At 38.0% G+C, this 207,640-nt stretch overlaps 1 protein-coding gene and 1 long non-coding RNA gene across 4 annotated transcripts; one reads left to right on the top strand and one right to left on the bottom strand.

Moving 5' to 3' along the window:
* Positions 1-10,803: 10,803 nt before the first annotated feature.
* On the bottom strand, positions 10,804-31,446 carry LOC139827153 (uncharacterized). The gene is made up of 4 exons (XR_011737404.1): positions 31,316-31,446; positions 30,078-30,241; positions 24,012-24,117; positions 10,804-11,066 (listed from the first exon to the last, which is right to left on the bottom strand). It is a non-coding gene; the product is annotated as an uncharacterized lncRNA (long non-coding RNA).
* C2H8orf34 (chromosome 2 C8orf34 homolog) lies at positions 31,429-204,947 on the top strand. Of its 3 annotated transcripts, none has more exons than XM_065831244.2 (14): positions 31,429-31,552; positions 65,342-65,489; positions 66,487-66,618; positions 73,227-73,355; positions 86,784-86,812; positions 93,637-93,806; positions 98,352-98,518; positions 131,941-132,076; positions 152,512-152,597; positions 155,207-155,280; positions 165,412-165,532; positions 169,979-170,481; positions 175,311-175,404; positions 204,870-204,946. In XM_065831244.2, the coding sequence occupies exons 1-14, from the start codon at positions 31,484-31,486 to the stop codon at positions 204,917-204,919; spliced, it is 1,908 nt and encodes a 635-aa protein (XP_065687316.2). In that variant the 5' UTR covers positions 31,429-31,483; the 3' UTR covers positions 204,920-204,946. The 3 variants fall into 3 exon arrangements, with proteins under 3 accessions (XP_065687316.2, XP_065687317.1, XP_071660135.1); XM_065831245.2 differs by lacking the exon at positions 204,870-204,946 and adding an exon at positions 186,228-187,223; XM_071804034.1 differs by lacking the exon at positions 73,227-73,355 and having other exon boundaries at positions 204,870-204,947.
* Positions 204,948-207,640: the final 2,693 nt, after the last annotated feature.

Below are 207,640 nucleotides of genomic sequence, written 5' to 3'. Positions count from 1 at the left end.
TGAAGTGACCAGATGATTTCAAACACAGCCTGCTTTTCTACCATTGTAAGTGGTTTCTTTTTTTATTGCTCCTCATTTCTGTAGTCTTGACTTGCTGTCATGAATACATCAGAAATAAAGTCTGAAGAATTATTTTCTTGATCACTGTACACAATGGGAATATATAGTGCTTTGAAACAACTTGTGAGAAAGATATCAATGACCCCATGATGGGTGTCCAGTAACTTCTCATCTTCCATGAGAAAGTATTGCTGTCATTGTGATTTGAATGTCAAAATGTCTGCAAAGGGACTTGCTACATGTACATGTCAGAGGTCATATGAGACATAGTGTAAGTCCACAATTCAAAATTGATAATGTATCTTTGCCTCACATCGAAGTATGTGTCAGCCAATCTTTAAAAGTTAAGACACTTCCTTTACTCATAAGCTTACTTATACTATGTATAAGGAGGGTTGGACTTGATGATCTCTGAGGTCTTTTCCAACCTAGCCAATTCTGTGATTCTGTATTTGATTGCTCTTTTTTAAATACAGCTCATTATGTCATGCAGAAACAGGATAGATGATGCTCATGTTTTGCCTATACTAAAGAAGTGGAATTGCTAACAATTACTTCATTTGTGCTTGTAGAAATCTTAATTCTCTAAAACTGTTTTCCCAGGTTCCTTGATTCCTCTCCCCTGGACATTTCTGTTTACATTTTCCTCTGTGGAGTTGCCAGGGTCCTGAGGAGCTACCAACCAGCCTCACCCCTGCAGCCACTGGCCATGGATCTGGGGCAGCATTTTAGCTCAGGCCTGGGCAGATCCTGTCTCCAGCCTCATCTTCTGGGTGGACACTGAAATTTGTTTTCCGGGTAGCTTTGTCTCTAGTCCCATCTTCTGCTGCTTCTGACTGGATTTTCAGGATGGACCCTGCACCTGATTCAGTATCTGCCTTATCTGATCATTCCCAGCAGAGCCTGTGGTTGTCCTGGTCCTGCCAGGGGGAGGCCACTGTGGTCACCCACAGCTCCTGGCTTGTCTTCCTTCAGGGGTGTGGATCTGCTCTTGCTGCTCCTCAAGAGGAACACTCAGTGCTGGTACAGGTTCTGCCACGTCTAACATATTACTGGCTTGTGTTGCACTGAAGCAGATTAATGGATTAGACTGTGTCAAAAAAAGCCCATTTCCAGTCAGAAGATGGATGAGAGGCATCTTCCATTGATTTTTATCCTGGGACTAAGGGTATCATCCAAAAATGCTCTTTAGCCTAATTTGATGAAAAAGATTTCAAAATATATCTCCAGAACATGACAGGACAGGGGGAGAAAAAAGAATATTGGTTACTGAGAAAGGTGTGCAAGATAAGACAAGTGCTGAGCAGTGTCAACACAGCAATGAAATGTCCTGAAGATTTGACTTCAGTTTTTGCAAGTTTTTAGCACAGTTGATATGTTATTAAAAAACTGCATCCTTTATAGGAGACTCAGTGTAAATTCCTAGTATTTTTACTAATATCCAGAACTTTTTTTAGAGCTCTAGGTTTTAGCTAGTCATGTTTTGTTCTTGTTATTTACATTTCTTTATCAGAGCAGAAGGGATTTTAACATCTGGAACAAATAATTGTTGTCTTTCCTCGTGAAGCATAACAGCCTCTAAAAGTAGGAGGAAATGGTACTGGATATATTCTGGGAGCATAATCAAATAAAAGGAACACCAATAGGTTTTGAGTCTGCTTTCATTTAAATGAATAACCAAATTTTCATCGACTACAGAGAATGAATCCATAATACTAGGACTATTATGCCAGAACTGGACTAGCTTGAATGCTTGTCAACATGTTTAGTTCACCTAATTAATGAATCTATTCATGTCTCAAGACAGAAAGCTTGACTGGAAATGAGAAGCAGACCACATGTAATCAATGGGGTTTTGTCATCAACCAGCCATACAGTAGTTCTAATCAAACCAATACAAGGCATGATTGCAAGCAAATGAACATCCGTACTGCGTTAACTGAAGTCAGTGCATTATCACAAAACTTAATGACAAAGTATCAATCAGATTAAGACAGAAATAATGTCTGATCCTGATCAGTGCTCTTTGCTCATATTGTAATACATTTCAAAATATGTTGAGTGACACTTGAATTCAAATTCAAGACAAAGTAAAGCTTGACCAAATGTTTAGCAGTATCTTATATGCTGGTCCGAAATAGGAAAATACATAAAGCTTTTATATATTAAAAAGTTGGGTAGGTGTTAGGAAGTTTGACAGCACACCCTGGAAAACTGGTAGCTTGGGAAACATAGGGAAATAATTACAACCATACGCCAATTTTAAAGGACATTTGTGGGCCTGATACAGACAGAACAGACAGTAGGCTTTCATTTCTGGACTAGTTCCCATGACTAAGAGAAAGCATTAATACTTGAAACTGTAACGTGGGACTAAACTGTACTATTGGGATATTCATCAAAATACAGTCATGAAGAGAAAGAGAACTTAATCCTTGTCTTTAAAGAACCACACATTCCCTACCTATTCATAGCTCCGATTTTACTTAGTGTCTACAGTAACAAAACAATGTGTTAAAAGTGATTTTAAGATATTTTTTTCCTTTCCCGTTTCATTTAATAAAGTAATTTAATTTCATTTAATAAACTCATTTATCCGCCTGCTCTGGCAGAGGAGTTGGACTAGGTGATCTTTCGAGGTCCCTTCCAATCCCTTAACATTCTGTGATTCAGGGGAGATGCCTTTCAGAGGAACAGCAGAAGTTAAGACTCCAGCCACACTGATGTTATGGGCCTGTTGTACCTTCAGCATCTCTCTTGAAGGCCACAGTCTGTTTGGAGCTCCCTGCAGCAGCACTTGTGCCAGTGGTGAGCAGTCAGGCAAAGAGAGGACTCTGAAGATGGAGGAGTGACGGAAATGCTTTCTGCTGAGATTGTGGTAAAAATGCACCCTGTTTCCATTGCAGTTTAGCTATGATCTAAATGAGCTTATAACAAAATGCACACTAGAGTATAGTGAAAATAAAATATGAGCCTTACTGATGGTCTTTCATACGTCTGATTGCTAGAAAAATGGGAAACGGGTATTCCACACCAGTTAGAATAAAAGTGGGACAACTGCTTATATCATGTTTTGGAATGGTAATAAAGCTTGAATGAGAAGGGAAAAAAAAAAGAGTGGGAAAACCCTACTTTGTCCCTAGGTATCCTTAATATTTAAATTTCCTTTAGACCACAGCAGATGAAAAGAGTGAGGAAGTATCCCCCATTATAATCAGGATTTCAATAAAATTCAAAGCACTTCAAAATTTTCTCTGAAGAAATAGAAAGCTTGGTATAAACTGATGAAATCATTCTACTATTCTTCGACTCCCCAAGTCCTATTTCCCTGTTTTCAAACACTGATAATCCCTGTGAACCTTCCTTCAAGCAGACTCAGTGGGGAGGCCAAAGAACAAACCAGCATGGAAAATGGATTCAACTCATGTTGAAAGGAAAGAAAATCACAGACCATTTTCTGTCTCATTCAATACTGGTCTGATATCTGTCACTGGGCAGGGCTGTTAGGGCAGAGCGGAAGTACAAGCTCTGCCAGATTATGGGATAGGTGGAAGTAGGTCTGCTTTGAATAAGGTGGGGCAAAATGCAAAAAATCTGATTCCTCTTCTTGTGAAATTTGTCATTTGGATCACATACATATATGCTTCTGTGGGAATTAAGACTTTTTGTCAACCTGCACATTAACAGTCTGTCTACAGAAAAATAATACACTATCTGCATCCTGAGGTGAGAGCTGTGTAGTGTTTCAGCTACTGGATAGCAGCGTGAAGATGTGGGAGGACACGACAGTGATGATGTCAAGGTTCCCCTGGCTTGCACTCTCGTTAGTCCAGTGCTTCTTGTGTAGCTTCAGCAGGAGGGACAAATTGCTCCTCTTCTAGAGCACAGCCAGGCCACTGCTGTGCAGTCCTGGGATAAACATGGTGAACTGTTTTCAGGCAGAAGAGACTACAATGTTTAGTTTGGACTAAAAACTTTTGATTGCCAGGCCAAAAATTCTGAGAAGACTTTTATACCCTTTCAGCATGTGGCCCAGTCTCGTGTGTGTTAGATGTTATAAATGTATGTGCTTTGGATCAATCCTGCTTTTTTTCCCAATCCTAGAGGCAGTTAGATGAGAGATCGACTCCAGCCCATTTGCCTATCAACATACCCAGAGCAGAGCTACAGTCGCTCAAGGGATTCTTCAGCCAGAAGTGAGGTATCTGGAGAGTTTAGGCAGACTCACAGGCCATTTTGAGTAACATCTTTGGACTTAGTGACTGATATCCTGGTTATAGGTACTGAAGTTATAATTATCTAAAAGTAAAATGCGAAATCATGTCATATTTTTCAGAAGTGACTCAGGTCTGGGTTATCAGAATAAATATATGCTCATATATATGTATATATAATTATTTTTTTCAACTGGCATTGAGATATGCATCAAAGGAATTAATCCAGCTTTGGACTTGGATTCTGACGTGCAACCTGGCATCTATGCATTTAGTCACTGGTGTCAATAAATGCTAAGTGTCCAGGTTTATCAATCACTTCTGAGAACAGAACTAATGCTCCTGTTCCATTAGTCAGCTCTGATAAATTTAAAGCGAACACATAAATTCTTCTGACTTATGGCAAGAAAAGTCTTAAATTCCTTTTATGAGACATTTGTATTTGGATACCTAATTAGGAAGACAACGACTTGTTAAGATTTCTAAAGCCTAATCCAAATAATTTCCATGCTTTTGAAAATCCCACCAGGCTATCTGCACCATTTGTAAAGAGGTAGCTTTAAGAGTCTCATCTAGATGCGTGTAAAGTGTAAGATGAAGGAGGTAATACCTGTGGTGTCATGAAATTCCTTCAGAACAGAAGTGAGATACCAATTCTTATAAACAAATTTTATTTCTCATTTATGATTTTCCAGTCAGAAGAGCAGTGCACATTTTTTCATACACACATGAAGTTCAAGTATTTAATATTGTCAAAGCAACAGCCTTTCACTTGTAGTTCAATTCACTGCGTATTTGTCTAATTTGGCTGTAGAGACCTTGCCCTGTAACTGCCAATCCAAGCATATGGCAAGTTATATTTAAATTCTTACTGGCAAAATGATCAGTTATCCACAGATTCTGGCTTATATTCAGAGCTTCCTCTCCTCTAATCTCCCTTCCAAATGTCCTTGAATATATGTCTTGGCTAACCACCTAATGTCAGGCTGGCTGGCTAGCTCCTACCCACTGCAAACCTTACTACTCGTGTATTTATACCACCAGTTTCCCAGATACCTCAACTATTCAAAGATTTTTAAAATTTTTGCATAATCTGGAAGATCAGAATTTGAGTAAGTCAGTGTTTCTGTTGAAGCAGCAGGAATAGATCTAAGCCCTAACAAGTATTCCCTAAGGATAGTGAAAGGCACCATAATAATCTTAAAGGATTGTTGTACCATCATCATATTTGTGCTGTTGTTCAGTCCTCTAGATACCACGCCATTCTGAGATCCATGTGGAAATGTTATATATAGTCTCCCTGCCCTATTGCAGGATTGTAGCTAATTTAGAAAAAGAGGATAGTTCATGACCATGTCAAGGAATTAATAAGTCTCAGATCTGTTTCCAATCACTAACATGCACTTAACTATTTACTGTGAAATGTGAATAATGCTAAGGTCTTTCTCCATATAAAACCATGCAAATGTGGCTTATGAGCATCTCTATCCAAGTTTTTGATGTTCTTAATGCCAACCAACATTTAAAGTCATTATATTTGCACCAGTAAAATTCTCTAGTCAACTGCCTACTTTCCTGCCTGCTTTGGGGCATCCCCAAAACTCCACAAGTCTCTCTTGTTTTCTAGCAAATGATTTAACCTCATTGGAAACACCACATAGATATTCTTCGGCATATTTCACTAGCAGGAGTTTTCTTAGGGCACAAACGTCAGATCTGAGCTCACACGCAACCTTGAGAGTGAGGTGGTATAGCCAGGTCATCTTCCAGCAGATAGAGAGTCCAGCTTGCTTGTGTTTATCGATTTTACTAGCAGTAAAACACTATATACAGGTACATGAAACTGGGAGATGAAGATCCACATCCTCTGGTCTTTCTGGAGAACTGATTAACTTTTCAGAAGCAACAACTCAGAGGGGGTGCACTTGCTGAATCATTCTGTTCTGGCAGAGGCTTCCAGGAATAGCTGAACCCTAATTATTTCAGCACATAACTATAGATTATTCTTATAATAAGGGCTTACATAGGCCCGACATGCCAAATCACGCCCTTGTCGATACTCTTCAGGCTAACTACTGGGATGGTATTTATTCTGAAGCTATCAAAAGAGAATTTGCTGAGTCTATAATTCTGCTGGTGATAATTAGTTCTGCTTTGTCCTAAATGTTCTAACAAATGGGTCGTTCGCAACAAAATACGTTCAGCAATATTTCTGTATTCTGTCTACACAGTGAGCAAAGCAAGTCAGTTTTGCATCAGTGTAGTAATTATTTAGCATGTTCTCATCCTCTAAGCATACAGAATCATTTTTTTGCTTAGGTGCCTCCTAATTACCTAACTCCATGAGTAAGAAGAGAGAAGCTGAGGAGGGGGATGTAAGTAAACTGGTAAGATGAGTAAGCTCTTTAGATAGAAACCCCAGCAACATTAATGGCAAAACCTCTTTTGGCCTCAGGCAGCTTTGAAGGAGCCTTCATTTGAATTAGAGAAAGCTCTCTCCTTCCTACACATTAAACTAAAAGAATGATCAGAATGGCAGTATAAAACATTGCGAAGCTGAGTTCTCATATTATGTGGGGGTTGGAAGCTGGGCAAGGACACAGAGCATTGTATATTCAGGAAAAGTATAGACTCTATGATGTATATGTGTTACATGGAGGAAAGACAACTTTTGAAGAACTAGAGCAACAAATAAATCTTTCCTAGATCTGTAGATTTGAACAGGTATTGGATTAAATTCAGGGTGATTTTTTTTCATCATAAAGTTTGCTCAGATAATGACATAACTTTGTAGTCTTATTATGATCTGGGCTGAGTACATGGTATAAATCGTAATTCTGCAAAGAAGGATGTGGAGGCTTTAACCATTGACGTTGCTCAGAAGCAACATTAAGCATACATAGTTGATTGCCATAGTGGTGTTAATGCTGCAAGGGTTTCTGGGAGCAGGATCACACCTATGATCACAAGAGAAGAAAATGTGTTTCAGAATTTCTGCCATATTTTGTTGGTGGCAAGTATTTTGAAGAGTCCTCTGCTTAACATGCAGAAGTGTCTTCCAGGCTCAAGTGGCCAAGCTGACAGTGGTTTAAATTTAGATTTGACTGAGCCTTAAAGTGTGTGATTCCTTTAATTTGTTTGGAAAAAATGTCTCCAGATAGTGTACCTGGAACAAAACATTATTTTTACTTTCTAGGTATTTAGGGTTCTGTAGGTGTACAGACTGTGTGTGTGTATAAAAGTTATGAAACAGGGAAAAAAAGTTTCATATTGCATCCCAAAGAAAGATTATTCAGGATAGAAATTGGTAAAAGGACTGTATTGCCAATATGCATTTGCTTTTATGTTACTGCAGAATACTCACTGGGAAAGTACTGCATTAATAAATTAATTACCTATTAATTTGTAAAACAAATTTAAAGAGTATAGATACTATAAATGTGATGTTCTTAGGACTGTTTAACTTCATTCTTCCTGAAATTCCCTTGACACGGCTGTTTGGTATCCAAAGAAAGAAAAATTTGGCTTTTTTTTTTTTTTTCAACTGTTCTTCAGAATATTAAGATGAGGTTCTTAGGGAGATGGTGTAGTACTAGGGTTAGGTTATGGTTGGACTTCATGATCCTGAGGGTCTCTTCCAACCGAAATGATTCTATGATTCCATGATTCTATAATATACAATGAGAAAGGTGAGGTAGAAGGCCATGTGCCTGAGGAAACAATACATTTGTAAAACATAAAAACAACTGCAAGCCCTCTCCTGCAATACTTAGGTAGAAAATTCTATATAGTTGGATTATAGTAAGCAAAAGCAAATGAATCACCACAGAAATGTGAAGAATAGGGAGCTTCTGTGTACTAAATCACACTAATTCCAGGAAGGGTGGGGGGGGGGGAGGAGGTCTGCTTTGCTGATACATTTTCTTCCTCTTTTTTTTTCCACCACTGCAACTTATGCAACACCAAAGAGCTTTATCTGCTGTGGATTTTTTTTTCTCTGATAAATAAGTTATTAAGAATCTCCTTAGGAGAGAAGGACTATTGACAACTGAAAACTTGAATTACTAAGTACCTGAGACTGAAATCACTAGAATTGTATGTTGGACTGGTATTGATTATTTGGAGTGGATTCCTGTATTTTTAGTGAAGCATTTAAAATATCAGAGGTCCTAGGAAAAAAAAAAAAAAGATTTTTTTTGTTGTTTCAAAATTCTCAGACATGTCTGCTCCAACAAATTCTTCTCTCTGAAGGATGTTTCAGGGCTCAAACCTCAAGCTTAAATTTAAACAAACACAGGGATAAAAATCTACTTCTTACCATTTTTCATTTCAAGTTTGCCAAAGGAAGTCATTCCAATGGAAGCAGCTGAGCTGCCCTGTCTTCTATCCCCAGAGGAGTCTGGAGGGAAACATGTTCAAGCAAGTGGCACTAAAGTTTCTTGCAACCTATCTCAGAAACAACTCAGGGCTGGCACTTTATAAGCTGTGAAAAGGTTGAAAAAATCATTGTGACCTAGCAGTTGAGAAGACCTGCTAAGCAATTACATAAAGCTATAAGATAGGAACTGCAAGAATTGTTCCAGCTTTTCAGACTCCATTTGGGAGCGTCATCTAGAGCTGAACATCGGTTAATGAAAACTAGAGCTTTGTTCTTTGCAGTAGAGACAGCTGAGCAATCTGATTTAGACTGGTGTTATTGCCTTTAGAAAGGAAAAAGAAAAGAGTGCATTTGGAGCATCAGTAGACTAGAAATTTGCTGGTCCAGTGGTTCCAGAGGCATGAACACCATCTTTATATGTATCTGCCTCTTGTGCTGTTTCCAATATATGTGTTAGCAAAGATATTTCTACTTGGCTGTACTGAAACAGTGAGAAAAGGGGTGGTTAGTTTAAGACTAGGTGATTTTGGCTCTGGCTGACTCACTGAAGTCTCAAATAACTCCAATTTTATTCCACCTTTTAGAAATACTAGTGTGGTACTTATCCAGAATGTCAAGATATTCCTTTCAGATGGAAGTTACGATACAGAGCTGAATCTGGATTTCAGTATGGTCCGTGGCCTCTTACTGGACACAGAAGTACTACGTGTAGTTTTGCACATCTAAATCGATCACTGGATCAAAACCTATTTAAGCCTTGAGTGAAGAATAGGAAGTTGTAGGCTGTTAAATGCTTCCGTTATTTTTGAAAACATGGCATATCAGCTGCATTGGTAAATCTCTGCAGGGCTGTGTTTTAAGGAGTCCAAAGTATTTTACTATAAGCCTTCAAGTTTAAGGCTTGTAGCAAAAAAGCTTCTGAGGAAAGGCTTCATGTAGCATCATGGCTATGAATATAGAACCAAACTGCAACTATTTCTACAAGATTTTTCTGGTAAAGGGAGGCACTGTCAACATCCCATCTTGCATCTGTGTTCTGCTGTGTATCATGTAAAAACCACTTCAAATGCTCTCACTGTAAAGGCTTTTTTTTGCCAGAGGGGAGGTAGAATTTTCTTCGACAATCTAAAATTTTCTTAGATTTGTGACACCGAGAAGATAGGGAACATTTATATTTTCTGTTATACTTAAGCAAAACCTGCTGTAATTTGGAAGTTTCCTTTTCTGAAAAACATACATAGCAGTAGAAAAAAAGATATACTTATGTAGTTTTATTATGGTTGATACTCTTTCCTGGAGCAGCGCCATAGATTCCAGAGCTCTTACATGACAGCTGCACATGCTCATTACAATCAGATTTTCAGTAGTACCAAAAACCAGAATCTCCACTTATTTCACCAGGATCCCAGTGTGTTCACTGAAGCAGACAGTTCCATCTTGGTGAAACAATGAACATGAAAAAATAAGGCTTACTGGCTCATTGAGAGACTTTGAAATTCAATTGTTACAGGAAGAATTTTTTTTTAAGTAATTAAAACATTTAAAAAATAAAGAAGTGCAATAGAAGAATAAATCCAAATAATGAAGCCTGCTATCAAGCAATCATCTCCTGCAAAATAAGATTTTTCTGTTACAGAACAACCTTCAATAAGCTGTTATTACATTGATTTCTATAAAGGACAGCTCTATAGAGAACAATGTATTGTGTAAAGAATCAACTCTAACTGTTGTGTTGTGGTTTTGTTGTTTGTTGGTTTTTTTTTTTAATATATTGCCAAAATTAGTTCCAAGCTTTCCAAAAAACCTTTCATGAAGTAAACTGCTGCTTTATAAATTTGAGGACAACAATGGGACAGAATCAAACTAGCACGAAAGTTAGCTCTGTCAAACTTCAAACCAACAAAAGCACTTTTTGTAAAGTGTTTTGCTTTGGCTTGGAATTTTTTTTTTTTTTTAATACCTTGGCATTTTCGAACTTTGCCTGACTTCATATGACAGTTAAGTGATGGGAATCTTTGAAAACCTATACTTTAATTTCCATACTTAAAGCTTTGATGCAAGTCGTATCTTCTGAGGAATGAGTCCACCCCAGCCATGCTCACAATAGCTGCAAAACTAGAATACTGGATTCGTAATGAGCTGGTACATGCAGCAGTATAAAATACTGTGCACCCTCAGAAATAAGAAAGATTGTGCATTCTTTATATCTTTACTTTTCCGATAACAAGTAGAGGAAAGGAGAAGACTTCATCTCCACACACACCAATTGTCTGTCCTAGGACTGTGAAATTCAGGTTGTCCAAGCAGTGGGCACTGAAGACCATCCTGGAGCAAATCCACTGTCAGAATCACTGAAGGTATGGGCCTGATGTAGCATAGTGATGGCCATGAAGGCAGTGACTACCAGAGGAGCTCTGTAAGGAACACAAGGGGAAGAGGTGAAGGACATTTGAACAAGTCTAACAATGCTTCTGGGAGCTTAAGTTTCCTCTCATACATGACCATCTGCTCATAAATGGCAGATCAAATAAACAATCCCGCCTACTTGGCACTCAGGAGACCACAGCTGGAATACCCTGTCCAATTTCAAAACCTCCCGCCACCCTAGTACAAGAGACATCTACAAACTGCAGAGAGTGCAGCAGAAAGAAGACAGGGCAGGAGCACACAGCACACAAGGTGAGGGTGAAGAATCTGAGCTTGCTCAGGATAGGAGAGAAGGGCGTTGTAGAAACACAACCAGATTCTTCTGAGAAATACAGAACTGAAGCACAAGATGTGATGGTCACAAGATATAACATGGGAAATGCAGCATGACCAGTGTTAAGGGAAAGAACATTCATCACCTTAAGCACTGGTACAGTTTGCTCCAGACAGGCTGTGAAATCCATCCTCATCCTTGGGGATTTTCAACACTCAGCTGGAAAATGCCTTAAGCAATCTGATCTAACTTTGAAGTTAGCAAGGCTTTCATGTCCCCTCTGACCTAAATTACTCTGGTTGCTGAATCAATTACCACTAGATGAAGGCCTCAGCAACCAGCATGTTCCTTCCACACATGGTGACCCCAAACTGGTTGCCGGCTGATCAGTACAAGCTAAGGCCTGTAGGTTCCACAGGCTTCCTGAAAGTGCTAGATGTGGTGAGCCACATTCTCATATATGGCTGTCTGCCTCAGAAAATTCTGAACAGGCTTCCTGGTCACATCTGGAGTGTTGAACCATTTGTCTTCAACAAATGACATTGATCTTCCGGACTCAAACTTCCCCTTTGTGATGGGAAGCCTGGCTAGAATGGTGTCAAATGATCCAGTGGTCAGAGACCTGAGCTGCTGATGGAAGTGTCTCCTCTATGCACTGCCAGTTTTTGAACACCAGTTCTTGCAGATAGTTGACTATCTACGTAGCAATGGCTCATCTTACACAATGCTGGAGGCTAGGGGGAGCCAGATGCACTTAACATGGCACCGAATCTTGAGGAGGAGGAGCAAGAAGGGCAACAGCAGGCAGCAGTTACTTATGAACTGAAGTTGGTAGCTGTGGATACTTCTGGCTGTGTCTACTGCTTGGTGTTTTACCAGATGTGACACCAGAGGCCTATATGCAGGTGTGGAGAGATGCAGGGTAAGTGGTATGCCAAGCTGTGCTGCAGCCACTCAGCAATGCGGATGGAGTCAGTGTGCTCAAGAAAGTGCGAGTCTTGAATCTGACCCTACCATAAGTGGTTGGCCTCTTCAGCCTTCTATAGGTCTCAGAGATAATGGAGACTCGTATTTATGGTTCTTTGCATGCCAAGAACATTGTTACATACCACTTACCTAATTATTACTATTGACTACAAAAGTGTGGTGGATGTGTCAACAAATTAATTAGACTGTCAAAGGAAAGGCAAAGAAAGATTGAATGCTTCATCACTTCGTAAATACCATTTTGAAATAAAAAAAAAATATTCTCAGTTCTTCTCAAATAGCCCTGGACACCTGCATGGGAGTTAAGAGATTTAATTTTCTGTAGTAAAGGGACTTAGAAAAAGCATAACAAAGCACAAAAGTGAGAGAAACAGGAAGTCCCAGACTACAAACTATGGTCAAGTGCCATCAAATAGTTGCCTACTGAAGTTACCTGAACCACAAATATAACATGACTTTCTGATTAAGAAGTCAGAACTTCTTCGCTATAATAAAAAGTTTCAATCCAAGAATATATCAAGAAAAAGGTTGTAACTCATCTTCAAAGTTTTAGGGCCTGGATGTGAGAAGGATAAGAGAATCTTAAAAAGCAGCTTTAAAAGCTCCTATAAAAAGGAGAAATATTTGAATACTTAGTTTTCTTTGCTGCCAATGAAAAATAGTGAATGGTATTTCTCAGGGGAACACAGAGATGGAAATCTGGCTAGACTAGAGCCTTCCCATGAGGACTGGAAGACTCTGCTTCCTCCCTTTTTGGAATGGTCTTGGTTACCTATTGAAAAATTGATAACAATACAGACATTGTGGTGATAAAGAATACATGCTTTCATCCCTACAGTGTAGCAATCAATCACAGCACAATGATTCAATGAGATTTAGAGAGCCAAGAATCATTAGAGAGAGAAATAGCAAAGAATAAACATGCTTTCTTAGAATGAAACAGCATTGTTTTCTTAGCTGTCCAAATAGACTATAAAATGCTGTTAGTTCACTCTAAATACACATTTTCTGTGAAACATTTTTTATTGACCAGAAAACAGGTGAGGTTTTTCTGTTTTGTTTGTTTGGTTTTCAATAGAACTGAGTTTCACATATGTTGAATGTTGCTGCAAAGGGGATAGGGATCTTTTTTTTCCCTCGTGCAAGGGATGTTAAATAGCAGAGGAAAAACAAGTGAAAATCAGGATATGCTTTCTTTCATAATGTGAGGAGGTGGGATAGGAAAGGTGTGCAGCCTCTCATGCTGCAGGTATTAAGGAGTATATTTGACAAACATACATCACAATTGATACGGATGTCGCTAATTTTGCCTGTGGACCAAAGAACGGAATAAGGGAATTCTCAAAAACCTTTTTAGCCTTAATTTTCAGTGTTTGTATACATTCTAGCATGGACCTGAACTTGCCCAGACCCACAGGCTGATAATGAAACGCTGTTAATGTTCATTTTGTATCATTTGTGGTTTTGCACATCTGCTGGCATCAACAGAAAAAAGGTCTTTCTTTACTTTGAATGTTCAAAGTCACATGTTGGACCTGATAATCTCTGGTCATTTAGAACAAGCATAAAGCTACTTCAAAAGCAACCATTACCATAAAATTTCTATTTTAGACTTGAGTGAGGTTATGTTGTTTTGCATTAATGTAAAATAATGCAAAATAGAATTGAGCATGAAGATACCCACTTGCAGCTGCTATAAATAAGAATGGCATTATTGAAATTAATTAAATCATGTCTGCCTGCTCCAGAAAGTTATCTGATCATAAGTATTTTGCTACACAACTGTGTGCATTATGGAAGTAAAAATTATTGTCTGCCACTGCTTTTGGGAAGATTCTTGCTATCTTACTTACATGGATTTTGAATAAATTTGGTAGTATGTAAGAACTAAATCCAGCAAAATGTAGATTAGAAGAAAAGTAGCGGTGGGGGGGGTGGGTAGGGTCTACCTGTGCAAAAACTGAAACTGGCACCAGAAGGAACTGGAGAGAGTATTCTGCACTCTGTAGCAAACATTAGTAATTGTTGGCCCAGCCTGTGGAATCTGGAGACTTTTCAAATCAACTGTGCTTTAGTGTTATTTTTTCAAGGCTCTTAGAACCAGATGTGTAGTCTTGTACTTATTTCTTCTTCATTCATGCAATACATATGCATGCATATGTACATATAAACACACATACATATGTCAATGTATATATATGTGTGTGTGTATGTAGGTATGTCTATATTTAAATATGTTCTATTCTTTTGCCAACACCCTGTTTGTCTGTTGTTTTTATTTTATTTTATTTTATTTTATTTTATTTTATTTTATTTTATTTTATTTTATTTTATTTTATTTTATTTTATTTTATTTTATTTTATTTTATTTTATTTTATTTTATTTTCCCATTTGTCCTGTCTCCCTCTCTGCACTGGTCTCATGTTTCCCAAGACACAGACCACTCAGCTCCTGTTGACTCTGTGCTCATGAAGCTACTCTGTTTCCCCCAAAATAAGAGAGGGTCTTACTTAATTTTAGCTCCAAAAGATGCTTCGTTTTTTACATGTATAGTTGCCTGGACACTATTTAAATTGACTTTTTTCATGAACTGTAGCTAGAGCTTATTTTTGGAGTAAGGCTTATATTTTGAGCATCCTCAAAAATCCTGAAAAATCATGCTAGGGCTTATTTTTGGGGTAGATCTTAGTTTTGGAAAACAGGGTATTAACATCTGTAAAGTTTAGCATATGTACACTTTCAGGAATAAGGTCTGAGATGTCTCTAGATGCCTACATTTAAACATCTGGATACCACTTCTATTTGATCTTACATTTTCTATGGCTTTCTTTACAAGGCTAACCTAATTGCCTATGAGCTCCTGCTGGCCCTGGCTCCCTGGTTAGATATTGTGAATACTTACACAGTACATTTTCCAGACTGTGGATTTTCACTGAATTGTGGTAAGCAATTTCTATCTGTGTGCTTTACTGGTTTGACTTGCCCATCTTTGTCTAGGACCTTCTAGCCATGCTGAATTGTGCAGTGAATCTTTTTCTAAGAAAATTTGTTCCATTAGTCATCACAAGACCGCATCTGGAATATTGTGTCCAGTTCTGGGCCCCTCAGTTCAAGAACAGGGAACTGCTGGAGAGAGTCCAGCGCAGAGCCACAAAGATGATTAAGGGAGTGGAGCATCTCCCGTATGAGGAAAGGCTGAGGGAGCTGGGTCTCTTTAGTTTGGAGGAGACTGAGGGGTGACCTCATTAATGTTTATAAATATGTAAAGGGTGAGTGTCACGAGGATGGAGCCAGGCTCTTCTCGGTGACAATCGATAGGACAAGGGGCAATGGGTACAAACTGGAACACAGGAGGTTCCACTTAAATATGAGAACAAACTTCTTCACAGTGAGAGTGCAAGAACACTGGAACAGGCTGCCCAGGAGGGTTATGGAGTCTCCTTCTCTGGAGACATTCAAAACCCACCTGAACGCCTTCCTGTGTAACCTCATCTAGGTGTTCCTGCTCCAGCATGGAGATTGGACTAGATGATCTTTCAAGGTCCCTTCCAATCCCTAACATTCTGTGATTCCATTATCTAATTACTGAGTTTTCCTTCTCATTTGTATATATGTTTTGGATTTTACTATGTTCTATGATGTGTTTTTTTTTTTTTTTCTCAGTATTACTTGCTCTCCAGATGCAGCATTTGTTTGGCTTTGCTATGCAACAAACTCACCAACCCCAAAATCTGATTGCCACTAAAGGCATTAGTTTTGTTGAAATATGTCACATATGTACTTTTATATTTCTTTTAATAATATGATGTTTTCCTTGCATAGAGAGATCTTACCTCAAAAGATTTGAAAGGTTTTTAAATTAACCTATATACACATTAAAAGACATGCATGATTTCCCAACAAAGTTAAAGAATAAAAGTAGTTTTGATATTGGTCCATATTACCTGTTGAAAACATTTCACAAATGAGACACTGAAACTACGTAGTAGATGTTGTGCTGGGAGTTTTGATCCCATATGATTGAAAAATCCTTTTATTTGTCTTATGATTCACCCTCCCAGTTCTGATAATTTATGAATAATCTCCCACCAAATTTCATATGCTAGTCCTTGTTTTGCTGATAAGTTTATACTGTATTCTCTCCCATACTCCTTAAATTCCTGCCATAACAGCAATCACATTTTTTAACCATTTCTCAACAATATTTGACCAATCTGTAGAGCTGCATGTCTTATAAATGGACTGCAATTCCATTATAGATGTACTGGTTCCTTGTTATGTTATGTTCATTCGAATATATCAATTACAATTTTGCAGTAACTCCTGAAGTTAGGTAGCAGATTTTACATTTGTGAACCCGCTGCCTAAGAAAATGACAATAATTTCTTTGGAAAACAAACAAAACCCCAACTCTTGCAACAAAAAACTCCTTCTTTTTAAGACCAGTTTTGAACACGTAGTAAAAATTTGCCAGGTGACACACAGGCAGAAAAACAGCAAGTGTAAAAGGTCCAGAGATTAATTTAGAAAACCTTCTGAAGTGAACTGGGGAATTTGGGTCATTATAGGAATAGACAAGGGAACTGAGGATTTGGGGAAAAGGTAGGCCTCCTACTTCTTCCTCCTCCCTTGGTTTTTAATTTCTGATTTTGACACGCAGAGAGCAAACATGAGGGCTTCTTGTTCAGTACTTTGAGTCTGCTATAGAGGGTAAGTTAAAGCCCTTTGGAAAGTTCTGTGTAACCAATAGCCACTATTCATTTACATCATTAGAAGGGGGATCCCAGTAAATCTTTGCAACAAATTCTTCTGCCCTTATTCATCTCAGATAGCATCTGACAGCATCCACAAGTATTTTTGATATATGTGTAAATGGAAATTTTTATTATATATGTTAATGGTAATGATATTGGATAAAACCCTTCTGAAGGAAGCCAAATTTGGTCAGGAGCTAGAATCCACTCTTTACCTTGCAAATAATTTCTGTAGCAATCCAGTGTCTCCTAGCTCCCTTGGCATTAAATTACACTAGATTGTCAAGTTGAAAATCACTAATTCAACCCCTTTATGTATTTTGGAAGAGCACCCAAACCTGGTGCAGCCTGACCTATATTAGTTTGTGTGAGCTGATGAGATCACAGAACAATGAGAACTACTGTTCATTCCTGCCACCACTTAAAAAAAAGAGTGAATACAACTACCATATTATACAAAGGAGAACCATAAGGACCTGCTAATTACATAAAATAATTCAGTATTAACATATGCACAATAGCATCTAAATAATTAAAAGCTGCAAAATCAAGTACTTATTTGGAGTAGAAAACGATGACAAATTGTTGGTATAGATGTTTACTGTGAGATGAAAGTTCATGCTGAGTGCCAGCTGGAGGAGAGAGAAGATGGAGATGTAGGGCAGAGGGTATTTTTTATCCAGTGATAATTACACCTGTGAAAGCCAAATACTTTCCTGCCTACTGACTAGTTTCTGCTGCTCTCTGTGCAGTGACCATATAAATGTCCTCACGCACAGACAAAGAGTTAGCATTAGAGGTACTGCCTGCAAACTTGGGTTCTTAGGCTATAATTGAAACACTAAGAAGTGTTGTTGTTTTGTTTGTTTGTTTGTTTGTTTGTTTTGTTTTGTTTTGTTTTGTTTTTTGTTGTTTTGTATTTCTACTGCAAGCAATAATGTATGTCTCCATTGCAGAACTGGGTAAGACAAGGCTAATCCAACTGAACATCTCTATCTTTGCCAAGCCTACACAGTTGTATCCACATTCATTCTATATTAGCTTATAAGAAGAGCTAAAACTTTGGGGTGTGTGTAAGGATCACAAACCTCTCTGTAATGTATTAAGCTTTACCATTCTAAATTTTTTGCTTAAGGAGCAACGTGTATAGCAGAGATTTTGACTACCCTCTCCCTTCCGTAGTACATTATAGCTTTTTTGAAGATTTCTAGTAAGTTCACTTGGTAGAAATTCTGAACTGGAAAAGGGAATGCCTTTTTCAGCTGCTGGTGGAAAGTACCACATTCATGTGGAAAAGGTCTTTTGACGACTTGATGCCTGGTAGTCTTGTGGCCTGGGTACAGAACAGGAAAATTGTTCTTTCTAGAATCTTGACCTAAGAAATTTTAAATTTCTTACAGCTAAATTGCTTCTCTACATTATCCAGGAGTAGAATAAAGTTCAAGTAAACATAAGAAAAGTACTGATAGAAAATACAGTGCCAGAGAAATGTCTTTGTAAAAAATAACAATTGCTTTTTTTCACCTGGACTGCACTTTTGAAAGGCTTTGCAAATGTTTTAAATGTGATTCTGCTGTGGCTGTCACCTTGCCAAAGTGTTGGGTAGCATTTTAAGAATCTTTTGGGTGGCATATTAATATCAGACTGCAAATTATAATCACAGTCCAGCTGCTTTAGGAAAACTTAATTGAACAGAATGTATATGAAAACTATTTGATTCCTAGTGTGCTAATACAGTATTTTGTATCCATATGGCCCAATTTCTCATTCTTATTTTATCCAAAGTGACATTACTTTTGTCATCAGGATAGATCAACCACTGCAATTTATATCTTCCCAAACACCAGTTCCAGTTCACTTGTTAAAAGCACACTACCTCTTCTTGCATCATGCATTTTGCACACATCTGATATCTGATTTTATTGTAATAACTCATTTTCTAATGTTTCTTTTCTAATGTATCTTTTTTTGCTCTGCTTGGCATGCTCCTTAGACTATATGCAAAATGGTCTCTGATCTTATTGTTCAGTAGGCCATATGAGAAAACACATCTGACCTTATCACACAGCTCATCACCACCATTGTATTCCACATAAATTTTGTTAGTCATGCTAGAATTTTTATTTCACTTACTCTACAAATCGAATGGAAATTCTGTAGGAGTTATGAACTATTCCTTTTGCAGGTCACTTTAATGTCCAAGCAAATCAACAAGCATCACTTTTCTGCTCTCAGGATCAGTGTTAGTTCCCTGTTAATACATGGTGGCACATCTTACTCTGGTTGAGCACTAACAGCCTTACTTTTGCATCTCCAAGCTCCAAATCAGTTGGGAGATCATCTGTTGCCCACTGGTAACTTTACCCTCTGGTCCAGGCTGGACACTGCAGGCTATGTGTGTCCTCATACTCTTTACTTGCATTCCATGTGGGCGTAGGGGTGGGCTGGTCTGAAGCCCTTAAAAAGAAAGGGTCTGTTTTGGAGCCCCTGTGGTTCCTTTCTCCCATGTTCTTCTGTCACTTCATTTTGAAATGGTGCTCTGATTCCTTCCCTGCACCCTATCGGAACTTTTCTGGCAGTGTGGTTTGCTCTAGTGCTCTGTGGGGCTTTTAACTTCACTCACCCATTCTCTGCCACTTTATTCTTTGCCTCAGAGCCTGAGGGCAGAATTTCATGTAAAGAACATAATGTCTTAACTCAGTAATTTTGATGTATATAAGCTTCTCCTTCAACAGCCTTCTAATTACATTATATTCTTATAAAATAAGCTACGATTACAGTCAACTTCCTGATTTAGATACTACCCAGACCAATTGCATTATATTTATCTTTAAACATATTGTATACATTTGCATTTCTGATATGTTGTTTTTCAAGCTTCTTGAACGTGAACTGAAACTGAATTACACTCTGTTCTGTACTTGTAAGGAAGATGTCTCCTTGTACTCTTTCCATTTCCTTCCTTTGTCCATGTAATGCTTTCTGTGAACATTTAAAAGTACTTTAAAAACACTTTAAGACACACTTGCAATGTTTCAGAATTAATTCTTAGGTAGCGTTTTCTCTCCTGCTCTCCTTAGATAATATCCTCATGGGAGGCACAAGTAATTTCAACATCTTTCAGAAACCAGAATCAGATAATTTTGTAATATTATGTATTTTCTTTAATTTATTGAATCAAAATTTGAAGAAGAGGCCCATGTCCAAAACAGCTTTTGACTGGAATGTACTGTTTTAAGGTGCTGGTTTTAGTGGAATGGGAATTCATATTTGAAACATCAGTTTATTCAGATTATGAGAAACATTAACAAACTAAAAGGTTAATATTTCTTATCGTTAACCTACTTTTAAAGTAAGAACAAAATTTTGTTTCTGTCAGAGTTAATTCTGTCACGAAAAGACTTATTAACTGGTACCAGTATATATCCTACTTGAATTTCTGTTAAAATGCAGTTCAGTAGAAGACAGCTCATCAATCTGGACCAGTCAGTCATAACTCTGTCAAGGAAATATATTTGTACATAGCTTCATTGCTGTCATGCATAATGACTCAAATTGATATGCATTTTTAAACTAAAAAGAAGTAAAAATTTTGCTGTGATGCTAGCAAATAAATTATTTGGGGAAATATTCCAAAAATTAATATTCAAATAAATGACACAGTATATAAAGTTTTCGCTATTGCAGACTATGGATCAGGTAAGAGAAGGCACCAACAGGCATAAGGGCAGTGACTGAGATTGCAAAATTACTGTGAAGAATGGTGGGGGGAAGGGAGATTGACAATTTTGAAAATCAGTGCAACTTCAGTCTCAGTGCAGAGGTGAATGCAACTTGATAATGGAGGAGAACATCTGCAGTGAAATAATTCTTTCTACAGAGCTGGTGTTAGATTACTATAATAATTTTTCTGTCATAAGAAGCTTGAGTAGAAGACTAAAATGGTGATTTATTGGAGCAAGACTTTACCATTGGTGGAGACAGAAGGCTAAATCCTGAGGTACGATTTCTTAATATCATTGAAACAAAGTTGTACTGAAGGTGTTTACCTTCTTTGTAATTGAACTGAAACATCAGATTTGCAACCTTAAACAGACATGACTACAAATGTTTCAGCATAGGCAGATGAGAAGGGCAAAAAAGTGAAAAAAAAAGTGAGATTCTCATATTTGGAACCCATGTTAACATTTGAGAGTAGCCAGGGTAGATTCTGGGATGAGGAATTTTTTAAGTGGCAGGAATACTTTATCTATGCTAAAGAAAGGGGTAGGAAGGAAAGTGAGGTGTGTAAGAGGCCTTCACAGACTAGACAGAGAAAACTCAGTGCAAAGTAGGAAAAGACAGATGCTGATGTTATGGTAGGAAAATACATTGTCAGTGAACATCTGTATTGTTTTGTGTGATGTGCTTAGGTACCAGGGACCAAACCACAGTCATCTTTGTTTTTTCCCCATGCTAACAGTCAATGTACAGAGCAACCTTACTATTAAACAATATAGAAGATAATCTGCTTATGGGCTTTGATAGATAATGTACTCTACTATTTTGAATACCTCTTCATAGCAATCGTAAATGATAAATAGGAAGTGAATAGGAGAAAAAGAAATGGGAAAAACATCTGAGTAATAGGGATACGATATTCCTGAATGGGTTTGTGGATTAACTGTTGAGGACAATATTCACTCCCAACTTAATCTCCAATAACTATATAAACTGATTGTCCAAATTGATTCTTCAAACCTTTCAAAATGTTCCAATTACTACTGTACTTAAAGATCATTAATAGCAACCTGTGTACATGCTCACAATCTGTTGGCGATACTGACAATGCTGTTATCTTTCTTACATTTTCTGTTTTGAACAGACTGTTCATTCATGTGGTTTTTTTCTCAAGTGCAGAATGTTGCGACTTCAGAAAAAGGCTGCACCAACAAATCTGGAATATCATCTGACTTTTCAAAATTCCTTTCAAAGCTTCAGGCTTTCTGTTCTTTTTATCTTGTATCCTTACTGTGGACCTGATACTGATCCCACTAAATGTACAGGCATAGGCTCAATCTTGCAGGTGATTCCAAACCTCTTGGAATTTTTTCCTCTCACGTACAAGTAGACAAATACCTCATTTACTTTGTCATTGGGACAAAACTGGCAGCATAGCATAGTATAGTGAGTGTGATAAATACCATTTTCTAATGAACCATCATACCTGGTCTATGATCCTTTTCAAATTCTCTGGAGAATTAATGTTGTAGACTTCATGATTCTAGTACTTTGCTCACTCCCACTATTTATGTTAGTTATGTGGATACTTGCAGTTTCCTCCCTTAATTGTTTTTCCAGCCACTGAGCCCTTGTGCTTCTCTCCATGCTTTTTCAACTTCCATGCCATTGTTCAGACATCATCAAAAAAGTCCTTATGTACCCCCTTTTCTTTTTAAAAACCTGCCCCCTACAGGATTTGCCAAAAAGCTTTAAAAGCCAGACAAATGTAAAAAATTTCTTCTACTTATCTTTGATAATATATTGATGTGCCTAAATTACAGTATTTTACGTAATGTATTAATGCTTTCCTAACAATTAGAAAATAGTTCTTGTTGTAAAGAAAACCACTATACTGAATTTCTATTGTGCATTATTAAAAATACAGTATAATTCTACATGGGTCAGTTGGCATGAATATTTCCCACAGAACAAAACATTCAAGACTGGAATAGAACAACTGTGGTCTAATTAATGTAAACCTACTAGTAAGAAGATTTAAAGCAGGTCAGGCAATGATTACTAAAACATTAAAATCTTGACTCCTACAACACCTAAAAATACAGTTAATAGTTGTGGCCTATATTTTGAGGCTTTGTTCTTTTGAGGGGAAGTCTGTAACAACTCACATATTTTCTTTATGTGCACAGTTCGGAATTTAAATTTCCTGATACAAACAAGACTGAACCTAAAACGTTTCTCTAAAATAGACAATACGTTCCTCTATTTGCATGAAAAAAGTTTCCAGCAAAATAACCATCTATATCTTTTCACAAAAACACTCAGGCACATAACTAAGCCAGCCTCCAAATGAGCCTTTCAATTTTGCTACAGAAGATAATCCTTTATTTCAAAATTGTTTAGGACAATGAAGCTTACGAAATGTAAATTGCTTTATCAAGTGCTCAAAAATTAATCCCACATTAAAAATACATTTAAATGTGTTATTAGGGATGTCATGTTACTAATAACAAACCAAGTTTTTCCCTCTACTCTGGGACAGGAGACAAATTCAATTACCTTTTTGCTAATTGTTTGGTGTACGTCCTTATTGTAATGCATACTCTTTTAAATGCTCCAAGTTCGTAATTGTTTCTGGGAGACAGCTGTATGGCTAAGATTTGGTGTATCAGGTGGAAAATGCAACTCATTATCAAGGCAGCAGCCTATGAAGACCTGCGCACACACTGATTTAAGAAAATCAGTTGAAACTTTATGAAAGCAGATAGATGCAGAAAGGTTAAACTCCAGCTACTTTCATGGCAGAAATATCAATCCCCCATTCCATTTAAGCAAATCAGCCATGATGAAGTAACCTTGTGTCCAGCATTTTCCATGAGAAACAAACCCAAGGGGATGGATCCCAAGCCAAGCATTTTTCCCCTTTAGAAAGAATCAGATGTGTGTGTGGTGGCTGCAACGCTGCCAAGGGCAAACGTTCAATGGCACATTCAGTCCAAGTCCCTTGTCCTCCTCTTCAAGGACGATAATGGGCATTGGCATTAATATTTCAAGGACTTCCTCTAATTTCACATCCCTGAGTATAAGCAGTAAACACCTAAGGAGATATTATTACTGAAGAGCTGTTAAGCTTCCTACTACAGGAAATTAAATGGGATCATTGCTAGCCTCCCTCTCACTAAAAAGCAACACATACCTCTTTGCCTGGATTTTTTGTGAAGATAGCAATCTTTAGGTCAGTAAATTTTCAATTTTTAAGCTCTTGTCCCCAGGTATATTCTTCAAATCTGGCTCCATGAAGCCTGGAAAAGAAGATACAGCAGCATTGCCAGCTCATATATTTTTTACCATTACTCCTTTTATGCTTAGTGGTTTGTTTTTTTTTTTTTTCCTACTTCTAGTTTCTACAGTAAAATGGCTACAACAGAATCTTTGCTTTCACTATTAAAAAAGTTACTACAGATCACAGCTTTGTGTCAGGGAAGGGGGCAGGGGAGGCGAGGGGCCCAGAGGCCTTGAAACTGTGAAATGTAAAGGTTTAACATCTATTTCAAGATCTCTCTTGATGGTTTTGGCTTAGAACCTTTTTTTTTTTTTCTTCCCATTTTTAAATGTTGGAAGTTGGCATTACTGGTATGCTCATGGAGCATAATACTGTTCATTCTTAGGTGTGTTCTGGTATTAAAAAGAAACCTGGAAAACAGTCTCCTGTGCATCTTGGGGATTCCAGATGAGTAAGGAGAATCCTTGACTAGTGTTAACATCTGTTGTTAAGAGAAGAGGAGCCCAAGTTGTATACACAAAAGCTAACCTGAGTGTCTGAAAACCAGGCGTCCTAAATTTCCGCTGCCTCAACTGGCTTCTGCACTGGTTTGCTCTTGAGCAGCTTTAGTAATGTTACCTGGTTTCAGTAGCCTCCTGGAGGAGTGTCTTACAGGCAGCCAAGGCTTAAGAGCACTCCTAGGCTAGAGTTAGCTGGGACTGATCTCTGCTCTCCCCACCCCCTTGAAAATCAGAGAACAGTTCGGGTTGGAAAGGACCTTCAAAGGTCATCTAGTCCAACCTCCCTGCAGTGAGCAGGGACATCTTCAACTAGATCAGGTTGCTCAGAGCCCTGTCCAGCCTGGCCTTGAAAGTTTCCAGAGACAGGGCATCTCCCACCTCTCTTGGAGACCTGTTTTACCACCTTCATTATAAAAAAGGTCATCATAATTGTAAAAAAGGTCATCATCTAGCAATGCACTATAAATCTATTTACCTTCAGCATCTGACAGCCTAAATAACAACTACGTTTTTAGCTAATGAATATGCTGAAATGCTTGGTGGTTCAGAGCCTGCATGACATCATCACTGCAAGTAATTAGGATGCAGTTAGCAGTACAAACATTTAGAATAATTATGCAGCGAGTATACGAATTTAGTCCAGGCTTATAGACCCTGAAGTAAACCTTACTGTCTGAATGCAATATACATGAACAAACGTATTTGCCCAGAACATGCGCCAGGGCTGCCAGCTGAGTTAGATACAGCACTTCGCTATCTCTGAGATCTTCCTGCAAAACTGTGTACAAAGCAGTAATCCAGATTAGTAGCGTGTGACTCTTTATTCCCCTCTAGTGGCTAGTCTGCATAATATTAGAGTTACTAGTCATGGGCTAGAAGAGCTAGACCAGACTCTGGGGACAGCAGGACATGTCTCAGTCCCCGCTGCCATCCATGCTACCAGGATGCACAGACAAATGCTCTGTGGTCTGGCAGTGCTATGGAAGGAGGGGAAAGGACCAGTTTCTGAGGGCTTGTATATTTATGCTCTTCGCCACTACCAAATAATTAATATTTGTATCTCTCAGAAAGGAAGAAGAATTGTAACTGTCAGTTGGTGTGGTAAGTCTTTTATTTAATTATTTGAGTCTTTGGGTGTTAGTGTAGCTGAATATGAACCTGACCTCTCCATCTTCAAGAGGGTACTGGGAGTTCTGCTTAGCAAAGCTTCATTGTAGTCATAGTTGGCTTCCTAATAATGCCTGTCTCTAGTCTTCTGTACTGCACTTAAACTGTGACATGTCAGAGCAGATTTGTCCTTGAAACATATTTAATCTACACAGTCAGGTCCTGTTCTATTATCAGTGCGCTCTTAAGTATTTGTACTTTTCCTTTTACTACCGTATTATGTTTTTGTGTAGCCAAACAGAAAGAAAACAACTCTAAGTGCTAAAAATCGATATAAGCAGCAATAAAGTCTTGAAAGAGTAGTGATTTCTATTAATGGTTGGATTGGTAATATGACATTATTTAAATTTTTCAGGTTGAAATGGATTTTTCTTTGAATAGCATGAGAGAAGAGCATTCCTGAACAGACTATTGGAAACAGGAAAGTGAACATGATGAATGAAAGCAAATTACACAATACATCTGAGAATAAGAAGAGTAGAAGAGGTAGTCACTCATCCTCCTTAAGCACATTGTGGTTTATGCATCTTGGATTTTCTAGCGGTTTGTTCTTGTCCTTATTGAAAGCCTGAGCATAATGCAAGCTTTTAAGTTCCCAAGGGCTCCTGCCCTGCAGGGATTGAGAAATGTTTTACCACAAAGGTTGAGTGTTTGTGGCCAAGATCACAACATATAAAGCACAAAATATCCAAAACTTAGGCTGAATTCTCTAGAAGAATGAGGATGCAGAGGAATTCTTGCTCTTTACAACAAATCTGAGTCTAGCCCTCGGTGCAAATAGAAAACCATAGAAAGGATAATCAAGGTTGTCTGAACTCAAGCTGATGCTTGTGGGAATATTATCCTTCACTGAGCAGGTTAAAAAATGAACCAAACAAACCAAACACCAAACAAAATTGAATATACCAAATCATTGGCATGAGCCCTCCAGTCATGTTAATCCCCATTCTGTCTTGCTAACTGGATAGGGGACAAGAGGTAAATTGGGTATTTCAGTACAAAGAACTAAGATGCTGCAATTTCTTTTGACAACATGCTATCTGAGCAGATTCATTTTTAGGGAAATACTAAATAAAAAGCTAGATGGCAGCTTTCTAGGTCAGGAACTGTTAGACCTCCATTATTTTAAACAGCTTGAAGCACTGCAATATTCAGCCAGTGTATATGTGTGTGTGTGTGAGTGTGCTGTTCTAGAAAATTTTACAACAGGGGTTTGTAAAGTTCCAAGGCTATGCTTTTGCAATAAAAAATAATGCCTCATGTATAAAGTGCAGGAACTCAGGGGTTTTATTTTCCTGAAGGTAACTCCATTTGCATTTTCTTTAAAGTACAAGCATACTGTAAGAACTACATTTAGTCAGCTGTTGACAAATGTCTCTCTTAGCTCTTCATGAAGTAGATAATGACTTCGCATAGAATCTCAGACTCAATAAAAACAGACCACAGTAATGGAAGAACAATTCTTTGTTATAGAGTTATTACATTAAAGGAAACATTCACAAAATTGAAAGCTTTATAAAGAAAATATCACCATGTTTTGATGAATACTACCTCTTTAAATGTGCCTGCTAGATGAACTTTTTTTTTCCCCTAATTGTTTTTTAAAAGGTTCATTAAAGAATTTCTGATGCTTTTTGACAGCTGAAACATAAAACACTCAATAGGAGCTACAAAGCCATGTGAAGGCCTGTAATAAATTCATATATTGCCACTATAGATTTCTCTCAGATCTTCACGTTTCTTTTGCACTCCAGATGCCATCTCAAAAAATAAACTTCCTACAGAGCATATGGATCAAATTTTAGCCAGCAGGGAGGAAACTGTTGACTTGGCTTCAGGCATTTGTGACCCACAGAGTACCTTTACAGACAGCCAAGTCATCAGTTTCCTTTTCTGTTTGGCAGTGGCAGCTCTGACTCCTGAAGAGCACCTTCTTTGCATGTAAAGCCTGGGTGTCTTAACTGCAGCAATGACAAAGGTGTAGTGCAAGTGCCCACACCTTTGAATATTTGGTGCTCAGCGCTGGAACTGCAGCAATCTTATTCCTGAAAAATGAGTGACAGGACTGAAATTATGTAGAGTACTATGGAATTACTTAATGGGCCTCTACTCCAGTGAAGTCCTTGAACTGAAAAGTTAAACCAGAAACAACCTACCAAAACATGCACGCTCCTTTTGTTAGAAGGGTGAAAGACAACAAAACCATGAACAGACAATGGTAGTAAGCATGGAGCTCAGATATCATGGGTGCGGGCACAGGATAAGAACTGAATAGCATGTGCTCATAAGCATCTTAAAATGATTTCTGTTCTTTTGTCCCTCTCCCTGTTTTTTTCTTGGAATCTTCTTGTTTTAACTTTGGTGCATATAATTTGAAATTGGGACACCTTTTATTTTTTTATGCTTGTGTGCAAATTTTCGCAGTCATTTCTCTTCTTGCAGGTCAGTCCTGAGTGTTACATAGAGTGCATGCTGCATGCTATTCTTTAAAGAAAATATCTACAAAATGAAACAGGAATGATAGCACAGCAAAATACAGGGACTATATTTTATTACTTGGGTTGTAAAATAATTTAGTGTTCAGTTGTTCATGTGAAAAAAATGCTGAGAGTAATATAAATTTATGCATGTGCCAATCAGTAATTTTAATCCAAGAGTTGTTTTATTTTTAAATCTGGGATGCTTCAGTATTGCAATGAAAGTTCACTTTGAAAGACCTGTATTGATACCAATTTTTAAAACTAATTTAAAGTATCTCAATTATTAAATTTAAAAAAATGTTTTTCCCCTGAGAGAACAGAATGTAAATACCCAGACCTCTGTGCTTATTTGCAAATGACAAGTATTTATTGATCGCTCTCTTAGTGTGCTTGTGTTAAATCTAGCAACATTTTTTGTGCTTTCCTTGGAAAAAGAGGAAAAAATGCTAGCTGGGCAGTTCCTTTACCTACTCTATCATGTCACTGAGCCTATGCTCTCTGCAGGAGACACCTGCACTCCCATACTTTAGCACTCAGAGCATTCTGTCAGGGAGCTCCTTGAGACCTTCCACTAGGAAACAGTAACATGAAGCTCTTGGTAAGGAACTGTGCTCATGTCTCTCTGAAGTACCTAATCCACATCAAAGGATAACCTGTCAGTTAAGTGTTATGGGAGCTGTGGGATTATGAGGTGAGTCTGTTTAGAAAGTGAATTCTGCATATGGTCTTGGAAGCTTTCCCAGCCACAGAAGGATTGTTAGTTTGTCTTCCAAGCCAACTGGAAAGCCTATATTATATGTCTGGGTGAGAATTAAGAGGGGGGAAAATAAGGCCTAGGGAAATAGGAATCAAAAATGACAACAGATACCAGAAAGATCAAGAACTGTTGGAGATATTCAAAAGCCATCTAGAAACAGCATTTTGTGATTCAAAGAAAAAACAACAAAACCAAACAAAAATCAAAACTAAAACCCCAAACTCGAAGTTTTAACAGTGAGATTTTAGGATCCAGCTGATGGCACAATATGCAACCAGAGACATTTATGCTATCTTTAAAATCTTCTTTAACAAGTTATCTTTTTTATTTGTATTGCTGATAGTCTTGTTCCTTTTTTTCAGTCTTCTTATTGGTGCTACACAGAGCAGTGATAGTTTGCAGGTCCCCGCGTGGTCAGGTTCCAGCAGGTCTAGAGGCACTGCTGCTTTCAAAAGTCAGGCTGTCTAGGGCTATAGAAACATATGTTGTCATTTTTAGATCATAGGAGGGAAGCATCATTTTGCAAAGTGGAAGTCTTTTTATCTATTGGAGCAGTCTGGGTTCTGATGAGATTTGTGAAATTTTACGAACATCCTCATCTGATGAGAATGATTAGAGCCACTATAGAGAACCTGCATCACTGGCAATTACGTCTATGATTGTATGATCCTCATTAGGCTGATTAAACTAGCTTAGCATCATATTATTTAAGTGGCACAAGGCAAAGCAGCTGTACTTTGCTCAAGATGATATGCTAAAACTCTGAGCTGATACGAATTTTAGAAGAATACCATCACACTACAAACCCAGATATTAAAAGGCCATTTTTTAGGGGCTACTATAGAAAATAAACACTCTGCCTCACTGAGACTACGATGAACAGTGTAACCGAGCATGTTCCAGCAAAAGCATTACAGAATTCTGCAAGCTATTGTTTATGTTACAGGGTGCACTGCAAACTCTCTTTAAAACACAGTTACACCTGACCTCCTTCCAGATAGAGGCATGAGTTTTAGGTCAGCAAGGAGGACTTCGAAGTCAAACAACAGTCAATGGCTGTGGAAGCAGAACTCACCATCTTTTGACTCCCAAGAAAATTCATCCTTTAACTGCTTTAACTGTTTCCGGATCAGGCTTGTACTCTTTCATTTGTAGAACTTGCTTGATTGGGAGTAGGCTGCTTGATTCAACAGATGTACTGAATGTTCCCAATTCTTCAAAGTTTTTTTTTTTTGATAACTTAGGGAAAAAAAAACACTTTTTTTTTTTTTTTAAAACAGGTGAATACTGGTACAGCAGAACCAGTTATTGCAGAAGAACAGAAGTGTCAAATCAGGAGAATGTTTTTGTTCTTCTCTAAATTAAGAGAGAAAAAACAGATGTTTATGACCGTGCTTCCAGAAAAGGTGGGGAACTAATTACTTGAAGTGGAGCAAGAATAAATACTGCTGCTTTGATATAGCCACTAACTCGCTGCTCCCCGAAACCAGCTCGAAATTCATCATTTTTTCCACCGGGTTTTGGGCAAGAGCCCTTGGCTGCTTGAGGGAACTCAACGCAACCAGCGACCAGGGTGCACCTACGTAACCACTCCAATTATTGTATTAAGATGCTTGGTGTCGCTAATTGGGAACTTCACCAGTATAATGAAAAAGCTAACATCTTAAAACACAATTTAAAGAAAAATTAAGGAAAACCGCTGGCTGTAGCACAGCACCCTCATTCCCCGCTCGCTGAGCGACTCGTTTCGCTGTCCCGCGACCCTGCGCCAAGTGAAGTTTGCGAGAGTCGGTCAGGCCCCTCACGCCGGGGAACTCCCAGCTGAGGCAGCGCAGCCGGTGGGGGCCCTGGAAAAACGCCAGAAAGCAGGAACTCGACTCCACCGCCGTGTAAGCCCGTTCCCGGGTGGGCATGCAAGCGGCGAGGGGGCAGGAAGTAGAGCAGCCCCCGCCTCCCACCGGCTCTCCTCCCCCTCCCCTCGCTCCCGCCTTTTGTGCGCCGGAGCCCGGGCGTTAACGGGCGCCAACGGCGGCGGCGCTGACAGGAGCCCCCGGCCATTGGCTTCGGGAGCCGCGCTGTGGCGAGGGCGGCAGCTCCAGCCGTGGCTGTTCCCGTAACCAAGGCGCTGCCAGGCACACGGGTGCTCACACACACACACACGCACACACAGCCGCCTTTGCAGCCCTTCTCCTCCCTGCACCATGCTCCGCTCCAGGCAGAGCCCGCCCGCTGCTCCCTGAGGGAACACAGCCCGCCGCCGCCCCGCGCCGAGGTGAGCGGGCGACCGGCACCCACCCAGCTGCCCCCGCTTACCTGAGTTAGCTCCGTCCCGGGGACTTCGGGCTGCCGCCCCTTCGCAACACCTCCCCCCGCTCCCGCTGTGGCAGCCCTTGGGCGGCGGGGGAGTGAGCCGCGAACAGCCGAGGGACTGCAGCCGCCGCCGGGGGAGACGAGCTCCAGCCCCCGCCTCCGGAGCTCTTCATGGCGTCTCACCAGCAGACCAGGATCCAAGCCTACCTGGAGAAGAACAAGATCGGTCCCCTCTTCGAGGTAAGGTGCGCTCTTGCCGGCCGGCTCCTTGCGGTGGGGGCGGGGGTGCTCCCACGGCGGCTGCGGCTCCCCGCGCAGCGCAGGTGAGCGCAGGGGCGAGGGCGAGTTTGCGGTGCCGCTTGGGTGTCTGCCCGGCCGGGGAGGGCAGGGCAGCGCCGGCACCCCCAGCCCTGCGCTCCGCTCCACGCGTGTGTCCTCGCGTCCCTCCGAGTGTCGGAGCTCCGCGCAGCCCTTCCCGGCCACGCCGTGGATGCGCCCCGCTTCCTCGCGCCGCCCTCCGCTTCACATGCAGTGGCCGTGAAACAGGTGCCCCTTCGCCCTCCCACCCGCGGCCCCGGTCCCTGGAGGCGGCCCCGCGGTGAGCTGCCCGCCTCGCCTCGGCGGCCGCGGAACCCGCGGTGGCGGGACGGCCGCCCGGCCCCTGCCGTGGGGATCCGCGTACCGGATCCTTTGCCGTGCGCTGTGCGGGGAGGTGGCGCTCCCAAGCCCCCCGGTGTCCAGGGCGGTAGCGCTGAGCAGCGAACCGCGGGGGGTGGGCGCCCGCACGGCCCGTGGGCGAGACCCGAGGCGCCGTCCCTTGGTGACCGGCTGGGAGAGGTAGATGCCCCCTCACCGGGACGCCTGCCCGCTGGACCGGGCACTTGGGATGAAATCTGTCCTGTGAAAAGTCCATGTCGATGGGGTTTTCTGAAATTTGGATTTGCAGTCCTACACTTGGAAAACGTATTTTTGCGATATATTTACCTTGGTGCTGCAAAGATGCACTTGCTTGGGTTTGTAGATGCATGGTGTGCATATTTTACTATTTCTGTGCATAAGCTATAAATGCTTAGAATTTAAAAGTGTACTAGAGCAATTGTGATTATAATTTAATAATTCTGTTTCTTATACAGTTTTTACATCTAAATGCACATATATTATACTTTGTCAGTATTATCCCAAGATGCAAGTCTCCCCTTTTCAGTATTTCACTTGTTCTCAATCAATACTATGTATGAAATCTCTTTTATTCTGGTGGAGTGTATGGGTAGCATTTGCCGACCATCATAAGAAAGGTTCAAATTTAGTTAGAAAACTGTCCGTTAAGGGTCAGTTTTCAGATTTTGTATAGGCTGTGGCTGTTGTGACAGATTATGTTGTCTCAGTGTCAGAGGTGCTATGTTCGTGCAGTAAATAAACCCCCTTTTGATGGGACTGTAACTAGGTACTAGGGAACAGCAGGTAATTTTTTTCTAGTTCTAGAATTCATAGAAACAGAAACATTTGTGTAGTTCAGTTTCTCAATAAAAGACTGTTCAATCAACACAGTTGCTAGGGCTATGTATGTAACTGACACCTGTATATTTCAGTAGGAACTAAGGGTTTTTGAGGAGTTAGGCCTTTGACAACTGTAATTTTCTTGTAAATTTTCTTAACTCATTGTTTCACGCATTAAAATTCAAACAAACTGCTTGACATCACTATTCTGAGTCACTGTGTTTTAACCTAGTTTCTCAGTGTAAGATGCTCATCTCTATTTAAATAGGAGGATGCTTTAGTTATCAATAGTGGAGGAAAGAAATGAAGTTGTATTTCTTACAACATTTCATATATTACTAAATATTTCACTAATCACTATAATGTAGGAATTTCGTCGTGGAAAGCTCTTCACTGTCTTCAAGTTATTAGTGCACTCCTGGGTACCAGCAAGAGATTTTTGTGTGATATCCACATAGACCTGAATAGTGGGGAGTGGATTTAAGATATAGGGCTGTAGCATTCATATAGCTGTTGGAAGTTTTTTGAATCTATAACACTGGGAGGAAGAGGATCATAATTCTTTTCTCCTCCACTTCCTGATTAGCCATTTACAATCTGCTTATGTATTTCATTTTGGTGATGTATTTGTTGTTGTTGTTCTCAACAGTGTTTAGAAGATCTACAACCTATGTTTGATCTTGTAGCCTTTAGTAAGGGCAAGGTTATGTATTTGAGGTTGACGGGAAGTGATCAAGGACTATGCATAGGGTGAAGCTCATGCTCTTTACTATTATATATGCATTGTGGTGTATCAGGAGTACCATGTACTCACAGTCAGGTGTATTCACTAACACATCAGTTTTTCACGTCTGAAAAAGTTCTGACACATTGAGAAGAGAGATCTGTGCTTCGTCTTTCATTCAGAAATAGCTAGCATTTTCTTATACCACTTCTGGTTTTGATGCTAATTAATCACCACTTGTCATGGATGAGAGTCATCTTTTTGTTTTTCAGTGAGTATTAATTTTCTAATACAAAGTCAGAAAGTAGTAGACTTGGATTCAATTTTCTGCAGTGTTATTTGCTGAACAGGTTGCGACTGTAATTGCTCAATCTATGCTTCAAGCCAACATTTTAGGGAGTACATAAAATAATATTGGGTGATTGAGGGCAGTCACAGGAAAGACGGAAGTGGAGAGAGGATGTGCAGGCTTTTTGAGATGAAGACGGGGAAGGTGATGCACAGATTTTATTGTATATTTGCGTAATGAATTATCAGTGATCGGGAAGACTTTACAACATAGATCTTAGACGATTATGTAGGCACAGTTAGCTGATAGCTGGAACACTTGATGTTTTCCTGATGATGAAGTGCAATTGAATTACAGTCAAGAGCAGTAGGTGCTGTTTGTCCCTAGTTGGTCATTCCGTGACAATTGTTTGCAGTTATCCTGGTAGTGTCTCATTCTGTCCTGTACTTGTGGCCTTCTGTTACTGTGGTGAGGGCTTTTTGTACTTCATTAACCAGCCAGTATATGCTTAAGAACATCTGCTCTTTTGGACTTCATTTTTTTTTCTTGCCTTGAGCACATGCTGCATATGCTGATGAATTCAGTTTTATTTCTTTACTGGAGTTTTGTGTCGTGTGACACTTGAGTTATCTTTCTAATTCGTGTAAAAGAGGAATCTTCAAGAGAAGTGCTGATTTATGAGATGCAGGAAGACTGTAGGCCCTCCCTTGGTTAAAAAGTTGCTTCCATCTCTATAAAGATAGGAGTAACCTTCTGAAGAAAGAATTGATGCGGTTAGACTAACTCAGCAGGCATCAGTCTTCTATTGACTACCAGTATCTGTTAACAGGTAGCCGAAAGTCCTATCCACTCAGCTATGAATGGTAAGACAAAGCTTCACTTGATTCCAAGCATTTTTACTAGTTAAATTCTTATTTGTGGCTTAGAGTGGGAAGGGAGGTGAGTGTGAATTCATGTGTGCATCTGAGACTGTGTCAATTTAGAGATTTAAGACAGACTGCCAAACAACTTCAATACTTTGGCATCATTTCCCCCCTGTTGCATGTAGGCCCTCAAATAATGTTTTTTTCAAAACCGTTGCGTTGCTGCCAGTTCATCTTACATGTGCCTAAGTTTTTTGCAGGTAAAATTCCTGTGAACCTATAGGTCAGCTTCTAAATGCCCCAGGCCATGCATGTGTTGTTAGTGCTGACAGTAAGGTCTTTAGTTAACCCCTTAAATTCTGTCAGGTTTTATGAGCTGCCTTATGCTGTTCTGTGTTCCTTTTTTTTTTTTTTTTTTCCCCTTTTTCTTTCACTGTTAAAAGCTTAGTAAGCCTAGGCATCATCCTGTAAGGGATTTTTGGCATCCAAGAATACTGTGGTTGAATACCTAGTTTAGATTTGAGGAATGCCTTTAGATATACCTCTCTTTTGGTATTTTTGTGGTAACATGTAGTATAGCACTGCATGATTTTTTTAGCCTTTTTTTTTTTTTTTTTTACATTTAACTTGGAATGTAACAAGGGTTCTAAATATGAATTGTTTTTGTGATGAAGCTTCACTGTTGTTTTTTTCCATCTTTCTGAAATGTGAACAGGAGGTGTGTGCCTAAAATTGGCTGGGACAGAGTATTCAGAATCAGCACCCACTCGTTTCTGTCTGAGTGAAGTATTGACCCACTTTGCATTTCAAGCATCCAATCCAACAAATTCTTTTTCTGTGCTAATAATCTCAATGAATAATCCTGATGTCTGTGAGTATCCATACATCTAGACTTCTGTATGACTGCATCTCTTCAGCATCCAGTTGTGTTCTCATTTGGGCAACCTGACAGTTTCTGTGAATTTAAAAGCTGGATCAGCATTCTTAAGAGCAGACTGCAATAAATCTTCAAGAGCTCTGAGATAAATTTAGTGTTTTGAAATTTTCTTATTTATAGAACTGCAGGTAAAAAGCTTCCGCAAGTACATTGTTGTTATGCAAACCAGAAGTCTGTAATTCTTTGAGTTATAAAATGCCAAAATAACTCTTCTCAAAATAAATGTCTCAAAACCCTGGTTACCTAAGAATGTTTCTTGAACTAATGTGGGTTTACGACTGTAATTTTTATTTTGAACAACATAAAAGCTCTATTCCTATTACTACACTTACCTTGTTTTCTTTTAGCAGACAAAATTTCTGAAGCAAATATAATAGGATTTTTTTTTTTTTTTAATTTATTGTGTGTTTTGTTTTTTTTTCTACATGAGGTGGCATTGTTAGTGTATATTATGTACTGGCTTCCATTATTTAATTTAAAATCACTGTGCTTCTAACTTAGGCCTTAACACATCCTAATACACCTGTTTGGTGACTAATATTATTTATAATCCACCTTGTGACTGAGTTAATCAAAGTTTGGGGGTAAGTTTTGGAGTTTGCACCGTCTTCTGAAGCAACGTTTGCCCTCAGTTCTTAAATACACAAATGTAGACACAGTCAACCAGAGTGTCTCATTTACCAGTTTAAGATTCTTCATAGCATCAAATTAAGCTGCAATATCTGCCAAGTGAATAAGAGGGATGCTCTCAAAGAATTCTTTTGAGCTTGCTCAAATCCTCTTTTATGTTATTTTGCTATGATGCTTAATTAGTTAGATTCTATTGCTAGCATGAAAGAGTCTGTATTCTGGATGATGTGAACTTATATAGAGAAGCATTAGATTTCAGGCAGCTAGATGGAGCCTTTGGAAGACCAAGTTTTCCAGTACTTAGACATCATGAATATAATTTTACAATACTGATTAGCCAGTGACATTGTTGAAACCTGTCAGTCCCTCTTTCAGAGGAGCCAATACCAGCTGTTTTTCAAAGGATATATGGAAACCAGCAGTGATCTGGAAATGCCACAGTGTTACACACTGGTAGTGGGGGAAACGTATAATAAGTTCTAATTTTTTTTTGCTGCCTCCTACAGTAGGACTTTGTGGTGGCCTTGATGTGCACTGAAGTAAAAGACCTACTTAAGGGGAATGAGAGTCAAATGGCAAAAATGGTGCAGAGATGTCTTGTTCAGAGAATTCACTGTGCATTTTGATAGTTGCCTTGGTATAGTTGTCTTTAAGGGAAAACAAGTGGAAAATCCTAAGTGGAACTATAGACAGACCCTCTTTCCATTAATAAATAGTTCCATGAGCAATGGCTTAATGCTTTTTTGCCTGGGTTTTTTGGTGACCAACAGGATACAAAAGTTGTCAGAAATTTCCCTGTGGATGAGGCATTCATAGTTCTCTCCTGTGGAATCTGGGCTCAAGAGAAGAGGTTGTTCCTGAACAAGGAAAATCACATCTTTGGGTCTTGCTACCTGACTAGTTAATCTCTCAGCATTTGAAAGAACTGGCGTTTTTGTGGTGTCTGCTCCTCTGGGAGTTTGTCTGAAATTACTCAAAGGCTTAAAAAATATTGGAAGGAGACAGTGAGAGAGATCACAGATACAGTTATGTATTTGTGTGATCACAAACATAAACCATAATCACATAAACCTTGTTTCCACAACAGCAAAAACATTACTTTCCTGAGAGGGAAATATGGGGTTTCTTAATTGCTTTTTAAAAAAAATCATTTCTGGGCACAAGATGCACAAATAAGTAAAAATCAAAGTTATATTCTTTGTGTAATAGTAATTAAATTTGAAGAATTTTATCTAAAATATGGAAGGATGAAATGAAGGAATCATAATGACTTGCTTTTGTTACATTAACTTTTAATGTTTTTAAACTCTCAAAATGACAATTACTTTGCTTCTTGAGAGGGGGGAGCAGAAGGCATAACTAGCTTGCCATACGAAATAGCTGGGAAAATGAGGTAGCTCTCAATTGAGTTGCTCTCACCATCATGTACCAACAGAACCTGGCTGCTCCATGCTGAGGTCGAGAGCTAGCAGATGTTCCTGTTTAAAATAAAATAAAATGCCAGGAGTTTCGTGTCTTTGCTCCAGGACATGCATTGGGACAATGATGATTTTGAATTTTTGTCTGGCAACCCCTGTAGTAATGAATCGGTTTGAATCAAAACAAGACCATTACTACTGCTTTTTTTTTCTTTGGGTTTTATCACATTATGAAGTCTCTTCCAAGTTTTGGATTATATTTAATGCATGCTGTTAATTAAACCTGAAGAAAGCTCTTCAGCTGTTTTATTTCTTTTGATTAATCCAATCTTTTGGTACAAAGGACAAATGTAAATGTCAAATAAAAATTTGTAATGGTTTTAACTCAGTCTTTAATTTTTTTTTTTAATGTGTTTGCTGTTACTGATTTATGCTTTCCCAAGTGAGCTGAATGCCATCCGTACACCAGAGTCAGCATCGTTTCAGCCTTCTGGTGGTTGTGGAGCTTCTGAGAGGGAAGGGGGCAGCTGATACCTTAACCAGCATTTCTGCCATGTGTGATGCACTGCTATACTCTTCTGGAGTAAGCAGTTTTTTTAGTTAGCTTCTCTATCTTGGCATTGGCTAAAAAAACACCTGTTATTAGCGTTTACTTCTTTCAAAGTGTTACTTTGTAAACAGAAGCATTAAAATTGAGTTAGAAACATAATATTTGAGAGCATTTAAACATGTTCTTTTCAGTTTTCCTCAGTTTTGAAGGTCTAAGCAATACTCTTTCCCTTTTTTTCGATGTATTTTCTTACTGCTTGGTCCTTTCCATTTTCTGTCTTGTTTATGTAGAGGTGGGGACTGATAATTTCTCATTCTCATTTGTCTAGTGATTGTTGGTTGTTTTTGTATAGTGATTTTTTTGTTTGTTTTTGTCTTTTTTTTGGAGGGGGGGGAAGCATATGTGCTTTTATATGAGTGAAGGGTAATGGAGCCACTGTCTCTGCACTTGAGAGGTGGCTTCAGGCACTTTTATATTCCCCAACTTTTGGAACAAAGACTACCTAAACCCCATAATGGCTGTAATATCCAGATAAAAATGAGCTGTTATTGCCTGTACTCTTTATAATCCCCCTTGCACAGATACATACTTTCCTATTCTCTTAGCTGTGAAGTATTAGAGTGATACCTTCTGTGTTAAGATGCTTCCCTACCTGAAACCATGAAAACCAGTTAAAACTCAGCTGAAAGCAAAATAATTTTCAAGTAGAATTGTTCAGAAACTGTTCACCTCCCGACTAACACAGTGTGCAGTTTCAGACGTTCCCGAAGACGATGAAAAGCAGCACTCATTTGGAGGAAGAAGAGGAACAAGGATTCATGAGATTAATTCTAGGACACTGGAAAAGAGCGTGATCACTTGAAACGCGTACCTATGTCAAGACAACCCAACATCCATATCTGCTCTCAGTATGGAGAGTAATATACCTTTAGAAAGCTTACAACAGACTCATTTTTGATGGCCTTAACTTTTATGTCAGGTACCTTATGCCTTTCTGGGTTAATTTCTTCTTTGGCTACTCACATTCTCTGAATACCTATTCCATTTGAAAGTGTTCAGGCAGAGTGTTAGGCTGAAGGTATGATGCCCCTCTGGTTTTGGTCTTCTGTCGTTTTGAGCAGTTTTCTTTCCCTAGTCACATAAAATTCAAGTATCATCTTTGCATTAAACATAGTTTCCAGTGAAACATAGCTTTGAATAGCACCATGAGGAAGTGTGTTACAATTATGGGAAATGCCCACACAAATGAAATATGCAGGTGAACTCCCTTACCCGTGCATGGTAAGTGGAAAGCAATTTTTCATTAGCCACCTCTTATAAAAATTCTGTCCATATGGAGAGTGGAAATTGTTCCCTTCATGTCGATTTACTTGAAGTATTATTTCTCCTCGTTTTGCAGCTCCCTGCAATATTAAAAGAGTAGAATCACTCTATTCATGCATCAGATTTCTCTATAGTAGCTGGAACAATATGCTTATCAAGCTCTTTTGTTGGCTTTCTGGAGAAGCTGTTTTCTGGGGCAGGAATCATGAGGGTTTGGGTCTTTCAGCTGTGTTGGAGCCTTTTGAACTGAATCATTTGGTGTTTTACTCCAGACACTCTGACGGTTTAGTACTCAGCAATGCAGCTTGTGAGGCTGATCTAATAATCAGTTGCTTTCGGTCCCGTTCATCTTCCTTGCTGGCTGCCCATTCCTGCTGTTCTTGTTCCAGAACTGGCAGTTGTCTCATGCTACAGTCACCCAGTTTGGCAAGATGAAACAGAAGTCTGCAAAAGAGTGAAGATTCTTGGTTTAGCTTGATGGGTCACCACATGGTCTGATGAGAAGCATGACATTGACTCAGGAGAGAAAATGTAGGTGGCCAAAGGGTGAAAGGAGGGAGAGGACCACAGCCACCTCTTTCTCCAGTAGCAAGCTTCTAGATGGGCATAAGTGGTCTCCAAATCACTCCATGGGTTTTAACTAACTGCTCAGCCCTGTATACCAGGAGCTTGTGGGCTTAAGTTAGCTTCATATGGATCTTGCCTTCTAAAGGGGCAGTTCCTCATGGATCAGGAGAATGTCATGGAGCTCAGGCCAGTCCCTTCTGTGAAGGAGCTGAAGAAGGAATTGAATAATTAGGGAACATGGCCTAATGAATTAGGAGGAAATGGACCATATGAATACACTGAGCGTGAAAGTGAGAATGGATAGGAAGTGGAAGGGGATGGGATGACAAAGATTAATGCTACATTGCTAATGCCTGGTTTTTCTTTCTTTTCTTTTTTCTTGTAATCTGAGTCCCTATGGTGAAATGGTTACCTGGGATCTATACTTTCTTTTATTAAATAAAGGTTCCAGTGCTTGTGGTTTGTGAGAGTATGACTGAAGGGTGAGAGACACAGGGCAAATACACATTTCTTTAAATGCTAAGAAGTTATATTTTCTCATATGTTTTGCAGTGTCTGACTCATACTTTTAGTACTTGATCTTGGCAGCACTGCTTGGGTATAGATTTGCCAGGGAGTTAAATGCATCCTTAGCACTACTATTAACGCTGAGTACTGTGCCACAAACTCCTTCACCAAGATTGCATTACACTCTGATAGGCATTGCGTCTCTGCTGACGTTTGTATAAGTGGAGAGGTAAACTGATGACTGTGAAGGATTCCTCTGATCAGGTATCTATCTCAAATAGAAGAATTCTGAATGATAAGTTCCATGTTTCTTTTAGTGCACTAATGCAGGAAAGCTGCTCTGTATTGTTGAGAGCAGAATTTGTCCTAGAAGCCTGAGTAAGTGGAAGGTGTCTCTTCTCTAGATTTGGGAGATTGTTCGTGTAATAGAACTGAAAAGGAAGGGTAGTTTCATCTGTTGATGACCTTAGGAGACACCCCATGGAAACAATTAGGGCAGTTAGGAAGAAAAAAAGAGTTAATGAGGTAAATTCTGTAATAGTTCTGTAGAGGCAGATATGGAGGGCACGGGTGTAAGTAAGGCAACAGCTTCATTTGAGGGAGAACAGAAGAGAGAGACAGGATAACTGGGTTTACTGGCATGTGCGCATGCTATGCAATGCATATAAATGCTCCGAAGCATTTGGGACACGCCTGAGAATTCCATGTGTGCTGGACAAAGATGCTGTATAACTGCAGTAGGTGCTGTATGTTCCTGTTCAGACGAATCGTATCAACTATACATGTCCAGGTCAGTTGGGTGTGACACACTCGATACACTGAATGTGACCTGGGTATTCATTTTCCTAAATATTCTGAATAATCTTGTCCTTCCTACCTAATCAAGACAAAGCAGAGATGTCCAGGGAAGCAAAAGCTGAGGGCAAAACCAAGGTTTGCAGATGCAAAAATTCCTCTGGGTGTACCATCATGGAACACTACCCATAATTGTGCTGAGGATGAATTCTGCACAGAAGTAACCTTGGAGAGGTGGCAGGCTGCAACTCACTGTCTTTTTAAGACACATCCTTTTGCACAATGTAGACTCCCAGAAAAAATAAACCAACCAACCAACCACAGGTGTTTCAGAGCTCTTCCTAAGTGTGCCCTGGTTCAGAATAATGCCAGTAGTCTACTGCAAAGTTTACAATAGTGGAGCTATTTGGAGGCAAAGGCTGAATGGAGACTTAGCAATATGGAGCAAAGAAAGGATACACAAAGAGAAGACTAAATTGCTAGTGTAACAGATTTAATCTTGGTTTATCCTGTGAAGGAGGAATACCTGAAAAAAATAGGTAGCAGGGGAGAAAAAGGAACAGAGGTAAATAAGAAACTCAAAAGAATTTATTTTATTCAGTGTTTTCCTATGATAATAGAAAAAAGATTAGAAGAACGAAGTTAGCCAAAATGAAGATTCACTTAACATTTACTTAAAGACTGAAGAAAAAGTTAAGAAGTCAGGAGAGCAAATAAAATATACAGTAGTTAGGGTATGGAAATGGTAGGCAGTTATCTGGCTCCTGTTCCCACTTCTGCTACTGGTGTCCCGCTGCATTATCACATATTATTCTGTGTTTGTGTTTCTCCTGCCTTTGTGGTGTTCATCTGCACAGAGACTGCAAACCCCTCTGGCTCTTACAGTCTTCACATGGTTTAGAAGTTTTCACAGCAAGGCCCTGAGCTCATTATGGCCCTTCTACTTCCTCTTTTTCCTTTGTGCTGCCTCAGTGCCGGATGGTGCTATTAATCCCATTAATTTGTCTCTCATGTTAAAAAAAATAAAATTGATTTCTCCTCCCTTCTCCCCTGCTTAGTGTGGTGGTTCAGAGCACTGACAGGTCTCCAAGCTGCAGCACGTTGTGTCCCCACAGGGAGCCCCGCTGCTGGTGGTGAGGCCTTTACTCCTCACCAGGCAGATCAAGCCTAGCAATCAAATCATCAGGAATTGTCAGGGTTGGGAAGTTACTTCACTGTGTCAGAAACAAACAAAACCATACACGAGTTATTTGCAGGCATTGTTTTGTAAATAAAAAGCATTAGAAAATAAGATTAATAATGCTTTGGCTGTTATTAAAAATAGCTCTAAAACCCCAAAACCTATCACATCTTCTAAAATTATCTAGATCTCATCTTCTAGAAATTAAGTGATTCTCGGTTGCCTAAGCCGTTGCAGTCTTGATGGTAGAAGTGTCTAATGAGAAATGATGGATCTAACTACAGTTCTAGATTCAATTCAATGATCTGTCCTTAAAAATTCCCATTGCTACCCATTTAAAGTTTTCAATTGCTAGTACAGTAGTACTTACTTAAATATCCACTTCAGCTTCTAGCTTGCTTGTAAAATATGCTTCTTTAGTCCTTTCTTTGAAAACCTAAGCCAGAGGACAGCTTGTGGATGTTGCAGGTCATGTCCTGGGTAGGTTTGCCAGGACATGCTTGTTAGATCCGCAGTAACAGTTTACATGGAAGAGACAGTCAAAGTGCAAATGAGAGTTTTTAGAAATATATCAGTTTTGTGTATGTGTTGAAGTTACCTTGTTTGGGCTAGAAAGTGATTTCAATGAATTGATCCATATGATATAATTATTTGAATTTGTGTTTTTTGATGGCTACTTCTAAAGCCATTTTTCCTGCTATTTTTTCCTCTCGGAAAAATAGTAATTCACTAGCCTATATTTTTGTTACACAGAGACCAAGATTTTTTTTTTTCATTTCATATTTATGCTTTACATTATGTGAAAATGGCTTTCATATTGCAATCATATATGTAACTTAGTTAATCTGTAAGTTATAGAGTGGAAACTGTATCCTGCTTATGTAAGCTGATATTTATTTAGCTGTGGCCATTATCTCAGACCTAATTTATTTGTGGGTACGAGATGATAAGTGTCAGCCTTCAGCCTGTGCAACCAATGCATTTGTCCTTCCAGAGGCCAAACAGAAGTGTCCAATATACTCTCATTTCAGAGGCTTTTTTTTTTTTCAGTTTGTTATTGACATAGTTCTAAGTTTTCAGTTTCTCTTTAAAGTGAGGATGAGGGAGGTTTTTCACATTACTTACTTGTGTATAGGTATAAGGACTTGGGCATGCAAGTAACTATTTAATGGAACAAAGAATGAGTAATCCGTGCCACAAATCATGAAAGTGAACTGTACACATACTTCACCTTCTTTTCTGGTAGCATTGCATATGAATCTGCATTTGAATGAATCTTGTTTTCAGCTGTAAGTGCTGTTATTATGCTGAGAGGTACAAAAGAAAGAGATAAAAAAATAACAATTAGCAGTAGTTGACTCACTTATACTTTAGCTTAAGTATTCATGTATTGTATTTTGTGTTTGTCCTCAGGATACAAGATTTGTTACCTTAGATTCCCTTATAATGACTCATTGATGAGCAGTTGTGAGTAGGTCTGAGAATGTAAAATTTATAGCCGCCGTTTTTGGAAGGCAGGGATTGACAGCAATGTACAACTTAGGGCTGGGCAGAAATATTTAATTCTTTTTTTTTTTTTTTTTTTAATTATTTTTGTTGAAAACCACAGCTCCTTTAACCTTTAAGTTTGATAAATTGAAGTGTTTTGTTAAAGCAACCTGTAGTATTTTTGTGATGAGTTGACTTTCAGCTGAACTTCCTCGTTTGTTTGAATTGCTTGATGGAAATTATAGTTTGGATGGCTCAAGCGCCTACAAGCTCTTTCTGCGGCTTAACTATGCTTAGAACAAACTGATAAATCCTGTGTGGAAAACAGAGGCCTTAAATATCAATTACATTGATTCTGTCCTCCATCTTCCTGGTTCCCTTTCATATTGACCATCTACATAAAATTAAATCGCTACACAAGATTGCAAAAGTAGGATATTTAGGTTTTGTTTTCCGGAAGTAATGTCAAAAAAGTCCGTTGCTGATGGATAAAAAAGTGAGCAGTAGTATTTGGTAAAGCTAGATTATTGCTTTAGGTTTGAAAAAGAAGCCCATGAGAATAGGCTGTTACGCCTGTGATGGTATTTCTTTCTGAAGATGGACTATTAAGTCAATTGGCTATTCTCAGAATCTTCAGAAGAGTGTTTGGCCAAATTTTTGGTTTGGGAATAGGTGAACATTTATACACTGGAAAAAATACTTCTGTATCTTATTTATGTCACAATACCATTTGTGTTCAGCTGTAATTAAACCCTAGATATCTTGAGGCTTTTTCCAATTTAAAAATATTTGGAAGCATTTGAGTTGAAGGTGTTGCAAATAGTAGCTGTTATACTGCAAAAGTGCTTGTTTTTTTTTTTTTTTTAATGACTACTTATAAAGTGTTTTTGTCTAATATTTGAGCATATGAAAAATTACTATAGTATTACATAAAATGGGATCTTGCCATTTTCTTAAATCCTTATAAAACCAGGTAGCATTACAATAATCAAGAAGTCTTTCTCATAGCATCTTTTTGCCCTCCATTCAATGGAACATTGAATTTATTTATTCTAGTTTCCTATGATATCAAAAGATTTTGCTGGCCTTGTGTAGAAATGAAATATAATATAATATAATATAATATAATATAATATAATATAATATAATATAATATAATATAATATAATATAATATAATATAATATAATATAATATAATATAATATAATATATCGTATATTATCAATTTGTGGGAAAAGGGAGTGCTTTCTATGCTTCCCACCAGCTGGATGATTTTTGCATTTGATCCAATACTTGAGCATTATTTTTATATTTTATACAAAGCCTGTTCAAATAATGACATTCAAGCTGAGTGAGTGTTACAGAATGTGTTTCTAAAGGTCCGTGTGAGTGGTTACTGTGATATGTATAAAAGTAAACCACAGCAAGTTTGAGCAATTATAAACCTAAGTTTCAAGTGTGTTTTTTTTTTTTTCTTAAACTTTGAAGCATACTTTTGTCATTACATAGGAATTGAGGTTTGATAAACAAACATGAAATTTATACAAATCAAAAATGAAGATAACAAAACCCAGTTATGTGCTGTTACAGTCTAGGGAAAGCTAACAGCACTGGCCGCAAGTAGACCCTGCAGTGTTGGTGCAGCTGAGTGTTTAGAAATAACACATTTGGCATTGGACCATCTCTTCTGCTAAACACTTGCCTGGCTGTAATCCATTGTATCTCATATTTGCTGTATATTGATTGCAAAGTTTGATATTTTCCTTTATAGAGTACAACAGATGCACTGTTCTTTCCCTTCTGCTAATCAGTTGTCTTTTGCTGAAGAGTCATTTTCTGGGATGTCCTTTTCTGGGCACAGTTGTAGGACATCCAGCCTCTGAGGAGAAAGTGTCTTCTCTGAAGCAAGTCTTCCAGTGACTCCTTCTGTACAGAAGTTGAATGGGGTTCTGTTCTTCCTCATGGTGCTTTGGAGGAGGGGACACGCTTTGCAATATACCAGCTCTGGAAAGCATGGGAGTAGGGTGCGAGGCTTCTGTCTCTTCTGATGGTGATCTGGTCTCACTCTGTAACATCACCTATGTAAATGCAGTTGTGCACTGGTTGAAGGAGTGTGTTTGGCTCTGTGATTCCAGTAGCCAAACCTGGGTAACAAAAATAATCTGAGTTACAGTTCCACACAAGACATTGTAGTAATGTTCTGGCATAGGTAATTGTGATTTGAATGTGAAAATAACTTGATTAATGCAGGAGTGTCCTGATACAAGTGTTTAGATTGAGTCTCTGACATTACATCCTCCAGGATTAAAATAAATTATTTTTTAAATGAACAAAGCTGAATGTTACTTGGATATCAGTGCTGTTCTTAATATGACTACCAAGTAATGCCTGCCGTTTCCTGTCTTTTTGTGCCTTTTAGGGAATATGGTGGTGTCTTTTTTCTGGGTGTATTTCAAGATGTGCAAAAGGAATGCAGTAGGCTATCCTTCCTATATGTAGTTAAGTCAATTATCTGCTGAAAAACTCCACTATCTTAACAATGTATTTTCACCTGCTGATACAACAAAGAAAAGGTACCCTATTGTGATGGAAATGGTCCAGACATCTTGCAAATGAGAACTTCTGCCCACTGAGTTCTGAGTCTTATTTCAAGGCAGCACAAAGCCAGCAGATGAGGTAAGGAAGTGAATGTGTGGAGGGGGATACTGGAGGAGCAGTAGTACGAGTGTGCATTTTGGGAAGCTGAGCTTGGTGCCTGCTTTGCAAGCAGAGGTTTTCCTTTGTAGGAGCAGTCAGTTCAACAGCTTGATGTTCATCCTCAGTAGGCTCTGTATTCCTCTGGGTTCAGACCTCCACCTTCCCAAGTCTGTGTGTGTTTGAGCCTTGAAACTGAAGGGCCCTGTTTTTTTGGAGCATCTTTGATGTCAGCCTGGGGGTTGTTCCACAAGTCTGAGCTGTTTTTGGGTGGAGACAGAGGCAGTCACTGTGCCTTCTTGGGGCTCAGTGAGAGCCATGAACCTGGCAGTGCCAGTGGGAAGCAGTTTGGGAACCCCAGAAAGTGACTGGAGATGTGTAGACCCAGGATAGCTCTGCGCTCAGTGTTAACATTTCCTTCCCCTGGCAATTCTCCTACCATGTCTCTCATACCTGATTCTTCGTGGTTCATGTTGCCCTCCAAGCTGCAATACTTCAAGCCTGCACTCTTCAGGTCAAAATGGACACCTGCATGTCTATGTGTGCCTAATTTTTCTTGTTTTTTTTTTTTTCAGTTTGGCTATGGTAGAGGATAGTCATTCTCAGAAGTTTCGCTACTTTGAGCAACAGAAGTATCTATTTTAATTTGACTTGAAATAAAGACATTATGCATGAAGGTAGAGCATGTTAGAAATCTGTCAGAACTTTGAAAACAATATTAAGAAAAAAAAGATATCATTAAAGCAGTTTCTCTGTCATCTTGCTTGCTGATGGGGAGAATCATACAAGTAATTTTGGCTTAACTGATGGATAATAAAAATGCATACGAAAGCAATCATAGGTGGATTTTACTTCTTACTGAACTGGAGTTCTTAATGTGTTTTCCCAGCTAGGGCTGAAGATAAATTCAGGTACACTGATATCCAACCAAAATAACATAATGGTCATCATAATGTGGTAGCATGTAATACCTGATAGTACACAAAATGCTAGAAGATCCCCTAGAGCATAGAAAAGAAATATCAGTATTGCATTTTTATTACTTAATGTAGTTATTTAGCTACCTATTATAATACTATAAATTCATGCATTTTTAATCAAATTTTATTGTTACATCTATGGGCTGATGGCTTCTGCATGGCAAAGATTCCCCTATTCTTGCATTTAAAGAGACCAAGTCTTTTCATTCTCATTTCAGTGTGGGTTTTGCATTTTTTTGTTAATGGCAAAGTTCAAGTGTATAATTAAGTAAAAACGTTGTCTAGTTCTAGATGAACACAGGTTAAAATAACCACTAATATAAAAGTGTTACTTGTGATAATAAAAGAGATGATTTTTATAATGTCCACTTGCAGTTAGAAAAGCACTGAACATGAGCTATGAAAGTGACTGTGTATTCTCAAAGGTGTTGAGAGCTCTCAGGTATCTGCTTGCAGATAGTCTGCAGTGGCTTTGGTGGTTATTCTGACAAGATACTGTGCATCCTATGTTACCTGTGAAAGGCAAATCAGAGTGACCTTTCCTGTGGGGGTGCAGTACCTTTAAGTCAATCAAGCAACTACTTACATAAGAAATAACCTCGTCTTCCTAAAATGCTATGTAAAAAATACTCGTTATTCTTACTTAAGGAGTTGCAACCACATCTGCAATATATAAATTCTGCAGATATAAAAGAACCCTTTGTATTTTGCTGTGGTAAACATGAATTTCCAGATTTTTCTATGGCAGCAAATTCTGACATTTCCAGTTCAGAAATCTCTGTTGTATTGGTGCATATTAAACATTTAGTTCTATTTAAAAAGCTGGTTACAACATTGGTGTGAAGTCTTCTGAGACCAAGTCAATCTCTCACAGGTAAATAAAAGGAAATTAAGATGCATATCTGAATAGATATTCATCTGTTCCAACTGTGAGAATAAAACTTGTAATTAGACTGAGTATTACTAACAATTGTTTAGCTGCTGAACTAAAGGAACATCTCCAAATGGCATGATTTAAGTAAATTCTAACAATCAGGGAGCATCTGTTAACTTCATTGGAATTTGTTTAGTGATTAGTACTTGAGCAAATTCAAGGTTAATTTATGTAGACAGCTGAAGTCAGGGTAATTAAATCTGTGTTAGAACTTCCCTAACCTGAACTCTGGTAACTTACATTCTCCATTTCATGTCGCTGTAGTTGCTGGTTATTATTTAAACTTCCATGTGAATAGTTTAAAAATTCTTGGTCAAAATATAAAAAATACAAAAGCAATTTTAATAAATATTTTAATGCGTAGAACTTGTATAGAATATTTAATAACTTTGGCTCAACACACTGGAGAGCAGAACTTTTTAAAACATCATCTCATATTTATCTTTCTTTATAACTTGAGTGAATTTAATGTTGTGGCAATGCAACGTTAGTGGTATCCTTTTTCCACAGGAGAAGTAATATTGATTTGCCTTTTTCAGATAATTCAAGAGTTACAGTGCCTTGTTCCAAAAGCTGTCAGAGCAGAGTGCCTGCTAATGGACACCTGAGAGCTGGGAGTTTTTCTGCTAACATGGACTTGACTGTCTGCAGCTTCCTGGTGTCTGTTGTTCTGGGGCTTGTATGTTACACATTAGTTGCCTGCACTGATGAAACCCGTGAAAGACCATCTCAGTGGTGGTTTCCAGGGGCAAACTTCACATTAGGGAACGAGCGCAAGGCCAAGACTCTGCTGAAAGTAAAGCTTTGATGTCCAAATGGGATTTTGTTATGTAAAGTGAGGCTAAGATAAAGAGGTTCTTTAACATTCGTACTTCTGTGATTGCAATTATAGGATTTCTCAAGACCTCCTTTTTGAAATAAGGCCAATAAAGCAAAAATCATTGAGAGTGTGATTGAAGAAATGACATATGTTTAGTTACAGGGCAAATTGCTGAAATTTCATTGGAGTCTGGGATTTGTTAGTCACATTGTTAGGTCCGAACACCACATGGACAGTAGTATGTGTCTCAAAACTGTGATCCAGAAACCCCACATACTAAGCAAGAACTCACCCATAGTACTAAATGCCAAAGCACAAAACAGTGTCTGAAATATTAGCCAGGTCTACAGTGTCAAGCTGGAGTTGAAAGCAGGTGTTACTGTGTAGTGTTTGAGAGAGAACAGTTTCCTGTTTTCTCTTCAGCCATGGTTAAAAGTGAAGTAGCTCTCCACAGTGTCAAAGGTCTGTGTCTGTATTTTATCTAAATGCTGTTTAATGCTAGCCACTGGGTTGTGAAATCAGGCTCCCTCTTATGTCACTGCCTGAATTATCTGTCTGCCTGTCTGTATATATCTTGCTGTGCAGTAGCATAGATTTAGCAGGCAGCTTAGAAAGTTTCCTCTGATACAGCAAAGCCTTAAGTTTAAGACAGTATCCTTTGTGGTGAGAGATGTGGGTTTAATTGCGTTAGGCTGATGGTAGCTTTATACTGTGTCTAGGTTGCAGTATGCTGAGTGAGCACTATGGCTAATATGCAGCCGACAGGCATTGACTGTACTATATTTGTGAGGGGTCTAATATTGGTCACTTGTTCGGCATGGTCAGAGAACAGCAACTCAGTCAGACCTCTCAGGAATCTTAGGTGTTGGTTTGTCTAGTCTTCATCAGGTCTTGCAGGATCTGAAAGACTTGTTGTTGGGAAGGTTCTGCGACTTTCTTAGGAATCTCTTGTAGATCCTTTTATGTTCTCTAGCACCTGAGTTGCCAATCTCTACAACTGTTTACATCCAAAGACTCTATTATATGGACAGATGATCCCATAGTGACCTTGTAAACCAATATTCCAAATTATTTTTTGTGTCATTATATCTTTAGCTTTAAATGTGAAAATTAAATATCGTAAATGTGTTTTGTAAGTCTTTAAAAATTATAATCTTTTATGCTGAACAGATCTCTAATCTACATGAATCTAATCCTTTTCAGAAACCTGAAATCCAGTGTCATCTTTACTTCTCTCTTCCTATTGATACTGAAATGTCAGCAAAATGACTCCTAAACAGCATTTTGGAAGTGTTAAAAAGCAGGCACTTCTATTACAACGCGCCAGACACTCGAAGGATCACTCCTCTAATTGAGTGTGTGCATGATTCACACTTCTTGGTATTTATTACGTATATCTATTGCATATTCATTTGTTTCTACTGCTTAGTTAATACATTAGACATAAATTATTTACATAACCCTGCCCTTTGCCGGCAGTCCATGTTCGGTATTTGAGAGTCTTCATCGAGGATCTCTAGTGGTTCCTGGTGGTCTTCGCAGCCTGGTGCCCGCCCCAGTGTTGGCTTCTTGACCTAATTTCTTGAGGATGCATATTGTCATTTTTGGCTTCTACTCAGCAAAAGTCATGTAGCTCTTTCTTCACTTAGTGGAACATTCTGCTTTCCCAGCTTGCAAGCCAAGGACATCCCACCTTGCTTCATGTCCAGTCTCTATAGAGCTATTTTTTCTCTATTAGATTCTGTTACATTATGCCTGGCCTTGCTACATTAGGCCTAGTCTTGCTGCATTATGCCTAGGGGTTTCTAAAAGATTTTTGTTCCTCTTATCTCTATAACCGAGACTGCTTGCCACAACTTTATATGCAACCAAAGTATGGACTTTGTTCATGTTAACCTAATGCTCAGAGGTGCTTCCCAGCTGCAGCCTCATGCAGTCCAACATTGCCTATTCACAGTTGTTATTTTCATTCTACTTCATAGCATTTTGCTCCAGGTACCACATTATATTTGTATGTGAAAGCACTAGCCAACGCTTTAATTAAGAAGGCAAAACCCTATTTACTTAGATCGTTTGCTGTTGGTTTGGGTTTTTTTGGTGTTTGGGTTCTGTATGGGGTGTTTGTTTGTTTGTTTGTTTGTTTCTGTGAGCACTTAATCCACTCTACAAGATTGGGATCTGCTGTCTTTCTAAAATGCACTGATCAAGGCTTTCATCTTAAATTTAAAATCTGGTCAGAAGAGATGGCCACAGAATCCCTGTTTATTCACTTGCTCAGGGACTGTGAGACTCTGTTTTCAGTAAACTGTTCAGCTGCAGGGATTAGACTCACAGTTCCCACCTCCTTGCAGGTGAGTGTCAGCAGACTGTAACATAGCTCTTGGAAAAGTAATCTTGCATTGTGGTCACTTCCCGTGGCTGGCTTTGTTTGATCCTGAAGTTTTTGGATAAAATAGGCTTGTTCCTTAGGTACCTCAGATCACAAAGGTTTACTTACCATTTATATACCTGGAGTATTTTCCAATCAAACTGATTATATCAATACTACAGAGATTGTAAAGATGCAGTTTTAGCTTGTGGTAACTTCTGTACCTCTCAGTTCAGGTGCTGAAATCTTTTACTGGCCCGTAGTGTTGCTAGTAAAATAACGCAACCCGCACAACCCTTGAAATTATTATTTGAACTCTGGTAATAAAATATTTGAATTTAATTTTATATGATTGAACTGAAAATTAAACATTCATTCAGTCTGTTTTGTGATAAGCCATACTTCAAAAAAAGAATCCATTAGATTAAAACCATCCATTAGATTGTGTTCATACTTTGGAAGTAAATTTATTTAAGGGACCTCATTAAAGAAAGTGGATATTTAAGTGAACAGAAACATTATTTCTAATTCTAAATTTATGGCCAGTGTATGATTCTAGTATCTTTGTTCAATGGGTAATTTCAAAACTGTCTGTATAGTAAAGCTACCACCTAAGTAGCACTATGCAAGTGATAGGATTTGAACTTCAGTCCAAGACCTGAACTGGGTGACAGCCTCAAAGTGGCTCAGAAGGTCTGATGTGGTATGCTGAAATCTGTACTGTGGACATTCCAATAAAATTAATATTTCTAGAACTGCAAATCACTTAAATACTGGAAATCTCTGCATCTATATACATACATACACCCATAGGAAGTTACTGGCCAGATTCGATGTTTTAAAGCCTTAGGTTTGTGACCTTGGAGTTTATTTTTCTTTACTTAGACTTCCAAATATTTGTATTTATGTTAATTATGTTTATGCTAGATATATTAATGCTGGTTTGGTTTTCTGTTGTTTTGTTGTCTCCTTCGTTTATGTGTGAGATAAGCCTCAGAAGTGCCCTCATGCCTGCTGATGGATAAACATTTGGTGGCTGATTGTGTACCTGCTATGCTGAAACCAGTGAGTAGGCAAAGTTGCATGACCAACTTGAGTGAAGGATCTAGGATTTGGAAATGTGTGTCCACAGCTCAACCAGGAGTCCTCAGTGTGTAAATAGAATCATAGAATGTCCTGAGTTGGAAGGGACCCACAAGGATCATTGAGTCCAACTCCTGTCTCTGCACAGGACAACCCCACAGTTCACACCATGTGTCTGAGGATGTTTTCCAGTCTCTTCTTGAACACTGTCAGGCTTGGGGCCGTGACACCTCCCTGGGGAGCCTGTTCCAGTGCTCCACCACCCTCTGGGGGAAGAACCTTTTCCTAATGTCCGACCTAAACCTCCCCTGGCACATCTTCCTGCTGTTCCCTCGAGTTCTGTTGTTGGGCATTAAAGAGAAGAGTTTGGCACCCGCCCCTCATCTTCCCCTTGTGAGGAAGCTGTAGACTGTGATGAGGTCTCCTCTCAGTCTCCTCCAGGTTGAACAGACCAAGTGACTTTAGCGGCTCCTCATTCGGCTTCCCCTCCAAACCCTTCACCAAACTTTGTAGCCCTTTGCTAGACTCTCTCTGGTAACTTAATATCTTTTTTTATCCTGCGGCTCCCAGGACTGCACTCAGTGCTCCAGGTGAGGCCACACCAGTGCAGAGCAAAGCGGGAAAATCACCTCCCTCGCTCGGCTGGCAATGCTGTGCTGGATGCACCTCAGGACACGGTTGGCCTGCTTTTTTTTTTCTTCTCCCCTGCTGCATGTGTGACTGCTAACCGGTTCCAGTGGGGAGATTCCTCTGATGGTACATGCTGTTACATGACTCACAGTGGCTTCTGGAAGATGCTCTTTGGAAGAGCTCTGGTTCTTCCTGGTGTTCTGCCTTGGGTACCATGGTTTTGTATGCAGTTAGTAGCTTTTATACTAGAAGTGGGGAAAAAAAAAAAAGTTGTAGAAAAAATGATTTTTAAAAAATTTAACATTAACTGTGGCTGTGTAAGTGTCATATTGTAGGGTTTTTTTTACTGCAGTACTACTCTCAAAAGGGGAACTTGCCTGAGTAAAACATCCGACCTTCTAATGTGACTACAGTTATTGTTATACAGGTAGCAAAATTTTGACAGACTTTTTGAAAGGATGAAAAATGAAGAGGAGAAAATTCACATTTTTCATTTTGCATGTCAGTATTTCATGTATGTGGATAACCATTTTGTTACATATAAGCAATATAAATTTGACTGGCCTAAATGGGCAATTCATGGACTATGTGCATTTCTGACTACTAAGATACACCACAGCTTGTAACATCAGATTTATGTTAGTGTAATTTTACAGTAAATAAATGTCTTTTACAAGCAGAAGGGATTAATGCTTTTGTGTTTTAGGGAGAGATTGCATTGCATATTATGTGTACATTAATGAATATATGAACTACCATTCACCTCAGTTGTCCAGTCATTACAGTGATAATGAATGTATTCTCCTGAATATATGCGTAACACTGGAAAATCTTTTCACTCTTTTTTTTGCATATGCACCCATAATAATAAAAGAAACTATTGAATATATTCAGTATTTCCAGCTATGCATGTTTTGTCCCCATATGTATGTATCTTTTTACATGAGACCAGAACTCGTATTCCTACAAGGAATTTTAGTTTTTGTATTTAAGCCCTGTTTTTGTTCAGATTGCTTTAAAATGTTTCACTGGCCATTTGCTCAGTTAACCTGATACTTGCAGTATTAGTAAATTTCCATAATGTGAAATTCAGTAGTGCTGAAACTCTTGGTGTTAGAAAACAGTTTTTATGTATCCTATGAATGTGTGGCTGAGCCCTAAGCTTTTTTGAAGTTTAGTTTCTTCCAGTTGTTTGTGCTCTTAGCAGTGTTTTGGCAGCTGACCTAGATGAGAAGTTCATGGGAGCAATCAGAGGCAGTGACTCTCTAGCACAACTGTATTAATTTCATGCTGCCACTAGGTACTTCATGGTTATCTACAAAAATGTAGTCTTATTGTTCACTTGTATATGCTTTATGTGTACAATAGGCCAAAGAGTAGTAGTGAGCCATGTGAAATGGAGGAGAGAAGAGCACAGCACCGGGCTATCAAACTTTTGGCTCTGAAGATCTACTGCAAAAGCTGTTTTGACAGTGCTGGTTTTGAGGCCATACTGCTGCTGGTGGAACAAACCCCAGTGCACATCTTTTAGCAAGCAGGGTGTCACGGAGGCACCCCGAGGTTAGTTTAAGGGACAATAGGGTCCAAAACAACTTCTATTAAACCGGTGAGAAACAGGGTTTTAGCACTCCAAAAGTGACTTGAATACAGGTTCGTATATCAGTTGAGGAAAATTATTAAGGGGCAGCAACTAATACAACAGGCAGTCCACAGAGCGCATGGACGTGGCTTCACCCAAAACAATGCCGGAGCCGTCCCTGAGTCCGGGAGGAGTACACGCTTGCTTGAACACGTTGTGGGATTATTTTAAAGGGATACACATATTGAGTACAGAAAGTGTACACTCGCAATCCTGCGAGGGTACATTTATAATACACTCGTAATCCTGCGAGGAGAAATACACGTGCAAAGGTGCACGGAATATTACACATGCTTATGTGGAAGCACCGTAGGAAAATACACCTGCGATTATGCGAGGATTATTTTTACATGTGCTCATATTGAGCACAGAAAGTAGGCGTGCATATCTGCATGGAAAGTAAATACACTCGCAATCCTGCGAGCAGAAATTTTACTCACACACGTGGCGGCAAGGCAAGCGGAGTCTCCATCCCGGGGGGGCTCTCGACGGAGGCATCTGGCACGTGCTCCAAGAGATCCGCGACAAGGGGTAGAGTCTCGACGAGAGTCCCGTTTTTTTATAGGCTGATCAGATCTGATTGTGGGTATTCCAGAAGCTTCTCTGCACCCTCACACTGGCTGTGGGGTGCCCCTAAAGCTTCCAAACATCCCCCACACTGGCCATGGGCACCCAGCGGCTCCCTGGTGCCTTGGCACTCCCTTCTCCTTTCACTTAATGGCACTGGCTAGGGATCTTCTGAGGCCAAACAAAAGAAGCTGTTAGCTTCAAGCAGCAGAGAGAGAGGGAGATGTGTCTACTCCTTCCATGATGAAGGAGGGAGGAGAAGAGAGGGAGGTTTGCATCGGGGCACACAGGGGGATAAGGGGATGGTGCTTCTGCACTACAGCCAGGACTGTTCTCTTGCTGGTTTTGATGTGATTTCAGGCAGTGGGTGGAACAGGTGTGCATCTTGCTCGTGAGTTTAGGTAGGACTAGGACTTTCACCAACTTTAGGCTAAATCGTTACTTGTTGCTTGACCCCAGGTTTAGGTCCTTCTGTCTTCTGCTGGAAAAAATAAGAGTGACCGTGTTGAAATCTGGGATTTTAAGTAATAAGAAATTGGAACTAATTTCCTAGACCAGATTTATCAATTTCATACTTCTGGCGTTGTACTTTTAGATATTATGACTGTAATTGTGAAAGAAAAAAGTATTAAATAATGTATTGTGTAGTAATTTTCTTTGAGCACTGACAAATAAATCAATTTAATTCCGCTAAAGTATGAGAACAGGAACTAGAAAAAAACATGAGAAGTGCTAAATGTGCAACATGTGTTTCTGATAACTTTTTCTTCTGGTGATAATTTAACTTTACTGGGATAAGTGATCTGGAGTGAGGGGGAGAAAAGCACCTGACAGGTGTGGTTGGTTGCTGCACACATTTTGAAAATATATCTTGTCCAAGTTTTCCATGGGATGCAATTGAAAGGATTTCCATCAATCTTCAAAACATTTGTGTAGTTAGATTCTAAAAAAGAGCTATTTTGGGGGGGTAAGCTCCTGAAGGAAAGGAAATGCTAGCATTTCTACAGTCACAGAGCAGTAATCTAATTCATCAAGACATTTTAAGCATGCACCTGGATTTACAATTATTTAATTCTCATGCACAAAAAATACCTAAACTTAAATTCTTTGTTGAGTCAATCCCTGAATCAGGGCCTTCTCTGCTCCTCACACTGCCCACCAGCGAGCAGACTGGGGTGGGCAAGAGGCTGGGAGGATACACAGCTGACCCAACCTGAGCAAAGAGACGTTCCATACCGGATAATGTCATCCTTGGTAATAAAAGCTGGGGGGTAAAGTTTCTGGAGTACCTATTGCTTGGGGGCTGGCTGGGCAGTGTGAGGTGGTGAGTGATTGCCTTGACATCACTTGTTCACTTGCTTGTGTGGTATGGTGGTGTGTTGTTTTCCCTTTTTTTGTCATTATATTTTTTTAATTTTTTCCCCTCACCGCTCTTCCCTTTGGTTACTAAACTGTCTTTATCTTGACCCATGAGTTGCTCTTGTTTTTGCTCTTCCCATTCTTTCCACCATACTGCTGGGGGTGGGAGTGAGTGAGCTGTCAGTGAAGTTTAAACTGGAAATATGATGCAATTTTTTTAACAGTTGCAGTAATGAATCATTGAACACAGAGGAACAAGTGGCTTCGCCATAGACCTTGAAATTGGAATACGATTACTTCAGCTGATCAAGAAAGATCAGCTCTACCCTGTTGAGTTAGCTTTTAGGAAAGGCAGTGATGTGCAGTCAGTGGTGTTTTATGGCTGTAATTTAAGGAAATCAGTCCAGGCTGTAATAGTTTTTCCAAGCCTTTATCTATGGCTATTCCTTTAGATGTAAATCCTACAGACCTTTCAGAAAACCAGTCGTTTTCATTTTCTCTTGGTTGAACTGTGAAGTGTCTCGCCTTCAGGGTGTGATTTCCAGTGGTTGACAGAGTGGGTGGAAACCGAGCAAGATTTCTGCAATACAGTTAGGGAAACCTTGCAGTGTTTCGGCCATAACACCAAGTACCTTTGTTTGATAAACCCTTGCTGAGTTCAGATAGTGATATGGCAGACATAATTCCACAAGTGTGAGATCATTATGCAGAGGTACAGGACAGCTGAAAGAAGCGTAACCTATTGTAGAAAATATCTGTGATTTGAAAAAAACATGGGAGAAAATGTGATAACTCTTGACATGCTTGGTATATCTGAGAGCATGTCTTTAACCTTTCGTTCCTGTATTGAGAAGTAGTTAATATTTTAGAGTAATCTAGTGCCAGTGACCTCTCTTTTGACAGCATTCTTGTCTGAAATGATTGAATGGGAGGAATCTTTCAATAATAAGCCAAAGAGCAAAGGTATTTGAAACTATTTTGTGAACTCAGAAGTGGTATAATGCATTTGAGACAAAGATATTTGAAATAACAAGAATAAGATAAGAGGAAGAAACCCTTAAGGGATACATAAGTGAAAAAACAGGGCAAGAGGTTTGGGTAGATACTGCATGTTAGATGTGCATGGTGGAGTTTGATAAACTGTCACAAGCTCGTTCAATGAAACTTCAGAATTGTCCACCAGACATCAACTATACAAAAGGTTTTTGTTTCTGAATCGCTAACTAAGATCGATGATGCATATTTTATCAACTCTTACAGACCTGATGGAATTTAACAAGGGAAAGTGTAGAGTCCTGCATCTGGGCAGGAACAATCCCAAGTTCCAGTATAGGTTGGGGCATGACCTATTAGAGAGCAGTGTAGGGGAAAGGGACCTGGGGGTCCTGGTGGACAACAGGATGACCATGAGCCAGCACTGTGCCCTTGTGGCCAGGAAGGCTAATGGCATCCTTGGGTGTATTACAAGGGGGGTGGTCAGTAGATTGAGAGAGGTCCTCCTTCCCCTCTACTCCGGCCTGGTGAGACCCCATCTGGAATATTGTATCCAGTTCTGGGCCCCTCAGTTCAAGAAGGACAGGGAACTGCTGGAGAGAGTCCAGCGTAGGGCAACAAAGATGATTAAGGGAGTGGAGCATCTCCCTTATGAAGAAAGGCTGAGGGAGCTGGGGCTCTTTAGTTTGGAGAAGAGGAGACTGAGGGGTGACCTTATTAATGTTTATAAATATATAAAGGGTGAGTGCCACGAGGATGGAGTCAGGCTCTTCTCAGTGGCAAACAATGATAGGACAAGGGGCAATGGGATCAAGCTGGAACACAAGAGGTTCCACCTAAATTTGAGAAAGAACTTCTTCTCAGTGAGGGTAACAGAGCACTGGAACAGGCTACCCAGGGAGGTTGTGGAGTCTCCTTCCCTGGAGACATTCAAAGCCCGCCTGGACACATTCCTGTGCGACCTCACCTAGGTGTTCCTGCTCCAGCAGGGGGATTGGACTAGATGATCTTTTGAGGTCCCTTCCAATCCCAAACATACTGTGATACTGTGATACATGAGTTGGATTTATATTGGATAGGGGTATTTCATCCAACTCAGGGAACTGATTATATGATTTGCAAAAGTATTGTAGTGGAAAGAATAGGTTGTTTCTATTCTACTCTCCGGAGTCTTCCTAAACATATAGTTAATAGCATAGCCCCCCAAATTAATATTCTGTTATTGAATTGGTACAGATATTTAATAGATAAATGTTTAAGGAGAATTCTTAGCTACTCAGTGATGTTTGTTTTCAGACTCTCTCTTATTATTCTCATTGTATGAACCAAAAGTTTACCACTGTATATCAGAGATATCATACTGGTTTGAGATGTGAAAAAAAAAAAAAGTTTGGGATTTTGAATGGTGCTAGTCCAAGTCTGAAATTGTTACCTGTGTCACCAGTCCCATATTGCAGCTTTCCCTACCAGTGCCACCTTTTAGTGAAATTTTGTTTGCATCATAATAGCAGGGCCACTGTATCAGCTTAGTACTTTCTCTTTAGTTGTGTGCCCAAAGTAATTTCTTTCTGGGATGTGTTCCATGCTGTGTAATGCAGTTTTGTGATATTATATTAAGAGTAGCTGCACAGCTAGCTGAAACGGTGGCAATAAATAGTGTTGAGGCTTTGAACAAAGAAAGAGTTGGTTGAAAATTTTTTAGTCAGTTCCAGGTAAAAGTCTGAATATTTTCACAAATGGACAACTAACCCTATAGAGGTTTGCTCTCAGCTGTTCTTCTACCTTGGTTACTTTGAAACAGCTAGTATGGTGCAGACGTGAATTGTGTTTATGTGGAGGTTTGCTTCGGGTTGAGTGTTTTATTTCATAGGGAGATGTGATAATTTCATGAACAGTTAAAATATGCTGAAGTCCATTTTGATTATAGTCTATAATGTGGTTTTCTTATTTTAATTCCGAACTGCTCAAAAAGGCTTAAATCCTAGCTATTTTCCAAAAGAGGGACGCTGGTATTTTTCCTTCATTTCTACAGAAAATAATCTTTTGTGGTAGAAGCAGTGATGTTCACCCTTCTGCTCTCATTTAAGAATTGCAGACTTTTATTTTAGCCAGTAAGCATAATGTTAAAATATGCTTTTAAACAAACATCCTTGCTTTATTACTGCAGAAATCAGAAAGGAATTCTAAATAAATAAAAATCTGTCAGTCACTAAAATGTTTATTAAACTTACTTTAATTCCACAGGTTTTTACTCAATTTTGTATTGTGTTTGTTCACTTTCAGCCTGTATGAATTCATTAGAAAACCTAAATTTAGTTATCTCCCTGTCTTCTAAGTGTCTAAGCTTCATTGTAATCAACAGATATAGAGCCAATACAGTCAGTGAAGCCTGGAAAGCAATTTTTCTTATCCTAAATGGACCATATGCTGGCTGGTCAGCTGGGACCTCTGTAGGATCCCTTGACTTCTTCATTGACAGGATCACCATTGACATTGGTGTGAAGACTGCTGCATTTAATTGTCTTAATATGGAACTACATCCCATCAAAACCTTGTAGTTTAAGCTAAACCACTTAATCTCTTTGTTTGGTCTGAAGAAAGAGAGACAACTTCTTCTGAGGGCAATTCACTGTACCTTTTTAAACATCTAATTTAAACCATGAAATGAGAGCATAATACAGCCAAGATCTGTGCACAGTCTGCCATAGTCTGTAGAAGTCTACATAGTTAAAAACAAAACCTGTGATTGTTTTGCGGTTACTGTTATCAATTACAGGGCAAGATAGAATGTCTCTTAATTAACTTAATAACCCGATAGGTACGTTTAGACATAGCTAATTAGAGCTTGCTTGTAATTTGGCCTGTGATTAATAGACTGTGAAGACTGTTTCATTTGTATTAAATGCATGGACAGCCACAAGGAAATTAAAATCTGGACCTGCAGTGAATAACTAATAGCGGACCTCAGGACAGCACAATAGTGAAAGATTATTCTCTTTATAAAGAATTAATATATTAAGTTGCTACTTTATTTATTTATTTATTTTCAAGATCTTTAACAGCCTTATCAATATGCACATGAATTTCTCTCTTGGAAACATCCACAGATTGACTTCTGCAAGTTTCTTCTGAAACAGTCTATCTTACAAAGTATAATAAAGCTAGTGAACATAAAAGCCTATGAAGATACCATTACAGAAAAAAAGTGGAAATAATGTGTTTCATTTCTGGTTTGCATGGTGCAAGGTAAAATCCTCAGAGGAGTTAATTGCCAGGTTGTTGGTGTGTTGTTTTTTTTTTTTTCTGTAATCACCTTTCTGCCTGTTCCTTCCCATTTTAGTCAGGGCAGAACCTAATTTGGGGCAATGCAATTGGGAAAGCAGCAGAAATAAATGTATTCACCCTAGTGCTCTAGTGTGTAGTAATGATGGAAGTTCCCTTTCACCCCTTTTCTGTCCCTTTTCTGTGCTGCAGTGTCACTCGTGGGTGCACTGCAAATTAATAGCTGCTGACATCTGAACAGGCTTGTTTGCTTGATACGCTGCTGTAAGGGAGAGACTGAGGGGAGCCCTGCTGATAGAAAAAAGGACAGAGAGTGAGAGGAAGACATAGCAGTGGTGAGAAGATAGGAGAGAGATTGTGGGTAGTGAACATTCCATCTGGCAGCATGGAGACCCAATCTGCCACGGCTTTTTATTTGGTGTTATAGAGCACACTGTGCACAGAAGAACATGTTATAAAAGTAGACAAAGCCTTTATTTTTCTTATATGGGTTAGGTGAAACTGAGAACAGGTAGAAAACTTTGGAATTTGAGCTAAAAAGTACAGCTAATATTTTTAAGAGACATTTAAGTGTCTGCATTTCATGTTTTCATGCGGTTGAAACTTATCTGTTGAATTTTTCATCAAGAAACGAATCTCAGTTTCAGTGATCTAGTGCCGTTTTTATTCTGCTGTTAATGCAGAGGCGGCTTCATTGAGACTAGATGGTCTTTTTTCCTTTGTTTTTCTTGTGAAACCCTGCCTACTTAGCACATAGTGAGTCAGATCAGACTGCTGCTAACCAAAAAAGAATTTTATTTTTGTAACTTGTTGTACACTTTCAATTTTCTTATTTAATACCTTCAATTTTGTGATCTTTTTTTTTTAAAACATCTCAGACTTGTAAGAGCATATTTAGAGTACCAAGTAGTATGTTATTCCTTCTGTCTATTAAGATGTCATCCGAGCAACAGATTAGAACATCAAATAAAATCTGGTAACTTTATTGGAAGTTTAAGATAGTTTTACTGGGGGATGGTGCTAAGATGAGAATACCCCAACAGGCATTCCTAATTTGTAATGTCTTTTCATTTTCAGTGAAGTGAACTTTTTTACCCTTTTTTTTTTGTTTAGTTTGTTTGTTTTTCTTGCCGCTACCACCCCATGACATAACCAAGCAACAGAACACAGGCAGGTAATGCATTTCCTTGTAATTGCCAATTTGCACGGGATGACATGAGTCCCAAAGGAAGCATGAGCTAGAAGAGCATGGCCAGGAGGCTGAACAAATGGACTTGGGTCCCTTGGTGGATTGGGTGACAGAATTTGGTAGAAGGGCAAAGGCAGTGGGTTGTGATCCTACTTCTGGGATCTCTTGAGTGTGTGTATGGGGAGGAAATGGAAGGAGATGCCACCTCCTGCAAGTGAATGTGGTTTTACACAGAGCGTATATCTGAAGCTGTTACCGCTGCTGTTGTTATCACTGATTGGTGTGGAAGTTCTCTTTGGAAATTCTGCAGAGTTCAGGAACCCAGCTGTGCTAAGTTGGAGCCCACTTTCACACCTTGCTTGGAGCAGTTTGAGAAGCAAATCCCTAAGAGCTTCTTCACTTCCCTTTTGCAATGAAATGCTCATAGTAAAGAGCTATGTCTTCCTTAAATGGTAGACTTCATAATCTGAATCACATTTGTGTTCACTTGAAGTTGTATTTACTTTTAATGACATCTCTGAAAGTGCTTGAGGCAGATCAGTTTGAGGTTTATTACACAAGTAGTATTTATTTGAACTGCATACTATTTTCAGTTTATGAGGATTCCAGCAGTGTTAGTTCTTTTTTGCTTTAGATGTACAGGACTGATACAACTCATTTGTTACTCCAGATAAATAAAGGTACCATATACCTATAATTCTTTTAAGTTTTCTAATTACTATCACTTAATAGAAGTGATTGTGTGCTGGGACAGCACAGAACTTTATATCACTCAGGCCCTATTATCAATGTGTTAACAGCAGATAAAAAAAGCGGTCCTTTTGAATAGAAGCTAATTTCACACCACCTCAGAACAGCACCTTTTTGTTTATTTTTTTCTGTTAATTAAAGACCATTTTGCCTTGTGACAGGCAAGTCAGTGATGGCAACAATCAAGTAGTATTTGTCTTACATTGACACATAGGCATTCTAAAATTTTTCATCTCCACATTATCTTTTTAAATGCTAGATTGATTTTGTAATGTAGTATTAGTAGCTTGTCACCCATGCATGTCTTCCAAAAAATTAACAGTATCAATGCATGTATCATCTTATTTTATTAATCAAGACAGAAAAATCATTTTCAAATCATGATTCAGAGAAAATATTTAAATTAAGACTGTTATTACAGATAGGCACTTTTCCTTTGGTAACAGAGTCATCTGCAGTGGAATTCCTACAGCTATTGTGGTCTGTTACAAGCACAAGATTACATCTTTCCACTTGTCACTAATTCTGCATTTTGGCAGGGAAAAAAAAAGGAAAGGTTTGCTGTTAGACTGTTGCCAAGCAACCAAAATATGAATGTACTCTAATTTCTGGATTTTTCTTTTGTAATATATATCAGAGGGTTTCTCCCACCTTGGTGAGACACAGTCTAGATGAAGTTGCACTTCATAGCTTTACCATTTCTAAGATTAGTAAGTAGCTTAATTTCTCCCTGTGGAGTTTCATTTCAAAACCAAAGACCTTTTTTTTTTTTGGTTCCCTGTAGATGGTTACCAAATATCATGTCACAGGTGATCATGTCTTCACAAGACATGAAATTGAGCATGTTTTCTCCTTTTTGTTTTCTGAAGTTAAATTACTCTTTCTGAAATGGAAAACTTGTTTTTGTCTCATTTTCACTTTTACCTAATGGTTTATACCAACTAGTTGAATAAAAAGAATGGAGAATCTTGGGGTGGACAGAGATAACTTGTTGTGTCCTAATAATCCTGCATGCTCTGACTTGCGTTTACTGTTATTTGCTATACTCCCTCTTAAGTATGGTTTTCCAATGCAGTTAACTGATGGTAATGCCAAGTAACTACCAGTATTTGAAAAATAATTTGTTAAATGAAGGGGTGTAGTAGCCACAGATTTCCTCTGGAACTATGTGTATCTCAGGGTCACCTCTCACATTAGTCATTGATTTCCTCTCAGGGCACGTGCCCATCACAGAGCCACAGCTTCCTTCTGGATTCCTATCCTATGCTTTATGTGTAAGGAGCCAGGAAGAACCTCAGCAGCGGTATGGAGAGGGCTTCTCTTTCTGCAGCCGTGCAAGGCCAGGATATATGACAGCAATAATAGTATCAATGCACGGCATAGGAGATAGTTTCCTGTTAGCATTGGGTTTGTATCCGTGCCTGCAGCAGTGTGGTAAAATATTTACTCATGTCTATACAATAATATTTTGGAGGGCTTGCTTTTAAAAACCTACCTGTGTGATCAGACCTTGGAGTTCCCAGATATTAATGCATATTCTAACCAAATTGCTGTTCCACGTGTGGGTGAGATAAAGAATGCACCAACCTTCCTGATAAACCAGTTTGCGATGAGAAGAAACTTGGATGTATGGGTCAGAGAAGAGCTACTTGCTGCTCTGAAAAGGGGCTTGTTGTGATTGGTTAAATGAACAGAATTCAGAATGGCTTAGGTAAATTTGAGCAGGTATCGGGGCTTGGGTTGTTTGATATAAATTTCAGTGGATAAGTGACTGTATAAGCCAAGAGGACTTCAGATATGAGCACTTCATAGGACAAAGCTAACAGTAGTTTGAGGAGATGCGTGTTGCCACCTCTTTTCTACAATGTTGAAAACAGACTTTTCCTTTATAAATGCTTCTTTTTTGGTAAACGCAAGATGAGTTTAGGTGCAATATCCCACTAATTTTTTGTTTTGTTTTAATTTTCTGAAGGAGTTGATGACCAAGCTGATAACAGAGACACCTGACCAGCCAATCCCATTTCTAATTGATCACCTTCAGTCCAAACAGGGGAACCGTGGTCAGCTTCAGAGAACGTTGTCTGGCTCTGCTGCCCTTTGGGCAGAGAGTGAAACATCAGGTATGTTCTGTATTGTGGAAAAGGCTAGTCTCTGGTGTAAGCTTCCCACACTTTTGTCCCTGATTTCCTGGATGCACATGTGCCTACTGCAGAGCTACTACTCTGTGATTTTGAGCATGCACAATAAATCCTGTTTGTCCAATAGGTACTGAATTTAATATATATTATTGGCTATCAGCTCAGCCTATGTACATGCCATGTGAGTATGGGTCAGAGTTAGAGTGGAAACAATCACAGTCTCAGTGAGAAAGAAGGTGCATATAAAGGTCTCTTGATTCCCCTGCTGTCTTCCTTGCTTTCCATTTCGCTTTGCTTTGTTTTTCTTTTCCCTCCCATGGTGTATTTGTTCCTGAGATTAGCCTCCATTGAGGTATTTTCTTTAATAATACACTTATTTAACAACACGTCATTCCAGCACTTAATGAGAAGATGCTATTACTACTTTATGAACTCCAGTGTGAATAATTTATGATTGTAGATCTTCAGAAGCATAAAAAAATACTGAAATAATATCTGCTCTGATTCTAAAGTAGAAATTTTAGCTTTGATATTCTGGTACAAGCTATTATTAGAATGTTGGTTTTGTTTGTAAGAACTGATTAGTGATCTGTTTCAGATTATAATAGGTCTGGAACAGCTGCTGATAGTCAAAATGTTAGTTGCTTAACAAACACCTTTTTTTTAATATAAAATGTAAAGTTTTAAGCATAGGCACTCAAACATGTAAGTGAATAAATGGAGGTTAAGGATGTTTTGGTAACAAAAAAAACCAGATGTCATGTTTTTAATGAAAAACGTATAAATGAATTTCTAAATGTTGATGTTTAGGACATGGAAGAAATATATGTCATTTAACATAAATCAGGAATAGGAGAACAAAAAGAACTGACTTCGGTTTAGACTGGAAGGTCTTGTTTTTTCTGGATTAATTGTTTATTAAGTCTTTGAAAAATGTCTCTACAAATGTTTTAATTGCCTGATTCGATTCTTTTAACAGAAAATAAAGGAACAAGGAGAGATTTTAGAAGTTATGATAAACCTTGGCAGGTAAATGCAAAAAAACCTAAAAAGTCAAAGAGCGACCTTGCTGTGTCCAACATTTCTCCACCGTCACCGGAGTCCAAGTCATGTAAGAAAGCTTCACTACATTATTATTCATACATAATTCCAAGCCCACAGTATGCTTGTTTATTGAATTAAGATTGAAACGGAAAGCAAACTATGAGCAGTTGAAATGTCTAGATATATATGTTAGAAGAGTTTGATTCTTGCTTTACTTTCACTTGAATTATAAATACTTAATAATACTCTATGTTGTCATCTGTAGATAGGATGGAATAGAATGCTAGATAGATTAAAAAAAATCCCCAAAATAATATCTAGGTATCATCCACAATTTTATGTTTGGATACCAATTATGATTTGATGTTTTAATTTGCATTGCCATTTTGCATTTTCTCAGTCTCCCATAGTGTCCTTCTAACTCAGTTGGTGAGATATGGACTGGGCAGGTAGACAACAAGTTGTGTAGAAAGTTGGTTCAAGGGGTTGTGACTGATAATGCGAAGTCCACTTGGAAAGCCAATCACTAGCTGCATGCTTCAGGGACTGGTACTGAGACCAATACCATTTAAAAGTCTTTCTCAATGTCCTGCATGATGGAGTAGAATGTTCTCTTAGCAGGTTTGCGGGTGAGACCAAATTGTGGGAAGTGGTTGGTATTTGGGGTAGCAAGGTTGCTTTTCAAAGGGAGCTCAACAGAATCGAGGAATGAGCTGAGAGGAACCTCATGAAGTTCAATACAAGCAAGTGTAAAATCCCGCATCTTGGATGGAATAGCTGTGCGCAACAGTATAGTGGGGGTCTGAATGGCTAGAAAGTAGCTTTGCAGAAAAAGGCCTGGGGTGCTGATAGACAAGAATTCGAATATGAACCAACTGTGCTTCTGCAGTGCTGAAGGGTGAGATGCATACGAGGCTGCATTAACATCAGTGTAGCCAGCAGTGCTTATTTTGCACTATTGAGATGGCATCTGGAATACGTCATGATAGATGATGTTGTAGTGGAGCAAGTTTAGTGGAGGTCCACCAAGATGATGAGAGGGCTAGAACATGTGGTGGACAAGGAAAAAGCTGAAGGAAATCAGTTTGTTAATCCTGAAGAAATGAAGTTTAAAGGGAGATTTCATTGTCACCACAAACTATGACACTGGAGGGTGGTAGAGAAAGCATAGCCACATTCTTCTTGAAGGTGTGTAGTGAAAGAACAAGAAGCAACAACAATTATACTGAGAGGGTAGTCAAACACTGGAACAGGTTGTCAAGAGAGACTGTGGAATCTTCATCCTGGAGGATACTCAAAACTCAACTGGATAGTCTGAACAGCCTGCCGTCAGTGGGCCAGTTTTGAGCAGCAGGTTGGACTAGAAGACTTTCAGAGGTCCTTTCCAGCCTAATTATCCTGTTTACATACTTTTCTGTTTATGCCCTTTCCTATTTTTTTTGTCCATGCCAGTGTTTTAAACCTTGATTACTCTTGTTATTTTCATGACTTACCCTTGCAAATATTTGTCTCTGCAACTTTTTGAAAATACCTTTTGTATTTGAACTACGTTTTTTAAATTGCTATTACAGTGGCTGGTTTCAGCCATATGCCTTTTTGCCATATCTTGCTTCTCTTATTTTCTGCCAACAACAAAATTAATACTGACATTTTTGAGCTTTTTTTTTTTTTGCTGGGTTTATGCCAAAATCAACCACTCAGAGGAACAGAAAGCAAGCATGTTCAGAAGGCATTTATTATTCTGTCCAGATCTGCACAGCATATTCCATTTGTTTTGTGCTTTCAGCTTGTCCCTCAAAACATTTTTGGGTACCACTCTATGTTTTTTTCCAAAGCTTCTCCAAAGAGGTAGTAAGGACTCATCTGAGAAACAGATTGCTTTGGGCCCACTGACATCTAGAGATTTGCTCTCAGATTTGTCTTCAAAACAAACAAACAAACCCTCACACCCGACAATCTAAAAAAGCCCCCCAAATCTGCCAAAACAAACTCAAAATTTAATGGAGTCCATCAGCTGCAATATGTTCTGTTGTAGGGCTTTTGTCTTGTGACTATCTTGTTCAAATGATCCTGAACTTGTAAGTTTGTTCAGAACTGAGAATGGTCATTTAATAGGAATCTTTGGAAACACTAGGAGAATTTATTTATTTAATTAGGAATTATTTTTCTTTACTTCAGTAGAGCTGATGTTGACTGCAGTGTGCATGTTATTCCTGCACAAATCTCTCTTTTTTATGCATTCAACTTTTTTACTGGAAAGATTCCTCCTATCCCTCTTCCTGTCCATTATGATCTCAGTTGCACCTGAAAGAAACCCACAGAAATAAGAAACCCTGGTGCTTAAGGGATCTGACCACTTGTTAGGGGTGTGCAAGAGCAGAATTAAGCAGAAGCTGCTGTTGTTGTCTGGCAAGGAAGAGGCTTGAAGATACGGCTTCTAGTGTGTATGTATTTGTATATATATGATTATGTTTAATGAAATGCTTAGATGACCACATTCTGTATTTGAAGAAGAACAAATCTGGAAATTTCTAAATAGTTTGTGAAAGACTTCTTGCTTCCCAGCTAGCTGCTTTTAGGCTAAGTAGGTCAATCTCTTCACCACTGATTACCGTTTCACTCTGCTTCTGTTCACCGTTCTCACCATATCCCATTTACCGTTGCAGTGCTGTGTACTTGTAATTGCCCTTGGCCAGTTTGGGACTGTAGGCCATCATTCTCTTAACCTTTTAATGTGTAAGCACTGTGTAAACCCATTTGGCTGTATTATCAAAGAGCTCTAATCTGAATGGTATTGTGAGATTTAAATACATGAGTAATTTTATACTCAATAGTAACACATATTTTTGGTTTTGAGAGGTAATATGGTCATAGAATGTATTATTGAAATGTAGGATTTAATGAGCAACTGGTCTGATTCTGTCTGGAAATCACGTCTTGAAAAGACACATATGTAGACAAAAACAGTACTGATCCTGTACCATAATCCAGTAGAAAATAAAGGTCTGCTCATTTGTGGCAGGATTCGTAACTTATATGTGAATGAATCTGATGTACATTTGCTGGGGGAGGAGGGGCGCCACCAGAAAAATCAGAAATGCTGGAAAGCATGTTTTTGCAGTCTTCTAAGATGACATGGGGAAATCTCAGCTTCATAAAGGAAAAAACTAAATATTTCTATACAAATGCTGTGATATAGATTTAATAAATCTTCTGAATTGTAGGCAAACAATTTCAAGAGAAAGTATTATATAAATCTCTCAAATAAGAGAGATGTGATTGAGGCAGATAACGTGATGAGGGATTTAAATTACTGATATGATGATTTTGAGGAATGAGTATAATAAAGAGGAAGGTCAGAATGTTGTGAAAAGATTTTACTAAGTGTGCAGTGACATATGCATGGACTTCATACATACAGAAGAAGATTGTGTATTTCAAAAGGGTCATATGGTCTTTATGTGGTTCTGCATGCTTTACACAAAACCATCCATTCGAAAATGGCTGGTGCTTGTTGATCCTGTAGTTGGGAAGATACAAGTTTATATTTTAAAAACATTTGTAAGCAAGCAGAAAATGAACCTTAAAATGTGAGACACATGCCACATGATTTAATGAAGTAAATTTTAGTTTTGGTATCTATTCATTAGTTGGAAGAGTAGGTAAGAAGAACTGAAGAACTATGTCTTCCCTAGATGTAATAAAAATTTCAATCAGTTCTAATTCTGCTTAACTTCCACTTCACTTTTAGTTCGATAGAATGGGCCAAACTCAATGAAACAAATGCTGTTGAAACTGAGAAATGTTCCATGACAGCATATCTGTTTTGATACGTTTTCACTGCGGTATGAAATGGTTCACTGAAACACAGACTGTAGTACACCAGCATACAGAGCAGTTTTCCACCCTGTTTTGGACTGGTTTCCCACCATCCATCTAGTGAGATGCCATCCAAGCTTCCTGTGTTTGTGGGACACTTCTCTGAAACCAGGGACCAGACCATTGTCTCTTAAGCAGGTTGCCCTACTTTCTGAGGATAGAGTCTTGTTACTCTCATTTTTCCTGATGCAGGTTGATCCGTATACTCGACAGTTGCTGATCCTGGAAGCTCCACAGCTGTTGAGTAGAACCTATGTTTGTTTCATTTGGCTGCTGTCCCATGACAAATTTTATTTCAAAATTGTATGGATTCTCAAATGTTCTGTCCTTTGGTTCTTTGAAAATGATATCAAATTCCAGCTTGTTGAAATTTTTTTGGAACCTGGAGGCTCTAAGGTTTACTCATCTTTGTACATGGTTTAACTATCTTAAATTATCGCCTGTTTGTATTTTAGTGGTACTATGAGATTTCTGTGGTGTGATGAGTTCAGTATAAACATGGAAAGGAAAGTCTGTCAAACTGCTAGCAGACTACAGTGAGTGATGCTGTAGAATATAATGTTGATGCACTGAAGGGAGAAAATGAAATGGCTGAAAAAGTAGGCAGTAAAGGAGCATGTGATCTCAATATAAAACAAAGTTTGACAAAAATAGAGTCCTCATAAAACTTCTTTTATAGTTTACTATATGTTTACAGTTAGTAAAAGTTTAGAAAAAATACTAGATGGAACGTTTTGTTTTCTGTAAATAAGAAAGGATGAGGATTACTGAAACAGTGCTACTTAAGTTAATTGTTCTAGGGTCTATGAATGGAGGCAATTCTTGGTCACACAAAAATTTAGATAATTTTTACAGTACTTAGTGGTTCTAAACACAGGGAATTATAAATTAAATGATTGGCATTCAAAAGTATCAACAAAAGTTACAAGCTGTCCATCTGAGTAGAGGCCAGTGATATCTGAGTAGAGGCCAGTGATATCTTACTGGCCTGTATCTATTCACTAGGAACCACCATAGCTTGTTATTTCCATTGTCCTCAGGAGGAAACATGACTTGTCTCTTTCGAACACAAAGTAGAACCAGACTCTGACACTCCAAGTTGCCCCTCTCTTCCCTTGTCCTTATGAGGCTTCCTGTGTCTCTTTCCTCCTACTCTTATCTCTGTAGGTCCTTTTCAATCTCTCCTTTGTCTTCAGTCTTTGAAAATTACAGTCAAATGCTTATCCAGGTTTCTGAGTGGGTGTTACAGATCGGAATATACTCTGGGTTGTGAGACTCTGCATAGATGTCCAGTTTGAAGGTGGCTTGGTTTATGTCTACAGGAGATGGAGTTGTGTTCTTTGTGATAGAAAGACTTAAATTTTTCATTGTCCCATTTCTTTACCTGGGATGGATGGCTATTGACCTGACTTCAGCTTTCCCTTGTGGACTTGATCCAAAGTGGAACAGATTCTATGTTCACACAGAGGGCAGTCAGCAATAAGGCAAATTTCAATAGCAACAGTTATTTAACACATTTTGTATTAGCTACCAGAACTTGAAGTCTGAGTATAATTTCCCCATACCATCATAAAAGCACTCTGAAATTTCAAATTATTATAAGATATCACATTTTTGTATTAGGAGTCTGCAGGTTTCCTTCTTAGCATGTAGTGAAAATGAAGTTTATAAGCATAAATTAGTTGACAGCTGTCAAAATAGTAAATAAAAATTTAAAAGCTGGCCAGGATTTGGTGGACATTATAGGCTTTGTTTCTGAAGTTATTTTTAAGTGAGAGGTTAGCAACCACTGATAAATTCAACTGTTCCTTTCTGTTGGGAATGTGGATTAGGCATTATCATCTTCACACCAGCGTGTGCACTTCTCAGTATGGTAATGCTGTGTTTGGAGACAACCCAACAATTCCATTTGTAGGTGAAGGCAGCAGACCACTTTGTTCAGAACACTGCCAAAAGGAACATGTTAAACTGTAATTCCAGAGACAGCATTTTTGTTTTTCATTTCTACAAATGCTCAAAATGTTCACATTGGTCAATGCTGCTCTGTTCATTGTGGGTCCAGCATATCTCGAAAACCTCTCTTCTTCCCTAGGTAAAGTTAGCTCAGCAGCTGAGAAACTGATATTTGAAAGTTAAATCAAAGGTTTTTCGTAATAGATAATGAGTAGGACACAGTAAGTTCAGGATTGCTTCCCAAAGATTGAGTTTGTTTAAATATCTGAATAAAGATTCTATGCTGTACAGCATGAACAATAGGGACATATTTTATTTCACTGTTTTTATGAACTGTTATCTACTCTTTGTGGTTTTTTTTAAAGAATTGTATGTACATGTTGTTTTAAAAGTTTTATCTAAAATATTTATTTTTTCTTTTTTGATAAAATGACTAGCAAAGCTGAAAGTACCAGTTACCCATTTTCATTTTGACATTTTTCCTTCTTGGCCTCTGGGACACACAATTCTATTTTGATGTAAATGAAGTACTTCATATGCAATATTTTATTACATTTTTATGTTATTGCATTATTTTCATTATTTTTAACTGTTAATTTTAATTATTGCTGTTTCCCAATGAATTCAGTCACAAGAATCATCCCAAGTATGCATGTGTTCATAGATGTTTTCATTTTTACTTCTTATGGACCAAAGAAAACATTTCCAGCTGTTAAAACAGGATAGTTAAGTAATTTCCACTCAAGGTACTTGAGCTTGTAAACTCATTGTACAGCTTTTTTCCTACTGTAGGAGTCTGAACTACCAAATCTAAACTTCATCTATATATCTGTGTATATTTAGTGCCAAGGTCAATAGAACATCCTAAATGGGATTGGAGGACAAAACCGGAGAACCATGATTTTGATGAACTAAATCATATTCTTCAAGAGAGCAAAAAACTTGGAAAAGCCCTTGAGAATCTGTCTCGCAGTAAGTTGATTGATTTTAGTTTTTTAATGTAGGCATGCAGCCTGAATTGTAATTTGGAAGTATATATCGAGAAGGTGGACTAACAATTATCAAAGTATGAAACATACTGTTTGCCATGGTACATGAAGATGTCTGGGAGACATTTGAATGAGAAGTATTTTCTTTCGTCTCTCATTAAATTTTACCTGTGACATTTCTTGATTCATGGGAGGAATTGGAGACGATGAGGTCTGAAACAGCAGAATGAAGAATGGAAGATCAGTTTTGGGGGGAATTTTGAGATGCATCATTTTTCTGAATTGTGTCAAATATCCAAAACTAGTTTGTCCAAATTCCCTCTCTCCCAAATATTTTAGGTTGATCACAGCAATTATATTCTGAGCAATTTTCATATTTATAGTAATTATGGTAGTATAGTTACAGGGCTGTTTTCAAATCCACTTCTAGTAAATCGGTCTGTCTGCCTCTAAGGACCTAAACCAGCTCCAATCAGGGTCCAATCAGCCCCACCATTGCCTGACCATGTTACTGTAATGGATGTGTGTGTCGTTTTCAAGCTTTTCTCCTTTAGAGATTTGTAACCAAGCTTAACACATATCCAGAAACAACTTTTTTTCCTCAGAAAGGGTGATTTAATCTCTGTCCGGAGATACAAACCAAACAGATGTGAGAGTTCAATAATAAAAGACTAAATCCACTCTTCAGTCTTAGGTCTTTGTCTTTTCTTGTTAATATTGTGGAGGTTCCACTGAGCTCTGGCTTCCTTATACCTTAGATACAGTTTGCAGCTTTCTGTACCTCTTTTTGTCATGGAGTTTTCTAACTGGAGTGCAAAACACTGCAGCTCTTCTGGGTCCTACACTTGGACTGGAGGTAAATGACCCGGTCAGTGTTGTTGGAGTCAGGTTTTCATAGAGATACTTCACAAATGATACATTCTTCACTATTTCTTTCTAGTACTTGATGTTTTCTGATAATTTAGCAAGATAATAAGGAATTTTAGTCCTGTGTCCCAGAGTACTTTAACTCACTTGCAGCCTGATACTAAGTTCACTTTCATGAATGTGCTCTCTATTTCCTCATCCAGATCATTAATGGAAATATTGTCAGACCTCTTCATGATTCCATTTCAGATCTGATAACTAGCCCTTGAAAACTACTCAGTAAGTGTGCTTTTTCCCACCAGATACTTATCTACCTGGCAGTGATTACACCTAGAATGTAATTTGTTTACCATAGTACCATATAGGACAGTGAATGAAGTCTTAGAGCCGAAGAATTTTACATCTACTTCCTCCTCTCATCCACTAGGCAAGTTTCCCAGTTGAGAAAGCAATTAGACTGATTTGATGCAATTCATTCTTGATAAATTCCGATCAGCTGGTTCTTATCACCTTTCCTATCCATTAGATGTTGATAAATTGATTATTCAACAATTTTGTCAAATATTCTTGCTGCTGTCAGACTTAGGCTTACTGGTTAGTAGTTCCCCATGTCTTCCCTTTTTCTTTTCCAAAGAAAGGTACAGTGTTTGCCCTTTTTTGTCCTCTACATTCCTGAAATACAGCTGCTAGTGTATTAGAGGTTTCTTCAGCTAGTTAGTTAAGTGCTCTAGAGTGAATTTCACAAGATTTTATCAACTTGAATATATTTAGGTCATCAGAATATCTTTCAGCTGTCCATCATCTGGCTTGCAGTTTTTCATCTTAAAATCATTAGTGTTAAGCATCTGACCACAGTTAATTTTTTTTTTTTTTTTTTTTTTTTGTAAAGACTGAAGCAGTAGAAGTATTGAATACTGGGATTTCTTTGTATCACCAGTTATTTGCTTTCCTTCTCTTCAACATAATAGTTCTGTATTTTACTTTGTCCTCCTTTCCTGGTGTATTTGTAGTATCTTGTGGCTTTTTTTGTTCTTTGATAGTTGTTACTCATTTTGCTTGTTAGCCTTACCATTTAAACACTTGCATCAGATTAATCCTAAGCTGTATGTCCTTGCTTCCAGTTTTTGTACTCCTAATTTTCAGATAATTGCAGGAAATAAATGTGTTCTGTGCTGTGATTTCTTAAGTGTTAGGATGATAGAAAAATCCAAAATGAAAAATGTGAAAGGTTTGGAAAAAACAGGTGTAATTTTGAAAAGAAATATGGTTTTATTATTCTCCCAAATGTAGAATATGGATTGTTCATATAAAATATCTTAGAGGGTTTCAGTGGATAGACATGTCTAGAACTTTAAAAGTATAAGACACATGAAACTCATTCTGTGCTGTACCCAAACAAGCATCCCACATGGTGAATTTTACAAAAAAACATGACAAGGTCCTGTAGCTACCTTGTCCAGTGTTAATACTTGCTTTGGGCAGCGTAATCAGTGTTTTGGTTTTGTAAAGGCTATGAGTCTAGTACTACATTTGATAGTACTCTTTTTTTCAAAGCAGTATGGGACAGGCACCAGGCTCAACAAATAGTTGAGTATGTTAATGATCATAATGTACTATCAATGGCTTTTTACAGCACTCTGTTGTTAAAGTACTGAAGAATGAAACAGGGAAGAATGCCATGTAAAACAGATGTTTGAAATTAAATGAATTTTCCATCAAGTCCTGGAATTCATTTCCATTTTTAAAGATAAGCTTCAGATCTTGGAGTGAGTTTCCAGAACTTCATTGCCTGCTATGCTGTGAATTAAAATCTAGTTTCTATTGCTTCATTCACTATGCAGTCTAGGTATCTGCTTTGAGACAAACCTGTGCCATTCACATAAAATTTGAACTGCCTGGAATCTTTGGAAGTGAGGCTCAGGCACCTCCTACTAATTATAACTGAACTTAATTATATTTGGGCCCCTCCTCCAAAAGCCCAGCAAGACAATATGTTAGTAATTCTGTGCTGCAGTAAATCTGAGAAGACAAAAGTGACTTCACAGTCAATGTTAAAAGTGTTTTATGAATTTTGAGAGACTGGAGAAGATTATTCCCGTTATCGTGGTCTAAGTGTGTTGGAGCTTGGTGATTTAAGTATGTGGTTTTCCAGGGGCCTACCCATGTGGAAAACCTGGATTTTGTTTGTTTCTCCTATCAGCTGTGTGTCATTGAAGAGGATTTTGAACTATCAAGTCAATTATTTAGGGGATATGTTGGATTACAAAGCAACATACAGAAATATGCTGCATTTCCCTTGACCATGTTGTGTTTTCTTCGATTGTAAGGTCTCTCATCTTTATTGGTGTCATCCTTCTTCCTCAGTGGATCATAAGTAAGAAAAGTTCCATGCTGTTTGAAACGAGTGCTCTTTCTGGCCTGTTTGTCTTGCAAAGAAAGTTAAAATCTCCTGTATAGCTAAGGATGTTGCTCATGAGTATACCTGTCTTCACCCCCCTCATCTCTGAGGATGGAAAAATAGATAACAACAGATGGAAAACAGTGAATTATGAGTGTTTTGAGTGGAAAATATGAGGACTAAATCAGCAAGAGCTTGCTGTAAAGTAGGTGTGAAGTCTGCCTGTTTTGTGAATGACTTTACATCTTTTATACGAAAAGTTAAGGTTTAGAGTACATATTGAAAATGTGTGCATATTGGATATTTCAGCTGACATGCAGTAACAGCATTTGATGACAATGTGTTCTACTGTGAGACTGATACTTTTTCATAATTTCACATAGTCTTTCAAAAGACAGAACCAGCATTTTGTTAGTAATGTTTGAATCCTTGTTATGGCCAGGTGTATACCACAGACTGAGGCAAAGAAACAAATTTATCATTGTTTGAATTCAGTGGACATTCTAAAGCCAGAAAATGGTAGTAAATTAACATTAGTTATTTGCTAACCAATCCAAGGCAGTTAGTTGAAGGGAATCCCAGAAATAATGATATCTAGCTATAACCAATAGGAAAAAAGTACTCTTGTTTCTTAATTTGAAAGGGGAGTAATCAATAAATAATCAGTAAATAAGAAAGCCATCTGCAATCTAGTAGGAAATATTGCTGGACACCATAGAGAACTGTGGAATCAGGGAATGACTGGGTTGGAAGCGATCTCTAGAGGTCATCTGGTCTAACCCTTCTGCTCAAGCAAGGCCACCTAGAGCCAGTTGTCCAGGACAGTGCCCATGGCTCTTGAATATCTCCAAGAATGAAAGATCTGTGAGTTCCTTAGGAGTATCTCAAACAGTTATTTCTCATAATGTTAGAATCTGGTTTTGTTTATGCATAGCTTAGGAAAGACAAGCATGATTTTAAGAAAAAGCCAAAATACTGAAACATAAAAGATGGGGAAAGAGACAAGCAACATGAGTAGAATTCTTGTAACAATAAGGGTAAAACTAGTTGAAAAGAAGGCAGAATATGTGAACAAACCACTAAAATCATGTAGTCTGTTCTGTGGATGAACCTGTGAGTATGTGGGATGTGAGAATTTTAATATATACATCATGAACTACTTCAATGTGTTCAGCATTCTCTGAAACACATTCGAACAGGGTTTCATTTAGAAGCTTCTACACTATAGGAAACTATTAATGATTTACACTGTAGTTATTGAAGATGTACTTGAATGGAATGCCACTAATATTTATCAGAGGCCTCTGAATTTTACTGTTGAAACCAGGCATTTCTGATGATGATTCTATAACTGTTAATGCACACCTGCATGGCATGTTACTAGACTTTTATCAATCACCTAATGAGGGGCATTGTTTTAAGACGTAATACTTTAGATTTTTTTTCAGTCACACACAGTTGTTGATCTGAAATGGACTTTAGTCTGTAAAAATGACTTATCCATGGTCAGCTGAGCATCTAGTCCTAAATGTGTTACACTAATTGAACCACAAAACCAGTCATCAGTATGCTGTAGAGGATTTTTCCTTTCTTCTGTTCAGGCTGAACTTTAAATTTGTGTTATTCTAGTGTGAGATCAATGTTTGTGATTTATTTTGAGATCGACATTTTTAGATAAGCTCAATCAAACCTTTAAGGAAGATAATTTTATCTCAGTACTGCAGCTGTTATCTGATACTGCCTTTGCTCATAAAATCCATTTGCTTTTAGTGTGATGTGTGAGTAATAATAGAAAATAATGGTATTTTCTGTGATTGAAACAGGAAGAATGTGAACATAATTATTGCTGTTCAATTATAAAGTGGGGCTTATATGACCAGGAGATCACTGCCACTTCACTTATAAGTATCGTTTTCCTACAGATGTTAGATTTTTAGTTACCGTTGAGAAGGTATTTGCCATTCTGATCTAGCCTACTCTAAGTTTCAGGAGTAGATTCTCTTTTTCAGTTGCGGTGTTCTTTTCTGGGAAGTATTTGGCTAGCTAAAAGTTTCCCTGACACTATTGCAGAACTGTGTTTGTGTCACTGTCATCTTGGATATGGTACTTTCTAATTCTTAGAAGAAAGAGAATGGCATTCAGGCGATAGTAGAAGGGTGAACTATGACTCTGTCCTTGACTACTGGCTAATTGTAGGCTACCCACCTTAACAAACTTACTGCAGTCTTCACCTTTCCCTAAAATCAAGAGTTCTGAAAGATTCTCCAATGGTAATTATTTTCTTCTGAGATGATCTTGGCCCAGGAGAGTTTCTGGGACATAATGGGTTTGTGAAAGACAGGTCGTTCATGACTAACCTGATCTCCTTCTGTGACGAGGCTAACTGATTAGTGGATGAGAGAAAGGCTGTGGATGGTGGATGTTGTCTACCTAGACTTTAGTAAAGCCTTTGACACTGTTTTCCACAGTATTTTCCTGGAGAAACTGGCAGCCTATGGCCTGGATGGGTGTACTCCGTGCTGGGTAAAGAACTGTCTGGATGACCAGGCCCAAGTACTTGTGGTGAGCAGAGTCAAATCCAATTGGCAACCGGTCATGAGTGGTGTTCCCCAGGGCTCAGTATTGGGGCCAGTTCTGTATAATCTCTTTATCAATGATCCGGATGAAGGTATTGAGTGCACCCTCATTAAGTTTGCAGATGACACCAAGTTGGGTGGGAGTGTTGATCTGCTTGTGGTTAGGAAGGCCATTCAGAGGGATCTGGACTGGCTGGATTGCTGGGCTGAGACCAGTTGTATGTAGTTAAACAAGACAAATGCTGAGTCCTGCACTTGGGTCACAACAATGCCAGGCAACACTACAGGCTCAGGGAAGAGTAGCTGGAAAGCAGCCTAGAGGAAGAGGATCTAGGGGTGTGTGCTGGTTTGACTGAAAGTGAGTTAATTTTCTTCACACAGTTAGTTATAAATCTTTCTTTTTCATAGCTAGCGTAGTCATTATTTGGAGTTAGTCTGAGAACAAGTGAGAACACCCCAGCACAGAGTTAATGTTTTTAATTGCTCAGGTCTGAGAGCCAAGGATGTTCTGAGCACTCTGCCCGCAGGTGTGAGGCATCGAGGAAGCGGGGCATGGATGGGGCAGAGCTTGACTGACATTCAGACTGATCAATAAGAGTATTCCATCCCATTAGCTTCATGCTTCATATTTAAGGAGAGTTGGGATCTTCTGGTTTCTCTGTCTCACTTCTTGGCCTTCCTCACTCTCTTTATCAGAGCCAGGGGAGTTCTATTTGGGACTTTCTTTAGTTCGGCCTTTTGCCATCCTGCCGTTTTGCAGAGGCCTCTGGGCCTTTCTGCCATTTTCCTTTTTTCTCCCTTCGGGATTGGCTGTTGGAACCAGGTGCTGCTTCCTGGGACTGGCTGCTCAGTGTGGACGGAGTTCGTGAAGAATTGCACTGAGTATCTTTTATATTCTATTATTTTTATATATATATATATATATATATATGTATATATGAGTAGGGTATTAATATTTTGTTATTTTATTAAACTGTGTTTGTCTCAACCCAAGTTACTCCCTTCCCTTTTGATTCACTCCTCTGTTTGGGGGGTAGAGAGGAGTGTGAGTGACTGGCTGTCGTGGTTGCATTGGTAGCTTGGGCTGAACATGAGCCAGCAATGTGCACAGGTGGCCAAAAAGGCCAACAGCATCCTGGCCTGTATCAACACCACTATGACCAGCAGGACTAGGGAAGTGATTGTCCTGCTGTACTCAGCACTGGTGAGTCCCCACCTCGAATCCTGTGTTCAGTGTTGGGCCCCTCACTACAGGAAAGACATTGAGGTGCTGGAGAGAGTTCAGAGAAGGGCAACGAAGCTGGTGAGGGGTCTGGAGCACAAGTCTGATGAGGAGCGGCTGAGGGAACTGGGGCTGTTTAGTCTGGAGAAAAGGAGGCTGAGGGGAGACCTTATCGCTGGAGGGGGTTGGTCTCTTCTCCCAGGTAGCAAGTGATAGGAGGAGAGGAAATGATCTCAAATTGTGGCAGGGGAGGTTTAAATTGGGTATTAGGAAAAAATTATTCATGGAAAGGGTTGTCAAGATTAGAACATGCTGCCCAGGGAAGTAGCTGAGTTACCATCTCTAATGGCATTTAAAAGAAATGTAGATGTGGCGCTTAAGGGACATGGATAAGCACTGGACTTGGTGGTGTTAGCTTGATGGTTGGAGTCCATGATCTCAAAGGTCTTTCCCATCTTAATGATTCTATGAATCTATTATTCTATGATAATATTTACTGAGTACTTTGCATTTTGTTTCTTTCCGTTTACCTGATTCATTACTTGCCATACCTGATCTGATACCTGTATTCTCTGCTGGATCTGCTCAGAAATTTGGATATAGAAATGCAGCAAGTCTAAAGCACAGATACTTTTGCTAGGGATTAAATGTTTTTAGCTTTTTGAAGACACCAAATGGAGGAGAGATTAAATCTCTGTTTCCTAGATAGCAGCTGTACTGATGTATAGTGTTATCGTGTGGTGCCTTGAAGATGACACTGTTTCCTTTGTTCTTACATGGCTGAACGTTGGGACGAATATTATCCTAATTCAAGATAGATGCCACTACAGAAACTTGGTACATAGTTGTTCAATAATGTAAGGACATATGCCCCTCATTGGCAGGGTGTGAATTCAATATGCCTTCACAGAAAATTTGAGTTACTACTAGAGCAAATATGTCTAATTTTGAAAGCTGTAAAATGACTCAATATAAGTAAAGGAAATAATAAGAATATCTACTATGACAGTAAATAACAAATCTATTAGAAGTTCCTATACAGAAATGACTGAGCTGGTTTTGTTCATGTGTATGTATTTTCTGTTGGAAATGCTTTGTTTGGTGCAACCAGAGCAACCATGTTTTGTCCTTTATAATCCAAGGATGATGTGAAATAAATAATTTCAATTTACTTTGTGTTTAGTACATGGTGTAAATAGGCATGGGGGCTAGAAATTACTGTGCTGTCAGCTGCAGTATGGCCTGAGGTTTTGCCGTAGGAAATGCGAGTACATCTGAGTTGACCTGACCCACCAGTGAGGGAACATATGCTTCACCTGATTTGCGGTGGGTAGGGGAATGTATTGGGACAGTTAACTGCTGACCAGTTGATATATGATACGGTATTCCTGTGTTCATGCTCAGAGCTGCAGTATTAACAACGATATGATGATGATGATGATAATAATAATAATAATAATAATAATAATAATAATAATAATAATAATGCTGTTTCTGTCCCAAAGTTTGTTACAGAACCTGTGATGCACTGTGAGGTTGACAGTCCAGCCATCCACAAGTTCCCTGGCCTAGACCAATCCTGGGAATTAATTTTGTCAAGTTAGTCACAGTTGTGTTGGGGTTGTCTTAACGTGACTGAACGCTCTATGTTAAAACCTGTATGTCAAATCCAGCAGGCTTTGTTTGGCAAGTAGGAAAACTGGCTGTTGGGAGCTCTGTGGCCATCTTCTGGATGTTTAGGAAAGTGCATAAGCTGTTTGATCCCATTGAACTGAATAATGGTAGTCTGGCATACATTGAAGTAGGAACATTTTATTTTCTTATGACTGGGTGCATATTAGACTTGTCAGATATACGTTGTGCATTTGCAAAAAAGCAAGTCTTTAAAAAATCGCAACGAATTTTTATTTTCTGTTATCTCTTCCTATAATTATTTAAGGACCATAAAAATCAAAACTGAATAGATGTCTCTGAAGTTTCAGAATTTGCATTCTTATCAGAACACCTGTTCTGTGGTTTCAGGTGTGTATAGCATATGAAGATCTTTCAAGTTTTTAAGCTACTGTAAAGCTGATCAGGAATCTTGCAGCAGACAGGGATTTTGTGACTTGGTATTTCAAAAGCACCTGAACTAGTATGATGCCTACTGTTTTGAAAATTAATTTTATGCTGTTGAATTGAGAGCATCAAAGTATAAAAATCACTCTTCAAATGTATCACTGAGTGGAGAGATATTAGGTACTGGATTTATTGTACTTGTTGCAGGAGAGCAGCAACAAATAAAACTCTTCTGCTAAGAACTACTTATAAAAGAGCTAGACATTTTTAAGACTCATGGAATTATTATTGACAGTGTTAATTTTTCTTTTAGAAGAATTCATTTACTGGTAAATTACAAATTAAGCAGAAAGTCTTTTTTTTTTTTTTTTTTTTTTTTTTTAGTGTGTAATATACTCATTTTAGACTCAAGTGGATTTTATTTCATTGAAACATGGTGCAGATACATTTTGGGAGGTGGCATTTTCATCAAAGAAGATGTCCTAATGCTGTAGTGATAATAATCTTTATTTCTCCATTCTTACCATTGTGCAGCTGCAGATTGCCATAGGAATAGAAGGTTTGGAACAGAAATCTGAGATACCTGTATAAAGAATGGTTCTAATAATCCATGCCAATTAAAAAAAAGAGGCCTGACAAACAACTGGTTTAATATTTGAGGTGTAAAAAAGCCACAAGGTGCACGGTTAATACAGTGAGATATGCTTTTGGGCAATCTGCTTAATGATAATAGTGATTGTTATCACATTGTCTGGTAGTCATGTTTCATTTAATACTAGTGTACCAGACCTTTCTTGCAATCAGAGAGTACCTTGTTCTTTCAGTTCTCTTCAAAAACCCAGCTATTGACAGGATGGAAGTGTTCCAGTTGAGAGAGGCTGTGCTGGCATGAACAGCCCCTCTTCAGGTTGGTTGCTGATCAGAGATGGCAGTAGTTGTGGCTGTGGAGCGTTTCTGAAGGACCGTGAAAGCGTATTCAGACCAATTACTTTATTGTTCCAGCCTCCTTACAGCACAGAGAGTGATTACGCTCAAAAGTAGAAATGAGTGCCCTGAATCTGTCTGTGCAATTCACCAGCCAGCTGAGTGTGCTGGGTACTTGTGATGCCTGATCAAAATTCACCACCCTTAATTACTTATAAAAGGGAGGATTTTTAAAGACATAAAATTGGCAGTTAGGTAGATACCTAACTAATTCCCGGTATAGACCTTAGCTAATGGTGGCAAGCAAACCTCTCACCCCATTAGTTGGAACACTGCACTTTCTCAGTGCAAAAAGTCAGAATGGTAGGACTTTTGTATAGTTGTCAGTCATAGTCTGATATAAAACTATAGCAAATGTTGTCTGTGAGAAACAGCTGCTATGAGAGAAAGGGTAAAGCATACTCCTTTATTTCTGAAGGATTTGCCTCTGACATCAGAAGACTTGCCCCAACAAAGGCAGGAGAACTTTTTCAACAGTCCTCTTTTTATTTGCTGCTCAGTGACTTGAGGCAGAGCAATGATGAAGCAGCTCTGATACTTCCATTCTCTGTGTTCACCATCATGCATTCAGGCTTTAAATGCTTTAAACTCGGGGAATTCAGAAACAGTCATTCCTAATAACTTAAATTCTAACAAAGCCATTGGATTCAAGCTTGAACAAATAGTGTTGATTTTTCTGGTATTAGAGCTTTCTGGTGATTTGGATTAAGCTGTGATGAAAAAAGGCTACAGTTTGAGGAAGTGACTGATTTGTTAGGTAGGAAGTGTTTAGTGCATGGACATTTTGGCTATGTTTTGCCTAAACCTGAAACATAGCTATTTCCATTTAGAGTAGTTTCATTATTTGTTGTCAAATATACAAAATAAGTGGAAAGGGGGTTTTCTTTCTGAAAAACACCAATCTCTGGATATTAGCAATTACATGAAGCAGAGGTAGCAACCATTGTTACTATTACTTTGTAGAATCCAATTATTTGAAATTGTCAATGTATTACCTGAAAATAAACTAAATTACAATAACCTATTTGGCTGCTGAAAAGTCATGAGTGTGCTAAGGTTTAAGAGAATGACAGCATTCTGAATACTCCTGGGTGAGAATTATGGCTATCAGGATTCTGGATTAAGTTTTGGGTGTGTTTTGTCTTTTTTTTTGTTCTTTGTTTTGTTTTGTTTTATTTGTTTTGTTGTTGTTGTTAAGGTAAGTATGCAGTGGGTTTAATTTTTTGAGGAACTGGAGTCCGTATTATTCCATCTGAGAACTGCACCCAAAAAATGACCTCACTTGTAATTTTCTGTCCACTGCACACAGGTGGTTTGCAAATTCCCCCTTCTCTCAACTTTAGCCGCCATATTTTGTCAGTTTGGCAACTGCAAAAGAAAATTAGTAAGAGTGGGCACACACCAAGTGTGTGATGCATTAGTATCTTGGAGGAAAATGAGGAGCTTTTTCGCACCCACCTTTTTACGGGTGAATTTATCCCAGTCTTTGCTATTTAAGTTGTATTATCACTTATTAATGGAGCTTTGTTAATGTTAATGGGGTTCAAGCCATAAGATAAAGATCAGTATGACTGACAGTGTGGCAAACCCCGCCTCCAGAAGAATCACCATACCAAGATTACTGGAACAATCTCCTTAAGAAATTTTTTTCCCAAGAATAATCCTTTTTCTTTTCTCTTAATACCATACCAGAGAGAGATGAAATGGGTTGGTGGGTTTCATTCTGTGATTGCACAGGTAGAAGTTTTCTAAACGTCTAGAATTTTATTTTGGCTGCTGTCACTCTGTGTGCTTACCTAAGAAATACAGTTTGGGGCTTGAAGGAATTAACACATTAAAGTCCTGTTGAATAATTCAGGTTGATGCAACCTGCTGATTATACTGTATGGATATCCCTGTAGTGTCTGAGCTAAATGAAAGTCTGAAGTTACTTAAACATGTTATTTGCTGTGATGGATAGAGGGTTAGGCAAAATGGTTCTTTTTCAAAATAATTTGCTTTAGAACTATTGAATGACTGAAAATATTCTGTTAACTCCTGGCATATTTCTTATGTGTTGATGAGGTCGCAAAAATTCAATTGTGCTTCTCCTAGCACTTGACTGTTTTTTAAAACAAAGATCAATTTAAGGAAATCATCCAAACTGAAAATTAGCAATATAGAGTTAATGATTAAAAATACAGTAAAAAAACCAACAAATTCATGTAGTTATGGTATACCAAACAGTAGGAAATAAAAATGCCATGAAAATAAGCTTATACTGCTGCAGTCTTTAGTGTGATTTTAGAAAGAATAACTTTGCATGCAGCTGATGCTACTTATTTTGCAGTACCATCTCTAACATTCCTTGGAAGAGGTTGTCTTGATAGCATGATATGAATTAGAAAACAGCTTTCAAGTGTGTTTTTCCTATGCGTGTTCTTCTCCACTTAATTTTCACCACCAAGAAATGCTTGTAATTGGTTTTTGAATTGAAATTCTAACCTGGATGTGTCTCTTATCAAACCTCATAGGAACCTGGGAACTGCTTTGCTTTCGAGATATTAGAATTTTTAACATGATAGCATTAAATGTATGATTACTTGATCTCTCAATGTGATATGACTGAGGCATGTAGCATGTAGCTCTTTTAAAAGTTCTGAGGCCAGCTCTACGTATTTAATGTGCTATGGGATAGTCGTAGTTGAAAGAAGGAGTTAGATGACATGATGGAAACAAGCATAGGAAAGCCTCAGGCAGGCATCAGCAGAAAGGACAAGAACAAATAAATTCTTTTTTAGAGGATTCAGAAAACCCGTTTGCATTCTATTGTGAAATTTTACTTTGAGATTTTCCTCTCTAACTTCTGTCTGTTTCATAGAATTGTTTATACATTGAACCATGAAGAGAGGAGAGTCATGTCCATGTTGCCCTGTAGTTGCAACATGATGTTATGTATGCTGATCAGGGTGAGATTTGCATAATAATGTGTCCAAATGTAAATATTATGTTGCTAGTTTAATTTTACAAAGTAGGTAGACGTGTACTTAAGCTTGTTGTCACTCTACTGGCACATCTTCTGTTTTCATTTGCATAGTTTTTTGAAAACTCATTTTGATAATATTGGAGCTGATGAAAGTTAAGAGTATATTGTTTTCAGGCAATTTCACTAATGGACCAAAGTGTGATGCATTGTATGGCACAGCAGCGTGCAGAGAACAAAATGTAAACTTTTCGGAGTAAACTCTATTTTTACTTACTGTAGTAAAATACGTGTGTAGAAAGAATTTTTCCAATTATTAATTTTTTAATCTGTTTTGTTTTCAGGCATTGCTATTTCTGATGAACTTGATAAGGTAAGATTTACTATATGCCTGATGAACAGTACAAAAAGACAGATTACTGTCATAATTTAGATGATGAGAGTTGCATCTCCCTGTCCTGGCATCATCACTTCAGTTCTGTTGGGTTCAGAGGAAGTTTGGGTATGGAAGGGTATATAGGTAAGTACTGTATATGTTGATACATTAAGAGCTTGATCCAGAATGGACTTTCAAATATGGAAAAAAAAAAATCTCACTGAGTTTAAGAGCCTCTCAGTGGGGCCATATAAATGCTGTTGATCTTGATACCATCTTTGCTTATTATAGCCTGTTGGGTTACTTTGTGTACTTTTGGAGTTATGTAGCTTTACATACCTTTTATTCATGAAGTCATGAATTCTGTATTCTCAGGTATGAATTCTGAGAATATTTAGGAATAATTTTTGTTCCTCAGATCTGATCAGGAACGTACAGGGCATAAAGATCGATCTTTACTTCCCTTCTGAATGCAACAAACAATTATCTCTTCTGGTTTGGTCCTTTTGATATGTTACATAGTTAACATGAATTTTAGTTTTACCTGTAATGAATTCTATGCTGAAAGAGTAATCAAACTCATTTTTCAACGTTCTAAAGGAAACAGAACACCTTTATTTCCCCTGTTCTCACCAGTAAGCAGCAGTACACTTGTAGTGCCAAGAATTTTTTGTTGTGTTCTTGGTGTCAGAAACCATTGCTCAGGGAAATAAGACAAAAGGTGTGTAAGACACAGGAATAATGCCTAATAGAGGAGACAATTTTAAAAATATCTTTGCTTTCTCCTGGTAAAATGAGGGCATGGACCTTTCTGACACAAGTGCATATAAAATAGCTCCACCTGGGTTCTCTGGGAAAGGCCAGTTAGACAAGATTGATCACTGTTACCATGTGGCCATTTGCATATGGGGCTGCTGATTCAAAACCATGGTCTTTACTTACCATTTTTCCGTTGATCTTTTGCTCATTATAAGAGTATAACAGTATCTAAGTCTTCCTACTATTTCCTTAACCGTGCTCAGAAGTGATGAGGAATGCAATTAGAAAGTCCTTCCATTAGAACCCTTAGCTTTGAGAATACTTATGAAGAACTCTCCTTCATTTGGTTTTGTTTGTTGAAATAAACCTGTGTAATACTGTTTGTGGGAGGAAAAAGACGTTTTGGGCTAGAGCTTGTTATAACATACTTTTAACATATTTCTTAGGACATATTTCTGTGTTAATCTTTTTAAATGATATATTATTGTTAAAAAACATTCATGTTTTTAAAATATAATTAATCAGTGTGAAAATTGAGATGGAGAACATAATTGTTGAATTTACTCAGGATCCAGTCTGAGCAAAGAGTTAATTTTATTCTTGTTAACGTATACTTTATTGTTTATGATTTAAAATTGGAAGGTGGTAGGTTTTTCTTAATAAAACTTGATATCATGTTATATACATTCAATAGCATACATTACCTTTACAATACTGTGTCTGCTTTAACATCTGTTTCTGATGTTCTTGAAATCAAAAGTTACTTGTAAAATAAAAAAATCAAAGGATAAAGCTCTTACCACGCTTCATTTGTGCTATATTGCTCAGTAGGCTTCCAGGATAGTTAGTGAACTTAATTTCTATTTCTTATTTTGCCCCTTAAGGATTCTTAGTGGACATAAAAGCTAGTTCTGTGTTAAGAAATTGAGTATAGCCAGGACTGTCCTGTGAAATCCTGCCTTCTAGGAATGGTCCCTTGCATGAGCTAATTCCTGTTCCTGTGACTTGTTTCGAAGTGTATTATTTGGCTTGGGCCAAAAGCAGCCAAAGACTGTCTGATAATGGTAGAATTTGGTTCCCTTTCACCTGCACATGTTCCCAGGCAATGTTTATTTTTCAGGTATAAATGTGGTCAAGTTAATTGTAATTCCTTTCCCAGAAACACATACTGATACTACAGATTCCTTATCTAGGCTGTGGCAGCACTGAATCATTTTTCAAACCAAATTCATCTGTGGTTTGGATTAACCATCCAACCCTTCAGGTACATGTCATGGGTCTAGAACAGCATGCCCAAACTTGGCATTGGATTCTGTTAGAACTTTGGCATTACATAGGTGTCATGAGAGACGTAAAACTAAATAATAATTTCATCTATGTGGTCTTCCTTGCTGTATTTTCCTGACGATCAGGAACATTTTAGGAGATAAGGACAGAGCCCATGATCGTGCTGGTTTTTCTGTGGTTTAGATTATGAACTTGGAGAAAACAGAGAATGCCTGTGTATGTTTATTTTGTTTCCCATTATGTAAGTATTTTGTTTTTTTTTTTTAAATCTTTCTTTCTTGCTCCAGTAACATGTAGATGCCTTTGTCAGGAGAGTAATTGGGCAGTATTGTTGGTTTATGTAACTCCTCCTCCAAGTAATCCAGTTAATTATTTAGTTGCTTAGTTACTCCAGCGTTTGGATTTGGAAAACCAGTTTGCTCTGAATCACAATCGCTTTTGTGGAAGGGTGTTTCATTTAAGCGGATTCTTGTCAAATATCAGCTATTATTAGCTTTGTGCCAGTAATTAGGGCTTCAGTCCAAGACAGAGGTAGAGAAAATACAGGCAGAGAAGGTCAGTCTTTCAGTCACAATGGAAGCTTTCAGTTTGATGTAGTATAATAGAATTTCTGAGTTCAATGGTGTCATTGCAAAGAAAAAAAAAAGAAGAAAAAACCCTAAGATTACTGCAATTAAAACAGATTTGTTGTGTAGATTCACTCCTTTTTCATCTCATTTAATTCAGACTTGCAGAGTTTGATGTTCTGTCTCTCTTGATGAATCGGCCCACCTCTCTAGGCCATGGAGGCTACGTAAAATCAGCAACTGACACTGCAAGTACAGTGTGTAAAGAAAGAAAATGAGAAGGGATGCCTTGTGGCTCACAGATTTTAAGGCTGAAGTGCAGAGTTAATATAATACAAATTTCTGAATCAGCTCATCCTCCTTACCATGGAACAGAAACTACGCATGGAAGTGTGTGGAGAATTTAATGTAAACCAAGAAAAAGAGCTAGGATGTTACCCTTTCTGCAAAATTCACGGAATTCTAGGCTGACTAAAACATTCTAGAGAAAAAAAAAAACCTGAGTTAGTTGTGAATTTCAGGGTTTTTTTTCCTGAGTGTTTTTGGACACTTCCATGAGAGGTCAAAGCTCAAATACAAACTGAAGTATAGAACAGCCATACTATTGAAACTCCGGTGTCCTAGGTGAGTGCTCTGGCGGTGGGGCTACTGATGATGCGCTTCCTCTAGAATTTGCTGCTCCTGGAATACGCTACTTCTCTATATGTCACAAAATAAACTGTAACGTATGTTGCACTGTAGAATGTCTGTATTGTAAGACACGTTGAGACAAAATGTAGCCAGGATGCTACAGTGCGAAAATATGTTTAAAATGAGCTTGTATGTTTGTACCAATTTTAAAGGACATAGGGAAAAGTTTATTTATCTTTTGGCTTGTGATTTTCTGAAGAGTACTTAGTGAATATTTTTCAAGCTTTTTTTTTAAACTACAGAGACTAGAAATATTTTCTTTTTAAACAGATGAGATTTTAATGTAATCCAAATATTCGATCGATTGGTGCTTTACTTTAGACTCATGCAGTGGAGCTCTCACAGATAATGTGAGACCTGTCATAACATTGTGAGATTTGACTGGAATTCCCAACAATGTCTCTCAGTCACTTTAAACATTAATAATGGGAGACATCTAAGTGTCAGGGATCCAGAATCAGGCTCAACTGAATAGGGTCTAATAATTCCTAACAGACTTTTGACCCTCAATGTTAATATTTAAACATTTTTTCTGTGCTGTGTATAGGGTATAGCTTCTTATAGGTAGTATTACTACAACGAACACAGGTTATAATTGATAAAATAGAGGAAACAACTACTCCTAAGATAATAAACAAATTTCTGCTGACCCCAAAATATTTCTCACTGTGGAGGTACCCTCAAAATCTATATCAGAAATGAGGAAAGCCTTTTAAAACTATGCTTAAATAACCATGCATTAATGTTGTGCTCCCTGGTAGGGGTTCCATACTACACCCACATCTTAACCCAACTTGAAGATGAGATTCAGCTGTCCTCCAGGCTTTTCCTTCTTCTCCTGGTCTCCACATACAGGAAGCTTGAGTGTGTCAAGTTGGTAGCCACTGACATGGATGATAAGTGGATGACACCTGGACTGCACCATAAAATAATCTTCTAGGTTCATTTAGTGCAGGTTTAAGTTCCTAGCTGTCCTGAAAATATTTTCTATACACTAATGTCACTGTCAATGTCTTCTCTTATTTATAGGGAAATACGAATTGGAAATTAGTTAAGATGCTAAGCTTTATATATCAAAAAAGCCCAAACCAAAACTATGAAAACGTGTTTGAGAACAAAATACTTCACTGGAATTTAGTGAAGCTTTTGAAATGAGGTGCCAAATAAATGTCCTGGTGTTCTGAATAAAGCTGTCTCTGATTCTCCATTTTACTGTTTTCACTGTGGCTGCTTATAAAGTTGAAAGGAGGAAAATGAATTAGGTCACTGAAACTGTGTTGTACTAATCTAACAAGATTCAAAAAGGAAAGCAAGGTGATAAAGTCAGGCAAAGCGTGACTATATAATGTGAATTACATTTCTATTAAGTACTGTATGAAAGCGCTACTGCAATCCCTAAAATGTCTAGAAAAGAAATCAGCATAACAAGGATGGACACAACATTCGTGGTTTACTTATTCATATGCCGATGGTGCCGTGCACAGTGTCAGGAAAAGCATAGGATACTGAAAAAGGGCAAATTTTCAGGTGCTTTTCATTTTCACTTCAAGGACTGAAAGCTTCTAGCAATCTTCACACTGCAAGTTGTTGCAAGTTTAACTAGCTTCAGGAACCATTTTTATTAATTATTAGAAATTATCCTAGGGAGAAAGGGAAGGGAGAAAGTGGCTAGAATAGCAGGAATAAACCTCAGAAGAGGCTAAATGGTTCTTACTTAAGCTGATGTGAGCACCTTGTGTAATGAAGGCATTGCGGGCAGTGGAATCATCTTTTCTCCTAGCTCATAGGCATATGATGGTAGTCACAGCTGTGACAGGTTATACCTGTCAAGTGATGAGAAGACACTGTCATCTAGTCTACATTACCTATGACATAGCACCAGACAGATGTACACAATGTGTATTTGTAAGTACCTAAAAGAAAGGCACCAGTGGTTAAGTATTCTAAAACCTCTGAAGCTGTAGTGTTTTCCTCAGATTTCTCTCTTCTGTACTGGCTGCATTCCATTTTCAGTGGTCCTCGGTTTCATGTCAGCCCTACAGAAAACAGACGTTGTGTAAAAAGTGAATTATTCAAGTGATGGAGAGTTCTGGCGAGACGCACGGAGTGCAGTGATGCACTCGTGCACGCTGCACACAGCAGAACAAGGGTGAATGTGTCTAAGCCAAGGCCGGGGTCACATTTAACTCTATCAAAATGGACTCTTGGAGTTCTGCTGAGCAAAATTGCAGTATCTAGCCAAAGTGGGGTAAATATATTAATATGAAAAATTTACAGGCCTGTTTTGCTTTGCTTCATCTCAGGAGAGGCCTCTACTTCAAACCGTGCTTTTACCATGTCTGTGTCAATTAGGAAGAGAATTTAAAAATGGTTTGTTTTTAGGAAAATGAGAAAATATGGTTGCTAGGCTAAGTAATCACTGTGCTATACTTTTTCCAGATGCTCTTTGTTTGGAAAGCATTGATTTATGGCAGGAATATTTATTGAGACATTGAGTTAGGTAACAGCCAAGGATTTGTTTTCCTAAAATTTTCTCTTATTAGAGGATAGGAGTAGAATGTATCTCTCCTAATTAGAACACTACGTTTGAACCATCTTTGCTAGCCTAGAAAAGAGTGTAATTAAAGCAAAATAAATATTCCTATCCCATAGTTTCGTATCTAATTTTTTGCATACATACGTGGCTTTTAGATTGGCTACACTGTTGTACGTGATCCTTTGTCTACAACTGTTCTAGTAACATTGAGAACAGAGGTACTCACCACTTCAAAACAGCTTTTTCGTACAGTTTTTAAGGACAATTTGTTTTCTCAGTCTAAATTCCTAATAAAACGATGCGAATAATTGCTATAGTTCTAAACATTCCAGTTGCATTTTGCTTCCTTTTTGTAATCCTCTCCACCTTTTTTCCAGCAAGTGGTTAAAAAGATGAGTACTAGTTTCAGAAATGCATTTTATTAAAATGTTAATATCATTGTCAGAATTGAAAGATATATTAAGTAAATCCCAGCAGAGTTATTTTTAAAATGCCCAATGCAGATGTTTTTATTAGTTTTACATTAATTCATAATGCAAATAAGAGTGATGCTGTTAATCTACAACAGTCTCTTGGTTGGAATGTTCATTATACAAGTGACCTCATCAGTTGCTTAACAGAACTGACATAGTGCCAGTTGTAACAGTTGTGCATTTATAAACAAAAAGTATAATTTTTCAATACAATACCCCAGGTTTCTAATGTTGCTATTGAAAAGTTAGAAATAGGAGAGATTTGAGGCATTGGGGTGGGCAAATCTGTCTTGGAATTTTGTTAATGGGGATCTTTTCATTAACCCATGATTTCTGGGTATTTTGTAGCCCTCTGAAATGGTAATGTACTGAACTGGTTTTGTACTTTTTAAATGAATAGTTTTGTTTTCTATTTCTTATTTTCTTTCCTTATTTATATGTGTGGTTCTGAACAAGCAATGCAGTGTTTCTACTTTTTTCTTTTTTTTTTTTTTGGTTATTTCTCTTCAGGAGTCAACAGGCTTTAACACCCCCCTTCTCAGACCTCGTGTAATTGGAGAGTGGATTGGCCGTGAAGAGAATGATGCAGACCCGCTGGCTGCTGAGATGCTGCAGCCACCAATACCAAGAAATAAAAATGAGCAGTGGGACAGTGAGGATAGCAGCAGTCCTGGAGGAAGGTGGGACTTTGGTTTGGCCTAGAAATTTTGTACTTTGTGAAGCAGAACTCTCTTTATAACACCCCATTTACGAGAACAGAGTGCAGGGCTTTAAAATTCTTATGCCATAGTGTGGCAGCATGCAGAATAAATGGGAGACATTGATACTTGACTTTTTTTTCCTTGTGCTTTTACATATAATTATACGCATTTACAATCCCAAGGTTTAATTCCCATGTGTAAAGCTAAGTTTATGTTGGCATGATTGGGATACATGGTGTGATAATCTTGTGATACATGACTTCTTTCAGATACTTCAAACCCTTCTGTCTTTCAGCAGTTGGTAGTAGCTCTGTTAATCTTCTTGGCACTTCAGTGATAAATCTGATTTTTCTCATTTGGAAAGATAGACAAGGGAAACAGTATCTATGTTAATTTAAACTGGACTTCCTAAATTAATCTTCGGTTCTTATACTTATCATCTTGGTGTTAATAACAATTCTTTCTCAAAGGGAAAATAGTATTCTCTGCAGGAAATAACTTTGGACTATTTATTCTGCTTGAGTGAGGACGAAGGAGTATGTTTGTTGATGTGCTTCAGCTACATGGAAGATATTATCATTTTTACAGGGAGTCCATTTTCCATGATTTGAAGATACCTGTTTATCACAGAAAGTGAAGTATTCATAGCCTTACTTTAAAAGGAATTTGTGCTTGTGCACTGGCTTAAACACCTACAATTCTTAGTCCTGTAGGTTTTCTCTTTGGTTATAACTGGTATTCTGACTGCAGCAGACACCTTTTTCCTTTTTTTTTTTTTTTTTTTTAAGAAGGCAGAAGCCCTCGACTTTCCCTTTGGAAAGGTCTAAGGTATTTCTTCACAATGTCCTTCACCTACCTTCTGCACTGGAATTCACTTGCCTATCACAAGGACACTCGTCTGTCCCTTGCTGTACTCTCGCAGGCTGCATTCATTAAATTTCCTCACATGTCGGGAATGTTTGTTATCCATGAGTACTTCTTTCTTCTTTTAATTAGATTATTGTGGGGGAAGCTTCAAGTACTACTATTTCAAAGAGGCAGCAGCATGTAGCAATGATCCCTCAGCCAGATGATGGACTGGAACCAACAGAGCTCGGACACTGGGTCTCTCCAGTGCCATTCCTGGGAAACTGACGGAGTCAGCAACTGACACTGCAGTGTTATTGGAAGGCCCTGGGTTTCTTTTTCCGATTCAGCAGTCCAATAAAGACACTGAGTAAAGATCTGTTCCACATTGCAGATCAAACTGAGGATATTATATCCCTTTTCTCAATAGGAATGAGCAGAAATAAGCATCTCTGTCTAATCTCGAGAAGGGAGCAAAGAGGTGTAGTTCTGAGTAACAAAGATGATTCAAAGCAGCATATTTTTCACTTTGTAGAGGATGGTACAAGATGTGAGAAACCTCACAGCTAATGCTATAATTAAAAATGTGATTAATGGCTTTCATAATAGTATTTGAGAAGTCTTCATGGGTATCATGACAGAGTCATGTTGCTTGGCATATGAAATAAGGAGAATATGGGGTACTCAATACCAGGAAAGAGTCATGGCACACTGATATCTCTAGTTTTTAGGTGCAGTACATGCTGAAAACATGTTGAAAAATATGTATCATTAAGTGGGAATACTGATTTTCAGTGGAAATGGGTAACTACTAAATTACATACAGCATATGGATTTACATTTGGATAACTGACTTTGTCTGAGATAATTCTTTGCTTCATTAGCATTTCTTTGGCTTTTGTAATGCATTTATAAAAAGCATGTTTGCAGTCTTGCAAAATAATAAAATTGCAGAACTTCAAGATAACGGTGATACTAAAATTGATGCTACATATATATACGCAAGTTTAAAAGGCCTGTATTGATCAAATTTAGTCTGAATGTTTAATAATAGTTCATTAATAACAATTTCTTCAAGGTCTGATTCAGTGTTATTGGGAATTAAAGTACTTTTAGCAGAATTTGGAATTAACTGTACACCAAATGCAAGAGACAAGTAATAGATAATAATAATGTAGTTTTAATGCAGCATATACCTAGTACATACAAAAATAGTGAGAGTAGTATGGGTTCTATGGAGTTAAATTAAACTCGCAAGAGGGTGAAGTTGTTATCAGTGGTAAAGGATTTTGGGCTACCTCATCTGTCTTTCGTTCGTCTGCTTCATAGTTAATGTAGCCTAAAATAATTCAGTTACATTTTTACCTGGCAACTGTAAGAGTGAGCAATTTGAAATTCACATTAAATATTTCCAATTATATCTTGTTAAATTGGATTTAGCAACACTTTTATTAAAAAGTGATAGTTTATTGATCACTAATTATCAAGATTTATGTGATAAGCCAGTAAACCCTCACAACTAATGCTAATCTTCAGTTACAGCATAAGAACATGGAAGTGAAAACTTTAATCTTCCCATTATTTCCAGGTAAAATATTTTCTTTTACCTGTCAATAAAGGTAAGGAAATGCTATATAAATTAAATACTATATAAATATCCAGAGGAGTAGGCATTGATCACTGGTAGACTAATTACTGTCAGTGTCATGCGACTTCCTCTCTCTCTCTCTGCGTTGTTCTTACAAACCACAGCGTACAAGTTATTTTGTGTTAGTTGGAAGGGGAAGCCCTGGATCCTTATGCATTCATAGCATTCTGTAGGGGACTGAGTAGGCTGCAGAGAACGGCATATTTCCATGGACCACTGGTCTGTTTGTAACATGCCCATTTTCAATATTGGTCTTTTCAGCATAAAGCAGATCATAGTGAGTATTATGTAGTACATGATATTTTGGAATCTCTGAGTTGTCTGCTTTTTCTGTCTTTGCAACCATGAACCTTGCTTTTTGCTCCATTTAGTAGTGGACAGGAAGAAAAACCTGCTATTTCCTGTTGTGATGATGAGCAATGGAAGCACACATGTTGTATATCTGAAAGGCAAGCCCAGTTGCTTAAAGAAGGGAGAAGTAATTTCGAGCAACTGAAAGGAGAGGTTTCACTACTACTTTGACCGGGAAAGATTGTGTGTGAGGCAGCTGTATGAATGGTGTCTTGTCAAACTGATGAAAGGCCACCTTTCTGCCCTTAATTTTCTGGATTACTACAGAGGAAAGAGTGCATTTGTCACTGGTTCTGCACTGCTCTCTGTTGCTGCTGTAAGGGAGGAAGGCAAGATATTAATATCTGATAACAGACTGTATAAAAGTGTTGATGGCAGTCCTGCTGGTACTGAGCTCATCTTTCAGAATTTTGAACACCGCAAATATAGGATTAAACTCATTTCCAAGTCATTGTTAGTAGTTTTTTACATGAAAAATCTCCTGAAGAAATTCTGAGAAGAAGCAAGGCTCTTGGGAAACTTCCTCAAGGGATAATTTATGTACACAGTGGAGAATTTGAGTGATTTTTAATATGATGCTCTTATTTCCTAGAGCCTGAAACAAACTAGAGCTTGTAGAGGCCCCATGCATAACCTGATGTCTTAAACTCCAAACCCATTCTTCATCATCAGGGTCTACTTTGTCTTACTAGTGTTTATCTTTGTAGTGGGAAATGAACTATCATTGATTATACTAAATTTCATAAATTTGCAACAGATCTGCCTTCCTGCAACAGAGTATAAGACGTTCCAAGGTGTTGCTGATACTCTTATGTTGGGAACCAAAGTTCTGTCCTGTTGTCTTTATTGTATAGTAAGAAATCTTTATTCACATTGTAAGGAATCAGAAATTGCTAACTGAAGCAAGTCCTGCCTTAGACCCTTCTGGTGACTTCTGTGCAGTTCCAGTTATCTGTTAGTTAGGTCAGGGACACAAGTCAACAAACAATGAGAATTGCTGTATCTATATAGTCCCTAATCCCAATCCTTAATCCTAATCTTCTTCCAGGTAGCAAATGACAGCAAGTGATAAGACAAGAGAAAACAGCCTCAAGTTGTGCCAGGGAAGGTTCTGATTGGATATTAGGAAAAAATTATTCACAGGAAGGGCTGTCAGGCATTGGAACAGGCTGCCCAGGGAAGTGATGGATTCACCATCCCTGAAGGTGTTTAAAAGATGTGTAGATGAGATTATGGTTGGACTCGATGATCCTGAGGGTCTCTTCCAGCCAGAGTGATTCTATGATCCTGTGGGGTTGTGATAACATAACCACTCAACGGAGCAGTTCTTTGTTGTCAGCTTTGTTGCTGTGTGATCAATGCCCTAGCAAAACTGATTAGTAATTGACATTCTGTTTTTCTGTATATGTAGCTTATTTAGACTTGATTAATGCCCATAAAGTCAAAGGGAGATTTCTCATCCTCATTCAAGCAAAACTTTAGATAGGAACTGAAAACACAAACTACCTTAAAACATCCAATGATCAGGGAATGAGTGATAACCAGCTGTTTTTTGTGTGATCTGATGGTGTTAGCGTTCAGATCTAGAGGACATCATAGGCTAGAGTAATGTGACAAATGTGTGACATATTTCATAGAGAGTATCAGTAAGAGAAAGTTGTGCTTTCCCCCCCTCACAGCTTAAAAATGGAGCCGAAGACCAAAGGCCTAAAACAACAACAGCAGCAACATAAGAAACTGCTGGCTGCCATGCTTTCTCAGGACTCCTTTGATTCTGCTCAAAGCACAGCTCCCTCTGTAACCGAAGAAGATATTGACAATGAAGATGATGCAATGGAACTGCTGGGTAACTGCAAAAAATTATGTGTATTTTCTTATACTTTTTAAATTGTAGATTAATCTGAAAAATGTAGTATCTGATTAAACACAGGTTAGTTTGAAACTGCTCCCTATGTTTGAAGCTAAAGTATCCAGCAGCTGTGTGGAGGTTCATAGAATTTTTAGCTTGCAACTTTCAGGAGTGAATGTAATAAAGACTATATATGTGTATGAATAAGCTGCCAGCTGCATCAAAATCTCATGAAATATCAAATGCTTCAGGTGTTTAAAGTAGTTAATTTGATTTCCTACATGAATCACCTGCAGGTTCTACTTGGAGAATGTATTTATGTACAAGGAGTAAGAATTGGCTACACTGACTTTCATCTGGTTCTTCTTTTTCTTAGCTGTATCACACTTCTTACTTCAGTGGGTTTTATTTGAGGCATCGTAGCTACAAATAGCTTATGCAGTGTGAATTTGTAACCTCTCCAGAGGATTTGTCGTTTTCCTGTGGACTTTATTGTATGTTAAATTTCATTCCAGAAGGCTCTGTGCTCACTCCTTCCTCCCTTTCCTACAATTACTAGTTGTGAAAGGAGGGAAATGATTGAAGAAAGGTAATGAACAGGCTCTTTTTTGCCATTTTAAAAATCTTCAGTTTAAAATGCTTAAAATGTAGTAATGGATTTAATTTTTTTCCCCTAGTTTTTGCTATATAGAGCTTTATGCGGGATCAAAGCATGGGAAATATGGAATCTCAGGATTGCCCAGCATTCTTACATTTATGAATTCTGTCACAAGCAATTTGTTTCAGATTGGACCTTAGTCTAAAAATCAGAAAAACGTGGTGCTCTACTCTGTTATATTTCTGTTGCTTCCTTACTACAGTCTCCATAGAATAGTTGAGGTTGTAGGGGACAACTGGAGGTGTCTAGCCCAGCCCCTTGCTCAAAACAACCAGCTAGAGCAGGTTGCTCCGAACATTTTTCAGTTGCGTTGTGACTGTCTCCAAAGATGGAAACTCTGCAACATCTCTGGGCAACATGTTCCAGTGCTTGGACATGCTCATGGTAAAAAAGGTTTTTCGTTCTGCTTAAGTAATGGTGAATTAATACACAATTTATTTTTAAGCTTGATGCATACATGTGTGTTTACAAGAAAGAAGAGATAATGTGCTGGGTCACTCGGGTGTCACAGTATGTCAATTAGTTCTTTGTGTTTGAAGGAAGTCACGGTGTTTGTGACTGCGGGCTTGCAGTCTTCATGGAATCAGGTGGCATTTCCAGAATGAATCCGTGGATTCCAGTGGAGGGCATAGTCTGTAGCTGAGTTACCTCCTCATTTCCTCCTGCAATTTACAGATCTTTACAACTTGATCAATGTGACATAAAAAGAAAGTTGAAAGAGTGTCTTGTGCTGGCATAAACCACAGGACTCCTCTGGGATTCTGTGGCATCTGGAAGGTGCAATAGGTAAGTGAGAGGGAGTGTGTGTGTGTGTGTGTGTGTGTGATGTTATTGGCCTCATTATGTATCACATACAGAATAGAATCTTTTGTTAACTTCCTTGGAGATAGTGAGGAAGAGATATCCAGCAGATGTGTAGGTCTTTCCTTCCAGACACTTGAATCCCCAAAAGTATCTGGAACCAGAATGGCAGTTTTATGGCAGTTTTATTTTCTAGTGTCTTGACCTTCAGGCAGAACTGTACACAGTTCAGTGTACACACAAGTGTTTTGTTTGTTTGCTTGGTTGTTTGTTTTTTTTTTTTTTTTTTTTAAATAAGGACTTGATTGTAAGAATCCGTTCTGGTTTCTGTTGTGCATTTCGTTGAAACTGGCAAAGTTTATTCAAAATCAACTTAAAACTTGGAAAGTTTACAAACAGGATGTCTGGTTCGGGTAGATGATATATAGTTTTTTTCCAAGGTTCTGAAGCATAATCACGGCATATTTGATGGGTGTCCATGGTTATAGTGATTATAATATAGCCATGTTATAATAAGTACCACTGATAGAAAGTTCAATATGCACATCTTGGTATTGAAATTGCTGTTCTTCTAAAAGGCTGGTTTTTATTTTAATACTCATTTTGCAATTTGCTGACAGTATGTGTTTTATATTTCATGTAATGGTTAAATTACATCCTGCAGAACAGTTCAGAATTTGAGAATATGATAAAGTGTTACACAGGAAGGATGTTTTATTTTCTTTTGAAGGTAACAGAAATAACTTTGCTTTCTGTCAGCAAACATAGCTATGTTTCATTGCTGTATTTTCCAGATCAGTAATTGTATGATACTGGGATTGAATTTTTTTACTACGTACTGCATTAATCCATTAACTGCTTTGATGCTTTTTACACTGCTTATGTGCAGTACAACTAATTTCAAATCATGGCTTTCTGCCATCACTGAATTGTAGGGCACTGTTGCATATAGCTACTTGACTTGTTCCCTTTAGAGTTCAGTAGTGGTTGCTTATTCAGCCCTTTCTTAAAAAAAATTGCAAAACCTCACTCTCTTAAGTCTGAATTCTGGGAAAATTAATTTTGCTAGTTATAGCAGATGATTTTAATATGTACCCTACTTATAAAGCAGGTTTTTGCAGAACACAAATTTCTATCTTAGTGTGTGTTCAAGAGAATCTTTTTCAGAATTTGGTTGATTTATCTAGGTATTAAAAGCATGAAACTGACTATTGGTATATTTTCTTAAAAAAACAAAAACAAAAACAAAACCAAACCCTCCTAGTACTCACATCAGAATTGTTTAGTTAGAATGAAACATTCCAAATAGAACAAACAATTAAGCTGTTATACTTCTGAAGAATACATTTCAAAAGAAATAAATGTGCAAAGATGAAAAAATAGTATTATGGTGCTACATTCTGATTTCAGTTATCACTCTTTATTTATGGCATAGATGCATAGGGATGTGAACATGCTGGTAACTCTCTAAATGTGTTTAGACATGCAGGTGGCTGAAATACATTGCTGGCAGAATAGTTCAGCTGAAAGGGACCTGCAATGATCGTCTAGTCCAACTGCCTGACCACTTCAGTGCTGACCAAAAGTTTAAACATAGTATTAAGGGCATTGTCCAAAAGCCTCTTAAACACTGGCAGGCTGGAGGTATCGACCATCACTCCAGGAAAGCTGTGCCGGGGTTTGACCACCCTCTCAGTAAAGAAATCTTTCTTCCTGTCAAGTCCAAAGCTCCCCTGAGGGATTCAGCTTTTCACCGTTCCCTGCTGGGTACCAGGGAGAAGAGCACAGCACCTCCCAAAGCTGCAGAGAGCAATGAAGTCACCCCTCAGCCTCCATCTCTCCAAACGTGACAGAACTTGCATCCTCAGCCACTCCCCAGACGACATGCCTTACAGCTCTTCACCAGCTTTGGTGTTCTCCTTAGGACGTGTTCAAGTACCTTCCCATCCTTTTTAAATTGTGGGGCCCCGTTTATGGGATTGAGTTCTGGCAGGAAGACCAGAGACAGAACAGGCTTCTTGCAAGGGAGTGACATTTTCCTTGGTGATAAGAGAAGAAACAGCCTCAGCTTTTTGTTGTAGCCAGTGGGAAAAGGGAACAAGACGGTGATAGCAGCAGTGGGCTACTTTTGCTGTTTGGAACTTGCCACTGAATACCTGTGTAAAAGTTTAACACGTAACATATTCAGTATTTTTTCTATTTCTGCTAATATATTAAGTCAGTGAAGCAAGAGAGACACACAGGTCTGTTTAATATCATTTGTGGAATTCATTGGTTTTAGATCATCTTGTGGTCCTGTGCTAAAAGACATCAGTGAGAATCTTTTAATTTATCTGGATTTAAGCAAAGCTCAAAGTGGGTATTCAGGAACAGGGATTTGGTGTTTAAAGTCTTAAAATAATGAAATCCTGCTCTTGAATTTACTGCCAGCAATGCTACAAGTCGTTGATGTTTACATAAAATTTTTCAGCTGACAATAACTTCTAGTAAGCTTAGTAAGTTCTATAGTTTGTTTAAGAGGATGTTTTTGAGGTTAGAATAAATTATGAGTGGAATTAGTCACTTAATGCAACACTTATGTAGTTATTTCTGGTTTGATAAGCATAAAATGGGTTGAAACTGACGTTGATTGTGCTTCATATTGCTGAAGGGAAAATGGAGAGAGAAAATCAATTATAGTTAGACATACTAGATTCTTAAGTTGAAATGAGTTAATGAGCTAATAAAAAGCTTCAAAATAATGATTCATTTTCAAGAAGTACTGAATATTATGATGTACATGAGCCTAAAATGTCATTTGTTTACAGTTTACACAAGGAAACAGTGTATTTTAAGCTTATACCTGAAGAACAGAGCAGGAACACCCAGTAATCCCAGTGATTGTGCAGGTCAGATACCCAAATGTCCATACTACCGCAGCCTTTTGATGACCTGATTGTCACAGAGGGACCCCCAAGTCAGTTTTAGGCGACAAAGCAAGTTCCAAACCAGACTTTATTCCAGCCGGAAAGTACAGCCAATGAACTGACCAAAACAGGGTTTATACAATTAGTTAGCACTCTGATAACATAAGATAAAGGTTAGGATATCAGTTGAGGAGATTATTGGGGTGCAACAAATGAGAATAATGAGGATCCACAGCATGCATGCACACACTCACAAGAAACAGGATACTACACTTGCCTGGCTAGGCAAGGACTACACTTGCCTGGTTCAACAAGGACTTAAAGTATCACTCACCCAAACGAGGAGGTGAGGCTCTTCCACACCCGGGAAGTTTCCTTAGATGGCGTCCTAGTCTAAGGAGAGGACAGACCCGCAGCTCCAAGATCACACACAGGGAATCTTTGTCGGGAACCCCGTATAAATAGTCTGATCAGATCTGGCTATGGACATTCCAGAAGCTTCTTGGCTTCTCTACACCCCGCCTCTTCTCCTAACAACCCTGGCCAACCAACTGGGGAGTCTCACAAAAGAGCCATTAACTGCCCCATTGAAGGAGAGGGTGATGTGCAACTGTCACACCAGATCTCAGCCTGGGGGAGCAGGGAGTGCAACTGCCACACTGATGTATTCTCAATCTGTATAGTTGAGGATTGCATGTTGTATAATTTTGATCCTTTCTTGAAATTTTAGTGGCTGAAAATGGCCAAGGATTTTAAATAAATAATCATTATTTTTGCAGCATAGAAGAACTGGGATAGGAAAAATGATAGGTATACTAGGCCTTTATTTGCATCTGTGATAGCGTCAGAATAAGGACTTCAACTTCACTTGCGTTCTGCATTCATAGTGATTGTCTTTAGCATCACATATCCTGCTTTGCTATTTGCTTTGAGGCTCTTTGAATAAGGCTAAACATTCCCTAGTTTATTATGTGGTGTTTTTTTTTTTTCCAAATAAAAGCATATTTCATTGGGAAAATATCAGATGAGCTGTACTAGTGAACTGTCTCAGACAGACAAGAAGTTTGGTAGAAAGATAGAAAGCTCATGTTACATGTAGAAGGTAAACATTTGTTTTACTGTGTTGAATCAGGGCATAAATGAACAATCATTGCTGTGGTGGGTTACTGGAGTTAGAACAATCGGTTGCTAGAGCTACGGTGAACAAGGTACAACTGATTACTGATTCTTCCTATATAGGAATCATGGCCCTTCAGTTGAAACTGTTTGTAGACAAGTTCAAAACAAATAAAAGCGCATATATTTTAATGTACTGCACATGGACCTTTTTGCTAATGATGTTGTGGATACCAAAAATTTACATATGCTGAAAAGGAGTGGAAATAAAATACACCAAGGACTGCGAGATATAGATACTACCTCTGCTTCAGACAGTTCCTGGCCATGAATCATCTCAGGATTATGCTGGTAAATTATCGTTATGTACTTGCCCTGTTCTTGTACTTGCCTCTAGGAATGGGATATTCCTAGGATGCTGGATAAATGGGTGCCCAAACTACTTTTACATCTTCAGGATGTCTTAAGATTAGTTTAGACATACTGCTGGGAAATCCTTTAGTGGCAATATGTAAGGAAATCCAACGATGGATATAATTTATTTTGTGCCTGTGTGTTAGCGAGGCTGCTGACTCTCCAGTATTAGTAATAATGCAGTAACCTCTGCATATGCATATTCTTTAGTTTTATACTGCAGCTCAAAATATGAATGTTAGCCTTCATAAGCTGGTCTGTGTGCTAAGATGCTGCCAAGTTCGGAGGAATCTCATTCTCTTTTGGAGCATGCAGGGAAATGAAGCACTGAAGAAAGAGTCAGTTACAACTGTCAAGCTTGTACTTTGGTAAGAAATAACAGGATTTCTTCTCTTGGAGATTCAGAAGGCAGCAATGGAACTGCGTGAGCTCTGGTGAGGCTTCCTTACTACTCAGTTGTACACTTCTGAAATCACTTTGCTTGTGATGGGAGAACCACTGATGCAGAGCTATCACTTAAGTTACCACATATGAACTGATTCTGGAAGGTAGCAAATGATATTTTGATAAATCATATCCTCAAGTTGTCACAGAACTTGGGAATCACAGAACTGTGTCCTAATCTCAAAGACAGAATCAGCTTTTAGGCAATAAGCCATGAAAAGGCACAGTCTGCGTGAATCTCTTTTTTAAAATCCTTGTGAAAGCTAAATATGTGTGGTTGAAATATATAGCTGTGCTCAAAATAGTGTGAGGCCCAAGCAGATCAGAAGACTCAGTGGCACGAGAAAGAGTCCCTTTTTCATACTTTGCTTTAATTGTTTCCTGCACCTTTCTCTCTCTGCGTCTCAGTAGATCAGTCACATTTGTTTCTCTACCAGGTGAAGTATTTAATGGAGTTGATCTCCAGTCTGATGGTGCTAGAATGGGGCCATGGGCTAGGATTTTATGCATGCCATCACAGTCATGAGAAAGTAGGTATCTGATACATCACTGTCTTCTCACTCCTTCACACAATCAACTGTCTTTTGATGTGGACTGTAAGGTTTGATCACTAAGTACTAGATAAAATTTGGGGACTTCATATGGAGTAATAACACATGGTTTGCCTTGAGATGGTAGTTATTTCTTATATCGTCTGAAGTCAAGTAATGCCTTTTCTGTATTTACTGTTTAGGTGATACTCGTAAGATATCCGTTTGCCCCTAAATCACATGAGTTCATTCTTGAATTAATTATTCCTGCTCTGCCAATTGTATGGGAAAATGACGCAGAATAAAATTAAAATGTATTCCCTGAGGGCTGGTTCCCTGTCTCTCTTCATTAAGAAAATGGACTGAATATTTTTGACTTTTCTCTGGGCAGGAAAGAGGTTGCTTCTTGCTCATTCCAGCAGTCTGTATATTGTGATTCCAAGATTTCCCACCTCATCTACCCCACCTGCTTTTAGTTAATGGTAAGGTGATGTAAAATTTGTGTGGATACTACTCTGTTACTACTCCATTATCCTCTTGGTGAGTTTTTCCATTGTTACAAGGCAATACTTTTTATCATTCAGATTCACTTGACCTCTGTTTGCAGGGTACTTCTTTGTCATGTGACGTGATAACACAGCACCTGATGTTTCATCTTCCAAGATTTATAGGCAGCAAATCATATGACTTTGTAATATAATTACCATCAAAACCAGTACTGAGAGCAGCATCCCAGTGCCTAAGTGGAGGCTCCTGAGAAGGAGGAGCCACACTCTTTACTGTGGTGCACGGCAGGAGGATGAGTGATACTGGGTATAAATTGAAACAGGCAGGGTTCTGATTAGATATGAAATTTAAAAAAATATCAGTATGTGGATATTTAACTGCTGGAACAGGTTTTCTGGGGAGGTTGTGAAGTCATTGGCCTTGGATGTTTTCAAGACTCAGTTGGATAAAACCTTGAGCAACTTGGGTGACCCTACTTTAGGCAGGAAAGTGAGCCAGAGACCTCCTGAATGATTCTATGAATTGCTAGCACAGGGAGGGCCATAGGCCTCTGAAATGTAATTTTCTTGTACTCTACTTTTAAAATACTGAAAATGAAACCATTAGAAGCTTAATGTTGGTCTATACCTGAGTAAACTACTATGCAAATAAATGTTTTACCAGTGTTAAATCTAGGCTTCAGAAGGAAAGTGAAATAGGTTAAGAGATAGAATGCTTTCTGTGTGATTAGAAGACACGCAGAAAAGTTTAAAATATTAGATGGTTTGGATAACCTGTATAAGGAGTATATCTGTCGTGCAAACATGCATGAATGATTTCTGTACTCCCTTATTCCTCTCATGATATATCTATATCACTTAACATAAAAAGCCAGTTTCAGATCTGGTAACAAGTGTTACAGGGGCAAGCTGAGCTTTTAACTAACCAGTAGCTGATTACAAGTTCTGTCATCCAGAAGTGAGATTCATTTCCTGACGGGTGTTGTATTAGCTCCTTATGTCCTGCCAAAATTCTGTCAAACCTCATGGTTATATCCAGAAGCGGCAGGGGGTGGAGAAAAAAAACTGCAAGCTTATTCAAAATCAAAATGTTTATTTGTGCTTAGAAAGAAAAACAGATTAAAGAAGGAGAGGAGAAAAAAGTTGAAGAGTCCCGTCCAAATAAACATTCAGCAGAAAACATTTTTATGGCATGTTTTAAAAGTTGATATGGCCAAGTGATTAATATTAAAATTACACACGTGGGAAGTTAATATAGAAAAATCTAGAAAAGTAATTATAGCTCACTACATTTGCTTTCTTCTTCTGAGCCCTTAATGTGGACTGAAATGTCTGAAATTATCTAATTAAGTGTTAGGGAATGGCTTATAATTTTTTCTTTCTCTTCAGAGCAAGTAGCTTTAAAAAAATGTTAGCAGGTTTTAAAGGTTAATAAGTATCTTAGTATCTGTGAGGACAATAACAGGGAGTTAAAACGAGGAGGTGAAGTACAGTGAGTAAGTGTTAGTAGAACTAATACATTTGACCCATTGAGCTCTGAAAACACACTGAACTGACAGATTTTTGGGGGAATAGGAGAATGACAAGATAGATGGAAAGGTCAATACTGTGAGCACAAAGTTGAAGGCATCCCAGACTGTGTGATAGAAATGCAGGTTTCGCTAGAAGAAACAAAGACTTGTTACAGGTTAGGTGAAAGTGGAGTATCAACACCTGTGCTCCAGTTAGAACAATAGTAATGGTGAATTAAAAAAAAAAAAAAATCAGTGAATAGCTGGTAGAGAGCATATGGATTTATTTTGGGCACAACTGGGAAGTTTGGTAGAATACGAGGTGAATTCCCCACCTGTGACAATGTGGAAGAGTTTATTTCCAGTTCCATAATGGAGTTTCCTGTGGTACACTGGAAATAATAGGCAGAATGACTTGTCTGATGCACCACTGAGAGCCCTGGGGTGTGACCTCAGTTTCTGCACACAGAGATGAACGTAGCTCCAGAGTGGACCAAGTGGTTCTTGAGTCAGGGGTAACAGCTTTTGGCATCCTGCTTCCAGGTGCTGCTCTATGTTTGCAACTCGCTCTATGTTTCATTAGTGATGCAACGATACCTTTGTCCTGCACCAAACATTTTATACTCTGAAGACATCCTAAGTGGGATACCGTGATTGCAGTTTACTCTGAAATTCCAATGATATCAGTAGGAATTACATTCAGGTGAGAGTCCTGTCTGATAACCTTACATTCTACATGAATCTTCAATGTTAAAAGCCATGCAAAACTATTTACTGTGAATAACGCTGTGAACAAACTCAGGCTTTGACCCTGCAAACAGCCTTACTAAAAGAGACTGTTTTGGTGCATTGATGCTCCTGTACATTGAATGGACTATTATGTCCATTTGCAATAGGATTGGCCCCAACAGATTCAACCTGTCATTCTTGTGTTCACTGTTTCATTTGGAGTTTGCAACAGTTTTCAGCTTATTTTAGAATAACCAACCAACATAATAGATGTTATTTACTAGTTCTAATTAGTTTACAAAGAGATTGTCTTTTAAACACGCAGCTAAAATAGAGCTAACTTAGTTACAGATTATTCCCCATAAACCTGTCTCATGCATTTTATGGTAAAAATAGATACAAACGTGAATATTTGGGGTAAACAAGACAATACTTCTCCACTTTACAGATCTAGTTCCACAGTCTATTGGATAATTACAAAATACGAATGGGGAGCAAGGGAGTTAAATATGATTATTGATGAACTATTTTTTTTATGGCTGGATGAACGAACTCCTGGCTAGCGAGGCCTACACTAGCAGAAGGAAACTTTGCCCACCAGGGGGCACTAGCGTTTTTCTGTGTGGGTTGATTAACCTAAATGTAGACTTAGATTAAATCTATTTAAAATGCGAACAAAACGCTTAACATTGGAGGAGAAAAATACCATACATACAAGAAAATGGGAAAAATCGTTCTACTGTAAACCAGTGGTATTTTTCTTTTCAAAGGTTATAGAAATAAAATAGGTGCTTTATTCTAGTAAGAGATGTATGCAAATTCACACTGCAAACTGCCTGTGTCTGCAAGAACTGCTAAGCAATTTTTAGCTAATGTTCTGTAGCTCACTGTTGTAAGCTCTGACAAAATCTTTCACTATTTTTTGTAATGAACATGAATTTCAAACCTGTGATTGTAAATATGTGTACATCATGTAAAAGAAACATGCAGAAGAAATGAGAAAGAGATTTATTTTTTTTTTTCCTCCTTGAAATTACAACGTAACATTTTCATATGAGGGAAAAACATCTTATTCTTCTGTATAATCAAGAAATGATATAATGTGCAGCAAAAAGTTAGGCTTTACAAACATCCATAATAGTCTGTGTTACAGCAGCTGTCTTTGAAACTAACCAGGTTTGTTCATTTTAACAAAATGTATTTCTTTTTGCCAAATTTTCCAAGTCTGGGTTGGTGATCCTGTAAGCCTGTTGCATGACTCATCTAATTGTACAAATGATGAATATCTGGATTATGTCATCTTGATTAATGTCGAAGCAAATGAACTCAGAGAGAAACACTTGTCAAAATGTGGCAGAATCATATCAACCATTGTTGCTCATAAAGACTGCTGCTGTCCACTTATATTTGTAAAGTATCCCAAATTTTGTAAACCTGCTGGCAAAGCAGTTATTTAAGTATTAGGGGAGGGAATAAATACGTAGAGGAGTAGTGCTGATATTCAGCTAAGAATGATGAGTTCAAATTTTTGCAAGATGAACTTTGTTGTGATGTATTTGAATTTAATTTTCTAGCATCTGTAATTAACTTAGCATCTAGTTAAAGCTAGACTTGCCAATTGTGATATTTAGATAGTACTGGAAAATGATTTACAGACCAAAATGCTGACATTGTATATGATGTAACGTGTGCTTAATCAAGCATATGTTAGTATGTAGTACAAAAGTACAGTTAATTGTATCAGAATAAATGAAATAATTTGTGGGACAAAGGAGATGTGAAGCACGAAATGATCATTAAAATGGTCATCTTTGATTCATCTTTCTACTGCAAAATTTATTTAATTCATCCCTGTTTATCTACAGTGACTATTTCCTGGGTATGAAATTGATATTATTGCTATAAAATGCTTATCACAGAATAAGGTTTAAAACTAGTTTCTATGTAGAGGCCAGAAAAATAAACTCTTTGAAAGAATGTATAGAAGTGCATAGAAATTTAAAAGTTGGTTCAGTGTCTTTAATTTCAGCTTTTTAGAATTTTAACCAATTTTATATTTTCTCATAAAAATAAAATGGGTTTTGTTGTTAACAGAATTTGTGCTCAGTCAATGTGTTCAAAAGACAGACTGTGTTGGGGTAATGGGGCAGGTAGATTTTTTTGTAATTTTGATTAAAAGTAGTGATATATGTGCAACTTTTGCAATTAGCTTATGAATTATATGTTGATCTCTAAAATCAAAGAAGTTAGTGATAGAACTGCTGTCAAACCTCTCCTAGAGAACTCATTATCTAACTTGTTTTTTTCTAAGATGTTGTAAGTCCAATGAGTTTAAAGGGCTTCCATCTCTTTGTCAAAGCACATTTTTCTTTGTATAGGTATTGCTTTGTCTTTTCAGACTTTACTTCACACTTCTGGTTTGTAGCTCACCTGGTCCTTTGTTAGAATCGTGCAAAAAATTGTATTTTAAATAGTTCTAATCCTGCCACTATTTTTCTGGTGAGTTAAGGTGTGACTATTTTAGCTTCTGGATTTTTTTGTTGTTTGATTTGCTCATACAAAAGCCTATATTAAACAATTGGCTGAGTTAGTCAAGTCTGTTGAAAAAAGGTGGTGTTCAGAGAACTAGTGGTTTAAATGAAAAAAAAAAATTAATGCTTCCCTTTATCTTGTAAGGTAAAAGATTGTTTCTCAAATTATTTTGTTCAAAAGAAATGTAGCATTGAGATATAATCACCTATTTTTCAAGGGGATCTTTCTACAAAATCTTAATAAAAGCTTTTGACCTATGAATGTGAAAGGCTCAACAGTCTAAAATGTAAAAGCCAGTGCTGATAGACATTTTTTTTGTGTGAGTGATCACATCCTCATGGAAGATTAGGTGAAAGAACAAGCTAATACTATTAAAAATATGCTTTTAAATAGTAGCAATTTCTACAGCACAAGCATTGCCTGTCTTACCTTCAATGAGATTATATATAATAAGCTAAGGTGTTCATTCTAAACAGGTGCAAGCTTGTGTAGAAAACACTGTCAAAGCCCGTCAGTAGCTTGACTTAAACTTTACTGTGGAGAATAAAGTATTTACCTGAATCTTTTGCTGCAATTCAACCGTAATTCCTTGGAGAGAAGGGTGCAGAATGGAGAACAGTGTGAATTAGTTTGTCGGGACACACCATATATTAACTGAAGTGAGTTAGAATGTGCAAGAAAAGAATGCAAGAGAAAAGAAAGACATAATTATAACTTCACAGGCAAAAAGTAAAGTGCATTTGTAGGGAATTTAATTCGTGGTGAAACTACACCTGCAGAGCTATCTCAAGGAGCAATAACTATGTGAGCTCTACCATTAGTAAGTGGGTTATCAAACATGTAACTGAAAATATGTATATAAGTAAAATGGCGGGACATTTAATCAGAAATTCAGAAATACTAGGCTTAGGATTCTGCTGCCTATGTCATTTGAACTTCTTGTACATAAGTGTCACAAGATAATTTTTAGATACGTTATTACATTTTTTTCTTGTTCTTGATGTGTGTTTCCAGCTAAGCTCATCCTTCAATTTCTCGCCATTTTAGCTGCATTTTCTCTTTTCTGTGCTGACTGCCAGGCATGGTCTCAGTTCTGGTGCCTGGTAGAACAATGCTGACAAGCACCCAGCAGAAAAATTAGTTTATTGTCCAATGCTGGATCCTTTGGGAACAATGTATTATGTGGAGATGGAATATTCACCAGATAGGACACACCTGTCCATGTCCCCATGTTGTAGACGGAATAAGATGTTAACCTTAAGAGCTTTTACTAACTCTGCATAGCTTGGACTTTTGAGACAATTAGAAGGAGGCCACATTGGCTGGGTTTTCCGTGGAAGTGTCGATAAGATGCCTGATAACAAGGAAGTTCTCATGACTTGCCACAAAATTTTGGATTCCTGCTTCAGTGTCTGAAGTCTCAGAACTCTGTTGTGAAATAGATGTTTAATTCCCTCAACATGAGCAAACGAACTTTTCTGTGTTCCTAACTCTTAGAAATGGATCAAATGAGCTAAAATTGCAATTTTTTATTAATATCATAAGAAACTGAAAAATAATTGTACACTGGAATTTGTTCAACATTTAAAGCTGTCTTTGTCACAAATATCTGTATATTAAATAACTTTTTAAAGGAGATGGCTGGAGCGGTAATCTGGAGATCATTCATTTTTCTGAAGTAATTTGCAGAATCAGTCTCTGTTGAGAAAATACACATTACTTTTTCCACCTGAAGTTCAGTATATTTAGATGAATGACCTCGAGTTATCTCCATCAGAATAGTCTGTAATGCACATATATACATGTATGTATATGCTTGTATATATATATATATATACACATATATTATCTTTTCTGTGGCTACAAGATGTTGGTGTTCTCTATTACTCACAAGAGGGTATTATGTATAGAGATGTTGCCTTGGAGGGGAGGATTGCTCTAAGGTTTTGAATTTGAAGTCAGGAATTACAATTTAAGAATGAATGTTGTGGCTTTGTCCTTGCTAATTAAAGGATGGGGCAGTCCCTGAGACAAGTAGTTACATCTTTCTTCTGTGTTTCCCTGTACCCTGGGGATCACTGAAAGTGGCAGATTATTTTTTCAATGCACTTTAGTTCTGAAATTGCAGCATTTGTAATTTAAATGGCTGTTTAGACGTGTCTTAAAGAAAAAGTGTGAGTATTAGATTGGACTGGATAGCAGATATTTTAATTATTTTTGGATTGTTTTTTTCTGCATAGGATTGAAACAGGAATTTTAATTTTTTCTCTTTGTCTGAGAATGCCCAGTTCCTCTGCTGCAGGCCGGTGCAATTGACATTCTTGTCAGTTTCCCTGCTAATAGGGGCTGTGAAATCGACAAGAATGTGGATTTCACGGAGGAGGAGCCAGGTTGGACTGGCTAGATCTGGGGCTCAGCAGCAGCCCCGATGTGTGTTGAGCAATTGCAGACCTGGGCCACCCATGTCAGGATTGATGATTGAGGGATGCCCAGGCTCTGCAGTTAGGAGAGGGTTAGGATGGTGCTTTGACTTTGTGTAGCATTTAAACCTGATCTTTGGTTAGAGCTGGAGCTTCATTAAACTGCAGGCTTCCAGCTACTTGGGAGCTCCAAGGCCCTGTGCTCGGAGAGGCAGATGCTGACTGGTGCCAGCAACAAGCAGGTTCCAACATCACTGTCTCTTAGACTGACCTACCAAAGTGATCACCGCTGCATAAAAAAAGCTGGAGTAAATTTCTTCTGGATTGGGTAGAAGTATAGGAAGCCTGTTATTTTTTGAATTAAATATGTTTAAGCTTAATTACACAATACTCTTGAATATAGCTGAAAGGACATCTGAACATCAGGCATCCACTGTTAATGTTTATCACTGAAATACTTTTGGTGATGTTGGTCCAATCAGGCTGCATCAAAGCGGAAGCTTCCAGGATTTACAAAACCATTTAATACAGGGAAAGGTTTTGCTGATGGAATGGTGAATGCAGGGCGAAACCACATGTCTTTACTTGTATCTTTGCCACAGAATGAAATTTCAGAAAGTGTAACTGTAAGTTAGACTTGGACTTTTAGTAGTGTAGCATTACATTTATGCAGTATTGCAGGTCACCTCTATGTGAAGATTAGTGAATATTATTCAGGAGCTTATAAACATGTTCAGTGTCTCATTAGGAATAAATAGGTAAGTTCTGCTTGTTAACCTCCCGTGACCCACACATTTTATCAGCCTACATCAGAACACTTCTATTCCACTCTGGCATTCTGAGAATTGTCAACAATTATAAGTATGTAAGTGCTTTCTTTATGTTACTAGCATCAGTTTTGTGACATGGAAAATTACAGGTTCATTTGTCACCTGGTATGTAATATCCTGGTCTCATTAACTGCCACTGAATATCTTTCTACAAATATTCTACAAATGAAACATTACAGAGTCCAGTGCTTATTTATTAACCAACATCTTGTGTAATAAAAACAGAAAATACCTTTAAAAAAAAAAAAAAGGTAAATGCTTATTTTAAATTAAAACAATAAAAATTGAATTTATTAGAAAATTTGTTTCAAGTGGTATGACTCACTTTAAAAATTGGTATTTAATTTTTTCTGTGAGTTCACCTATGTAGTTTAGTTAGCTAGTTTCTAGATCCAGTTTTGAGAAAGAAGGCATCAGAGAAGTATCTGTATAAATATTTCGCAGCTTCAGATGGAAATGGGTCATTTGGATATGAGCTGTAACATTACTTCTGAGGTTAATACTGGGCTCAAACACTAAATACTTAATCATTGCCTTCTCTTTTCTCTCAATATTTAGAAAACCAACCATTTTAGCAGGGAGGAATTTTACTCCCTTTTTTTAAAGGTGAACGTGCATAGTGATGTCAGGTTTATTTTTCTTTCTACAAAGCTATAAAAAGGGCTTGTTCTAGTGACTAGGCTTGAGTGCAGCTGTCTCTCCCATTTTTGTGTATGCAATTGTAATTCTATGAAGGTGTCGGCAAAATATGGGCTAAGGAGCGCCAGTAGGTATGACTTACTTGGACTTTCATAAAAAAGCCTTTGTCAAAGCCTCTCACAAATGGATACTAAGGAAATCAAATATTAACAAAGTGAGAAATAAAATGCTGTCATGGATTAGAAGCTGCTCATGTGGCAAGCTAATAGTAATGAATAAATACATGATACTTTTCTAGATTTATTATTTTAGCAATCCAGTAGCAGTGGAATAACTCTTAGAGAATGTTATAGTTTTAATATATTTTTATTCTCTGCTGGGGGGGTAGTTAATAAATAAGCTGATATTTACAACATTACACAAAAATATCCAAGTTGGTCAAGACCAGAAACAAGTGTAAGAATTTTCTAAAAATTAACAACATGACAGTAGGTGAATTTTGTGTTTGAGAAATGTCGGGGGACATGTAAGAAAGAACCATTTGAACTACAGCTACAATTTTCAAACTACTAAATTAACATGAATGGTTGTGATGGGCCAGGTACGTTTGGCCCATGCTATTAAGTAAAAATGTAGCATTGTCTGCACTGCAAAACCTGCTTAACTTATTTCAAGGTTCTTTCGGTTGTCCCGGGGTGCAGCCAGTGAGCTGTCTCTGATACAAAGACTGTTGGTTCTGGTCACCCTGATCTCAATCGATACAGCAGAAGGGAAGGAGACTGGAAAATGTGAGAGGGAAATTACTGGAGACAGACCAAAGGTGAAGAGTTTTCTGTATTCCAGTTTAGAGAAGGAATGCAAAAGCGCATGCAAAACCATTAAGGAGTATAAACTGGTTTGTGTCTGGCATCTGACAGACTTGCAGTGGGAGATTTTTGGCTGGAGTTATTGCCACCCTCAGCCATCTGCCTTGCCCTGCACCTTTAATAGATATGGGAGTCCTCAGGGCAGAGACATCTGATCTGCTTGTGGATAGTCAGCTTGTGGATCACCATTGTGTTCAGCAGGGTGCATTTGGGAAGCCTGTTTCTGCCTAGGAGATGGTTTGTCAGAGGAGAGGAAGATGGTTTTGGTTGGTAGAAACATCAAGTGGGGTGAGTCTGTCAGAGACCTTATACATTCGATATTTCAAGGACAAAAGGTTATAGAACTGCAACTACTGAAATCTGATATAAGGGGAAACACTTGTTTTATCCAGTGTGTATTTAACTGGTGGAAATGTTCACGATAACGTAGTTGCAAAGCCATGAGCTTAGTGTGTTGTAAAGCAGTACTGATATGCCTTGTATACCATTTTTCCACCTCCAGGTTTTCAGCCCCTGGATTCCTGTGGGGCTGGTTTTCCATGCACCTACATGATTATGTACGGTGTGTCCATCTGTCTCTAAGTTTTAGTCCTAGTCACTTTTAAATCTACTGACAAATTTCAGTAGAATTTTTCAGGTCTCTAATACGTGAAATTCCTTCAAATGTCCCCCAAATTAGTATCTGGATAGAAAACAATCTCATTAGTACCATCCCTTAAGCTGCAGTATGAAGTAAAGAGGTACTATGGCAGATTGATCAGTCTTATAGGTCTGAATCAAATAAAGCATCTGCTGACTTGTTCAAGCAATTTGGACAAGCTGTTTGAGTTAAGGAAGGAGAGGAAAAGAAGTGATACTGTAAGAAATATGGAAGTAAACAACTGACATCCGTGTGAAGGGATTTTTGGGATGTAACGCAAATCCATAAGAATTCAAGAGTCGTTAGGTTTGCTGCTTACAAAATAACTACCCTTACTTTTGTTTGTTTGTGTGTGTGTTTCTTTCCCTGATCAGGCAGGATTTTAATTTTATTGTTTGTTGCAAGGTGTGTGCTCCTACTGTTGAACATGTTATCCAGTACAACATTGAATTTAAAATTCATTAATGTAATTTTAAATGCTGCAAACAGTAAATAACATGACAAAATCCAAACTCTGTTACCTGTTCTTACTTGAAAAATGTTGGTTCAACATATATTAAAAGGCTGTTGCTTGACCAGCCATTCTTTCTAATCGTGTTTTGCCAGTGAAAAGATTCTGAGAGTGTTCTGGAAAGCCTTGATAAAATGAAGATACTGAAAACAAAAAAATAAATAAAAGGGCCTCAAAACAGCTCTTCAGCCCACCTATCATTTCTAGTATTGCATTTGTCTACTTTGATTGCTGTCTAAACAAATGACATGAACTTTCATCAGGTAAAATTTATGAATACTGCAGTAAATGCTGTGACTACCATGCAAGCAAAGGACAGCTTCAAGCAGTCCAAATCAGGTACCTCCAGCAGTGCCAGCTTCTGTGATGTGTATGTAGCAATTTTGAGCGGACCGAGCACCTCATTAGGCATTGCTGTGATTCACAGGGTCACTGTGGCTCATGGTACCTTGAGTTTGCATGTTCAGTGCTGGCTTAGACAGCTCTCTGAAGTAACTGCAGTGCACCTGCTGGCATCAGATGTAGCGCTGCCAGCTTCTCTCCCTTCCGTTAATGACCCAGCACTCAGGAAGGCATAGTTCTTTGTATGAGAATGCACTGGCAGTAAGCGTTATTGGATGTAGGACATTCTGACTGCAAGAGAAGTGGTGGAGTGGGAGTCTACAGAGACTGAAAAGAATTCAAGATATGAGAAATTCAAAACCAGGAGAATTAATAAGAGAAATCAGGGAATCGGGGATAATCATCAGTTTATACCATCACACAGTAAGAGTTCTGGAAAATGAATAAAAGCAGCTACAGTACGAATATGTCCAAATATCAAATCTGGAAAAAAAAAAAAAATTAGTGTGCCTCTGGGCAAAGATGAGACAACAAAGATGGGACAATGAAGAGGAAAGATGCTAGATTTAAATATAAGGATCTGAATTATCTTTGATATTAAATAATTTGAAGTCTATGGAGTTGGAAGCTGCTGTATGTAATTCTGTATTCTGAGTCCTTTCCTTATGACAATTATCATTGTAGTGTTTGGTGGTTTGTTTTGTTTTGTTTTGTTTTTTTTTTGTTTTGTTTTGTTTTTTGTTTGTTTGGTTTGGTTTTTTTGGTTTTTCTTCCCCACCCTCCCCCCACAGAAGAAAGAAGTATAAAGGATTATTGGTTTAAGCTTGATATCTATTTTTAGCAAATTTATTTTCTAACAGTTTGTTTTGGAGCTGTGAAAGTTTTTGCAATTTCTGTGTGTTGTCTCCGTACTACTGCAATGAGCTCAAGATAGGACATAAAATATTGTTGGCATAAACTAAATCCAAAACAAGAGGTGTTAAAATAAGTCCTAAAAACTAATTTCTAATATCTACTGAATATTTGCTCAAATTGTAACCTACAGGGTTTCAGGTCCACATTCCAAGCAAAATAAAAATCATATTTCAAGGTGACACAGGGTCATTATTTTCTGTGAAGGTCCTTCCTGGTGGCATCTTCTATTTTAACTTCAATAATCATCCATGACCCTGTTTTAACCAGTTTTATATCCCCAGACACCAAAGTGGGAGAAATTTAAAAAGCTGTCTTTTGAAATCAGCCCTTCTGATCGCCTGTTTAAAAAAGTCCATGTCTAAGCCAGAAGTCTCAAAGAAAATATCAAACAGTGAGTCTGAGCTGGGCAAAATAAATCAACCCAGCAAGAAAGAGCAAAGCTCCCTGGCCCAGCTCCCTGTGGCCACACAAGCAGAGCTGCAGGTGTAAGGATGGGAAGTGTCAGTCAGCTGAAGTGGCAGACGGGCAGGTTGACTCTTTCAGTAGCAGCGCAGACTTTGTTCAGCCTAAACTGATTGTGAAACTGCACCTTAAATCATCACTGTCTTGGAAGAATGAGCTGCACGGGAAACACACTTATAAGAGTTAAATCCGGGCTTCACTGTGGTGAAATATGAGTTTGGCCGCTGATGTGTTTAAAGCCAAGGTTTTGCTGTGGGGAGGGAAGTATGATCATAGGAAGAGAGGTGGTGAGTCACCTTTAGAAGAACATAGAAAAGTGGTTGGTAAAATATTGAGATATTGAACAGCTGAAAAAGAAATGAAAATTTAATAGGATATGTATGTATGCATGTGATGTTAAATGCATGAAGTTTATACATTCCTGCACTGAACAGTTGAGGTTACGATGTGCCTTGTTGACAGAAGGAGGAGTTTTGAATACAAAAAGATTACATCTATTGGCTTACTGGTTTTTGGGTAGCAAGTTTCTTCTCTGTAAAGAAATGGTGTTTCTTTGAAGTATCCGATAATGAAGGAGTAAAATAGGAAAAAAAAGACTTACACTCCTTCCGTTGTTTTTAATTTTCTTCAGAGAAAGTTTACAGTCCTGGTAATAATTAAATATAAATAAATATGCAAATAATAGGATTTTTCGGTTTTGATTTTTAACCAGATGCAAAGAGAGACAAATCCAATTGTGGCTTCAAAAAGGTTTCTCCCCTTACTTTATCAAAACCAGAAGTTATAAAGAGATTGTTTTCTTTTCAATATGATGAAAATAAAAACTTGAAAAGATGTTGTAAATGAAACAAGAATACAAAATTGTTCTTAAAGGCAAAGTTCATAATAAAAAAGTGATAGTAGTGTATTTATCCTTTCCAACTAAAGAACATGCTCCAAAACATTCCTACGTTATTGCAGAACTTTTATATGATATTGACTTCTAAGTTTTCCTATTTTTTGAAATTATGTGCTGTCCCGTAGACTGGAAAAAGCAACATTTGTATTATATAAAATTTTCCTTTATTTTTATTGTTTATAAATTATTATTTATAGTTTATTTGAAATGCAAATGAAGGATAATTGATTTTCTTCTCACACATAATCTTTTGCCTAGCTAAACTCAACTGAAAATATAAATCTTGGAGATGGAGAAAGTAAGCCATACTTGCCATGTGCAGGTTTTACAGTTTTTTATATAGAAGCATTCCTCTCATTGCTTATTGGTTTCTGAGCACTTGAAGGCAAATCAGCTGGTTTCATCCACAAAACACTATAGAGCTGGGGGCATCTCCTGCATGTGCCTTGCGGAGAGGATACTGTTCACTGTGGTAGTTCCTTCTTACAGTAAAAAAAGTAACTGCAACTGAACATACATTTGCTTCTTCAAACATTGAACCTGCAGGGCAGAGTCCTCATTTCTCTCCTACACGTAGAGAAGACCTAATTAGGTCATTCCTAATTAATGCTTATTTGTGGAATTGTTTCCTCTTGCTCACCAGCCACATCTTTAAAAATTACTCTGGTTCATCAAAGTCAAACGCTTTCTCTTGATGTATGGATTACTCTGTGTTTTAGTTAGGATACTCAGAAGCTGATTGAATGATTGTAATTTTTATATATACAAAGGAACTTTATGTATCATTTCATTTGTATTTCTGACTGTCAGTTATTAATAGTTTGTTAGTGTTTATATGACCACAGGCAAATGTGAATTAATGACTGTGAGGAGACAATTCCTTAGGATGTCACATTTAGTTATTCAATCCCAATCGCCTAAATGCAGAAGTACTCCAACTAATGTTTAGGATAGAGGAGACTTGGCAAGGTGTCTGACAATAGTTTGCAGACCTATTTCTCCATTTGGCTCTATGGGGAAATGTGTCTTTGCAGGGGATTTTATCAAATATTTTTCATGCTTACTTGGAAGCCCTTAGAGGGAGAGAAAAATGTTTTGACATGTTGGAGTATTTCTGAGAGGAAGTCATTTTCCTGGCATTTTTCAGGAAACTGATAGCAACTGGGTTATGTCAGTCACAAATAATTAGACTGAATTTATCGTTTTGATTTTTTTATGGATACTCACATCATGATCTGATAAAAATAATACTCGTTTTGTGATCTTTGCTCTAAATATTTGTCTAGTTTCCAGAGAGAAAATATTGTCAAGATCTGGCTGCTGACCAGTTGTTATTTTTTCATCTTTGAATATTCATTGGCCAGTGATGTATTCAAAAGCATTGGTGAAAAAGCTTGAATAATGTATTTGCTTAAGGAATCAGAACTCTTCTGTTAAAACTTCCAGATCCTATGAACATCACAATTATACCACCAGTTCCTTGGGTATTCAGTTTCTGATAACCCGTTCTTCAGAATTGAATTATTATATATTGGTCTGGTTTGTTTATATTGACAATAATTTGGCAATATTTCACATCATATTGACTCTTCATATAGATAAATGTTTCAGAAGTAGATAATACATGAAAAAAATGTTAAACAGATGGGAGACTTTCACTGGTGTGATGGCAAGTTATGTTAACTGCTATGGGTATTTACTCAGGGTGCTTATTGAAAGGGTTATGAGAACTACAAACTAAGCTGCTCAGGTGACAGGAAACAAGAGTTTTTGACAGCTGGGAGAGCTGCTTGCTCAGAACCGTTTTGGGGTGCTCATCTGAAAGTGAACTCTGAGTGTACATAGATAATTGAAGATGTCATTTGGGAGCTGCAAAAAATATTTCTGTGGATCTGCTGAAGCGTTATCAGCTGTTACAAACTGGTTTTTGTACTTTGAGAAACAAGGGCTGTTGTGTTTGGAGGAATACAGTAGACTTGATGTTGTTTTGTGGCTAAGCAAATGTTTCTGTACGTTAGTTTCAGAATAATATTTGTATCCATGATGATGAAACTGATAAATTACTAAGATTTGAAAATTTCTTTGAGCACATCGATGACCTCTCTCATTTATGATAACTGTCAAAGTAGCTGCAACTTGAGTTTTTCTTTCAGCTGTTGGTAGAGCAAGACTCATCCATTAAATCTGCATTCACTTAAAAAAGATCTTCAGAGTCATATAATAATGTCAGAATTCATTTAATTCATGTCCATTACTATATTTCAAGAATTCTAAAACAAATGAAGATGAGAAGGTAAGACATTGTGTTGATTGAAAAAAATATTAACCTGCTTCTCATGCTCAAACTTATTTACAAGTTCAGTCATATTAGTTTAGTTCAGCTTGGCATTAGTCAGTTAAATAAGAAAAAAACAGAAAGGCAATGTTTATTTGGCAAATGTAATATTTAAAAAAAAAATCCAAAATCATGTGCTAACACATACTATTAAGAATAATATTTTGATAATACATTAGGAACGCTTTCCTGAATACGTACTTGAATATTCTGCTATAATTCTACTTTTGAAAAACTTTGATTCTCATGTCTTGAGAGAAGCAAAATTACACTAAGTTTTAAGGTCCTTAAAAGCAACAGTGGTGAGTTGCAGATGGGGTGTCCTTCTGTCAGTGTAACAGTGATGTCTTGCTTACTTTGATTTCTGATTCTTTGATAAACATTTATTTTTTTTTTCTCTTCTGATGCTCTAGTCCTGTAGAAATGTGTTCATATTCTGAATTGTTAGTATTTCTTAAATACCTAATGCTTTTACCCTCTAGGGTATGGCTCTGGGAGATGAACTGAACCTAACTGAATATGATTGATTTCTTTCATTAAAGATGATGATCCTACTTCCTACTCTGTCCCTTCATGCAAGACTGTATCCTCCTCTTTTTGCTTTAAACTGATTTTACTGCTTGTATCACCCCCGAAAGGAGGTTGTAGCATGGAGGGTGTTGGTCTCTTCTCCCAAGCAGCAAGTGATAGGACAAGAGGAAATGGCCTCAAGTTGTTCCAGGGGATGTTCAGATTGGATAGTAGGAAAAAATTCTTCATGGAAAGGGTTGTCAGGCAATGGAACAGGCTGCCCAGGGAAGTGGTTGAGTCACCATCCCTGGAGGTGTTTAAGAGACCTGTAGATGAGGTTCTCAAGGACATGGTTTAGTGCTAGAGTTAGGTTAGGTTATGGTTGAACTCAATGATCCTGAGCATCTCTTCCAACTGAAATGATTTATGACTCTGTGATTCTCAGTGTGCTAATGTGGCTCACTAAGCCACGTGCAGAAGATTCCAGCAATAGCATAATATTTTTGCCCTGAATGAGCTCACACCAAGGTCAGATCAGAGTCAAGCACCAAAATGACTGGGAACAGTGGAAAGGGCCGAGAGCACAGAAATAAGAGAAACTTTCTCTATCACTGGGAACAAGCTGCTGGATTACACAACTGCACCCTTGGTGACTGCTGCTCAGCACCTTGGAGTCTGACCTCATTCATCTGCCACCTGAGCTCATGGTATTTCAGGGCCAGTGAGCTGTGCTAGTGCCCCTGAAGACTGAAAACCATGAATCACTTGACCTTTTTGTGTTGACCTAACTTTCCTTCCACTCCAATGCTACCTGTTTTCTTTTTGCTTGAAATGTATCTCCTCTGCTGTTTATTGTGGAAGGTGCTTTCAGTTTAGACTTTTTTTTTTTTCCCTCTGTTCCTCCTGTTGATATGGTTTGTACTGCAAGTTTGACCTCATTTCATTTTTAGGTTATCAGTCACACTACCTGCATTCTAGGAATTTAGTACAGGTGGTTCTTTTTGAGAAGGAAAATATACTGAATTAGTAATTTATCTTCTGTGACATGATGTACTCTTTTCTGCTGCCTTCTTCCAGCATATGAAGTTTGTGCTTCCTAAGCTTTTGTGTTTCTTTCATCCTCTTTTTTTACGATTCTTTGAGGAACATTTGCTATCTGATGTTGAATTTGCTTTCCATTTTAGCACCTCTGCCTCATTCTCAATTGATAGAATTGCTTTGAACGGTTAGCTTACCATTTTGGTATTCTGTAGAGGATGACATACAGGGGACACCAGGGGCTATGGTTCACATTCTGTTTCACTGCTGTGGACTCCACATTTAACCAGCTCTACAGGAGTTTCACAGCTCTCATATTAAGGAGATGAATCCCAAAAGAGAGGAACTTGCAATATTTTAGATAAATTTTCAGTCTGTGGAGTCATGACAAATTCCACTTAAGTTCAGTGAAGTCATGATTAACATTATTATGTCTTGAAATGTGGAATTATCAGGTAACATTCTCTGATTTGTTTACAGTATGGTTTTGTAGTGTTGAAAGGAGATCTTCTGGAGGAGTGTGTGGTTCTAATTCATATCCAGAAGGTGAAGTGGTGCTGAGTAAAGAAAAATGCATCTCTGTGATGTATGAGATAGTAGGCATGAGCTAATGTTACATAAACCAGCATTCTGCAATGCCTGATTTAGTATTTAGGCAATAATCTTGTCCTGCAACATTCAGTGAAAGTGTAGCAACCACATGTATTAGATGTACCACTAGATTATTTTCCATTTCAACCATCTCTCTCTTTTATTGCACGGTGCTTGTGCAAACATCGTGGCAAAACCTAGTAACTTCTAATTTTCTCTTATCCAAACCAAGAGCATGAGCAGACATAAACCAATAGTGCACTGAACTGGTAGGTTACATGAAACAATCTAATAAAATTAGATAGCAGTACCTATACAACACCCCCAACTACACAGGTTTCTCAGTAACCATAGGTTTCTTTAGAAAGCATTTACTTCTCTTCAGTAAAAAAAAAAATTGGAAAACTGTATTGTTTATTTGAAACTTTATTACCTAGCTAATCTATTGGATATGTGGGACAGTTTTGACATACCTGCTAGTTTATCTGCTAGACCCAGCTGGAGAGATAAAATTAAATTTAGGAATTTTGTCTCAAAAGACGTCAGGGGTATGAATTTAATGAATGAGTGAAGAAGAGCATGTCCTGTCAGCTGTGATGCCATTGGTATGCTGATGGTATCCAGCTCAGTGTCTGCTTCTCTAAGTGTAGACAGTGCAGTCTTCCAGATGTCCCAGTGTCTGGCCAAAACAGGAATAGTGATACAAAACAGATGGTCTTGTCTCAGGACAAAGCAGAGTTGATGCAAACCGACAGAAGGATGGAACTGGAAGAAATGACGTAACTTCAGTTGTTGGATGCCATCTTATTTTTGATTCACAGTTAGCAGAGATAGCAAGGAGGCCAGTTGCCCCTTTGCAGCTGGGCGGAAGTTTGAGGAGCAATAACAAAGGTCCTCACTTTGTTCCTTCTAGCTTATTATCTAAGAGCTTTGGAGTTTATGATAGAATTACTGACATGTTACTGTCTCAGTCAGGACTTCAGTGCACCTAGAGCTTACTATGAACTTTTGCATAAAACCCACTATCCTTTACTAACTGTACTTGTGCACACAGAGAGTTTAAAGATTGTTTTGCTTTCTTTCTGCCTGCCCAAACTGTCCAGTCTGAGATTGCTCAAACATGAGTCCCTAAGTCATCTGCAGCTTTGCTATCACAACAGCTTGGTCTGCAGCCGGGTGCGTTTGGGTATAGTGTGTGACTGAAAAGCGTGGTTTTAAAAATGAGAGTTGCACTAGTTTCTCAGTAGAAAATTTAATCTGTAGAAGCATCTCGCTTCTTTCTTAGTGCATTCTTCTCTTCATGAAGAAGGTTCTCTGAAGGACAAGTAAGGTGGTTGACTATGTTTGGAATTTGATAGTTTTAATTAAAAAAAAAAAAAGAGAAGTTAAGGAAAGAGAGATATTTCCACTGGATGAATCCTTGATCTAGATAGGTTTGTGAAAGAAAGCATACAGATGCTCTGCTAACTTGGCACTCCAAAAATGCTTATAGGAAGGTTCAGTGTTACCAGAAATATTTGCCATAAGATTATTTGTAATTTTTATGCTTTGCCTCAACTTTCATTTCAGTAAAGGGTGTATGAATTGCCACTGGCCTCTTGACAAGCCAGCTGAGCTTGATCCTCCCAAGAGGCTGCTCGAGTAAATTAGGTGGATGCGAAGAAATACGAATGTGGCCCTCAGTGCAAAAATGGAATCGTAGAAAGCTGAACCGTTTAATATCTTCTCTGACTTTGTAAAAATTCACTGTAGTTGGTTTAAGTTTAGTGAGGTATACTACTGAATTAATGAATTATTATTCATCTTAGCTTGTTTTTGTAAAACTTCATGTAAACAGCATGCAAATTTATCAGTTTAATTCAAAATAGATTTCATAAAAATGTAACCGACAATATAATGTGAAATTCAGTATTTTGGATATATACTGTAAGGAACATCTGTACTATGTTAACCAAATACACTTGAAAATATTATGGCTGACTCCTCTTTGTTAGAAAATATAAAAACAACTGAAATAAAAAACAAAATGAAGCCTTTAATATATACATTGCTTTGTAATGCTTTGATTTTTTTGAAAAAAGTTACTGATTTGAACATGGCTTATTATATTATTATGACAGAGCTTTTTTGGGTGGTTTTCTTTAATAATGCAGAGTTGGACTGAGGTCTGAATTGCATATTCAAATAAATATAGTGGTTGCATAAATAAATGACATCAGAATTGGAGCTGATTAAGAAATAATGATAAAAATTTGCTTTTAATTTTAAAAGTTGTTTTACTTAAGGCTAAAGTGCAAAAAAGAAAAAGTTTGCCAAGGAAAAACATTAAAATACATTGCTTTATGTGTCTTCTGAAGTCCAGAACTTTTGGTTGTTTTGTGGATTTTCTTATTACGACTCTTTTGTGGTTCTATACTGTTATTAATGTGCAAGTACTTTTGTACAAATATGGCAGTTGCAGTAATACATTATAGAATGTGATGTAACAAGTGAAATATTCTAAATGTTATTTTATTGGAAATGTAGAAGTAATTACTGTTCTGCAATCAACAGTAGATTCCTGTTATTGTAAAAATAAAGCGTTTGAAATAATTCTTTAGCACTGAATGAAACTACCTAGTTGATAGTGTTGATCAATGAATTAAAAATCAGTATTGGTGTGCAGTAACAGTGGTTATGTAGTCAGTTATTGTTGATGAACTAGTGGGTCAGCGGTGATTATTTGGTGGTGTTAGATCATTTGTCCTAGGATTACCAGTAGGGAATGGGAAGAGGCCATGATGCCAGTTCTTTTCAACAGTGGATGCGGAGTTTCCCATTTAAATAAAATGAGTCTATAATGTTGCATTCAGTCAGTGGTTTGGGCAGTTGGGTTATCCAAGACTTGTTTTATAAATGTCATCTGCCTGTTTTGGAGCAAGGGTCTGAAGCCCAAACATTGCGTCTTGGAGATACTCTCATCCCCTGAGTCAGTGCAGTCTTTCCTGCAAGTATTTTATTTTCTGTAGTAAACAAAGTTCCCACCTGGTGGGAAAAGGGAGAATAAGCAGGAGCCCTGTGGGCCAGTGGTTGTCTAAGATAGTGAAGTGGGTTCTAAGGAAAGTAGAGCATCTTTGTCAGAAAAGGCTTCCTATGTGTAGGAAGGTGGAGGAACTGAAGACACATTCCTCTCATTCTTGCTGGTTAAAAATAAGAACAGTGACTCATTGGCTGTTTCTGTACCTGCAAGCAATGCTGCTTTCTCTAGTCCCACATTGGTTTTGTGGTTTTGACTGTGAGATGGGATTCGTGCTGGATTGGCTCTGACATGATACAAGTAGAGGTGGACATGCAAACTCAAGGATTTAGCAGCATCAGGCTCCAGCTGGTTTTGTATGCCTCCATCAGTGGAAGCACAAACATTTAGGGAATTTATTGTCAGTTTGAGATACTTATAAAGTAAGACATCTTCAGAATGTTGGGTTCAGGAATCTCAAATGACTCTAAGGAGTGAAAGTCTCTTGATGGATTTACTTAGGATTATATTTGCATCACAGTTTATGGCATGGGTCTGAACTGGGCCAAATTCCGATATTTGAAGATGTTAATAGGAAGACATATTAGAATGTATGTAGCAGACTAATAGCATTGTCGTCTTCATGACACTGAAGTCAAAGACGAATAAGAAGAAACAAAGTGACACGTCCTGCAGCAGAAGATAACTCCAGTTTTGCTTCTGCTGAAGTAAATGATTAAACATCATTTTTAGGAGTAGAATATCAGTTGAACTAGATTAATGGTTCTTCTTTGGAAGCTTAATTCCTGTTTGTTGTAACTTTTTTTTTTTTTTTAATTAAGTTGGGATTTCTATTGGGCTCTCTTGATATTGGTAAGAAAATGTATCTGGAACAGAGAAGCTTGGTTAACATAGTAAGTTAACAAGTATGACATATGAAGCAGCATAAATTCCTGTAACGCAAGCAGAACTGCTGTCGGCAGTGGGTTTTTTTTGTCTGGCTTTTTTTGGGTTGACTGTGGGGGAAAGGTGTGTGTGTGGGGGGAGTGTTTGTTTTAATGAGAGTAGTAGTGCGTATTTAGACTTGTGCTTCAGTCAACAATCTTTGACAAATCAATGCTGTGTACACGGAATACATCAGTGTCTATCATGATTAAGAACGCTGCCCTGAGAAATTAATTGCTTTAAAGAAAGAAGCCTTATTCTATGATGCATCAAAATTGACTGGTGGCCTGCAAGAACATAAATCAGAATTCATTATCTGAATTTGTTACTCTCACATGAAAACATTTAGTGCTTTTCTTAGTGTTAGACTGAACAGGCAAACTCTGAGCTGTCATAACCTCTCAAAAGATGAACCAAGAATTCTTCTTGCTTTGCATCTTATACTTCTTGAATTACTCCTGGGAAATTGCTACATGTTTTATAGTGGAGGAAGGAGACAAAAGTGACTGGATCATATCAAACAACATAGCACATAGCCTGATTACGTGAGCTTTCTGTGCAACTGAACTTTCACTGCATTTAATAGGAGTTTTGCATAAGAGGAGGTCTGCCATTAAACTGAAGGATGTGCGAGTTGTGTAGCAGAGTTTGTAAGGTGATTCCGCACTCTCTTATTGCAAGACGTGAATCAGTCTTGCACAGTGTCTAGAATACTTGGCATTTGTGCCCCTTTCCCTCTCCCCAGCCCGTCCTCCCCAAAAAAGAAAGGAAGTCAATTATTACAAACAACATTTTAAAACATTACCTGGTTACATGGCTATGTTCTTGTTTATCTGAAACAGATACCCATTTTCGCCTTCCACTTTTGATGAAATTTGTCTGTAAAAAAAAAAACAAAAAACCAAAAGCCAAAAAACAACAACAACAAAAAACCACCAGAAACCACACAAAAATCAGCTTAGTGCAGCATTATTATTAACACAGAAAACATCTGGTGCTGTGCTGTGCTATATTACACTTGTGATCTTTATCTCACTTTTAAGTATTTTCATGTACTGTTGTTATGGCAATGCATGAAGATTGCAGCCATATGAATTTATTTTGATGAATTGCTGATTTGAGAAAAATGTAAAGTGTTTTTGTTTGTTTTATAAGTAGGTTTTTTTACTACACAGGACTTACTTAATGGAAATTGCTGTAGGGCCAAGATGGGGTCTTCCCATACTCTATTCATATAGAGAATAGCAGAGAAGTAACCGTAAATCAAAGAAACACAGTGCACAGTCATGCATTAAAATAACAAACTTTTGTTAGTGTGAGATTGTTTAGTTTATGTGAACTTCCAGCCTATCACTGTACAAAGATAGGTAACCATTTTCTAAGGATTTGAGAAGTTTCACAGTATTCTTGTCTTCCATCACATAAGCAGTCATCAACTTGGCTTTTCCTTCTCTCTTTTCTCAGTGAATTACCTCATTGCTGCTCAATAAAATCACTGAACTGCTCAGCTGTATCATCCCTAGTTGGTCTAGCAAAGGAAGATTCAGTGTTCCAGACCCTGTAACTGAATTGACTTCTCAATGAAATCCGTTTTTGCTAAGACTGATTCTTTTGGATGTTACATAGAAATGTCTGAACCTTCATAAACCTTTTTTTTTACTCTTAAAATGCATAATTGCACTAGCTGTTTGTATTTATTTTAATAACATACTGATTTATGAATGAGTATCCTTCTGCAAAACATGCATCAATTGTTGAACAATACATTCACACACGGAGCTTAATATTAAAATTACTGTATGATTTAAAAAAAAAAAATTGAAGACCTTTGAAAATGAATGTGGTCAATCATTCTCATCCAAAGTTATGGGTATTGGGAACCAACCAGCTTCTCAAAGCCCAGTTGCTTTAGTGAGAAAAGGTGCAGTATCTGCACTGTAAATTTGAGGCATCCAGAAGAAACTGAAATAATCCAATTCTAAGGCAGAAGTGCAGTAATCAAAGAGAAATCAAATGCTGTAATCATTCTTTGGATTTGGTAGGTGGGGTCATACTTCTCTGTCTAGTTGGAATATTAGCAACTCTTCATAGTTTGCCATGGAAAAATTCTATCCAATGATGAATTAGATCAATGAAAATTCCTTGAGAAAAATTAACAATTGTATGTGATGTAGGGTTTTATTTGTTTTTTTTAATCTGCATTTTAGCGTGCACACTACTGCTGTTTGTCTAACTGAATGTGACAATAGATCAATACTGCAAAATATTGCACCTGCTTCTTTGTTAGCTACCATTATAGCCACCCCTGAAATCCATGTTTCTTGCACAAATTTTCACTTAATTTTATTTTCAGAGAAAAATGTTGGTAGTTGACTAAAAATAGAAAGAAGGCATGTTTTTGCTATACAGATTCAAATGTAGAAGGTCTGATACAGGGCCGCCTGTGTCGTTGTTCTATTGAAACAGTCTTAGTCATCAAAGAGCCAGAAGTTAATTAAGCAGAAAACAGCTGAAAGCATCATTTAAAGAAATCACATCTGTTAGGGAAAAAAAAAAAACAAAACAAACAAAAAAAAACCCAACAAAACAACCTGAGGCATATGCTTAAATTTCATTTAAACTGTAATCCATCCAGTGGTTTACATCTGCTAGAAAATATGGAACTTTTCACACCTCTTTAAAGCACAATTACACTGTATTTATTTTAATACATAATGTGTTCCAAATATGTAATACCTTTTTCTGAAATGACTCATGGATGATTGATTTCATAATTCTTTATCATATAGCCTTCCAAGTCCTTTGAATTAGTTTGTATATTAGATGAAATTTAAAGAAGAAGGTGTGGAAGTGTTATAAATCGGTGCCAGAAACTTCAGTGTAGCTGTCAATTTATACTGCTAAGCCAACAAATTTTGGGAGGGAGGAGAGTTTTCTGAAGCGGTAAAATGAAACATTGCACATAAGAAAATCTATTTCAAGGACTTCAGTAACAAGAGTTTCATTTATGTTTAGCCTTGTTGTTCTTGGATGTTGCTTATTAAAATGATTGTCTCCCAAAAAGAGCATTGTTAACATGGCATAATCCCAACAATCTGACCTTACTGCCCAGAGTTTGAAGCACAGCGGTAAGAGCAGTGTCTATGAACTGTAGAGGACAACCGGGAACAGTTCAGGTAATGATTCGGGGAAGTGTATCTTCCCTTTTTTGTGTATGAAGAGGAGCCTGGTGCTCCATTGTGTATCTATGATGACTACTTGTGTATTTTAAGTTCTAACTAAACATTGACTTTTCTGATTTTAAAGTTCTCTTGTGACTTTTGCCCATCTGATGTTGGGATTTCAACCTTTACATGCTTTCTGTTTAACTTTGATCCTTTAACATCAGCTTTCTTTTGTAAATAGAAATATGTGAAAATATATGTGTATACATTATCTGAAAGGTATCTTACTTAGATTGTCACATACCATATGCCATAAGCCACATGCATCAGTCAGTACATGGAATGGTTGGTGGCAGATAGTGTTTTCCTTGTTAGAACCTAACCAGATTATAAACAACTAAAAATTTGGCTTTATGGATACACTGTGAATACAGAACTTGTCTATTATATGGTAGCAAAAATTACACAGATTAACCCTAAATAATGTCCTGACTCTAAACCAAGAGAATTCATTTACTGTATAACTGAGCTATGCTCTTCCAGTGTGATCTTGGGCAAAAAAATCCTCTGAGAACCTCAGCTGTCTTCCTGCAAAATGGGAATGATTTTACAGTAGTAGAAAATGTAGTTATTGTTTTGAGTTGCCTAAATGCTACAACAATATGGTGGGTATAAGTATGCAGGTTATGGTCTCTTTCAATGCGATATATGTATCCATTTCACATTTTCTGGGTTTAGCAGAACACTTTTATCTTAGCAATATTTTTTCATCGCTAAGTGAATAGGCAATGAAAAAAATCAGAGGAGGCGCATACAGTCAAAAAAATTAATTTTCTCTTTGATATCCCCTATGTCAAATGAAGCTATTGGACAACAGCATCTCTTGATGACAAGTTTTTTTATAAATTAATCAGAGAAATAAAGATTGAAAAACATGCAGCACTGTTTGAAGTGGAAATGATTCTGAATATTTTTCAAAGAACCTCTGACAACAGGGTGCTAATATATATATAAATCCTCTCAAATGTCTTTTCCTATTCTTATACAAGTAACTGTGTGTTGTCTTCCTGATTTTTGCGTTGTTCCATTCTTCAGTGATTCTACAAATGAAGCACCTTTATTGCTACAGAATTTAATAGTGTGTTCATCCAGTCATTCTGTCTTGTTGCAGAGGATCTTGATGATCTAAGAATGGAAGGAGTAACAAGTGTGATGTCTTCTGGGAGCAAATTCAATCAAACTCGAAGTGCTCATATGGCTGAACCTCAAGCAAAGGTCACATTGAATATCTGTGCAAGATGTGCCAGGTAAAAACGAAAACAAAACCAGTTCATGCTAACCAATACATTCTGTTCCACAGGTTTTCAGCTATGTGTTGTGCTTATGGGCCAGGTGATGACCTCTCTGGTGCTAAAGAAAAAAAAATTATTTAGCTACTGGCTACCCTATGACCTCTGACATTTGGGTTGTGCAACTGGTGTTTGTGCTTGATATGTCGCATCAACAATGAATCAAAGAACATAGTTAGTCTTAGGCCTTTACTTCACAGCTTGAAACTATTTTAAGCCTTTCTGTCCCTGAATTTCATTAGTTATTTGAGCTTCTGTGGTTTTGGGGGGGGATGAATCATGGAATTTAAATGTTCAAATCCAATTTGAAAAGCACCTGTATAAATGGAGATCTAGTTGCACAGGTGCAGTTCAGGATTTCAAATAGTTGCCTCTTAGCACTTTATAATCTCATCCTGCTTCACCTCTGTGAAATAATTTAATCGGCTTGAACCCCTTTTGGTTTTGACAGCTGGAAATAATTCTTGCATTTACAGTATGAGAGCCAAATAAACAGGTTGGTGTTCCTGTAGCCAAATCAACTTGAGAACGCAACACTAACAGAAACCCCTTAAATTTCCTAGATGCATTCTTCTATGTAGACAAAAGCTCATTTGGAGAAGGGATTTAAGCCCGTTTAAATGACAAAACTAGCCTTCTCACCCTTCTGTTAATGGTTCAGATTAGCAAGAACAATACAGAGGCATGCCAATTTTATCTGCCTGCCTTTGCCGGTGGCTGCTCTATTGTGTAGATTGAGAGGGGATTAGCCGCTTGTAAATAAAAAGCAACCTGTGGTGAAATTAAGTCAAAAGTTTGGCCATATGCCACCCTACGTTTCTACTTTTTCCCATTTTCCTTGTAAATTACTGCTTTAAAAAGCCACTTACGGAGGAAGAGGGGCTTCAAAACATTTTCTGCTGCTCTAGGAGCAAAGCTACAGGCATAGTGAATCACCCATGCAATAGCATCTCTTGAGTGGGCTTGTGGAACCTGGGGGAACTTCAGCTCACGGTACTGCCAGAGCAGTAATTCTAGGGAGTTTTGCTGTCAGCAGCATGGCCTTATGGTTTAAGAAAGGAGCAAACGTGCTAGTCACGAAATTCTTCCCAATTCACTAAAAACAAGTTGCTTATGTTGTAAAATGTCTCCGAACAACTAACTACATTAAAGTGTGGCACCTTTTTTCAACTGGGTTTTGTTGTCCATGGATTAACAAGTAGAAAAGTAAGAAAAATATTAAGATATCTACATGGTCTTTTTGAATTTACATAAAATCTTTTACGGATTACCTTGAAGGTTAATTAAATTTTAAATTCTCTAAAGTAGCTGCTAACAGCAGGTGCCAAGATGCTATATATTCTCTCAGTCTTGCACACCAGGGAACAAACGGCTCAGATCTTGAGCCAAACCTAGCAACCTTGGCTGTTGTTATTGTCCTTTAACTGGCTGTGCTGTATGATTCTGCAGTCTAAAATATGAGTTGTGAGAGAAAGATCTCATAAAATCCCCTTTTGTCACTTCACTTACAGAGAATGCAAAGCAGTGCTTTATTTAGCCTATACACCTTCATTTCATTCCCTACCCTGTTTAACGAAGTTGGTGAGGAACTGGATCATACCAGCTTGACTGGTTCTTTTCACTTCTGTTGCACTTCAGCAATTTCTTTAAACTTTGAAGGAATTAAAAAAATATACCGTCTCATCAGTAGCAAGGGAAGTCAAAAGAGAGAAATGGTTATTGCTTTTGTATTCAGTAGTGAGGAAACTAGAATTTATTCTTGAGGATTATGAAGTCTGTCTGTTCTTTTGGAACATTTCTTCCTAACTGAGTCTGAAGACACCTTGCCTCTCTTACTTCAAGACAGTTATTAGTGCAGTTGGCTCTCTCTTTCAGTACTTCCACAGCAGTTTTGTCTGGGGCGTTCTTGCAACAGCTGAACTAGTGGGTATGGAGAGTTGTGTGAAGCAAAGTGGTTGGAAGGACACAAAGACACAAATACAAGGTTTTTTTACTGTTTGGTTCCAGGAGCAACTCAGTTTTGTGTTATGCAGTTATACAGGCATTGAAAAAGCTGTACTGTAAAATCACAGCCTGAGTATTTGGGTCGTCTCATTGAAAGTTTCTCAGTGTTGGCATTTCTCTCCATTGTTATGACACAGCCTGGTATTTATTGTAATATCATAATACATAACTTATTAGTCTATTCATTTGTTTTAGAAATGTTATTTTTATTTTTCTGTATTCTCTTCTCTAAGTGGTCTTGCATACTCCACAGTTATATGTATATATATATATAAAAATATATTTATAAATACTATGGGATTTTATTGTAAGCACACTTGAATACAGTTGAAAATGAAGTTAGTGGAAGTTGTTGTTTTGCATACTTACAATTAAGCAGGTGTCTTTCCTCCTCGTTTTATCAATTTTTTGGTTGTGTAAAATGATTTGAAATGAATGCACCTCTTAATGGCAGCAGGCATTCTGTAGATGATAAAGCTTGTCAAATCAGATTACCAAATCAGGTTTGCTGAAGGTATTTTGACTGTCTGTAGGAAGAATACAACTTTTTACTTGCAATTTGATTGGCGGAGTTCCAAATGTTAGGAAATGTACTTCTTGGCTCAGACAAAACGTTTCTTTTTACTCTTGCATTTTCATAATTGAGTTCTTTCACTTTGCTGTATTTTTTTTTAAAAATGCTCTGCTCTCATTAACCTTCAGTCAGTTTACCTTCTATGATACCTCCTCCAGAAGCTTCCTCACTTCCTTGGGCATATTGGGGCTCTTCTGAGAGGGATTTATTTAAACATTGAAGGAGTTCCTTGCTACCAGCTTTAACATTATTTGGGTCTCACTTGGGAAGGACAAAGTCTTATCAAAGTTCCACCCTACTTCTTAATTAAAATACTGTGTATTTTCAGACCCTCCTGCTACTGGGATTGCCTTTTTTGCCCTAGAATATTACTGCTCTCTCATTGTTTGAGAATTAGAGAGAACAGGTCAATGGCCATGTGTAAGTTACCTTTGCCTGAGTGGTGTGCTGACTGAATTCTGTGTGCCCGCTCAGAGCACCTGCAGAAGGGTACAGTGCAACAAGGTGTCTTATATCTTCTATGACTTCTATAGCTTCCTACAAATGGGCCCAACATGAGAGCACGGTGACTTGTGAGAAGAATGGACTGAACCACCTGTTTCTCACATGCTGAGATATCAGTGTTTGTCATCAGACTTCATTAACCTCCCATTTCACTCCTTCCCTTTGTACTACTCAAATAGATGAGAAAATCAGGACCCAAAATCTGGACTGTAGTGGTAAAAGGGCAACACTATCAGCTTCTGGTTCCCTTTATCTCTGTCAGTACAGACTTATCCTGTTGCTAGTACCTGGCATTTAGTTCAAGCTGGTACTAAATGTCCTGTGTTGCTGGTTTTCTCTGACTGCCACTAGGCTGTTACTCTGCACAGTAATAGTTCTTCCCTTTGAACTCCCATATTCTATTTCTGATGCAGTGTCTAACACAGTGTCAGAAATCTTAAAAAAGAATGCCAAATAGGGGTGACTGTAGTTAGAGATAAAAATCTACTTGGTTACAACGCAAATTAAATCCAGTTTGTATCGTGTGGGAAACCTGCAATGCTCTTGAGGTGCTGCATTTGGCAAAGCATTCTCCCTTGCCTGAAGTCTTCTTAGACAAAAGAGCTTTTTCATGAATCGTAAGAAATGAGACTGACAATGGACATAATTTGAACTGGAGTAAAACCCCCAAACTTTTAAGTTTTTGGTTGTGTTTTTTTTTTTTTTTTTAGAAACTGGTACCCAAGCTTCAGTGCTGATAATTTCACCAATCATCTTCAAATAATAGCTAGATAGAGTTATCACAGCCCAGGAGCAATTTTAACAAAAGGTAAAGTTCTCTACCCAGACATCTAGGAGGTGAAAAGGGGGGATTCTTTCAAGCTATCAAACTAAGTTCACTTCTACAGCATATGATTTAAAAAAAAAATCCCCCCAGAACCAACCAAACAAAAAACACACCCTCCAAAAAAAAAAAAAAAAAACAGAAAGAGAAAGAGAAATAAAAGGAGGGGTTAATTCTCCTGGAGAATAAATTGTTTTGTAGACTGGAATATAGCTGTAAGAAACAGAGAGCTTACTGTTTTCTGTGTAGATGTTTCACACATGATGAGCGAAATGCAGATGGATAACAGCTTTAAGAGGTTTTTCAAATGGGAAAGTAGCTGCAGAACAATGTTATTTCCAAAGCTGCTCTTGGAATACAGTGCAAGTTAAGCAGCATATTAAGTCATCTAAATAAAGGGGTGACATCATTCACAAGGTGGAACAAAACAGGGTTTATAGATACAGAAAAAAAGCTACCAAAAACCTGTATTTGGAAGGTTTGCTTTTTGCTATGTAGTCCAGAAAATTAACAAAGACACTTTTAGTACAGCTGATCTGGATTTAGATCATTTGACAAAAATTATTATAATAAGAATTCCTTCTTCATCTAAGGGCACAATTAGTCTGACTTAGAGAATAAAGTGATTCATTCTATAACATGATTTTATGAATTCTTTCTCACATACAGGCAAAACAAATTAATTGCAGGTTTCACTGATGAATCACAAGACACCCTCAGACATAAGAAAACTTATGTGGGTTCAATAAAGATCTAAATGACAATTTGTAAAAGCCAAACAACACTTCCATATTTTCTCATGTACTGTGACTTGCACTTTGAGCTTTTTGCAAGATTTTGATCAGGCATAAGGTATAAGATAATATTAATGTACTGTTGAATTAATTTCAGCAGTTTTTATTTTTTCTTTTTTTTGGTTTTTTTTTTTTTTTTTTGGTAAGGACCACACATTAGCCTTGTATGCCCACTGCCATGCTCAAAAGTTAAATCTTGTTCTTGTGGAGTCTTGCCAATGCATTCCTGGAAGTAAGAAGCTTTTTGTTTTTAATAGCGCAAGGGCTGCATTCATTCTTCTTAACATCAATAGAATACAAAAAAGGGGTTGCATGTGATTAAAAAAGAAATGGGATTATAGAAAACATACTGTGCCACAAGCTTGAAGGCTTCTGAACAAGAATGTTGGGAGGGAGCAGTAGTCGCATACAAATGTAGGCTTGAGATGCCGTATTTTACTTAATATTTTAAGATTAGCTAGAGCAAAAGCATAATGTCCTAAGGCCTTTTAGCATTAGATGAAGCAAATATATAGGTGTAAACAAACCAAGTTTGTACGTTAAAAATATTTGTACATTAAGAAAGTAATTGTGGCCTTTCTAACTGTCACCATCGGGATGTAGAGTACAGTTCAAGTGCAGTAACTTGTGTGCTTGAGCTGCTAATGTAGAATAAGTGGGATGCTCTGTGCACGCAACCAGTCACAGATGCTCTCTGAAAACTTATTTTGGAAAAAAAAAACCTCAATAATTCTCTTGTCAGTTTGCCTTGCCTGTGAAATCTTTGTTGTTACCCTGCTCATCATCTGTATCTCTGACTCCTTTAAGATGTCTTGTCTTCTAAACAATCTTCAAGTTAGCTTGTTTATTTACCAAGGCGAGTTAACTTTTGTTTAACCATCTTGATTTTTGCAATATTTGGTTTTCTACGGTGTGGTTTCCAGCACTTTCATACATACTTGGGACACAGTCATATAAACTACGTGGTACTGTGTGAAATTTAGGAGTCACATGTAGGTTGTCTTAAACACACCACTGACTTTCAAGCCTGGCTAGCATGAGTTTATGAAAGGCAGGTCATGCTTGACCAACCCAACCTTTTTCTATGACAAGGTGACCCACTTCGTGGGTGAGGGAAAGGCTGTGGGTGTTGTATATGTAGACTTCAGTAAAGTGTTTGACACTGTATCCCACAGCATTCTCCTGGAGAAGCTGGCAGCTCATGGCCTGGATGGGTGTACTCTTTGCTGGGTAAAGAACTGTCTGGATGGCTGGGCCCAAGGAGTTGTGATGAATGGAGTTAAATCCAGTTAGCAGCCAGTCACGGTCATGAGTGGTGTTCCCCAGGATTCAGTACTGGGGCCAGTTCTGTTTAATCTCTTTATTAATGATCCGGATGAAGGGATTGAGTGCACCCTCTTAAAGTTTGCAGATGACATCAAGTGGGGTGAGAGTGTTGATCTGCTTGAGGGTAGGAAGGCTCTTCAGGGGGATCTGGACTGGCCGGATCATTGGGCTGAGACCAGTTGTATGCAGTTGAACAAGACAAATGCCAGATCCTGCACTTGGGTCACAACAACCCCAGGCAGTGCTACAGGCTCGGGGAAGAGTGTCTGGAAAGCTGCCTGGCAGAGAGGGATCTGGGGATGTTGATGGACAGCAGCTGAACATGAGCCAGCAGTGTGCCCAGGTAGCCAAAAAGGCCAACAGCATCGTGGCTTGTATCAGGACTAGTGTGGCCAGCAGGACTAGGCAAGTGATTGTACCACTGTACCCAGCACTGGTGAGGCCCCGCTTGAATCCTGTGTTCAGTTTTGGGCCCCTCACTACAGGAGAGACATTGAGGTGCTGGAGAGAGTTCAGAGAAGGGCAACGAAGCTGGTGAGGGGTCTGGAGCACAAGTTTAATGAGGAGCAACTGAGGGAACTGGGGCTGTTTAGTCTGGAGAAAAGGAGGCTGAGGGGAGACCAGCCTGAAAGAAGTTGTAGCATGGAGGGTGTTGGTCTCTTCTCCCAAGTAGCAAGTGATAAGAGGAGAGGAAATTACCTCAAATTGTGGCAGGGGAGGTTTAGATTGGATATTAGAAAAAAATTCTTCATGGAAAGGGTTTTCAGGCATTGCAACAGGCTGCCCAGGGAAGTGGTTGATTAACCTTCCCTGGAGATGTTTAAAGGATGTACAGATGAGGTTCTTAGGGACATGGTTTAGTGCCAGTCTTAGGTTATGGTTGGACTCAATGATCTTGAGGGCCTCTTCCAACCAAAATAATTCTGTGACTTAAGTCAGATCTTCATAACATAGAATCATGAGAACCATGAACATGTCAGAAGGGGAGACAAGAGAATTGAAGGAACCAGCTATAATTTGTCAAAAAGTGCAGAATAATCGTGGAAAGAATAGAACTATTGTCTTAATAGGCCATGACACATCTCTCTAGAAAAGAACAAGAATTAATTGTTTGGTGAGGGAATTCTCTGGTGTTCATCTAGCTTTGACCATTTTAGTTTCTTACAGAGCAACAGTTTGTATGCCAATGCTTTATCTGAGTATCACAAAGCTATAACAATACTAATGAGACTTGAGGTAATTAAGAAGCATTTATTGGAAAATTTAATAATGGCCTCTTCAGAAAACAGTGTCTTAAGCTTGACTAGTGGATCTCACTTAACTATCAGAAGCAGAAAACCTGATGACTGTAAACAGAGAAAAAACTACTGTTAAACAAGCTATGCTACTCTATGTCCTCTCCACAGACAACACTACTGAAACATCAGACAGCAAAAGAGTAAAATTAATGAATTTAATTACTCCTGTGAGGAGGGTGATAAATACTCATGAAAAACTACATTTAAACAGCAGTTAAAGATGATGGGCTCCTGGAAGATATCCTCAAGTGAAGGAAGGAAGCCTAGGGACCTTCCTCAGCTTCAGATGTGCCCTAGATCCCTTCCTTATTGTTTAAGGCGAGTCTGTTCTCATTGTCTGCACAGAAACCATGGGCAGGGCTGACTTGTCTTTTGAAATGAGGTAGGTTCTCCTATCTTGTGCAGGTATGTAATCACAGACTGACTCCACCGCTGGGGATGGGAGGGTGTCAGGGAATGGGTGCTGTACCATGCAACATTGAGATAGAGTCTGATCAGGTAGGGTGAAGAAGAGGGGCAACCTCTGACATCCCATGTAGATGCCATAGATCCTGGAAGAAGGGAGGATGCAGAGTTTTCTGCTGGTGTGTTTTTTAACAGGTGGTCTGTTTGCGTTCCGCCAAAGTAGACCAAGCCATCGCTGTAGGTGCTTCTGCTCTGTTTTCAGCAGACTGCTGTTCAAGACTGAGTGTGAAGTCTTCTTTCCCAGGCTGAGCCATTTTGATGCGAGTCACTCCAGAGGGATTAGAACCTTGAAAATGCATGCAGGACTAAAAGACATTAAAACTCCATGGACTGTTTTCCCCTCATCCTGAGCATATGTAACAGTGTGTGAAGTCTGGATGAGATGATAAAAAGGTATGCCTCCAGTGAAATCTGGCAGGGAGATTGCTGCTTGTGCAAAAATTCCTTAGCTGCTACATGAATTGTCAAAACTATTCAGTGATAGCATCTGCAGATGCTAATGCAAAGGCAGTTGAAGTATTTATAGGCACTTCAGGTATGTTTATATGAACTATAATCATCCCTTCAACTGCAGTGTTAATATAAACCAAATGGTGATGGAATTAGATAGAAGAGAACCTGATTACTGGGAATATAAAATTATCTATGTGCAGATACCTTTGAAACATGTAATCTTTTAAAGGAAACAGCTGATTTCTATATAATCATGCAGCAGAAAGGTAGGAATCAGGACAATATCATGTCAGACAATTTGTTTTTCTAATTAATCAATAATATATGGGTGTGGTAGGAAGAATAACTTCTCAGATCCTCCATACAGTCCCTGGTTTGGCTCTGTACACTGTGATGTAACACTGGGGAATGGATACAGGTATACGTGTAGTTTGGTACATATATCTGCATAAAGAATAGTTTTTGTATGTCTGCCCAGGAGTGGTGAGGCCAGCTTAGTGACTCAGTTTCTGGCAGAAACTTCTGGTTTGTTAATATTCCTCAGATTTGGGAACAAATTACTTCAAAGTACCATGGGAAAAAAGTGTTTTGAAACTAAAGTGGTTGGTGAAGAAATAATTTTGGGGAAAAAAATGTTAGGAAGTTTATGTCTTCAAATGTTACCAAATCTTTTGATTATACATGCATATATTGTTCTTTCCCATCTTGCATTTCATATAAGCTTTCTGTTTGCTGTTTCTAAGTGACTATTCTTACGGAGGAGAAAGTGCTCAATTCCAGATGACTCGTGTTGGGGTTTTTTTATTTTTTAATTTTTATTTTTTAAATTTTTTTGTAACCTTAGTTTTATTGGACCTCTTATTTCAAAGAGCAGAGTTTTACTCATGTTTGCTTGTGTTAGTTTCACAGACTTTGTCCTAAAAAAGAAGTGTTTTGTTTGCATCTTTTTCCTTTTAAGGATGGCAAACAAGCAAATGAATGCTTTATAACATTTTAAAATCTCCTTTCACTTTGGAATTTGTCCAGTTTTGATGCACAAATAACCACAATAGTGTCTTAAGTGTCTTGTCTTAATTTTATAAGTGTTAAATATGGCTAGAATAAACCACTTTATATTTTCTTTTCTGGAGTGGTGTAGCACTTTTGCATCTTACTTGCTCTTTCAGAAAAACAGGAAAATACTAAAACATCAGAAAATGGCTTTAGTGATCCTAGTGGCTGTCAGAGACAGAGAACATAAATTAATTCTAAGATTTAGTAGGTTGATTTGCTGACTTGTCAGAGGAACACACTGACTTGCCTTCTCTTTCACCAACCCGTGTTTCTTTTGAACATCTGACTATATGCAAAATACAGAATATCTATGTGATTTCAAGTGATTTTTTTGAGTTCATGGATCTAAGTTTGACCTCTGAAATGCACAAGATATTATTTTTAATCTCAGACCTTTATTGGTTTTATGGCAAACTCCCCATAAATGTGTGTTTTAAAAGAATGACCAAGGTCTCTCTATTTTCAAAATCTTAACTGTGTCGTGGGAAGGGAACAGTATAAGACAGGAAATTTATATCTATTTCTCAGACAGAAATCCCAGGAGGATCAGACTTCTTACCTCCCTGCTTTTTAGCAGAATTTCCCACTGGATAAATCCACCAAGCAGTAATTTCAGACCTATCAGAAGTTCCACAAAATATGGTGATAATAAAAACATCATCCGTTATCAAACATTATGTAAGCTGTGAAGAAACCAGTATTTGCAGATGAAGCATAAATCTCTTTAAAAGGAACAGTGTGTGTCTGTGTCCTTGCATTATGCAGTATTTTCAGAGATAAAGTATTTCCCTCTGAGTTTGATTTAACAGCTATTTTATTTCCTTAAAGGCTGCACATGTGGTGTAGACTTGTTGTTTTTGACATAAATGTCAATCAACATAAGAGAAATAAAAGAACTCTGAAGAAAGATGTGTTTGCATGTTAGTGAAGATAGACTTAAACTTGAAACATTTACACTTGGTACAGAAAAGTTGAATGTGAATTGCATCTCATACATACATACATACTAACATATTGTTCTTATGACAGGACTGGTTTTGGAAATGTGGCACTCAGTGCAACGAGTTCATTTGGAGGTGGCCCTACTGTAACTTTACTGACAGAGAATTAATTTATGGTTTGGTTATGAAGGGAGAATACAGTATAAGACACTGTGAATGAATGATGTGTAACTAGAACATCTTTTCTAAGAAATATTGTCCAACAGTAGCTGTATTTTTTTATCTCAAGCTGACTGTAAAAAGAGAGAACTGGCTTGAGGAAGTTAGTACACTTGTAAACATTTAAAAATGCTGTTGAAAGACTTAAAGGATTTTTTAGTTCTTTTGAAAGTACCAGTCTTGATTTGTAATAATGAAAGCAGCAGGAACATATTTGAAAATAATATTTCTTTGTCTAATCCTGAAAATTATTGTACTATCTCTCAATTTAATAGAAGGTAACACCCATTTCATCCTGTCCTTCATTTGTAGATCTCATCAAGACATCTCTTTCTCTTTTCCCTTACAAAACACATCTCACCCCCTCAATAATTTAAAAAGACAAGTGCTTTCCTAAGCCTTTCCCCCTTCTTTTCCCTTGTTCTCTTTGATGTGTGCTTTGCAAGCTAATTCTTTATTGCAGTGTTTATAGATTCTTTCTGTTTGGTGCTACACTGTGATGTATTTCATCAGCAATAGCAGTTGCTTCTGGATGCGAATGATATAGGGAGGAAGTCAGGAGATCATAAGCTTGGGGGAGCTTGTTGGTCATGATTTGAGGCTCTGGATAACAGTTTGATATAGCTCTTAAAGGCACACATGCGTGCACACATACACACACACAAAACTCTTTCATGAGTCCTAGAAAAAATGGTTCACAGGGGAAGAAAGAGTGTTAAGTCTGAAAAGACTGACAAAGACTGTAATTTTTCTCCTGTGAGATAATGGTTTGAAGCCAGCAGAATGGCTTAATTCCCCATCTTGTAAAAGGATTAGATAATTCAGTCTCTTTATGGATTCCTTGCTCTGGGAAATATATTTCCACTTTTGATTCGCCTCAGAAATAGCTTGAGAGTGTACTTATTTAAATGCACAAAGACCTGCATTCAGACATTTTGAAAAGGCAAACAGGACATAGAAAAGATTATTTTGCAGGCTGTGTAAATGTGTAAGTTTTGCTCAGCAAATGGATATTCTAGTTTTACCAGCTGAAAACATTACGGATGTGAATTACATGTTGGTAACATGGAAACTTTGCACAAAAATCTTCAAGACTGAGTGGAATATAATGCGTTTAATTTGCAGAAAAAGAACGGATTTCAACCAAAATCCATTTTAACTACAGTTTTAATGAATTTTGAAATCATTTGCTGTGTTTTAGTGTGCAAGCACTGAGAAATAGTGTCCTTAAGGGAGTGGGTGCAAAAGTAAGAAACAGACTGTGATCCAAATCGTATCAGTGAAAATTGAGTTATTTTAGATGAACTGTACCTTAGATCGGGATGAAATACAAAGAATACGAATGCTGTGTGTCTCATATAAATAGAATTGATGGTAGTAACAACATACTCCTGCCTGAGAGCTGTGCACAATTTCTTTAAAATGAATTTAAAGGAACTATAAATCTCTGCTGGGGAGCATGCTGAATATGTCACTAAGTTTATATTCCTACATTTTATTCAGAAATTCTGTTAAATATCTGTATTTATTCATGTAGTCCTACAGTTTAATTTTGGTGAAGTCTGCCTTCCTGGGTAATGTTCTGCAGGCTAATCCAATAGTCCTCATGCTTCATTTCCCTTCAATGCAGATGCTTCCTGTATTTTAGTCTGTGGTGAAAACAGAAGCTATGACTCTGCTTTTTTAATATAACAAGGTGACAAGCTGCAGAGTTTTCCCATTATTACTTCAGACTTGAGAGGTGCCAGGCACTCTCATTACTCACTGAGTTCACAATCCTCTGTTTACCCCCATAGATGTAAGATGTTTTTCTTCTATAATTTGTTGATCTGAAATTTCTATAAACTTCTTTTAAAATCTAATCTTCATTAGGAAACTTGCGTATGTAGCTAAAGCAGATGGAGAGTTTTACCAGCGAAAGAGTACTTTTGCCTGTGTATTGTTTAATATTTACTTAATATAATTTTACCATTATGTTAACTGCCATACTGGAAAACTGACATCCTTTTTTGTCTCTGTACTTGTGAATAAACTAAGAACTTAGCTGGCACAGCTTTGACATTTTTCTTCTTGTAAAAGATATTAGTAGAACAACTTGAATAGGTCAGAAATTCCTGGCTTTATGTTTAGGTGCTGGGGAAGCTTTGGATTTTACACCAGAATAAAGGAGTGGAGACAGTAAGTCAAGGTACATGAGATCAGAATTTGGATCAGTATGTTTGAGAATAAAGAATGAAGTTAGCTCAGAGTGTTGTAGGCAAGTCAGGACAAATGGTTATAAAGCGTGGAGTGCTGTTATTGGTGTGGTGACGTGGTTGCTAGGGAAAGATGCAAGAAAACATTCAATGTAACCTAAAAGCATGCGTGTGCTTTTGGGACTTTTGTTGTCTGATCTCTGTTGCTGTAACTTCCCTGGAATTATGTATTTGTTTTAGGGAAATTATAACTCAGTATTACAGTGATATCAGAGGAGATGGTAGATGTAGATGTAATGTTTTAAATTATGGAAAGGAAGCAGATGATTTGGAAGTGAAAAAAAGGAAAAAAATAAAAGAGGAAATCCAGTGAGTCCAGTTTATCCTTGTCCTCACCTCTGACTGAAATTCAGTTTGGTTGCCGAAGAAACATTATGATGTTATATGTTTAATAAGTTTATTTTGTTAATAAGTTAATGATATTCATTATTATTACAAAATGTATATTACAGTTTTGGATTCAAGTTGATAGCTACTTCATAAAGAAACTATCTGTAAATTAGTGAAGTATTTGTTAGGATTTTTTCAAGAGTATAGTCAACCTGCTTTGAAATAATTTAGGCAAAATCAGTGATTCAATAAGCCAAAATCTCCTTAACTAAGATTCTAAGACAAACATGACATTACCTCTACTTTTCAGAGTTGAGAACTTTTCTTTGTGGTTATAGCCTTAACAATGTGCAGTGATCTTGGGTGAACATGAAAACAGCGTTACTGCTCTTTTACTGAAAAATTTAAGGATTCTTTGCTGAACTTTCCTCTACTTCTCACCATTTTATCTGAAAGAAGTCACCTGAGTCTTCGGCAAAGCAGATCAGGAATTTTCCAATGAAATGTGTGTTCTTTAGGAAATAATGATTCACAGGAATCAAAACGTTTTACAGAAAGTATCCAAATTCAACAAAATCTAGCTGACACAAGACAGAGCAGAGAGGATGGCTGGAGCTGCAATTCTCAGAAATGTAATTTCCCACCTCCTCCTTGGGGAGGGCCCTTGACCGCCTCAGAGCCCCTGAAGGAATTTTTCTTTATTACTAAAAAGCCAGCAGAAGCTTTTGTATTGTCTTGAAATAACAGGTTTTCAGGATTTCTTCTCAAGTGGAATTTCAAAGTTTCTGTTGTTTTTAACCTCTGGGAACATCAGAATTTGAGCAAATTTATCCACCTGTGCACTGTGTTTAATGAGAAAAGAAGTCCCATAGTTATGGACCAAAATTTGAAGGCCAGCTACATACACAGTAATTATAAAACGCTTGTACGTAGTTGTTCATTTGGGGATTGAAGGACAGTTTGTCCAAAAATTATAACCCTTCATCTGTTTGGGGTTTTTTTGGTTCATCTTTTGGGAGGAATAGAATGGGAATTTGGTTATTTGAGTTACAGGACATATTTGTGGAAGACTGTGTCAGGATAGTATTGATCAAAATATAATCCAAATTACTCTGTCTGTGAGTGAAAAAGTGCCCTCCTCTGAAGGTGAATTTCCTTGCCTGTTTAGTATTTGATTTGCCACAAAATTTTCCGGAAGCACCAACTCTACTATACACTAGCGCAAAGCAATTCATAATGCACATACTTTGAATTAGTAGTCTACATGAAGACCAATACTAAAGAGTGTATACCTCAATATTAGGTATTAAAAAAATACTTTAATTTTCTTTTCCTTTCAGGATACTTTATTCTGACTCATTAGGCCCTCATGTTAGAAAGGATGTATCCTTCTGGTTAAGTTTTTAAAATTATTTTTATAAACCTGATGTAGTCCTTGAAAGTAACTTTTTTTTCCCCTCTAGTCCATTAATATTGCAAGAATGGAGTTCACCAGTGAACTTTTAATTTATTTTTTTAAATTTGTAGTATTGTGCTATAATATGGAGCTTAATTTCATTTACTGTTAATTCTAAGAATATTGTAGGACAATGGTGTTGACAGAGGGGGCAATCATAGTCTACATTTAGTGCACTGGAGAAGTTCTTAGATAGGAATTTGTCCTGTACTTGCAGTCATGTACACACAAGTATAGACATATCCGTAGTTGCGCTCAAAGCAGGACTTTGTTTTGCCCCTTAAAAATCCATCTCACTCAAGTGTAAATCTTTCCACAAATTTCGAATCTGGAAGTGCATGCCAACTTTAAATTGTGGAGGCAAAAAAAAATCCAGCTTCCTCAACTGTTCCCTGTTATTTTTTCCTCAATATATAGTTTAATTCCATTGTCTTATTGTCTGGAAACTCTGCACCTATATGAGGGCTACTGCATTGTTTCAGAAATCACAGCTGCTCTAGCATTGCTCTCTCCTTCCCCACTAAGCTGGGAGGAGTGGCTGACACGCCAGAAGGCTGTGCTGCCATCCAGCGGGACCTGGACAGGCTGGAGAGTTGGGCGGGGGATAACCTGATGGAATTTAACAAGGGAAAGTGTAGAGTCTTGCATCTGGGCAGGAACAATCCCAAGTTCCAGTATAGGTTGGGGCATGACCTATTAGAGAGCAGTGTAGGGGAAAGGGACCTGGGGGTCCTGGTGGACAACAGGATGACCATGAGCCAGCACTGTGCCCTTGTGGCCAGGAAGGCCAATGGCATCCTTGGGTGTATTACAAGGGGGTGGTCAGTAGATCGAGAGAGGTCCTCCTTCCCCTCTACTCCGCCCTGGTGAGACCCCATCTAGAATATTGTGTCCAGTTCTGGGCCCCTCAGTTCAAGAAGGACAGGGAACTGCTGGAGAGGGTCCAGCGTAGGGCAACAAAGATGATCAAGGGAGTGGAGCATCTCCCTTATGAAGAAAGGCTGAGGGAGCTGGGGCTCTTTAGTTTGGAGAAGAGGAGACTGAGGGGTGACCTTATTAATGTTTATAAATACATAAAGGGTGAGTGCCACAAGGATGGAGCCAGGCTCTTCTCAGTGGCAAACAATGATAGGACAAGGGGCAAGGGGATCAAGCTGGAACACAAGAGGTTCCACCTAAATTTGAGAAAGAACTTCTTCTCAGTGAGGGTAACAGAGCACTGGAACAGGCTACCCAGGGAGGTTGTGGAGTCTCCTTCCCTAGAGACATTCAAAGCCCGCCTGGACACATTCCTGTGCGACCTCAGCTGGGCGTTCCTGCTCCAGCAGGGGGATTGGACTAGATGATCTTTTGAGGTCCCTTCCAATCCCAAACATACTGTGATACTGTGATACTGTGATAACCACACTTTATTAGGTGCCTGTTACAATTAGTCATTTTAGGATGCTGTAAGATGGATTTTAGATTCATATAAGGAATGGTTTTGTAGGATCATTTTGTCTCTTTCAGCTTCTAAGCGAGGTTATCAGTCTAACGTCTTACTAAAGCTGCAATTACCACAGCGTCAAGAAGCTGTCCTCTTAATAGCTCACATAAATTGAATGTTGATGGGTATCGTAGAGATTTGAAAACAAGACCACTAGTTCTGCGAGACAAAAAGAAAGGGCAAGTATAATGACATGCCATGTAGCTGATTACAATTAAAAAGAACAAAAAAGCTCAGCTAGACTTTGGACACTGTCACCATTTATTTTCTTGTCAAGTAATGTCAAGTTTTAGGAAGGACTGACTTTCAGATATTAGTGACAAGGTTCCCCATACAGTCCACTTACGTAACGTCTGTTTGATTAGAATAAAAGTTCTCTAAGGAATATGTCCTAGTGAACTGTGTTAGAAGAAGTAGATGCCATTTCAAAGGTTTGCATATTGCAGAGAACGGGCCTTCATTATGTAAGAGTCCTTTCTTGTGTCTGCTTCTGTATACCTGTAATTAGATATCTGTAGTTAGATAATTGTGTTGATAGCTCCAACTGTAATATTTTTGGCATATTTAAGTAGCATGCTATAGTATCAAAAGAACTTAGGTGGTGAATTTCAGAAACTACAAGGGAAACAGTTTTTCACAGTCATATAATGGAGAATATATTGCTGCTATGAAAATCTCATTGTTGACTTTAAAAAAGCCTTGCAACATGTATTCATTCATACTATGTATTCATTCCTTCTTCAGTACTTACAGAATATTCTTTAGTTTGTGCAAATACATGGAAGAATCTGACAATAAGCTGATTGAAACAGACAGTACAATCTAAAACAAATTATATTCTGGATGACCGTCCTAAGCTCAAAACAAAGCTGATCTTGCAGAATGACTGCTCATACTGTGCCAATTTATTTCCAGCTGCTATGTAATGCTAGAAAAAGATCAAGATGCACTCGGTGTTTTCTCCTGATAGTAATGATTGGGTTGCCACAGGGATATTTTCATGGCTTTGAAAACAGGGTGGGAGGATGAGAAGGTTGCTGAGAAGAAAAATAAAGTTAGTCCATAAGGCATTTCCTCATTAAGTTGTGCCATTAGGAAAGCTCAAGAGTCTTTTTTCGAGTGCTAGGATGGCTTTTTTGGAATGGTCAGGTATGAGAGAAGGTTGAAACTTTGTAGTGCTTGACCAGTCTCGTCCAGCTGGACTCCACCAAACAGCCACTCAACAGAACTCGTCTAGTGGGCAGGAAAGGCTGATCCGTGCCGAATCCTTCACCCACCTGCCTGGTATACAGTGGCCCTGTCACTAAATTCATGGTACAGATACTTACATGCTGTTTATTTAATCCCTGTAGAACTCCCCTGAAAGATTCTGTCAGCTTGAAAATGGAAATAAGTTGAAACATGGCCATTAGTCCGCTTCATTTCACTTTTTTTTTTTTTTTTTTTTTTTGCAACAAATGGAAGTAAAATATGAACTAGGATCTGATACTTCTCTAGGGTATTACTTGTGGCATGGTGCAGCACACTTTTCTTGGAAGACCTTCATCAAGAATGAAGCAGGGAAGAAAGTAGCATAAACAAGGGCAGATTAGAAAATAAATCTCTTATTGTACAATGAGCTTCTGAAGCATTCTGAAGAATGCTTTAGAATTTTCAAGTTTTTTCATTTTACTATGGAGATGTCTTATCAATAGTATTATTATTGAAGAAGAAACCAGAATGGTCCAAGTAACAACATTGTTTTGGTGAGCAATAGTGTTTGGGACTTACTTTGTTGCTTGAGTCATGTGAGAATCTTTTCCAGTACAAATCCACATGCAAGAAATACATAAAGAAGTTGAAAACTGGGTGTGAAAATGAGGTCCAGATAGGTCAAACATTTTATTCACCCATCCACCCACCCAGTTCACCCCGCCATTTCCTCCTACAAATGGAAATCATATGAAATGGCTTTTCTGACTAGATACATTGAAAAGGATTTTTTGCATGTTTTTCATGAGGCAATTGGCCACTTATATGTATGTCATTTCTAGAATAAGATGAGAATAATTTCATTTGTTCATATCTGGTTTGGATTTATGAAAACTCAGCATGGGAACGTTATAAAATCTTGAGAATTCTGTTGGGATAAAAGAAGCAGTTCCTACTTCTAGAGGTATTTTTTTTATGACTGCAATATTAGCAGAGAAGGTTAGAGTAATTTTCCTTTTAATTAAACATAAACTATCAACATGACTGCAGAGAAGCATGCATCACTTCTGGTTCCTGTCATTCTATGCATATCCTTATAATCTTGAATACATGCTTTCAGTAAATGTGTATATATAAAATTAAGGAGGACAGGTAAATCTTAATGCAAAGGAAAATGATGTGATTTTTTAGAACTTCACTTTTCGCATGATTATTTAATTTGCAGTTTGTTTTCTCTCCATTTGAGTATATTAATGATAATGGTGCAAAGTTATTTGCTTCTCTCAGACTGTCATCTTTAGAAGAACTAGTCTTTAAAAGAATTGGTAACTAGAGCCTTATAAACCATGTATAAAACTATAAAGGACTCATAGAAGTAATTTTTAAAATCAGGTTTACAGCTTCTAAGTTTTGCACTTTTGTTGCCTTGAGGAGTTTTGTGTTCTGTGGAACTGCCTCCTCAGGTAAGTCATTATAACTTTACATTGAGCTTTCTGTCATAAATAAACCATCCCGGGGCAATAAAAGGAATTAAACAGTTATGGCAGGGAATGGTTTTGAGAAGGTACAAATAGATGACTTAAGGTCCAAATATATCAGATAACTGCAAAAGTCTTAAAACATGAAATTCGGATAGGGCAGATAGGGGATTCTGATTGGTTTCAAATATTAATTCAAAGTTTAGTGTAAAGCAGCTGCAGAGTGTGAGAATGCAGAGTAAAAGGAACTTCTTTAAAGAGATAAGTTATTTCTTTCCCTAAGGTTTTAATTTTTATGAATCCTGGACTTTGCAAAATGAAATTGCATTTTTCTTATTTTTTTTCACGTCTGAATAAAATCAAGGCAAGAAAACATTTATATAAATGGCAGTTATGCTGTATTGAGAGCTACAAACCATTTCTTCAGAGCAGAATCTGTACTCAGGATTCATAAGAGCCTGGAGAAGAAAGGTGAGGCTCTTGGGATGCTCGTATAAAGGAACAGATACAAGGACTATTTCTGTAAATTGCTGTGAAGACATTGCAGTCATCTGGTGCAGGGGAAAGCCTGAAAAGGAAGACTGCCCTAATTAGGGTACTCTTATTTATAACAAAGGAGGAGGAAATGTTCTTCTGGAGGGTGAACATTGGCTGAGGGCTCACCCCCCAGCTCGTTCCCACACTGCCCTCAGCAGGACAAGGGGAGAAAACAGGATGAAAAAGCTGGATTGTTGAGATAAAGGCAAGGTAATTGCCTACCAGGTACTGCCATGGTCAAAACAGACCTCACTTGGGGAAAATTAGTTTAATTTATTGCAAATTAAAATAGATTTAGATAACAAGAAACAAGAAGACAAACTTAAAACGACACCTTTCCGCCCACTTTCCCAGGCCCAGCTTCTCCTGGCTCCTCTCTGTCTTTCCTTCCTCCTGACACTTTTCCTGTGCTGTGGCATGGGCTCTCACCATGGGCTGCATAACTTCAGGAAAAAAATCTGCACCATTATGGGTTGTTCACAGGCCACAGTCCCTCCAGGACAAGTCCACTGGCTCTGATGTGGGTCTTCCATGGCCTGCAGTGGATATTGGCTCCGGTGTGTGCTCCTCACCATGGGCTGTGGGAAGTATCTGCTCTGGAACATGGAGCAGCTCCTCCTCTGACCTTGGTGTTCCCTCTGCTGTTTCACACACTTTCTGTTCCCTGCCTTTCTACCTGTGTGGCATTGTTTGCTCTTCCTTGACTGTGTTCTCTCCAAGGGCCGCCATTTTGGTTGAGGGGCTCAACTGTGTCCTGCTGTGGGTCTTTTGGATCCGGATGGAACCACCTGTGTCCAGCACAGGGCAGCCCCCTCCTCTCCTCACCAAGGCCACCTTTGCAGCTCCCCCACTGCCAACACCTTGTCACAGACACCCAATACAGTCCACTTCAATTAAAATATTTTTGAATGTAGTGAAGGAAGCTTGCAGATTCATATGCATGTGATGCCACCAAAGCCACACTGTAGTTAAATGTTACAAAATGTATCAGCTAGGATTCAGCTGATTGTCTAGTAACCAAAAGTAGCTTTTAAGCAACAATCTGGAATGAAATAATTGAACCATGGATGTTGGCTTTTCAGTAAAGCTACCCCTTTAATTAAGACAATGTTGCAACTAGGGTATGTAGTCAGAGATAACACTCTTCTATGTCTTATCTATGGAATATGATTGTAAATGTTTTCATTCTGTTTTTCCACAATTTAGATTGCAAGGAGATAATTTGGCAGAAAGGCCCGAAGATATCTCTATGGTATCTCAGACATCTGAGCCAGCAGTGTCAGACTCTGATGGTAAGTTAAATAAATATTTGCTGCTCATAAAAAAATCACCAACAACTTGAATTTAAGACTAGAGGTTATATCTGTAAATATAGGTTAAAAACCTCCAGAGACTATTCCTGGGCATTTGAACTCAATCATTTACACTTCAAATCTCTTAGAGGAGACTCTAGCATGGTTTTTGTCATGGCAAATTTGCACTCCAGAATAATTCCTAGGGTTATTTTGGGAGCCGTCTTGGGCCAGGTTTCATTCTTAGTAGACAGTTTGCGTGTTAGCACACTCTTTTGGATGTAAAATGGCTTAATAACATAAACATGGGCTATTCGTTGCCAATTGGCCTCTATGCCCAAGAATGGTCTTTGAAATATTTAATACTACCAATATATCCACAGGATTTCAACAATATACAGTAAAAATAAAAAGTTACAGAATTTCTGCCATTTTTAAAGTATCAGAAATGTTTCTCTCCAAGCACTATTTGCTAGAGGACACTCTGCCTTATTTCAGTTTCTGGTGAGGTTTTTGAACAGAATAACACCTGAAATCTAATGGAAAGGTATTTCCTAAGGGATATCTTGCCAGAGAACACCATGCTTTCCTATGAAGGATTAAGCTGATGAAGATGAACTTTATCTTAGCTGTCGCTGTAGTGGAGACAGAAAGAAATAGAGGTTTGGACAGAGAATCTGCAAAGATAAATCTTTCAGTCCATTCTCTTACTGTTGGGCAAAACCAGCCAAGTCTCTTAATTGGAGAGGATTTGATTTGCAGTTTAGTCTTCAGCATTTACAGACAAATTAACTATGTTGATTAATTAATGCAAAACAAATTGGAACTCGCTTTTGTTGTTTGTAATTATCCTAACTGTCTGCTATTCAGTGCTATTGAGTGTGCTATTAGGTATGAGGGCAATCTGAGCTTTCCCTCATTTCTCTTGCCTCATTTGTAAACCAATTTATGTCAGCTTTAGTAACTAGTATGTCTTTAAAAAACTGCTTTTGTGAGAATACCTGGCTCCATGCAGTCATGCCATTTCTTTTTTCTGTCATCTGCCATTATAAAAAAACCAAGCCCAAACAACTAATAGGAGACTCAATCTCAAAATATGATGTTCTTACAAGCTTGATGAATACTGTCAGCAAGAAAGACCCAGACTGGTGACTGCACTCAAGCCTTGTGAAAGGAAAGGAGAATTCTGCTGTTAGGAGAGTAATCCCCAGAAAGTGAGATGGTGGTGACTTGTTTGGGATAGGTAAGGGGAAATGCAAGTATGAGGTTATTGCAGCAAAAACAAGTAGAGAGATAAGACATATGTGTAGGAAAAAACTTCTACAGTTCCTGAAACAATTTGTTTTCAACAGATCTCTGTCTTCGCTTTTCCTTCCTGTGTTCTCTTGTTCTTGAAGTACAAATAAACCCACTTTGCTGTGCTGTCTTCTGAATCTGTAGGCTTGAATAAAATAGTAAGCTGTTGCTAAGGGGCAAAGACACGAGGATTAAAGAAAGTGAAACTGTCAAAAGGTGCTGGATGCTGTGTAATCATGAACCTGGATCTTTCATGGTCACAGGGCATGGAACACAAGAGTGCTATAGCCCCTGTAACTTGGACCACTTTAAATGCTTCTGGATATTTTCTAGTCAGTATGGATGTAGAAAAGATGGAGAATGGTTTCCCTAAAAATACATCTCCAATAAGAATATAGGGAGTAGAAGTTAGGTAGGTGGGGCAATGAAATTCATGTTGTTATAAACACATCTATCTTCTGATCTACTGATCTATCGATCTGTGGACACAGACTAGAAACAGGCACAGAACTTGTGTAACTGTCCATTCTATCAGTCTTTCCTATAAATGCAACACATTGCTTGTTTTCTGTGCATCTGATATATATTTCCAGTAAATATTATGTATGAGCAGAAGATGATAAAAGAGACTCCTAGAGATATTGTTAGAAAACCTAAGTAACCAAGGCATCATGTTGCAGTGATCTTTTAGTTATGTCCTCTTTAGAATGTATTATATCATGAAAAAGTAACTGACACGCTTTATTTACCCAGTTTGTTCAAATTTATTTTCTGCTTTTACTTATCAGTACCAATGACCCTATTGAGAGAAAACTGTGTATTGGGAAATGCTGATGTAAATGTGGCAAAAATTATAGCTTGCGTGGCTTTTAAGCATTGCCTAAAGTGACCAGAACTTCATACTTCAAGGATTTTAGCTATATTATAATTTTTAGCAGAATTAATTAAATTTGATTGTATTGATTATATTAAAGCTGAAGATCCAATAGTTGCTTTTGTAAAGGGTGAACAGTATTTAGTTTTAATAGTAAAAATAATGAATAACCTATGGGATGCCTTTGCAGATGAAGGTAGCTTGTTTATCACCCTAATTGTGTTAGAGACACTGTTCCACATTGCATTAAGCTGATAAATTAGAGTCAGATATAAAATCAGACATAAATAAAATCCATTGAAGTGTAACTGAAAAGCAGCATGTTTACGGTACCCACATTTAGCTTCCCAGCAGTTGATTTATAGGCATTTTATTTTCAAAGTGACTTAATGCTTACTTAATTAGAGTGATTTACTTCTCTTCTACCTCTTTGGAACAGCTCAAGTACCCGGGGTTGAAACACTTACGGAAGTTATTGATGAATTTCAGAGTACGTCTCAAGTGACAGGTTCTGTAAGTATCTTCTGTTATCAATGATCTGAATTTTAAAAGCAGTTTGATAAACTTAGATTTTGCATAAAGATAAAAGTTGTGCTTGCCAGCACTGTCATCCTAGAGAAAAGAAAACTTAATTTATATATCTGTTTACCTCTGGCTGTTTAAATTTTTCATTCTAGGAAGAATGATGTTTTGAAATAAATTATTATCTCATACAAACCCATATGTTATTGGACTTACATGTATAACTCCCATTGAAAGTGCAGTCATTTTATACTATGTCTGTATGTTCTTAAATATTAGTAAAATATCCATTTTACCAGATAATATTCCATTTTAAAAAAATTAAGAGAACAAAATAATTCAAGCTCTAAATTTCTTTATGAAAGACGACATTATAATATCTCATCTATAATTTTGCTTTTTTGTATCTTTTGCTTGGAAACTAATGAACAAGAGGTGTCTACTTGAAGTATATGGCTAATTTACATACTTTAAAAAGAATATGGCATTATGTTTGGTAATATTTTCATCAGTTCTTTTATTTTGAAATTTAAGAAAATCTTTGTCAATTTGCAGTTTGCAGAAAGATATCATCAGCAATAAAATAATTTTTGAAAAATTATCTAATCAGAATTTTGGTGCTAGTTATATTGCAGAAGAAATTTGAGTATAGGTTAAAGAAGGGATTTGCTCTTTTTCTTAGGCAAATAACTTGACAAAAGTTGTTTGTTTTTGCAAAATTTTAGGTAGCTGTACGAGGCTATGTTAATTCCTGTTTAACGATAGCAATACTGGTTTATAGCACACTTTAGTGTTGATAGTGAAAAGAAGGACTCAGTATTTGTCAGCTAAGGAGAAAATGGCAGCATTAAAGAAAAAAGAATAATGATATTATGGACTGATCCTGCAGTCTTTCAGGCAGCTGATTAGGTGCTACTAAAGCCACTAAATACTGAACATATTTCCAATTAGAGTTATCAAAGCAGTTGGCAGACAGGGAGTTCCAGATCAATCCCTAAAGCTCTTTAAGCACTTGGAGAACTTCACAGGCATTTGTGGATATTGGGCAAAAGGAGTAAGGAGCAGAACTTTAGTTGCTATTGCTTTGAGCTTCTTTCTTGAACCTCCTTTCTGCTTCACACCAGTGAACAGAAAGGTATAATAAATTTTGCAGCACTTTCTAAACTCTTGTTTTTCTTACTGATTTGGACCCACAGCTACCAGCTTTGATTTAGCAGTTTTGCAGAAGTAGCGTAGGGAAAGAGTGTCAAATAAATTGAATTACACAGAAAAATAAAGATATGAGGAAAACAAAAGATCACTAGATTTATTAGCAAAATCTCACTACAGAAGTATACAGCCTTCAGCTGAGTATTTTGAGATACACATTCTGTGTGTGCCTGCTTACAGATGGACGAACCATCTGTATGTATCATTTAATGCTCTGCTAGTCCTCGGCACAGGTGAGGTTGCCTGGAGCAGCAGACTGACAGAGGCAGCCAGATTGACTGCCCTGAATCCCTGAGATCCAGACGGGCTGTTGTTGTCATGGCCAGTGTAGCTATTGCTCTGCCCACAGCCCCTCTCTCCCCAGGGCCAAGGCAGCTGGTGGTGCTTCCCTGAGCTCTTGGAGAATTCCTTTGCCTAAGTTACTGAGGACCCATAAACCCATCACTGTTATTCCATCTACTTTGGGGTTTATTTTGCGTTTCATATCTTTAAACTCTTGCTTAAATAGTGTGTAGCTGACCGGCTGTGTACTTTTAGCTCTTTAAAATGGCTTGTTATTCAGAATAAGGTTTATCTATCCAACAGTCTCTTTGACTGCAACTGTATCTTTTCAAAAAGAGAAAAATGTTCCAAATGTTGTTGCCTTTTAGGGCACTGTAGGAATAGAGATCTGTTCCATGGTCCCCTAATAACCTCCAGTGAAGGTCTCCTAATAACTTATTCTTTGACAATTGTGACATATAAAATATAGAGGTAAAACTGGGGTTCCTCATAGGAAGGCTGTGAAGATAAATACATTCTTGCAATGGATTCCCGCAAATCCTTCAAAACAGTAAGAAATACGCCTGTAAAAATTACTTCAGAATTGATACCAAAATACATTCTCGTGACTTGAAATGATTTTCAGATATTATATGAGATATGAGATACTACATGAGATACAAGATGAGGGAAAAATAAAATAACTATGATGTTGATCAGACGTTTCTCATAAATTGGATAAATTGGTTCATGGCATTCACACAAATGTGCATATTACATGTAAAAATTCCTGATCTGGTTCAAGATGTGCCACGTTTAATACTGGTGCTGCATTCCAATAGGGTAATTTGAGTCTGTTACTATTTAAATGGACCATTATCATAAATTTCTCTCTACTTATGTATATTTGGCAAATGTTCTTTAAAAGTCTCTCAACCTTCAGAGGAGAGCCATTTTGAGAAAAAATGTGGGATAAAGCAGCAAGAATTACGCATAAGAATCTTTAGAAAAGAGCTGTGCAGGTTCTCTTTTTGTGTCCCATGTGTAAGTCGACACGTAAGCTCCTTGATACGGAGACTAAAGCAATCTGGATGCCAAACTTAGAGGAGATAGGCAACATCTATGACTATAATGTGGTTCCTGTAATTTATACAGTGCTTTAATTATTATTTCCTTTTAAGATTGTATATGTTTACTGTTATATTGCTGAAGAATCTGAAAGCTTATGTAATTAGACCTTTTCACTTTGAGCCTTTTTTAATAGAATCTTTTGCTATGCTTGATTTTTCACAAAGAGAGCTGATATTTGAAAAATGAACTTACATTTCCAGTGCTGCACAATCCCGAACAAGGCGTACTGAATGAATAAACAAGTAAAGCTAGGAAAAAGCAGTTTGAAGTATTTACAGGAATCGGCACTCTTCCCAAGTGTTTTGCAAGGATTCAAAATATCCTTAGAGATCCTAGTTTACTGCAGGGCTCATTTTCTGACAAATATTTAGTGTAACAAAAAGTGCTAGGCAAAATGCAGAGCTTTTTCTTGAGATTTTTGCAATGTGGTGAACTCAGAGTCCTGTTTTACTTTATGTTTCTGTAAATGAGTTTTATAAATATTTGGCTAGCAAGCTTTAAGAACATGCTGAAGAGTTACTAGGAAAAAATTAGGTGGGCTTGAATTCTGACAGAAATGGAAAGGTAAGGTATCAGGGGAATTTACCTAAATTACAATGACAAACAGAAAAAAAGATGGCACGTGCACTGGACAATTCACATTGAGTAACCTTTGCCTTCCCTCTGAGTTGCTTCTTTTACCACCTCGATCTAACAAGACTTACGGTTTGTTCTTTTTGTTTAGTTTTATGAGAATCTTTGCATTCACTCGCCTTGCTTGTGCATATAAAAAGGTGTCTTTTTCTTCACAAATTATCCATCTAAGGCAAACCAATTCAAGTGTAACAGAAACTGTGGAAAAAACAAAGTTGTCCAACTGCAAAAGGCATTTCTGCATGAATTTGCCTTGGTTTTTGCTCTTTATTACTGTGGAAAAAATACTCTAATGAATTGTTTAATAAAGGTGTTTTGTTTTAAATAATTTTTTTCCTGTTTTCCATACTGCTTTGGAAATTTCCAGTTGCTTTCCTAGGAGGAATACATACATGGATTTTCTATGATAAATACAGAATTCCTTAATGGTAGTTCTTGCTATCAATGTATGTTGAATACAGCTACACTCCAGTGATAGATGATTTAAATTGTAGTTGTCAGAAATTTTTTTTTACTTTTCCCACTATTTTGCCTGGGAACAGTGCTAAGAAGTAACTGAATTATTTATACAAGTTTGAATATAATCAACAGCTCTAAATCACCTAAACTTTTAGTGTTTAGTATTTAACTAAATCTACAAACTGTTTTCTGGATTGGGATCACTGTTTAGCGTTTAGCAGCTTAGTCATTAAAACAAGTATTTTAGGGTCCCACTACCACATCAGGAACAACAGCAGTGTGCTTGTGAGGTAGTATGAATTATAAAGGTCATATTTATATATTATACATACAAAAGTAGTGTGTTCTGATACAGTAGTTTTCAAATTCAAATTGGCTTTTGTAAGTATGTGGAAATGCAGGCACATAAAGTTAAAATCTTTAATTTTAACTTTTAATGTTAAATTTTCTGTAAAAATAATAACGGATAATATTAGATTAGTGCAACTCTTCCACAGCTAGTAAAAAAAAAAAAAAACCCTGAAAATTGTGTAAATTTATTTACTATTAGCTAAATTAACACTACAAGATAGTAGAAGAACATAATATTAAGGTTCTTGGGACATAAGTGATATTTCCTGGAAGTGGTTAAGCAAGTAGTTTGAATTACATACCTTAAACTTCTTTGGTTGTGGCTTTCCCTATTTTAAAACAAATTCCATAAAATAGATACAGCATTTTGTACATACAGCTGCGAAATAATTATTTCTTACTTTTAAAATTCTCTTTTACTTCAGAGAGCACCTGAAGTACTTTAATATTTTTTTCCCTCCTTACTTGCTGGTATTATTTTTGCTGATATATTGTTGCATATTGCAAACCTCCAGCCCCCATGGGTGCCTGCCTGACCCTTGTGATGTAGTGGGAATGCCCCATCTCCCTGCCCCAGGGGTAGGGGCTGCTTCCAGCAGGGCTCCCGCTCCCCACAGGTCCAGTTCCTTAGCCCCACTGGCAGGCGTTTGCATCCAGCATGTGGTTAGCGCTTCCAAGGAGACTTTTCATGGGGCAGACGGAAAAGCAGATGCCTTCTGGGGTGAAAATGCCCTTTTTTGAAAATACTGAATCCTCTAAAATGTAATTTTAAATGGAAAGGGTTTTCTGAACTGAAAAAAAAAAATCCAGGACTGCCTTCTATTTACCTGTCTGAAATTTTATTTTCTCGGGCATGACAAAAAATAAACAGTAAATAAAACAGGACTGAAAAAACCAAATGTTCTGGTTCCATTTTAGAAACTGAAACAAATGTGATTCCCAAGTGCCCATATATTACCTCCTCCCTTGCCTGTAAACAGAAAGGCAATGTGTAAGTTAACTCAAAGTGCCATTTTTCTAGTGTAAGGTTTAGTGTAAAATGTGCTGGCTGACTGCCATGGGAAGCAGAAAGCTTGTAATTTCAATTACATGGCATTTCAAGTAGAACAAGCCCTAATGTAGAAGGTGGGGATTAGAGGTTGCTGCCAATATTGCAACAGAGCTCTGAGGAGGTTTATTATTTTTACAGTACCAAAAAAACATGTTGACTAGCTCATCTTATGTCCTTGGACAGACTGCGGAAGCTGAAAGATTAAACATTTGCTGAGCTCTTAAAGAAGATGAATGTTGTGTGAAGAACCTTCAAACAAAATATTGCACAAAAAGTTCCGCTGCCCGAGTAACAACTGTCCTTGCCAGCTGCTTGGTCAGAACAGAACGGACGCTTGCAAAGAAATTATTCAATAAAGGGGATTTTTTTTTTTTGATATCTGGAGGGATATCACTCAAATGTATCTATTTAAGATATTTAAGCTACTCAGTATAGAAATGGTAGGTTATACTTAGAAAGCTAAGTGTGCTTGTCTTTCCTACAGTACTGTCTCCTGAAGTTTTCAATAAAATTTCCAGTTGATTAGCAAAACTATGTAGAAGAAAAAGTTCAATCAAAATGCATTCAATATATTTTCAGCTTGCCAAGAACTAATTAATTGGGTTTCAGCTCCTTTTCTTGCTTCATCGTGATCATGCTGTTCATATAATCTTTAAAAATCAAAAAGTGGTTTTTCTTGTGAGGTGGGGGACTCTTTCCGTACCTGAAAAGAGATGTCGTGTGTGTGGGAATGGGCATGAGTATTTGCATGTTTTACTCGGAATGACGTATTGCTGCAGTTTAGTAACACTTTTTGTGGTCAGCAAGAAAGAGTAGTTTATTTTCTGACAAGCAGTTGATTTCCAGGTGATGTTGTAGATAATTTGGAGGCCTTCTTCTTGTCCTTAGCCATTCTGAAATGTTGCACCTCAGTAAAACTCCCCAGATGTCAGTGGGTGTTACACAGCCTGTATTACATCAGCTTGATGGCAAGATCAAGACATTTCACATGCACACTGCATTTTTTTAGGACTAAAAGCTATGCTGATGTATGTTGTCAAACTAAGATTGTGCTGCATATTGAGGCACATATAATGGTCTTGGAAAAACTCTTATTCATGACCTCCTTAATTGTATTTCTGTGCCACTGTGATATTCCCACTCAATTATGCTATTTTACAGAAGTTCAGGGAACCAGTGATGAGGGAGATTACCTTTGGCTTTATTGTTTGTAGTTTTTTATTTTAGCAGTAGTTTGGCTAAGTGATCTAAGTAAAGAAAGCACTAATGAATGCATTGTGTATGAATTGTTATGATATGTAAAGAAAACCACTTGAGAAATGGACACACAGTTGACTTTCCAAGTTGACAAATATATCCTGAGTGCTTCGTTTGAACATATTTCTGGTGCAAAGAGACATTGCTTCGCCTTCAAAGTTTGAAGGTGATGAATGGGGACCAGAGCTGTTTCTACAAGTTAGAAAGACAAGGGTGTCTTTCAGGAGCATCCTCATATTCAGATCTTGATAATCTTGTTAATATAAATAGGCCATTTATAAATTTTCTGCTAATATTTATAGAGCTAAATGAATGATCAAGGGCAATTGTAGTTTGAAAGATATTGAAGGAATTCAAAGGACTACTTATATGCACAGTCTTCATACATATATGCCATATTTTTCAACTACATTCAGTCTACTGTAATGGTTATTAAAGTACAAGTTAATTGACATTCGTGTGTTGTCTTTGCAATTCCTGGCCAGCAGATGAACAGTTTTTGGAGAAGACAAATAAGAAGTTTTAAATAAATGGATTGGAAGGCTGAATCTCTTTCTTAAGTGACATATCTGAACTGCTGCCATTCATCTGGTGGAGAGGGGGCACCAGTGAATTCTGCTAGAGCTGTACAACTTCATTTATCCTTGCATTTCAACTGACGTGATTCCAAAGCCTCCTTGATAACATCCCCTACTTTCAGCTTGCGTTTATCTTTTAGGAATAAGGCTGTTGTATAAATTGTGTGCTGGAGACACTGAAAACCTCTGTCTGTGTTTATGCATTATTCACTTAGATGAACTCGTACTCTCAAATTGCTACGAATTTTTTCTTTTTAATGTTCAGCATTATTGAGATATATAGAAAAAAAGGTTACCAGACCCTGCCTCCAAAAATGTTGTTGGCTCTAGCCCTGAAATGTTTTTCTTCGGAGAAGAAACAGAAAATGATTACACTACAGTTTTAATGTCACAGACTTTTGTACCATTTTTTTCCAGATCATTATTGTTTTCTATCAAGTGAGTAAAGGCACTATTATAAGCACATAATTTATCATGAAATTAAATTGCTAATATTGAATATCTCGTCTTCCCTAGCTAGTATTGCAATACTGTTCTGGTATTTTATGAAGCTTTTATGAAGTTATAACCTAACAAAATGCCATAAGCTTATGATATTACATACAACAGAAAAGTGCACAGGAAGAGTTACAAAATTAAGGAAAAAATTAGTCCAAAATGACCTCATTAATTTCACAGCATGTTGCAACTATGTGTTTGAAAGGTTATTTGGACATATAACAATATGTAATAGTAGAGACTGAATAAATGTAAATGTATTTGGTTTAAATCGTTTACAAGATTAATATTTATTCTTAGGAAGAATGTAAATATCTGTGCTACATCCAGAACTGAACACAAACTCTGTGTGTCTTTGTAGCTGTGTGTTAACAGGATGAAGACAGACACAAATATTTATTAAGTGCCTGTGTATGCCTGGCTTTGCATGCCTGTATGTGCTTATGCACAGGCATACGTCTCACATGAACTTATACAAGATTTTAAAACTTGTATTGAAACATAGAAAGATATTGCTGTGTTTGATGATCTTTGTGATTTGGAGTCTCGTAATTGCAAGTGATTTAATTGAAACATTGCTCATGTTTTTATAAACAGCTAAATCACTATGATGATTATAATTGAAGAATCATTTTTCTCCATTTATCTTAAGTTCTGCTACAGGCAGTAGGGAGCTGCCTTTGCACAGACAGTCACTTTAGTTGTGTCTTGCATGATTACTATGCTTAAAGGAAAGAAGTACAGTAGAGGAAAAGGCAGAATGTAAGAAGAAACACTAGAGGTTTGTAGAAGAGAAAGATCAGCCATTTCACTTCCAGAAAATAGGAGGCAGAGGGTGAGAGCCTCTCACCAGGCTAACATTCGGAAGTCTGTGTTTTTAAGAGGTTAGGGAGTTATTGAAAACCCATAATAATTTGATTATTATGAACTCGAATAGTCAGTGTGAAGAATATTAGAAGAGCAGTCTGGTCTTCCAGTATTACCATAGAGTACTGACTAGTTTTTTATTTTATATTTAATCAGAGTTGTATTTGTACATGGAATTGTATATTCAAAAAGTATTCATCCTAACAACATTGGGGATTTTTTCCACCATAGTCTTTATTGAAGTCGTGCTGTTTTTTCTCCTGTACAAAAATATACACTATAAAATGTATATAAAAATGGTCTTTTTCTGCCATCAAAGTCTGAGGACTGGAGTATATCTAAGAATAGGCTGAAAATTGAAATATTAGAGTTTTGTTACAGGTTCTGTTCCCCTTTCCCATCCCTTGTGAATTTCATATATTTCAGAGGGATTGTTCACAGAATAAAATATTCTTCCATCTAGAGATTGATGCTGGGTAACTAATATCTATTAGACATTTAGACATGGGAGTGATTTAATACAGGTTAATATTCTGTAGGAACCTCAACAAGCCAGATTATTATTTGGATGGAGAATTCATAATGAGGACTGAAGTAACAAATTCTCAAAATCTCTTGAGGGAACGGGTGAATCAGGTGTAGTGATATGTCTGGCATACATGTGTTTGCAGGATCAGTTCCACTTTGAGTAACTTACTGTTTTATTTATCTGTTCCATTGTATTTACCTGGGATTGCATATGGGTAACTTCACCCAGAGCAGAACTAGTGTAAAACACAATTGGCAAATCAAAAAATGTCACTAGTGTTCTAAAAGTGTTGTGAGTTAATAACAACAGAATTATCTGCAGCATTGAACTATTTCGTATGCTGGTAAATATAACTAGACTTTTTAATGTAACCCTATGCAGCATAACAGTATTGCTGTTGCTTTATAAATATGAATCTATGATAACATATTTTAAAGATACATGGTTCACAATGTTGGGTTGCATACAAAGCAGTGTTTATTTGGAACATATTAAAATGATGTAAAATATATCCCATATAACATATAAATTCTGTAGAATTATGCTTACTTTTCCAAAAAGGAAGACAAAAAAGAATGGTTTCGTTTGTTGTTTTTATGACCAAACCTTGCACACTTGGTCGTATATTTTGGGGATACTTCAAATAAACATTAAAAAAAAGAACAGTATCAAGTTCACCTCATAGTGTATTTTAAAATAATTTATTGAAACTATATTGAATGAGTTCCAGAAAATGCAGATAATTTTGAATAGCAGTGTTCAATAGTGAGGTGCCTGTGGAGGTGGTCTGTTTGCTGGCATCCCTTCCAAACTGCTGTGTTGCCCTGGTGATTTAGTTGCTGTTCCTGAAAGGAAAGCTTCTTGCAGTGATAAAACAGCACTGGCAACTTTGATTAGGAAATTCTGTGATGTTTCCAGAAGTTCTGCTTTGCAGAGACGTGGTGCCAAATGTTATGGTAGTTTAAAGTGCAACCCCCACTAAATAACTGGAACTGTGCAGAATGTAAATCATTGAAGAATTTGTCCTGTTATGATGTCTCAGTGTGGAACAAGAGCTTGTGTGAGGTATATATTTTAATCACTTTAGAACTGTTGATTTTAAGTAATGCCTACTATTTAAGTTATTTAAGGTAAGACATGATATTTTGTAGTATTTTGCAATATTGTTGCAATTTGTTATATATTCTATGTAAAGCACCAGATTCACTATTCTAAACAAGGACATTTTTTAAAAATTGTTTCACATGTAGATTTGAAACTACATTAAAAATGTTTCCTTTTCTTTTTATCTGTGAAAGTCTCAGACAGTTTGGACCCTGGATGCCATGGTTGTCAGACCTGGAGGTTCCCCAAGGCAGAAACTCTTTAAGGACTCCTTAGCAGCAAAAGAACTTCAGACCATGGAGAAACACCTGGCTGGTATGTATGGTAGCAAGGGATAATAAAATGCCATGTATTAGTCACCCAGCTAGCTCTGCCAATATTTAGACAAAGGAAAAAATTATCTATTTCACATGCTGATGGAAACAGATAAAAACTTTAAACTTCCCTTTTTCTTCAATGAGGAGAAACATCACAGTTGCGTTTGTAGATGTAACGAACTTTGCTGTAATTACAGTAAATGCAGTAATTAAACAGTAATTAAACTGTGTTAAATATACTGCAGTTTGACAGCTTAATAGTGCACCTTTGTTGTTTTCACATTTCACCAAGACTTGTGCAATAAGGAGATACTGATGCTTCATCTACAGTTGAAAAGTCTTTAGAAGAGGCTGCAGTGGACCTTTGGCTTGAGAATAGATGGTTTTGCAGGAAAAACCCACCTTGTTCATGAGACTTCTGGCTAAGTGAAGTCTGTTAACTTGTGTGTAGTGGGGTATCCATTTCTAAAAGCTCAAATAAAACTCCATTTTTCCATGAAAATATGTTTCAGAGCTCTCTGAAAATTAGTAAGGGATGTCCTAAAATATAGTTTGCAATTTGTTGCGTTATGTAATCAGTATTTTTCTATCTTCAGCTTCAGTTATAAGGTATGACATAGACCTATAGCGTGGTAGTCCTGTATTATGCTTGCTATTTATCATATGGTGAAAGCTGTGCTTCATGGGCCAGCTCTGTGAAAAATAATGCAAAACTGGAACATGAAGACTGTATATATGAGGTGGAGGGAGAAATGTAATTTATCTAACCCTTCTTTCAGAGAGTGAGACAGAGAACTTCCCACTTTCAGTGTGATTTTCTAAAAATCTTTGGACATTTACCCTACCAATAATGCTAGTGTGAAAGGCTTGGGAGCTGTATCCTCTGTAGAGATACAGCTGTTGTACTTCTGTGTAGGGACTGTTGCAGCTTAAGTCAAGGCAGAAGACAAAGCTACGAGCACAATGAGGGAAGCTCATTAGAAAATGTGTTTGCTTGTAATGGAACAAGAACTAAAAATTATGGTATTTACAAATGAAGATATTTTAGGCGGGTTTTGTTTCTGACAACAGAGATACTGTCATTCAATTATTTTGACAGGTTTAAGGCATTGTAGCTATTAGAGATGCAGCTACTAACACACTAGACTGAAAATCCATTAACCCCCTCTCCAAGCTGAAACTGCCAGGAACATCTAGTAGGAACCAGGAGACCAGCAGGCCGTGCTGTGGGCATCAGGTTTCTGTGGCAGAGCAGACCCCTGGGTACCCCAGGGGCCTCTTCCACTCAGGTAGCACTTGCCTTCCCTTGTGTTGCTGCAGTTGTCCCTCAGGAGGGGTCTGGTGAAGATCTGCCTGCTTTGATTTATGTCCTGACTGCTTACACTTCTATGGTCGTACAGGGTGTTTTGGTATGCACTGTGCTCTGAAACATGCAGTTCCTTCAGATCTCCCTTGACAAAGCTGACAGTAATAACTACCATATTTAATAGAATATGGAATTTTAAATACTGAATTGACTGTAAGCTGACATTCACTCAGTCTCTGAGATTGAGTCTGCTGCTGTGGGACCTGCAAGTTCTTCTCTCTCACATCAATACTGTTCTTGTCATTTGGCTTGTGGCCCATTATTTCAGTAACGCTGTAACATGAGGTTGCCATTCAGTAACTTTTTCCTGCCTGAGAAATTCACAAGAAAACAACCTGATTATTAGACATTGAACTCTTGTGTTCCTAATAATTCATGTCTCATTATAACACCAGTGCTGCTTGAAACAATCATTCCTGTCACAGACGAAGATAACGTGATTTCCAGGAAGAAATCAGCTCATAATGCTGTGGTTTTGCTTAGCCTTATTTGTCTGATACATTTGCAAAAGTTCAAGTGTCTCTTATATCAGCAAGTCTCCCTGTTTCAGTTCTCTTACCAACACACTGGAACCTATTAATTCTATGCAATAGTTGGCAGTCATTTAGATGCCTGAATTATGACTTAGATTACCTGTCTAATCCTGAAGTGTGGTCTCCTGTCTCAGATACACCCTCTTAAGGAGCCTGGCTTTCTCTTATGGACTATGTGCTGGATAAAACTCACTCCTAACATAAGGCATAATTTGGTGCCTGTGCCTAAATTAGGGACTAGCACCAACTGCCAGCAACTGCCTCAGTACCTTGATAGTTGAAAGCAGCAGGTTTATAAAATCAGGTATTGAAGCAATCAGTTTGCTTTTCCTTCTCTACATATGGATCAGTAATACTTTTCTCTAAGGTCCAGTCTCTTATATTACTGTGGCTGCTTTATATCACACACAAGTGGAGAATATATTTTTCTTTTTGATAGTTAATTGCAGTATCTTGCCAATTCGGTTTGTTACACTGACTCTGTGATCATTGGATACTTCTGGAATATATTTTGTCACAAGAAGAACTGTTGAATATATGAACAGTTTGTAAGCAAATTATTAATCATATCCTTGTTCTGGTATTTCTCATATGAAAGTAAAATGCCTTTGTGTTTCTCTGTTGCCTCCATTTTATTTTCCTTTAAATGGCATTGACAAGGGATTTAAAAATTCCTAAGTCTTAGTTCAGTTCTGGTATTTACTATGGATCAGATAATACTGAAAAGGTGGAGATGTGTGATGTTTTTTTCCTTTTCCTTCTGGATGAAAAGCTGATATTGAAGCAAAATCAAAAAGAGGATGTGTGCTAAATAAAGCTGAATAATTACACTATGGAAACATGTTAATTATATGTGGAGAAATGATTACAATAATTGGTTTATCCGCAGGCTTGATTACTACATGGAATTAAGGAAACATGAACCAGAATGAAGTGTTTATTTAACTCTTATTAAATCGTTCAATATTTAGATAATTTCTTAGCATATTGAATCATTGTGGGGAAGTTAAATGTCTGTAATTTTGCAAAGACATAGGCTAGGATGAATCTTTAAAATAACATATTCCTCATTTGGTTTAAGTCAGCTAGCCCACATTGTCATTTATTGGCCCCTGATTTTTTTTCCAGGCATCTTACAAGTTCCAAAGTGATGTGTATCGATTTTTTAAAAAGCATAATGGAAGACTACTTGAAGACATAATTATTTCAAAATGGAAATAATAAATTTTAAGAGGTCAGCAAGGTAGCAGTTGGAAATATTACCAACTCTGTGCTAGAAATAATAGCTATGTTTTGAAATTTGCTAACAGCAAAACAATCTTTAATGAATTGATACAATTTTAACTGAGGCTTTCACAACCATTTTAGTTTTATCAGCTCTTCTAGTAACAGCATTTGAAATGTGTGGAATATCTTGGATTAGACTAGTAACAGGAAATTAACGGAGCTTATTTTCCAGTTTTCAAGGTGTTACTACAAAATAAGTTAGAACCTGAAATTATTTATATATTTATAAAGATGAAATGCTAATTTTATATAAGTTCACTTAATAGATGTTTAAATCAATAGAACCTTACTGATTTACAGCTTCTGGGACTGTGGTTTACACAGTTTAATGGGAAATGCCATTGCTGTTCTAACGATAACCAACTGTCCCTATTGAAACCAAGTTATGGTAGAGTACATGCCAGCGAGAGTGAAAATTCATGAAAAAGATAAAATAAACTTGAGTAAGCTGTTCTTAAGCTGGACATTTTTACTTGCAAGGAATTTCAATATGTTAGCAATGCTAACATAAATTCCAGCAACCCTTGCCTAACTTTGTTGGATGTATCTGATTTAATTCATTAGAAGTGTTAATATGATTTAAATGAATTCAGAAGACACTTTTCATCACTATCCTGATCTGTTTTTAAATAGAATCTTATTCCTTATGGCTGTGTGAGGGGTAGGGACTGGACCAGAAATGGTGGCCATCTTTTCGCCTTGGATTCTAGATGTTGTTGACCCCATCACCTGCTGTGGCACTGACAGCAGGACAGAGCACAAAATTCAGATTGAAACAGGATCACAGATCCAGATGTGCCAGATTTCAAGGGGCATTTCCCCCAGAGTTTTGGTTGGGCAACAGACAGAGAGGCCAGAAGCAAAAGTCACTGCACTGCAGCTGCAGATGGCAAGTTTAGCTCACTGCTCCATCTTGGTTTGATAGTAATGAGAAACAGTGCAAAAGCCACAGAGAGGTAACTTTTAAGAAATGAGCAGGACTTTTATAGATTGTATTGACTTCCAATGAAGTGGTAATATTTTTTTTTCTGTGGGATAGCTGTGTTTGCTGTAAATCAAATGTAAATAAATATTGAGGAAATGCTTGTCAAACATCTGAACTGTTAATTCTGATGCTTTCTATTTTAAGGGTGAATAGATTCTCTCTGCACAGCTTCAGGTTGTCTCTTACATTGGAGAAAATCAGTAAGAGTTTTAAACCAGAGAGAAACAGAAAGTGAGTTTCTTTCTTTTTTTCTTTGTGTGTGTGTGTGCACAGAAATTGAGAAGGACCTAGCGCTGTGGGAAGAAGCGAGGCTTTCAAGAAGCCCTAGTATCCAACATCATGGTTTAGTAACATCTGACCATCAAGGCAATCTTCAGGCTACACAAGGCCAAAATCCAAGGCCTCAAGTGCCAACTCAAACGGGGAAGAACATTCAGCTCCAAGGAAACAAATCACCACCGCTGCCCACTAACAGCAGAACACAGGTCTCCAGCGTTGCTAACAGTAGGCCTCCAACACCTGGGACACAAACGAACAGGCCACCAACTCCATCAGCTCCAGGGAGCAGACCTGTGACCCCGAATAGCTTGCTGTCACGGCCTCTTACCCCTAGCAACCAAGGAAATAGGGAAGGAATCATTAGTATGCAAAGAAGCAGATCTTTGACATCTAAGAGCCAAATGGGGAGGACCCTCAGCGCTGCTTCAGGGCTCTCTGTGCAAATGAGTGGAGACATTGTTGGAACTGTCACTACTCAGAGAAGCAGTTTATCAGAAGTAAGATTTTCGATTTAATGTTTTTGCTATGTTTAAGAGCTCCTATAACATGAAGACTAGATTGTGTTCTATGTTGAAGTAACATCAGTATACCTAAAGTAACTTACCACTCTGAAAAGAATTTGAAATATAAGGATGAGAAAATTAGCAAGGAAATACTGCTCAGCTTTGTGAGGTACTGATTAGACAATATCAGGATTATTACAGAAACCATACTGAAACGCTCGTGCCCCCAAATTTTCCATAAACTCTGTAGGACTTTACCTGCATGATGCATAAGCAGTTCTATTAGCCTTACAGTTTCTAAGAGCTGCATACCTCTAGATTATTAAACACAGCTTTTGTCTTATCTTTATGATTTTTCCCTGCTGCACTAGCAGTGCATAGTATTTCCTTGATCTGCTTTTTCTGTAATTTTTTCAACACATTGGAATGATCAGTTGGGCATCGCTGAATGGACAAATTCTGTGAAACACAAAATGGAACTGCAATGAAAAAATGTCCAATCTCATTGAATTACTGTCTAGTACTATGTGCATGTTAACTAGGCTGATTCAGAACATAAAAACTCCCTGTCCCATATTAATGGCTTTTACAGGATTAGTTTCTGTTTAAAACAAAACAAAACAAGTTAAAGTACCGTGTAAATTTTGAGTGGGATTCTCCTCTGCTAACGTTAGCTGCCTTAAGGATAACTTTAGGGTGTAGGCAGTGGAAATAAAAGCACCTGTGAAAGAATAGCCCTGCTGTCTGTCTCAGCTACATGCCTTACAAAGGTGATTCTTTTTCTCAGGAAATGCCAATCCTTCTATACTGAATTGAGAAGGACCTGTATGTCTAGATTGCTAATTTTTTAATAGTAGAATAAATCGGTTCCCACTATCTATTACCAATCTCTTTGTAATCCATTTGTCAAAGCCTGGAGAACTTTATTCCAAGACTGACAAAAATATCAGACCTTTAGAGAATTGTTTCTCAGAAGTATAATTTGTTTCAAAAATCTGTTGGGTATGACACTTGACACAATGTATTATCAGTCTAATGACTTTTTAAAAAAATAAAAATGTTGTTAATATTGCTTAGATATGCTTGTAGGAAAATCAGATATTTGATACTTAGTGTAATCTTGCAATTAAGTATATGGCCTCCATTATTTAGTATGAAAGAAAGGAAATGAGGCACACATTACTCTAAAACTAAAGAATTTGGAGAGGAAATCTTACTTAAATTTGGTGGTAGAAAAAATCCTCATTTGGTGTTTGAATGGCAGTGTCCTAATCCTGTAACTTGAGCTACTTCTTCACCTAAAACTGGATATCCAACTTAAGACACGAGGACTGAAGGTGACTGCAGTCCTGTTGAAAGTATCTTCACTGACAGTTGACACATTTTCAAACCACAAGTTTTCCATGGAAAAAAAATATGTAATTGTAACAATTTTGCCTTTTTGACCAACAAAAGCCCTTTGTCTCCTGTTTTGAGGGGTGGATGTGCTTGTGTGATGGAATTTTCTCATATACCAGAAAAGAAAAACTGAAATTCATTTTTAACTAAAAATGTTCAGAAGAAATGGTTTCATTGTTTCTGACTAAACACTTCACTCCCCTTCCTTCCTTCCTTCCTTCCTTCCTAGTCCTGTTCTTAACTTATATGTAGGCACGTTATGTCAACTAGAATTACTGTCTAGACTCCCAAAAGCGCCTTGCAATGGGCACTGCATCTCCAGTCCAGTCTGTCCATCATTTCTGATCTTTCCTATAACAAGGCAGGCGATTAAAAATGCTTCCTTCCACAGCCTCTTTGTAGTTATAGTACTAATAACCATGAGTTCCATTCCAACTGCTGGGATTTGTTACGTCTGTTTGCCAAATCCCAAGCTTTGCTGATAGCTCTTACAAAAAGTGTCGTATTATGCTTCTAATCTATATACATATACATCTCAAGAACTTTAAGAAATTAGCGATATTATTACCCTGTTTTACATTTAGAATAGCATGTCCAGTTTCATCCAGCAAGCCCACTGTAAAGCTGGTGTTAAATCTCAGCATTTCTATGCGGGATCTTATCCTCTGTTATAATCCCTTCTAGAAGCGACAAATTCTTTTCTTTCTCTCTGGTCTCTGGGTACAATAGCACTTTGGCTGCTAGTGACCTGGCTCAAACCCTATTTATCCTTTCCTGACATGCACAAGTGACCTTTGACTTAATGAAAACTCATCTTGGGACTAGCTCTGCTTCTAAGGGGAAAACTGCTAAAATGACACATTCATACTGAAGTCCTTCCTCTCTCAAGCTGTAAAGGCTCTTGAATGTCGGAAAGTAGCTAAAAGAGGTCTGGCCAATCTGCCACTCCCAGCCCCGTGTTTGGAGTGTTGTACTGGAAATTCTGCAAGGTCTTTTAAGTTATCTTTGCCCACTGAAGTTCCTGGTCACTTAGAGAAATGGGTTTAGACAGAACATACCCAGGAAGTATCTCTGTTCAGTGATATTTTTTGCCATGTTAGAGGTGTCCCCCTATTTGTTGCCGTGTGGATTCATTCGCTGTGTCACAGCTTCTCTCTGACCATGGAGACAAAAGGTCAGAGGCATCCAGGGGTAGGAGAAGAACAACAAAGTTCTGTCTTTCTGTGTGCTTTTACAGAACACAAGTGTGTAAAACTCAAAGCTGATAATGTAAATTAATGTAAATTATTTTGCAACTTTCACTGTAGGTTTTGTATGTGCTTCCTAGTTTGTAATGTGTTTCTGAGTGACAGAAGAAGTCTAAAATACAAAAATATTACTGATAAATACAATTCAGAGTTCTTTTTAAGTTTTAGGAAAGTTCATGCTGTAGCTCAGGATGGTTTAATCTTTTTATAGCACAAATCTTAAATAATTTGGCGAGTACTTAACGTAACAGCTGTTAAGAATGTTTTGGGGTTTCTTAATGCTCAAGACTTACAATGATCTGAGATTTTGTGGATGACTTTCTGCCTCTTGGCACACATAATTTTACAAAGTTCTAACAGATGTGTTTTATTATCAGCTCTGTTCAAGGCTGAATTGAATTATAGCAAAGAAATGCTACCTAGAGAAATAGTTTTATTATCTCTATAAAACAAATAAATCAGGGTTCCAAATCCTTTGGCAGGAATACTTTTATGCATTTACGTTACCCTTTGGTGTTTTGTATAAATTGACAAAGGAATGTTGAATCCTGCTTATCTCTTTAGGATGGATTTTATTAAAGTGACCCAATTCTGTGATGATTATCAATAACTGTTGAGATGAAAATACTGCTGACTCCATTGTTTGCCATTTCATTTTCTGAACACTTGGAATTTTACAATCACTTTGTCCAGATAGTTTAAAGTGGTATTCAGTAATCTTTACTGGTCTGTCATTGTCAACAATGGGAAATTTCAGCTTATTTAAATACAGCATTGATTAACAGAAATTCTTCTCCCATTTACTGGTGTATAGAGCACAACTCGATGTCAAGAAGTCTCTTTTTGGTCGGATACTTCCATTTTGTTCTGTTGCCTGGCTCAGTTCTTTGCTCTGTGTTTTTGGAAGTTTAGAAAGTGTGCTGATTTGTGTGAGAGCCACTGGCTCCTACTGCAAGAATCCTGTTTCATGGACCAAAAAACTTAGCCCAGTTCAACCTTCTCAAACTCTGAGCACACTTGAAATGGCAATGCATGCTGCAGGCCTGGAGCTCCTGCCTGAGCTTAGTGTTGGGCCATTGCAGCAGTCGTGGATTTTTTAACAGATTACTAAAATAATTAATAATTTACTCCCAGTGAGATAGATCTTGATTGAACGGCCTTGGGTTTCCAAGAACTGATTTAAACAAGCCTGAGTTCTGTTTTTAAACCAGGTAGCCTAACAATAAACATTATGCTGTAGTGCTGTGCATTACAATTTAAATTTGAATATGTAGATTCTGTTTTTCAGCTGGTATAAAAGAAGAGAGGGCTGTTGCCCCCCTTTTCTTTCAGGTGCTTGTAAGAATCTGGCCAGTATTTTTATGATATCTGGCCAATGTTTAAGTTCTCTTTTAGAAACTAGACTTGCATGTTTGAATGGCTTTTGAATATAAAACTATGCATTCCAGTCTCATCTCTCACCTTGAATATTGCAAAGGAACCTGTCAAAGTATTTTATATGTCTATGTATGTACATGCTCACATATGTGTGTCAAAAATATTTTTATATACATTATGTAAAAAAGGAGACAATTGTAAAACATTTTTAAAAGCATGTATTCAGCAGCATATGGATTTTCAACAGTGCAAAACATTTACATTTTGATGCTTACAGTTTTATGGTATCTTGGAGACAAAAGTTTCCATAGTATTCTTCTTTCCTAGGCTTTCTCCTTCTCCAATAAAACCATAGGTTCTAAATCAAGTTTCAGGTCTTTGTTCATACTAGATTGGAGACAATGTAAGTTCTGAAAAATCAAAGCCTTACTTAAGCAAATTGTGCATTGCATGCCTAGGCATAGTCCAAAAACTTCAGGGACAGATGGAACATCTGCATTAAGATTTCGTTCCATGGCACTGCATTTCTAAGATGAGTGTGTGTATATCTGTGGCTATAGCAGATAGATAGCTAAAGAGGCCTTTTTTATTTCAGAATAGGTAAATAAATAAGAATTCAAATAAAAAAGATTCTGTGGAGCCTGCGTATTGCTTACATTCTGGTTTTATTTCACAGCAAGATTTTTTTATTAAAGGGGCTCTCTCCTCTCTAATTAGTTGAGGCTAGAGTGTTTGCTACAGTCTGCATTTATATAGAACTATTCTCTGTCATTTTATCTAAAATAGATCTGTTTGTGGCAGGATGAATTCTTACAACAGCTTCAGCTTGCTCATCAGCCTTGGATATTGCCGAGTGACACAGAAAGTGAAGGAGTGGAAGCTGACCAAGACAAATGTAAGTATATTTGTTAGGACCACATAATATGTCAAAAACCCTCAAACTTTTTAAATTTTTCATATCATCAGATCATGTGAAGATGTCATGCCTGCTCACAGGAGCTATTCTTGTAAGTACCAATTATTCATTTGTTCGAGGGCTGAACTTTATGGAATTGATTTACATACACTTTCCTACGTTCACTGAACATTGACAAAATGATCACAGACCACAGTTTACTCAGCTAAGTGAAACAATTTGTATGTTGCTGTTCCAGAAAAGAAGCATGAAGTTTCAATAGATAGTCTGTTTAGTAAATTTGTACTGACTCGCAAAAAAAAAAAAAGAAAAAATAAAAATAAAAACCACACACACACACAGAACCCAAACAAAAATCCAAAAACCCCAAATAGATCAAACCAACCAAACAAACAAAACCACCAAAACCCCCCACACCCCAGTAGCTCTGAAAGGTTGTGCCTGACTCCTCCTGACTACATTATCTCTATTTTGCCTTTGTTCTTTGAATTCCTCTGTAGGAAAAAAGTTTTAGTGACACAAGTAATCCTTAATATCCTACACTCTTTGAAGCAGTTGTCTAATTATGAAAGTAAAGGTCAGCAGGATCATAACCTAAATGACAGAACAAGTAACAGCAAGTAACATGCTATAAATTGCAGCACATTCAAACTGTAGCAAGTTGTACCTATAAGGTACCTGTAAATGATCTTGCTGAAAACAATGTTTTGGATTTTCTTTTAAAATTCACATTAGTTTTGTTATCTGCAAAGTTGGATATGCGAAGTATTTCCTAACATATTTTAGGGGATATGCTTAAAAAGAATAGGCAATTTAATCAGCATGTGTAGAAAACATAATACATTATACTAAAACTGCTTTAAATATACAGTAAAAATTAAAAAAGGCCAGTTTCTTCACAGAATGGAACAACTGTGTAAGAGATTAATGGTTAATAATAATCATGCCAGATAAACAGAATGTATTTTTAAATTTTTCTACTTAAAAGATATTTTTTTTATTTGTATACTAGTTTCACATGCTCATACGTAGTCCAGGGTTTGACTATGAAATCTCAGTTTGCATAGTGAGATACTGAAGAGCATGTGCTAGTTTTTTAACACTAGTACATTGTTAAAATGAAGTTCTATGGATCCAGCTGATTTTAGCCCAAATGGGTAAGTCCGCTTTGACTTGCACCTGAACCTTTCACTTTAGGCTGAAGCTCACCAGTGGTGGCCAGAGGCAGAGCCTGGTCCCTGCCCATCTGTGCATGTGAATTTTCCTTTGTATTTTTGCTGGTGAATTTACGGTCCCACCAACATTGGTAGGGCTAGCTGCACACACATGGCCTGGTGCTAATTATGTAATCAGGGAGACTGATGCTTCAGGACACATCAGATAACACAGCATGGTTCTTTTATTGCTGCTATACCTGGATTGCACAGCTGTGGGGACTTCTGAGCATCCAAGACTCTGTGCTGTAAGATTCCAAAAATTCTGGTAGATCATTGCCACTGCCCAGTGTGACAGAGTGGTAAATTGTAGGTAAAAGTATCGATCCTGACACCCATATCAGTAGAGATTATATTTACCTAACTAATAAGAATTGTTTTTCCTCAATATGATGGCACTGAGAATGGAGAAGGGAAAGTAGGTAGCTGTAAGCTATAGTTTCTGTAGCAAAGAGGGATTTGTAGCTGTAATATGCTCTTATAAGATTGTCTATAAGCATGTATAGTTAATTGCTGCACCCTTTATAGTAAGTCAGTCTTTTTACTAATATACCTAAAGTAGTAGAGCAGAAGTGTTTGATCAAAGCAATACTTTCTGTATATGAAATCTAACAATTACAATTACTAAAAATAACAATAATAATGGTATAATCCCCATCTGTGGTTATATGCTAGTGTCGTTGGCAAGCAGAAAGTTCAGAACTGCCACTGCTGACAAAGAGAAGCTGCTGATTCCCAGTTGTAAAGTGGAGAGTCAGTGGGGGCCTTGGCATGCTTGCTGATGCCAGTGCTTGTAGGCAGAGCATCTGGCAGGATGGCACATCATTTTTCACCCTAAAGTTAATAAATGTGTGTGGATGTTGTGTGTGTGATTTAGTGTTGTGGGGGCCCAGGAGTTCATAATTTATGAGTCTGAGCAGAAGAGCTGCAAAATTAATCTTTACAATAGCAACACCTGTTCTTTGACTCAGGTTTTAATAAATTATACGTGGATAATATTTACCACATCCTTTGACTACTTTGAGATAATAGCAGCCAGGTGTAAAGCTAGTTTTTGGTAGTGGGAAAACTAACAATGCAAAAAGAGAAGATATGTGAGTCACCTTGAGTTCTTTTAAATTAATACCTTCTGGTTGGTGTTCTACAAGAAAAAAAATGAAAAAAAGAAATAGGGGTAACAGTTCCAAATGTAGTCAGATGTAGGAGTTTAAAGAGGCTGTTTTCAAAGCCAACAATATCTGAAAAAAAATTGGTCACTTTGGCATCTCAGCATCTCCCAACAAACATCATTTGCAGAACAGATATGACAGTGTATATCTTGTCTTATGGAAATGAGATCTAGATTCTCAGTTCTTTTACATCAGACTTTACTTTCTAAATCCTTCAGGTTCTCTGATATCATTGAAAAATTTATCCTTATCAGCAAGGTCCAAAGATAACTGGAAGCCAATAATTTTTAAAGCTTTATACCAATTACGACAAGATTTGAAATCAAATAGGTACTCATTTAAAAGAGTTTAAATTATTACAGCTTAAAATATTTGTTATGTTAGAGAAGGAAAGAAAAACATTTTAAAGAAGTATTGCTGATGTTTTCAGCTCACCCTCTCCTCCTGATTCTCTGTGGAGAGGTTTTGAAGGACACATAGAGATTGTTATTGGAAAAATGAGAGATCTGGAGAAAATATCTACCACTTCCACAATACACCAGCTTAGGAGAGAGTTCTCTGAGCTGGCAAAAATAATTTTCTTCTTTATGGAGTACTGATGCTAGGAAACAGATCATCTGCATTTACAACCACCAAAGCATTTCTTAGCCAACTTTTATGAGAAGAAATTTGGCTTTTCAGGGGACTGACAAGAGTCAGCTTGAATTTTCTCTTGAGAACAGGTCCTACAAATACTACTGGTTGGAAATTTCTAATGCATCGCTAGCTTCCAAGAACCTTGAAAAGACAAAATCATTTAGTGTAATTTGACCTATCTGTAGTCCTGGCACGGCCTTAGTGCTCGAAAGCCCAAGTCTGCTGTCTGGAGTGCCGAACTCAACTAACCCACTCAGCAAATTTCCACAGGTCTCACAGCCTTGGACATGGAGTATCCCCACCTGCAGTCAGTCCATTTGGCAGATGTACATGACAGGTGAATAACTTAGACGATTAGCAAACTTGCTACTCAGTTAAGCCATATTCAGTATAGATGTATGTTTATATACATTCCTTTGCTGTAATCCACTTAATGTGTGCCAGTTTCTGTAGTCAATGGCACACTAAGTGGTGTGGCTACTATTCACTAACTTCAGCTTGCCAACAGGAGCACTAGGTGCTCATTTCTAGCTCATCTGATCTGGGACAAGGCTCGAACTCTTCCCTAGTGACCTGCAGCAAGAAGCTTAAATGTTTTGCCACTATGCATCGGCAAAGTCTTTTCTAAGGTTTGCAGTGGAAGAGCTACTACTGATAAATCAAAACTAATTGTTGAGAGAAAGTGGGATTTCCACCCCCTTAATTCTTGTACTGGTCTTGAAACTCTTCAGTCAAAGACATTCTGCTGATGACTTCAACAGGTATTGAAGAAAAACTTAGTTTTCCCATTCTGCACAAATGTACACCCTTGTTAAAAACCAGGTTTTTGTAGAATCAAGAAATTCAGACTGTGTTCCTGTAAAATTCCGAACTGTACAATATTTGTTAGTGTGTAAACTTCCTTACACTGAGCAAATTCACATGGCTAAACAGTTAGTTTTCATTAATCATGAAAATAAGTGTTCCTAAGATTTGGAAAACAGCTTCATCAGAATTGATAATAAGGAAGGGTTTACTTCTGCAATATGTTTTTACTGTGAAAGTTTCCTTTTGGTAGGGTCAGGTACTACTCAGTATGAGTGAGAGTGACAATCAGGCTTAGAGCAGCCAATGTTGATTGCAACCTTCATGACATTAGCACAAGAACATTCAATTTCTGTCAGTCAAATTCAGTATTTGTGTTGTGCTCTTGATAGAGAATGACAGTACTGGAAACATCTTTTTCAGTGTGTGTGAGTTTAGAGCAAGGCTAAGATTGGTTTCTCTATGGAGTAAGGTAGTTATGAGGCATTGCTCAAGCATATTAACCAATTATGTATCTGGCTAACAGCAACATAATATTTGTAGTTGGACATTTTTCCCAGTGAGCAGTGAATTCCCTAGAAATGCATGCTTTTTTGTCCTGAAAGTGAATCTGGGTTGAACATCTGGGGGACTTTAATTCCAGATTCATTAATCTTCTGGATAAACTTTTGGTATCTTTCTTTCATTTGATATCTCAGGAGTGGTAATATAAACTGGACTTAAAAAGTAATATCTCCGCATCTCACGTAACCTTTCTAAGGAGTGTTGTAAAGCTTTTGTCTGCTTGGGATATGAGTCTTTTTCCAAATTTCTCCAGCGCACACTTATGTATATTAAAGAAGATATGTTGTCTCTCATTCACCCTACCAGTGGCTAGCTAGGTATTTTAGTTTGAGACAGTTCTACGTCCACTTCAGAAATGGGATACCAGTAAGGACTGTATCCTCTAAACAGAATTTTTCCAGACCTGTTGGATGATCTTGACCAGATACCTGGTAATACCCATAGATGAAGCTGCACCATTTCATGTGACTGCTTTTTGCTGTAAATGAGATAAAACGATCTGCTAGCATGGAAACTTTCGCAGTTGCATTTCATTGTTTATGTGAAACAAAAGTAGAGATTAACATTAGTTCTACCAGAAGTTAGATGACTGTTGGATAGTGAGAGGAGAGTTCAAATGCAGTTCAGAAGAGTTGGAACTAGACTCAGGCTTCCTATTTTTTGAATGCATGTGCTTAAATCCAAAGCTGCCATTATCTCCTTATACTATTAAGGCTTAGGCTCATGTCACTGTGCTTCTACTGACTAATGTTTGGTTTCATCTTGGAAAAGTTCACATTTAACTAAATATTTGGGAGGTGGAGGGAATTTTCCATTGTGGTGAGAAAAAAATTCTCAAAATTTGCTTTCAGTACAGCTTCCAAAATAGGGATATATTTTTCTACAACTTGCATTATTATAGTAAACTTGGATTCCCAAAGACATTAAATGTAATAAAAAATGACACTGTAGTTTTAAAAATGGCATAGAGGATTGTCAGGGCACACATTAAGTGAATTAAAAGCTGGCTCACTGAGGCATCAAAATCTAGAGTTTCTAATGGCAAGATGTAGACAAATGGGGCTCATTAGGATCTGATAGGTTTGGATAACTGGTGGGAAGAACAAGTTGAAGTTATTAAATGATATGAATCCCCTGGTATAATGGCCACATTCCAGTAAAATGCACTTTATTATAACCAGATGAAATACATTTGAACCAAATGAAATATATCTGGCACTGGAGAAACATATCTGTCTCTGCTGCAGAATAATGAGACTGTCCTGGAAAGCAGTGACCTAATGGGTTTAGGGTGATCATAGTAGAACATCTCCGTGTAAGCTCTCAGAATAATGCTGTCAACAACTTTTCCTTGAATGCCTAAAAAGTTAAGTAGCAAAGTAATTATTCCATGTCATATCAGCAAAAAACCCTGTGGTTTTGGTGTCTTGCCATTAGAAAGATTGGAATTACTTGAGAAATTTCAGAAGATGATTAAAAACAACCCAGGGTTTGGGAAACCCTGTTGGGAGTTTGCCTCACCTAAAGGCATTCAACTAGGAACTCTGGAGAGGACTTGGTATCTGTAGGTAGATATTTAAACAAAAAAGATTTAACTCATCAAACTGGAAGGAAATTAAATGCTATATCCTAGCAACCAGGAGCCTTAATTATTGTAAGCAAAAGTTAAAGGAAGCAATGAACTTGGAGTCATTAAAATGAGGTGATAGGGCTTTCTGATGACAGGTGATAGATAATCCAGCAGGAGATTCTGTGGGCTCTATACTGATATACAGGAGATCAAACTGGATGACCACAGCAGGATTTTTTTGTCGTAGTGTCTATGAATATACTTACTCATTCCCATGAAGAGAAATCTGGATGTGTGATTTCAGTTGCTGTCCTGGACATTGCATTTTTGCATAAAGATGCAAATGATATAATGATCATGAGTGTACATTTATGCTACCTGTTTTCTTAGAAATGCTTGAAAATGTGCACAACTGTATGTACACATAAACACAGTTTTGTGATTTTTATGCTAAGGTTTATTCTAGTGATTTTGAACTGCAAAGCTCCCCACAGTTGTTTTTCATAATTTAGTCCTTGGAAAATAAAAATTAATTAGTTGTAAAGGCAGGATACCTCTGGGTAAAATAACATCTGTCCGTAGTGATCCAAAAATATACACCTGGGAAATATATGACAGTTTGGATTAATATTGACCATAACAAATATATTAATAAAATACTGTTGAACTTCAGTGTGCTCTATATAGTGATAGAAGTCTGTAGATTTCAAAGCACAAAATATATGTTAATGTTAATTTTATCTGTGTGAATGTCTGGTATTAGACGGTGGTGTATATAATAGCAGTTATATAATATTTTGCTTTTAAAAGTTGGGGATTTTTTATTCAAAAAAACATTTGCAAGTGGAGTTCTAAGCTTTCACCAAAAAAAAATATTGTCTGTCCTCAATTTTTTGAATTCCACAGAGTTCTATGCCTTGTATAAACCACTCTGAATAGATATACAGGTAAGTTCAACAGATAATAATCTGTGCTCATCACTTAAAAACTGTGCTAATCTTTATTAGAATGTTGTTCCGAAATAAGTATATAAACATATATTGATTTACATACATCACAATAAAAATACTCCACTAACTGTATATTGGTATAGCAAGCTATATATTGGTACAAGAACTTTGCTTTGAATCACAAAGTACAGCATATATGTTGAAACACAGGCTGTTTAATATTGTGCTGTTAAAAGATCAGTCTGAAAGGATGTAATAACAAACAATAAACTTCTGGAAAAGTAAAGCTCTTCTCTAATATTAAAGAATTTCAGAGAATAAAATAAAGCTTTTTACTAACTAATACGTGACAACCAGTTAGCAAGGCTAGCTGTTATAACAAAGAAATGTAACTTTTTAATGGCAATGCAGCCTATTTTGCTGCATGTTGATGAAGGAGCTTTAAATAAAACACTTGATTCAGTTTTGATTATATCAGATTGATCCTTTCCCTTGTAGACTTCGCTCTTCCAAAACACTTGTTGATTAAAGGTAACTTAAATGTAACTTTTAGTGAAGGCATGTAGTAAACTGAGAACTGATCTTATTGCAAAATCTCTGAGTAAAAAGAATATTTTTACTCACATAATTCAGTCCTATGTTTGTGCTCAGCCCTGTGGCTGCCCAACACTTGTCCTGCATGAATCAGGAGGAACTATGGAGAATATCTGAGTCTGACAGCAGTGAGCTGAAACTGCTTCAGCTGACCTTTCAACCAGAAAATGCTTGTGAAGCAATACCCTTAGGGTTTTAGTAAAGACAAGTGTCTATAACCCTATGAAAATTCCGAGATGCAAAGTCATCCTATGGAACTGCATCGGACCTTAGAGGGGCAAATCAATGAGATGTTGAACTGAGGGACTGCTGCCTAGACTTGGAAGGACCTGGCCATTTCATGTGTCCTTTCCTCTTGGAAAGAGCTAGGGACCAAATTACACTGGTGGGCTCATTCTTTTTTGCCTTTCTTTATCCCTTCATTTACCATACTGGCTGAGTGCTTTCCCTACAGGCCAAGAAAGACGGAGACAGACTTCTTAACAGGGCTTGTTGTGATAAAACAAGGAGTAATGGTTTCAAACTAAAAGAGGGGAGATTCAGACTAGACAAGAGGAAGAAATTTTTCACAATGAGGGTGGTGAAACACTGGCCCAGGTTGCCCAGAGAGGTGGTAGATGCCCCATCCCTGGAGACGTTACAAGCCAGGCTGGACGGGGCTCTGAGCAACCTGATCTAGTTGAAGATGTCGCTGCTCATTGCAGGGGGCTTGGACTGTGGATGACCTTTAAAGATCCCTTCCAACCCAAACTATTCTTTGATTCTATAATAAGATCTTGCTAAAAACCTATGTGTGCTTTTTATTCCATTCAACTGTCCCATCTTTTCTCAAGAGCTATCAAACCCAGTCATCTTTTAGCAATGCCTTGTTTAGTCATTTGCAGCAGTGAGGAAAGAGCACGAAGTAGCCCTGAAGTACTATCAAAGTACATTGATCATGTTCTACACCTGCTTTTCACTCAATTTGTTTGAAAGCAAATGACCCCCTGAAGTGCAAGAGCCGTGGAGCAGCAAGCAGGGGGTACACCCCTTTGCATTAAGTAAGACCTTGAAAGGCTTTTGGCTCCATAGGTGACTGATTCAGCAAAAGAGCCAGATTGATGCAGAAACTGGAGAAAAAAAAAAACAGGTAGAATGCTTGACTGTAATCCCAAGGTGCAAAACTGAGTTGAAGGATCTATAAGAGAAACCCATTTTCTTTCTTTGGCCCAGTATTTATCAAGCTCCAAGAAAAATTAACACTCATTATTATCCTATTGCTGTAAATGTGTTTTACAAGGCCAGGATTTATGCCAAAACTGTAGAAGTTCCTCTTTTATCATGAAGAGGAAGGATTTCAATTTCAAGTAGGAAAAGGTCTGTAGTGGAAAAGGTTAAGGTTTTGTGACATTATTACTGTGACTGTTCTTGACCCTCTCAGAGAGTAAGTGCATGAATGTGAAGACTGGGGGAGAGGAGGGTTGATCCTTGATGCATGACTTGTGTTCACTTTGTTTAAAAAACAAGTGCCAGCGTGAGTGTTACAGCAGGATTCTCTGTGTCTTATTTCCCTGGTCCATGAAGCGAGACGATAAAATGTGGTAACTCACAGCAAAGCTATGAGAAATCACCAGTTAATGTTTCTAAAATGTGTTGTGAGTCTGGGCCCCAATTCTAATATCTATCTGTATTTCCTTCTGGTGTGACTTCACTATCTTTAAAATGGCTGTAGATTTTCAGTTGTTTTCCCCAAGTAAGTCAGTGGCTTCCTGCTAAGTTATTGTCATTCCCTTTTATATTGGAGAAATCAGCCTGTCAGGGTGTGACTGGTCTTACCTACCTTCAGCTATATAAAAATGAAGGAGTCTATTCCAAGCTATTTTTTCTCTGAAGTAAGGAGAGGAACAAAGGGAATTCAGAGGATAGCTAGAGGTCTGTCTTGCCAGGGACTGAGACAGGTACACTGAATTCTGTCACCCCATCAGGGTGTCCTTCATCTCTTGTGTCTCCAGTTCGACAAATCTCTGTCTCATGTTGGCTGAAAGTTGATTTGATCTTGTTACTATCATTTCTCATCAGTTGAGAATTCCATAATGGATATAAGGTAGCACAGAATATATTTTCTGTCTGATATCCCATTTCCTTCTGCAGAAGGAAGACACAGTCCCTGGAGTTTTTGTGGGTAACAGTCACAAGAAGATTCTGCAAATGAAACAGGCTTTCATGTATTTGCTTTGATTTTTCCCCTCTATAAGACAAATTTGTTACTTAAGGATCAGACTGTGACAGTGCTTGAACATCTGCTAAATGAAGGCCCTCCAAGGAAAACAGTTGTTAAACATTAGGTACAAATGACAAAAAAACCCCCACAACCATATAAGGGGTAAGAAGTGTTATTAAGAGTTCACAGCCTTTCTTTTTTTCTCTTTTTGTGCATTTGTGTTAAATGCCAGTACAGCATCAGATATAAAGCCCAGGCTTATCACCTGGCAAAGTGAAACTTAAAGATTAGCTGGAGATAATGGGAATAGTTTGTTCCTGCCAAGTTTCTTTAGTCTGCCAAGGTGAGGTTGCATATTTAATGTTCAAAAGGAGTGAATAAACATGAAGCTGCTGTGCCTGATTTCCTTTGGTGTTTAAAAAATGGGAAAAGGAAAGCTTATAAGGTAACATACAGACCTTTATACCTTCAGCTGTGTAATAAAATGTGGTTGTGGTATTTGTTTCCACTTAATAACCCTGATTCTCTAACTGGATCAACATAATAGGTCCAGTTCCAGCATTATGTCTGCAGGGGAAGGCTGTGTTACAGTCAGCAACATTTGAGAGGAAAAGTGTTTCGATATGTGTATGTAAATATTTGTAAAAGCTAAATTTCCATTTTGCTTTGGGGATGGTTTTCAACCTAAACACAATCAGAAATGAAAACATTGCTATCTCAGCTTGTCTGATTCATCACAGTTGCCTACTATGTTTGATGCTTTTTCCAATGCTGTTCATTTTTTGCAATCTATCACTATTATTGAAAAAAGCAAACAAAACAAAACCACCAGCAGCAGAAAAACCCTCCAAAACACTGAATAATTGTAACAAATAATATAACTAAAGAAGCTGTGATTTGCTTCTCAGTATTTTAGGAATAAAAACAAATCAGGATTTGTCAAAATACTGATCGATGTTGCTCATTTAACTGTGAGTTCAGCATTATGGAAAACTTTTACAAAATGCAAGCACAATGAAGGATTAATTTTCAGTTTTATCCTATTTTTGTGTACATTAAATTTTAGCCCTAATTTCTGTGTTTTTCTCTTTGATTTCACAGGTTTGTGAAATCAGTGGGACTGTTGAAGAACAATTTAATTAAAACAAAATTATGGTGATCAAAACTACACCTGAAAATTTGCTTTAGTTTATACATAATGATTTTAAATAAAGTTATTTTTCTAGCATCAGCAGTACATAAGTGGAACCGCTGTAATGCACTGAATCAGAGTACTTACTGTGGTACAGTGGCCTTAGGAAAGAAGGGTAACTGTTGCCTTTTAGTATAAAGTTACTATGAGGTTTTGTTTAGTTTATACCCCTGTTATTTTGGATTGACATTTGATAAGCTAAGCTCTGCCTGACCAAAATAAACTTTACCAAGAGATTTTATGTATTTTAACTCGTCTAAGGTTTTCTACTCCTTATATTTTTGTAATCTTTACTCTTTTTTAAATTAATAAACATTCAAGTGTTTGCCCACATCTGCCCGTGTGTATGTCCCATTCAGGTCTCACAGAGAATTGGCTGTTCACCCGTGGTCACCTGCAGGGACGGGGGAGAGGGGGACTGAGGGAAGGGGGATGTGTGTGAGTATCCAAAACAGGTGGCGCCCCTGCTACGTAGCTGTGTATTGAGTTTATCTACTTTGATCTTTAAAACAAATAAAGACTCTGTTAAAAAGGACTGGAGCATGCATGCAAAAATAAAGCACCTAAAGGAATTTCATATATATGATAAAGCATACTTATCCCTATGGTTTACTGAAACAAATTTGCTGTTTAAAATAAGCTAACTGGTGTATGCTGTGTGCTTGGAACTTTAGAAGATGCTTTTGCACAGACATCAAATGAAGGGAAGTGGCAGTTGCAGTTACTGATTTCATTTACTTGTTAATTCTGTCAAGCGTTTTCAATTTCCTTTATCTTCAATTATGTATGCTTGGTTCTTGTATCTTAGACATAATGATATAATGAAATTGCTTGCAACTATTAAAAATACAGTATAACAAACCATCTATTTGTTTAAGAAATAAAAATTGTCTGTCATGAATGTTTCATAGTGTGAACTTTTTTTGCTGTCTCACAAACATACAGTGCTAAATACACAAAAAGTGTTTGGTCTGTCTGAGTCACAAGCAAGTAAAATGGAAGGTAACATTGCGATGAACAAGTGCTTGCTATATGTATCATCATGGTGTAGACTTGCTATATGTAAAACGTTTAGCATACTGGAACCCCATGGGGAAGGTCCCTTGAAGTTCATTTCAGGAAGGGGCTTCATTAATTTGTCATCTGTAAGGAAAATCTGTTATACTGTCTATATTTGCAATGTACTTCAAGGGTCATTTGCACATAGGAGAGCATATTATCACTGATATGCTGTCTTTAGTCCATTATGCTCCGTAAAGCATTCTTGTGAAACAAATATCTCCTTTTCATGGCTTTTATTCTTCCTTATTGGCCTGCATTTCATCTTTACCTTGACACTACTGAAAAATGTAAAGTAGGTTTGCCTTTTTTTTTTTCTTCCAGTTGCTTCACTGAACATCTGTTAAGTTCCATTCTTTCTACTTCATGCCATTATTGAGTGAAATTATGACCCCATTTAATCCCTGGGAAACATCTCCCTGACTTCAGTGTGGAACTAAGATTACCCAAAACAAGCTGAAGAAAGAAATTACGATTTGGCAGCATCTTAATTCTAGAAGCTCTTGCATGTCTAAGAACTTGAAGACAGTTTTGGCTGGGTAGTGCAGAGAGATTTGGTCAGAGACGTGTCTGGTTTTATGTTTTGATTACATGTGAAGAAACACAAGCTTTATGCAGGAAGGCAGAATATAAATCCTGCTTCTGGTCTTCAGAGGGCAAAAAGCTTTTCAGTTACAGGTATGGTGGGTACCCTCAATACTCATTAGAATGATTAATAATTTAGCAAGTGTGAAATGTATGCAACTGTCTTCAAATGTGATAAGATGGCTTGACATGAGTAGTCCAGTTTGTAAAAGCTGTGAAGTCTTGGGCTCCTGAGATCTAGCTTTTCTTGGGACTGGCCAAAACAGTAGTATTTTTCTGGGACACTTTCTAAACTGAAGGGTAGAGGCTAAAACCATGGAAAATATTACTTTATTTTCACACTAAAACATACAGAAAATCCCGTGTCTTTTTTGTTGTTGTTGTTTAGTTCTCATGATTTGGATGTGATCTCATGATTTTTTAACGCTCGCAGTTGGCTCTACTCCCTCTAAAGCATATGCCAGCAGTCTTGGCTGATACTAGCACTCAGCCCAGCAACCACTGCTGGCATGGAGAGGATAAGCAGCCACCTGGTACCCTGACTGTGGACAAGCTGGTGATGAAGCGGAACAAGTCAGGAGAGCTCTGAGGAGGAGCTGAGATGTGCTTAACAGGCAACAAGCAGCTGGGCTTAGGGAGCTGGGGAGTATAAACAGCAGCTGGGAAGGCCATGCAGAAGGCATGTGTGATAAACTTGCTTTCACCTTTGGGCTGCGAGAAGCCTTACTCATTTTGTTTGACCTTTTTGGCTTCGGGAAGCATTTTCCATTTGTCAATTGCTTATGGAACAAACTCTGCTTACATGGTGCCTAATTGAATTGAGAATCAGCTGTGCAAGTTCTTCTTGTTGATGCTACACTAGTTAGTTTGGCAAGAGTATCACAGTGGGATTTGTTTTGGTTTGGTTTTGACTCTGCACCAGACATCACAAAAAGTTCAGTCAGAGTAAGCTAAGTAGAAATGTGCTTCTCTCTAGTTGCATAGAACAGAGTAGGTTTAGTGCTTTTCAGAAAGATACTTCATGGATCATTGTTGATGCTCTTCAATTACTGCTTTTTGATGGAAAAAGAGCCATGATAAACAGATACATTTTTCCCTAGCCATATGCTTACATCTTAGCTTTTAGATGCATTTATTAATGCAATGATGTAGGGACAGAGTATTCTCAACAGTACTTGTTAATGACAAAAATACAAGTATAGCTCAGTAAATAAAAATGCATGTAGCTTGTCTAATAAGCAGCTGTCTTTCTTTCAAATGCCCTTTTATAATAAAATGGTTTTTATTTGTCCCGCTCTGCTCTGCACTGGTGTGGCCTCACTTGGAGCGCTGTGTGCAGTTCTGGGTGCCGCACTATGAAAAAAGATACAAAGCTACTGGAGAGCGTCCAGCAGAGGCTACAAAGTTGGTGAAGGGTTTGGAGGGAGAAGCCGTATGAGAAGCGGCTGAAGTCACTTGGCTTGTTCAGCCTGGAGAAGAGGAGGGGCAGTTGCTGATCACTTCTCTCTGGTGACCAGTGATGGGACCCAAAGGAATGTCAGGAAGATGTGTCAGGGAAGGCTTAGGCTGGGCATCAGGAGAAGGTTCTTTACGCAGAGGGTGGTGGAGCACTGGAACAGGCTCCCCAGGGAGGTGTCACGGCCCCAAGCCTGACAGTGTTCAGGAAGAGACTGGACAACGTCCTCAGATACATGGTGCGAACTGTGGGGTTGCCCTGTGCAGGGACAGGAGTTGGACTCGATGACCCTTGTGAGTCCCTTCCAACTCAGGATATTCTATGATTCTATTGTCATGTGAGTTTCTGCTGTTTCCTTCTGAGACCTTCGCACCCTTGATACTTTATTTGAATCATCTTCCAAGCAACATTAGAGTATCTCTATTCATTTCAATGACACAATAATATTAACAGGTTCCCTTCTGTACTGCTCATTTCAAGTAACTTCATCATTGGGCAGATTTGGAAGAGTGATTTCTTGCTACTCCTTTGTCTAGCTCCAGGATTTGTAGGTGTGGCTGAGGGAGAAATAGGGAAGAAATTTTATTTGCTGAAATTACTAAAATTAAACAATTTATTTTGAAATATTATCCAGTGGAAGATTTCTCTGAGCAAACTGTTATCTTGAGAACCTAAGCAATAATTTAAAAGCACTTACATAGCAACCAGCTCTACTGTGCGCATTTAGTATTAACAAAAGCTTTTGGTCCCATTGGAGTATGCTTCCTAAAAATATGGCTTTACTAACAGTTTAAGTTTCTTTCTGCTGAGTCAGCAATTACAAAAGGGAGAGAGACTTGTTTCCCACTCCTTGGAGTATTGCTTCAGGTATGTCTACATTTCACTTAGAGAGGTAACTACCTAAAAGCAAGGAAAAACCTATATTGCAACAACTAAACTCATAGAGATACTTGAACTAAATGAAAGGCAACTCACATGCACATATGTTATGCTATTGTTTCATTGCTCTGGCTAGATGTGGACATGTTTTACACTTAATCCAGTGAACTATTAATGTAAAATACAGAAGAGCTGCTGAGGATATTTTATAGCAACCTGGGCTTGTCTGCAGCAAATACGCTAACCATGGAGTTCCTGTGCTTTTAGCAGCTTTCTATGTCTAGTTCCAGGCTTCCCAACAAAAAAACTGATGTGCAAAAATCTGTGTTCAGAGGAAAATGGCTCTTCTGTCCTTATAAAACTTTGATGCCCCTTTGCTCTTGGCCCTGGCTTCTGCTTTGTTTAGATTAGGCACCAGCTAGATAGGCAATGCAAGCATCCAGTTTTGTAGATTTTTTGCTCTTTACAATTTCACCTGAAAGTGCAAAAGCTTGGGGTTAATCCAGTAAAGTTTAAACAGAACGCGGGTTCGACATCTGTATGTTGCTGACATATTAGTCAAATTAGTTTCAATTACTTTTAATAACCAAGTTGCCAGTTAAAAGAATACGCATCTTCATAAGTTAGAATTCTTACATGACTGTTCCTACTGTTCCTTATGATTTTAATTGCTACTTTCTTTCCTGACATGTTATATAATGGTATTTAGTTTTATAGCTTTTTTTTTCCCTTTGGATAGTACAGTCAGATACTCTTTTCTATGAATTGTCAGCTTAAGAGGACATTCAACAAATTTTAATCTGTACTATCAAAATAAGTTTCCTCTATGATACCTCTAGACCTGTCAAGGTGCAGTGTCAAGTGAAAACACTATACTGGACCTGAAGTTCAGTTCAATCAGCAAAGAAGACTAGTGGTGTTTTCACTTAGAAAACATGGTACAAATGTATATATCTGGCTTTATTGAGAACTGGAATTTGTCCTACAGTACTCCATACATATCTCTGTTGTTCAAAGATGGCGGTGCTTTACTGATTAATGTTATGCCAGCTGCTATTCTAGGTGATGTTCTACTGTAGAATGTGACACTCTCTCCAACTAGTGCATTTTATTGTATGAATAGTATCTGTATCATATTTGGGCTTCACATTATTTTTATGTTAATTAGTTATCAGCCAATCCTGTAGAATACTTCTGATTCAGAAAAAAATAGGTAGAATCACTGAACCAATGTCTTCTGTAGGTTCAGGAAGAGGATGCCATCCAGAGGGACCTGGTCAAGCTCTAGAAGTGAGCCCATATGAACCTCATGAATTTCAACAAGGCCAAGTGCAAGGTCCTGCACCTGGGTTAGGGCAACCCTCAGTATCAGTACAGACTGGGGCATGAAGGGATTGAGAACAGCCCTGCAGAGAAGGACTTGGGGGTACTGATGGGTGAAGGGTTGGACATGAGGTGGACAGGGGTTGACCTGCTGGAAAGCAGCACTGCAGAGAAGGACTTGGGAGTTCTGGTTGACAACAAGTTGACCATGGTTCAGCAATGTGCCCTGGTGGCCAAGAAGGCAAATGGTGTCCCTGGCTTCATTAGGAAAAGTATGACCAGCAGGTTGAGGGGGGTTATCTTCCCCTTCTACTCTGCCCTGGTGAGGCTACATCTGGAGTACTACATCCAGTTCTGGGCTCTCCAGTTTAAGAAGGACAAGGAACTACTGGAGGGAGTCCAGCAATGGGCTACGAAGATGATTAGGGATCTGGAGCATCTATTTTATGAGGAGAAACTGAGAGTGCTGGGACTGTTCAACCTGGAGAAGAGAAGGCTGAGAGGGGATCTCATCAATGCTTATAAATATCTCAAGGGTGAGTGTCAAGAGGATGGGACCAGACTTCTTTCAGTGGTGCCCAGTGATAGGATGAGGGACAATGGACACAGACTGAAGTACAGGAGGTTCCATCTGAATATGAGGAAAAAATTCCTTACTTTGAGGGTGCCAGAACACTGGAACAGGCTGCCCAGAGAAGTTGCGGTGTCTCCTTCTATGGAGACATTCAAAACCTGCCTGGATGCATTCTTGTGTGATATCCTCTTGGTGAACCTGCCTTAGCAGTGAGTTCCACTAGGCGATCTCCGGAGGTCCCTTCCAACCCCAGCCATTCTGTGATTCTGTGAATATGCATTTGCAGCCCACAAGGCCAATCGTACCTTGAGCTGCACCAAAAGGAGCATGGCCAGCAGGTCGAGGGAGGTGATTCTGCCCCTCTGCTCTGATGAGAAACCATCTGCAGTACTGTGTCCAATTCTGGAGCCCTCAGTACAGGAAAGACATGGACCTGTTGGAGAAGGTCCAGAGGAGGCCACAAAAACTATCAGAGAGATGGAACCTCTGATATCTTCCTCCTATGACGAAAGGCTGAGAGAGTTTGCATTACTCAGCCTGGAGAAGAGGAGGCTCTGGAGAGACCTTATTGTGGCCTTTCAGTACTTAAAAGGGTCAAACATTTTAGCAGGACCTGTTGTGATAGGACAAGGGGTAATGGTTTTAAATTAAAAGATAGGAACTTGAGGCTAGAGATGAGGCAGAAATTTCTTATAATAAGGCTGGTGAAACACTGGACCAGGTTGCCCAGAGAGGTGGTAGATGTCTCATCCCTGGAGACACCCAGACGGGATGGAGCTCTGAGCAGCCTGATCTGGCTGAAGATGCTCCTGCTCATTGCAGGAAGGTTGGACTAGATGACCTTTGGAGGTCCCTTCCAACCCAAACTATTCTATGATTCTGTAATTTTTTTTTCTGAGAGCTTAGTGATGGAATGTTGTTCTGAATTGTGAGACAGTAGGAACCTTCTTTTTGCCCACCAAAACCAGCTACAGCACAGCTCTAAAGAGACACCACAGGAGAGCAAACATACCTAGTTCGTCTTTGACTTACTTGAATGCTGAGCTGCTGATTCTCACCAGGGACCTCCTCCCCCAGAAATGTGCATGTGTTTGCCTACAAAGGAGTGTACTGGTAAATGGGGCTGGGAAGGACATCCAGATACCATTTAGTTGCTAATCCTGAGGTAGCATAGCTGCAGCTAAACCATTTTGGACAGATGTTTGCCTAATCTGTTTTGAGAATGGCTGAAGATGAAGAATCCCTCACCTTGTCTTTAGGAAATCATGTATCCAAGTGCTTGTACTTTTTGCTTGACAGTGGTTTCTCGGATCAAGATATTTTCTTAATTGTTTTTATCTCGTTTCACCTTGGTTAACTTTGCATTCGGATGCCACCCAAAGCAACAGAGTGAAGTATTGGTCCTGTGAATTTTTTTAAATACTTGCAATGGTTTAAATGTGGCCAGGATTTCACCCCAGAGTTACAGACACAGTTACAGGCTATGAGATGTGTCAGCCACTGACAGCAAGGACTTGTGCTCTGCAGGGTGCACATGCTGTTGCTCTGAGAATTCTTGCTTTTGCACTGGAAATCACATGTGATGAAACAGCAAAGGGTCATCTGAGCCTCCGTGCTTCAGTCATTGTAGCCGTCTCCAAAAAAACAACGCGTGAGGAATTCATGAGTGCATTTCTAAAACCTGCCAAAATGCTCCCTGGGGCCTGATAAGTACCGTAATTCAAAATCTCTCCGTAACTGCCTCCAGAAACCGTTCTCTTCCTATTGATGTGTGTAATCCAACACCTATACACTCACAGCTCCAGGTTTAATAAAGTGTGGGACCCTTTAGCTGAGATTCCAAAAAGCAACTTACACTTCCTATCCCCCTTGGTGATGCTACATTTCTGAGTCCACAACACATTATCTGTTATTGACTTTTCATCTGGACACAGATCTTACAGAATTTAAAATATTTTCCTATGAGGATGTGTTGAAAACATCTGATGGGCTTGCCTGGGGTGCTGTGATGCATAGACCTTCTGAGAGACACTGTAGCATCAACCTCATCCATAATTCTGTGTCTGCTCTGTGCAAAGACAGTAAGCTATTTAAAAGACAGGGCTAAAGCTCTTCAGGTAAAAACGTGGCCAAACCTCCAGATATATATGCTCACTCTTTCCCTTTAAAAGCAATTAATTCAGTGTGACAAATTAAGCATTATCTTCTGTTGATTTTTCTGTATGCTTAATGTTTTTAGAGAATAAGCCCATGTCCAAATGCTGGAACACTGATTTTTCAGCTTCCAGGCATGTCAGAAGAAGGTTAACTCACTTAAGAAAGGTAAATGTTGTACCGTGTAGATTTTAAAAGTCTAAGAAAATGAAGTCAGGAATGTGGAAATTTTTATTCTCATGTCCAGACGAAGTGTCTGTCGTCAGAATGTTTTATCTGGGGAATGATCTATCTCAATGTAAAAAATGTGCAGTATCTCCTTTTCTGCTCCATTCCCCTGGAACCACATTCAAGTATATAAGATACACTTCAACAACCCTTTATAATACTTTAATATTAATTCTGGCTTTGCTAGTGATTCAGAAATTGGAAAACCTTGGAAAGTGTCATTCAAAGTGGTCGTTATTTCTTCAAGAAATACAATAAGATGTTATCAATACTAAGGCATATACTCTACAGAGAATGTGGGATATCAACATGGATTTTTGCTTGACTTCAACCTCCGATGGTCATGTTATATTATGCTTTTGGCTAAGTTGCTTACCTGACTCATGATACTTTTCAGCTCTATGGTTAGTCTAGTTATAAAATTTCTATATGTTGGTGTATTATAAGAGACAGTGAGATAAAGTTTTATCTTGTACTTACTGATGCAGAAGAAATAATACCATTAACCTTTGCAAATATGATATTCACTTCCATGACATGGTTTTTGCTACATTCACTAGAATGATCTTCTGTTATTTATAGCATTAATAAATTCTGTGTTCAGAAAGTCAGTTCCTTTCTGAACTTTGGAAAGCATCATATCCAAATTGCCCTGTTATCTTTTTAACCTGGGGTATTCTGTTCTTTGGTGGGAAAACTTCTCCAGGCAGAGAGCAGCCTCTCAGCAGCTCCATCTTCTTGGCACCCTAAAGGATCATTCGTATACTTGCTGCTGTTTCCAGCAGATTCTGCGCTGTACAGTGAAGTTCCAGCTCTTGCAGTCCTTATGTTTTATGAGCTTGGAAGTCATCCAGTTTTATTCTTGGACATTTATTAAATATCATCTGAAAGTTTTAATCATTCTTTCCAAATTATTTCTTTTGGGGGTATGAGAACTTTGACATAGATTAATTACAGGGTGACAATTTTTCCATTAAGAATATCTGTTCTCCTCCTTCCCATTGCCTCCATACTAAATACTGTTTGAAGTACTTAATCGAGGTAGCTACTCAAATCCATTTTTGAGAGTTTCTAGGAAGCGATGTTAGTTTTTCCTGCTAGTGATTTTGATATACCACTTCTGTGGGATTTTGGGGAGAGCTAAGGTGATAACTGAGATGATAGACTTGAAACTTAAGTTGGCTTAATTTACAAAAGGTGCCTAGGGGCAAGGGACATCTTTAGGTCATCGCTCTGCCAGCCCCCATCTCCCCAACACTTTTACTAGATTGCTTACTGAGGTGGAACACAGCTGTTTGTTTCTTTCAGCACAAGGAACAAGCCTCCATGGATTTATGTTGCATCGGTACCTTAGCATGGGAGGAGATACTCCCCTCTGCTCCCTAGAGTGTTTCTTTCCAAGAGGAAGCTGAGATCCTTCTTTCCATTATTATGTTTTGGTCTGAATGCAGCTATGACAGGCTGTTTATAAGAATGTTTAAAATATTTAATTCATTTTAAGATTTGAGCTATCATACCACCAATGCAGTACAATTTAGAGTAATATGTTATTATTTTCCCTATTTGTTAATTCTGAAGGATATTTAGGAAAATACAGATCAAACCCATCAGATGTCAAAATAACTATCTGCATCAGACAGTACTGATATAGTGCTCTAAGTTCAGGTGGTTGCTCAAGCTCGATGGATGGCGATACCCTTGAGAGAGCCACAGGCAGGTGACTGAACTTGTCATAAATCAGTGACTACCTAAATAAAATTAACATAGTAGAGTCCTAATATTTCTCCTTCCTTACCTTTCTGATCTGGAGAGTCTAATTGCAAATTTTAATATGTTCACTGCCACAACATGGAGTCACTTACCTTACAAACAACAAGGGGATGCCAGGCAATGCCACTCTGTAAGTTCTGAAGTGTGGATACTGGAACGGAACCATGTGAATAATGTGTGTGTAATGGCATGGTCCAAATTGTTTTTATTTTTTCAGAAAAGTTGGTGAAGCAAAACACACCTTTGCTTTTGTGTCAGAGAAAAGCAATTTCCATAAAAATACGTAGCGATTTCAGGAATAAAATTGTGGGGATATTATGAAAAAACTACCATTTAAACATAAATGACCTTTTCAAATTTATTTTTTGACACAGTATGATAAAGTCATGAATTTGTGGAATTTTATTTACGGTTTTGTATTTCTTCAGTTTTACCAAAAGCATTTCAAGGAAATGTGGGGCCTTTTAGGAAAGCTTTGCCTACTTGGTAGGGTTCATCTTAAGCTTGTAACTAAGTTTTATCTCAGCATGTCTGTCTGTCTGTCTGTCTATCTATCTATCTATCTAATGTCTTCATGTTAGCACTGAAGTCATATGAATTCTGTAGTGTTCTCTTTTAGGGTCTTCATGCTTTTTCACTGTTGGAGAAGTTTGACCATAGTTCACTTTACTGTCAAATTTATTTTTCTCCATAGCAAACTAACATTTAACGCTCTCCCAGGCTAGTGAGAATTTTTATGGACTGTTCTTCATTCCTCAGTGAAAAATGAGTAGTCTCAGCTTATATTTTAGTTTGTATCAGTTTGTATTTCTCGGTAGGAAATCACATGGTGCAAGATAAGATAAATTTTCTGTTCTTTTCTTGTTTGTATAATTTTTTGCTTTTTTTTAATTAGTTGAGTGAATGACATAGCATTTAGTCACAGAGAGTATGTAGCTGAGTGTGAGCTAGTATTATGACAACCTGTAACTGTTTAATAGTTTTTCACAGGTCCATAATGCCTTTAGGTAGAAGCAACCATGGGCATTTGCCAAGTGAACAAGACTGAAGGGCAGTGAATTCTGTGCCTCCTTCCTTCCTTCCTTCCTTCCTTCCTTCCTTCCTTCCTTCCTTCCTTCCTTCCTTCCTTCCTTCCTCCCTCCCTCCCTCCCTCCCTCCCTCCCTCCCTCCCTTCCTTCCTCCCTCCCTCCCTTCCTCCCTTCCTCCCTTCCTCCCTCCCTCCCTCCCTTCCTCCCTCCCTTCCTCCCTTCCTCCCTCCCTTCTTTCCTCCCTCCCTTCCTTCCTCCCTCCCTTCCTCCCTTCCTCCCTCCCTTCCTCCCTTCCTCCCTTCCTTCCCTTCCTTCCCTTCCTTCCCTTCCTTCCTTCCCTTCCTTCCTTCCTCCCTCCCTTCCTCCCTCCCTTCCTCCCTCCCTTCCTCCCTTCCTCCCTCCCTTCCTCCCTTCCTTCCCTTCCTTCCCTTCCTTCCTTCCCTTCCTTCCTTCCTCCCTCCCTTCCTCCCTTCCTCCCTCCCTTCCTCCCTTCCTCCCTCCCTTCCCTTCCTTCCCTTCCTTCCTTCCTTCCTTCCTTCCTTCCTTCCTTCCTTCCTTCCTTCCTCCCTTCCTCCCTTCCTCCCTTCCTCCCTTCCTCCCTTCCTTCCCTTCCTTCCCTTCCTTCCCTTCCTTCCTTCCCTTCCCTTCCTTTCCTTCTTTCCTTCCCTTCCTTCCTTTCCTTCCTTCCTTCCTTCTTGCCTGCCCTCCTTGCTCTTCGAGTTCCTCTCCATTAAAGCTGCTGTAATGGCATTTATGCTGTGCATTTTTTGTCTTCTTCCTGACCTGTCTTCAGTATGGGGCTTGCCACATGAAGCTCTTTCTTTTGCCTGTGGGCTGGGCTGTTCTGTTGCCATTGCAGCTCTTCTTGGTGGAGTATGGGAATGGCCTCAGATGTGTAGGGAAAGGTTTGTGTGCATTGGGAAGCGAAGGGAGTTTGTATATGAGTGTTTTTGTACTGCTATATGGGCTGTGTGTGGATATGCATGTTTCTGTCCATCTCTCTGTTACTGTCTTTCTGAACAAGTGGAACTGGGTGGGCATCTCTGTGTACCATGTTGGGAGTTCTCCATCTTGCTCACAATGAACATTCAGACTTTCAGACTTTCTCAAGTGCTTGGGCATATGTTTCTGAAGAGCATGTGCTACTACTGCTAGGCTACTTCATTGCTGTGAATAGAGGCCCCCCCAAGTAGATCAGTTTGGGAAACAAAGAGATCCTTGTTGATATCCTTTGTTGCACTTCAAATCCTCTGTCTTCTTATAGTTCCCTTGCCCTGTTGACAGCACTTTGAGTCTTCTGCTCATCCAACACTGCTGTATCAGGAGAGTGCCTTGCTAATGCCCCAACATGAATGGTCCTGTCTCAGGTTTGAGAACAGGCTTAAATGCACAAGTGAAGGGTGTTGTTCTTATGCTTAAAATTATGCACTTCAGTGTTGCTTATGCTGCTGCCATGCAGCTATCTGGCTTTGGGCAGGGCTGTGAGAGGGCATTTAAAGATGCTTTCTGAAAACCATCTATTTGATGCTGATGTGCTGAAACACTGCAGAAAGTGCTTCCCCGGCCCCACAACCTGACTTACAGACAATATTTACTGTCAGCTAGTTTTGACCTGCAGAGCGCTCAAATCTGCCCTTTGCTTTGCGTATTTTGCACAAAGAGGTACCACTTTTCTCTTTTGTGAGGGAGGGAACAGTTATTCATCCGGGGAGAGATCCTGTGACTTTAGAGAATGAGGAAATCATTTTATTGATGGCAGTGGAAAGCAATATTTATGTCACAGAGCGAAGGAACACTCGTCAATACATTATACAGGATTCTAAATTTATTGCACACTTTGAATTTTGGCATTGTCAAAACTCCTTTTGGTAAGATTTAAGGTTCCTATGGTGAAATATTTGGATATGAAGACTTTTTTTATTGCTTGTATTGCCTTGAAGTTGAAATTGTTGATTTAATAAAATATTCCCTTTCTTTACATGCCATTATGAAGTTTTCTGCTCTATGGAATAATTTTCTATGACTGGCATACTGGCATGTTTCAGAGGAATGAGTTTTAATTAGAGCTAACATACAGGACCATGGAAACAGCTAGAATAAGTAGATAGATACAGTGTTTAATCTACCACTGTACGATTTAATATATTTTTTGTGTGTGTGTGAGGGTTGGGAAATAAGTTTTTGAGATGTAGCCCAGTGCAAAACCAAAACAAGAAGCGGCCTTTGGCCCTTCTGGAAAGGGGTTGTGTATTTCCAGTGATGACAGCCAGCACCATTCTTTGATTTATAGCAGCACAACTTTCATTTAATATTGACCATATGGCAATTTTCACCACCTACATTGGTCAGGACCTGTGTCAGTAAGCACACAAAGCAGTGATCCTTATTCCCAGGCAATTTGACTAAGACAGAGGATGCTGCATTGTGGCATATTGATTGATAGCACAAAGCAGTGAAAATTAGGTCTCTCTGAATCCTTTATAAGAGGGCTGTGGGCTTTTGAACCTTAGTGCATTATTTTGACACTATTGAATTATCAAATGTGCCAGCTTGTTCTCAAACTGTGTGTTTGAAATACATGAAAACAAAAAAGTGTCATGTAGCGAGTTTATGTCATATAACCCACAGTCTTATTTTAACTTACATTAATATATGGTTTTAATTTATGCAAGAAATGGGAGGGGAATGTTATTGCTGGGAGTCCTTGACACTGTAGCTCACATCTTCAGATGAGCACATCCTAGATCTTTTACAGTGAAAGTTTTCATCCTAGCAATTTATCTTTATTTTTACAGTTCTAATTGCTGCGCCACATACTGGAACAAAACTGAAGGCAGGAAAACTTAACCTAGAATTTGGAGAGGAAACATTTTTTTAAGTTATTTGTGGAAGCACCCATTGTTGGAATTCATTGAGGTCAGTGACTCTGCTGCAGTGCAGGACTGTAGGAGGGCATTGTGGTGCAAGAGAAGGGAGCTCAGTTAGGTACCTCACTGTACCTGCATTATTTTTACACTGGTTCTGTGTAGCTAGTTGAAAAGAGAAGTTCTTTGCTCCATCTAGCGACAGTCCCATAGACATGCCACACATCTTTATGTGAGGACATGCTGCTCAACATACTTGTCCCCATTTGGAAACTTTTTTTTTGCCAAAGGTGTGTGTAGATCTCTGCCCTTCAGTTGACTGACTCTGGATGATTTATTGAATACCTAAAGCTTTGTGAGCTAGACATGACAGTTTCACTGAGGCTGGATAGCATCTGGCTCTACAGTGTGACTGATGGCTGGTACATGCATCCTCAGGTTGTCAGGGCCTCTTCTGTTGATACGGGGTCTACAGCAGTTACTGCTGTGAAACTACCCCTTCCCTTGTGTCAGGGCTAATGTTTTGCTGGCTGTGTGATGACCTCAAAACAAACCACTGGCTTTTGTCAATTGCATTCAACTGGATTTGTTCCTGGATCTACTACTATTTGCATTTCAACTAGCTCCAGGTTTCCATAAACCTCAGTCCTATCTTGAATCCAAGATACAGATTTCAGGATTGCACTATAGGCAAATGGAGGTGGGCTGGGAGGGTGGGGGGTGAGGGGTGACAGTGAGAAATGCTGCTCCAATGTAAACAGACAGTGCATATAAATGTAAAACCACATGTGGACAAGATGGTCAGTACACATTCTCTAAGATTGCAACCTCTCATCTGGTCCCAGCTCCCTTGCAATCAATTATGAAGGTCTATTGACTTTACTAGGAGTTCTGTCAGGTACTTTCTGGTCCCAGAATTGTTTCTATAATGGAAAATTGAATTAAGTGATAAGAGAGACAGAGAGCTCTAAACACATTTACTGTATCTGTAGCGACAATGAATTGCCACGATGATAGAATTGGAGAAAAAATAAGTTCTGGGAAAGACAAGAGCAATAATTTTTGTAGTGAAGGAGAAGGAGAATAAGCTAACCTGATAGAACAAAAATTATGATGTTCAACTCCTTCAACCTCAGGAATGCTAATAAAGATTGACTGGGCACTGCTTGGCTCTCAATGAGACTCACTCTAGCCTTTTCAGACATTCAGTTGTTGGCATGTCCTGCACACCTAGCTCCCTATGACTGTATGCACAAGGGCTGGAGTTTGGGTTTGAGTAAGTTTTCTTTATGATGAGTCTTATCAAAACTTACTGAATGACCCTGCAGGATGTCACAGGGGGAATACACTGTGACAGCTTAACAGTAAGTCAGGTGAGGGGCACCTCCCTGGACTTCTGCTCCTTATCTCTCCAGGACATTTATGTGTCTAACTTCCATGAGTGGATTTTTGGGGGGTGTTTTGTTGTTGTTGTTCTGTTTGTTTGTTTGTTTGTTTTTTAAACACAGTGAAGTACTTTCTTTAAATACACCCCATTGTTTGTGTATTCATTTCTGCCACATCAAATCACAATGATTTGCTCTAGTACTAGCTGTAATTCTAAAAATACAGTAAATATATAAAAATGGAGCATTTTCATTAAAAGTACCTCAGTCTTGTCGTCAACTATGACGCGTAAATGTATAGTGTTTAAAGTGTTACTCATTTTTTGTTTCATATTAATGACAAAGATTTTTAAGGGGTTCTGCTGACATTTTGGGAAGTTGGATTTGAGGTGCATTTTTTGTGTCTTTACGTAAAAGAAGAGCCACATTTGGTAGAAGTCAGTGTAGTTTTGTCACTGGAAAGTCCTTTATTTGCATAGGTTTTCTAATCTGGTTTGTCATGAAGGTAAAAAATACAGCTGCTGCTGATTATGATAATACTGAATGTAATGTTTCTTCAGCAAAGTTCTGATGGCAATTCATAGTCCTTGCCTGACGCATACTTCTTCAGCAATGATTTTTTTTTTAGAAAAAGAATCTTAAGTTCTACCCAAGTATGCCAAGTAGGGCTTTATAAGTGTAACATATACTGACTTCTCCTTTGTTGAACATCAGTGTTTACTGGGTGCAGAAAAAGACAATACTGTGATGAAAATGAACAAATAAAGGAATGTGGGTTTTATTTCTAGTTCTTTACAATCATCTATATTTTATTATCAGGTTAGCGCCACTTTTTAGTGCCTTTGATGAAGACAGAGTAAAAAGGGAACATGACTGATCAGAGAAATACAGTTCTTAGACTGAAGTTATGAGAAACTTCAAGCTATAGGCTGTAGACCAATAGCACTAAAACTTTAAGAGCTTTGATATTGATTTTTCCGTACTGGGATTTCACACCTTTTGCTTTCAGATTTCGTTAGTGATCTGGGACTAATTAAAAACAGAGATACTTCTCTTGGATGCCGAGGAAGCTGGTCACAATACCACGCACGTAACAGAAGGGAGAATAAACTACTAATACCATTATTGCCAATTTGTTTATTGCATATAATCTCTTAAATAATTGTGCTGTGAAAATTAAAATGATACCAACAGCATGCTGATGTCTCTTTTTAGCAGAATAAGAAGTCTTTAAAAAAGGTTTAAGTTGAACGTCTGAAGCCAGATATAATGTGTGTTTCACTCAACATTTATAGACTTCCCAAAATCATTGGCTTCTTTATGCAGAAAGGAAGAAAAGTTACTTTACGTAGTTGCCAGTTAGCTGAATAACTTAGCTCACTTAGATATACAACCGCTCAGTGTATTGAAAGATTAGCTAAAAGGGTCACTGGAAAATCTCCAAGTTTTTTGGTTTTTTTTAAGCTAATGCGATCTGTTTTTAATAAATTTTGGCACAGCACTATCTTCTTTACAATTAGCAAGCTAGAATAGCAGCTGATTCTGTTTGTGTTTCCCTGATGGAAAGGAGTCCTGATCCCCTTCACCCACCAGTTTGCTATTACCAGAGGAGGTTGTAAATAAGAACTTTTTCAAGTGACTTGATAGAGAAATGGCTTGTGCTAAATGAAATTGTCTTGCCCATACTTTATCAGTTCTGATTGTGGAATAGGCAATAACTGTTATCAGAAATATTCCCTAACATACTGATTATCTGTGGTGTTGCAGATGAGTGATTTAGGGTTCTGTTTGCCACAGAGCGGTGTTTAGATCACTTAAAGAAAAGTGCGACTTAACAGAGTTTAATGGCAAGGTTCACTCTATTATGTACTGTATGGAAGAATGCACCAATGAGAATCAGGTGCGAGTTGCTTTAGACTGATTTCTGTGGGGACAGGAGATGCAAAAGGTTAGAGGGAGACCCTCCTGTTGGGTGACGAGGTTCAGAATGGATCCCCTTGCTTTCTAAACTCCTTCTCAGATAGGAGCCTAGGTGCAGCTGGATCCAAACTTAGCCCCAGATTTGATCAGTGGTTTAAGAGATGTAGAGGGTAAGGGAAAACAGGTAAGGGATTATATATATTCACGGCTAGAGGGTTATATGTACATACCTGATTCTTTATATCGCTTGGCTAGGATTTCAAAGTTTAATCATTCTGCATCTATCTCCTACCTGCTCACCTCCCCTCCAGGGGCCTGGTGTCAGGTTACTCCGAAGTCTGGATCCCAGGTCTCTTGAAGTAAACTCTCAGGCATCAAAGTTCATAGAAATAAATAATTTAATGGAGTAGTACAACAGCAGGATCAGCTTGAGCTGGATGCCTTCACAGAGGTCTCACCCACACATAGGAATCCCTGGGTTTCTATACCCTGACAGACTATTTGCCCACCCCTCCCATCATGATTCAGTCCGATATTTGAGTGTGAGGTCTTCTCAGTTCTCATTGGATTCTTTCATTGTCTTCAGACAGACCTTGGTTTTGTCTAGCTACAGACATTGTTGATAGTCTGTAGCTACTTTGTGCTGATCTTGAAAGTGTTACTTTGCCTGAATAAATTCTGTTTTTTCTCAATGAGGTACAAAGCACACCTCATCTTGCAGGTGGTGTTGGTGGTTTGTAGCTGTTTTGTTTACATTAAGTAAATGCAAGTTTGGCAAACATGAGCAGAACTTCACAATGTACAGTTTAAGATTTCAGCAAATTTAGCTTACAGAGCAACTTGAAGCAGACAGTATATTAAAACTCACACAACCTTATAATTCTAAGTTATTCCTTCTATTTAGTACTCATACACTTAAGCTAAATCATTGATATGAAACATAAATCAGGCTCATCCACTGGTCTGTGAGTAGTGAAAATCATCACCATACAGCCAGCTTGTTTGGCAGAGAGAGTACAAAGCGGGCTCACCCAGCCTGTCATATTTATAGAATAAAGTGGTTGGCTCGTAGTCAAATTGCATCCAGGGGGAAAAGTATGCATGAGACAATTTGTGCCCACAACTTACTGATGTTCACTGTGTCTTTCTGCTTCTTTGTGGGTATCCTAAAAGGATTTCTTGGCCTAGCTACAGCTCAGGCCTTTGCCTCCTTTGGAGCCTGGACCTGTATGAGGGAAAGGATGTAAAAGATCAACTGTAAGGCAAAACCAAGTCACTTGTTTAAGTAAAGCACGCATTATGATTACATCTGTTGTCTGCCTTCAGGTGTGGATCATAGAATCATTTTCGATGGAGAAGACTTTGAAGATCCTTGAGTCTAATTATTAACCTACCACTGCAAGTCCACCTCTAAACTGTGTCCCTGAGAATCTCATCTACACATCTTTTAGACACCTCCAGGGCTGTGGTCTGTAATTCTATGTGCAAGCTTTTAATTTTTTTTCATCTACTGTTCCTCATTAGGTTGCCAAGTGCCCATTAATGTCCCTGTCCAAGGAGATACTTGCTCACGCCTATAGTCAGATTGAAGTCAAAGAGAATTCAGAAGCCGGTGTGATAAATGGGCTATGCCCCACTGTCAGGAGATAGATACGCTGAGAACACACTTTTTCTCATATGTGAAAGCTCTAAGTGCACTCTGTCCCCTGTGAGAAATGTTTTGAAGTAGTCTTTTGGGAATTCTAAATTCATTTCCCAGAATGGTTCTTAAAAATAGCCAGAGACATTGCATGTCTAAGAAGTGTTTTGTTTCACATAAAATCCTCAGATTGGACTTTTTGATCTTTCTCCACTTGTTTTGACATTCCTGACTTTCAAATGTGCTGCTTCAGAATGCTGCCAGATGAATGTGCTGAGCACTTCTGGTTTGCAGGACTTCCACTGGTGGCTGTGGGAACTCTATCCAAGAATTCTATGGCTAAGTGGCACTGTTGACTGTGTGCTTACTAAGAAGAGACCTGGAAATAAAGGAAAACATGACAGTCTTGTTAGTCTGTTCCTAGAGATGCATGCAGTTAGTGTGGCTTCCCTGCACATGGAAGAAGGGCACCTGTCTTGTAAATAAAATGTGGCCTGGGCACAAGTTTCAGCCACAAGTTCTCTGTAGGACTCTCCTGCTATTACAAGAATCAAATGAGACTTTTATTTACAATCAGTTTAGTTTGAGATTAAAAAGTTCTTGCAGCAGTACTGGTTGAACTATTGATGCCCCTCGGCCACTCCTGATAGATTTGCTGTTGCTGGTGTGTGCTGTCCTCCAAGTTTTGTTGACAAAGCAGTTTGTAGTGACTGTGATGTAAGCTGGATTGGAACTGAAGAAAATTTTTTTCTATAATAGGGGAAAAAGCGGCAAACATTTTTTTTTTCTTCACACTGATCCAATTCATGGTGCAGTTCCAGAAATATCTATACTAGTGCAGTGTGGATATTGAAGGATACATATCCAAATTGCAATATGAGGAAAAGAATAATTAGTCATCTTTGGAACCTCCCCAGGCTGGTTCGACTTTGGTTACCAGTAGCACTTGTACAGGAGCATGCTATTAAATAGACACAACATGATACTGCAATGAGTTATCTTGTATAAAACTGGATATTAATCAAGAACATCCAGAGAAAACAGGTTATGATCTGATAAAATTACTTTTATTAGTGATCCAGTATTAACCTTATTTACTCTTGATGGATGTGTTCCTTTGTTTTTGTGTATATGCTGATTGATTTTAAACACTGTAAAGGAATAGAGCTCAATACTAAATAAAGGTTATCTTAGTTACACAGTAGCAATAGTATTTTCTTGTCATAGGCATGTTTGAAGAATGGTTCTTGATCAAATTTCACTTATGCTTTTCCTCATTAACCAAGAGTGTGAATATATTTAATGACATGGCCTTTCTGTTCCTCATGAGTATAGCACCCAACTAATCTGCTCTGATTTTAACTAGTGTACAACACTAGAAAGGCAGTTCCTGTTGAAATCTGGTTTTAGTTTTAGTAGATCTGATACATATCCTTCATAGTATCTCCCATCTACTTATATTTATAGTAGAAAATATTTGCCTTTGAATGGCTGATAATAAAAGTAGAATCAAATGAAATATGGAATGTGGTATGGCCTCAATAATAATTAAGGTTGAAGCCCAACTGGTGTACTGTTGCAATTCATAGCAGTCTCATCCATTGGCATATTTATCTATCAATTGGAAAAATCTCTTTTGGATTTGTGTGTTGCTAAAAAGCATATAAAAATGAATGGTTTAATGCAAAGTTTGAAAAACATTTAAATTTAAAGTAACATTTAAAAACAGTTCCATGCTAAGAAAAATAGTACTTCAAAAAGCTTTATCTTAGCATCTTACTCCAGTTAAATATAAATGTTAAAATGCTTAATTAAATTCCATTAAGGCTAATGATTAGATTTTAGTCTTTCTTTGTATACATTTAGAATATTTTGACAGGTCAAATCATCTGATAATCTATGTACTGTTGGCTCAGCTGGTGCTATCTTATTCCAGGGGGATAACCACTAGATGAATGCCATGAGATTTAAAGAATGCAGAATAGTTCCTGCTTTTAGCTTGCCTCATTTTAAGGGCTCCCTCCTTTTGATTACCAATGTCCTTGGGGCATAAAACAGGATAACCTTAAACTAAACTAAATGTATTTTTGTAACCTAAGCAAAGGATGAGTTTGCTCTATACTTCTGATTATATTAAATCAGCATTGTAGGAGAGACAAATCAGTCCATTCAAATGTCAAAATTTGAAAGCATTAGTGGCCTAAATGAGATCTGTTTTCAAATATACTTTCCTATTAAAAATCTAAACGTAAAATGTACTGACAATGGCAACCAGCTTCACTGCAAGGCATTTGTGCATTCCTGTTTGATTTTAAAGAAGAGACTGTGTAGACAATATAGACCGTAGCATGCTTCACATTGTTAATGTTAAACTATTAAGTGATTTAAGCTTTTATTAATTAACAATATCTGAATGATGAATAATAACAATATCTGAATAGTGAGTAACAGTGAATAA

The sequence above is a fragment of the Patagioenas fasciata genome, chromosome 2 (assembly GCF_037038585.1).
Source record: "Patagioenas fasciata isolate bPatFas1 chromosome 2, bPatFas1.hap1, whole genome shotgun sequence".
NCBI classification, from domain to species: Eukaryota; Metazoa; Chordata; class Aves; order Columbiformes; family Columbidae; genus Patagioenas; species Patagioenas fasciata.
Note: the sequence above shows the minus strand (reverse complement) of the source record. Positions and strands in the feature narration are given on the sequence as shown.

Excerpts from the sequence above, each read along its gene's own strand:
- C2H8orf34 (XM_065831244.2), top strand. The coding sequence starts at position 31,484 with ATGGCGTCTCACCAGCAGACCAGGATCCAAGCCTACCTGGAGAAGAAC. Across the intron at positions 66,619-73,226 it reads GTCACCGGAGTCCAAGTCAT|TGCCAAGGTCAATAGAACAT; the intron begins GTAAGAAAGCTT and ends GTGTATATTTAG. Across the intron at positions 132,077-152,511 it reads ATCTGTGCAAGATGTGCCAG|ATTGCAAGGAGATAATTTGG; the intron begins GTAAAAACGAAA and ends TCCACAATTTAG.